This window comes from Haliotis asinina, chromosome 9 (assembly GCF_037392515.1).
Source record: "Haliotis asinina isolate JCU_RB_2024 chromosome 9, JCU_Hal_asi_v2, whole genome shotgun sequence".
Taxonomy (NCBI): Eukaryota; Metazoa; Mollusca; class Gastropoda; order Lepetellida; family Haliotidae; genus Haliotis; species Haliotis asinina.
Genome location: NC_090288.1, coordinates 9,340,309 through 9,605,905, shown reverse-complemented (window position 1 = coordinate 9,605,905; position 265,597 = coordinate 9,340,309). Strand labels below are relative to the sequence as shown.

At 40.2% G+C, this 265,597-nt stretch overlaps 4 protein-coding genes across 4 annotated transcripts; 2 read left to right on the top strand and 2 right to left on the bottom strand.

Annotated features, from left to right (window-relative positions):
- Nucleotides 1-141,729: 141,729 nt before the first annotated feature.
- Nucleotides 141,730-222,690, bottom strand: LOC137295571 (GRIP1-associated protein 1-like). The gene is made up of 29 exons (XM_067826977.1): nucleotides 222,615-222,690; nucleotides 220,898-220,964; nucleotides 219,972-220,033; nucleotides 219,833-219,859; nucleotides 219,428-219,535; nucleotides 214,820-214,973; nucleotides 212,582-212,681; nucleotides 211,913-211,977; nucleotides 210,438-210,491; nucleotides 210,231-210,301; nucleotides 209,486-209,533; nucleotides 209,187-209,218; nucleotides 208,654-208,701; nucleotides 207,396-207,495; nucleotides 207,099-207,176; nucleotides 206,596-206,730; nucleotides 203,901-203,996; nucleotides 202,925-203,071; nucleotides 201,829-201,942; nucleotides 199,819-199,962; nucleotides 199,174-199,248; nucleotides 197,320-197,376; nucleotides 196,270-196,369; nucleotides 194,898-194,955; nucleotides 194,283-194,352; nucleotides 193,297-193,410; nucleotides 192,394-192,487; nucleotides 178,618-178,778; nucleotides 141,730-142,372 (listed from the first exon to the last, which is right to left on the bottom strand). The coding sequence occupies exons 1-29, from the start codon at nucleotides 222,654-222,656 to the stop codon at nucleotides 142,244-142,246; spliced, it is 2,550 nt and encodes an 849-aa protein (XP_067683078.1). The 5' UTR covers nucleotides 222,657-222,690; the 3' UTR covers nucleotides 141,730-142,243.
- A 237-nt stretch (nucleotides 222,691-222,927) lies between these two features.
- LOC137295814 (dol-P-Man:Man(7)GlcNAc(2)-PP-Dol alpha-1,6-mannosyltransferase-like) lies at nucleotides 222,928-238,759 on the top strand. The gene is made up of 10 exons (XM_067827368.1): nucleotides 222,928-223,086; nucleotides 224,947-225,093; nucleotides 228,832-228,964; nucleotides 229,164-229,337; nucleotides 229,500-229,694; nucleotides 231,124-231,229; nucleotides 232,483-232,707; nucleotides 234,813-234,979; nucleotides 235,720-235,795; nucleotides 237,148-238,759. The coding sequence occupies exons 2-10, from the start codon at nucleotides 224,965-224,967 to the stop codon at nucleotides 237,374-237,376; spliced, it is 1,434 nt and encodes a 477-aa protein (XP_067683469.1). The 5' UTR covers nucleotides 222,928-223,086; nucleotides 224,947-224,964; the 3' UTR covers nucleotides 237,377-238,759.
- Nucleotides 238,760-239,681: 922 nt separating this feature from the next.
- On the bottom strand, nucleotides 239,682-242,173 carry LOC137295578 (probable NADH dehydrogenase [ubiquinone] 1 alpha subcomplex subunit 12). Its single transcript, XM_067826988.1, has 4 exons — nucleotides 242,074-242,173; nucleotides 240,692-240,774; nucleotides 240,416-240,488; nucleotides 239,682-240,014 (listed from the first exon to the last, which is right to left on the bottom strand). The coding sequence occupies exons 1-4, from the start codon at nucleotides 242,160-242,162 to the stop codon at nucleotides 239,846-239,848; spliced, it is 414 nt and encodes a 137-aa protein (XP_067683089.1). The 5' UTR covers nucleotides 242,163-242,173; the 3' UTR covers nucleotides 239,682-239,845.
- Nucleotides 242,174-242,359: 186 nt separating this feature from the next.
- Nucleotides 242,360-264,713, top strand: LOC137296405 (ankyrin repeat, SAM and basic leucine zipper domain-containing protein 1-like). Its single transcript, XM_067828203.1, has 12 exons — nucleotides 242,360-242,500; nucleotides 244,661-244,793; nucleotides 246,031-246,153; nucleotides 247,448-247,562; nucleotides 254,350-254,461; nucleotides 255,459-255,584; nucleotides 255,913-256,070; nucleotides 256,760-256,895; nucleotides 257,257-257,372; nucleotides 259,963-260,083; nucleotides 262,910-263,014; nucleotides 264,469-264,713. Exons 1-12 carry the CDS (start codon nucleotides 242,360-242,362, stop codon nucleotides 264,658-264,660), a joined length of 1,578 nt encoding a protein of 525 aa, XP_067684304.1. The 3' UTR covers nucleotides 264,661-264,713.
- Nucleotides 264,714-265,597: the final 884 nt, after the last annotated feature.

The window sequence follows — 265,597 nt, the reverse complement described above, 5'->3', positions numbered from 1 at the left end:
CGTGTGATGATCATACTGTTGTCATGCTTCAAACTGCATGAACCAATGCACTGAACCTACATTTGTCATGCTTCAAACAGCATGAGTCAATGCACTGAGCCTAAATTTATCATGCTTCAAACTGGATACGTCAGTGTAGTGAGCTTATATTTATCATGCTTCAAACTGGATACGTCAATGTAGTGAGCCTGCATTTATCATGCTTCAAACTGGATACGTCAATGTAGTGAGCCTACATTTATCATGCTTCAAACTGGATACGTCAATGTAGTGAGCCTACATTTATCATGCTTCAAACTGGATACGTCGATGTAGTGAGCCTACATTTATCATGCTTCAAACTGGATACGTCAATGTAGTGAGCCTACATTTGTCACGAATTAAACTTAAGACGTCACTCTGGTTAACTTCAATTCGTCCTGTTTCAAACATGATAAATCACGATAGTAAATCTACATGTATCCGGCTTCAAACTGAATACCTCACGTCAGTGAACTTCCAGTCATCAGGCTTTAAACTGAATACGTCACTTCAAGTGCATCTGCATATGTCCTTCTTCAAACTAGAAACTTCGCTTCAGTATATCTACCTGTATCCGGCTTCAAACCAATAGGCCACTGGAATGAACCTCATTTATCCGGCTTCAAACTGTATACATGTCAATAGGAAATATACATTTATTCTTTTAAAGACTGGATACGTCACAAGAGTTAGCTTCAATTTATCCTGCATCAGACTGGATACGTCACAAGAGTTAGCTTCAATTTATCCTGCATCAGACTGGATCCGTCACAAGAGTTAGCTTCAATTTATCCTGCATCAGACTGGATACGTCACAAGAGTTAGCTTCAATTTATCCTGCATCAGACTGGATCCGTCACAAGAGTTAGCTTCAATTTATCCTGCATCAGACTGGATACGTCACAAGAGTTAGCTTCAATTTATCCTGCATCAGACTGGATACGTCACAAGAGTTAGCTTCAATTTATCCTGCATCAGACTGGATCCGTCACAAGAGTTAGCTTCAATTTATCCTGCATCAGACTGGATACGTCACAAGAGTTAGCTTCAATTTATCCTGCATCAGACTGGATCCGTCACAAGAGTTAGCTTCAATTTATCCTGCATCAGACTGGATACGTCACAAGAGTTAGCTTCAATTTATCCTGCATCAGACTGGATACGTCACAAGAGTTAGCTTCAATTTATCCTGCATCAGACTGGATCCGTCACAAGAGTTAGCTTCAATTTATCCTGCATCAGACTGGATACGTCACAAGAGTTAGCTTCAATTTATCCTGCATCAGACTGGATACGTCACTAGAATGAACTTCCATTTATCCGACATCCTACTGGATACGTCACAGTTGAGACGCTGCACTTCTCCTCCTTCTGACTGGGCACTTCAGAGAACCCCCTTAACCTCCAGGCTTAATACGCTGCTTCATGACCAAACTGAACCTATTTCGACTACCCACACAAGACCCTCTTCCACTCTGGACACGTACGAAAACTTCATTTTCTCGATAGCTGATCCGATGTTTAGTGAACCTAGATCAACAATGTTGAGGACTTGGTGGCACTGCTCCTACATAAATAAAGGTGGTAGGGTAACATCGGTTCCTTTCAAAACAAGACAGTTACGCCTTTTATTCAAACCCGTACACCAACACGACCTGGTGATTTGACACTTCGGTGTTGTTAACCCTTCTCTGATCTCTGAATGCGTGTTGTTGTTTTTGTTGTTGTTGTTTCCTGATAGTATAGATCAATATGTGTACTTACAGAGATTAACAGACGTGTACATACTTACATGGTGTGTGTCATTTACACATGCCATGTGTTCCAGGGTCCCATTACGTATGGGCCCCATTACGAAAGAGTACATCTGTTTGATTGGCACTGGAAACGCAGATGCTCTGATTATGTCGTCATTCACAGATTAATTGAATGAGACTTAAAACAACCCAGGGACCATATATCGAACCTCATTAAACTGTTCCTCGACCCTTAAAGAACTTCACGAGAGCTAAAATTGCCCGTTAAGCATTCTGTGAAACCGATACGAATGCACCCAAGGGTATTACCTTTAACCATTAGTGAATAACAAGGGGGATAACTATAATAACACTTAAATGGCACGTCGATAAATAATTTATTAGTTCTGACTTTATCCGAAAGCGTAAAGGTTCGTCAAGTCGGTTCACGTTTGTCCATGGATTAAGAGAGTGAAGCCAATTGAAGGCTCCCCAGTGTGATATGGGATGTGCACTCACTGAACCCTATAAATGATGCATTTCGAACAAAAATGCACGTCATGACACCAGTTTTAAAAAAAATGACACAAGTGAATACAAAAGTGAAAAAAATAGTCATAGGTTTGTAACCCCGATGTGACATATTTGAGAACGCCATTTTAGTAGGTTCTTGTCGCATAAAATGAATGATGTCAAATCTATCATCATCACCTCTAACAGCTGTTTCCGTTCAATACACATTATCGACATCTATTTTGTCACAATAGTCCGAAGCGATCGAAACACACATGGCACTAGAGTGTATTTATCGTATCCACTATCCGATGACAAAACTGAAGGATTTATGAAATATATATTAAAGTACATTCACCCAAGTAACCTTGTCCAACCATTATGGTTGGTTGTTTTAATATAAATTAGAAACAGAAAAATTATCACATCGTTGTCACTACAGACATAATTGTAATGAGATGTAACTAAGATGAAACAATCAGATAGTATTTTCACTATAGATAGTATAGATTAATAGTATTTTTTTTCTGTGTAGGCGTATATGAAATGTGTGTCATCTATAAATGGGTGTTATATATTCGCCATGTTTATGCGAGTATGGCGAGTTGGACATATAAAGTACGTGTTAGAAGAATGTCATACATATTTATGCTTGGTGTGTGCGCTATGTATACATGTGTTTACAGGTGCCGTGTATGCATTATATGTGTTGCATATGCATATGCGTATGACATGCATATGATGCGTGCGCATTTACGTATGGTACACGTGTGCCATTACTAAATAATTATCGTATATGTGTCATGTGTGTCATTGGTGAACACGTATGACATATGTGTCATATGTACCGTTGGTGAATACGTATGCTGTATGGGTCATGTGTATTATTGGTGAATACGTATGGCATATGTGTCATGTTTACCATATGTGTCATGTGTCTCATTAGTAAGTTAGTATGACTGAATGAGTTTAGGCCACACTCACCAATATCCCAGCTATATAGGTTGCTGAAGGCATCTTCGACCCCGGACCTTCACGGTTCAGGTACGTATGGCACATGTGTCATGTGTACCATCGGCGGATACGTATGACATATGTGTCATGTGTGTCTTTAGTAAGTATGACATACGTGTCATGTGTGTCTTTTGTACGTATGACATATGTGTCATGTGTATCATTAGTATGGCATATGTGTCATGTGTACTGTTGGTGGATACGTATGACATATGTGTCATGTGTGTAGTTAGTGTGCAATGTGCCATGGGTGGAGACGTATGACAAATGTGTCATGTGTACATACGTATGACGTATGACGTATTTGTCCACAAGTCATATATTGACAACGTTCATCAAATCTTCAAACAATGCATGGTTGAAAAACAATAATCCTTGACAGATGTTTCACGAAATATCCCATAAAACACCATCACCTCCAACCTCTGAATCCACCGCAAAAGAAACACTTTCTCAATGCAATATACGCAATGAAAAGAGGAATGATAAACCGTTTAATCAGCTAATCAATGCAGGAGGGCACAGCAACGTTGTGAGGGGCACGGCAACGTTGTGAGGGACACGCTATTAGAGAGTAATCAAGGCTGTGACATCAACAACACCACCGATGAGATATTACGCCAAAACGATATTACAGTCTGGTGGCGAAAAAATACGCTTAACGCCCTGTTCCATGGATTTGATCAGGCGCGGTGCAAACATGAAATCGAATTTCTTGATCGGCAATTTCCCTACATATCCGTAATCGGTATTATGCTAATACAGGAAACGAGGAACGCATTCCGCACAGATCGGTTTAATGACAGGAATGTGTGTTCGCATTGTGGATTCCGGCTGCCATCATTTTATCAAGTGCATTTACACTCATTCACAATCAGCATGTTTCACAAAGGTTCGAAGAATAGAATTCATAATTTAGTGAATACAATTTGAACCACAACTGACGTGTTGATGTATATCCAAGACTCCCAACCGGAAACCAGTTATATCGCAAACCGCACAATGAAACGCTGTTTAAATACTGATATTTCAAATATTGACCAAACTGTCAAATTTACATGTTATATTTAAACAGTTAAGAATAGCCAGCCCGGTTACCTGGCAAGGAGACAGATATAGTGGTGTGAGTGAAATATTTCTTTGTTTGTGTGTTTGTTTGAGGTTTAACGCTACATTCAGCAATACTACAGCTATATTATTGTGCTCTTTAAAGTGAGGTGAACATACTTTTATGCCTCAGTCAGTAATATCCCAGCTATATGGTGTCTGTCTATAAATATCGAGTCTGGACTACACAATCCAGTGATCAACAGCGTAAGTATTGATCTATGCAACTGGGATACAATGACATGTGTCAACGAGCATGACCACCCATTCCCGTAATCGCCTCTTACGACAAACGTGTTACTGAAGATCAATTCTAACCCGGATCTTCACGGGTGGTCTATTAAGCGTGCGGTCGCCGAGTGGGGACCAGATAATGACGTTGCGTAAAACCTTTTCACACATTCACACATTCACACATTTGCAAATGTCACCCAGAGTAAGAGAAACAGGAGAGGTTAAAGCGATTGCTCTTCACCCTAAGATCCGGGTTTGATTCCCACCAATGACATCATGAACAGTTGTGCTACTATGAGCTGCTAGAGTAGTTCTGTGCCACAAACAATTCAATGAAATTATCAGCCATTTAACGCATGTGAAAACATTATGTCAACAGCTGTCTGTTCACGTTGTTAAATTTCTGTTTAGTCTGTGGCATGTTTTTGCTGGTAATTTACTAATTATCCACATCTTCTAATACCCCTCCAGATACCACTCCATACCGTCATCTCAGCGCCGAGCATCCATAACACAGGCTCATTCAAACGCATGTTTCACAATAGGTACTTGGCAAAACTGCAAAATTTCCTTAAACAAATTATCAGACTGAAATACAACTCTCAACTTTTGGCTTTGGGAGAAAATTTAGCAACTTCCAACGAGCGTTGTCAGCATGTTTTCGTTACAATCATGGCAACAGATGACGTCTCCGTGGTGATTGTAGTGGTAGGCGAGTGTCCAGGTGCCTGCTGGGTCTGTTAGCCTGGCGGTCTTGGCAGCAACTTAATGAGCTGCATGGTGTGAGGTTATTTATGTTTGAGATGATCCTCTTACGTAACACAGCTTCCGGTTACTGTGACCCGGATAAGGACATGGGTATTATATTTGTAGAGATGAGGTGTAAGTCGCGTTTAAGATATCTTTAAGTCGTTTTAACCATTCAGAGAGAGGATGGGAGGGGAGGGGTGGGTGGGGGGACATATTGTTTTGATGATAATTTGGGCGTAAAACAATTTTCATTCTGATTTATGTGTCATCGAAACTTACTAAACCCTCCAACGCCCAATGCAGTAACACATATAGTGCTCAACGGTTACTGCTTATCGCTCAACGTTCCGAGTGAGTGAATGAGAGTTGGGTTTAATCCAGTATATCTGCTATGGATGTAGTATAGTTAAGCTACAATAAATGTGTAAATGTATGGATAGGGCCAGATCCTTCGGAATTAGAGAGGGTTATGTAAAACGTCGCATTCAACAGTATCACAGTTACATCAAGGCGTGTCTGCTTCATATGGGAGGGAATCCCGGAGTGACGTAGGCCTCATCAATGTGAAACCTACAAGTGCATGTTTGGTTCTGCCACACTTGGAAAAATAATCGCAGATTCAAACCCGCGATCACAGGTTTCTGATGTGCCCAAGGGACATAACTCTGGATTTGTGGCGCCTTAGACAATTTGGCCAACCGTGAGCACACGATGGGACGTGCTCAATATTATCCACTGATGGTAGCGGCAGCATTTTTACCAACTGGAAACATAAACTTGATTTATTGTTTTATAGTAATTAACTGGCACAGAAGTAGCATATTTTGTGAATATGCACTGAAATATAACACGCCAAGCAGGACTCTAACTAGACTAGCATCTAGTCTTTGAAAAAAAAAACATATTGTACAGGAAAAACGCAAGTGTTCATAAATAACAAAAAACATGTAATGGAAAGGAGACTAGAGAATTTCTGCTTGTCTAGACTTACCACACATACTAGTCTTCCATGTTCTTTCTTATCTTTGTTTCCAAGTCTGTATGACTGGTCTGTAAACAGACTGTATTGAGTCGAATAGATAAAACAGAGGTGAAAGTTACATGAATGGATGGATGAATATTAGGTGAGAATAAACATGCTCTGCTCTGTTATTCACCTGATATTCACACTACTCGGAAGAAAGTGCTGGTTTTCTAAAATCGCATAAACGTGCTTTGCCACAACAGTATCAGAGGAGAGGTAGCTTGAAGGGTAAAGCGTCTCCTCGGTGCACTTAAGACGAGGTTCGACTCCCGCAATGTACAGCGTGTGAAGCTACTTTCTGGTGTCCTCCGCGGCCCCAATGTTGTCAAAATAGCTACAAACGGCGTAAAACCATACTCACGCACGCTTTTAGACAACGGGGTCCAGGGCAAATGAACAGAGACATGTCATCTTACAATATTCCTTAACTTCAACTGAGCATAATTATATCTACCTTTAAGCATGGTAAGGTCAGTGTGTCTCTGTGTAACCAGAAGAGCGAGCGAGTTAAATGAATATTTTATTCTCCATATAACCGTCTACACAATCAGCGGAGATGTGGTCAATGAAACGACACGCCGGCTACAGAATCTGGTGTTTACTCAGTAATTATAAACATGGCGAGTGTTTATCCATCTTATAGCACATGCACCATATATATTTTTAATGTATCCCAAGCAACGAGTTGGTTAAATGATTGAGCTATAACTGTATGAAAACAGCCCACCCGTAGAGTCATGAAATTACGTGCTTGTTGTCTTAAACAGCCTTCCCTCGTTGGAAAATATTGTCAATTATTATGTTCACCAATCAATGTTGTCATTGTCTTGTTAAACATCCTTGACCCAAGCACGTATCAGGATAAAGGTGAGTATGGAATACTGATATATAGTGGAAGCTGTGAAAAACGGCATCTGTCCATTGAGGCAAGTTGTCAACACCGGCATAAAATTACAGTCCCATCCGTGGTTTGCACATTTATCAACAGCTCTACAATCCAGTATATTGTCTAAACCAGATTTATGTCTTCAGTCCAAATGAGTGCCGGTATAGACGGCTTCCATTGTACAGGAAGAGGTATATTTATAGAAAATATAAACTCCAAAATTCATAAATAGTTTTGATCCCAGCCTTTAGTTATTTTTTCATTTACATGTATTTGGCACGCGACAAAAACCTCTGTGAGTTCTGTGAATATCCTGATAAATGATACTGTGTGAGATTGTTTTATATATAACGATACAGGCATAAATATGACCCACAACATCCTTTGCGTCAATGAATACAAATTTTCATTTTTATATTAAATTATATTATGCGTATGTTACTGATGATTAATGAATAATTCTTACCATAAGGTGCAGCAATCATGATACTGTTATTTTGTTATTTACAAATGCAAAAATATCTAATCACATTTTTATACCAAATAGAAAAATAAATACGTTATGAATATGAAGGTTTTATAAATAACGCCAATCTTTAATACTGAATGATTCGGTGTGTACAATGTGTGTATACTACCATACTCTCCACGGATGTAGCATTCCATACACTTTACTACATATAGAACACAAGAACATTGTATTATGTATGCTTATCATGATTATGATAGAAAAAAAGCCGAATGTGAATTTTTATTTAAAGAGCTAGTGCTCGATCAATTAGAAGGTGTGGCCTTATGTAAGTGTAGTCAGTTAAACATTACATGCAACAGCTGTGCTTCTCATGATGTTTGGTGTAGTGTTAAATAACTTGCTGGAACATCATACAGAGCTCTGTCACAACCCAGAACACAGTAGGCAATCAAACATACATGGATACACAATACTGATATAAAGTGTGTAAAGGAAACAGAGGGCCATACACTAGCAGTTTATAACTAGCATGTCGACCTAACGTTCTATCAATACCAGAAACGTCATTTTATAATGTTGTGAGATCATATTGCTATTAAAGTGTCATGGCTGGGCTGTTTGGGCACATTTCTTCAGGTGACGATTTTTAATTCGCTAAATGAATATACAGGCTGCCCCAGTTGTGTAGAGCCCGCTTGGGATAGTGGTTAGAGCGTGTGCAGGAAGAGCGGAATGTCGCGGGTTCGATCCGCGGCCACGTCGTACCAAAAGACGTACAAATATGTTGGCTTCTTCCTGGTGTTCAGTCTTCATGGATACAATGACTGGTCGGCTCGGAGTCAGAATAATGTGTCTGAGTGGGGTATTCATGCTTAACTGCGGTGAACTAGCAGTATAACGCCAGCATACATCTGGGCTTGTAAAATCGGCCACACATACACACATGAGCGAAATATTTTTTGGATAAAAACAAATGGAACGGCCGTCTCAAATAACCAGTTTATCTCATTTCGTGACCTGCAAGAAATATCCTTGTCACTCGCAATTGAGAAACATTTTCACTTGTCTGTAGATTGCTAAGAAAGTGTATCCCAAATAACATATGTTATTATTAGGTTTCTGAGCCATTCCTTGGGATAAACATGTTCCTCGTCTCGAAGACTGAGACATATGTATATTTTGTTCAGATATCAGTATCTTCATGTAGATTCACATTTTGACGTATAGAAACAAAATACTCAATATTTTGAAATGAGGATTCGTAAAACAAAACACGAGAATATGTTAAACCATGACAGAAACACAACAACTCATTGGTCGTGCCATTGATCTTTTAACACCTATTGTCTCGAGTCACCTCTAAGTCAAAATCAAATTAAACTGTAATGTCGAAAGCAGGAATGGAGTTGACTTGGGATAACTAGACTAAGGATTACCTCCCTTTCCTGTCCAGATTTCTATTTCAGTTGTGGCACACAGCTTTGAAATGTTCGATGAACGGAACATTTTACAAAAAAAAACAAACAAACAAAAAACAGAAACCAACCACATGCTTCGTTTGCAATATACTCATATCAGTGCAATAGTGCTGGCGTGGAATGCAAATACAGTGGAAGCTATTAAAACTGGCATCTGTGAAGTCCGGCAAGTTGTCAAAACTGGCATAAAATCTCAGTCCCATTCATGACTTGTGCATTTATTATGAGCTCTACAATCCAGCGCCTTGTCTAAACCGGATTATTTCTTCAGTCCCAATGAGTGCCGGTTAAGACAGCTTACACTGTAAGTGCTGAAGTAGGAGCCTCTAATCTGCAAACCCATCCTTTATACAATAGTTACTTAAATGACTCTTACACACACAGACCACAGCTTTTAGCGGAGATAATACAGGCTAGTGTCAAAGGGTCGAACATGTAGGGTTTGTGTGATTCCATAAACAGTTAAGTGCACGTGTCTAAACTGTTATTTGTAGACATTTATATTCTGTCTACGACACAATTTCCGCATCTCAGACAAATTTTCTGGTCACGACTGAAACACGCCTGAGTGCAGGGATTACTCCATCCTCATTTTACTGGTTACAACAGCTTGAATACCACTGGTTGAGTTAACAAATGACATGAAAGCTTATTTTCCTGTCATGTTATTTCTAGCTTTCTCTCTTTACCTTTGTTATGTCAAACGTCGAGTGATGTGAAGTGGCTTAAACAACCACTCTATATATAATAATGAAATGAGCCTAAACGCCGCTTTGAACGTTTCTGTTAAATCATGGCGTCTTGACGCAATGTGGAAGAAGTGCCCAAATTGATGCACGTTGTAGACGTTGTATTGACCGACAATAACTCGAGTTTTTATTGGGCAAATGAAATAATAGTCTTTTTTTAAAATACACATATTAAGAGAATCAGCTTTGTGTCTCTCGAAAAGAAAGTAATGTCCCTATCGAAAGAGGAAGTGTACACATTTGTGCAGTACGTATTTGGTCCACTAACCAAAAGACTTACTTTTTGGCCAGCCCTCATCCTGGTTATATTCTTCTTTCACTAAGAACTTTATTTTGCCAACACTCTAAGCGAATTTGAGTCATTATACAGTCCCTCACTTCTGATTGGAAACCTCCCAGTAGATCACAGATTCTGTTTGAATAGCGCAAACTGTTTAGAGTATGAACCTCATATGTTAATATTGCACGCAAGCACGTACGCACGCGCGCGCACATACATACATACACACACACACACACACACACACACACACACACACACACACACACACACACATACATACATACATACATACATACATACATACATACATACATTGAGAAAATGGGTTAGCGTGGATTATGACATGTATTCGTGCTTGTGCGTGCGTGTGTGTACCACGTGTGAGTGTCTGGTAACAAATATTCAGTTTCAAAGAATTAACCTCACTTGCCATACTATCCTACTTTTATGACATACTGACACAGTTATTTATCAGCAGTCAAACCTGTTGCAACATTTCAGAGCATAAGGGCCTTTGCACGACTAAATCATGTTTATTGAGTACACTTTTTAAGCACTGTATAATCCATCATGTTATCAGTTGTTTGTCAATGACGATTACGAATGGTTTTATTATCTTTATGCGTTGAGTGGTGAAGACACTTTACTGGTTAATATATTTTACTGGATTGTATGTGTAATAGCGTATGCAGTTACAAGTAGGGGACAAATAACATTTTCTCAGATGTGGCAACTACATGGAGTGTCGTGACAGAAACCTACATCAGCGTTTGCGAGTCCAGAATACGAAGAGAATCGTGAAGATCGTGGTTAGAATTGGCCTTCCATAACCTATGCTTGTTGTAAGAGGTGATTGGGTGGTCAGGCTCGCTGACTTGGTTGACACATGTTATCGTATCCCAGTCGCTTAGATTGATGTTCATGCTGTTGATCACTGATTGTCTGGTCAACCTGAATTACTTCCGGCTTTCCCGACACATGCGCAGAACTGGCAGTGACGAAATAGACACACTGTGAACCAGCGTTGAAGCAGACCTTCTCACTCACTGAGGAGAAGGCGTATCAAGGTCATGTAAGGCCTAGCTAGGTCATCTAAAACATAACGAGGTTATCTAAAGTCAAACAAGGTCATCTAAAGGTTAGCAAGGCCATCTAAAGCTTAGCAAGGTCATCTAAAGTCTAGCAAGGTCCGTGTATACATGCACTTCTATTGTTGATGAGAGCTATGCGTTTTCATGGATGAAGACACCCGGTGTCAGGAGCCGAAGAAGGCACGCTTGGAAACTAGGGGTCCGACGTAATTGGGCGCTGCTACCAAATCCCACAGTTTGTATTTGCACAATGTAAATAATTCTCTTGTATATGACAATATGTACAATAACAATTATCAGGCACTTATACATTTTGGTTCTTACAAGAATCATCTTCAAATTATGAAAATAGAAATTTCACACAGAACTAGCAATGAACTTAAAGAGTTTAGCTAATCGCTAAATACATTACATTTTTTTCCGTTTTAGTGAACTATGTTTTAGTCAATAATCGTTAAGGTAAACTACATCTGCAGACGAAAAGGGTGAACATTACCTCCTTACTTCAAATGATACTTAAAAACCAATCCTTTTTCCATCTAATGGTGATATTTTAGTAATACATTGTTTACTTGGACACAATCATTCCTATGGGGTTGTAAACTCGATCAATGGCGTGTTGTATTCAACCGCAAGCGATCCCACCTATTAGAGAAAACACAGCTTTCCTTACCGCGATGTTATATAGCTGAAACAATAAGGGTCGCGATGTATTATTGATGCAATACTAGGCCGACTGGCAACACTTGAGAAACTTGTAACAAAGACAGCGTTCGTCACGCTCTGAGTGAGCGACTGCTATCCTCTCACCTCCCTGGCTTCTCTACGAACGTTACACCTGGGATAGTGAGAGTCACGGTGTCACGGTGTCACGCTCCGTGGGTTTCTTGTCGCTACGTAAACAATGCTACAAGTCAAACATGTTGATGAATATGTTGATTGAAGATGCCGCGTGCGAGTTGTCTCCCTTTCTGGGCAAGGGTCTGCTGATAGTAATTTACTTCCATCACTTACTTCGGTTTCATCAACGTCGCGAATGACGAGATACCGTTTTCACGGATAACATTTCTTTGTCGTCGTTTCAGTTTTGAATGGGCAAGAACCGTCCCTTATAATCAATAAAGAAGTTGCTATCCTTAATTGTACCAGGACATACTCACTCAAACACATACACGTGCACCTGCACACCTGCACACACACACACACACACACACAGAGACAGACAGACAGACAGACAGGCATACAAACAAACATACATACATACATACATACATACATACATACATACATACATACATACATACATACATACATACATACATACATACATACATACATACATACATACATACATACATACATACATACATACATACATACATACAGAGGCACACTAATAGATTAACATACTGGCATACTCACCCTGTTCTCACAGTAGTACTTTAATTAACACCAGTCGTGTATTCATATCATTGATTTATTCGTAAATGAATAGATGTGCGTTGGCGTACATGCACACTTCGCAAAGCCTTCATTCGCCATTCTTAGCATAGTGGATGAGTGACCGAGTCGGGTTTTACGCCGCATTAGGTGGACTTTGGAACTTCAGCGTTACGAGCATTCTGTCTAAGCTCTAGGCTGCCCCTTCATGAGACAAAGAAGACAATCGTTGGTACAGATCTTCATATGAACAGTAAGTGTGTGAGTGAGTTTAGTTTTACGCTGCACTCAGCAGTATTCCAGGTATATGGCGGCAGTCTGTAAGTAATTGAGTCTGGGCAAGACAATCCTGTGATCAACATAGCATGAGCATCGACCTGCGCAAATGGGAACCGATGACAGGTGTCAACCAAATCAGCGAGTCTGACCACCCGATCCCGATAGTCGCCTCTTATGACAAGCATAGTCGCCATTAATGGAAAGCGTGGGTTGCTAAAGGCCTATCTACCCCGGGCCTTCACAGGTATCATATGAACAGACTATATAGTGTCAAACAGCTCAGACATAGAGTAGTTGGGGTATGTCTTTACATAAGATGCGTCATTACGCTGAGGAGTGTTTCCCTGCTCCATTCCAAAGGCATGCAATTAATCGAATCTGGTTCAGACAATCCAGTGATTGGTATGGTCAAGAACGTAAACGATCAACGCCGTGGGTGCAGACCAGCAAGATGTCAACTTAGTCAACGAGGCATGGTACCCAAACCATTTAGCTGCCTCTTGCAGCCAGCATGGGTCTAACCCAGAGCCTGTACTGAAATCCAGCAAAAACACGTCACATACAGAATATGCAAAAAGAAATTTGAACCCAAACTGAGCTTGAATTAATCTGGCTTTGACACATAAACGTGATGGATGCTCACCTGTGTGATGACAAGGCACACCACTTGTTGAAAATCACCACCTCACCTGCAAATGGATTTTTCACAACACCTTCACAAATCATTCAATTGTGTACCAAAATCACAAATACCTTTTAAACAGCAGTAAATTGTTGATTTTACATAATATTATGTCGCGTTTATCAGGTGTAGAGAGAGAAAGAACTGATTTCTTGAGACTGACTTCAGTACAGATCGTGCTGCCAGAAGGTTTAATTGTCACAATTAAACACTTGTCGGGTTATCAGAGAGCCTACGACAAAATGGCACGTCGACCACGCCCATGGCAAGCACGTCTCACAATCCCTGCCCAAGATCATTCTTCACTCAATTAAGGAATATGTTAAAGCTAGCGTCGAGGACAGCCGCTACCATTCTTGGAAGAAGGGGTATCATTTGTCCAAGACATTCCTGACATTGCCTGTGTGAAAGTTCTCAGCATGTGCCATATTTTAGTGTGATAAAACCATCCGCCGTCAATGCTAATTTATGCTAATTAAAATGTTAATTTAACGTTAACGAGTGAGTGAGTTGGGTTTTACGCCGCTTGTAGCAATATTCCAGCAACATCAAGGTTAGCGGACCAAAGATATGGACTCCACTAAGTGTACCTATGTGAGAAATGGAACCTACCACTAGGCTACTCCACCGTATCACTGAATAATTATTCCAGTTTTTTCCCTTCCACCTTGACAGACAATATCAGTGTCAATAGGGGCAAGTTATTTTCTTCTTTTATGGGGAGATAAAATGTTTCATCGCGGTGATGTGTTTTTAATGGATTTCAATATATTGTAGCAGTCGGCTGGTGAGTTAGGTTGGAGATTCCTGCTGAATGAGTTTCATAGTACTTGACAAACAAAACCGGTCTTCCGGACGAAAAGGTATCCTGAAATCCCTAACCCCTACATATTCTGACCTGTGGAGACTTCAGTATTTGTTATTTAATGTCTTTTAGTCCATAAACTCAACACGCATGCTCAAAGGAAAGCATTGATTAAGGGCCATTCTACTAATATCCGTGTGGCCATGGCGGTCATCATGAAATCTGGACTGGTCACTTGCTTGCGGGAACCAAGGAATCAATACTCACCATGAGGTCAAGTCTCCTGTTTTCAACATTTTATCCACTTTCCTTCCCGAAACGGCTTACCATATCAGTCAATGTTCATCTTCATCTTCGTCCAACCATTCACCGGATTGTCCTTTCATTGGTTCAGCCATTCATCTGATTGACATTTCATTCGTCCAACCATTCATTTGGTTGCCCTTCCTCCCGTTCAGCTATTCATCTATTCTTCCACCTTCCCTTTCATCTGTTGACCTATTCAGCCAATCATCTAGTTGCCCTTCCTCCCGTTCAGCTATTCATCTATTCTTCTACCTTCCCTTTCATCTGTTCACCTATTCAGTCATTCATCTGGTTGCCCTTCTTCCCGTTCAGCTATTCATCTATTCTTCCACCTTCCCTTTCATCTGTCGACCTATTCAGTCATTCATCTGGTTGCCCTTCTCCACGTTCAGCTATTCATCTATTCTTCCACCTTCCCTTTCATCTGTTCACCTATTCAGTCATTCATCTGGTTGCCCTTCTCCACGTTCAGCTATTCATCTATTCTTCCACCTTCCCTTTCATCTGTTGACCTATTCAGCCAATCATCTGGTTGCCCTTCCTCCAGTTCACCTATTCATCTATTCTTCCACCTTCCCTTTCATCTGTTCACCTATTCAGTCATTCATCTGGTTGCCCTTCTCCCCGTTCAGCTATTCATCTATTCTTCCACCTTCCCTTTCATCTGTTCACCTATTCAGTCATTCATCTGGTTGCCCTTCCTCCCGTTCAGCTATTCATCTATTCTTCCACCTTCCCTTTCATCTGTTCACCTATTCAGTCACTCATCTGGTTGCCCTTCTCCCCGTTCAGCTATTCATCTCTTCCCCCACGTTCCCTTTAATCTGTTCACCTATTCAGCCAATCATCTGGTTGCCCTTCCTCCAGTTCACCTATTCATCTATTCTTCCACCTTCCCTTTCATCTGTTCACCTATTCAGTCATTCGTCTGGTTGCCCTTCTCCCCGTTCAGCTATTCATCTATTCTTCCACCTTCCCTTTCATCTGTTGACGTATTCAGTCATTCATCTGGTTGCCCTTCTCCCCGTTCAGCTATTCATCTATTCTTCCACCTTCCCTTTCATCTGTTCACCTATTCAGTCATTCATCTGGTTGCCCTTCTCCCCGTTCAGCTATTCATCTATTCTTCCACCTTCCCTTTCATCTGTTCACCTATTCAGTCATTCATCTGGTTGCCCTCCCCGTTCAGCTATTCATCTATTCTTCCACCTTCCCTTTCATCTGTTCACCTATTCAGCCAATCATCTGGTTGCCCTTCCTCCAGTTCAGCTATTCATCTATTCTTCCACCTTCCCTTTCATCTGTTCACCTATTCAGCCAATCATCTGGTTGCCCTTCCTCCTGTTCAGCTATTCATCTATTCTTCCACCTTCCCTTTCATCTGTTCACCTATTCAGTCATTCATCTGGTTGCCCTTCTCCACGTTCAGCTATTCATCTATTCTTCCACCTTCCCTTTCATCTGTTCACCTATTCAGCCAATCATCTGGTTGCCCTTCCTCCAGTTCACCTATTCACCTATTCTTCCACCTTCCCTTTCATCTGTTCACCTATTCAGTCATTCATCTGGTTGCCCTTCCTCCCGTTCAGCTATTCATCTATTCCCCCACCTTCCCTTTCATCTGTTGACCTATTCAGCCATTCATCTGGTTGCCCTTCTCCACTTTCAGCTATTCATCTATTCTTCCACCTTCCCTTTCATCTGTTCACCTATTCAGTCATTCGTCTGGTTGCCCTTCTCCACGTTCAGCTATTCATCTATTCTTCCACCTTCCCTTTCATCTGTTGACCTATTCAGCCATTCATCTGGTTGCCCTTCTCCACGTTCAGCTATTCATCTATTCTTCCACCTTCCCTTTCATCTGTTCACCTATTCAGTCATTCGTCTGGTTGCCCTTCCTCCCGTTCAGCTATTCATCTATTCCCCCACCTTCCCTTTCATCTGTTGACCTATTCAGCCATTCATCTGGTTGCCCTTCTCCACTTTGAGCTATTCATCTATTCTTCCACCTTCCCTTTCATCTGTTCACCTATTCAGTCATTCGTCTGGTTGCCCTTCTCCACGTTCAGCTATTCATCTATTCTTCCACCTTCCCTTTCATCTGTTGACCTATTCAGCCATTCATCTGGTTGCCCTTCTCCACTTTCAGCTATTCATCTATTCTTCCACCTTCCCTTTCATCTGTCGACCTATTCAGTCATTCATCTGGTTGCCCTTCTCCACGTTCAGCTATTCATCTATTCTTCCACCTTCCCTTTCATCTGTTCACCTATTCAGCCAATCATCTGGTTGCCCTTCCTCCAGTTCACCTATTCATCTATTCTTCCACCTTCCCTTTCATCTGTTCACCTATTCAGTCATTCATCTGGTTGCCCTTCCTCCCGTTCAGCTATTCATCTATTCTTCCACCTTCCCTTTCATCTGTTCACCTATTCAGTCATTCATCTGGTTGCCCTTCTCCACGTTCAGCTATTCATCTATTCTTCCACCTTCCCTTTCATCTGTTCACCTATTCAGCCAATCATCTGGTTGCCCTTCCTCCCGTTCAGCTATTCATCTATTCTTCCACCTTCCCTTTCATCTGTTGACCTATTCAGTCATTCATCTGGTTGCCCTTCTCCACGTTCAGCTATTCATCTATTCTTCCACCTTCCCTATCATCTGTTGACCTATTCAGCCAATCACCTGGTTGCCCTTCTTCCCGTTCAGCTATTCATCTATTCTTCCACCTTCCCTTTCATCTGTTGACCTTTTCAGCCAATCATCTGGTTGCCCTTCCTCCCGTTCAGCTATTCATCTATTCTTCTACCTTTAATTCCACACGTTCATCTATTCAGCAGTTCATCTGGTTGTCCAATTCGTTCAGTCATTCATCGATTCATCCGTTTCTCTTTAAATTCGTTCAATTATTCCGCCATCCGACTTTTCTTCCATTCGATGAACCATTCCTCTGGTTGTCCAATTCGTTGTCATTCATCTGTTCATCCGGTTGTCTTTCCATTCCATGAAATGCCCAATTAGTTCATTTATCGGTTCAGTTATTGACGCATTTGGTTATCCCTAATTCTGATCATAATTATGGTTATCCACTATTGTGTTATCCATCCATTTGGTTACCCACCATCTAGTTGTCCATTATAGTGTTATCCAAATGTTTGGTGAGCTACCTTTTGGTTATTCATTATTGTGCTATCCATCTATTTAGCTACCTTTTAGCTACATATCAGCGTATTATTCATGATTTTGATTATCTTTTCTTGTGTTATCCATCCATCTGGATTGTCCTCATTTAAATGTCCAGTCAGTTTTGGGTGTACATTATTTGGCGCCCATCCATTCGATTAGTCATGCATTTGGCTATGTGTCATTCGCTTATCCATCTATTTGATAATCCATCATTTAGGCTCAACTCATTTTGCATCCATCGATTTACTTACCCATCATTTGGTTCTACATCCTTTTCGCTATCGTGGGAGTCGACATATAGCACAGCAAAATAAATGCAATCACCCAACACGATTGAATTATCTAAATACAAAAAGATTCCAAGTCTTCCTATTTAAAATCAGGACATCTGAATTAGAGGCATGTACAGATCTCTAATCATATCCCCGGTCTTGGAGGGGTGCGCGGCTATAATCATCCGCGACAGCTGGGACAAATTGAATCAAGTCTCTACTAAGCACGACTCGGCCCTCGCTGTAATTATTGTTTAAATTGTGAGCAGCCAAAGATTTGTCAGTTTACTCTCACGAATGAAACGAAACGAATGCCAAACGTCCTCTGTTCCTGCAGGAGGCCAACGACATGATGAAATCAGAACACTGATTATTATTAGGTCAGTTTTAATGATTTCTATCGTCATAAATGGATGTCGATGAAGTGTTGAGGCTACGCGCCTCAGACTGGACGGCAGAAATTCGAGTCGAGTATCACATATATTATTAGGCGTATAAAGACACGGCATATGTTATGGACAACGTTTTAAGTGGTCGTAACGGCGTTTCAGGAATACGTATTGCCCATTCTCGGGTGAATACAGAGTAGGTCAGTTACGGGGTTGGTGGGTAGGAAATTGGTGAACACTTGGCAAAGGTGAGAGTAGAATACACGAATTAACGGACAAAAGAAACTATATACACTGGCTTGAACGAAGCCTACCAAAAAGTGTTTTTCCGACAGTGATGTATTTGCCATGATTTTTCAGCCCCGTGACTCTTTGAAACCTTTAATATATTTTGGATTTTTAAAAATGTAATTCACAAATCCCCATTTCACGACTGTACTTTCTTCTCCGAAGGAGTCTAGAGCAGACAGATATCTCTGTTTCACTATTGGTGTTAATCACAAGGTCAGGGACTAAGCAGAGAATAGGCCTCAGGCCATGAATTACAGATTCCCAACACCCAAGAAATCGTGATAACCTGATAATCCATATTATTCGCTGTTTAGGCCTTCAATTCATCATGTCTAACTTCGTGTTATCTTGTATGTACGCAATTGTATATGTGTACATGTGATTTGGAAGTGTTGAAACTCAACTTATCAAGAAATTCGCAGGAAATAATATTATTGACGGACAAGTTATATTTCAAAGCAGGACATCCTGATATTACATTACAGATACGACTGACCATCAGCTTGGCATTCTCCGGCTTTTGTAGAACGTTTGTGGGTTTATGATATACCTAATAGTATTCATCCATTTGCGTTTCAAATACTATGTGTCAATGTAGAACTAAAAGGAAGTACATGGGAAAAGAGGACTTTTTTGCGTTGTTCTTTTTTGTTTGTTTTATTTATAGCCAAGATTAAACACAAGAGTACGTGTACATTTGCCCGTTAGTTTACAAATCCAGCTTCGTTTATTGGGACGATTCTGATCCGGGTTAACGGGATTCGCTGAACAATACAGGTTTTAAATTCAAACGCCCAGACATCTTGAAGAAATAAGCGGGCAATAATCAACATGTAAATTGTATGACGTACACCTTAACTGCATGATCGAACTGAAATCTGCAGTCACCGTGTTCCAGCAAAAGTATCGCATTCGCTGTTTCCCCCCAGACCCACTTTTTCCGCGCACATGTAAACATGCAAACTCAAACTTGCTCTCCGTTTCATCAAAGGCATGTATTTGTTCATATAACCCCAGAGGAATGGCTGGGGACGTGTTCTGTGGAGACCGCACAAAGAAGTTTCAAAGAACGGCGACCCATATCGCCAGCAGCTTGGGACACAGAGTACAGGCTGTATAATCTGATTTCAGTAATATCAAGAATATTGATTTAGCAACGACGGTGGTCAAATAATGAAATAAAATGTTCTTATCAAATTGTTGCGGGAGAAAACAGCTCCTGATATGCGTTTACTCAATATTGAAACCAATAAAGAACTTTAATCCGAATAAATTCGAATTGCAAATGGACATTGTCATGCTCGTACACTGTATCACTAACACATTAAGCACCTACACCTGCAGGACGTGTTCTGTAGTAGACCATAAAAGGAATGTATCGGTTTTATTTAAACGTGTTTTACGATCCCTGTGACACTCTTACGTAAGAAATGAGATTTGTAAAAATGTCTCAGCTTTCAAAATGATATATCGGAACGCGTTGACAGTAAAACAGTCGTTCGCCAAGTTGCTATGGAAACTGCAGTAAACCTGTTCCTGAAGGACAGATAAAGCAGCGTCGCACTGGACCAAAGTAAAGTATTTGCTTGAATACTGATGGGCTTTATCGAACATTAGGTATAGTGGATAATATAGATGTACCGTTTTGACTGTAAACCGTCAAGAGCTGCTGGTCTGTTTGTGGCATAAATGAAGTTCATTATTATTGTTGCCTCGCGTAATTCACGTTGGTATTTGTGTTTGTTGTTAAACGTCTCACCATGTCAGCTATATGTGTAGTCAACAACCGAACCGAGTCTGGAAAAGACAATCCTGTGATTGATATCAAACTTAACGTCTCAAATAGTCGTCACGAGTGTCCGAAAATTTGAAGCGTGGGGAGCAGATTATCTTTTGTGGGTCGTGTTGTTTTGTTTTAATTTTTATTTTGGGTGGGGTTGGGAGGTGGGGATTCTGTTGCTTTATTTGAGTCGATTTTTAAATAGTTCCTTATTTAACTTTCTTTCTTTTTTTCTTTTTTTTTTTTGGGGGGGGGGTTGCTCCGGTAGGGATTGTGTGTATTTGTGTGGGGGGTGGAGGGGGTGGGGGGGGGGTGGGGGGTCCATGACCATTTGAGGACGGCGATGTGCAATGCAGTTGTGCTGAATAGGCAAAGATTGTCAAACATAACATGGCATGGCTCTGTTATGGCATACTGGTTGGTGTAATTAACACTGAGTCTATAGTCTAATGTTTTGTACATCCCCAGCTGTGCATCGTGAAGGACAGATTATCAGAATCGATTCTGTGAAAATTGGTATGGAAATATTGGTTTTGTTAGTTTACCTCGAAACTGTAAGTCTACTTAAAATCTCAGATACATGTGGGATTTGAAGATTTTTGTTATCAGATTCCGTTTGTTTGTCGTTTGTTTCTGTTGTGCAATACCGATGAAGTAGGTTGTGGTTGGTTATTAGAAGCAATTATTCCTTATATATACATGACTGATACAGAGGTATGTCATTGAATTTGGTTCTAAGAACTTGCAGTGCATGCGTTCGTGATATTCCTTCCATTGTAACAGTGTTGTCAACTGCGACATTACCTACATGTTCCTCACCCCTTAGATGACTCCGTCACCAAACTCTTCAAAGACATCCAGCCCCACAAAGTAAACGCGACCAAAATCAACCCACAGTTGTTTTGGTTGTGTTTCTTTCCGAAAAGGGTAATAGCAAAAGATGTCACTATTAAGGCTGAAGAGCAAATGCTTTAAGAATGGGAGTTGTATTCAGTGCTACTATTGTACAATGTCTGAAGTATCTTTCAGTGTCTTGGAAACTGACAAATCCCGAGGTCATGCAGGTGTTAGACGTGTAGTATGCAGGTGTTAGACGTGTAGCATGCAGGTGTTAGACTGTAACATGCAGGTGTTAGACGTGTAACATGCAGGTGTTAGACGTGTAACATGTAGGTGTTAGACTGTAACATGCAGGTGTTAGACGAGTAACATGCAGGTGTTAGACGAGTAACATGCAGGTGTTAGACGTGTAACATGCAGGTGTTAGACGTGTAATAGCTTCCTTCGCGTTTTGTTATATGCACCTTTAATGAATAAAATACATATGTAGTTAGAATGTTACCGTTTTTAATCTATTACATAGCAAAGGTCCAGATATTTCATGTTATTGCCATCACTGGTATAAGAATACACGATATTATTTTCTTTGTTCCGATCTATTTTAACTGAACCATACCTCACCAACTTTCATCCACATTAGGAAACTGTCAGTTTCTCCACCGCGCTAGAAGCCTTTGATAAAATATTTTGTTTAGAATAGACAAGCCCCGTGCACACAGGTTTAAAAAATTCATGCCATGAATCAGCTAGTCAGTTCGGTGCAACAGAAGCGTAGTCTCGTATTGATCCTTGTACAGACAGGAAAAGTAGCTTCTGTTGCTGTATCAGGATGAAATAAGCTATGGAGCTCAGGGGTTGCAAATGTGTCTTTAAATCTTTCATGTAATGTCGTAGAGGCGTTATCATTTACATCCTCATAATATCAATCACGCGCTCAAAGGTCAGACTGTTAGATGCATTATTCTAAATCATGAATTAAATTTGATACAGTAGTAAAGGTTAGACCTGTGGGAGAGGTATCGACATATTTTGGTTGTACTTACGTCATCAAAATTGCAGCGAGTGTCTGTACATACAGTGTATTACATCGCGGACGAAATAAACCGAGTGGTTGAGAGTATGAGTGATTTGAAATGAAGTGGAACAAATATTTTTGCGATATTTGAGAGCAGCGTTTAGTGTTTTCACATTGTTATTGTTTTCGTTGTTTCTTGTTTGTACAACTAGCGCTCTGTCTAACTCAACCATATTGCAAATCGCCTTGGGACAAGATCCGAGAATGTGAATTCACCTCTGGTACCTGTGATAACGTTAATGTCACGCGTGTGTTTGTTATTCTGTGAAAATTTTTAAACCAATGGCAAACCAAAGCAGAGACATTTAAAACTCTTAAACCAAACATTGTAGGTATATGTCACCTCTCTTTCAAAAGAAATATGGGGAAGAGTTTTTGTTGTTATTTATCAAAATAAAATTTAGCCATGTAACAATGGAATTAATGAGGATGATGATTTTTATTGGCTATGTGCTGATATTCACCATTAACACATTTACCCCCCCCCCCCCCCCCCCCCCCACACACACACACACACACACACACACACGTATTACATCTGAACGTTTTGTTCTGTGTTTCCATGATGTCAATAACTTCGGCTTCATACCACAAGTCATGTTGGTTTTTACGAAAATAGAGTATTGCGAGTCACGTCTTTAGGATGCGCCAGCGGCTGGCTGTAGGGCATGCTGTCAGCCCAATACGGGCTTTGTTGGGGGATCAATTGCTGTAAATTTCACAGACGAGTATATGTGGATAACTATACCGATCGTGGTATACGCTCCTCCCAGAGACGGCAAACACTCAGTATTTCCTTTCAGCACTCATGACACCCCAATTGATTAATTCAACAGTCCAATATTTTCATCGCATTTGCAATTTCTTTCCATGACCTTGACCTTTCACCAGAAGGTCGTGTGACCCGTGCAAATGCCGTTATGTGCTCAAAGCCTGGCGTGGCCTCGATTTCATATCCTGTCAATTCTAGTCAATTAGTTATCAATTGATCCTCAATCCGAGCAACGGACGACTCGTCTTCGTAATAACAGACGAATACCAACAGCTGCCTCTGCTTTCAAGTTTTGCTCTAATGTGATTCGCGGAGTTTTCTAAAGACTTTCATCAAAGATGTCCGAATGGTTTTAATGGCTGCAGATAATGCGAATAGCATGGTCATGGATAAAACAGGCATTTTGGGCGCCATTATCGTGGTGTGCCGAGTAGTGAGGATAATTAAAGGACATTTAGGTTTTGAAATTTCTGTATATTTATAGACCCGATCATCGGCATCAACAGTTAACCATTGTGACGTCAATGGTTCATTTGAGATGTTTTGTTTTGTTTTGTTTTTAATGAAAACGTGCATACACGTAAGTCTCATGTATTCTTGGGGGTGGGAGTTAGGGGCGTGTGACGTTGCACGGCCAGTCACCTCGTGGATTATGCATTTGGCATGCTTGACCCATTCACGTTCTATAGCCGCTAACTGCATTCTCTCCTCTCCGACAGAAAAGAGTTGCACGCTTCGACAGAAAAGTGAATTTGGTCATCGATTTTAGCACCAGGGACCTCGAGGGAGCTATAGATGGGTACCTCCTCCGCGAGCCTACCATCCCAGTCGATGTAGAGGTGACGCCAACATCACGTGACCTTCACCAGGTGACAGTGACCTTTACCTTGGATCAAGCAAGGGCTTTTGTCAGCTTATTTGTGAAACCCATCAATGCTTATTTTCGGGAAAGGACACCATGACTTGCAAATCATCACCAGCTATTCATAACTTACATGTATACGACTGATATACTCCTCAAAAAGTATACATTTCAAATGTTTTAAATTGTAACGGATTTACAAAATGCATGTTTCAATTACAGAACACACACAAATATAAATTGTTTCTGGTTGGATGACTTGCTGCTTGTAAAGAGTATGCGTCTTCAATACTACAGTACGTTTTTTTAACTTGACACTTGAAACGTTTTGAAATCTTATCTTTGTTTGTAGACCTATATATACCTTTTCGCTCACAGCTTCTCGGCTCTTTCTTTTGTTTATTTTTATGGGGCTTGTGTGAATACGTCTTTAGCACTTTTTTCACGTAATGATTTTTCGATTATTTTTTATCACCGCACTTGAACCCGTTGTAATGTTACCGTTTTTCGAACTTTTCTGGTATACCTTGTGTTTTGCTTTCTGTGGGTTTTTTTTCAATTTTGTTTTTACTTAAGTCAAAAGAACATTGTGTTTATTTACTTTGTTTATTTTTCTGACTTCATGAAATGAATCATTTGTCTTTGCACTTAATGACCAAATATCATTTTGAGCAGGTTTATAGTTGAGAACTAAGTTAGGGTACTTTAGTTGGCATTTGTCATTTTGTATCAGGAGATGTAACACTTACATCTGGCTAAAATGTCGTAGGTGTTAAAATCACTGGGTGTTACTATTTCTGAGACCAGGGTTTAAATATTTAACTCAAACATTACCTTTTCATATGAGGTAACAATGTCCTCCTGTTTGTCGTCAACTTTCATCATTTGCGGGACGTGCGGAGTAAAACTTTATAATCCAGTCATCAATATTCAAATTGTCTTATTTTCGTCACCTTCAGAAAAGCCAAATCAAAAGCAATGTCTCAAATAAATACCGTCGATCCAACTGCCCATACTCTGGTGTTAATTAACTACTGAAATGCGGTGGAACTTGCAATGTGTGGATACTTATTTTTGTCGCATTGTATCTCGGGCCAAGGGCATGCTGGTGGACAATAGACTGGCATCCCTGCTAGACGCCTTCTGGATGACTTCCCTCTGTTCTGATGGCTCGGCACGTCCTAGCGCCATTTTAGCCCAATCCAGTGCCGAGGGATCAATCATTTGACAGCCTCAGTCACTCGCTTCTCTATCAGCCTTTACCGTCTTTTCTTGTTCAATGACAGCTCCCTCCGTACCTTGATCAAGGGCGCCATCAATAATAAACGTTGTTGTCTACAAGGTCGTGAACAACAATTTAGACTGCTTGCTGTTGTTATTTAATGCTTCATTTTTCAGATTTTGCTGATGGGCGTTTGTTACAATCGAGTCCGACCAGGATTGTTCTCTGACCCTTAATTGAAAGCTAGATCTGTAGTTACAGCTGCTTAGAGCACCTGATTGCACGTCTGGCTAGATAGAGCATCCGAGGTATTGCTAACTGATATCTACTGATCAGGGACTCTCCTAATTGTTGGTCACTATTACCCTGGAACACGCATTACAGTATCGGGCGACATCGGAAACATGTTGAGGGTAGTATGGGCGGTATCTGAATCTGATATGTTGAACTGACCAGACTTAGAACTGGATTAAGATCAGAGGCAGATGATCAGCGAACATCCGGACATTGTCAGTAAGTACCATATTTGGCATTCATGGACTGACCAGTTGGATTTCTGGATTGGCTTTGTGCTTCAATCCATTGTGTTCCTGTTAGCTATGCAGAGGACACATTGGAGAACGACTCCTTTTGCGGTAGAAGAATAATTAAATCTATCAGCAGAATTCAGGGCACGTTAATTCTATTTAAACGTGTTTTTGTAGCTGACCGATGGTACGTTTAAGGACATTATTGGATGACTGTAGTGAAAAAAGAATATATTACTAAGTGCACGCCAATAGTTTTCGAGACGAACATGGGTTCAAGATGTCCAAGACAGTGGGTTCAACAAAGGGACGTAACCCAATACTCACTCACTCACTCAAGGGGAAATAATGAAACGAATATATAAAAAAAGCGTTTCAAAGATTTTGGAAAGTGAAACATGTCTTAGAGTTATGTCTAAAGGGTTATTGGCAAATTGCAATGCGTTAGCTTATAATCATTGCAAACATATTACCAGAATTTTATATATTAAATATTTTAGTATATCAAATACGCAGTTTTGGATATAGCACAACGAAGAAAAATATGTATACCTACGTACACTGACCTAAACGTTTTCTTTTAACACCTACCACCGTCTACGTCACCGCAGTCACTTGAAGCTTAAAAAGACACATACGTCATTTATTGAATTGACACTGGCTGCGTTGCCTTGCGTCATTCGGGCAAACGCGATCAATTTTTTGGCCTTTAATTTGTCCCAGATGCTGGCACATGGCTTCTGTCGGGTTCCCGAGGGAGAACTAGAAACCGGGAACCCATCATTTACCGAACAGGTTATGAGAGTGAAGATCCGCCGTGAGAGGGCTTCTTGACAGTTCGCCACTAAGACGGATCTCGCCGCCTTACCACAGTTACCTTTTGATATTGGTGTTTTATCAGAGATTTATGTTTATCAGGGAAATACTGCACATGTGTCAGAAGTCTGGATAAAAAGCAGATCCGAGACAGCATCCTTTTTACCGAGAGTTGTCTTACGTTAAACAATTCGCTAAAATTAAATATAAATTGATGCTATTCATGGAAACTTTGGGTCTTTAGGCACCGGTAGATCAATGTAATTTTTCGGGCGTCAGTCCTGCCTTTGCATGTGTTTTGACTTCAGCAGGATACCCCTTTCTTTTCACCTGGTATGATCTATAATTAATAGTGATTCTTAAGCACGTGTTACTGAAGGATTTATTCTGCGTTCTGCGTACCACACTTCTTATGGTTTTGGAAAGTGTCTTTCCTTTCTTATATTGACATGGCCAAGGACAAGGTATTGCAAATGTAAGGCTGACATGAGATATAAATACTATTTATGCACGAATCACGAATCCCCAGTACAAAGTCTGTTTCAGTCGGTATTGGTAAGCTGTGAGTAAATGGGGCACAATTAAATTACAGAAAACTGCCGTTCTATTTGTTCCGATTTTAAACTACCGGGAAAGAACATATACACTTGAAAACTGGATTCGACCAAATCACCACCGACATCAAAACATTAGTAGGCTGAAAACAGTCACGTAGACACTGACAACATGCAGTGTCAGGCACGACTCATGAAATTATCGACTTACCGTTTGTTTCATAGAAACGAATACGTACAAGTGTTTCCTTGTTCACAGTGCAACAGCGAAGACCCCTGGATAAGAATAAAGGTGAACTTGTAGTGTCATATGTTGCCTTATTTGTTGTCTTGAGTATATAATCTTTTGTGCAGTCTGTAATTACCGAGAAGAGTAAGTCTTTTCCTCTTTCAGGTTTGCAAGTGGCCAGAGTCCGTTGCTTACTTGCAGAAAGGCATGACTGTATTTGTTTTGAATGTCTAGTTCACTGAGCGGCATTCTAACAATATGAGACAATATAAGGCTTAAGACAATCGAGTGTTGACTAGGTAAAACAGACCTAATGAGCAACGCCCAAATCATCGGGGCTGTGGCAATTACCGCTTACCACGCTGTAAAACATGTCAAATATCTGAATTACAATGGATCAGTCACAATTTCAGATGTTATCCTTGAAGAAATGGCCAATACGTCCCAGAGATAAGAGTACTCTCCCTTACTTCGCCAGGATCTGTACTGTCCATATCTTTGATGTGCATGCACATGTATGAATAATGATTTTGTGAATACAGTGAATGTGTACAAACCTAACATACCATGTTTTAACTGAAACGTCGGCTGAAACCCAGATTTCATAAAACATTCAGAATATTTTATTGTATCTTTACTGTGCCACAGGCATTCCACCACTTCTGATTTGTCCAAATGGTCACGGATCAATGTGTATTATGCTCGTTTGTGTAAGGACCACTAAGACGATGTCCACTAGGATGATGACCGGTCAAAATAGGTCAGATCAATTTCCATGGAAACAGATCTCGTCGCCAAACCCTAATCCAGGTTACGTAGGTGTAAACGATCTGCGTAATCAACACACCGTGTGTTTAATCAGAGTAGTGGAAAACCAAGGTGAAGAGTTTCTTTCACACCCTTACTTCATCACCCACGACGACGGGACCAGAGTAGGAACTGACCCCGGGCTCAACAGACTGCCTCGTGTGAACGTATAGGACGCAGATGGTATTGCTCAAGATGTAATTACACCCTCAATTACAGGACTACAACCACCATTGCAACTGAAGAGACAACAGACGAGCTTCCTTAATTTCCCTGCACTGTGGAATGGAATTTTGAAAAAGTTTTATTTAAAACAACACCAATCAATATACATATCTTTTTATAGTATAAATGATCTGATAGTTTAATCAATCAAGAAATTATTATATTTTCTGTATCAGATACCATTGGATGGGCTCTCCTTGCTCACTCAGCCCTTAGGGCGCCTCGACAGAAGCAACATTGGGCACAGGAATCTGAATCAGTAAATTATTCCAGATCTCATAAAAACTACATTTTAAAATTCGTATCTGTGACGTAAACTGTTTAGCTTAACGGCGCCACTGAATATTAAACTTGTATCTCCAAGGAGGTACACTTAGACAGTGCGAAGCTATGTTATAGAGTTGGAGGCTGGTGTATGAGCAAGGATGCTTTACTGCAAAAGTGAATAATTGATACGATTCCAATTCTTGAAGGACATTTAACGTGGAAGAGCGAAGATGTAATTCTAGCATGGTTTAGTGCTGAACAGTTTCCACTTTGATTACTGATTTAGTCGAATATATCGACTGTTTCAAACGATCGTGGCATTATCAGATTCCAGGATTGTACGTATTGTCTTTCCTGAATATATCAATAGCTAGGAACTGCTTTCAAAGACGATTACAATTATTTTTAAAAATGCTTTCTAATATTAAGAGCATTGTATTCATTGTTATCCTGGAGCAAAACATATCTAATAACTGCTTTTTAGAATACTCTGTCTTGCTTTGTTTTCTAAAAACGTAACTTATCCCTCAATTTTTAATCGCAGCATGCGAATACAATCAATGTCATATCATTCACAATAACTCCTGGGCCTGTGATCTCATTACCTTTCTCTTTCTTCAAGTCAGTATGTTGTGTATTCACACATGCACACACGCACACACGCACGCATCCCCACGTACTTGCAATGTTTTCATATAAACGCACCAAAACCCCTGTCAGAGATCAAACTAAGATAACAATTAGATGACACTGATGGTGAGCAGAATGGTTGGTGTGTGAGATCCACCACTGACCCCCGTCTTGAACCCAGTCAGAGATCTAGAGTTGTCAGTTGTTCGAATATCGCAGAGTGAGTGAGTGAGTTTGGTTTTACGCCGCCTTTAGCAATATTTCAGCAATATCACGGTGGGGACACCAGATATGGGCTTCACACATTGAAACTATGTGGGAAATCGAACCCAGGTCTTCGGCGTGACGAGCGCACATTGTAACCGTTAGGCTACCCCACCGCAAAAAAATAACACAAAACCACATCGAAGAAATATTAGTTAAAATAGAAGGCAATTGCATCCGACATCATGAGTGTCATTTAGGGGTCAGAGTCAGAAACGTCCTCGACGCGCCTGCAATGAAGACCAATATATCCTCAGCTCACGTCTACCCTATAGACACTTCAAGTAGACTAAACAAAGATAGGGAATGTTTAAATGTAATCCTGTCTGAACCTTCGCATCTGTCTGATACTGTGATTTAGTTGGTGCGCAGGTATGTTTAACTAATAAAGCTTCAGATTATTGACTCAGGTGGTGCAGGACGAATGCTGGAACTAAACTACATTGATCTCCGCTACCACGCTGCTCAGAGGCCTGGAGTACTCAGTTGTGAGCGCAAACAAACATGAATATAACGTTTGTTGAAGACTTTTCCTGTAAGTGTCCTTTATTGTTTTCCATAAAGCAACATAAGATATTTATAGAACGTCGTGCATGTATTTAGTCTGTAACTTGTCTGTAACAACAAACTAGCAATGTTAGTCCATGATAGTCCAGTGATCGACTGCATGAGCTTCAATACATCAACATGCATCAACCATGTCACCGAACCTGACCACACCATCCCGTTCGTCGCCTCTAGCTAAAGACACGGTTGGTTGTTCAACGCCGCACATAGCAATATTCCAGCTATATGTATCTAAATTATCCAATCTGGACCAGATAATCCAGTTATATGTGACGATCCATTTTTCCAAGGTTCCAGTGATCAACATCAGGAGCATCGATCTACGCAACTGGGATACGATAACATCTGTCAACCAAGTCATCGAGTCTGGCCACCCAATCCCCATTAGTCCCCGCTGGAGATGCTAACGACCATTGCTAGCCTGGATCTTCATGGTCACAAAAGACCTGGGTTCTTTAAGATCAGATGTACCCTCTTTGTGCGATGGACGTTGATGGGATGAAGCTGCGCCAGACTGGACGGTCTGGTACTGGACCTGGGAAGATCTTGGTTACCCAAAGTCAGCCATCTAGCCCACTCACCCACAAAGAGTATTTTAAAGAGCATATTTTCATAAAAACATAAATTCACTGAACCCTTTATGCTAGAAAACGTTTATGCCCCAAAAGTTACATTTAGTGATTTTCAAAATTAATATGGCTAGGACTCCTCCTGTCCTCTGTTATGTATTATTTGGAATCATTTCATTTTTACTTATTTTCAATCAAATTACACTTTGTAGATAAAATCGTGTAGAAATATTCCAGACTGTAAGTACTGGCAAGTACGCAAGTAGGGTTCATACAATGAATACATCACTGCGAGCTTCAGACATTTTCAAACTGTAAAACAAACATTATAAAATGGACTGAGAGGTCGTTTACTTCTCAGTAATAGTATGTTTTGTGTTAGTATGATCCACAGTATGGATCATAGATATGGATCATTGCGAAAAATATTAAAATCCATTAAATCTGTTAAATCCATCATGTGTGAAGCTATCCCAGTAAGATTATATATCAAAATACTTTCCTATTGAACTTATATCTTTCCATCGCCTGTGACCTATGACAGTGGATCAGAGAGTAATTTCGTTTTTTCACTGTCAGGTACAATTTGCATTGGCACAAGATGGGTGTTTTATTGAAAATGAGAGCGGCGGGACAGCTTAGTGGTAATGACTAAAAACGTTCATTCGTCACGCCGAAGGTCTGTTTCAGTTCCTCACATGGATACAGTGTGTGGAATTGGCGTGTAAGTAAACGTACTCACTCACTCACAAATGCAAATGGTTTTAAGAGAAAGTTTGAGTTCAAGAGTACAGCACATTCACACATTATTCAACCAATTTTGACATCAACACATCTTGAACATACAGACTAGCGACATGGAACATTAGCATTGTAGTATACGGTGTTTAGTTGTGACACATAATCTCCTCAGGGGCAACTTTACTTACATATATTATCAGCTACGCCCATTTATCTGTAAGTGTAAATTTACATTATATGTAATGCATGGGGTTACATGTCAAAGCAACCAAATATATGTTAGGGGAAAATGCCGAAACTGGTTTATGTGTCAACAAGGAATTCCTAAAATCGTTCACACACTAAAGATGAAGATGATTCTCAAACATTTTGCGCGTTTGGTTATATCAAAAGGTTGAAGAGACTAGCTGCCATTGCACCGTCTGAAGTTTACAAGCATTGCAACATCTGGATTTGCAATCAACAAGCAAACAGACAAACACTGGTATCAATCTGTTACGTTGTGTCATCAATATCGATCGCTTAAGAACAAATGAATTGAAGGGTACACATGAAGAGGTACTATTATAGGAGAGTGTAGTTTCGTGTGTGACACTGGCGGCCACAAAAGGACCCCACTGATGTGGCTTGTTACAACACAAACACAATGGTTTTAATACGATACTCAAGATGTATAATTCATCCGTTATTCTACAGCCAGAGCTGAGGCTCTAATACTCACCACCCTTCTCTGGTCACAGAATATGCGCTTTGACGTCATCAGTCAGTCACGCTGTTACTATAGTAACCGAGATATGGTTATGTCTGTACCCTTGTGGCTTAGAAGAACGTTTTATACTAGCTTTGAATTCAACAGAGACATAATTATTTCATGCCTCGAGAAGCGTTCAAAATCCGAACCTTATTTCGGTCTGCAATTATTTATGCAATTTCAAGTATCGGGATTAAAACAGCCCATTCTTGTTCTCGGACTTGCCCTTTTTTATTCTCCGCCACACATAAGTAGCGAGTGATAAACGACCGAATAAATGTGTTCAGAACGACCCGACTCAGCGCATTCACAAACATATTCTTGGAAGTTGGCAGGCTGGAATCCAATTCTCAGGCATTGCATGTTTGAGAAACATTCTTGCAGAATGAAACCTACAGCTCATCTTGGGAAATACATTTATGGCTCCCGAGCGTTGAAAACCTCCACCGTTTTACTTCAATACGTCTTTTTGTAGTAATTAAATCACTGAAATATTGTGTGCATATAGCGGCGTAAATCCCCGATTGAAATATTCGGTACGCATTGTATGCAATGGGAAATCTAGATCGCTTAAGTCATGCGGGTGCAATGTGGCTCTGCGTTTATACAGTTACGAGGTTTTTGTGGGGGTGTTATTGTAATAATATTGCATTATAAATCCGGCTTCTTATATACCAATCCATGGAGACTGAATGTTCTTTGCAGATTTGTATAACCGTAAATAGCTGAATGTAAGTAATTTACAACAAATAGTCCTATGCATATAGATGTGTGTTCATTACTTCTGGAGATGGTTTTGAGAATGTAAACCTGCACATGTCTAGACATCTGAAAAAGTAGTTTTTGCGAAAGATATGCTGGATATTTTCTAACGATATTTTGTCAGAGAAATTGGGTTTGGCCTTCTATTGCTGAACTTGAAAACTTGGTAATCAAAAGTTACTGCTTTTTTTGAAAAAAAAACGTTTTAAAAGCGGTCACCGATATATCTTGCAGTTGGCTGCCTACACGGATAAAGTTATGTTAAATGGCAGTTTAGCTCGTTAAAATTAAGCTTGGTTGATCATGTATACACAGTACATTACATTTCCCCAAGAAATGTACAAAATGAGTATTTAAGTTCCTCGTCTGTCGTCTTTTGTTCGTATGTTTGATAACAGATGAAAATGCAGACACACAATGTCCTGCTTTAACCTCAAAATGACAGCAACTACCCATTTACACGTGTGTTCAATTAGTTGCCCAATGCACTGAGGGGTTGAAAATATTTCTGTAGATTTTGGTTGGAGTAGTATTGTTGAGAGACAGTGAGATTGACTGAAGACCTTTTAACAGTTATATCACTACGAGTCAGCTTAACATGGGAGAGAAACCCGAAGTAAAGCAATTCAGAACTGTTCCACCTTCATGAAACCTTCGAGCATCTGAATGAGTTTAAAGATACTGAAACGGGATGAAGGTGAAAAGGGAATCGGATCCAGGATGACGTCGACAAATTAATGAATCTTTCGAAAAATATTTCAAAACATACCCCTAATGTACTTTTGAAATGTTCGATGAGAACAAAACGGAAAGTATTTATTTCGAGAAAAACGTTGTTGGACAAAACTCAGATAATCAAAGCAATATGGTATCAAGAATATGTTTTGTCTGCAGCGTGCCACAAAGCCAGCAATCCTGATAGGTTAAACAGCGGGTGCTGGTCCCTGGGCTGTATTTATAGACATACGTCGATGTTGTAATGGTGTGATGTCGTTGCATTCCCCACTGTCACAATTGGCTGGTAAAAGAGATCACAAATAGAACGTCGACATAGTTCAACACATGTCGTGAGGTGATATGCACTGGCGTTCAGCTCAGGACCACAACACTGGACTTGGCGTTGTGTGTGCTGGACGGTATCTACCAGTTTCAGCAAATGCAATTAAGTTTGCTTGTATCTAAAACAAAAAATACTTAAGGAACAGGGTATTTTTGCTAATTTAGTTTTGAAATGGAAGTCTTAAAAATATATGATTCAAATTTTTATTTATTTTTTGTTTCATGACGGCGCAGTTGACCACATTGTGTATTTTATTGTGTTCATAGTTGTTACAGCGTAATCATTTTATTCATTCATTATTTATGCATTATGCGACATGTTACTATGTAGGTGGGGTTCGTGAAGATCCGAGGTAGTATAAGCCGTCAGCAACCCATGCTTGCCACAAAAGGCGACGTACTATGCTTGTGGTAAGAGGCGACTAACGGGATCGGGTGGTCAGGTGGTCGACACATGTCAACGGTTCCCAATTGCGGAGATCGACGCTCCTGCTGTTGATCAGTGGATTGTTTGGTCCATATTCGATTATTTACTGACCGCCGCCATATAGCTGGAATATTGCTGAGTGCGGCGTAAAACTAAACTTACTCTGTATTATGTAGACGGACTTGACAGTGATATTTACTGCGGTACTACATAAGAAAACGTTGACAGCAATGAGAAACATGGTTTCAGCTCCACACCCAGTTGCCTGAGGTTAAGGAGGAAAACCACATCAGATGTTATAACTGGTTCCGCTATCCTTGATGATCCAGGTTGGCAAGGTTCCACTCTAAGCTGTTATTTGACTTCATCCTCATCTCGGGACGGCTTGTCAGACTAATGGCTAATCGTCCACTCGTCAAGCCGAAGACCCGTGAAGATACAGATCACAACTGAACATTCCCTGCAGATAGGGTCACAATTGAGCATAATCTTGAAGATCCGGATCACAATTAATTATCTTCAACCATGAATGATGAGTATGTTCATTTGTGACCCGTATATTCACTGGGATATTGTTATGATGGAGCCCTGGTTTCCAGTGTTGATGATGATATGAGGGTGAGTGAGTGAGTGAGTGAGGTTTTCGCCGCTTTTTTCGAAATAGGTTTTCCGGACTCGTTCACTTCTCATCGTTACAGGTGGGCCATGTCGTTACATCCAAATTGATGCTCCTTATATCAATCATTGGGTTATCTGGTACAGTTATGATTAATTGTAGACCAGTGCTTCGTGAAAAGCAAAACACACAAGCATTAAATGACAGACGACAATGAGAAAGCATAGGTCTTACATTGCAAGAACGATATCAAGGTGTTTTTCTTGACAGACATATGGTCACGTAAGGCTGAAATGATCCTAAGGGCACATATGTGGTTTTGCAATACGTCTAGACATTACGTACATGGATGTTACTGTTTTGTTCATTTCTGTCTCATGACCCAAATGTTTTCCTCTGCTTGCCTTGTTGGTATGAGGAGGTCCATGACGGCTGAGAATGAAATCTGCACGCAATTTCGCTTAGAAATGTGGGTTTGACTGGAGGCTCTTTATGTTCGTTGTCTGAACACATCAAATACATTTGCTCATACGAACTTATCAACACGTTTGTGTGGTTGAATAATAAGTTGTACTTCGTCTGCTTTCTCGATCATTGATAATTGGTACCGAAGTCATTGGTCACTTATGAATAACCCTCGTTGTTAAAAATGTTAATATGACACTTTAACCTGAGATGTATTAGTCGCAGGCATCGGATATCTGTGGAATATTCGATCAGATGATAGTATTGTCCTGTCTGGAAACAATAGTCTTTATATTTCTCATGTTCTGAGGGCGGAGGGGTAGCTGTCGCTCGTCACGCTGAAGGAAGGGGTGCGATTTCCTCACGTGGTTACAATGTGTGAAGCTCATTTCTGGAACATTGCTAAAGGATGTGTAAAACCCAACTCACTCACTCTCTCTCTCTCTCTCTCTCTCACTCACTCACTCGTCGTAATTTCTGTTGTCGCCGTTTATTATGTCTACGTTTGCAGTATGTGGAAACGTGAAACGTCCAAATATTTGTTGTACGAGAGACTTCTCAACACTGCACCCATTTCCCCTATACATTCAATCGGAACGATACATCATGACGAACCTTACTGATGTACATACGTTTCTGAAAGTACCTTTTGGGACAAGGTACAATGATATTGCTTTCATCACCACATCGACGTCCTTACCAATGTATCTGTATTTAAGCAGCTCATAAGCCTACCACGGCAAAACCTGTTTAACCGAGGTAGAGACCCGCACACAGACGGTGAACGATATGCCACCGATTCTGATGGATCCTCAGGGTACTTTAACAAAGGCATTACATTTCTCTAAAACGGCGATAGAGAAGTTTGCGTTCTCTCCCTGCGGCTCGAGTGACCGGCAAGTCCATTTGACGTTGCTAAAAATCGTTGTCATCCATTGATTGTAAATCTAAAAGCACCCATGGACTGACAAGCTGTCATTTATCTTGGCTGAGGAAGCAACCACAAGGCAACGTTACAACTGAAATTGGCGCAACGAAAACCGTCATCTCGTGGAGTGGTTGCAACGGGTGATATGTGTAGCGTTCTCCAAGTTGATAACGGTTTGGCGACATTGGTTTCTTCATGAATTTCAGACCAATTGGCACGTCATCAGAGCTCAATCGGGCTACGCTTGACGCTGTGTGTAAATAACAAAGTCTGACAGTGCCCTTACTGCCAGACTGCACCAGTTTCACCGTTTGCCATTTCCTGATGTTCAACACGTCTGCATTTATATCATTCATTATTTGTTTTAATTCCGTAATTCTCATGAACGAAGCTTGTACTGATTAACCCTTCTTGAACTTGCTGATGTTTCTGTAGCAGATAACTGCCTTCACACACAACTGTTAGATAGTTTGCATGCTATACCTATTAGTGCCTATGTATGTCTGGATTACAACGGGCTGCGTTGAACACGGAACAATCAACGTTGGCACGTTGCAACCTCGACTTTGTGTTTATGCTCCCAAATCAACTCGCACAGATGGTTGCCCCACTTCAATTATACCGAAGGAAGTGGCATATTTTCCACACGCTTATCTTGTGTATTGAGCTAAATTACACGTTTTGTTTTGGACGAATCAGATTTAGTTAACTAAATACTGACAAAGGCTACATATCTTTCAAGTCGTCATCAACTAAAGTTAGTGCCTGGTACCACTGGGATTCTGTCCCTGTTCAGCCGCCCGATTCCCTTGAATACTGAACTGATACTAAATCGGATCGAAAGAATATTGAATGACAGATCAGGCTACTGATACTGTCTCGTTTTTAAAATATTTCAACAGGGTCAAATATTTATGAGTGATATGGTAGTCAAGACATGGAAGACAAGAGTTCAATCCCCGACATGACACAAATCACAGTTTGTATCCTGATAGTGATGGAAGAAGGATATCGAAAAAAAAGCGACAAAGCCCTTTTGTAATCATAAGATATTTCTTCTGACATCAGAGCATATTGACGATTCTAACTGTGACATTGATCTTCGTTGTAGATTCAGCTTCAAGCTATGACGACGCCATCTAAAAGGCCTGGCCTTCCCAGCAGAAACTTCATTTTTCAAAAACACGTTCTCTGTGTTAAACAACATTGTGATTCAACATTGTGGCAACATAGCTGTTTTAAATGCTTGATGAATGATTGGATTTATAAATAATTTTCTTGTATTTTCACATTTTTGGAATAATTTAGCCGATGCAAAAATGGAGAAAATCGCCAATGGCGCAGTCAACAAATGGCGTGAAAGTTCCGTTCAGTGAATCTATTATCACTGACTCCTCTACAAACGTTCTGACAAAATGACTCCTACACAAGCGTTCTGACAAACTGACTCCTCTACAAGCATTCTGACAAACTGACTCCTCTACAGACGTTCTGACAAAATGACTCCTCTACAGACATTCATGTAAATAGTCAACAATTATTATTAATGCCAAAGTAATTGCACGGACAATTCTTCAAATTCCTTTATCATATTCCAGCTACTATTCATATCCTGTTTGATCTTTACATCAAAAGTGACTTTAAAAGCCTGGGCAACAGGCCGATGACCACAAGTTTCAGGAACTTGGTCCCGGATGGAATCAAGTCTGAGCCCCTCAAGGCCTCTGAAATCTCCACAACGACCATCGCCTTCAGTGAAGGTCTACTCATTAAAGACATGAAAACTAAACATATATTTGTCTCTTAATAGGATAAATATGAGACATAAGTATTTTATAATAGGAAAATCTTCTGAACTGACGCATAACAGTTTAGGAAAAAACGAGGCTCTTTTTACATTGACGTAATAATTTTTACATTGAAAATGGCGCTGGGTAAATAGGACGTATTGAGTCAGACGTTCCGTGCAAAGTGCAGGATTTCTTTCAGTTACAGCAAAATTGCTTCCTTGCAGACGCAAGTAAAAGAGAACATTTAGTAGATGCTCCACCTCTTGGCTCCTAAGGCCCCTAACTGGCTCCTGTTTGCAGGTCAATATCAGACGAATATGATCTTTGATTTAATACGTGGATTATTGATTAATGTTTGTAGGCGTCTACTGGTTGCCAGTGACCTGAGCAAGGTTAGAGGTCAAGATCAGCAAGTGTACCTGCTTAACGCCAGTTAACTACGAAACGAAACTGTAACAATAGTCGAGAGGTTCTTTTGTAGAGGGATAGTTAAATACATTAGTTTTTGTCGTATCGCCATGCCTTATTTCATGTCATATTTGTTTGAAACGTGTTTTCACTTTACGTTGTAGGCATGTCTATTTTACTGTGTTATATTAATGGTGTTAATTGTATGGGGCGGTGAGTTAGCTGAATGGTCAAAGCGTTCGACTCCATGTCAGCCTTGTTAATGGAAATGCAGGTCTTGTGGTATTTGCATCAGTGACAATACCGTGTTTGTGTTTCTTTTTCTTTACATTGTATCATATGTTCCCATGCGTTGTTCTTGTGAACAGATGGCTTGGCCCTGCATGTGTTTGTGACATGCACCACAGGTGAGACAAGACCTTTAGACGAACACCCGCTATTATCACTATTTGATGGTGATTTATAAACATATAACATATTTTCATGCATCGGGCTGGTTTTCGTCTGAAAATGGAAATGCTTCTACCACTTTTCTTTTTGTTTGTATGTTATTTGTTTGTCTACAGGAGGTGTTAAGAGAGACTTCAGCTGACAACACCGCATAAATTCAATTATGGCTAAACTAAAGTCGGTCCTCAGATCAATCAAAGGAGTTTCATCATGTCTCGCTTATGTCCCATGCATTTAACTAAACCACACTCAACAAAGCATTCAAATCACGTTCCTGACCTAACCAATATTCAAAGACGTATCCTAGATCAATATGTTACCAAGGAATGGTATATTTAAACATGTGAAAGCTAATGTCACAGACATTTTAATTTGTCTGAAAAGAGTTCCTAAAATAGCGTCCACCGGGCCAGAGACATTGTTAACTCTGGTGGCTCACCTGGGGTCGTGTGCTGAAGCTTGTGTGAGTCAGTGTGAGTATCTCAGCAGAAAAAAAATGTCATCCAAAATTATTTATCACTTAGTGAACGAACGTAAAACAGTTTAGTGCTAACCCACGGAGATACCATGACACAGTTTAGTGTTTTAATGCTAACACACGGAGATATTATGACACAATTTAGTGCTAACCCAAGCAGATACCATGTCACGGTTAAATGCTAACCCACGGATACCATGACATACATGTAGTTCAGTGCTAACCCAACGAGATACCATACCACAATTTAGTGCAAACCCACAGCGATACCATGCCGTATTATAGCCCACTGAAAACTCATGATGTACCCTAGAAAATGATATTTACAGTTCAAAAATAGAGAATACGTTTCGTTCAGACATGATGACCGGTATTAGACTACCACCACTGTATCCCGAGACATTCAATGTCCACCACAACGATGTTGACCAGTTGTCACTGTTGTCAATGTCTCGCCCCAGGACTTTGACTCTTTCGTCCAGACATATCTGTAGACACAGCTCAAGACCCAGTTCTAGACTGCGGTAAAAAGTGAAATTATGAACGGAGATATTTTCAAAAAATCAATACACACAACTGTATATATGAAGAGCTGCATCTCTAAAGCCGTGAGATTGCAATATGACAACTCTTTTGTATTCAACACTGCTAACTCGAAGTCGATCGAGTTAACCATATTAACAACTGCATAGCACCCAAACTGATGAATGAATCATGTTTTAAACGTTTGAAATTATTCGTTCCACAAACTGTAGTGTGAAAGTTACTTCTCCTAGGAGTTACTGGACTCAAGTGCCATGTTGAATTTCTGGAAGAGAAATGCATTGCAAGGAATATTCTGGAATGTAGAGGGACTCTACCAAGCGGTACCGTTTCAACTAGGTGAATATTTTTGTCACTGACTTCTAACGCTGTCATCATTTTTTAATTTTGCAGTGCCAATGTATTGTGTACTGCAATTGTAATTTCTCAGACAATAATTCTGATTGATTTGTAAATCCAATTGATATAAAAAATAAAAATAAACTATATAACATTGATAAGTTGTTTGTTACTAAATAGGTATATGTTTCTAACAAAATATGTATAAAGGTCTGGGTTAAATCGACAGGTAACCATAGTGTGGGACTATTTATGAAAATATACGATGGAGAAGACTAAAGTTTAGAAGTGTTACAGTCTGTCAGTCCAGATGTCCGTACAAGTTATATACCTTTATACGTGTTACGGTATAGTATTTATATCTGTGTGTGCATGTCTCCACACGCGTGTGTTCACACACATGTGTGTGAGCATTCGTGCGTCTTCCTGTCTTGATTATTTCTGTTGTTATCACCAGAGTGTTAAAACTATATTAGTGCACTTTAGTGCACAAATGTAAGTGTTAATAAGTAAAGTTCAATTTTTTATGCAGTGTTTCAGACAATATCACCACATGAACGCTCTTGGAGGAAAACTAGGACAAAAAGGTTTGCAGACAGTATAACGAGTAGCATTAACTGATGAATTAAACATATATAGATAGAACTTGGACGATAATCTACGAGAGCACGACAAACAACATTAAATTCTAAATGCTAGGCTACAAGAAGTGCTGGGTAAACATCGGCGTGTGTATATCACAACAGAAGGAAAATCGATAGTTTATGATTTCGTCCAATAAACAAAGTATTTTTAGCGACAACACAAAGGGCCGTCGTTACAGAACAAAGATAATGTTGACCCACATGTTCACTCAATGACCAACATTAAGGGCTATTTTTTATCCTTTTGTAATTTTGTTTGTTTTACGCCGCACTCAGGAATGTTTACTGCGGTCTGCAAATAATGTATTAGTTCGAGTCAAACTCTTGACTGGGACACACATTCACTCGACTAATAAATATTTGGTCAGTAGGTACTTATGAAATGTGAATGTTCCATTTTGATCGTCGTCGTTGTCGTCGTCGTCATGATCATCATCATCATCATCAACATCATCGTCGTCCTCCTCGCCATCGTCTTTGTCGTCATCGCCGTCGTCATCAATATCGACGTCGTCGTCGCCACCACCACCACCACCACCATCATCATCATCATCATCATAATCATAGACGTCGTCGTCGTCGTCACCACCACCACCACCACCATCATCATCATCATCATCATCATCATCATCATCATCATCATCATCATCATCATCATCATCATCGACGTCGTCGTCGTCGTCGTCGTCACCACCACCACCATCATCATCATCATCATCATCATCATCATCATCATCATCATCATCATCATCAACATCATCATCATCATCATCATCGACGTCGTCGTCGTCACCACCACCACCATCATCATCATCATCGTCGTCGTCGTCGTCCTCCTCCTCCTCCTCCTCCTCGCCATCTTCTTTGTCGTCATCGTTATTAACAGCTATTCACGCAACTGGTATAAAATCGCGTGCAATCAGCCAGGTTACCTGAAAACCGATCGGCTCTTACGACAAGTATAGGTTGTGAGAACCTAGTAGAGTCTTACCAACACGTTGCATGAGTTTGGGTGAAAGGGGTGCGTAAGGGGTATACGCCGCTTTTAACAATATCACGAAGCACAAGAATTTTGCCTCATTCATTGTATATGAAGAATCGAACCGGGACTTGGACAAGAAGAACGGAGTCCCTAACCGACTACCTCACCGCTGTTACCATCAGTTTCATTATGCATACAGCATGACTCATTTAGCCGCTACATTTTTTCCAAATCTCTCTAAAATACAGCATGTCTCATTATCGACCAGGTTTTGAAATCTATGAGCACATTGTCTGTTTACCCAAGCTCTTACTGAAATATGTATGTTATGGCGCATAGGCAATATCAGCTGTCATTTTCTGCCAGTGACATACCGCGCTTTGGAACCGAGTACCATTCTAGAAGAATGTATGGAACATTCCTCTGGTTGCCATCGCGGTAAAAGTCAGTGTTCTTCAACAAAACGGAACGGTTGATGCCTTGTGGCATCGAATAATGACATATTTGAAACCTTCAGTACTGGACACCATTTGCCCATTTAAAACGACTCCATGACTTGACGCTACTGCTTTGTTTGGCATTGTGAATTTGTTACAGTATCACCCTTAGAATATTTAAGCATTTTGATTTGTTAAGAATGTGCATGCTTGAATCTAATAGAGTCTAATGTAGGTGAAGATTTCTATAATTCAAGGAGTTATGAGCAGGAAGAGATAGTCTTACGCCGACCTTGCAATCCTCATGACAATATAAAACGGCAGTGCGAAAGAATAAACAGTCGTATGAAACTCTGTTTCATGGAATGTTTTGTCTAGTTGTATCTGTTCATGCTCTATAAATATGTCTATTATTGAAGGGGTAAGTAATCTCTGTTCTATGATCTGCGTGGTCTCTGATGAGGAGTTAGTTCTGTTCTGTGATCTATGTTCTATAATTAGAGGTCTGTGGTATGGGATCGGCTGTCTGGATCAGGCACCATATTCTCAAAACGTTCGTAGCTCTAAGAATTCTTAACTTTGTAGCCATTGTGTTAAGAATGGGTTTAAGGAGTTCGAATGGCTACGAACATATCGACATCGGCTAGCCTGTTGCCTATTATCTGCTGCCTCAGCTCATGCTCCTATCTTGAGCTATAATTTGCAGTCTGGATCTTTTTTATGAATTGAGGTCTAATACTATTCATGATCTTGAATCTACGTTTGTGTGACCGTGTGTCATCCATGACCTATGCTCCATGACCTGCAGTCAAGATATGTATGGTGATGAAGATGAACAAATAATATCAAACCAGATTTTGTTCCGACAATAAATCAAATGTTATATTATTCGCTTCTTTAAAAATCATATAAATACGATAATGACAGAGCAACCTTTTCGAAACCTGATAGACATGATGACTCATTAGTAATTTATGAATTCATTTTTTAACATTTTTTAACAGACATATTACCGAATATGTGATCATAGTATGTTTATAATTGTCTCCACCCTATCGATCATGCTTCACTTGCGGTTCATAACATCAATGTATAAAATTTTGAATTATTAAAGTTTGAAGGAACGGCTCAAGCACCAAAATTCGCTGTGCACAGTCTGGATCATATGACTGCAAGTTCGAACCTTCGACTGTTCTCATGGGTTTTCTGAAAGTGGTATAAGGCTCAGACCTATATCCACCCATCTTGGGTTGCTGTTAAAAGGGTCGTCAAACGTAACCCGTGAACTCTATTTAAACACGTTGTAGTACTATTAAGAAGAGCAAACGTACAAAAGGAAGCACTGCGGGTCAAAAGTCAGAGTGTCGAACGAAACGAAATTTTTACCCAATTTAAATAGCAGGTGCTTGGGTGGGTCGTTATTGATAGAAAGTAGTTCTTGAGACCAGCATCTTGTCGACAAAGCCTATGGCATATTTTGAGCATCTATAAAGCTAAGCGTTGATCCTAGAAAATTTCAGTTTATAAGCCTAAAATCCCACGAGCTTCATAAACGGGTATCAGAGAGACTTTCCACTTAAACGAATGGATTTTCTAAATTCTTATTGTAACGAAAAATAACTGGGAAAAGTTTCCTGCGCTTACATACACACATGCACGTTATATCAGCGCAGTTACCTTTAACGCAAAGCTCATTGCAATGATTTGATACATAACTATTTGCTCGTCATTTTGGAAATGTGAAAATGAAACCGTCATTGTGACTTTACAACGACAAAACCCTTTGATCAAAAAAAAAAAAAGATTCCCTCTGATCACCAGTCATGATTGCAAGAGTGATAGAGTTTAGTTTTACGCCGCTGCGAGTCAGTCAGCATTGTTTGGTACGGAAGCCCGAAACTGACGTAGGTCTGCAATTATATGATGATGGTGAGGACGACGTTGACGACGACGACGATAATGATCATGATTGTGATCATGATGATCAAACAATGGCATTTCTTCTATGTATATACCAACCGACAAAAACACAGACTGAAGATGAGACAAAAGATAGAGGGACTCCACGTATATTTAAAAAAGAAAAATGCACAGGATCTGCAGACTGACGTTCAACCCATCCACATAATCTCATGATTTAAGTAGACTTATCTACCTTAGATGCTTCAGGAGCAGGGTATTATTATTCCTCAAGTCATTTCAGCAAAAAACATGCCAGAACCTTTATTCTTTTTCCTTCTCCTCGCACAAAACCTCAGAGTAGGTTTTTAGGTTTACCTTCTAACATTCCTATAGAATGTTTTAGAGAAGGGTCAGAGTTCTCCATCAGGTGGAATCACAGCCGTGTGATGACAGGCTGGTGCAAGTGCTCTCACCAAGGGCATAAACCTTCTTCTTAAAGGATAAAAAACGCAGATGTGTCCCCAAACAAGCCTTGGAATTAGCTGGCGTGTTTCAGCGTATTACGTTATGTTATTTCATCACGATTCAGTCGAGGCAATTCTTAAGCCACGACTGCCAAAGCAAAATACGTCAGTCATCGATCTGGGAAATTCCATCACAAGCCTTGGGAAAAACGGTTCAAATTTGCTCTCCTTTGATTTATCTCCAGGTTGAACTTAATAAAATTTGCGCAACACATATGACTGAATTTGGAAAGAAAATCAATGCGAAGAATAAATGCATATCGACAAAGCTGTAGGGCTATCTCGTAACCAGCCAAAACGTCTAGAGCCAATAATACGCCTTGACACTACGCCCTGCTCTACCATCGCTCAAGTTATTAAACACTAAGTGGATATCTTACACTCGGACGGTCCAAGGGATCTTCCACAGGCTGTTATTTTAAGACTCTACAGACCCAAGTTATTCTAGTGAGAATATTCCTTGGTACTAGGTTCGCCTTTCCGCTTCAGTACCTTATCTCAGTTCGAGCAGTAGAATCGGTATAATAAATATAGAATGCTTTAAAAAAGGTGTTCGAGTTATTTTTGTGATGCTACTCAGGGGAAATCAGTTCATGGTTATAGCGCATCTGTAATCATAGTGCTTTAATTATTTCCGACACTGCTCCGGATTATACAAATATACTCATCTTGAAACCTGCTTTCATCTTAGAAGATGCTTTATATATGTTGATAACGAATAGTATGTCTATAGTGTGATGAAATAGTATATGAATATGCACTGATATCTGCTTCTATTGTTGTTGCATCGCCCTTACCTAATTGGAGGTGTAGCATCTTTGCAACACGGTCTTCACCACTTTTCATTGACTTTGCATGAGTATCGATTTTAACAACAAAATCTAGATAGCAAGCGTGGTCAACGCCAATCTTCCTTGTAAATACAGTAGGCTTGGTAGCCGTCCATCTCTTGTAGCGAGTGCTAACGCTTTGTTGTTTTATCAAGTGGTTTATTACAAAAACCGAATGACGTCACGCGGTTGAAGAAGAAAGGAAGATAGCGAGTATCCATGGTAACCGATATTTTATTTCGGTTGTGATTAAAGTAGGTTTGTCCACACGTAATCCGCGTCTTGGGTTTGTCAGAGACATCTAGCATACTTGCAGTAGAATACAGGGCAACAGAACCTGCACGTCGTTTGACGAAAGGATATTGAACATTGGTCAATTCAGTCTCTATGATGCAGTATCTATATGAGAGTGTACGAGTGGCGCATTCCTAATTGTTTGTTTGCGGCCAAAGGAGGTTATCTTTTAAGCATTACGTTCTTTGCATTGAGACGCGCTAGAATCAATCTGTTATTTCTACCTGAAAGTCCATGTTGCAAGGATTATTAACATGGCCGTCGGTCTTTCTGCGGGCACCATCGGTCATCCCACAGTGTGACCAGAAGATGCTCGATGAATGCAAGTGACTGTTCTATGTTTGGAAACTTCATAGCACTTGTGCCAATTTTATACAGTGTACACTGATTGTCAGTGATAATTTCTAGTTACCCTAGAGGTGCTCTTTATACAGTTAAAGGCCGTAGTGATGGATTTATGTCGTTATTAGTGATTGATTCTGTTCGTCATTTAAGGTGGAAAATTTTCAAAATGAGGTCCACATTCTTATTTTGCATCTTGGGTTAAGGTTCAAGAAAAATGGCCACGGTAATTGATGGACTTTCTTGGGTGGGGTGAAGGTTTGTGGAATTTGGTCGAACCAGTCAGGAGGACTCGATGAATATTTGGCATTTTCGAGGCTTCATCAAACCAGAAAAGTTGTACCAGCCTACTTGGATTTTGTCATTTTCAGCGTTTGGTTAACCAATTAGAGCTAATGGCGGATATCTGTCATTTTCGGCTCTCCGTCTAACCAGACAGATCTAGTACCTCGCATTTGCCATATTCTAATCTTTGTCTAACCAGCCAGATCAAGGACCCATATGTCCTATTTTCGGCTTGAGGTGTAACCGCTCCTATAGTACAACTACTGTTAGTTTGACTTAACTTCTCCGGTCATAGTAGTTTTTTTTAACAAAATACTAGGCATATATATTAAATGGCACAACTGAAATTTCACATTTATGCACTTATTAATGAACACAAGCGATCGATCCTGGGATTATTTAGTTTTGTCGGTAACGATTAAAATTGTAAATCACTGAATTCCTTTAAGGCAAAACTCCCCATATTTCAGTCCAAATATATCCACATATTTCAGTAAGAGCCTCGCCACATCGATTCCTGCACAAATAGCTGGAGTGCCAGAAATAGTTTTAAGAAGGGAGAGAACTCCAGCTGTTACTATGTTAGCAGCCGCTACATAAACGTGTCTTTCGCACGTTACCTTCTCAAATATTTGTATAATTTTCATTTCCTGGTGTCACTGCCAGCCCATCTAATCCCAGAAGAATACCGTTAGTTCGAACAGACACCTGGTGTTCTATGTGAAGGTGCTGAGCACATGCAGTGGCCGTCTCGGGCGCTGAATATTTTTATCGATCCAACCGTATTTGCAGACTTTGGTCTTTATTAACCGGAATTTCTCGCTGGAACATGATTTGGTCAACTTGTCACTACCGCCCGTCTCCCGAGTAAATACTCGGGCTGCCAGTGAAAGTGTTAGGATGTGGGATTACGGTCTGGGAGAAGCGTGAGCGAGAGTTTTGAATTGTCAAATACCGGCAACGATTTTCACTCGAGTGAATATCTTTGATGTTAAATAAAACAGTCCAGCTCCATGGAACAAATATGGTCCCATCGGTTGTGAAAGAATCCAACAAGTTAAAGTACCGTTTACGAGAGCTTGTAAAAATGTGTACATTTCAACAATCTCTCACACCAATCGATTGAGACCAAATATTGTAATATTCGTGATGTTTGCATTAATGTGAAGTGCAAATGATAAACTGACATGAATTTCACACAACCCGTGACCACTGATGTTTTCTGTGTTTGACATTTGGTATTTGACATTTTGGGTCTCATGAGAGGTCATTCAAAGAAAAACTCATATATCATACTTGTCTCTGTTAGTTGTGATTCAGATAGCATTAAAATAAACAGATTGAATGATTGCTGTAAGAGCTATATGCCATAAAAAGTGGGTGAGAAGATTTTACTTTATGCAGCTAATTATGATAATAAGGTACGGGGACGGGACTGATGACTGATGGATGTGGTAGAAAATGATTTGAGGGTGGTATTAGTGGTAGATGGATGGTGATCGACGGTGTGGTGTCGTATTTCAGTACCCATATTACAACAACATGAACATATTGGACGGCTACATGACATATATTTTCCAAAATGTGTCATTACAAACATTTGCCTGATGAAGTGCCACCTACGGCTCCCGAGGTGGACTATTCAGTGGACAAACTGGCTGGATGTAACCTCGGTTGAACTGTTTGAATTAGTGAGACTAAGCATGTATAGGCACGATCTACAGGCATCACAACGCTTCATTTGAGGACAGCAGGTTCTGGTTCAAGGATCACATTCCTTCTTAATGGCTATAACCCTAAACCCTTCACGCTTGCTGTTGTAGAAAAATCCATTCTTTAGCGCCAAATAACATTCTTATCGTTGTACTTTATATCTATCAGTCTGATTGGTGACCAGGATGACAGGCGAGTCGACAGCGGCGTCCTTGTGAAGGTAATGGTCAGCTCAACTCTCGATTGCTAATCGTTATCTGGTAAATTGGAAAGATGGTTCTAAGTTCCGATTCCCCCATACAGCTAATTTTCCGAAAATAGTGCGACCTTTTCGCGCCTTCAGTCATGAACTGAGATGCCAGACGGGCCCAACTCTACCAGCAGACGACAATTCACAGAGAGGCCAACCGGAAGCGCTCCCCAGCACTTCCGGTCATTGTGGTTAATACAGAAAGTGGGAACTGACGTGATGGGGACGGTTTCGTTCTGGTTTCAATCAGAAAATAATTGGTAACGGGGATCGAACTCAATGTGGGTCAAGTGAACGATTCATTAACTTCCCCAAATCGTCGTTATTGGTTTTCCACTCCGTTACGCGTTGCACCGCGCAGTATGGAAAGTGTTTTCTGGTATTTGGGAGAGCAAAGCTCGATTGTTATGAGCCAAATTTGGGTGAAGAGATCGATTTTCTCCCCATACAAACAGGAGAATGTGGCTCTGCTCCTGAAAATAGGAATGGGTAAGTGTGCAGTCTCCCTCTGCCACCAAGCTCTGGCAATACATCCAAACAAATTACGGAGGCCACTTGTCACAAAGATCAATATCGAGTCCCACAACCCCCTCCAGTGAGCTCCCCTAAATACTAAACATGCTATTTCAGTGGCGTCAGGTGGATAAATGCTGTGCAATAGGATAAAGTGAGACTAAGAGTTTTCAACAAAATAATAAAACTTGGTTTGTTGGCTTTTTCTTTGCCCCATTCTTTGCAATTTTGGCCTTTTTAGGTGACACTTTTACTCCTGCAAATGTTGTGATTCAGGAAGCGTGTGTCTCCTGATGAACGCGTGAAGAGCGGGTTAGATTTAACGCAGTTTTGAACTATGGTTGAGACATTCATCGAGTAATGAGCCGTGGGTAGCCTAGCTGTTAAAGTGTTCGCACATCACACTGAAGATCCAGGTTCGATTCCCCACATGGGTAGTTCTGGTGTCACCAGTGTGATACATTGATAGAAGCGGCGAAAACCTATACTCATTCACGCACTGAGCAATGCTGAAGCAATCAGTACTTTAGGGATCAGAAGACCATAGGCGCTGCAAATCTCTGTGCAGAGTTCGAACCCTTGGATACAACGAAAAGCCTATCACCTGAAGACCAGCTGGATGCTTGACATAACGCACTCGTACACACAAATGTACATACACGAACACAAACAAAATATATTGGAGGCTCAGCGCAAACGGTAGTTTCTTATAATGTTTCCCAAACACGATTCAAGATGTGCTTTCGTTTTTCGATGTACAAGTCAATGAGTAAATAATTCGGCAATAATTCTGCTATACCGTAACATTCGATTTACATAGTAAATGGCGCTTTACGAATGCATACCACTTTAAAAGATCATATACAAGACGGAGCAAATGAACACGATAAGTAAATACCAACCAACATGCATCATGCGTTCATACGCCCTCCAAATACCAAAACTCCAAATGTACTTAAACATGTATGAACATGCGCTATTTTAAATAACACGTTCTATCCTTGAATTCGAAGTGTAACAGAGAACCCCAGAGCGAGGATTGCTACTTATAAAATCACGGGTGCCAGGTAACAGTGCACAGTTGTGCCCCTTAACCATCAAAATCTGCCGGTTCAAATCCCAGAATTTGCTTCAACCTTTTGGTTTTCTGTACCAATTAATGGGTCAAGCCATTGTCATCTTACCAGCTTAATACTCTTCCAGCAAAACTCACATGGGTAAAACAAAACTCACTCGAAACTAATTTTTAAACGTTAGCTTTCCAGTTACATTTATTATTGAGGCTAGTATACTCCAGTTCCTATATGTAGTTCCGGCTTGACATTTTAGTATGACACATGAACTGTGATGGAAAATCCTTGGTTTCAGTGTATGAAACCAGACGTAAATATGTATTTTGTATATCTGAATGTTTTGAAACCCAGTTCCTGGACACTGAGCGCAATATTGACCGAGGCAAGTCTGTAATTTTACAAGAACGTCCACATGCTCTTCTGAATCCCTTGTCTCTGAAAGATGTCACGTGTTTGCACATTGATCGTTGAGAACTCAACGCAACTGAGCCCAAATCTAGGATCTGAGAGTTTCATGCACGCATTGGATAAGTTCTGCGTAAGTGTTTGTCGATTGGAGCAGCTAACAACATGAGATTTATCTGCCATCGGTTCCAGTTCAGATCCAATCCTTTGATTCTCGCCAGTACCACCCCTCTTCAAAACTAAAACCAATATTTGTCGTTTGAGGCCCAACTTTACCCCAAGGATATTCAGCACTCGAAAACTACCCAAAAGATGTCGACTAATTTTGCCGTAAGGGGGATTATTTTCGTAAGAAAGGACATAATGATCAGAAACCTGGCCTTCCGTGTCCACGCGTCTACGGGTTATCATTGGCAGATTTGAAAGATTGGTGCTGTTGGCCTGCGAGATGGTTTGTATAGCCAAATCTCATTTTCTGCATCTATCGGTCGTGGATATGAAAGGGTTGTTGTACGTCGTTCTACATTGCTGCTCGTAGGCGCTTTTGATTTTTATCGACCCGCCAACTGTCCAATTCAGTGGCGCCATTTTCGTTTCGGGGAAATCGAAGAAAAATTTCTGAAATTGTCCATAATATGAAACTCATTGTCCAAACCGATTGGACGACCATTTTAGACGGAAAGCTGGTTCCGGTCAAAATCGATCGAATTAATTTAGTATCATTATTCCTGAGGGTTTTTTTTTGTCAGTTTTGTTGAAGAGGGTGTGTGGTTCAGGCTTCAACAGGTCTTGACCATCGCTGTAGATATTATTTTTATCTAACCTGTTTTCTCATTAACGTTTGCAAAGCAAATCTGTTTACAATACATGAGTGGCAGTAACGATTTCTGTATATGATAGGTTGAGTTTGGTATGATGTCTCTTGAAGGTTCCTTGACAAAATGCATTAATACATGGGATTCTATAGCTTGGATTCAAAAGTGTATCGTGATAAATGGAAAATAAGTATAACCATTTGGGATTCCCGAAAGGAATACGGGTCTTCGGTAACTTGTTACTGTCACTGCGAAGAAGATGTATCATAGGATTCATCTGGACGGTTTCATATTATTAATTATTAATACTTGTTTTAGCGTGTGAGTATGGTTTTACACCCGTTTTAGCAATGTTCAAGTAATATCACAACATGGCACACCAGTAATTCACACACTGTACCCATTTCAGGAATAAAACCCGGATCTTAAGCGCCGGAAGCAATCGCTTTAACGATTAGGCTACCACTGCCACCCTCATGGCTGGCCTGGCGTCCACGGTGTCAAGCATTGGATTATCTCATCCAGATTTAGTTTAGAAATAGGTTCAATCTTGATCTTGGCGCTGAACAACAAACAAGTGCAAAACTGACTGTTGCTCCATTAACGTTGGAATTGTGTTTTTCTTCTGCAAATATTCTACAAATCCTATTTTGGTGTCATGTTTGCTAAACACATGCATATATAGGGAACTAGTGGTTATTCAGTGTCACAAACAATTATGGATTTTCTTTCTTCCAATAATCCATTTACAAACGTCATTCTCGTCAATATTATTGGCTGCCGGAGATAAGAGCTGACACCGTAATGTACACAATAAACAAATTACATCAATTCAAAGCTTGCTCACTTCTTGTAATAGAACATTTGAAAACAGACATTACGTTATAAATGTGAAACACCCTCGTATCGAAGTTGAAGACATCTGCATAAATACTTCGATATATCTTCAAACATTTACTCTGAGACATTCGTAATTTCGATTCATGGATGTTCGATACGCCAGTGTTTACTGAACATATTGTCCACTCAGTTATTCACCCCTGCCTTGGTATGCAAGTTGTAATACACATAATATGCTGTTCATGTGAATAAATATGTCATTTATCACTAAAGCTTAGAACTGCTGACGTAATGTACATAATATATTATCCAAGTGAATACAGTATGATTCTAATTCATACCTGTTGAACATGAGAAATGACGACATCATACCCATGCCAGAGTAATCACATAAGCGTGTACATAAATGTATTATTTGCGATTTTGAGGGATTATAATTGCATTCGTCATGTTTCATATTTGACGATATCTTACTCACAAGTATTCAAAACAAACACGTGCGGCCAGGAGACAACAAAACAAGTGTTGATATCCACCACGGTGTCTGAAAGGGTTCCTTCGGGACATGAAAATGCTTTCAACATAAACGTTACATCGACTGAAAGCTGATGTAATTCAGGGACGTGAGTGAGTGAGAATGGTTTTACGTCGCTTTTAGCAATATTCTAGCAATATCACAGCGGTGGACACCAGAAATGGACTTAACACATTGTACTCATAATGGGAATCGAACCCGGGCCTTAGGCGTGACGAGTGAACGGTTTAACCACTAGGCTACCTCAGAGCCTCTCGAGTAGATGGTTTTGTACATGTGTATATGTTATTGCATTGTACCACATGTCAACAACAGTATCTACTGGAATCCACGATATCCATTGTTATATAAGGTTATATGGAGTAATCCTGGGCTTTCCTCTCCTCTCTGTAACGACTGCGATGTGCTCTTGAGATTGATCAACCAACATATACTGACTCACAAAAGAAAGTTCACGTCTTGTGCTTTCGGATCAACTTTAACAAAACAACGTAAATACGTCGAAAATGTTTCTAATGTTGTGTTTGGGCTACACACACAATGTTTCTTGTAAGTCTTGTAAGTCGCAATCAAATCACTCTTGAAAACAATTGCGTTGTTTTTATACTATAGAGAAAAGGAATTCCGGAAGAAAGTGTACACATGAAAGCATACAGCCGGCGAACTTCGGCACACTTTCGCTTCAAAAACTATGATCCTTGAATCAAATTCATCATTATGGAAATTATTCCCACATTGTTTCCCTTTAGGACACCATCTAACTTAAAATGGATGAGGGGCGGTGGGTAGCCTAGTAGTCAAAGCGTTCGCTCGTCACGCCGAGGACCCGAGTTCGATTCCCCACATAGGTACAATGTGAGAAGCCCTCTTTCTGGTGTCCATCGACGTGGTATTACTACAATATAGCAAAAGTCGGATTAAAAATAAACTCACCCATTCACTAAAATGGATGAACATGTGTTAATATCCTTTTATTGATTGTTCGTCTAACATAGACAAACATATCATATTAATATTTTGTCTGTGATGTGTATAAGATTGCTTTAGGGTCAATAGTATATACCACTATTAGTCAACCCATGGTAAACGGCGAATAACGTTACCAGACTCCAGATTTCCAGCAGTTTCGGGGCACTTTTCACAACTCTCGACATCAAGACATCAAACAAGCCTTAACATCATCTGTGACGTCATTTTATAATCTCGTAAAATTACGAAACAGCTCTCGCGAGAGTTGAGATCTATTTCGTGATTTTACTGACTCGGCTAGCAGATGGGATCTCTTCCAATGGGTGTTTCAGGTATGCCGTCATAAAACTGGTTGAAATCGATCTTGAAGAAATAACCTGATATTATCCATCGAGTCAACAACACTTATACGGTATCCCACAGAAGTTGGAAGGAGAATATCGATAAAGTTATTTCTCTTTTTATCGAAATTCATTGTCTTGTATGTAGTTCGCTGAGTGTCATTTTCAAGCAGTGTATCTACCAAATGATACGACCTTGTGGTGTCACTGTTTCTGTCTGTTTACAACTGTAAGTGACGTTTTAGTACAGAGGTAAACTAGGAGAGGTGACTGTCAGTTTCACAACAAAAATATATTGACCCATTGCTTGTGTTCATATGCACTTATGTTCGTCATGCTGGAGGCCTGGGTTCGATTCCCTACATGGGCACAATGTGTGAAGACCATTTCTGGTGACCCCGCCGTGATATTGCTGGAATATTGCAAAATGCGAAAAAAACCTCATTCACTCACTCACTCTGGTATTTCTGTTTCTGACTATAATCCTACATTGGCACAATGTGTGAAGCCCATTCCTGGTGTCCCCAGTCCTGATATTTATTCCTCAAAACGGCGTAAAACAGAACTCACTCACTTACTCACTCTGAATATAACAGTACACAGGGTATTGTGTAAAATTTTACTAATAAGAAATAGGACTTCCTTCATTTACAAACTGGGTTTCAGGTCTGTAATGTATCTGAGTACTTTGCACCAGGAAAACTTTCACAGTAGTCGAGGATCCGTCCCCGACCTCACAGTGGTAATATCGCCAAACAAACGCCATTCTGTCAAAGGCACTAGCTTCCCCAATCAGGAAGCTTGTCGGTGTCTATGACTTACCATTTTGGACGCCTCTTATGCTGGAATTGTTTCTTTATCTTAACCCTTTACTCTTTATTTAAAGATCCTTTCCTGTCTGAACACCAACTGAGAGTATTTCTGAGCATTTAATGCACTGCGTCCATATTGGGGGATTTCTCATAAGTAAATCTGAATTTTATTGATTTCTATATTCAACTGCTCCGATCAATACAACATCTCATGAAATGGTCACCATTTCATCTCCAAATATAGAAATGACTAAAAACTACAGTGTACGAGTCTCGCGAGAGATTGTTTAATTACCGGCACGCAAAGATGCATTGCTTATCCCGAGTTAGTATTCATAGAGGCTGAGATTCGGGTTATGACACAACGCGCCATACACCGTGTTTCATAGACACCGTCTTTTACAGACCGCAGTGTTTAAGGTTTGTAGAGTAGCTGTGTGGTGGAGACTAATCCCAGAGACACGTACACACCGTGTTTCATAGACACCGTGTTTCATAGACAGCAGTGTTTAAAGTCTGTAGGGTACTTCTGTGGTGGAGACCAGTCCTAGAGGCACGCACACACCGTGTTTCACAGACAAAGTGTTTCACAGACCGCAGTGTTTAAGGTCTGTAAGTTAGTTCTGTGGCGGAGACTAGGCCTAGAGACACGTACACACCGTGTTTCATAGACGCTGCGTTTCGTAGACCGCAGTGTTTAAACTCTGTAGGGTAGCTGTGTGGTGGAGAATAATCCCAGAGATTACTGCTGTGATATACATTAGATGAAATCTGAAAACGCTGTTTAAAACACATTCATATATAGTAAAGATAACTAATAAACGCATTTTAAACGCAGCGCAATGCATAGATGAGCCTGATTTTTTACCCATGCGTCAGTCATTCCAAATAGATGTAGATACAACTGTAGTCTCTAGTGTTGGGTACAAACGGTAATTCTGCTGTGACGTAGTTGGATTACGATTTTAGATTACGATTTTAGATCACGATTTATTTTAGATCACGATTTATTTTAGAGCTTCATACGTATGGGTACCCAAACCCAAAGAGCGATTGACAGAAGTACGAATTGAACCCCATGGAGTACTCGTTCTGCTGTTAATCGCTAGTCATTACCGGGTGGCCCTCGAAGACCAAAATCTCTCTGGTTGGTCTGTACTTGAGCTTATCAATTTCTGCCGTTTCAGTGGGTGTACAAGGGATTAGATGTCACATGACCGATAACTAGCAAACATGTGAATGTCAATATTACGTATATATGAATGATATAATCTATTCGTCTACACCGTACAGTTATTTTTATTATGATGCACACATCATAAGTATTTTGGTTCAAACTTTGTGATAGCCCCTCGCACGATATCAACATAAAAGTTAAGCAGTGAGCAGTGAGCAGTGAGCAGTGAGCAGTGCATAAATATTATATGTTCGTTTCCTATTAAATATCCTGGAAGATCTTACTTAAGGCGAATTACACTACATATTCACAGCTGGTAAAATGCACTTACACTTGATATTTGGGTTCAAACCATGTGAAATCATGACAAGATTATATAGAGTCGCCGAGCACTTTAAAGTTAAAGTTTAAACATAATATCCACGATAACGCAATGTTATCACCATAAAATATTCCACATCTTAGCTGTTATCAAACATGGATGCAATTTGTTGAGAATTCGTTTCTGCTTATTATCTACATGCATCTACAGGTAGGTACGGGCGACGTCCGGTAGCCTTGTGGTTAAAGCGTTCCCTCGTCACGCCTATGGCCCAGTTTCGAATACCAAAGATGCACTATTTATAGCCAACTTCAATCTTTTCTAGTCGCATTGTTTGTTTAATAGAGCTAAAAGTGGCATAAAACCCAACACACTCATATTTGTTATGTGTAAGAAGCAATTGTGTTAAGCTATATGTAATAGATTCGGTAGCGTTCCTTACAACGGGAAATAAATTTACAATAATAAACAGAAAGAGCATATTGAGCAGCTATATAAAAATTGCACTACCATAAACACAGTTTTATGTGTTAGAGCGACAGACAAGTAACACATTGGTGCTTTGTAAAATACAATAAGGCTATAACCATCAATGCTGAGGAACTTAAGGCCAGGTTGATGTAATGGAATAAAACACCGATTTCGTGTATGCAGGGGTCTGATAGGACGTGCCAAAGGAGGCACCGAGGCAATGTTTATCGCCAGAAAAATGAGTCATAATTCTAGTAGCAAATTCGTTAAAATCAATGCCTGGAAACGTTATGAAAAATGGCTAAATAATATGGAATCGCCAATATGAGAAGCAGGTAATTCGTCATCGCCTCCGTGTGAGCTTTATAGGCCAGTTATGTCTTGGTGATTTACAACACCCAATTTGCGAGGAGCTAAGCTCATATTTTAATGCCTTGACTCTCTCGTTCCACTTAATTTACAAAGGTATTAAGGGAGGTAATCAGTGCCTTCGAGAGTGGGTGAAACCGTCCATTATGCCAGGGAACGTCATGGACTCCAACGTTAATCTGGTTAGGTTATCAACAGGTGGATAATGACTTACAGAGGCCGTCTTACAACCGGCTAAATGGTCGATATTTGGCCAGAAATCTTAGCCCAGGAGATGCATGCCAATTATTGCCCCCCTCCATGACAGTTTGAGAATATTTGCCCGGTAAAGGTCATCTGGAATTGCCTGGACAGAGGACAGGGAACTGGACATTCGATTGGTGAGATGTATGGACGTGATGTCCAGGGGCACCAAGTCGTCTCACGTGCCTCCGCTGGTCACTTTGGACATCGGCGTTGCCAGGAGTTCTCATGGACCACGGTCCTGCTAGACGATTGTTTGATGAATATCAGAGGTTTAGCTGTCTTAACAGACGTATTGTGTGAGGTTCCGCAAAGGTAATTTGGCAGCGCATTCATATCGTTGTCTGCTTATGCGCGCACATGGCAGGATATTATTTTGGGTTGCCCGTCAAAATGTAATATGCTGGATCGAGCGAACTCAAATATGATTGAATAAATCGGGACTTGACATTCGAGCTGATATCATATTTCGCGGGATTAGACGGTTTAGTGTTCGTGCCTGTCTTGCCTTATGCTGTTGAGTAGTGTGTTGACTTCGGGTGTCAGTGACCCATCTATGGTACTTGAAGATACAGACTGACGCACATGTTCTCAGGGGTTGGTGTAGGGATGTGTCGGGGTCGTGTAGGGATGTGTCGGGGTGGTGTAGGGATGTGTCGGGGTGGTGTAGGGATGTGTCCGGGTGGTGTAGGGATGTGTCGGGGTGGTGTAGGGATGTGTCGGGTTGGTGTAGGGATGTGTCGGGGTGGTGTAGGGATGTGTCGGTTTAGTATAGGGATGTGTCGTGGTGGTGTAAGGATGTGTCGGGGTGGTGTAGGGATGTGTCGGGTTGGTGTAGGGATGTGTCGGGGTGGTGTAGGGATGTGTCGGGTTGGTGTAGGGATGTGTCGGTTTAGTATAGGGATGTGTCGTGATGGTGTAAGGATGTGTCGGGGTGGTGTAGGGATGTGTCGGGTTGGTGTAGGGATGTGTCCGGGTGGTGTAGGGATGTGTCGGGGTGGTGTAGGGATGTGCCGGGTTGGTGTAGGGATGTGTCGGTGTGGTGTAGGGATGTGTCGGTTTAGTATAGGGATGTGTCGTGATGGTGTAAGGATGTGTCGGGGTGGTGTATGGATGTGTCGGGTTGGTGTAAGGATGTGTCGGGTTGGTGTAGGGATGTGTCGGGTTGGTGTATGGATGTGTCGGTTTAGTATAGGGATGTGTCGGGTTGGTGTAGGGATGTGTCGGGCTTGTGTAAGGATGTGTCGGTTTAGTATAGGGATATGTCGGGTTGGTGTAAGGATGTGTCGGGGTGGTGTAGGGATGTGTCGGGTTGGTGTAAGGATGTGTCGGGTTGGTGTAGGGATGTGTCGAGTTGGTGTAAGGATGTATCGGGTTAGTGTAAGGATGTGTCGGTTTGGTGTAGGGATGTGTCGGGCTTGTGTAAGGATGTGTCGGTTTAGTATAGGGATGTGTCGTGGTGGTGTAAGGATGTGTCGGGGTGGTGTAGGGATGTGTCGGGTTGGTGTAGGGATGTGTCGGGGTGGTGTAGGGATGTGTCCGGGTGGTGTAGGGATGTGTCGGGTTGGTGTAGGGATGTGTCGGGTTGGTGTAGGGATGTGTCGGTGTGGTGTAGGGATGTGTCGGTTTAGTATAGGGATGTGTCGTGGTGGTGTAAGGATGTGTCGGGGTGGTGTAGGGATGTGTCGGGTTGGTGTAAGGATGTGTCGGGGTGGTGTAGGGATGTGTCGGGTTGGTGTATGGATGTGTCGGTTTAGTATAGGGATGTGTCGGGTTGGTGTAAGGATGTGTCGGTTTAGTATAGGGATGTGTCAGGTTGGTGTAAGGATTGTCGGGGTGGTGTAGGGATGTGTCGGGTTGGTGTAAGGATGTGTCGGGTTGGTGTAGGGATGTGTCGAGTTGGTGTAAGGATGTATCGGGTTGGTGTAGGGATGTGTCGGTTTGGTGTAGGGATGTGTCGGGCTTGTGTAAGGATGTGTCGGTTTAGTATAGGGATGTGTCGTGGTGGTGTAAGGATGTGTCGGGGTGGTGTACGGATGTGTCGGGTTGGTGTAGGGATGTGTCGGGCTTGTGTAAGGATGTGTCGGTTTAGTATAGGGATGTGTCGTGGTGGTGTAGGGATGTGTCGGGTTGGTGTAGGGATGTGTCGGGTTGGTGTAAGGATGTATCGGGTTGGTGTAGGGATGTGTCGGTTTGGTGTAGGGATGTGTCGGTTTAGTATAGGGATGTGTCGTGGTGGTGTAAGGATGTGTCGGGGTGGTGTAGGGATGTGTCGGGTTGGTGTAGGGATGTGTCGGGTTGATGTAGGGATGTGTCGGTTTGGTATAGGGATGTGTCGTGGTGGTGTAAGGATGTGTCGGGGTGGTGTAAGAATGTGTCGGGTTGGTGTAGGAATGTGTTGGTTTGGTACAGGGATGTGTCGAGTTGGTGTAAGGATGTATCGGGTTGGTGTAAGGATGTGTCGGGTTGGTGTAGGGATGTGTTGGGTTGGGTTGGAGGGTGAGGGACAGGATTGGGAGATGGTGATTAAAGGGAACTAAGTTGGACGCTAGGACAAAAGAACTGCAACCAGAATATCATTACCTTAAGGCATTCCGTTCAAACTAGCACCGTCATCGTGGACAACAGTTTTACCCGTCATGGACAATTTTGAATAACTGAGACAGGTCAAAGATCCAGTAACAGAGTTGCTAATCATGAACATGTATTTTTGAAAGTCGCACTTTCCCCGAGAACAACCCTAGGAACAGCCCTGGATATTAAAAAATAATCGAAGTTGGTCCAGTTAAGCCAGTTGAAAGTGCGAGGGTGAAGAAGATTGTCATACTTAAAGTATTTATATTTTTATACTTCAGCTCCTACACACAAGTGACTAAGCTTCAAGACAAGTAAATTGATTTAATTTTATTATATTTTATGTGATGACTATTTCTAATAAACATTTACTTTGTAACGGTTGTTTTGAACCAATCAATCGTGTGGACAATTTATCGTTATCTTGAGTATTACACTTGGCCCTAGATCAGGCCTTGATGAAGCACGTTGGTTGAGTACACATTGTCCTAGATTTGGCTGTTGAAAATGCATTTCATTCCTTATTTGCATTCATAGATTTTAGATGTCGGGAAAATATTTATTTACCATCGATTTTACAATCATCTATCCTTGGGATGTTTTGTAAATCTGATGAATACCAGATGTCCAAGTGATTTGCATAACAGAACATATATATTACAATCTGATGAGCATCAGATCGTTGGCCTTGACAACGAAAACAATTTCTGGAGGGTTGACCCAATATCCTCCCTCCTGATGAGAACCATTTCAAAGTCATTTTTATTATAGTATGTCGTGTGGCATATTATGATTTAGTTATTCAATCTACAGAGGGGTTTAGCTCCTAACCTAATCACAGGAACTTTATTTTGAACAGACCGTGAGAACGCTTGAAACATTAGAATGACATGGACATTAGCAAAGCTAGATGGTGGAGTAGCCAAGGGACTAAAGCGTTGGAAGACCCGGGTTCGTTTCCATATATGAGTGCATTTTGTGAAGTCCATTTCTCGTATCGGTACTGGGTTCCAACGTAAAGCCATGTTGGTGTATCTCAATTACACCTTCATTAAACAAATGACACGCTCTAGCACCCGGAACGGTGGTGTAGCCCAGTGGTTAAAGCATTGGCTTGTCAAGAAGGAGGCCCAGGTTCGATTCTCCGCATGGGTACAGTGTGAAGTCCATTTCTGGTATCCTCCGCCGTGATATTGCTGGAATAGTGCTAAAAGAGGCTTAACACCTAACTCACTCACTCACTCTTATCAACAACGCCCTACGTTACCTAATAGACTCCATACTGAACTCAGCTCGAAAGATACTGAATGGTCATGTTTACACTAAAAGCAGCAGTCACATGGCATCCTGGATATAATCTAACGGGCCGACGTTGTCTGTATGGCCAGCTATGGTCCTTTTGTCTGGCGATATTACTAAGCTACTATAGTCTATTAGCACAATATCTACAAAAGACGGGCGTGGCGCTATTCAATTACATCCCAGACAGACCGTCAGTCTTTCGTTTGTAATTAGATTGTGAGACCGTACGTGTTACGGCGAGTGAAAGGGGAAGATCATCTACAGTTATGGCAATAAATTGCCTCTTAGTACAAGTATTAAATTTGTTTCATTGGCAAATTCGTGATTGTACTTTAGGAGCTAAAAAATTAAGCCCAAAATATTTATCTTGGCATTTTTAATTAAACAGTATGTTTGATCAACGTAAGGTTTGATCTTTTCATTATTTGTCTTACAGTACATCACTGAATTCGTGTTATATTCGCTTTAATACTGTTGCAAATGTTCAGTACTGTCCCGTTTGAAACATATCACTGTATTTCCACACTACAGGTTTATATCTACACGGGTAACAATTAACACTTAGTTGGGAGTTGCTTGACACAAGATCCAAAATGTGACTTAAGTCGATGTACCATCATGGTGGTCATTAACTAAACCATTTATCCATAATTAGAGATATTTTACTGTACCATAATTCAACATTCGTTCCTCCTTTCAATTTTTCCAGTTTATGTACAGTTTATTTACTGTTCCAGTCTTCCATATGTACAGTTTATTTACTGTTCCAGTCTTCCATATGTACAACTTATTTACTATTCCAGTCTTCCATATGTACAACGTATTTACTACTCCAGTCTTCCATATGTACAGTTTATTTACTACTCCAGACTTCCATATGTACATTTGACATCGCAATGAAGCATCCCGTTGAGCTCCTAGTTCGAACTTGTCTAGTACAGCCTATACTTAGCATGGGTGAAGATCCGGTCTGGAATTGGTTTGCAACAAGCATGTTTGTCCCGAGTGAAGATCCATGCTCGAAATGGTCTTCAGCAACCTTACTCGTGTTCAAAGTGAAGACTGACGAGACGTCTAACGGAATCGGTTGTTCAGTCTCCCAGTCATTTGGTGCTGTGTTCAACAATCGGTGTTCAGTCTCCCAATCATCTGGTGATTGTGTTGAACAATCGGTGTTCAGTCTTCCAGCCATCTGGTGGTTGTGCTGAACAATCGGTGTTCAGTCTCCCAGTCATCTGGTGGTTGTGTTGAACAATCGGTGTTCAGTCTCCCAGTCATCTGGTGGTTGTGTTGAACAATCGGTGTTCAGTCTCCCAATCATCTCGTGGTTGTGTTGAACAATCGGTGTTCAGTCTCCCAATCATCTGGTGGTTGCGTCGAACAATCGGGTGTTCAGTTTCCCAATGGTTTCTGTTGACCGATGCTCCTCGGTCGGCCTCTAGATTGCCGTATAAAAGTCTCGGCTATTCACAGACCACCCTCATGTCTAGACTATTGTTTATTTATTGAATTTGAAACCTTTCTTTCAGTCTAGAATACATGTACAGTACACAGGGAATCTAACGAACCCGCTTATACATATCTAAAAGACATGACGATCTGTTCTCTTGCTCAGATGTCGAAGTTCATATAAACGTTGACGGTCATGATAAGTTAGAATCAGGGCCAATGTGTTATTCTAACCGCAATTATAGTGTAACTGATACCCGTAAATCCGACAGATCACAGTCATAGGATAATTATCTCGCATTCCTAATTAATGTTTAGCATATATTCTCTCAATCATAATTTGACAAGAACGTAAAGACAAGATTAAGTTGGCCGACGAAGACAACCGCTTAAAATAACGAAATTTCACGTCAGTAAGTATCCTGTACTTTCTGGACATGTCTATTTCAAAGACCACTGCTACCGACGTCCAGTTTGACTCAGTACCATGTTGAAGTCAGTCCAACAACAGTCCTCAGCTAATGACAGGGCCTCTCGAGTGTGTGTGGTGCCTGCCTACGAATGCTGGACACCTACAGACCCGCTGCAATCAGTGTCTCGTCGCTTCATCACCAACTCACCATGACCAGACAGAAAGACCACAACCCATCGCCACAGAAGATCTCCAGAATCTACTGCAAATAGCTCTGCAGCTCCTAACATGGCGAGGCGAGTCTGGCTTGGTGTTTAATCTAATACAGAGGTCAGCAGAGGTCGGAAACGGAGGTGGAAAGGCTCTTCTCGCTATGTCAAGCGAAACCTGTCATGGACGTTTGTGAATACTACCGTGTTTATTATGCAAATGGCAATGTTACTGTTTTATGCCAGTCGTGCCAGTGGTTATGTTCGTCCAGTTTTAGGATAAAGGTTGGAACTGAAAGACTCGTTTTGTGATTAATTGCCGTCCATCTTCAACGCTGGGAAAACAAGAACAGCTGCGATCAGGACAATCGAACCTTGCCTGCGGCCTTGTCAAACACTTCAACCAGTGGCCTGCCCAAAGAATGATAAACATAAGATGATCGCGGTGGGGGGACTTTGATAGGGACGTGCCGTGTTCCTTGTTAACAGGGTAGAAGGTTAAGGATGGCTATTCATTGTTTATTTGTTTGTTTGTTTTTTTAATGCCGCACTCAGCTATACATTTCTGTAAATAATTGAGTCTGGAGAAGACAATCCAGTGATCAAAGGTATGAGCACCGATCAGTTCGGATAAGATGACATGTGTCAACGACGTCGGCGTGTCTTGCCACCGAATCCCGTTAAACGCTTCTTGTGACTTGCCATTTGCTGACGACTAATTCTAACTCGGGTGGTCGAGGGTATGGGGTGTAAGGACGGCGGTAAGGGCTGCTGGGGAGGTTGAAATAGGCTGGAAGTTCCACGTAGGACCGAGGGCGTAAACGGTTACCAGACATATACAGGGAAACAAAAAACAATGACGGTGAAAAGGACCGTAATGCTAGAGAGGTCAGACGAATTGATCTAACTAATATTCACTCCACTCGTTCCCCCATCCAGTGACATGTCCGAATGAGGGACGAATAATGAGAACAGCCGAGAGGTCCGTAGTCTTCACGCCAGAATGTTCCTCTGACAGACAGAAGTGACAGATCCAGTCCTAAGCCTACATAGGCCGGTGCGATGAGAACTACTAAATTGGGTTAGTTAGTATCGGTCCTATATCAATTCTTGGCTAAACCAAGAATTAGGTCTGCTGTTGAAAATAGCATTCAGTGTGTCTAGTTTTTTTATTTTTGTAGCATGTACAGGAAATACCGAAAAAAATAACAAATTTTACTTTTTCACGAAATGAAATCCGAACCAGACCACTTGAACGAGAGCTACGGCACCCTCCTTTGTTAAAAAGGTTGCAGAGTTAGAACGAAAGGCGTTTAGCCATAGATGGAAGACTCTGGAACAATTATGACTGTGAGGTACCTTGGTGGGTAGAGCTATCGTCGGTCACGCTAAATGTCCCCGTTTTCGTACAATCTTTGATGCCCGTTGTCCTAATTTTGCAGGAATAAAAGCGGCGTAAAACAGTGCTCATTTACACGTGTCTCTGTATACAGCGCCTAGGTCATAAATCAGGTCAAGTCCACATGTTGAAGGCGTAGAGGTGTTGGATGGGTGACGTGACTCCATGATTCGGAGCCATGACTCCATGACTTCTGCAGCGTTGGTACATGTTAGTTGTTACCTTGAGTGAGTTAGTTTAGTTTTACGCCGCACCCGTAATATGCCAGCTATACGGTGTAAAGAATGATACCTTGGTCAGATACTCCAGTGATCAACAGCATGAGCATCACTCTACGAAGTTAGGATACGATGACATGAGTCCACCAGATCCCTTTCGTGACCTCGTACGACAAGCATGGGTTACTGAAGATCGCTATGGAATCCTATACTTTGTACGTCGGTTCTGACCCACACGAGCAGTTGCAATAGGAGGTGTCTCCTCGGGGACGTGACATCTAAATATGCCTCAGGACACCATTTAGTTAACAGACACCATGTAAAATATAAACATGGTAATGTGACTATTATTGTGACTAATGTGATTTCCATACTCATTCGGCTGCCGAGAACGAAACTTGTGTGGATGATAAATATACACAGTGACTAAGTGAGTAAGTATGGTTTTAAGCCGGTTTTAGCAAAAGGCCGGGCGGGACAACATAGGAATGGCCAGCCAGTCCTAACTGGACACACAGAAGGAAGCACACTACAAAACATTTTTTTATCATTGGAAAGATCTCGAGTAGATGAATCAAAAAAATTAATGTGCAAGTGTGTTCATGTGTTCATAAGCTGACAAACTGTTTCTGAAAATGCATTTCTGCAGAAATTTCTGGCAAAATTTTTTTCTGCAGAAATGTTGGGCAGAATTTTTGTCCTGCAGAAATGTCTGGCAGAATTTTTTATCTGCGGAAATTTCTTACTGGACAGATTTATAATATGATTATGACTCTCTGTTTCTTCTGTAATCACTCTAACTTGACAATGAAACACTTAATTGTGTCCGGCAGATGTATAATACTTAAAACCACATTAATCACAGCCTTCATTATTTGTACATATGCACACACTAAATTTATCTAAATCAATTGATCTTTGCCAATATGCCAGTAATATCAAGTCGGGGGACACTAGTTGCACTGTAGTAAGTGTTATACTTTTGTTGTGATTGTAAACCAACTTGAATGGCGTTCAGCAACGATGGAAGTAAAAATCTGATTATCTCTTTATCTAGTTTAGCGCGCAGTGATGTAATTAATTTCATGGATCCATCTTCTAAATGATTCTCGTCTTACTCGACGTACATGACAAGAATGACCAAAATAACAAAACAACGACTCAGTGAAATAAAACAAATGTCAAGAAAATAATTGTTAAAGCTAACAGGTGCGAAATGTTGGTCCTTAGTGTACGTTGCGAGTCAGCGTTAAATTGATGATAATATATTACAGAAAGTCAAAATATGTTAGCTTAAATTCATGTCGGTCACGTCACGGAAAGTCGGTTATCTTTATTTTATTTTAAGGTCCTCTGACGTCAGGAAAATGAACACCATAATTCTTTAAAAACGTAAACCAAATAATGTGTTTTGTCTGTTCAAGATGATCAAATACGATAAGGAATTACATTATTCTTGTAATGGGTGGTAAGGAGCTCTTCATTCGCAGTATTCAGAGTGTACATTAGCCTGCGTTCCTTGCCAAAATGTTGTTTCAAGACCATAGCAACAGTTCAACACAACAGGTGAACCAACTGCAACACACCTGCTATCTTTCTTTTTCTTTTAATTTTCCACCTTCCAAAACACATGGCGTCATGCTAGTTTAGTAGGCTGCATGTTCCATTACACGGTGACTGGGATTTAGAATGTTGTTTGAAAATGTACATTCACAAGTACCCCATGCTTGTCGCAACAGGATGTTGAAATTATTTAGATTTCCCAAAATACATTTGTGTCATTATGCAAAGCAAAACCAATCCGTTACAATTGGGATTGTACCTAAAATAGGGTGAACAGAAGATGAAGTTAGAGAAACCATCTTAACGTTGAAATCCTACCTCCACGGGAACAGTTATATGTACCGAGTGAATTGTGTTTTCCTGAACACCATCCCCGTGAAAGGTTGCTCCGGATTAACGGGATTCCACTACACTGTTGAGGGAGTGTCCTTTCAGTAGAGGTGCCCCGGCATATTTCAAATAGGATGCTGTCATGGACATATCATGGTGCCCCACACCATCTCCATTAGTCTTAGTCTGTTAGGGTTTATGGCAGCTACACATGTTACTTATAGTATTACCGAAAGGTTTCAAAGCAGTTTAATGTTTTACACGGGTTATCATTACTGGTTTCAAATCAGTTTAAATGCTACATACAGGGTAACTACAGTGCATCAAGTCCGTTTAACATCTGAGGTTATTGCAAGGTTTCAAATCAGTTTAAATGCTACATACAGGGTAACTACAGTGCATCAAATCTGTTTAACATCTGAGGTTATTGCAAGGTTTCAAATCAGTTTAAATGCTACATACAAGGTAATTACAGAGCATTAAATGTGTTTTAATTTAAGCATATTTTATCACAAAAGTTAATACAGGGATCGGGGACAAGCTATCTATTTTAAAATACCCGCTCCCTAATATTTACATACACACATACATTTTCAATTATATGTATCTTGGGAAAGACCGGAAAGTAGAGATCTTAAAGTTAAAGAGAGGAAGGGACACAACTTGTGTAATCACACAAAACGTTCTGATTGATGAATAGTGCATTTGCACACATTTAAAATTATTCATTCTGTTAAATTGTCATTTACTTCCAATTAACATCAATGATAATGTGTTTGGAGTGTCGGTTTTTCAATATTTTATACATTAATATTAACATCTCTCTTTGAATGTGGTGCAATTTACATTCTAATAGGAAGTGATGTACATTTCCAGAAGCATTGCCACAGCAACAAGAAAGAGAATCTTTCATGTTGAAATGATGCAAATCATAATTTGTTGACTTGTCATATATTTTAGCTTTGTGTATAATATTATATTTTCTAATTCCAAACGAGTAGTGTGATGGAGCTACTACATACTACGTACGACTTGAAACTTTGTAATGAAAGTGGATTTCAATATTATTCCACATTCTCACAGTTGATGGAAGAAAGAATCATACGAAAGTCCTCGCGTTGCAGAAAGTAAGACAATATTGTTAGCATTGGTATAAGGTTATAATTAGATTTTGATCCCACACTATTTGAAGTAATAACTAGGTATACATGAACTAAATTGTTTTGAATTTTATGGAATAAGCAAACTTTTTTCTTCGTTTTCACAGTTCCTCCAGTCCTTTTTATCCTATCTCAATACAGAATTTGCCGCGAGGTAAATCTGGATACAAAAATGCGGTACAAAAATCCCAAAATTTACAGGCATATTCAATGTGTGGTATGATAAATATATACTGTTGATTGTATTCCTGTTTAGTAAGTGTTTCAATTTTCGCATTGATGATGTCAATATTTGAACCTCAGACCGCTGGACTACGGGTCATTGGTGTGAATAGGCGACTTATTTAACTGACACAGTTCAAATCCAACCTACGGATCCAAGTCGAACAGCATCTCTCCACTGTGCTACCAATCGCCCTTCTTACCAGAAACAGGCACATTCTAATATCACACACATATCTCTTTACAAGAATTTCCAGCCTCGATGTACCGGATCACGAGTTCAGCGTCGTGTTCATATTTTCTTTGCACCCTTTGGAAGAAAATCGTTAATCGGAAATAACTAAAATGTCAGCAACGTTACAAAAGCGATGTTTACGCGCTAAAATACACTCTAGGCATGATTTGAGTCTAGACAGAACTGAAGTATCTCCGGTTACTGTGGAGGTCACTCTGTCATGAAAATTGGCGGATTGTTTGGCGACACTATGGCAAATAGGCTTAAACTGTTTTCAGACCTGGACGAGCATACGTCCAAAAATGTTTACCACGAAGGATTATTTGTAACTTCTTTGAGAGGTACATGTATTTAGAAGCTGGGTTAATAAGGAAGGATGACAATGTATGGACAACGTCTCTCGTTATAAAGAGAGCGACTTTTCGGTATAGATCCAAAATCAAATGATAACTGCAACTATATCATCTGTAAAGAAGCGAGTATGGACCAGACAATCCAGTACTCAACAGCATGAGCATCAATCTAATAGTGTGCAACTGGGATACGATGACATGTGTCAACCAAGTCAGTGAGCCTGACCACCCGATCCCGTTAGGAATCTCTTAGGAAACTCTTTCAACTGAAACCAATTCTGTGCCATCGTGACCTTTCTTTCTTTTGATGGATGGACTGGAGTTTCCATCTCAGACCATGTTTTACATCGGTCTCAACCCAGTGGCAATAGTACATGTGGCAATAGTACATGTGGCAATAGCACAGTGGTAATAGTACATGTGGCAATAGTACAGTGGCAATAGTACATGTGGCAATAGTGCATGTTGCAATAGTACATGTGGCAATAGTACATGTTGCAATAGTACAATGGTAATAGTACATGTGACAATAGTACATGTACATGGTTTTTTCGTTTCATGTAACTGGGAAGAGAATGAACTTTCAACTACTTGAAACATCAGTCAACATTTTGCGAAAAGGAATCTATAGCTCGGTTATTTTGTATAAAATAACTTGGTTTATTGCAGACATGGATAAGAGGTATATTTACAGCCACAAAAAAATCAATATATGGATTTTCAAAGAGAGTCAGCGTCACAAGTTGTATTGTGCGGAAAATGACTTTTAACTTTTTGAAAGTTTATAATCAAATTATGTTTTAAAGTTTAACCATGCCGAATTATTCCTTGAGCGCTGATTAATATTTATTGTTTTTTATCTGACATTGAGAACTCTAAATCGAGCATATAATGTAATCAGTTAAGTGGTATAGTTTCTTTTTGTCGTAAGTATAACAATGAACGTCATTGGTCCGTTCATTTGAATATACCCGTTGGTTCGTCATCTTGTCCAAGCTGTTTCTTCGGATAACACAGACTGGTCACTGTCTGGCCTTGACGTTGTATATTTGTTCAAAACGATCAGCTGGTGGTGATCATGAGAACCTATATGATCGACAGGTCAGTTTCAAAATATCCTTTACCATGAGTGAGTTTAGTTTTACGCCGCACTCACCAATATTCCAGCTATATGGCAGCGGTCTGTAAATAATCGTGTTTGGACCCGTCAATCCAGTGATCAACAGCATGAGCATCAATCAACGCAACTGGGTACGACGACATGCGCCACCAAGTCAGCAAGTCTGATAATATGGACTTTTAGAAACAGCACCATGTGTAGTAAAGGCATAACAATGTATGTACAATTCTATATTTTGTGGCAGAAACCACAGAACCCCAACTGTCAGTTTCAACAGCAAAGATCCCCTCAAACTTGGTTTCAAATGCAATTCTCATGTAATTATTATGCAAGAAAAATACCTCTCTGACTTTGAGATCTTTCCTCGTTTAGCGGTACAATCACAGCTATTCTTCACAGAGTAGCCTATCACCATGGGCCACAGCACCGCTTGAACACACGACGAAATTGGGTGCTTTGTGAATGATTTAGGGCACGCTGAGATAATTTTGGGCCATTTTGTAGCCCGGTCGCACGGCCGTCAACTAACGGAATGGCCATCTCGCATGCCGGACGAGATTTAGCGAGATGACGTATAGTATAGAGGGCGCTGGTCATGCCAACCTCAACCGTAGCATTACTCTGTGATTGATCGGGCAGAGGACTTCAAAGCCTGTAGAAATGGTAGTCCCTTTATGAAGGGAATCTGGTTAAAATACCAGCGTGAGTTGGACTGGTTGACTGTATATAGACGAACACATTAACTGTCTCCATGTAGTAGTGCGCGTGTTGGAATAAACCACATCACAGACAAGGGTCATCCTCAAGTCAGATTCGTGATTGTTCCGCTGACTCTTTTGACAGACAGTTCGTGGTCGTTTGACGTTTCTTCGTTTGAAAAACATATCTCATCTATTTTAGGGCAACATAAAAAAGATACTTCAAACAACGACGATAATTATTTCTGTCAAATCCAGTACGAAGAGAGATGAACTTATGGGTTGTAGGTTTGCCTTTGATTATTAGCCATTTCTGTTCATTTCATTCATCTGATCGAAAAGTTCATTTTTTAAAAAAAATATGAAGATTGGGCTCATCTAACACCAAATTATTTACAAGTAGTACCAATGTATATGAACTTGAACCTCACAGGTCAAGCAAAAATCTCATTTAAGCAAAAGTTATTTCACATAAATCCAATATGGTGCCTCTCCAAAAATCACAAAAAATCACCCTTTTCACGGAGAGAGATTAAAAATATAGTTACAAGTGAAACATTATGAACAGCTGTCCATAAAAAATACATTTTGTCAAGAATATTGTTTAACCATGTGTAGGAGATTTGTGTTCAATGCCTCACGCATTACAAGGAACAAACATTTCAATAAACAAAACAGTTTCGAAACAAAACAAACAACATCAATAATGCTTGTGTATCTACATTTCAAGATAAGCTCTTTTGGTATACATGTTTGGTTGGAATGGACAGAATGTTGCACAATTCAGCCGCATTTGAGAGATTAATCTGAAACCGTCACTGCGGATGTGGGTCTAGACGCGAGTCATCGCTTGTAACATAACACGGGAACACTTATGTATCTCTTTGTTCTCGCTGCTGAGAAATGTATGGTACCTAAATACGGAGAGTCCGATGTCATTATAAATATATACAGCTGCTTGCGTTCCCAATGGCCTAAATTTGTTAAACTCGTTTGCACCAAACAAAGGTGACTGGGTATTTGATCTGACCAATGCCGGATACCCCCTCTGTCCATTGATACCTACACACTGCCAGGTACCCAACCTGACCAAAAAAGTAAGCAGGGCACTACCAACTCTGGCCAATGATACCTACACACTGCCGGGTACCCACTCTGACCATTGACACCCACACACTTCAGTGCACGAATCACATCGGATGGGTCAGCAAAGGGTGAAGATGACTCTCCTGGTTCCCGATGCCTAGATTCATTTGTCACTCATCGAAGATTGTTCTCTTTCCTGACACTTTCTGACAGCTGTATATCCTCCACATCGCAGATCGCGGCGTCGAAAGCTATTTATTATCTCACTGGCTCGCATTAGTGTAAACGGAATTTGTACTATGAGCACGAAAGGCATAATTTCCCCATAATTACATTTAGTGAAACCATTTTCCACAAATCCCACCATTAAATTGTCTCAATATGACTCAAAAACACGTAAACCCAAACAATGCTCTCAAATGAAGGAATATTATCCAGGAAATAATAAATAAATCCGTATTCACAGTACCAGAGGTGATATTGTCATGTGCAACGGGGATGCGTCCTGCTGCATGCAGCGAAGTAGTGCTAATGATTTATATTCCAGCTAGTTTGGGGATCGGCGTGTTTGTATAAGAACCTAAACGACAGAATGCAGTGGCATTGCACTCCCAGGGGAAAGGGAATATAGGCCTCGGGGCTTTTTTGCACCAGTGTTATGTGTAAATCGAGATCATACGTTCAACAGAGTGGATGGTTTCACACAAAACAAAAGCATAGATACACTGCAGAACCCCGGGTATACAGATATCAACATGCTTATACAGACAAGAGCATATGAGCAAAAGCATTGGTACTCTGGCAGGCACAGGGATGAAGTGACAGAACACTGATATGCAGGCGGGTACAAGGGGGAACTGACAGAACATTGGTACGCTGGCAGGTACAGGGGTGAAGGGACAGAACATTGGTATGCAGGCGGGTACAAGGGGGAAGTGACAGAACATTGGTATGCTGGCAGGAACAGAGGTAAAGAGACTGAACATGGCTGTGCTGGTAGGTTCAAGGGTGAAGTGACAGAATAAACAGACGACATGCATTTCGACAAACAAGAATTCGATAGTATTACTTCTTCTTCACACACCAACACCAGTAGTATTACCTTCTGAACTTATTTTCTTTTTAATAGGAGAAAAACATAAACAGCTCCCATTGTCCACAACCTGATCGATGACAAGGCGTGCACGTTTCACACGTGCTGCAGTTACTGCGAGTGTATGCATGGTCAGTTGGAGTTACCCGGATCAAGGAGTAGTTTGGAATCAGCCTGTCCCACCTGTTCCCAGACAGAAGAATCCTAGCACCTGTTTTACCGTTATCAGCACTGATGGGGCGTGGTGATATCGTCAAGCCGCTCCAGCCGTGAATGTCGAATGAACAGTTGCACTGAAAAGTCCCAATCTATTTCCAGTCAGGTTGATTGAGATTTCCAATCAACTTATCCGCGCTTAGCTACACGTGTCTGGGGTGATTCAAATCATACCTTGTCAGGTTCGAGAGTTAAACTGGAAATTCGACTGCCAAAGACATCAATAGAAGCACCACTCTCGCGTAAACGGATTTCGGGAAGGATCGTGGATTCAATTCGTTCAAGTTAAATCAGAACAGTTCTGTGTTTTTACTTACAAGTTATATTTGGAATTGGGGCGTTGTAAAATGTGATTGTATTTGAACCAGAGTGCCAAAGGAACAGCTAGTATTGGGCGTGTGTAATAACTGATTGTTATTCCATGTAACAGTTTGCCTTTGCACAGTATACTTACACGGGAATATGCCTCACTCACGTTTGAGTTTAGAATTTCATGAAGATAGTGATAAAAGACATTTTGGCCTGACCCAGTTCCTGCAAGGTGGAATAGACAGCTTGATTGGCTCTTCTTGAATGTTTTTTTCTTGTAAAGAGTTTTTGCTCCACTTCGACCGAGAAAGCGAGAAATTGCCTCTGACTGATCGCTTTTGGTGTGAGTGCCAGGTTTTGTAGAGAATTCTTGGCACCTCGTTTTTTTCGTTATAACCAGTTCAACTTTTTGTGAGTTAATGTCTTACATATGCGCCTCTTTTACTAAATCTAAGTGTAACATTGGCACCATTAGGAATATCAGGAATTGTAAAATATATATACATGCATGTTGATACAGAATGCGCAGGTGTTATAAATCAGAATCTGTAAGGATGTCATTTTCAGTTTAAGAACAACTGAAAGTAGTCGAAATCATTTGTGTCACTTTGCAGGTGATATTAGATTGAATGTAGCATACGCTTGAGATTGGATTTAAACCCCAAAACAAAAACGTCATCAAAACGTTACTCAGATGAAAACAAAAACGAAAACCTTCAGATTTATTATCTACATAAACACTTCTATAATAGACCCGTGAAGGTCCCGTGGTAGAATAGGCCTTCAGCAACCCACGCTTGCCATAAAAGGTGACTGTGTAAGAGGTGACTAACGGGATCGGGTGGTCAGGCTCGCTGACTTGGTTGACACATGTCATTGATTCCCAATTGTGCAGATCTATGGTCATGTTGTTGATCACTGGATTGCCTGGTCCAGACTCGATTATTTACAGACCACTGCCATATAGCTGGAATATTGCCGAGTGTGGCGTAAAACTTAACTCACTCACACACTGTTTCGAAATAGCCATCAAGTGCCAATTTCTCGCTTATTCATATTAGCCATGTGGCTGTATTCATTATGCATGGCCGTGTTAATCAGTGTTCCAGCATTCTGAAGTATCTACATTCCTGTGTACCTGAGAAGACCATGGTTACAATTGACCTTCAGTGACCCATGCTTGTAGTAAGAGGCGAATGGCGGGAGCGGGTGGTCAGGCTTGCTGACTTGATTGGCACACGTCAATGCGTAGACTGATGTTTGTTGCCGATCACTGGTTTGTCTAGTCCAGACTCGATTATTGATAGACAGCCGCCATATAGCTGGAATATTGCTGAGTGCTGGGTTACACAACCAACCAACCAACCAAATGGTCCCTTGTTTTCATACCATCAGTACAGGCATAAATTTGGTAATTTTGGTTTATTGTAGAATTGAATGACACAGAGTATACATTTAGGATGAGGGAGCGTTGATGTTTTACTGCTTGATGATCTACAGTGATTTTGTTCTGTTGTTCTGATAATTAGGAGATAAACATCATGTGTTGGCCAATTTCCGGGTGTTATTGAGTATTTGAAGCACGGGAATGCATTTGGAACCGACGGCGTCATCAGCTGGCCGTTTCAGCTGGTTCTCATGGTAGCATCTGGAGTTGCTCATTTGTGACGTCATTCTAACTTTACGTCACAATATGATTTGAATGACGTCACCACTGTCGATGACACAACAAAACAATTGTTTACGTGTCAATACGCGGTGAATAGTCTTTCAGTTTCCGGGAATCTAATACCATTTAATCATGTTTTTCAACCAATCAGATTACAGAACACAGTAACTTTTGGTTTACAATTGTTCAGGGATGTTTTGATCGGGGTGTTTAGAGAGTGGGCGAAAGGTCATGTGCAGGAATGCAGTGTGATTTGTAGATCTTTGTAGAGCTCTTTTAACATTTTTAGGATGGTTGATCGATGGGACGATAAGCCATTTCGGCATGGTGGGCGATAAGCCATTTTGATGAGGTTGCAGGGTGGCTGTTTGCTGGCACAATAGGCTATTTTGGTAGTGTCGCAGGTTTGTTGGTTGGTGGGGAGATGAGCCATTTCGGTAGCGTTGTCGATTGTCTGGCGATAAGCTATCTTGGTAGGGTTGTAGGGTGGTTGGTTGGTGGAGCGATAAGCCATTTAAGAGGAAAGCAGGGTAGCCTTTGAGTTGGTGGGTCCGGTACACGAGGGTGGTCTGGTAACACGGTAGGGTGGGTGGTCTGACGTAACAGCAGAGTTATCTAGAGTAAATCTTGTTACTAAAACCTCCTCCTTTGACGCCAGGAACCCGGGTTTGAACCCATACGTAAACAAAAGCAACCCATCCGTAGAGTCCCCCATGTGATAACTGCAACAGTACCCCGAAAAAACTAAATATTTGATGTGTTTTGTTATGTTTTACGCCGCTTCAGCGTAACACAATAACCGTATCCCTCAGTCAAGCGAGAGAGTGCGGGCGCTTAGGAAACTTCCAACTACACCTCCCCTATTTCTAACATAACGTATACGGGGAAAAACTGCTGACGTCGTTACAGTAATGCTGTGCACCCCCTCCCTTGTGTTCGTGCCCCTAGTGACGTAAATCGGGGGAAAGAAGACACGCTGTTGCTGTGCCTTCTCGCTGATAGAAAACAGATGTTCCTCTGTCGCTGTTCCAAATCCAGTAATCCGGTTTAACAAATGTCTGTAATGTGAAATATATTATTTGTTAACACACACAGGTTTCTAAAATAAGTCCGTAAAAATACAGAGTATAGTGAATAAAAATGGAAAATCTGTATTTCATAGAAACCGATTGAAGAAGTATCGTCCGGATTTGTATGTGTCCGAAAAAACAAACATACTATTTGCTTACATGTTGGCATTTCAAACAATAATTGTCTAAAAATATATTTCAGGGTAAAGAATGAATTGCGCTGTTATACAAGGAAGACCCGTTAATCCGGACGTGGAGTTCTAAGTGATGTCTGGATTAACTAATGTCCGGATTATCTAGGTTTTATGGAGTAATCGTTGTTTTAACATTAGGGTATTTCTAAATGTGTAATCGTCCAGAAATACGACTTAACGCGTAAAAGTCTCAAGGATTACATGGTGTGCATCAGACAATCTACTTCCTGCACCAGAAATACAAAGCGACAATCTATTTCGATCCTGATATATATGCTGACGGGATAGTGTTAATTTTGTTAAGAAGGGGTGGACGTTTCCGCCTGTATGGGCTAAAAAGGGTAAAACATATCTCTTTCTGTTGCCGGCCATGATAACGTTCTTTTTACAAATACCTTTCAGATAAACTCACGATGTAATATATTGTGTTGGGCAGATAAGAGAGACGTGATTGTGTCTCAACAGAAGGAACACGAGACCAGATTGTGTGCGGTAGGCGAGATATATTGCCCAGAGCCTTGTTTTATGTTTAAAATAGATAAATATTAACTGTTATCTGACGTATATCAACTGAAGTGATAGGATGGAATACCGAGTCCCTAACGGTAGATTCCAGACAGTTATGTTTACGAGGGCCAGGTTTTAGCCAAACTGTTAAAGGTTATCTTAAAGATTACCACTCTCACTTCCTGAAGCGAATAAAACATATTTCAGTTCTATCAGTTCGGAGATAACCCATCATAATGATCATAGTTGTATGAATAATTTTAAACTGATGGGTATCTGGTCAAGATATTTGTACTACTCACTAATGTCATGTCGTTCAGTCTCCGTATGGTTTGTGGGGTTCAGATTCAGCTATATGCATAAATCTGTGATAAAGCCCGCGTCATGCGGATTGCGGTGTAGTAACTATGTTCAGTCTGCTTGTTTCTGTCAGCATCACTACACCCCGCCGCAAGTCTCGCCATTCCGCAACGCAACGAAACGAAACGCAACGAAACGCAACGCATGTTACCGCTTTGCAACGCAACGCACCACTCCGCAACGCAACGTTGCACCACACATCAACTAGCCGCGCTGCACAGAACCGCTCTGCGCCACATCCCACTTAACATTTCACATTGGATTCTCAGCACAGATCTCTTTTAAAGTTTGACAACTGTAGCAGCCAGCTGATGATCACACATCTACACCGCGTCATTTGAAGACACAAATACTGTACATATACACTCAGTGACGCTTGTAACGCACAGACGTATAAAAAAACATGCCATTCCCACGGTCTTAAAACCTGTGCAATACGTGATAGCGACCCACGTTTCTCTAATGTAACAGCGTTTAATCGACGTTGACGTCAAAAAGTTACGGTAATCAAGCAAGAAACACGCATCAACTCCACGTGAGGCGTCAAAACGAACCACAGCCAACGCACGTGCAAAATGGGCGACAGTCGCCATGAGCCTATACTTAGATAGCCCTGGATACCCATTTCTACATTCCGCTGCCGGGACGTATATAAGTGTTTCTCATTACAGTCTTCAACGCACGTGTTACTATGTGACTCTTTCGACGTTAATAGATAACAGGCGTTTTGTTCGTAAGGACAGCGATACTTACGTTTGATTATCGTCCTTACACACATCAAAAGAACACGAGCCGATAGTTCTCAGATAGGGTTCCTTAGCGGTTGGGATTGTTTTTTCTGACAACTGTGTTCACCATTATCACAGTTGCACGTGTTTACAGAACTGGAGTAGGTAGGAGATATTGTGCTAGATACACACTAGTATATTTCTGTCTATTATCTATCCGTTTACTGGCATCCTTTTCAATCACGCTTCGCTGGCTACTTACTGTCTGTTTTGTCTACAAATAAGGAGGGATGTGATACTCTCATTGCGAAGCTCTAGAGACAGAATGAGTGAGTGAGTATGGTTTTACGCCGTTTTGACAGCATTCCAGAGTGAATTACATCGTATAAAGCAACGTGATGCTAGGTGTTTGTTGTACAGGTCTAGGGGAACGTAAAAGGCCCATTTGTGCATAACACAGTGACTTCCCAAAAAAGAATCATAAAAAACAACCAAATAACATTGCATAGATACGGTTAAGGAGATTTCAGCATTAATAATATCCATTTAAATACACACACATTAATGATGATGAACACGAAAACACAAAAGAACAACCCCTGCTTCACACTAGGGATTGAAACCTGGAGCACACACTTTCATTGCTGAATCCCTGGTGCTGAATCCCTTCATGCAGATTTGAGTCCCTTGGGTGTATAATGGTCCGACATTCGCTCTGATTAAGATTCATGCTTTGACAAAACATGGGCGCGGAAGTTTGACAAAAGCTACGTCAAGTCACATCGTTGCAGGATTTCCGGATTGTTTAGTGTGGTATAACCCACGTGTTACACCCACATTAGTTACTAAATGACATAACTTGCAAAATGTTATAAATTGTGAGTTATGAGTTTAATATACTGTTATGGGTCGAAAAAGCTACTCGATTCGTTTAGATACGATATCAATCTGTCCCTCCACATTTCGCACTCACGCACTCCCTCACTCACTCAGCATTAATACACGTGTAGAATAGGTTTTTGTCTATGGAGTTTGTACAGGCCGGTCACAGTATCCAGTATGAATTATTGTCAAATGAATAAATATTCCCATTTATCCACATTTCAACACTAGTGTGAAGTAGCAAAATATCGTTGACCTTCAAACAGCGATAGTATCAGATTTCACGTCGAAATTATAACCTCGTCTCTATGTACTACGCACATCCAAAACGAGGCCGTTCTTAGACAGTTGGGCAGGTTCGCGCATTTCTGGAGATTGTATAGTAATTGTTTGTCAAGTTTGGAACCAGAAACAATGTTTTTAGTTTATGTTGTGTTCACACTTGTTAATGTCTTGGAAAATTGGGCTCCGGTTAAGTGAAAACTCAGTAAACATGACTACGATTAAACCTACATACGTAAATAACAGTTTGATGGTGTGCAGCAACTTCTCTCTGTGGGTGCTATGGTTGGGCTATGTTTAGACCATATCGGCACAATTATCACTCCAGCAAAAAATAACGTTCAGTTTTTCGTCGAGTGCAAATATCTAACAAGAGGTCAGGGAAGAAAGCGAACTCCCTTTCTCTCACTAAGGTGCCCAAACGTATGATTGACTGACACGAATGTTTTGATTGTGTTAGACGTCCGTTATTCTGACAGGTAGTGACGTCATTTCCAAGATGGCCTCCACGGTGATGGAACTATGCCCCAGAATGCGCGCCATCGACGGGGATGCATGGCTAAGCTATCGCACACCATCCCCCGATCCATAGCAAGGTCTAACTCGTTAGAACAGACATGCTGTTTCCACGTCGGGTTTCATCACCTTTCCAAATATTATTGCAAGCTCCTGTTCCGTGGAGGTCAGCATATTACCATCTGATTACTAGAAAAATCCTCACTCATCGCTACGGATATGACGAAACTGCATTAGCGAGTGGGTTCTAAGTTAAGCAGATGTCAAACAATTTATTACTTTATCCTTAGGAAATATTTTATTCTTCTGGAAATAGAATAAAAGCTGTAGTCTCTTGTAACAGCTGGTTAGACGTTGCCAAAGACGCCACATTACGTAATAATACGACCATTAGGTTACCTCATATATCTAACGGATCCTTGTTTATTTCTTTAAACATGAGATAAAATGGGAAGATAAACAGGAGATAAAACGAGAAGATAAACAAGAGATAAAACCACAAGATACACCTTGATGCCTCTATTTGTGCTCCGATTCATGCATGTTATCATTGTGTTATCATACAGTTTTCACTCCTGGAGCGAAAATATGGTGTGTCGAACTTCATTTGCCATTCTTATACAGAAGCTGGTGTATAAGATGAAAGTTACCCGTTGCCGAAAATAAGCTTGTTATGGTGGTTTGTTTGTTGGTGTACAATATGGCATAGATCATGCTTAAATGTGATTTCCATGAAGCACATGCTTTAAGTGTCGTTATCATCACGAAACGCCTGAATCAAAGGGTTTCAAGCAAATAGCTTCAACTAACGTACACAGAGTTGTACACACAAACCAAATGTATTAACATATGTCGATGGTGTACGCAAGCGACACCGCCCATGCTGGTCGCTAGGGTCAGTTGCGTCCATTTTGGAGTGCTTGGAGTGAGTGGGTAAGGTTTTACACCAATTTTAGCAATATTCCAGCAATATCACCAGAAATGACCCTCATACACTGTACCCATGTGGGGAGTCGAACCCAGGTTTTGGAGGTACGAGCGAACGCTTTAACCTTTAGTCTACCCCACCGACCCGGGGTGCTTCGAACAGGATGTCCTAGGTACGAATCCCGGATTTGCCCTGATTTTGATGCTTGGGTTGTCAGAATCATGAGAGATGAGCGTCGTTATCACCAATATAGTACCTTTCGAAAATTTACAGCCTGTTTTGGAGTTTATTGCCTGACCGGGCGGTGGGGTGACCAAATTACTAGGGCGTTGTAGCTACATCGGTGAATCTACCTGAGGGTACAACATTAGATGCCACGTTTTATTATCCCCAACGATGATATAACTGGAATATTACGAGAAGCAGTGTAATATATTTATTATCAGGAATGAATTAAAAATATATAATAAATTATAAATACACCCTACTCTGATTGGCCATCCGAGATTCCACGTCCCAATCACTAAGTTAATTTAATGAAGTAATTTTGACAGAGCAAGTAAACAAGAGTGCATAAGTGTCTGTCTTTTTACCCCTTTTAGTAACCCCCATACAAGAAATCCAGAAATTCGATCCACATATTGTACACAAGTGGCGATTAGAACCAAGATTCAGTCGCGACTAGTGAACACCTCAACCACGAACCTGCCCGCCCTAATCAGATGCTTCTACTTAGCCTAGTCGCCGTTAGCAAGTGCCACACACGACTCACGTGTTGAAATGATGGTTACATAATAGCGAGATATCAACCTCTCAACTGTTCACGCGACAAGCGATACATAAATAATACAGTAAGTTAGTGTAAGTGATTCAGCGTTCATGTTGAAGCCTAATGGTTGTAGTCGGTACGCATGTTTAGGGAGGACCCACTTATGCCACCAGCAGACTGAACCAGAAGGAAATGGGATTTGTGTTTTGTTAAATGCTTTAACGGCTTAACAAGGCCCTAACAGAATTGTAGATATGTATCAGCGTGTGTGTGGTTTGTTTTATGCACTGTGAAATGATTCTGTATGCATGTTGAAGCATAGGTTAACGTATACTGGCAGTTAATTCATTGTGACACACCCCTAATTAGTAAACGGCTCTCCAAGGGAGATAACTTTGGTGAGATGGTGTGTTGTCTTAGATCATGCTCTGCTAATGCTGTTGCATCGACCACTGCGTTTTACTTTCAACGCTACAACATCTACGTCACATTTTACTGCTACCCCTATTACTGCATAAAATATTCCCCCTGCTAATACTAGCTGTAGCAGCAGCGATGGTGATGATTGTAGCTGCTTGGTCGTTTAACGCCACACTCTGCAATATTCCAGCTATATTGCGGCGGTCTGTCAATACTCGAGTCTGGACCAGAGAATCCAATGATCAATAGGAGGAGCATCAATCAACCCAAATGGGATACAGTGATATGTATCAACCAAGTCAGCGAGCGTGACCACCCGATCCAGTTAGCCGCCTCTTACAAGGGTGGATTGCTGAAGACCAGTTCTAACCTGGATTATCATGGTTGTATACTGTCGTAGTAGTAGGAGCAACAGCAGTGGTAGTAGTAGTAGCAGCAGTAGTAGTAGCAGCAGCAGCAGTAGCAGTAGCAGTAAGAGTAGTAACAGCAGTAGCAGCAGCAGTAGTAGTAGCAGTAGCAGCAACAGCAGTAGTAATAGCAGCAACAGCAGCAGCAGCAGCAGTAGTAGTAGTAGCAGTAGTAGTAGTAGCAGCAGCAGTAGTAGTAGCAGGAGCAGGAGTAGCAGTAGTAGTAGGAGCAGCAGTAATAGTAGTAGCAGTAGTAGCAGGAGCAGCAGGAGTAGTAGTAGTAGCAGAAGCAGTAGTAGTAGTAGCAGCAACAGCAGCAGTAGTAGCAGGAGCAGCAGGAGTAGTAGTAGTAGCAGCAGCAGTAGTAATAGCAGTAGTAGCAGGAGTAGCAGTAGTAGCGGCAGCAGTAGTAGTAGCAGCAGCAGCAACAGTAGTAGTAGCAGTAGTAGCAGGAGCAGCAGGAGTAGTAGTAGTAGTAGCAGCAGCAGTAGTAGTAGTAGCAGTAGTAGAAGGAGCAGCAGGAGTAGTAGTAGTAGCAGCAGCAGCAGTAGTAGCAGTAGTAGTAGCAGGAGCAGGAGTAGCAGTAGTAGTAGGAGCAGCAGTAATAGTAGTAGCAGTAGTAGCAGGAGCAGCAGGAGTAGTAGTAGTAGTAGCAGAAGCAGTAGTAGTAGTAGCAGCAGCAGCAGTAGTAGCAGGAGCAGCAGGAGTAGTAGTAGCAGCAGCAGCAGGAGTAGTAATAGCAGTAAGAGTGGTAACAGCAGTAGTAGTGGTAGTAGTAGCAGCAGCCATAGTAGTAGTAGTAGCAAGAGTAGGAGTAGCAGCAGCAGCAGTAGTAGTAGCAGTAGCAGTAGCAGTAACAGTAGCAGTAGCAGTAGCAGTAGCAGTAGCAGTAGCAGCAGCAGCAGTAGTAGTAGTAGCAGTAAGAGTAGTAACAGCAGTAGTAGCTGTAGTAGTAGCAGCAGCCATAGTAGTAGTAGCAGGAGTAGGAGTAGCAGCAGCAGTAACTACTACTACTGCTGCTGTTGCTTCTACTACTACTACTACTACTAATAATAATAATAATAATAATACTGTGGCAAACCAATATATCTAACACTAAAACCACCTGCTTGTACCTCTCCAACAACGGCTAAAAGTACATTCCACAGATCATATGTTGAAGAGTGAACCGTTAAACAATAAACAAAAAAACTGCTATCATTAACGTCAGGGTGTTCCCATATGCAGCATTTTCATATATACTATTTAATGTGAAAATATTGTCGCTGCCTAAATGATTTGTGAAGACCGAACTGAATCAACGGAATTACTCAAAGAATAAACACTGAATTGATCATGTAATCTATCCTTGAAACACAATGTAGTACATTATGTCAATACAAGCGTAGCGTCTCAATTATTATTAGGTTAGGCGTATGTCATTTACAACGATAATGATAATTCAATACCATGCCACACCCGCCATGTTTGCCTTGTTGTCCAGCGTAAAAATACCCAACAGTACAATCACTCACAATCGAACATTGATCGAACAACAAACTGTGTGTGATATACCCCATCTAACTCCCCCAAATCCCTCTTGTTCTCCAAACACCAGGATACATATACCAGATATAGCTCGCCAATAACATTAGCATGGTGTATAATTCCTTTTAATAACAACCGATTAATCACAGAAGCGTCCCAGTGAGAAAAACTATAATCCTAGCGTATAATCCTTCCCTTCCGAACTGCAATAACTGCTCCCCGAAATGCGTACTACTCGATAATATTGTAATGTCAATATTTAAATGGAGCAGCTCTGGATGCCGACCGTTACTATAAATGCTGGGATTAGCGATCGATTAATCCACATCTCGCTTCTGTTAGCCGTCATTACGTCACACGAGGTGTTGGGGTCTGCAAGGAGTTGAAATTTGCAATGTGCTGAGCTCCGACGTGAAACTATGCTAAAAACGCGTTGTAAAATTGCTTTCATACTTTTTGGGGCGGTGTAATAAATATTTATCCTTTGCTTCGTTTTTTAGGCTTGCGTAATTTCGATTATGACGTCATTTGATCACGTGAAGGCGGATTTTAAGATAGTCATTATTGTTATATTCTGTAGAGTTTTTTTAACATTTTCATGGAATAGCTTTCATAATACAGCCGTTCACATAAACGGAACACCTGATGTGATTTTGCTATTGATATCCCTTAGCCAAACAGTTTTGTTCTGTGAAATGAATTACGTCAGAACTCAGGTTGGATAGAGGCATGGTACCCATGTGTGGTGTTCCTGATGAAATCCCTCGACACTCGTGAATACGAAGAAATTTTGGGGGACGTTTGGAGCGACGTGGAATACTGATCAGTTTGAATACTGACCGGTCCTTGAGAAGTACATCCGGTTGCACTTGGATGAGTTTGGCGGTTGATCTTCTTGTGTCACACGTGTCGATTATGATCTCTGATGCCACAGCATGCAATACACAAGTGAGATATACAACCGTCATAAGCTTTAAGAGTGAGTGGTTTATCTCTGTTTTGATGACTATTTCAGTATAAAGAGTGACAGCTTGGTATGGGAGGAAAACCGGAAGTGACTCAAGTCGTAGACGTTTACTACTTTGGTGAAATACTTAAATGAAGAAACATCAGCCATTGATATGGGACTCGCCATTGTTAACAGGTTTCTGCCAAGAGGACGTAACTCTCAAAGCGAACTGCTGAACTGGTCCATAGAGCCTGACGCAACAAGGAGGTTTAAGGGTATCTAGAGAGAAGACCTATTTAAAACCTAATTGTTGGTTGGTTGGGTGGGTGGGTGGGTGGGTGGGTGGGTGGGTGAGTGAGTGAGTGAGTGAGTGAGTGAGTGAGTGAGTGAGTGAGTGAGTGAGTGAGTGAGTGAGTGAGTGAGTGAGTGAGTGAGTGAGTGAGTGAGTGAGTGAGTGAGTGAGTGAGTGAGTGAGTGAGTGAGTGAGTGAGTGAGTGAGTGAGTGTAGTTTTACGGCGAGGGAAACCAGAAATAGACGTCTGATTTCGGTTTACATCGGAAACATGTTTGTTTCACATTGTACCCATGTGGGGAATCGAACCCGTGTCTTCTGCTATATGAGTGAGCGCTTAAACAACTGAGGTGCCCCACGGTCCCTGTCCTAGTCCGCACTGACACCAGAAGAGACACACATGCACACAGGCACACACGCACACACGCACGGACGAACACACATTATATAAATGCATTAATGGTTCATGAGACTATATCTCAACCCAGGTGTTTCTACGTCACAGCCTGTGACCAGCCCATTGTTTTAACAATCGCCCTTTCTTCTTTACCTTAAGTACTTCGTCTAATGACAGACCCGTGAAGGTCCCGGGGTAGAATAGGTCTTCAGCAACCCAAGCTTGCCATAATATTGCTGAGTGTGGCATAACCCTAAACTCACTCACTCACCTGATGACAGACATGATTCCTTTGGTAATATATCATCATTGTTTATCTCTGCCGTTATGCTGGTTATGGGGCATTGTTGTTCACCTGAACAAATATGCTCACATCCATTTTTCACGGTATCTGGTCTAAAATTATGAATTTTAAAGTTATACGCTCCTCTTTCCAAACGAGGGGGGAGGCCTTATAACATAAATATTGGCATTACAATAATATTTATGGATATTAATATACAACATCAAAGATATTAAATATTGATATTGCTAAAACAAGGTAACCCTCTTTCAGGTGGTTTAGGTAGTATAATACGGATTAAGATTAAGAAAAGCCTGAAGTAATTATCTCAAGACCCCTGCTGCCCAACCCTGACTCCAGATACTGTTATTTGTTCCTGTAGTGGGTGTCGATGATCATAAGAGAGACTATCTGAATGACACAGTATACATGCAGGTATCGAAACCCAATACCAGTATACATCTGGTCAGTAAATATACTCCAATACCACATCCCTAAGCAGAGCGACTTTAATGTGGGTACTCCTTTGCACGACAGGCTAGATATAATGAAATGTTGAAAAATGATATTAAACCCCAGGATGCAATTTAATCGTCTCCCTAGTTAGTGACGTCAGCTGATGTTATTTTCGTCTTTGTGTGTTACCGCTTTGAAGGACCTACTAAAATCGACTATTAATATGAGCAAAACGATCGTTGAAGATCAACTCATGACGAAATAGCAATGTGCAAGAACCATCTGTGGTGCACGATGCGGGGACAACATAATTTAGTTAATAATCTGTCTGATCAATGATTTTACTAAACCCCTTAAATACTAGTAATGGTAAATCACAATATAAATTGCCCTACGACTCACATCTATGTGTACAAGCGAGATGGCATCTTCAGACATCTATCTCACATAATCACTTTGGTTTTAAGAGAGATGGTAATTGTTTTATGCCGCTTCAGTTCCGACCTCCAGCAAGTTGCAACAACTTGAACTATCAGGTATGGCGTATAGTAAGCACGCCTGAATGTAAGGTATTACTAGAGTCATTTTTAGGACTATAGACCATTTCATCTTAGGAAATTCTCCCAATATTATCATAAGCATCAGTACAAAACCGCTGGCCTATTGTATATTTCCAAATGTCAAAAAAAGCGGAGTAAAACTAAACTCACTCACTCTAGGTACTGGGACCAATGACCAAAGATAAAAGCACCGGATATTAACTGTAGAATTATGTCTCCCTAAGCTATCATACCAGGCTAAACACAGACAGTGTTCTCGAGAGAGTTGTGGAGGTTTAATTGTCCATGAAGTCACATGTTGCCACTATTGTCATACCATACATGCTGAAACTTGTCTGAAAATGGTCGTCATGTCAAACAAAGGGTTATGGTCGCCATTACGGTACTCAAGTCATTATCTTATTCCCAGAAGTTCCTAGAAATGAAATCATGGTCCGTTAGCTGAACGATGGAGAGAATTTGCAAATATACATACAGTGTTTCAGATGAAGACTCATATCACCTGTAGCTTTAACAGGTGAATCGAATCGAATTTTATGATAATCATTAACAAAACCTCAAAACCTAAACCCAAAGCTGCCTCATCACCCATCAGGATCACCATTCCCTACATTGGCCTTGTCAGCCATCAGAACTCCCAACGAGTGAAAAAAACAAGGCAACATAGATGTCACCTTCATCAGCACCAAGACCATCAAAACCCTCCCATGCGCCAACGGCAGAGGCACTAGTAGCTCCACACTCATCTGCGAAACCCTTAGACCCCTAAACACCAGACTGAAAAAACATCAGGCATCCGTCAAACTTGACCTCAAAGCTTCTGTCTCTGAACACATCAGCAAGAACCAGGACCACACCATCATATGGGAAGTCAACAAGGCCCTATCTGTACACAACAGCAACTGGCGGCAAAGGAAACTGCAAGAGGCCATAGAAATCAGAATAAACCGACCAGCTATCAACCGTGACCAAGGACCATATCTCCCTAGCGAATGGGACTTATTTATATTGGGGTAATTTCATTATCATCGCTGCCCACTTCATCCAAGTACGTACTACCAATAAGGCCCACTCCCACTTGTTACATGCCGCCACTGTTACCACATCAGCCACGCCTGGATTAACACCACCTGGCTTCCCTTGTCCATCATACCCCACCCCATCTGGCTTCCTAGTGTTTATCTTCCTATTGTTTATCTTACCAATCATGCCTGGGTTAACAACCCCCTGGCCTCCACTCCTGTCTATCTACCAATTAACTACTGGCTTCCTTTATCATACTGTTGTTGTTTCACCATGTACATATGTCCCTGGCTGTACTCCACTGTTTCATTCACCTGATGAAGTAAGAACATGTCGAAATGTCGTAACTCTTCATAATAAAGAAGTTGTCATCCATAAAAAACTCTTGTCTTTATGTGTATCACTTCTATATGCCCTTCAAAGACTTTGTCTTTCATTTTAGTCTTAATTATACCACCACAAGTCTTGACTAAGCTAAAGTGTAAATTATGTTCAGTGTTATGTGGAGGTATGTGAAGTAATTCTTGTTGCTGCTTTTGAACAACGTATATACTGTTTCATATTTGTAATCGTAGTTCATAGTTTCAACTGACAGCCGAAAGGACTTAACACTTGAAAACAGAACCAAACTCATACAAATGTCACAGTCACCGAAACACTGCAAATTTTACATTTTACAGCTATAACACACGTGCCAAATACGTATGACCACTGAATACCCATTTCTTGTTTGTTTCATGTTTAACTTACATTTTTTGCCATGCTTGCATATGAGTGAGTGGTGTTTTACGCCGCTTCTAGCAATATTCCAGCAATAATACGGCGTGGGACACCTGAAATGGGCTTTGCAATTGCACACACGAAGGGATTCGAAGACTGGTTTATCTACAATAAAATTCATCATGTCGCGAAATTTATTAAGGATATGAAGCAAATTAATGATATCTTGATAAGAACTGCTTTAACTGAATTATAGATATCTTGAATTAATTTCTAATACAATTATGTACACTATGATTGTAATTGCTTTATTGATATCGCAAATACATTCAGAGATATCACGAAATATGTTCTTCATGTCTCTATTCTATGTGGATATCAGAAATGAATTAATACATGTACATTTACTTACAATTATCATGATCTTCTTAAACAGAATACAGAAATATTTAATTTCTTAATTAAAGGGATAACAGCTTCCCGTACGCTACCCCATCGCCCACTCGAATAGAAAGACACGCAATGTGTGTAGGACAGATATGTGTTGAGTCGTCGAGCAACCCAGTGAAATTGCACGTCTTGATGAGGTTTCTGTTTTTCTGCCCATCATTGTGACTAAAACTGACTGTAGTCGATTGTAGACAACATATTATTAAATAACAATTGTACGAAATTATTTCCGTAGCCATTAGCTAAACGACCTTCACCTGGTGTCCTTGAACTTCAAAACACAACTTCCATCCAAGGATGAGATGGTGGGCGTATGGGCAGGTCGATGATTGTCATTTCAGTCGTTTCTTTGATGGGAAATTAAACATCTGTCGAAACCAGCGAACACAAGAAATAATCAGATCGTGAAAAGGTTAGAGGATAGCTTGAAACTGATTAACAAGCTATTGATGTATTCAGTAAATGAGTCTTTCAAATATCCAACATCACACACATCCGCTGCCTGTGCACGTGGCATAGACACCAGAGTGCAACATTTCTCCTGATGAAAGGTCCCCTGGCCATATTGTGAACAGAGGGTAACCATGCTATGTGGCAACACTGTAACGTGTCTGTTTGTCATGTTTTGGCAAAGGAATGTGTCAATTTGCCATATGTTGGCAAACAAATGTGTCCATCTGTCATATGCTGACATAAATGTGTCCATCTGTCATATGCGGACATGAAATGTGTCCGTCTGTCATATGCTGACATGAAATGTGTCCTTCTGTCACATGCTGACAATGAAACGTGTCCTTCTGTCATATGCTGACAATGAAACGTGTCCACCTGTCATATGCGGACATGAAATGTGTCCATCTGTGATATGCTGACATGAAATGTGGCCATCATTCATGAACCAAGATTCATAATTACATATCACAAATTTGAAAGTGAAATCTTTGGCAGACATTTATAAATTGGAACATCATGAACGTCAATGCCAAAGAACAACAAACAAGTTCCGAAACAGAGTCTTCTGGCCTCGAAAGGACAAAACTAAAGGACTGTGTCAGTGAAAGTTGGTGATGGGGCCGAGCACCCTACAAAGGTGTTGGCATTTCATGCATTGCCAGTACCGCCAGCTTTGAGGACATGCAAGTTGACAACAACTTTGATATTGTTAGTGACAATAATTCCAACAACAAAAGCTACAAACAACGCAAACGAATTTACCATAAAAGTCCCATATCTTGAACTTCGTAAGTGACAAGTGAATATAACAGAAACTTTACAACATGCTGAATGTAACATGTACTCGAGCCTGTTTAAGAATTTATTTGACGCCAGTGTTGGGTGAGCATAACGCCACATATTAATATCGACATTATCGGGGTTTAAGTGTTGGCATTTCCTGTCTTCTGTAAAGGTCTGGATACATATAAAATATGCTGACTAGTCAATACTTGATCAGTATCACCAAGAGGACATATTAATCCATAACCACGATCATAAACTTGCTGTGAACACAGGCCTGAACTATGAACACGGAGCATGAACTTGAACAATCCATGGTCTCAGCATGATGTGAAATCAATTGTGACGTCACTAGACAAACGAAAGGGCAACGGTTGGGTGTAATTAGATCAGTTTAAGGCTATTAACACGCATTTAGTGCTGCAGGGTCTCTGAAAATGCACGGAGAAAGTAATATAAAGCTTTGTGTATAGTTTACTGCGACACATGTGTAATTATAATGAAGTCATGTATAGTTCGACTGAAATTCATGTTCGAGTCATGTCGCCATTACCCACTAGCGATTACAGACATGTTTTGACAGTTTTGAGGACATTTACGATGGATGAAAACTAAAGTCAAAGGAATGATTAGCAATGATGCAGTCAAATTTCTCATGCCGAAATTTCAGGGCCAGCCGTAAAGTCCAGAGATAAAAGAGTTCAAATAAAACGCCAACTTTACCTTTGTACACATTGTAGTTGATATCATTAAAACGCTTCTATAAAACATTTGCGTCTTTTTCTTCATTATTTTTTTTCCTTCCTGTTGTTATCGTTGTTGTTGTAGTTGTTATTTTTTCGATTCTCGTTATTTTGTTTTTGCTTGCTTATTTCTTTTTCGTTTTGTTTTGTTTTTGCTTTACTCTTCTTGATAAAAATAAACGTCACATGGTTTAATTTCATCTGTAAATGCTTGTGCTTTTAAAAGAACTAAGGTTGTAAGTTAAATATATAATCAGTTACAACCTAGGATAAGGTGTGTTGACGTGTATTCATGCACCTAATATTGCACAATACGAAACACCTGGAAATGAATAAAATAATAAATAAAATGGTTTAAGCTGACAATATCTTAAGGAACACATTGACATTCGAATGCATATTTTCTGAAGAAAAATGTTGATCCAATTATTAATCACAATGTTGAATACACTATGTGCACTAAGGCGATATACAATGGTTTTATGCATGCATTCCCATAATTCTGAACTGTAGGATATGCAGCCCGTTTCCAACAACAGCTGTATGCAATTCTGAAATAATTCTTTTGTATACATTTCCCTACCAAGGTTACATTTCACAGACCGTTGGACTCGTGATGTCCTTGTTAGAATAGGCCTTTAGCAACCCATGCTTGTCATAAAGGGCGGCTATGCTTGTCATAAGAGGCGACTAACAGGATCGGGTGGTCATGCTCGCTGACTTAGTTGACAAGTCATCGGTTCCCAGTTGCGCAGACCGATGCTTATGGTGTTGATCACTAGATTGTCAAGTCCATATTCGATTATTTACAGACCGCCGCCATATAGCTGGAATAGTGCTGAGTGCGGCGTAGAACTAAACTCACGCACTCACAGAGTACAGGTTAAGAAGATACAATCAAATTTAGGGACAGTTCCTAAAATGTTCAGTAACATAAAAGACAAGTGACTTGTTTTCTCCTACCCCTCAACCATTACAAAATGACAATCTATATCCATCACCCTATTTAATATGAACGATGACTAGGGGAAAGCGACCAAATCCCAAGAAGAGTTCCACATCTACCACAGCGGTTAAGATCGTGCATGCACACACCTTGGGTAATCTCCTGTTGAAGACAAGACCTTCATAGGGCTGTGTCAGATATAAAATCTTTACTGTGCACATGACTACTTTCTCGTGGAGGATGAGTTTCTACGTCTCCTACACAGCACACTGAAAGCCTGCCGTATATTGAGATCAGTTGTCAGAAAGCATTATCAGCCTTCTCTGGCACAAGAGCCCGGTAATGACGTCACTACTAACTGTAATGCTACACGCGAGTCTCGCGAGTGAAATACCGACATCAAAAATAGAACTAATTTAAAAAGAAATCGGTTCCTCTATGGCTGTAATAGTATATGATGTTATTTATCATTTTCATTTGATGTGTGGAATATTGGAATGTCCAGCCTTGACTGAAATCAGTACCTGATAGGAGGCGTTCAACGCAGCTACCATAATGAAATACAGCCAAACCACGATGTCTCGAACTGTGATGCTTCGAACTTACGATGCCTCGAAGTAAAAGGTGCTCACTTCGCATTCCATACGTCGGCATTTTGTGGCTGTGTCGGACATCGGATAACTCGAAGGTCCCTTCTCTTTGAGTGAGTGCTTTTAGTTCTAGCAATATGTCAGCAATATCACGACAGGGGGCGCCAGAAATGGAATCGATTCCGGATGCTCACGTGACTTGTGAACATTTTAAATACTGGGCTACCCAACCGCTCCCTTATACTCTACAGCGTTCGATTGGATGGAGAGAGTAGAATGTCCGTTTGATTGGGCACACAACAAGTCAGAATGTGTCTATTGCAGTGTTTGATGTTATCAGTAAATAGCCTACGTGGTGGAAAAGGGATTTCTAGGCGTTTAGCCCTATGGTCTAGGTGTGAACCAATGGCATTTCGACAGACTGGGTTTTGGCCCCAGACTCTCAGTAGCCGTGTGTGTGTTAATGAGTACTTTAGTATTTTAAACAAAACTGTAGTATGTTTCACAAAACTGCAGTATCTTCAACAGAACATAGTTAGCTTGTTATGATCAAGAGTCTCATATAGAGAAATAGTGACAAATATAATCAAATTCAAGTACAAATCTCCCAGCGATTATAAAATGGCTCTATTCGTATGACTTCATCATAAAAATCATGTTTTCTGCCTTCATCTTTTGATTTCAGTATTTTGTCGACAGGTGAATAGATTTATGATAAACCACTGACCTTTCCATCCTCATAAGTTGTTGTTTATTCGACTAGCATATCAAGCACTAAAAAGTAAGCAAAACTACGAACGTATCCTCAGGCACAGAAGAACCCATTACAAATACATGCGGAGGCAAGTCAACTGAGCACATGCAAACCCCCATGGCACCGGCTAAAAATACAAGGAACTGAGGAGAGATATATACACTGTTACTTCAGGCTCCCGTGAAGAGAAACCTCACTCCCATTACAACGGTATTGTTAACACAGTTGTGTTCACAAGCTCTGTTGAACTTGCTCTGATTACAGTTGTTCGCTGACAGATCGGAACAATTTCCCAATTTAAGCCGCTTGACGTATTTACGTTTACTAAACTAAGGTTTTCTTAACCGTCACTGGATATTACGGTGGGAGCACGTGATCTTTAAATGCGAGCAACTGAAAGTTAAGACAAAGCGTTTGATGTTTTCCCCATTGCATGCGTGATTTTATTATTTTAGAAGAATACAAAACTAAGAAGGTTCTTATTACACGTCGTCGGCTGGCGATATTTCACCGTGATTTGATCAATAACATAATTACACGAACATTTGTCCGATTTCACTGTTCCCTATAAACATTTATAGAGCATATATAGCAGTCTTACTCAGAGTGGTTCGGATTATTATGAGCATTTGGCGTTTTTAAATCTAGAACACGAAGGCTGAAATCTGAAATACGCCTTATTGGCCTTATATCACTCAACTCGGAAATAAAACTTCCGCTGGTTTAGTGTCTTTTCGGATTTTTTACAACCTGGTAGTCAATGATGTATATTTTTATGAGGTCAAGGTCAAGGTTTGGTGAGTTTAGAACTCGAAAATACTCGATTTGATCTGACAAGCGAAAAATGTAAACACATAGGAAGGTCATTTGGTAGTGTTTCTGGTGGTGCGTGCATGGTCTTGTTCACAGAACCCAGGTCACTAATCACTTCATATAAGGTAAAGTTAGCCACAAAGTTGGTCACGGCAACGTAACTCCCGGAGTTTCTAGGACTACAGTCGTGCGCATAATGGGTACCCGGTGGGATTTGTCATGTAACTGTTTATCATCTAGCGCCATGGGTCAAAATGACCATTATGTTGTATACACTAAGTGTATGCCCGCAATTTAAGTGACCATATTAATATTGTTGTTTCTGCAAAACGATAATTATACAATATTCCGAAAAAATCCTGATCTATAACGGGCCCTATTTTGGGGTAAAATTATCCTCAGGACATCTGACCGCACGTGTTGTTTTTCGGATGACCCTCCCATTGTCCACCACCCTACTGCACTACTAGCCTCCCCTCCCCCTTCTCCAGCCACCCCAACACTCCATAACTTACTCTTTGTGTGGTGGGGTAGTGATTAAAGGGCGGGCGCATTGAGTTGGAAATCCACATGTAATTCCCAAATGTGGAATATGAGAAACCATTTCTTTATGTTCCCCGTTGTGAAGTGCAAACCCATGACTAAAAGCGGTATACACTCGACTTCAGCACTAAAACTATAACAAATCGGTTTTTGGTGAGTTGCAATCATCGTTTGTGGAGCGGGTCACGCCTCACCGGCCAACAAATCTTCTCGGCCTTTCCTTCTACCTATGTTCGCCCAGGAGTAGAACAGTCAATGACCATTCGCTCTTCAACTTGAATGTACATCTGTGGATTTTCACGTGTTTGGTCTTATTCTTGAAGCTGTTCTTCCCTTCCCAGAGACGCTCCAAGAGTTCCGCAGACACCATTTTTTCTGGCACCAAGAGGATGAAGAATCTAATAAAGGAATAATTTAATTTTCATCCACATCTTTAACCTTTCAAGTGCAACTCGTTACTCAACCGTGCCGGTACTGACATATAAACTACCACCAGATTCCCTTTGGTAAATGGTTCAGAAAATTAATTAGCGGTCGTTTACAGGTCAAGGACATAGAATGATTCGCTTATCTCCCTTTCGAAGTGCATTTTCTCGCCCAATCCATCAGTAAATGACACTTCTGTTTTTTCGAGAGACGAACTTGCTCTTTAAGCTTTTCAAGGACGAACCCGGCCTCGCTGTATTTAATATCTTAGAATATTTCTCGTGTGTTAAAAAAAAATAAAAGTAAATACCACAGCTTGGTTCCAGTGTGGCGCAAGCGCAGTTAACCTAGAAATCTAGACCGCTTATAAAAATGAATGCACTCCTAGCTTCCTACAGCCATAATTGATCTTGTTTGTTCAACTTCACCACTGCCACTGATTGTTTGTGTGTGCAAAAATGTTATTTGGTTGGTTGTACATGGTGACCGAATTCACCCCTGAATTAGGACAGCAACTACTACTACTACTACTACTACTACTACTACTACTACTACTACTACTACTACTACTACTACTACTACTACTACACAATATGTATTCTGATTTTCATAGCATGGGTATTTCTACGGCTGTGCCACTGGATGGACTTCTCACTGGATAGTCTAGATTATATCAAGCGGCACATAGACAAACATACATTTCCAGCAAAAATACAGTTATATTAATTGATAATTATTTCAGATATTTCTACATGAATACATATATACTGGCAGTTGAACACACGCTGAACAAAATAGTTCCAGAAACAGTGCTGAAAACAGTATGGGCGAGTTTTCACGCCTGCAGTCAATACACCATCAATATCACAACAGGGGACATTGTTTCGAGCTCGGGGCGTCGGTGTGACGAGCGAAAGCCTTAACCATTGGGCTACCCGCAGTCCCAAAACAATCAGACACAGGGTACACATCTCTCCAGTCTGTTTTTAGTTCTCCAACAGGTGAAAAAGTCAGAAAGAGGAGCGCCAACACAGCTGTCTGCAACTCTTTAATACTCACAAAACAAGCAGGTTTTCCACAGAATCAAGGACAGGTACTCCCCGTCTTCTGAGGATAAATACCGATCAACCATTGATACTGGTTTACGAAACTTCATATTTTAAATTTATCTGATATCTTCACCAATGTACTTGCACCTTGGTACAAGCCTTGCCCTGGGCGGTGGGAGTGTTTACACAGTAAGTATCAGTTATGTATAAGGCTAGAAGATTAGTGATTTGGGGAGAACCGTGAGAGGAAAGACGCCAAACCCAACGTGGTAGACATAAACGACTCCGGCGGCTTGGGCAGCACCTGTTGCTCGTAACAGGACTTCAGGTAGACAGTATAAAGGGATCGTTTGACTGTATAACGCTACATGCTGTCGGTAATCACACACATTAAAATAAGGTCAAAATAAAGGTATGTGAAGTTTGTGCACACATAGCCATAGTACATCCAACGTGTCAACGATTTCAACACTTGGTTGATGTTTTATTGTTATCGGCTGATTGATGGTGTACTTAATAGTTACTGATGGGGAATTTTGATGATACCTTTAGAAAGTGCGCATTCTTGGTTGTTTTTGATGACTTCTTGGGGGTTTCTTTTATAACTCGAGTGTGAATAGATCATGGTAAGTAACAGAGGACAGGGTGAAAGTTACATGCTCGTCAAAACCTTATCTGCCATGGTCGAAACGCTTCTTGAGCATTAAAAAATTCGTAATGAACAATTAAAAGGTCGTTATCAGTAAAGTTTAAATGAAAGAGTAAAATAACAAAGAGCAACTGTTATTGGAAAACGAAATCCCTGAAGCAAGATTTTTAAAAATGCAAATTCTCAGAAAAGATGCTTCTCCGGTAGGCTCGATTTAATTGTCCATGCACATTTTGATTTCCCGAACCTTCACTTAGGTCAGTGAAAGTTTTGACGAAAGACGAGTCTACCCGAAGATCCAAAGTACGTTAGAAATGAGTGAGGGTTGTTTAACAATGCCCTAATCAGTATGGCCGCGGTCTGTAAATAAATGGGTTTGGACCAGACAATCGTGTGATTGACATCATAACCATCAATCTTGGCTGTTGACACCATCTAAAGACACAGACATGGACAGAAGATTCCCGCCAATCCAGACAGTATAGTTCTCAGCAGAGCCATGTCAATGTGTTGAGACAATCGGCGAATAAGGATACCGGCCCTTTTGGCCAGCAGGAACCGCATAATGTAAGCATGGAGCAAAGCTCTTATAAATTGTGCAAAGGTAATCATATGTAAGAAAACCAGACTTTGTTCATTTCAACTAATGCAGTTATATAACACTAATCTATCATAAGACCCATGTTTATATACAAGCTATGTTTAGATGTGTTTGGGTAGCAATTTTCTATTATTTTTACACGAGTAAGTCTCTACACTTATGTTTAAAGTAAGGGATATGGTAAAAGCCTTTAAACTAAACTCACCTGTACACTTAACCCCAGCACATACGCTTTGTACTGGGAGATATTCGGTTAACTTCAGACCTCATCTACCAACGATGGGTAGTGAGTCATCGTTGTATCTATACCTGATGACATACAGCAGGTGTGGTTGTAGTTGTGTGACAAGGACGATGAAGCTGCTGCCGCCGCTGCAGGTGCTGTGTTGACGGTATTCAGGAACACGCTTCTACATCCAGCTGTCTAATGGATGTATCGATGGACGGATAAATGACATCGTGTACTACTCTTCGCACCGCGCTAGGGTAAATATGTCCGACTGTCCGGCATTCTGCGTGGCATGTTGACATGGAAACGAAGCTGAGTACTTATAGGTTCTGTAACATTAACTTTGTTTCACAAAGTCAGTGAGTGAGTTATTGAGTTAGTTCTGTCGATCGACGCCTTGAACAGAATTCCATTCATGAAGGTTTAACTTGTCCGCTTTGTGTTGGGGGAGCGCCCCCAAATGGTGCACTTTAGTGAACCCCATAGGAAGAGCATAGTAGTGACAAACGAACGGTTACAGTCATAACGTGATTTGCTCTAATGTAATGCGCTTGTTCGTCGTAAACCAACAAAATTAAATGTCATGTAGAAACCGAGCATTAAATGTTCTTGTGATAGGCTCTCAGATGATTCACACAGAATATTTTTTTTCACACAGTCAACAGCAGAGACGAGGTGACTACTGTCATCTGGCCAGAATGAATAGCGCACAGTGAGATGGTGTAACTGCATCACTCAGAGCGAAAATAAAATCTTTCTGACACTCCTTTTGTGTCTTAATTACACCACAAAACGCTATGTAGAATATCCGGTATACTATTTACATATCTCCTATTTTTATATAATTTCTTTTGGGGGTTTTAGGACACTGTTTGTCTCCCCACCCACCCCCACCCTATGCAACAGCATAGTTAGAGCCGTGGCATTCAAGCGACCGGATATACTGCCCTCACCTAACAAGCCGGTGATGTTATAGTCACTGTATTACTCTTTGAGTCCGAAAACGGAATGACAGTGTTTCGTTTCCATGGTAATTGCGTGCCAGCGAGTAAACGGCATCATTTGGGCAGGTCAAGCACAATACATCGGGGCACTATACATTACGGTCAGATAGACATGCTGAAGTCATGAGAACGCATGCACGAACCACATTTATGTTGAGACGTTTATGGGGCAGATACAACAGTGGTGCTGACGACTAAACATGGATGAAAGGGTATACGCGTGGAAGGTTTTATGTAAAATGGTCTTGATGTTCTGCAATTTGTTGCCGGTTCTATGAAATTTGTTGTTATTTCCATAAAATTTGTTGTCGGCTCTATGCTATTTGGTGACGGTTCAACGAAATATGTTGTTGATTCCATGGAATTATTGTCAATGTCGTTGTCGAGTCAACGAAATTTATTGATTCCGTGACACCTGTTGCCGACTGAATTCTAATTCACTGACCACTGGGTGCCCAGGTACAGTTCGATCGAGACGTCCGGGTTCGATTCCAAACCTAGGACTTCACTGCCTGGAGTCCATTTCTGGTGTCACCTGTGTGAATGTTGAGAAACATGAGCATAAAACCATAATCATATACCTATTCCATTGTTTAATGGCTACAATGAGGATGGGTGGCCTTTTGGTTTTATGTCATCTCAATTAGGTGTTCATGCTTTCAACCACTAGTGCCCCAAGCAAAAGTAGGGTTATTTGCAGTCAAGTGGGAATAATGTTGACTGCATCATAATAAACAGCAGTGTCATGAAAATATTTGCCCAACAGAATCACCACCAAGTGCTACTCGACAGCTTTCAACATTTGCGTCAAAAGTGTGCAGGTTTATATCTACTTTGTGGAAACAACCTAACTAACGAACAGTTGAAGTAGACAACATCACTACAATCCCAAGAAACAGAATAGGGCATTTATGTTATTTCTGTGAATAGGATCGTCCGAGATCATCCTTAATTAGTTTGGGCTCGAGGTTATAATAACCTCTAACACGTGCACTTACAAAATTAGCGTGACTCGTGCAACCTGGTTTCCTGAATAAGCTGCGCTTACGCTACTCTATAAACGCTGTCTACCCAGGGAGCCAGACTGGGACATACGCTGCTAATCTGCACTTCCGTCTGAATATGTCATGGCAGAACACCGAACTTTATCACCAAATGCTCCCTTGCTGTGTGGCATACTCTTTGTGGGGGTGTGCAAGCGCCATCTTCTGGGGAATCATGTAGACATATGTCTAGTTAATTCCAGTGGTTATATACGCAGTTAAGGACCGATAACTATGCTGTAACGCTGGTTCGGGGGAGGGAATGTTGTTGAGTGCATGGTGAACACACAGGCTTGCACATGGCTGTGGGACACGCAGATCATCCCTTGTTGTTCTCTGACATGTATAAATAATACAGCGTCTTGGTTATGATATCGACACAGCACCATGTGGACTTGTCTCCCTTACAGGAACATATACATGGCGGATATCAACCGTTTAAAGTAACATTTTAACTTTAGTGTGGTAAGGTGCATCACAGTGTTTTCTGATTTCGTATTATTTTTTTGTGAATATAAATTATTCCGCAGATACGCATCTCCGAATGTTATTTCTAAGCATTTGACTTCGCCCAGTGGATTGAGCGCCATCTCTTGGATCGGTGAAAAGAGTCGGTGGCGGGGGTCTCTTCACACCAAAGGGGTTAAAACAAGGTACTTGGTGTTACCGTGCCTGGCTCTTGTCAAGAGGGTGAAACAAAGACTGTAGAGCTCGGAACAAATGATCTGGTAAAATGAAGCCTGGTAGCTCATCTGGCCTGCAATATGAACCGGGCATTAGTCCGAACCTGTAGTAGCACGCACAAACACAAGCATGCACGCACGCACGCACAGACGTACTCACACATGCATGCACAAACAAAACATCTACACGTAGAGAACTTACACAAAGTGTTTACAATGGTTTCTGGTTGTGTTTTTCTCAAATTCAGTAGATTTAAACATTTCCCAGTTCCTATATATTGATAAATAACATATAATAATTTCACAGAGTGCTTATTTAATCAGTAGTGCAAAACATCTACACACAAAGGCTGAATCGGTGGCATTGTGAGTATAAGTCCTGCCCACTCCACTATCAGCCAATCAGGAAACAACAGCCCGCCAGTGGGCGTCACCTAATCATCTTTTTATGTGAGCACAACCGCTATAATAATTACTTAGATAATCGAATGACATGAAATCTGCAGTCTATCATGTTCTTACGAGTTCAACAAGATTTATACTTACCTGCCAAGAGACAAAGTCTGAGAATCACACATGGCAATAATTCAGACGTCTAGACCTTGGTTGTAAATGGGTACCAGGCCTGCTATCTGCATCTCGTTAAACGTATTGAGCGTTATACAGTATCTGAACAGCTGTGATCGACATGATTATCTTATCTACACCTATGGCATGTAAGAGAATAATGTCTACCTCTTTGGAAGTGAACCCGAAATCCTTATTTTTCGAATTATGTACGTCTCATAAAATCTAAACTGACATAAAGCGCTATGATTCACTGCGCCATAGAAATAGAAAAGGACTGCGCAGACCATATGTCAGCTACTGGTGATTTTATAAGTGATACGCTACCGATATACCGGTAAGGAAGTATAGTTTGAATTAAAGCTTTGACCACAAATACAACTGGACCTGAAACCTTAGCAGTTAGCGAAACACGTGAGGTCCAACTCAGATACCAGCATGCAAAGCATCGCCATCGACTCGCAATCCTTGTTTGGTTTATTTTATCAATCGTTGGAGTATACTTTCTCTTAATGGTCAGTATTATAGTGTATATTGTTACGCCGCGTTAACAACATTCCATAGTAAACTACGTTGTGTAAAGCATGGTGATGCGCGGTGTTATTCTTACAGTAGGGGCGGTGGGGTGGCCTAGTGGTTAAAGCGTTTGCTCGTCAAGCCGAAGACCCGGGTTCGATTCCCAAAGTGGGTACAATGTGTGACGCCCGTGTCCCGTGTTGCGGTTTTGCTGGAATATTGCTAAAAGCGGCGTAAAACCATATTCATTCACACGTACACTCACTGCTATGATTTTGTGAAATTACTTAGGTGCATTCAGTATGTCTCAAACTAGATAAGTGTTGGCCATCACTGAGGTGATGTTCCGGTGATGAGGTGATCTCAACACATGACGTCCATGTGCATCACTTTGACGTATCAGAATCTCTGATTCGAACCCGACATTTCATCTTTGATTTGTTAACGCCACGTCCGGGGACATCACATAAAAGAAAACAGTCTATTACCCGTGGCATGTTTCTTTAAAACTGGAAAGCATTACGGCGCTACGTAAGCAACGGGCGTCAGGTGAAGTTAAGCAACGTCTATGCGAAGGGTAGTTGGCGAGCAAGCGGTTTTACGCCGCTCCTGGCAATATTCATCCAACATCACGGCGGGGGACACCAGAAATGGGCTTCACACCATGTCCCATGTGTGGAATCGAGCCCCGGTCTTTGGCGTGACGACCCAACCGTTAGGCTATCCCGCCACCTCAGGGGTAGTTGGAAGAGTGATCACGTCAGTCCTGACCCACACTGAAAACACAAGAGCAAGTGTGTTCTCTCAAGTGACATATTTCTCCGTTCATGTAACAGTGAAAAGGCACTGTTACTGTCCTGGCGCCGTATAGGTGAGACATATACTCCCAGGGGAGTTCAGATTATAAAGTGTTCACAGAGTGAGTAACAAAGTAGCACTTTGAACATACTCTGAATGCGAATTTAGCGTATTATGAACATGTACATATTTTTCAATGAATTCATTTTTTTTAAAAACCCAACATGTTCTGTAATTCAGCCCTCCAACGTTTCGGGAAAATAAAGACAAATATTTATCAAAATTCTTCAGTCCCTGTTAAATCATGGATGAAATGTGTGCTTGTTCGTCAACATCAGCATGTCGCGCACTAGCTGTACAGGCCACGCCACGCGACAATGGCCCATATTGGATCCCATACATTTGAGAACCCGCAGACTGAAGTCCTCAGACAAAGCAGGTGACAGGTAACCGGTAGTGATGATGGGTCTGTGTAGGAGATGGAAAGGCGCGAGGGACATGTGCTAGTTAGACTGTTGGTGTGACAGACAGACAAAAGGGGCTGGATTCCCAAGACGAGCCGACAATCCAATTTATGCTGCCTTCGTCTGCGTGTGTACGTCAAGACGAGTACCACGTTATGTCCATGTAGTCGCGGATGTCCCCGACGGCTGCGTTGTAGTGGGCGTGGCACTGGAGGCGGGGTTGTGGCAGGTACAATTGCACTAACGTCGGGATACGGTTTAGAAACCAGGGCTACGAGTCCAGCCTGAACAGGATATGGCTGCGAGGATATCATAATACAAAGCCAAGGGTATCATAATACAAAGCCAAGGCTATCATAATACAAAGCCAAGGCTATCATTTTACAAGACCAGGGATATCATTTTACAAGGCCATGGCTATCATAATACATAACCAAGGCTATCATTTTACTATGCCAATCTTTCAAGGGAGGGATATCAGATTACCAGACCAGGACTATCGTATTACCAGGGTAGTGGAGTGAACGGTATCGTTTTACCAGGCCAAAGGCAATCGTATTACGAGAATAGTGTGGACAAGACAAGCATATTACCACGTGTTATCATATTATCAAGTTTCCAAGGAAGGGATATCAGATTACCACACCAAGACTATCGTATTACCAGGGTAGTGGAGTCAGGGGTACCGTTTTACCATGATAAGGGCTATCATATTACCAGGATAGTAGGGCTATCGTTTTACCTAGACAAAGGCTATCATATTCTATTACCAGGACTATCATATTACCAGGACTATCATATTACCAGGACTATCATATTACCAGGACTATCGTAGCGGTCAGGGAAGGGATATCAGATTACCAGACTAGCGCTATCGGACTTGCCAGGACAACTCGTTCACTCTTATAATAAAACATCACTTCTATAAAGATTTTTCACATAATTGCAAAGTCCACCGATGTCCATTGAATCAATAAGACAGCGACGGAATACCCCTTGGGTGATCCGACTCCCATCGACGTACTGGATGTATTTAGCTGGCCAGTAATGACTTGTTTTGTAGAAAAACACATAGGATTAATAGCTATCCCCCTCAGAGGGAAGACAGGCTGGAATGTTGCACGCAGACAGATATCACCTGTGCCTTCCTCGTGACAGAAGGCATGAAACACCTGGGGCCAAGCCTGTACTTAACCTTAAGATAACCTTAAGGCATCCTGGAGAGATGGTGCATTTCACTCACAGTCAGATCAACGCTAAACCTTAACATAACTTTATCTTGAGCTGAACCTGTACTTAATGTTAACGCAGGACACAGTTTATCTAAGTCTTGGTTACGGTCCACGTGCACAAAGAATTCGCAGCGCTGCGACATTCGTACGCCTATGGTAAACGGTAAAGTTACGACAGGTAGTGTAGAACGCTGTGTAGATCGGGAATCTGTACTCAACATGAACAAAAGACCAGAATCCCTGGCAGACGACAATTTGTACCCTCAACTCGGGTCGTCAAGAAACCTAACATATGGCACTTTCACCTGCCAGCTCAGAACGAAACCCAGTATCAGACTACATATTACGTCTTTAGTTCTGACCAAGAATACTCCGTTTCAGAATCTGTACTTTACGTTCAGTCCTGAAAAACATCACTAACTAATAGACAACATATTATCCCGCATCTGGCTGAATAGTTCATGGAAACACTGGTTGTACATTTCATCATCGCCTGTAGACGCCCTACTGGAATTGTGACCATGCCCAAAGTTAGTTGGGACGTCACAATGGTTTAAACGTTGATATTCATGTAGATCATATCAGGAACAGTTTCCTTAACTACGGATAGAACATTTACAATGTTTACGCATCTGGTGGGGTGGGGTACCCTAGTGGTTAGCGCGTTTGTTAAAGTATGAGAGTTACGACTGATTACTTACGATGGCTTTGTGAAACTGGGACCTCGCATGCTGACCCTGTTGATGCATGTCATAGTGTCCCAACTGCGCAAATCGATGCTCATTTTATCAATTACTGGGTTGTCTGGTCCAAACACCTGTTACATAGCTGGAATAATGCTTATGGCATTGAATATATACATGCAAACAATCGATTACGTATGGCAGTATTTGCACCTTGGTTTAAGACAGGACGTCGTTTCGCAAAGCACAAACACACAACTCAAACATGTCCAACGTATCCCGTTGAAGTCCGTCAAGGTTTATACTAAAAACCAACCACATTTCTAAAGCGAAAAAGAAATGCCAAGAAGACTTTACATCCTCGTTGATCATCTGTCACGATTTGAAAAAAGCCATCGACAATGTATCTGTCGGATACATGAAAGAACACTCAGTGCCGGCAATGACCGATATTATAAATTGCTCTCATTTCAAGGGTCTCATTCTTGTCCACGGTATATCTAATTAACCACGGGACCACCTTTTGACCGTCTCTGAGTGTCCAGCTCAAATTAACATGATTATCGTACTCGCTTCGTTACCTCTGATCAAGTAGGTTGGCGTTCCTAGGCCTCCTAATGTATGGGTGATACTGAATCAGGCACTGAACACTAATGTTGACTTGGATGTACAGAACAGAGAGTAGCTGGTGCCCGAGACATTTTACCGAGGCCAGGAGTTGAAAGAAAATGCCAATATATCGTTAACTGAGAAGCGCGGCCGTAAAATAGACCTATCTGTTGCATCTGGTAATGGGAGATCGATATCATGTAGGTTCGTTGGTCTGCGAGAACAACAAACAGACTGTCTTCTGCAGGGGCATATTTGCGCCCATTCTGATACATGTAGGTTCGTTGGTCTGCCAGAACAACAAACAGACTGTCTTCTGCAGGGGCATATTTGCGCCAATTCTGAAATCAGTTGGATTACAATTTAAGCCGCTTTATGACTGTCGGTTTATCTGATCAGGTATAATGAGCCAAACCACGACGACCGAATACTTTTTTGTAGTAACTTATTACAAAAACAAAATAGCTATATAACTGTTTAACTTTAGATTGCACCCCTCAGAAGGGTTTACAAATTTGCCCTTCGTGAATTACGGGTATGTGTGTGTGCGTATTTTAGTTCCTGCGTGTGTGTGTGTGTGTGAGTATGCATTATGATCTTACGTACCTAAGTGGCAACATGACGTTGGTGACCATTATTTAACGCACACGACGTTGGTGACCGTCATTTAACGCACACGACGTTGGTGACCATTATTTAACGCACACGACGTCGGTGACCATTATTTAACGCACACGACGTCGGTGACCATTATTTAACACACACGACGTCGGTGACCGTTATTTAACGCACACGACGTCGGTGACCATTATTTAACGCACACGACGTTGGTGACCATTATTTAACGCACACGACGTTGGTGACCGTCATTTAACGCACACGACGTCGGTGACCATTATTTAACGCACACGACGTCGGTGACCATTATTTAACGCACACGACGTCGGTGACCATTATTTAACGCACACGACGTCGGTGACCGTTATGTAACGCACACGACGTCGGTGACCGTCATTTAACGCACACGACGTCGGTGACCGATATGCACACGACATCGGTGACCATTATTTAACGCACATGACGTCGGTGACCATTATTTAACGCACACGACGTCGGTGACCATTATTTAACACACATGACGTTGGTGACCATTATTTAACGCAAAGGCCTTCCTCCGGCTTTAACACAGATTCAGAACAGCTGCATCAATAAAGCTTCTTCGTGACAGAAAGATCCTAAACAGAGTCCATGCTACTCGTAATGCATCACACTTTCACAGCATCAGTTCCAAATAAATTGATAAATAATATGATTTGCTTAAATGTATACCCAGAAGCCTGCAGCTACAATGTTCCTCAGAACTGAGTATTAAATAACGCCAGAAATCGTCCTTGAAACATCGGAAGTCAATTGTACTCTGCTCCATCGACCGCAGCGCTGTGTCGTTTATCTCCCAGATACTATTTACCAGATATATCCCTGCTCTTTACAACATTATTGAATATTAATAATTCGTCTCCCAAAGGAGAAATTTCCAATGCACAACATGTGGATTATCAACCTCCCAGAGATGAAATTGTCTTTATCTAGCGGACATGTCCCCGGGGAAATGTCCAGTCTCAAAACAAGTAGAAGATATGAAAATAATATGTGTTAGCGGGCACCGGCCTCTCCCCCACACTCCCTCATGCTGTATTCATTCTACGCAAGGTCACTACCAGTGGTCAAGCACACACTGGTCAGTTCCACAAGGGAACACCGTGAATACGCAGTTCTGAGAGACAGGGCCGTCAATCAATGGTTCTGTATGATATTATTAAGATGTAAACTGTAGCAATGAAGTAAACATTTGATCTGAGCCCATTCAATGAATGTGTAATGAAAGGAGAACGAACACAAGGAAGTGTTTGGATATCTTTGTTTAAATTGTATTCATATTGTTACAAGGAACAAATGCATCCTCAAATGTCTTGGTTTGACCGATGGTGGAGTTGACCTTTCACAGAAGGCGTGGCCCAGGGGGACATGGGTTCGGCAACACAAAGGATCAAGTTCTTCTTCCCTTGTACTGAATTCATGAAAGTTGGTATTGGCAGATCGTTGGGGCAAGCTGTGAACAGTCGTTCTCGGGCCTAGAAGGGACACAGTCGCGTTTTCGAATTATCCCCTCTCCATATTGTCGCGAAAACAGTTTAAATAGTCTAAACATATATCAGATTATCGTCACTTTGGCGTGACCAGCGAATGCTTTTACCACTATGTTACCCCACACAAGCCCCTGACTATCATAACTATACACGGCATGTTGAGTTGTGCAGTACAATTGGCCCCCACCAGTGGGCAATAGTATCAGTATCCATCATCTGCATCAGTTCAGGTTTTCCTTCCACATTATATGACACGCGTTGGAATTACTGAAGAACTGACCTCTTGATCTGTTGTGTAATAGTCACCGTTTAATATCTACCCGTGTTCTGGGTTCGAACATAAGCAGCCTATGGTAATAGTCGGATGAGACCAACAGATCGGGAGATCAGGTCATGAGACTTCATTGAATATGTTCGTATCGCGGCGGTCTGAATGCTTGCTCATAATATCGTCCACCTGCTGGTCTGCCCCGGACAGGACTAAAGCTAGACTAATCCAAAGTCAGACTAATCCAAAGTCAGACTAATGCTCAGTACGATGCCGAGTTGTGAAATGTTCCTCTGGCACCCAACGAGCAAACAGATCATTTCTTGCTTGAACTCGTTATCTGGGAACGTATTCTTTTGAAATAAATATCACGTGACCACAGAATTGTTACAAAACAAACGCACTTATTAAACAAACAAATGGTAACGAACGATACTAATCTTGTTTCACTTTACACATGTCATCGGTTCCCAATTGCGCAGATCGATGCTCATGCTGTTGACCACTGGATTGTCTGGTCCAGACTCGATTATTTACTGCCACCATATAGCTGGAATATTGCTGAGTGCGACGTAAAACTAAGCTAACCCACGTCTTTCACTCAACACTTATTGAATCTATCACAAACACAGTACTTTAACAACGAAATCTCGTTGAAATACTTTTACCAAACGGCTACAGTAATTCAGGAAATTCGATCCAAAGCATCCATGTGAATAAAGATCGAATGGAAGCGATCTGTCAGTGTCTCTACGTCACTTCCGGTTCGGTGTAGCTTACCCACGATCCAAACCAAAGCAGGATCGGAAAACCGCGGCAATGAACAAAAATATCATTTTGTCCACAACAGGAAACGAATATCGATGAAAATGGGAATGGTGTTTTGCCGACTCGTATTCAGCTCTGAAATTAAACAATGTCTAAAGTTACACTTTATTAATCGATTTCGTTTAAAAATAACTCGGTTAAGCGTGATAGTACTCTGTTATTTGTATTGCACACATTGTTTTCAATCCAAGCGCTTTGAATTGACACGTCCTATTCTAAACATAGCAATGTTCAATTAAAGGGGGAGGAAAATAGATGTAATTAATAATAGCAGGGACTGCCGTGTGTCTCCATGATTTTTGTTGGATGGCGAACTCTTAAGACAAGAAATGGAAGGTCCGTTTTATTAGAGTAGTTGATACGCGTTCCTTTACAAGCTCGCTAACGTTCCGTTGTCAGGGAGGCACCTCCACCTGTACCCCTCCCCGTCTGCATCCGTCCATCTCTTCATCCGTCTTCTGTGTATGTGGTCACACCTTAGGTAAGTGGGTTTGTTCAAAATCTGCTCGTCCAGCATAAAATGGGTACCCGGTGGTATGTCATATGACTATTAACCTTCTAACGCCTCACAGGTACCATAGTTTATTCGAGTTCTTACTTAAATATCCAGGTTGTATGAACTTAGAGTTCATCGGTATATAAGCTTTCTTGTAATTATGATCATTATTATTTGGTCGATGACAACATACCAGTCAGAGTTCGACACAACCGTGTCCACTGTACTTAGGTTATCCGTTGGTGTGATATGTCCAGCTGTTGAATTGTCGAGTGTCACTCTGTCACATACCCTCTGTGTATGGATATATACCTAGAGACGAATAAACTCAGGATATGGTGCCCATCTGACTGTAATTGATTTACTGCGTGACGCAGGAATTCCCCAACAACCCTGCCTACGTCATCATGGCGCCAACAAAGTCGCTAACCAAGTTTAATTGTCTCGTCTGACTATCTAACCTCAATTACCCCCTAACCACATATCCACCCACCCGTCTGTCTAGTCGCCTGTAGGTCTATTCAAATATACTCAATGTATCAAATTATGAATATATCTCTTTGTCAACTCTGACAAGAAAATAAGTATAAGGTTACTTGGAACCGTTTGTCGGTGAATGCTTCTCCCATTTCGTCTGTCTATCTTTCCGTCTCTCACTCTGTCTGTACATTACTTTCTTAGTCCGAGTGAGAATACTTTTCTCGCGATACTTCCATCTGTCGTTCCCTGTATGTTCGTCGGGAGATAGGGTAGTCAAGTGATTAAAGAGTTCTCAAGTCACGCCGAAGGCTCGGGTTCGATTCCACACATGGGTACAACGTGTGAAGTCCATTTCTGGTGGCTCCCGCCGTATACGTAATATTGCTAGAATATTGCTAAAAGTGGTGTAAAACCCCACTCACTCACTCACTCACTGTATGTTCATATGTTTTTCGGCACTTCCATCTCTCTGACCAACCGTCTGTCCGTTGCTCACCGGCAAGTATGATTTGTTTGTTTCATTGATTTCTTACTCCAAGTTTGGTTTCCAAAACGGCAGAATAAGGGCTTCATTGTGGGTTTGTCGGGTGGTTTACTTCGGCGAAACCCAGCGGCTGACAAAACTAAAACATACACAAGGTGACAGGATTCGAACCAACAGGATTCGAATCACAGGTTCCGGATGGGCCCGAGGGACACAACTCACAGTTGCAAATTACAACGTCTGAAGAAATGCCTAGACCAAAGAGAAAGATATTTCTAACCATTTCAATGCGCGTATGTGCTGAAGACGGTAGCGAGATTGGTTAGAAGAAAACTAGGTACAATGTGAATATTTCTGGTTTTCTCCATCGTGATATTACTTAATCATATCTAAAAGCAGCATAAAACCACTCTCACTCACTCACTCACTCGTCTGTGGTGGACCCCGTCGGAGTGCAATGTGTTCTAATTACAGGCAAAGCGTGTTGTCTTCATTGAATTTAGCAATCATTCTTTGTTTTAATTAATTTACATACGACCATATGCCGTCGTGGAAAAAGCACCTGCAGTCGTTAAACCACGCTCAGGGGATATAACCAGGAGCTCAAAATCCCATTTTAATTAAAAGTACAATGCCTTTGTACTGAGGCCGATGTAACAGGAGACGCTCCATAAATCTTTGATGACAATGCCCTCCACAGGTCATCACGTGACCACCACAGCAAGCACTCTACTTCCGTTTTAACCCATTTCCGGATTATTGAGGTCACGAAATTTTGTTGAGCCCCTGACTCTTAGGCGAGAATGTTTGGCACTCTAAATGGATACAAGGATGCCAGATTCTACACATGCTGAATTATACGCGTACTCCATACATATAATATAATAATATTATGATACTAATAATAATGAAATTGATAAAAAGTTGAATTTCCGTTTCAGTGTTGCCTCTACCTGTATGTTCAAATCAGTCCAACAACAGCCTGTTCGACACCGCCCTCACCAATATTGAGGCTATGGGGCGGTGGCCTGTAAATGATTGACTCTGCTTAAAACAACATAGTGATTGATATAATGAATGCATCGACGACCGGAACAGAAATCATGTCCCTTCTTGACAATAATACACGTCACATGATGAAGAAATATTTATTGCAAACTCAACCCACTGTGAACAAGTGACAACACGTGAGACGGAGCCCAGTCTAATACAATCATTTTGACGTCACACCAAGCTATCTGAATAAAAGCTCTATTATGACGTCGCGCAGAGAACTCTGGGAACCACATATTCTTCTGATCATGTTAAAGTCTTGAGCCAGCGCCCTGATAAGTGAACATTATATGAAATACATTGAATGGAGGACTGAACGGAGGAATGACACGCGGCACGATATGGAAGCTCGCCTGCGGTTAGATCACCAGGCAACAACGCCAAGGCGTACTGGTCCCCAGTGGAGCATTTCGTTAAATGGATTTCGCGATCAAATAAGGCACTGGAATGTGATCTCTGTTTGTTTAGCGGATCACAAAGAGCCTAGCCTGGACACTTGCAGTCAGTAATCACTGCTTCAAAAGAATAGTGCCTCGCTTCCTTATCATATGTCTTTCCTGAGGAACATGACATTTCTTAATTGACCAAATTTAAACGTTTTCTTACGAGAAGGAAAATCGGCTAAAATTGCGAAAACGGCAAGATGAATCTGGCTTTGATTCAGACGAGTATAAAGCGAGTTTGAAAATGTCATTGGCGGTGTTTTTTTATCGTTTTGTCGTCACGAAATTTCGTTTTTCTAAAATGAAAGTGAATAATTTAATATTTCCCCATTGCGTGAATACACATTCGCTGTCTTTTCTCCAACCATGACACTGACGTTTTGCTAGAAAAGTGCTAAGTTTGTTTCATTAAAAAACATAATGGAAATACCGTTCCTGATCGTACAGACAAGTTCTTAGTAGGTAATTTTTAAGTTTAACGGTATAATTAGCATCCGTTTCCTAAAACAGGTTCACAAACCAACTTTCTCCTGGGAACAAAAGCGGGATTTTGATAGAAGTGATAATTGTGTAAGAGTATTAAAATAGCTCCACATAACAGAATGCACACCTTTGAACACTGTAGGCGAGTGAGCGAGTTGTGTTTTACGCCGCTTTGGAGAATTACATAGTTAGACTTCGACGTTCACAGCTTTGACAAAACCCGTGACCACGACATGGGGATGACAGATGTAAGTTAAGACACACGGTCGGGGCAAACCAGGGCGCTTGTTCTCGAAACGTTTGTAGCCATAAGAATTCGTAACTTTGATCGTAGCCAATGTGTTAAGAATGGGCTTAAGAAGTTCGTAAGGCTACGAATGTTTCGAGAATAGCTAGCCTGGATTCGAACTTACGATCAGTGGTTCCAGCTACGCGCGAAGGAACGCAACTCTGCAGTGCTAGTCACCGCTCTGCGGAACTAGACGACATACCCTACACATTCAATACCTGATTTTGAGGGATCCTTGTGCAATACAGAGAAGACGTGAGTCAATTAGGTTTAAGGCCGTTGAACAATAATTATTACTGTTAAAACGTTATTTGACATGGGTAAGTAAAGCAACAGCGTTTAAGGCTACAAACATACCAAGTAGACGAGTGTAGAAGAGTAAAGCAAAGGGTAATTGAGAAGATCTGTATGAAAGTGAACGGCGTTGTAAGCCAAAACGCATGTCCCAAGAACCACGTGTCCACGTGTAGTTGTGCATTCTTCATCTGCCCATGCTGATAGACTCATTGGGTGGCTATAAAGTGCCATGAATCGAATCCATGTGACAGATAGAATTGTGACAGTGTACGGTGTTAACTGTGGGGAAATTTCGGAAGCACAACGTCAAAATGCCACTGGACGCCTGAAAGCAGGAGCGACACATCTAGATGTTGCCAACAACTTCGGTGTTTCCAGACAAACCATCTCCATGACGTTGTGCGATGTCTTATTGCTTCCATGCGTCGCCGTTGTAAAGCAGAATGCAGTCGGTGGCCACACACGGTATTGACCCTTCCTCCTTCTGAGACTTGCGAATCGTGGACAGTTTGAAAAACCAGGAATCTTGTGATTCATTTGTAAGCATAGATATCGTATCTTTCATTGTACGGAAAAAAACCATTCTTACCTTGAATATTGTTCTTTTTATTCACTTTCAGACCGATGTCAAATATCCCATGCATAGTACGTAAACTTAAGGTGGGAGAAAATTCCAACATGACGCATCATTCGTAACTGCTCGTATCATTCCGGCAAACCGGATGGCGTCTCGTACCCATCTCGTAGCCATGTTTACGACTGGAGATGAAAATAGTCTAGTACTATTATCAAGGAAAGAATTTCTGAATTTCCAAACATGGCTCTTAGAATATCTACATCCCATGGGAAAAAAGCAATACTGCCAATCCCTTTTCAAATATGTTTCAGTGTTGAAAGTTGTTCATCCTTTAGCTCAAAGTTTATGTTTAAATTGTGCTTTGTATAATGTAGCGAAGTATAAAGGTTCAACGATTCTGGCGTATTCATGTTTCGAAATGCGTTTTACTATGCTTGTTGGGTCAATACGGGTATATTTCTCACAGCCTAGCATGATACAGGATGTATCGGGTTTCATTGTGGTGCAGGACCCACGTCAAAGACACTACCGGGAGCCTAGCTAGCTGCCAAACAGGTTTTGAAATGAATGCATATCGGATCAACCAGCCACCTATACTCCGTTCGCTTAACGTTACGTGACTGTTTATGTCTGCGTTCTGTACAGAACAACGTGACAAATCGTGACGGATGCTAAACACGCAAGCATCCCACAGCTACAGTAATTGTACAAAATGACCAGTCCCCCATAGTCTTTAAATGAAATATTTTATAAAAACTATAATTATCTAAATATGTTAAACATATGAAGCGACAACTACTGAACTAAAGGCCCATGCTGAAAGTTCCGGACAAACTATTGACTGGGCTCCTGCTGCAGTGGGCTCCATTTAACAAAATTGTCTTCGGTTATTAAGACCTAAACTCTTGTCTGGAGACATACATAGTAAGACTTTTGTTGTTTTTGTTTTGTTTATTTTTTTGCCATACAAAGCTTAGAGCTCGGTCATTATAGAGGGTTCATGAAAGTTGGGTTGACTGTGTGAGTAGGGTGTATGTTACATCACTGTAAATAGTAGTGAAGTGACTAGTTTATCAACGTATGCCTCCTGAGTGTGACGTCACATAACATCAAACAAAAGCGACAGATATCATGAAATATGAATAATTACCAAAATGCTTTGCCGTTTTGGCTGGATGTCCTAGGATGGACAACGTCCGTAAGGGTGTTGTTTTGTATGGCGTAAACGTTGAATCAGAAGCTGTGAATCATTTAGCGTTGTTAACTAAATGATTTGCAAACATATGTCAAGTAACTGAAAATAACACATTGTAATTATATTCAGAAAAGATTTGTTTCTTCAGGAACATGAAGATAAAGTAAACACCAAAACACCCGCCTCATTCAAACTAAAAACTGTTCTTGACGGAAGCTAATCAATGGTACGGATTATATATTTCTGATATGGAATATGGGCGACGGATTCGCCCTGTAGTTAATGCGTTAGCTTGTCAAGGCGAAACTTTGGGTTCAATTCCCAGCTGAGTACAATTTGTGAAACGTATTTGTGGAATCATAAATCGTGGTATTGCTTGTAAATAACTAAAACCATACCCCTTCACTCTAACGTGGAAGAAGAAATATCTGTTCAAACGCCTCTTCAAGCCGGATTGTATGGAGTTGCAATCACACTATTAAAACGTTAGCTATATGAAAGAAATCTTAAAATCATTAGAACAGTTTAATTCTGGCAGACTGTGTATTTCAAACACCCTGTTGCGTCGTGCCTCTGATGCCATGCTCGCCCTTGCCTGTCGAACATTCCCTGAGCGGCGGTGAAGTAGCCTTGTGGTAAAAGCGTTGGCTTGTCACGCTGAAGATCCGAGTTCGACTTCCCACAAGGGTACAGTGTGTGAAGCCCATTTCTGGTGGCGTAATATTGCATGAATATTGCTAAAAGCAGCGCAAATCCATACCCACCGAGTCACTCACTCACTCTCATTCCTGAATCACGTTAGCTCTGCTTCCGCGAAGCCATTAATTAGTAGCTGCAATGGGAAAGTCATAACTGAAACAAGTCTAGCTATTCCTAGATTCGGTTTCAAATCTCCAATCTCACCAAGACTCATTATTAAATGGAATTATTTGTTTCGATCAAAATTATATACATTCAGAGATCAATAATTAGTGAAGCAATTATTCTCTGGGCATTTCCTCGAAGATATCTTGGCACGTATATATTGCGATACACACTCTTCTGAGTATTTAATAAACACAATACAATTTCAATAGAGTATTAATATTGTTGAAAGGCTCTCAACAGGCACTGCCTGTTAAATAGACACAGGTTTAAATGATGCCAACCAGCAACTCCACTTCATCAGTTCGAAGTCGATAAAGAGGAGACAGGTGCTATTATTATCATTCACATCACGAGAGCCTGAAGTGCACTGTACTTCTATCGCCATCTGTATTTGAAAAATATTAATTTCATGTTTTCTCTCTCTAATTCTGACAGTGATAGAGCGTTTGTGAGAGCAGTTCCCGCGAGAGTAGCATCAGTAGGGATGAGGCTCCGGGCGGCACAGACGTCATTAACGTCCCCGCTACCACCTGCTGGTGTGATGCAATGGTCGCTGACCTTGTTGAATGCTACTGTGTTAAAATTTCGATGCTTTACAATCTAGATCGCCATCGAGAAGGCGGTCGATAGCGACTTAATACCGTAGTAAGACAGACTGAACGCATTTCGTGACGGCGGGGTAGGTCAGCGCTTAAAGCGTTCGCTCGTAAGGCCGTTCATCCGGGTTCGTTCCCTTGAGGGTACGAGTGAAGCCAATTTCTTGTGCTCGACGTCGAGATATCTCTGTAATATTGCTAACAGCGGCATAAAATCATTGGAATTTATTCATATTGAATGCGTTTATCACTGATGACTATCAGACATTCCAAACGAATCTGTAAACTTTGCATATAAATATTTTAATATTTAGTTTTATATGTCTATCAAATTTCGAAGTGATGATGTATTTTCTCAGGTTTGATAAGTCATCAGTGAAACCTTTGAAGTTTACCATTACTAACTGGGCTGTGTGCGTAAGAGGGTTGTTGAGGTAGCCTAGTGGTTAAAGCGCTCGCTCGTCAGGCCGAAGACCTGGGTTCGATTCCCTACAGGCCTACATTCAGTGTGTGAAGCCCATATCTGATGTGCGTAAACGTGGACTTTGGGAGGCTATTTCTTGGAATGACGTCACTTTAAACCATACAGTCATTTTCATGCGTGTATAGGTGACGTTACGTTGTGCCTCTTTGCGAAGGGCGAAAACAACGGATCGAACTAACCACTCACCATGATACAATGGATTTCAACCGTACCTATTTCTCTCAAGGAGACAGTTATAAAGATAGATTCTGCTGGCAATAGTATTAAAAACTATGGACAGTGCATTTCATTATTGTTCAGATCTTTTGCAAAAACGACAGCAACAAAAACCCTGTTGCTTTTCATGTTAAAGCAGCAATGTTACTTAGATCCAGTGGCTGATATCATGAACGCCAGCTTACCCCAAGGAATCTCATGTCTCATATAACTAATATTGTTCAGTGGGGTCCACTGGCCAGAATCATCACTTATAAAAGAACTGTACTTACTAGCAAAAGAAACGCAAGTTTCTAAAAAATGATATCCCATTTTGAAAAAGTGTTCATGTTTATGTTTTTTATCTAAAAACCTGACCCCAAAACAGAGTTGCGTTTCTTTTGGTGTTCAGTACACATTCAGTAATACAATGCACCGACTGAATCGCATACTGAACCAAAAACAGATGAGAAACAAATGGAATATTTTGTGAACTTTTTCACCAAAGAACAAAACAACGTTTTCAAAATCAAAAATGTGTTTATACGCATTTTAGCCATACCGTAACGTTGTAATTAATGACTTCGTTTAGACTTAATAATACGATTGATTTATAATTTAGTCCCACAAGTTTTTTCTAGAGTAATACTACGATCTGAAAATCTGCTGGCATTTCCTTCATCCTGTTTCAAGGTTGAATTGTTTGATGTAAAAAAATATCGAGTGTTCATAACGAATTAATCAACAAAACTTTGATGTTTAATACCAAGCGGAGTAGGTCAGGCCAAACCAACAAAGCCAGTCAGTCGTCGCTAAATCGGGTCTTGGATGTTGGTCGCTTCATCTTGGTCTATAAGCCACGAGAAGAACTTCATCTGCATCTCTCATCGGATGCTGGAGATTTAATGCGGAGAAGAAAAACTTTCCTGGCTGCCATCACCGGGCACGAAGATTACAAACAGAGGTCAACAGAGCTATAGCAGTAACCGTGTTCTATTGACAGAAACGGGTGAGATGGAATAGAGTTTTATATCGCTTTCGAGATTAATACTCAACCCCCGACACCAGATATAATCTTTACATATTGTACCCACGCAAAGAATCAAACCCGGGTTATCTTCGTGATTGGCGTTGCAGGTTATCCCTGTTTTGCAACGACGAGGGGTAGAACCGACCGTCCTCTCTCCTGGCAAACGCACAACCTATCGGGCCATAGAAAATCGCATTGTGCATGTGAAGACAAATATGGCTGATACTATTATTTGTTTGCCTCATGCCATAAACTGACCAAACAATATTAAATAAATTATTGTACACTGGTCCCATTTCAGATCAGTGTATTCGATCTCTAGCTGTGGTTGGAGATACGAGTTGCCGATGTTGAGAATTGCAGGGACAATGCAATCAGTTGTGCAGAGTTGCGTCTCTTAGTCGTGCAGGGAGTCTGTGGTTCGAGGCAGAGACTCGTCCTGATTTTGTTTCTCGGTTTGCCAGCACCATATGTCTTATGACCTTGGGGACGTCTTACACCTAGCTAATACACCGTTATAGACATAACCATTTCCTTGCTCCAAGGCTGTATTGAACGCTATAAGCCCATGGATGTATAGTAATTCTACTCTTTACACTCTTTAAAAAAATATATATAATTTAAACCATTAATTAATGCCTTGGAGACTTGTGCAAGTCTACGCTAAACCCAACTCACTACCTCACCAGCTCTCGCCTGGCGCCTTGCTAAAACCGTTATAAAGAACACTCATGGTCATTGTTTTCTCGAACGGACGATGTATCAAGATTAGACCTCTACCGTCACGTTTTTACTAATATTGACCAGGCGTACTTGAGTTCTAAAATAGAACGAGACATCTTGCATCACACTCTCCTAGCGAAGATATATGATGGCGTTTGATGCTGTCTCAGAGGTTAGCTATTATCGTGCTTCCCTGCCGACTAATCAAGAACTAAGCGAAATATCAGTGGCTGTAAATACGAGCACCAGCCCGCGCCACGCAAACATCGAGATAAGACATATTAACACATACAGACTATGTGCTCCTATCACAAGTCGATAGGAAAACAGTAGGTCGCTAGCAGGACGTATCACTCGCTGATACTCTCCAAATGTTAGCCATGTTGATTGTATCGGTAGCTGATAAGGAAATTACACCACATAGACGTTCTATAACGATCTACGTTCTACGATGCGTCAACTTGTTTAGTTGGAGCCCGCTATTGGCGAATGAATGTCAACTAATTATGACGACATTGGGTGTACTGCTGGCTTTTGGCATACTTCATTTTGCCTTAATAGACGTGGGGCTTTTGTCCCTTATTTTTTATCGTGGTCATTTTACATTAACGGAATGAGGGAGTCACTTGGATGAATAAACGTTTTGCTTACATTCTCACATAACACATGCGTTAGCTGAGCGTTCGTGTTATAAATGTTTGTTGTCCAAATGCTTCAAAGTGTGACAAGTCCAAAGGTTTGTGGTACCATATTGTCCAAGTGTTTGTGGCAGTATATTGTCCACATGTTCATGATATAGTATTTTCCAAGTGTTTGTGGCAGTATATTGTCCACATGTTCATGATATAGTATTTTCCAAGTGTTTGTGGCAGTATATTGTCCACATGTTTGTGATATAGTATTTTCCAAGTGTTTGTGGCAGTATGTTGTCCACATGTTTGTGATATAGTGTTGTCCAAGTGTTTGTGGCAGTATATTGTCCACATGTTTATGATATAATATTTTCCAAGTGTTTGTGGCAGTGTATTTTCTATATGATTGTGATACTCTATTGCCCAAGTGTTTGTTATATTATATTCACTAATTGTTTGTGATTCTATTGTTTGAAATTTTGGCATGCTGTACTGTCTAAAATATGTGTTTGTGACAGTGTGCATGTATTTTCCAAATGTTTCTCATTGTGTTTTGTTCAAATGTTTGTCATAGTGTATTGTTCAAATCTTTGTCATAGTGTATTGTTCAAATGTTTGTCATAGTGTATTGTTCAATTCTACATCATTCAAAGCATGTGAGTATGGTTTTACGCCACTCTCAACAAAATTACAGCAACAGTACTGCGGGGGACACCAGAAATAGGCTTCGGATCCCATGTGGGGAATCGAACCTGGATCTTCCGTATGGCGGGCGAACGCTTTAACCACTAGGCTAACTCACCGCCCTCAATGTAATAGTGTTATATAAGCTCATAAAGATTGTTTTCAATGGGCATGTAAGGCGTATTGTGCAGTAAAGTGTAATCGGCATTGCTCCAGGGGTAGGTCTGAATAAGTAATACGTATATTCAACAGCCATTCATGGCTTAGTATGTTCGGCTTAAGTTGACCTTGACGACAGCTTTTGCTGAATCAGCAAATGATCGCCATCGCCAGCTGCGCAGCAATCAGTAAACGAATATATTGCGTTACTTTGGCGAATAGCATTGACTTAACCATAAATGCGATATATTACACACACAATGTCCTGTTTATGCCTGTAAACTGATGCAGCTCTCGTACTGGAAATGTTTATGTATAGGGATTGAAATAACTGTTGACAATTAAGGTACTTTCATCGTCAAACCAACTGTTCAACATACTTCATACGATGTGTACAGTTAAGTCCCTTTGGTGCCAGGATCTTTTAATCGTAGTTGAAATCACACACACACGCATACACAATAAATGAAAAAATAAAGGAAGGAAGAAAGTTAGAATCGGCAGCAGTAGAACTTTCTTTATGTTTGAGCTATTTTTTCAGTTCGATTCCATTTAAGGAAAATGGAAAATTACATTACATCTGATGTTAACCTCCAGCAGCAATGTCTGTAAATGCTTCGTTCAAACGGGCATATTATTAAAGCCGCTAGGAATACCACTGTTTTGGCTACAGCTGTTATTAAGCAAGACAGGAGGAGGGGGTAGCTGTCTCGAACTGAATCAACCCTTACATAAAATGGTACATTCGTGTTTAGCAGCCTTACAATGGCATGACGATCATTGCCGAACTCCTGAATCAGAGCTGAGGGTAATAAATGAACTCTTAATGTTATCGAGTATATTAGTCGAAAATATATATATATATATATAATTATTACATGTAGTTGGTTCATTTGTAAGAGGTGCAGTCAGTTGCAATGTACGAATGAAAGTTTCTAGATGAAGGAGTGAATATGGTTTTACGGCGATTTATTAACGTGTCAGAATAATATGACGGGGAATATCAACATGGCCTTTACTCGCAACCCATTGTGGAATCGAACTCAAACCTTCGTCGTGACGAGCGACTGCTTGAACCACTAAGCTAGCTCATTACCCCCTTTGTAGGTAATCACAAAAGTTGCATGCGATTTCTCGAATTCATCAGTCAGCATTTGTCTTGAAAAAGCAATCCATAAACTGTCTTTGTCAGTGGAAAATCAAACAATTAACACACATACTTACACTCATTCGCAAGCATGTCAATAAATTTGGAAGAAAGTCACCCCCTTAAACCAATCGAAGCTAATAAAAACAGAAACACTTCTCATTAACTATTACGTTTATGGGAAAATATGTTCGATTTATTTCACATATTCGGTGCAGACATTTAAAAAGGTATATAAAAACTGTCTCATGAACCCATCAGGAAAGGTCAAAGAATAACTGACCTCGGGGTCAACAAGCGCGTGAAGATGAACGCTGAGCTTTGAAGGGGGCGATACCGGATGACGTATCTACTCAACTGTGGTGTTTCGCTCGTCTCCATCTCGAGGCGAGGCCGCCTTCACACATAAAACTTCCTTATTAGGAACTTTATGAGACCCTGGACTCAGATTCAGGTGGATTGTGTGTGCTTCGGGAACGGAAGCTTATTTATTATCCAATTTATTAGAATGTTTGCTGTATAAAGCTTCTGATTTATGCCTTCTTTGACGCTGGCATGGGTGGGATTGGTGGAATGTGCAAACGCAGTGAGCGTACTCAATGATCATTTGAAGGAGTCGGTCAGATTCTGATGGTTTATATGAAAGGGGATTCCGTGTTACATCAAAACTCTGCAATCATTAGCATGGATCGTGTTGGAAGCCAAGGAGATGTTATTGTGTAATAACTGGTGATTCAAGGTGGCAACTAGTGTGTTGGCATAGGTGAGGGCTGAGAGAGGTAAGGGTCAGAGAGAGGTGAAGGACGGAGAGACGCGAGGGTCAAAGAGGTGAAGGTCAGAGAGTGGTGAAGAACTGATAGAAGTAAGGGTCAGAGAGAGGTGAAGGCCTGAGAGAGGTGAGGGTCTGAGAGAGGTGAACGTCAGTGAGAAGTGAGTGTGAGGGAGTTGAGTGTCAGAGTGAGGTGGGGGTCAGACTGTGGTACGGGTTAGAGAGAAGTGAAGGTCTGACAGACGTGAAGATCAGAGAGAGTGAGTGAGTTTAGTTTTACCTCGCACTCAGCAATATTCCAGATATATGACGGAGATCAGAGAGAGGAGAAGGGTCTGAGAGAGGTGATGGTCAGAGAAGAAGGTGAAGGCCAGAGAGAAGTGAAGGACAGACAGAGGTGAAGGGCGGACCGAGGCGAAGGTAACAGACAAGTGAGGTCAGAGTGAGGTGAAGGTAAGAGAGAGGTGAGAGTCTTAGAAAGTTGAGGATTTGAGATCTGACGGTCAGATCCTCATATCTTACTGATACCACACACCCACCTCACCCCACTCCACCCCAACCCCAACCCCAGTGCTAGCAACAGACGAGTGTGAAACAGATCTGAGAGTCAGCAAGAAGAGCTGAAAAAAAAGTGAAGGATTCTGCTGACAGTCCAATGTTTCTGTACTTTTAACAGCCCCCACACCACACGTCACAGCCTTCACTGTGTGACAAAAATACCAATGCAGCATTCGGGATGTTTCTGTATTTGCAATATCGACACTTATCATATGCTCTCACATTTGCGGATGTTGTTGAATATTGGAAACGTGCAAAATTCAGTTGAAATCCAAAGGTGTTAGCCGAAGTCCATCTACTCGTCCCGTCTTCGGTGGTTCATAAGGAAGAAAAATAAACCCGGTATCTGTCAAGCACTCGGCTCTCGTTCTGTAGATGATTAAGTCTTTATTGGGGGTATTTCTTTACTTTTACAAAACCTTAATAAAAGCTGAAACCTCTATTATCGATCGTGCGCAACTTGCCAGGCATAAGTCCCGGAGCCAGTGTTGTTAACAAGTAGTCGAAATGTGGTGTTACTTCAGACCCACTTGAGTCAAATTAGCTCCAATTGAGACCCATCGTGAAGAGGCTGGCAGACCCCTTCGTGTTGGTCGTATTACGTAAAGAAAAAGGTCCACACCCAAGCGGGGGTGACTTGAGTGATGGAAGACGTGCGGTAGATAAAACATTCCAGAGAGAGCGAGAGAGTGAAATGGTTTTATGCCGCTTTTAGCTCTATTCCAAAGATATCACACAGAACTGGACTTCATACATTGTATCCAGGTGGAGAGTCGAACACTTTACATGTTTGGCTTTCTCACGACTTGGGCTATTCAGGGAAAGATTTCAAAGAGAATGTTCAGAGGAGGGTTTCAGAAAGAGATTTCAAAGGGAGGGTCCCGAAACGGGTTTTAGTGAGTGATGGGGTTTCGGAGGGGTGGGTTCAGAATGAGACAAAAGTTCAAACAGGTCCAGAGAATAGGTGGCCGGTGAACGAGGAAAGGTTCTGAGAAGGGATTCAGAAATTCTCAGAGACGCGATTCAGACATGTTTTTTTTGGGCAGGATCGAGATCAGTGGGCGAGTGCGGTGACGAGGAAAAGTAAAAATATAAGATAGGCACAAGGCCTGAGTATGTGTCGAGCAGTTTGTGAGTGGCAGCCGAAAATTATGCTTCATGGGTTAGTATATGTTATATTTTCGTTCATTGTTCCTGTGTTCTGTAATGTTCCTATTCGTTCATTAAGTCAAGTCAAGTGAAGGACCATATAGCTGTCTGTCATTCAGACCCTAAAACTAATATATCCAAGAAAGCCCAAGTCCAGAGTTTCCATTTCAGAAAATGAAGAAAGGCTCTGCACGCTTTCTTATTATAAACAGACGATCAAAAGAAAGTACACGTGTGTAATTGTTGCTGCAATACCAAATATGCGTTTTAACAAGTAACATCACTGAAGAATACTGTTATATTTATCGCAGCTATAATGTACGTTTCATCTGCAAAAATGCAACCAAAAACATTTGCACGTGTTTTGCACGAATTTTCCCAAATTTGTCATCATTGTCCCATGCATGAGCACTTACCTTACAGAGGGTATAAAAACTCTTAATCGAGAAGACTGAAAAATCTCTTGACAAATATCTCACGACAAAATACCAAGACTGACGCCGGTGCAGCGAGAACGGGTCACAGGAAAGTCACAAATGGGTGTTTTCAACAGGCATATTGCTTTGACATAGGGTTACACAAGACCAACCATAATTCGGGTGTTTAACCGTTACAGTATGACAGGTCAGACATGTGATCGACCCAGATGTGGACGTCCCAGAGTCACAACACCGCAAGAGGATCACTATCTGGGTGTTATTCACGTACGCAACCGCAACAGCCACATCACTGGAATATCACATGAGCCGATTCACAGTGACAAGACGGCTTCATGCATACGGGCCTACTGAACACTGAGTGGAATGGCTTTGACCTTCCTGCATCGTTGTCATCACTCATTGCTGTTTATTGTTACAATGCCATGTTGCTGAATTTACACGTGTATTGCAGTGTACTTCACAATACCTTGTCCATTTCTAGCTGGTTGTCTTATTTTAGATTGTTGGAAGAAATACAACCTGTGTACTTTCTTTTGCTCGTCAGTTTATTTTATGAATATAATGTAGCAACTGTTTTTATCTGTAAAATGTGTTCATTTTAGAGATTAGACGTTAACCTAAGGCCGTCGTAACAGCATCATATACAGTGGTCAAGTCTGCTTGACCCTTAAAGAGACAGGTGACTATTATGGATTCCAAAACTTACTCGTCCAAATTAACACAAAACATTACTCAGTGTCCTAGACAGGTCTCTGGGTACACATAATTTCGATAAAAACAAATAATTGTTGAAAATGACGCCCATCGAGATGGGGGATTCAGAAGACATCTAGACGATATTCAAATTAGGGCTTTAGAATTGCAGAAAAGGCTGGACGAAAATAAAACGCTTCGGAGACTACTTTGAGTTGTTTAGAAGTTGGGAAGTCAGATAAGAACAAACGTTTTGGATGGACATCTTTTATATTCAGGTGATGCGACGTCGACAGAACTTCCGGTATCATATTTGCTTCACAAGGATACAAGAATCAGTATCATAACGTCGCATCGCCTGAATAAAAAAGATGTTCATCAGTTAAGTTTCTCCCGGTCTGGTTCAGGGACTGGTGCAGGCTATCATTGTCACAACGGACGCGATTCCTCACACGTAAAAACGATCAAACCCAGGCCTGGCCTTAGCACCATCTTGGGGTTAGGATCTGAACAGCGCGTTCTTCTGATCTGAACACCATCGATCCTTCAGCTGAACATTAGCTGACATAGGACCACCTCTTCAGCTCCAATACAATCAAATACACTCAGTTCCAAACGAAACGCGAGTCACATAAAACTGTGATACGGTTGAATAAAGAAAATGATGCTTGCTTATGAACACATACCAAACATGTGAACACTGAAATGATCTTTACTCATAACCAGATGCATGATTTTAATCATACGTCGTCAGATTGCGCCATTTGGTAACAACAGTTAACAGAATTCGTAGAAATTTCAGAATTGGGTCCAGACTCCACTAACAGCCAGTCGACATCATCAGAATGCACAACTGACGTGACTGACTTCTGAGTGGATGAGTTCAGTTTTACGCCACTTTTGCAATATCACGGCAGGGAGCACTAGCGTAGGCCTACACACATTGTGCCCATGTAGGAAAGCGGACGCTTAAACCACTAAGTTAACTCCACTGCCACCGAGACTACCAGTGTGGGCATTCATGTTTTATTTCAAATATTTGCATTGTTCTCGTTTCTTTCGGAATTTTATATAAATCTAAACTACGTCAGCCCCCGAACATCAACTGCCTCAGAGCTGAACATCAGTTTCCTCAGACTGGAACACCAGGTGTCAACAACACCGTCATCATTCTACTTGAACCACCAGGAACGTCTCTTCGCCAAGTGGTCTTCCGCCTCGTATTCCTTTAGAGGTAATGGAATATCTTCACTTGAATTTCCATGGCGTGCCGGACTAAACATATCGTGAAAAACTCAAGAAAGGGGGCTAGTGATCATTGATTCGAGCTGAAACCTGTGTCGTGTGTTGTAAAGAGGACAAGGGGCGAAAGGGGTAGAGGGGGATTTGCTTCCTTTCATCAAGTCCGACAAGACTGTCAATATGCAGGATTTATACAAGCTGTGGATGAGTTCCAGCTTCATTAGTGGACTTCCATCAGTGGGATGCCGGATGAGCACATTGAAGCAATACAATCGTTGATCTTCGGTGATGTCCGGCTCAGAGCCCGACCCTCCAAGACATCAGCCACTCGCTCCATACTACTGTACAAGGACTGTACCATTAGGCAAAATTACAGCCAAGAAAAGAGAGTTTTAACCACCTAGGTGTATTAATGACATCTTATAGATATAGGTAATGCATCAATCATGGCTTATCCAGTCTTGGGACCGAGCTGCCAAGACGTTAATCCACTGTGTCTTTCCTTCACTTCCGTGGACAGGGACTTTGATAATGATCTTTTTATTCAGACGTTAGGTAAGGGCACGTCTAATCAAAAGGGTAGTTACACACCTCCCGCTGCCTTGGGAGGTGTAGTTTTCATTGCGATTTAGTACGTGTGGCTTTCTCTTTTGTTGTGTTGGGTGTTTTCTGAGTAAAAGAGTTAGCGTATTTGACGATGTGCCCTGGATATGAGTTGTATCATGTCGATAAGTGTCGCCGGGTGCGTCGTCTATTTCTCTCTCTCTCTCTCTCTCTCTCTCTCTCTCTCTCTCTCTCTCACTCTCTTTCTCTTTCCCTCTCTCTGTCTGTCTCTCTTTCTCACTCTCTTTCTCTTTCTTTCTCTCCCCACCTCTCACACACACACACACACACACACACACACACACACACACACACACACACAAAAGCGCATACATAAACAAACACACATACGTCCGCCAAAACGTATTGCGTTATCCGTTTTGTGTCGACACAAAAACTGCCGTTGTGCGACGCCCTTGACTACGTATACATCTGTGCACCGGAAGTACGAAATACATTTACATAGAAGGAACGTTTTATAGAATGTGTGTTACACATTACGTCACACCTTCTCACCGACCTGTGACTTCACTATCACCCGCAGATGACAAATCCCGATCATCCAAGACAAAGGACGAAACAAGAACAAATCAAGGTCAAGGTCGAAAGGTGGTGGCATGTTTCTTGAAAACAGTCATCTAATGGACATGCCACTTGCCGACATATGCCACTGCTTGCAACACACACATAATTTGAGATATTGTGTGAAACACGTGTTTTACATGTGCATTCCAGTGTGCCAGGCTGTGATCGCCCTTTTGGATCAACACTTTAACATTGAACTTGGTGCTTAATTAATGTTGATGTGTATATAACAAACAAAACATGGGCGGCAGATCGAAGTATACGGATATTATATCAATATTTGATATCACGTATCACCTAAAAAATGATACTGTTCATACGCCCAGTACCGTGCAGTTGATTGACGGCCTTTAAAAATATCTTATTGAACAGATCTGATCGAAAGTAATTATTTGCCAGTATTTGTTAGTAGCGCAGTATACTGGTTTTGGAATGAGTGATTATTATTTACCGTTATCGTCTTCGTTCGTGAATCTAAATACAAAATTTAACTTCAAATGCAAAATATACATTTTTAATGTCTGTACAAGTTATTATACGGGTTCGTCAAGCAACAGGTCGTGTAAGATGGCCACTCACGTCTGCCTCTCTGGCATTTGTCTTCTGGACAATCTCAGTCCCGGTCACATCTTATTACCAGAAGACCAGAAATCTCAGCTCACGAGAGCGGCGACCGATAGCCTTTATTGATTCTATAGCTAACCTATTTCTTTCCTCATCGGTCATGCTAAAGATGCTTTTATCCAAAGATCGGCAAATCTGCTTTTGGGACAGTTAATGTGACGAATGAAAGGAAATGCACTAAGATGTCGCATTGCGAAGAGTTGTGTCCCCTTAGTTTCATCGCGACACGCAGTTTGGGACAAGTATATTATATTTCGTATTATTTTCAAACTTCCAAGAACAGCATCAAGAGGATATTGTTCCATTCGTGCACAATCGGGCTGTGCGTGTTGCTTGTCAAATGAGTACATGTCATGGCATGGTCTGTGAAAACACTTCAAGCAAACACGTAACCGAAACATCATGCGTCATTGTTAATCTTACCAATCCTTTTAAACAGAATGATCTGTAAATCTGGCCTGGATTTTCAGAGTAAAGATTTACCCTCCAGGCTACTGAATGAATATTACGCGTTAATAAATTGGAAGTGATTCGATGCCATTTGCTGGCTACCCAAGCAAAGTAATTTGCGTTTATGTTAAACTTTCATAAACATCCCAAAATAGATGGCTGAAACCTACAGACTACAATTTCCTGACTTCTTATTATATATTCATGGACAAAAGTAGTACTTCAAGTTCAATGAAAATACATTTATTCCGACATACACACGGTAATGTATCTTCCAATACATGTATATGTCGTCTTTTCGATTATAGGGCCGTGATTCACAAATTTGCACCTGCATATGCATAGCATATCATTTGGATGTTTGGGGGTTTTATGAGAGCATGAAGAGAGAGTATTTGACAAGTGGAATTAATACCTTTTCAGTCCAAAAACTTTTAAACGATTTGACTGACATCTTAAACTTTCGGCAAAATTTGATTCTTTCAAAAAATGTAATTCTTCAGTCACAACCCCACGTGACGAACTTCAGGAACAATCTCGTTCATTTGGTATTGGGCTTTAGTTCCAAGCCGTGGCGAGCTTAAATCTGCATATCAGGGCTCGATATAGTTTGATCTGAACGTGAAGATTCAGCCTGACAAAGCCTATCCACAAGACTGTATGGCAAGACGGATGACTTCGACATTCCAATAATCATCCCCCCCTTTATGTCTAGCAATGTTCCTGTAGCCCTAGCCTGAAGTATTTACATGTCCCAGCTTTTGAGGTACCCTCGAGAATCCTCCTTATACTAAGATTTCAATATCGCCCTACGAGCTTGCTTGGAAGTTGTTTGATCTAGGTTTGATCTAAGTTTGATCATTCTGGACCATTCAAGCTTCCAAAAGGTTCTATGGTAGAAAAGGGAACCACAGTCCGAATTTGACGACTCAGTGATCAAAATTATGTCCGATGCATTTGTTTATTTTCTCATGTACCATAAGTCCCTGCATTCATTTTCTGGCATTTGTTTATTAGAGGACACTGAGTGCACGATATTGCCTTCCGTGAACACCTGGTATCGTCTTGATATCACAAGAATCGCAAAATTAGCACTACCTAACAGTGATTTCCTAGGTATGGCTGTAATCTTTGCGGATTTTTAAAATTTTCATACCGACGACGTCGCAAGTTTTGTACCGATGCATATGCGGAATCAGGAATATTCAAAGGGGATGGTTTCTAACCCCTTAAACAAACCTTTGGCTCCGTCAGTGCAAACATTAGTTTCAATGTGGTCTTAACTCTGTCGCTTTTTTTCAAAATAAACTTCAATATTTAAGACAAGACAGGCAGGTTTAGCTCAATAATAATTAGCTATCATGGACACCGTAGACTGGTTGCGTTGCGTTGAATGTTCACACATGCACTTCACATACATCTTTCGCCAGCAACCCTGTTCCCTGTGTCATCTGAGCCGGGAACCTTTGGTTGGAGAAGTCCCACAGGTCTTCACTTCCGCCTCAGTTTTCTGTTTCTATATCAGATATATATAATCACAGGAGTAATAGAATATCTGTTACATGTAAGGTCACGCCTTCTCACTTATGGCCGATGTGGATGGTCATTGGTCACGATATCTTGGTATGACCTCATTCTGGAGGCGTCTTAAGTCGCCCCACGGGATTCATCACGAACCGGTCCACAGATATACTGTTGTACATTAAATGCTGGGTTAGCTGTAAGGATGTGAATCATCTCGGGGAATGTGTCTGTTCAAATTTTAGCTTAAATACTGTTATTATTTCTTAAAGAAACTCGGTAATCTAATATTTAGGTAAAGGAGGAGAGAGGAGGAAATGGATTTAACGTCGCACTTAAGAATATTAATATCGCTTATATATGACGACGTGGATGCGCGTGTGTGCGTGCGTGCGTGCGTGCGCGTGTGTGGTTGAATTGCCCACCTAACCAGCCCAGGTTTCATACTGCCAGTTCACTGAGATACCATGCTTCCATTAAACATGAATACATTATACGTTACTTAGTCATATTCTACTGATTCTGAGCCGACTAGTCCCATGTACTAATTGATGCTGAGCGTCAGGAAGGAAACGAGTACCACAGTTTAACACCGTTTGCTTTGACGCGGCGCGGGATCGAATCCGAACCTGTAGTTATCTCGTCGGATGCTCTAACCACTACACCACGGGAAGGTCCTTTAGGTGGGATGCAGCCAGGGTGTAGAACCTTCACTGTTAAATGACCTGGAAGAATCTACATCCATAACACCATACTCATAGTAAAACTGCAGGCTGGAGCTACCAATGAGCAGATGATTAACACTCCATGTGACACTATCAGAGATTAGCCAGATAACCAACACCACCTCTCAGGTTGTTTTGTAACCCTGCCCCCATTAGACTCTTGAAGTACATAAACATGTGATATCCGTAGTGTGCTTCCCTAAATATGCTACAGTGACCATGGTGAAAATGGACTCAAAGTGGTCACTAATTTTAGTTCTTATAGTCGCATTTCTGTATGGTCGGTGAGGTGGCCAAGTGGATCGAGTTCTCACTGGTCAAGTGGTTCAATTCCCAAAATGATGTTGTTCACAGTGATAGTGCTGGAATATGGTTTGAAGCAGGTTATACCATAATACTAAACTCGCAATCTCACAATATGTGTTTGAGTGACAAAAACAGCCAGGAGGAGAAGAAAAACAGTTCGCTATATACGTCAGTTCTATGTGAATGCATTTATAACAAAGTGAGTTAGTGAGTTTGGTTTTATGTCACTTTTCACAATATCCCAACAATATCACAGCAGTCACACCAGAAATGCCCCTCACAATTGTACCAATATGGGGAACTGAACCCAGTGGGCAAAATGAGCAAATGAGCAAATGATCATTAGATAGTTTATTATACATCCAATTAATGATAAAACAAGCTAAATCTATTTCATATGCTTTATTTCTGTCAACAAGCACCACCAACAAAGACGTTTAGGTCACACACACTGAAAAGACGAACAAACACAAAACACCCATGACAATCAAGTTTGGAATAAATCTGGATATAAATAGATGACAAAATTGCAAGTGAAAAAAACTATAGTCAGTGGACACATGTCCAACAACATCTCTGAACAAGGCTACAACATGTGTCTAAGGGAAATTACAAAATTCATTCAAGGGATTTAGATTGCTATGTTTTACTAAAACAGGATGACAGATTTCTCACATGGCTGCCCAATTCTGGAAGCAGGATCAGGGAGTGCCAGTAAAAAGTCCAGATCTGTCTGTTTCAGATGGAATGTAGTGTCAATGTGCACAGGTTGAACAGTGAGTCATGTCAAGGGCAGTCGACCAGAAACACAGACTGTCAACTTTCCTGAAGATTAATGATAGCTGCGATTGATGAAAGAATAATTCCATTTCTTGAAATAACCATTTGAACTCTTCAACCCAAAAGATTTTTTACTTGCTTGAGGGATCTCTGCACCTAAATTTGTGTAGAACAAAAAATTAACATATTTTCTTTAAGGTTTTGTTAGTTTTGTCCTGACAACAACTGAAACAGGGTAATATAGACAGGGAACAAAGAATTTGACATGTAAATTAAAAAAGACCAAAACCCAGCAAAAACCTTTTCTGGACATCATCTAAATAATGCTGCATTTGATAATTAACAACCATCAGGGCAGGGGTGTAGGCAGGGTCAGGAATGAGGCCAAATTAGGGCTGGAGGCAGGGACAGGCATCATTATCTTGCACATTAGCTGGGGAAAGGATTGGGTTAAGGCTGGGACAGTATTGGAACAGGGACAGAGGCTGTGATGGTGGACAGGGAGAGGACATGGGTAGGGGCTTGAACACTGGCAAGGCTGGACTGAGTATAGGAGTAGGTGAATTTACTTTAGCAAAGTTCCAGCAATTTCAAGGCAGGGAAAGCAGAAATGGACTTCACATATTGTACCCATGTGGGGACTTGAACGTGTCTTTAACATGATGAGCAAACACTTTAACCACTTGGCTCCCCCTCCACCCCAGAGGGTATGAGAACAAGAGGCAAGGCTGGGCAGTGCAGGGGCAGCCCTGGGATCAAGGGATTTGGACACTAATGGATTAGGGACAGGACCAGTGCTGGATGCAGGGGAGAAGACAATGGTAGGGGCTTGAGCCTGGGGTAAGCCAGGAGCTGAGATGACAACAGGGGTAGCATTAGATGGTATCTGCTATTCCAAGAGTTGGCCAATCAATGATATTTCATTAACATAAAGAATGTGAGTGTCAGGGACAATAAATATCCTCTGAACCATAATGACATAGTCGTGACTAAACATGATGCTTCTGATAACTGAAAAAAAATAATTCACATAAAAAATATTTCTTCCATGCAGCTCCAGTCCTTACCCTTTTCCAACATGTATCATATTCATTGATGATTACACTGAGTCATGGCCTCAAAGGGGATGCTAATCACACTAATGACACAAATAAATGCCTGATTTAGTAATTATGGTTAATGAAACAATTGCCGATAATAAATACTACAGTACAGACAGGACTTTCCCAGTCTTGCACAAGGTCTGTTCTGGCACCCACTGCCAGGAGCTGCTCAGCTGGTGTTCCCTCTGACCTGGATCCAGCATCAGTTAATTTCTCTCCCCAACGTGACAAGAAAATCTGCTGACATGGCACATTTATAAAAGTACAGTTGACCATTCCTGACATTTCTCAGCAAATGTAGGTCACAAATAAGCAACAGCTGCAGAGCATATGTTCACTCTGAACACTAGGATCGAGGATTATTCAAGTACATGCTTGTTAAACAAATGTTGGTTTTGATCACAGTAATATAATGCATACAGTATCATGAACTTTGTTAATCCTTATGCATGCATGTTCCTTAGAATAACTAGTTAAAGAGATAAACATTTGTGAGAGTAATACCATAAATACAACATGTCATGAACAAGTCATAACTGACTTCTCAAAATCAAGACAAGGAAATAGGATTAATTTTACACCCATCGGAAATGGAAAATAGTTGGAAAGACAATCATCCCTGGTCATAAACTGCCAATTCAGATGATGGTAGATAAAAGTATTACTTCCAAAATTTACAATATTTGAGTACAGTAAGAAATGCATTTGATAAGTACTTTCTAACTGTATGTTTTCATTTCTAACACCACATAAGAAATTAGCAGTAGCATCATGCATGCTGTTTAGGTCCAGAAGCCAGGAATGTAAAGATGGCCTCATGATCCAGCAGCTAAGCTAGTCGGTTTCCTTTACTAAATGATGGATGACCTACTGAATTTCCCTTGTTTTGAAACAAGAAGAGCAGGGTACCATTTTATGGAATGGTAAAAAATGCTTAGACATAATTAGACTTAATGAAGTTCTCCAGTAGTGCTTGTAGTTTTACATTCCACCAACCCTTGAACATTTACATGTAACACGACCATCTGGTCCCATAGGATGAACAAGAAGCATGACATCGACTTACATGTTCAGAGCTGTGCAATGGTATCTAATTATAGAATGTAACCACCATCTTTGGACACTGTTAGTGATAAATAACAGAATTAACAGACCACAACCGGATACATATCTTTCTGAAGATGTTTTCGTGGTGTCTTTAATAAACCATTAGACAACAAGAGACACTGGTAAAATGGGTCCATGTTGAAACACTTGAAGTTGCCTTGGCTCATGGCCATCAATGGTTGTTAGATCCTTGGAGATAATTTTTTCAATGGTTAAAATTAGTAAACTAAGCTATTTCAGTTATGTAAAGTTATATAGATACAGCTTGTTGGTAAGGCAAAAAAGTTACAAAAAAACATATTTGACTAGTAATAGCCAGTTTATTTCACAATTAGCTATGTTAAATGTAGGGGCAGCATAATCAATATTTGTCTGAAAAACTATCATCGAGCTTGTTTGTTTTTTAACACCAGATTCAACAATGTTCAAACTATTATTTATAACTAAATATTCAAAAGTCCGGACCAGACAATCCAGTGATATGAAGACTATTGCACTAGAACATAATGACAAGCACCACATAACAAGTTTGATGACCTGATCCTGTTAGTTGCTTCTTACAACAACCATGAAGACAATTCTCCACCAAATGAGGACAGGGAAGAACTTTTTCAGATTTGGCATAAAACACCAAAACACACTGATTTATCTTACCCTAACTTTAATTCCATATGACATTATCTGCTGATTAGTGTTTCGTCATCATGTCTTAAGAGTACATGTAGGTGTTTAGATTAACAATTAAAAAACCTAATTCCAACCAACAGCTATGTGTTTGGGTCCTTACATTTTCAAAACCAACTGTTAAAATGTGTAGGGCCCGTACACATGTATTTTCTCTTACTCCCATCATGGTACATTGTACAAAGAGGTTTACAGTGACTGATAACGTGTAATTCTCTTCAATATGAAACCTCTTGTGATCTCTCGCAAATATCTGATTTCCTCCATCACGTCTTGACATTACAATCACAACTTGCCCCAAACCTCGAGTAAACAACTCCAGCATTCGTGGTTCCATTGAAACACTGCCATTTCTACTGCTACAAGTGTCTGTTTTTCAAACAAAACCTTGAATTAAAATCCTCTTTTTTCGTGAATGAACAGCGCATTCAACATTCAACACCATTCCCCTTCACAACCAAAGCAGAAAATTCAAATTTATGTTGGGAGCAATCTTTAGAAATCAATTTCCCTTGTGAAATGTAGCACAGTCATTTATTTTGTGAGGGGTTTTTTTGCCTTTGGTTGGTTCACATTTTTAGAATGCTATTTTTTGGCACCGTTAAACCAGAGTTAAAATGAGCGTACAGCTAATTGGTAAAGACTCCCTTCTCTCAGAAGGAGGTCCTCAATCAATAGGGAATGTGTCTTCCAGTTTATTATCATCAAAAAAAAACATGCTGGTTGACCTTGCTAATCAACTTAGTATCTCATGGAAGGACTGCAGAAAGAGGACAAAAAGCTGACTCGACCAAGCAGTGCTGAAACAAAATCACGGTTATCGTGTCAATCATATTTCTGTAGTGCTGTTCTCATTTTCTTCAAATTTCATTATAGTCTATGCCCTGAGAACAATGGATTTGTGTCTAGTTGGTGGCAGACTGAAAATTCAGGACTATATATTTCCTTTATCACAGGAGATGCTAGACTGTCAGAAGCGCTTTAACATTATGTCCAGTAGTACTGTAACTTATTCTGTAATCTGTGAGAGCATGCAGAGAGAATGCATGTGTTTGATGCTTTAACAAATCCATTCATATGCCTGCTGTTTGCTAGCACATCAAGTTACTGTACCAAAGTACACTATGAATTTTGCGTGTTGACTAACGAGACACCTAGCAATATTCCAGCTATAAAGCAACGGGAGAAAAATAATTGGGTCTGGACCAGACCATCTAGTGATCAACATCATCAGCATCAATCTACACTGTTGGGATACAACATATGTAGGCCGAGCAAGCAAGTCTGGCCATGCCTCTAATGACAAGAATGGCTTGCTGAAGACCAATTCTACCCTGGATCTTCACAGGTCATCATGACAAGGCACTCAGACACAATATACTGTCTCCCAGCTGGCCAGTCATTGGTTTATCCCCATAATGCAGCACCAGTCAGGCTAATAACAAGTACCATCTTTAATGCCTTGTGATACAATGTGGCTGACAATTGACCAACAGACCTGTTCTGGCAAAGCCGCGACCCACTAGACCACAGGACAGAAGTAGCATGACGACTCAAGCCAATATGTGATCCTGGTGCAACATCATGTCAGTATGATATAATCAAAGAAAATTGCAGTATCAAAGCCTGTATGTATCCTGTCAATCAAGCCTTAATGCATCAATTAATCTATCCCTCATGCACCTTGTCGTCCCAGCCCTAATGCACTCTCTCCATCAAGCCTTTAAACATTCATCATGTCTTACATGAGTTTGAAATATGAAAGAGAGTAAAGTGACTTGTGTGGACAAACATTAGGATCTACTGTGAGTAACATTCAAATTATGATCACCCAAGATGTGACTGTTACCACAGCTTCTCAAAATAACATTCGTACACCAAACATGCATATTGAACAAGTACGGAAGGTGGTTGCTTTAGAAACCTAAAAATAACAACAAAAGTGAGAAAATGTAAAATGCACAGATGGCTGTCTGACAATATTTAGAATTTTGTCCAGTACTTAACACTCAAGTTGCCGAAGAAGCAAGTGAAGTGACATGAGTGAAGTTGATGCACTCGGAGTACAAAGAACGATGACGGTGAGGGAAATGATGGTGTCACATCATGACAGCATCGTTCCATTTGTATCTAATTATCCTGACACAACATTTTTCATTTTTACGCCAGCTATGTACAAGTAATCGAACGCTGTGACAGGCTCCACTCATCTGTGAGCTTGCTCTGACTATAAATGAACAAAGGTGATAGGCTTGTTTATGCTTGAATTAGGGAGAGATACTTATTGCTAAACCAGATCACCTCGGCTTCACTACATAATCAGTTTCACACATCGCTATTCTCTGAAGGGAATTCATCAAACCAGGGAGTGTATGCTAGTCTTTCATTTTGATTCTTAAATTGGATTAAATCAATTCCTCTTGTGTTTAAATATAACCATAGATATTTAGACTTAGGGTATTCAGTCATAAAATTTCACATGTTAAGGAATATTTCAACAATTTTTGACATTAAACCAATCAATTTTTAAGTTGAACTTCCTTTGTGACATAAATTATGGATTGTTTCTTGAGGAGTTTCATGAAAGAATACCAATATTTGTTACAGATCGACGGGCAAGCACATCACAGTTTCTAAAAGTCCATAAATGAAAACTTACCCTTGTACAGATGGCATAAAAATTAAAATGTCAGTTCCAAGAAAGAATGGTAGCCGTGTTAAAGAGCTTTGAACAGTAGTCTGACTTAGCACAGCACATAAAGTGTAAGGTCAATTAAGGGCATGTCATCAGCACAGATCGGCATGATGCTCAAAGCCCAGGATCAAGCATCAAGGATGCTAAGACATTCCTAGTACAAGGAACATAGCAATGGATAATCTCAAGCAAACAGTTGAAGGACTACAGTCTCGGAGCATACAGAACAAGGACTATTGTCTTCACTGTGGCAGACAGACCAAAGAGTATAGTCACGGGTGCTCGTGAGCATCTTGAACAAGGACTACAGACAAGGATGTTGTGGGGCAGAAGGACCAAGGACTACAGTCTCGGATGTTCTGGAGCATACAGAACAAGGACTATTGTCTTCACTGTGGCAGACAGACCAAAGAGTATAGTCACGGGTGCTCGTGAGCATCTTGAACAAGGACTACAGACAAGGATGTTGTGGGGCAGAAGGACCAAGGACTACAGTCTCGGATGTTCTGGAGCATACAGAACAAGGACTATTGTCTTCACTGTGGCAGACAGACCAAAGAGTATAGTCACGGGTGCTCGTGAGCATCTTGAACAAGGACTACAGACAAGGATGTTGTGGGGCAGAAGGACCAAGGACTACAGTCTCGGATGTTCTGGAGCATACAGAACAAGGACTATTGTCTTCACTGTGGCAGACAGACCAAAGAGTATAGTCACGGGTGCTCGTGAGCATCTTGAACAAGGACTACAGACAAGGATGTTGTGGGGCAGAAGGACCAAGGACTACAGTCTCGGATGTTCTGGAGCATACAGAACAAGGACTATAGTCTGCATTGTGGCAGACAGACCAAAGAGTATAGTCACGGGTGCTCGTGAGCATCTTGAACAAGGACTACAGACAAGGATGTTGTGGGGCAGAAGGACCAAGGACTACAGTCTCGGATGTTCTGGAGCATACAGAACAAGGCCTATAGTCTTCACTGTGACAGACAGACCAAAGAGTATTGTCACGGGTGCTCGTGAGCATCTTGAACAAGGACTACAGACAAGGATGTTGTGAAGCAGAAGGACCAAGGACTACAGTCTCGGATGTTCTGGAGCATACAGAACAAGGCCTATAGTCTTCACTGTGACAGACAGACCAAAGAGTATTGTCACGGGTGCTCGTGAGCATCTTGAACAAGGACTACAGACAAGGATGTTGTGAAGCAGAAGCACCAAGGACTGACGTCAAGGATGTTCTGGAGCATACATTATCACATAAATAAAAATTAGCCACTGGTCCTTTCAAAGATAAGGATGAATTAGTTGAGCTGCAGAACAGACATGAGCACAGGCATGGTGTTGAGAAACATTGATGCAAAATGAGGTTTCAATGGTTTCTGGCATACCCAATGGAGTACAGCTGGTTCATCCATGTCCCTATGATGCATGTGAAGGTTATAGACTAATTGTCAGTTGTTTGATATGTCCCTCAACTGCATAGCAATACCTAATCTTTCATTGTTTCAAATTTGACACATCCAGTGTCAAAAAAGAGCCCTTAGTATGCCTGACAATGAGAACAGTACCTGCACTTGCTGATGTCTGCAAACAAAGTAACCATAATATCACATAAAGTGTTTTCAGGTACATTGCACAAGGAAGTACATTAAACCATGGTGGCCATATCAAATTGCATCCTACAGGCAGAAGGTGATTGACTGGGTCTTCAGTATTGCAGGCCTTCTCTGATCCCGAAACCAATGGTTCAAACCAACTGCTCCTGTGACAGATGTTGGTGATTAAATTACAGGCAATGCACAGGAAAGACCTGATCATGAGTGAGTGAGTGAGTGAGTGAGTGAGTGAGTCACTGAATGAATGAGGGCAATCAAATAAGGTTCTTTGCAGATAGTTGCTGATGCAATCTCGAGCATTAAGTTTTCTCACAAGTCCATGTTTTAACCTACAAGACAACCAAACTGACACATGAAGAGCTATGACTTCCACTCATTCTAGCTGCACAGCGTTTGTAGAACTTGATACTGCGTTGTATGATCAGCATCAACTGTGTCTATACCTTATGTACTTGCAATACTTGTAGATTTGCCCAGATTTACATCTTTCCACATCAGCCATGATATTTTTCTTGTCTTATGTATATGCCTGTGCAGTTGATTATGTCTGTAATGGAAAAGGTTAAATGCAAGCATAATCTTATTGAATAAACTACTGAATCTTCACACATAGCCAAAAACATATATGTAACGGGAAATGCATATTCATTCTATCTTGTTAAAGAACCACTGGAGACTGGAGTTCAGTTCTCACATGTGATAAATAATGAATTTATCAATGTTAATGGTGCTGAAAATGATATCTGTTTGCTCTGTCACTGAACCATTTACATAACTTTGAAGGTAAGATTGGTTGTGGAATGTTCCTGTCAACTCTCCTAAAATTCGGCTGTACATTCAGTTAGTGACTAGGACTGCAAAACACATCTCGGACACTAAATACACACAAACTTTACAAACAGTGGCGTACCTGGAATGTATTCAACTACAAGCATTGCACAAGTCCTCAGTGTATAATACAGGCTCCCATCCCGTAATGAGTATATACAAAATGCCCACAAACAGAAGTGGTACTTTGTGCAGATCATAATGGGAAAGGGGAGGTATTGCCCGACATGAATACTAAATCCTGTAACCCTCCCTGTTTAACGCTAAATTGTGTATACTGTATCGGTGGCATTAGTAATATCATTCCTAATAGACAGTGTTATCCAACAGGAATTGTAAACAGATTCAAATTATTCCACATCCTCTACTGCTCGGTGTACACTCTTGAAACTGATCTGATATTTCAAATGAAATACATTTAATATTTTGTTCACCTGAAATTAAAAAATGTTTAGCTCTTGAAAAAGTTAAGATTTCTTTCACTGACAACATAGTCCAGGTTGTATTTTGTCTTAAACCAGAAGCATAGATGCTAATTTTATGTTTGTACTTTGTACTTTGTTTCAATCTGCATTTCAAAAGCTTATGGAACTAAAACAGATTACTTCATATGAAACATAAATCGTCAAGTTCAAATTCATTGTTTCCTTTATAAATTTTCTATCTTATCAGTTGTTTTGTATTTTCAGTTGTCTCATGCATTAAAGCTGTATGATAAAAAATGTATTACTGGGCACAGCAAAAATCACTTATTTCAGACGTTTTACAACATATACAAAAACACAATTTAATATCAAACCCAAGAAGCTATGAAAAAAAGATAAGAACCTTCTCTAAAACCACCAATTGGTCAGTTCACATGACCATCTTACCATGTAATTTACCCAAGCTTCAAACAATACAGTATACACTATCACATCTTACACTGATGAATATAAATCTACCAGAAAGACTTATTCTAAAAATCTGAAACTTAGATTTACCTAACGAAGAATAGACAGACCCTTAAAATAGTAAAAAATCTATACAAACCTATGACAATATACAATGTTTCTATCATAACAGTTATATATATATATATATATATATATATATATATTGTCTGGGACATAAATATGATATCACAGTAGCGTCTGCACGCTTCAGATCCTAATATATCTAGGACAAACCTAGTGCCATTTAACATGCAGCATTAAAAGAAAAGACAGTTCATGGCAATACTACAATATATACATAGATCTATGTACACAAGAAGCCGCACCTAGTACCAGTCTGATGCTGTGCCAGATGTTACATATTGGTATTTGTGAGCAATGGACATCAACAATAACATAAAAAACACACTGACAAAAATGGAAATTCTGTTAACATTTACATCACCAGTTCAAAGTGTCACTTTAGAATGAAAAGGTCATTTCACTTAAATACTATCAAGATGTTTTAATCATTTCGACTTACATCAAAATTAAAGAATGAATTTATGAATATATATGACACACTGATCAATATCTGTTATATTACATTTAAAGCAAGCTAATTTCTGTTTGGTTTGGAGTGAGTGAGTGAGTAAGTGAGTTATAGTTTTATGTGGGAAATCAAATACCTGGCCTTCGTCATAATGAACAAAGAACTAGGCAACAACACTGACTCCTAAATAAGCATTAAGAAATGAAAGTCATCATTGTCATCATATGTTATTTCTCAATAACATATAATAATTCTAAATAAGAGACTTTAACCATTGAATAATTATTTGTACACAATAACTACATCAGATATATTTATCACAAGAATATTAACATCTTCACTGATGCATACAGAAAAAGCTTCTGCACTAAATCACCAACATCAATGCGATGCTGGACACTGTACTCAAGTCTGTAGTGTAAACATACATATGGCTTCTTCTATTGTCAACATGAGCAAGTGATGGGCAAGTTTTCATGCAATCCAAGCTACAGTTAACAAGTCAACAAACACAGTGTCATCTTCAGCTGGTCTTGAGAAGGCAGTGCAGTTCATACTGCCTACATATTTAACTAAATATACATTCATGATCTTACATAAGAACCATGTTCATTTGTTTTTTATGCACTATTTAGGAACAATTATCCAAGGTAAGTTCTTGCCCAATACAGGACAATAGAATACTTCACTATCCAAAATCTGTTTTCAGAGGTGATATTGCTTGACCTTTCAGCAAAGGGATGCAGACCATTGTGACATCATCAGTTATCACAATCAAATGACACCACCAGTCCCTCTGTACCTTTACCTCTGGTAGTACAGGCTCTGCATACTACCAGGTAAACCATAGCATTTCACAGCAACAGACACATAAGTAATATTATCAAGCTCTATGTTGGCTTATGTGATGTGCTCCTTACATGGAATCCTTCTTGTGAGATTGAGCTTCTTTCCTGAATTAGTGAATTAAGTTATACCACACTCGGACCAATGTTCACCATGATATTACAATGTGAAGTCATACAGGTCTCAGATGTCCACAACATGGGGAAACCAATAAGCATGACTATAGCCCTGACATACATAGAAATATAATGAAGGATTAAAACTCATGATCATACATCTCAGGATTGTCAAGGTTCACAATTCTGCAAAGCAAATTGTGAGATCCATTATGTACCTCATTAATCTGACCTGTGACACTGTTTGTGAATTGTACTGGAGGGAAATCTGATCATTTGGCTACTACCTTCTCAAGACCGCATACACTGCCTGTCCATAACAACAACATGGTCTAGCACAATGTGCTAAGCATCATAACATGGTAAAGAATGAAGTAACAATATCGATGCTGGTGTTAGATGCTATGAAGAGGTGACATCTCCGGCATCGGTGATGTCCATGCCGTCATCCTCGGGTGGGGTTTGTGGTGCTGTCTGGGAGTGACTGAGCTTGCTGAGCCGCACCACTTCTTGGGACATCATCTCCAGATCCTGAAACACAGAGTGAGTGAGTGAGTGACTTCGGCCTAACATCATCCACGATGAATATTTCAGCTCTGTGTGAGTTTCTCAAAGGAAAATAGTCCTGCAAGCTATTTGTATATACCAGTGTGTGAAGACCATGAACATAGTGGATTAATGGTGCCAGGTGTGTTGCAAGCCAATTCTTTCATGTATGAGTCCGATAGGCAGCAAAGCTTCATATTCACCAAGTATTGAGGGCTTGCCCAACGTTTTCATCAAAATTCATGAGTAAGCCTGGGCTTACACTGTGACTTCAGGTCTAGATCACATACATGCTCTCCCTATCCAACACACTTGCACCCAATAACTATTTCTTTCTTGTTTCATTTCAAGCTACCATCAAAAATGGGTGGATACTTAGCTTTGCCTAGCAGTGAAGCAGCAGCACAAGGTTTGGCTGGCTGTTTATTGTCTAACACTACTCAATGATGTATAAATAATAGTCTGTAAATAGCAAAGCCTGGACTAGACAATATCAAGCAAGCAGTTGACGAACAAAAATCATAGCTGGGATTTGAATTCATGTATGTCTTGGAATGCAAATGGAATCAGCTTGGTGGAACATGGTTGATCATAACAACGGGTGCTCCCCCTCTCCCCCTACAATCCCTCCCCGCTGGCATACATACAAACATTTGTACACTTAGTGACTTAGTGACTTAGCGTCAGGGATTTGCCGAAGTGCTGCTAATTGATACAAACATCATCACAGCTGACTAAGTGCTTTGCTGGATTTAGGTCACATCACTACAAGGATTATCATAACACACTTTAGCACACAAACCCCATTCTAAATATGGAACAGAAAATGGGGAGTAGTGCCCACAGTTTTTCTATTTCAATTAACACAGCCTGAATGATCAAAATCCCAATGCCAGCTTGAAGCTAAGGTAATATGCTAATCTAATTAGCCAACCCTTGACGACATGACTACAGGCACTCTCACAAATAATCAGTGTTCATGTACCAGATGATCATCACTGATCATCACCCAAACTCGGTAAAACAAATAAACCCTTCAACACAACTAGCCTCAAAGATTGCAATAAGGTGGCCAACCCTAAAGGATACCTAACCCTTATGTGGGGGATTAAAACCGAGGAGGAGATGTTGATCCAACTTATGAACTGAACAAAGATATACTTTAGATATAATTCTAATACTTAGTATGTACTGTTGAAATTAGCTGGTATGTGGCTGACAGCCAATACCTTGAAATGCACATGCAATACATGTGCACTGTACCTGCTACCTGTGTCCTGCACATGTGCAGCAAACACTCCCTCTCTTTAGGAACACATGGTTCATACCAACAATCTCAATCTTCACAGCGATTTTTCATAGTCTAGTGGATAAAACCAACAAGCTAGTGAGGGAAGGGTTGCAGGTTCAAAAACAGACAATGATGTGATATTTTACAATCGAATTCGAAACTTGTACAAGTAAAATAATTCAAAGTCAGGGTCTGTTCTTCAGAAAATCCCCAGAATTTCTTGAAGAACGACCTTGAAGTTTACTTGGTAAAAGGAATACCTGGCAAGACAATAGAACACTATGGGATGCTTGAGATAGGATGGAGTGTAATCTCTCCTAACCAATCCACAACCATGGAATATTGCTGAGCGGTGTGCTAAACAACCAACAAACAAGCACAATCTTTGATCATTCTCACCAAAATACTGGAGTGAAGAGATGGGACAATTTTGTCATAAGATTTTGTTCACAATCTGTTTATAAATGCACTGAAGTAAAAAGATGCCACAGCAAAGTAAAACTGAAAAACATCCAACTCAAAGTCCTCAGAAGTAAGTCTAATGTATTGGTCATTTCATCAAAATCCCAGTCAGAAATGCTGTTAAATGAAGTAATTTGTGGACCATTATGTCAAGCTGATATATCAGAAACCAAATTACAGACACTGTGATGGATGCAATGGCCCAGTATTTGGCATGCTGGGATGTCATTGGAATAAACAAACAGCACTTAATTCCAGGTTCTTATACTGCAGGGTTACAGTTGACACTTTATTTGAGGCACTGGGAACATTTAAGGCAGGATGAGGTCATTGCAATCCTCATATTTCCCTTCTCTACACAGGAATGTAATCAACCAATCATAGAGAGGTTTAACTGGCTGTCAGAACTGCCTGTCACCTACCCTCTCAGCCAATAAGAAGTCTTGTTTCATTTCTACCTGAGAAGTGGAGGACAATTGCAAGACAAAGCTGACAAGACTATGTCAATCCTGGGTCAGAATGCCTGAGGGAGATCATAGGTGTTATCAATGACATGACGATCCTATCATGCAGAAGAAAAGGTAATTGATTATTTTAAAATAATGAATCATTTTAACTCGCTCTACTGACAGAAAGTGTCACATCTAGAGGGGAATTTTATCAATTATTGTCAAGATCCACACTCCCTGGTGCACAAGGGACATGATTTGACAACCAATATGGGAAGTCAGTTCTTGCCTGGCATTTGCAGATCTTTAAATAGTTTTTAATGTAATAATCAATTCGTAGTTCAAGGACTTAGGATAAAGACAGAAACAACTGAATTTCTGTAAGAAAAGAAGCTTGTCAGCCACATCCGTAGGTTGAGTGAAAATGAAAGACTCCAGTTCAGATGCATGAAACAATGCGCTCATAAGCTCACCTGTCATAAAAAATCAAGACAAGGTCCATTATGCGTGAATGAGAGAATTACATTTATACACCACTTTATATCACCAATATTATAGTAATATCATGATGCTGGTCACCAGAAATGGGCTTCCCACATTGTGTCCATGTAGGGAATCAACCCTGGGCCTTTGGTGTGATGAAAGAATACTTTAGGCATTTGTGACTGCGAATACAATTGCACAAATTCAAAGACTGGCACCTACCATACAGCCATACAGACTGGCACCTACCATTACTTTTTACAAGTGTATTTCAAGACACCCTGTGAAGGTCCCGGGGTAGAATAGGCCTTCAGCAACCCATGCTTGGCATAAAAGGCGACTAACGGGATCGGGTGGTCAGACTCGCTGACTTGGTTGGCACATGTCATCGGTTCCCAAATGCGCAGATCGATGCCCATGTTGCTGATCACTGGATTGTCTGGTCCAGACTTGATTATTTACAGACCGCCGCCATATAGCTGTAATATTGCTGAGTGCGGCGTAAAACGAAACTCACTCACTCACACATATTTCAAGACATCATAATAGGCAGATGACATGATTGGGTCAGTGAATTATCAAACACAAGTTACTGACTCTCCAGTTCTGAGAAACCTTGTGTACCTAAGCCATGTGAATTTCAGACACCTTGCTTTGTCACATTGTCATTTGACACAAAAGTATGAGAATCAGTTGAAAATTCTGCAGACTCCAGCACAAGTGTGTGGCTCTAATACCCCCAATAATCACTAGAGTGCAGTGCTGGAGAATCAGGTTTACCAACTATGGAACACCAGTTCAAACTCTGGAAATCAATTTTACACATAAATTCTGTGAAAATACTAATCTGGCAAGTCATGTCTGTGACATGACAAGTCATGTTCACGTCAGTATTAAATCATTTATATTTCAACATGGTTCGACAGAGAAACTTCCTTCTTAGACACATTTTTTCAAAGTGATGCTACAGAATATTCATATTCTTAACCAACGTATCAGTTTTTAGGATTCATCAACATGGAGTATCTACATTCAAATGATAAAAGTACAACACCATTTCATAAAGTGTTATCATTCATATAAGTCAAAAGTGAAATTTCATAGTACCATTTCAATAACAAAACCATTTTTTGGTTATTTCCTGTTGCAAAGATTGGTTAGCACGACACTTCCTGAGAATGGAGATTTCATATTTGATGCCATCACTGCGAGGGCAAGAACTCCATACAGCTAACCTGTTATCAGTGAGGATCATCATTACAGCTGTTGTGCTTCTTTCATCAGTCCCTTCGCTAATTTACAATTTGTCTTCTTCATTACAATAATAAGTTTTCCAGGCAGCAACTTGAAACATCAATAATACCCCCCGTCTGTAGGATAGGAGACTGATTTATCATAAACCTAGAAACACTGTGGACAGAAATAAGTATAGTCAAGGCAGTGATATAACAAAGTCTGATAAGAAACTAATAAGCTTTTGTGTGTGTGTAGATAATGATTAGTACAGTAAAATTACTGTATCATTTAACACATACACAAAACACACTATTATATTCATACAGATTTTAAAAGGGTGGGTGCACTTGTGAGTTAGGTTGCCTATAGGGATGTCTCAAGTAATGAAGGTGTTATTTGTACAGTTTGTAAGTAGAAACAAGTCAGTGTATTCTGACAATGAAAGAGTCATAATCAGGATAACTCATGATGGGAGGATTCTGTGCTACCTAAGGGGAGTAACTCTGCACAAACCTTTATCAGAGCAAGTATCCTAATCACTACTACAAATACAAAGCAGGAGCACAAGATATTTGTTTGTTTGCCTGTTCATTGTTCAAACTCAGTAAGGAATATTCAGGCTGTATAGTGAGTCTAGGCCTGGCAAACCAAAGGGGGATATTGTGAGCACAAAGCCTTTTTGATACAAGTTGCAACCCAGTCGATTTGGTCACCTCTTCAAACCAAGTATATGGGTACAGTTCTAGCTCATAATCCCTACCACTTGATATGATGATCATATATAGACCAAAAACCCAAATCTGTGTATGCTCAACCGATTCATCTCATGGAAACAACTTCAAAATATTGCAATAATGCTTTGACACTGGAAGATAACTGAGCAACTCTTTAGGTATAGCAGTAAAGATAGCCATGACTTGGTTTTAAAATATATACACTTTCATTTTCTGTATCTGTCTGAGGTACACCAGAACACTGGCAGCCATAATCAATAGGGCATGTTTACGACATAACTACTGACAATCCATGTTTCAAGCTTGTTTTACTTGCAGGTGTGACCACAGATTGTACACAGCAAAACACATATAATACAGAAAATCTTAGCAAAATGGATTGTGATGCTTTGCACACCAATCAAACAATAATTCAATCAAGAACCAAGTATGTGATTACTAAAAGACATTGTCAATAGATTTCGGCAAAAATACCCCATCAGTTGGCTATTACATATTGTGTTGTTTGTGTTGGAAAGACATATAGTTAGACAGGAAACAACTGATGGTGATGTGAAAAAAACAGCTGCTGTTTTCACAGTGGTTGGTATTTCCACTTTCCCAAATACGTACCATATTTCATTCATTTTATTGTCTACAGAGATTTCAGCAAGATTGTGCATGAACATATCAGCACATCACAACAACTCTTTGTTGGCTACAAAAACCATTAGTGACTTACAGGGGATCGATACTTTCATCGTAAAGACCATCTTTGTACTCATTAAATGTAATTTTACAACTGAATATCAACATCATGTCATGTCAACATCATGTCTTCCCAACGGAAATTGTCGGCCATCTGAAGATGACCTGTTAACGTTCCTAAACATAGAGATGGCAGTATCAGTCAGTGCTCCACTTATGGCTATTGCTACTATCACTGGTATATCGCAAAATCTCTAACAAAAATAAGAACGAAACTGGAATTATTTTTTCAGGTCAAATAATAGTTTTAGATACAATTTCTTCCAATTAATGCATCTAAATTCTTTAACTCTACATCACTGGACATTTTTTCACTGACTGTCTGAACTCTGGGAAATGTGTGTACAGCTGATTGCTATTTCTGGTTCTGTTTCGAAGAAAAGTAACACAACAACTGCAAACTCTGCACATTACAAAAAGGCTAAGTAGAACAGGAAATGCAATTTGATTGGCAAACCATCATGCATATCAGTGTATCATCGCAAATTTCAAATATTTTTTACCAAGACAGTTATTCATTGTTCATTCAGATGGAGGGATATGAAATAATACCAACTCAATTCTGAGTTCTGTAGGTATTAGTGGTCATCTTGGTTTTGTCTGAATATGAACCTCTCAGTATCCCCCTGAAAAAAAATATACAATCAATGTCAAGACACTGCCAAGTGTACAGGTGACTACTTAAATATATAATGATGGCAATAACTTTGTCATAACCTTTACTGATACCTGATGATATGTACAATCACAACAGTAACACTATTACCACAAATTGTAGTAAGAAGTTCTTATATATACAATCACAGCCATACCACCGTTATCCCACATTGTGCACACAACTCAAGCTTGGGTAAGTAATGGCTGTTGATTGTTGGAATACCACATACCAGGGCTGGTTCCTGGCATACCTGGCTTGTCATTTCAGTAATGCGAAGACCCCTGCATACTGTGCCACACATTACATCACCCAGTGCAGTAGCCTTCATTTGATACACACAGATTTGGGGTCCTTGAACACATGCTGGATAACAAATACATGAAAACTGCACAAAGTATTTGCAGTTCTGCTGACCAGTTCACAACCAGGACCATTAGACAACAGGTCAGTTATGACCAGACTTGCTTTTTAAGGTCATGCATACAAAAGTAGTTCTGATCCTAGTGGACACAATATTGGTCATTTATAGTTATATGATACTGTCTTCCATACAACTGGAAAGGTGTTGACATACGTCTGCGGATCAAAAGTGACTAATGCGCCGTAAGTTTTAAAATATCCAGCATTTTTTAGAGACTGGTATTTCCTGCACTGTTCCCTTCTCACACACAGACTCTGAACAATCATTCTGAATAGACCATACAGACAAAGGACAGCCTTTGGTAGTATAATGAAATAAAACGAAAACACACATGAAACAGTAATGGTCATTCTGATATAATACCTTACTGTAATCTGCAGAAAATGTCCTATCTAGATCTCGAACAATGTTGGTTACCGGTAGTAATAAAACTGTCTGAGCAGGAGCATGTGGTCAGCAGACATATCAGAGTTCCTCCAACTGCTCAGCTTGACGTATGTAGCACTAAGCTACAGCTATAAACAAGCAAATCTGGTGCCAAGCCAGTAAAGAGAAACTATGCCTGCATCACAAACGCATTGTATTCCCCTAAAACATCGACAATCTGGTCCAATGTGACCTAGCTGTCTAGTGGACTGTGACTGGCACTAGCTGGAACTGGACTGAGGTGCAAATGGAAGAACTGAAGGAAATGGTATTTGATTTCCATACTACCTCATACTTTCTACAATTTCCAAAGCAGTTATAATGGATGATGTCATGACTTGATTTGTATGGCAGTAAATGAAATAACTTAGAAGAGATTCCACCACAAGACAACATTGTGAAACCTCTTCAGTCCAGTTTTGTTAATCCCAACTTCTGATTATGCGTATGCATAAAGGATCATCTTGAATCTATATTGTATGTTATATGTTCAGGAAGGTTGTTTTTATGTATCATAGAAGTAACATCTGTGTTCTGGATGAGTGGTACCTTTGCCACAATGAATTCCGTTCAAACTATGCTAACCTGTATGAAACAGATAAGGTTGAAAATGAAGAACTTCATGGCTTTTACATAGCCTCTATAAACCTAAGTGTGCTCTCACTGTATGTTGGGTCATCTCTTGTTTTCCCAGAATAACTGCATTTGAAGTTTTTCTTTTGGAGGGACAGGTTTTACTTTTTGCTAGAAAGACCTCTTCCCAGGTTTTACTTTTCATTAGTAAGACCACTTCCCAGGTTTACTTTTCCTAAATTCATCAACATTCAAATGATAGATGAGTGCTTGAAATCAAGTGTTAATACCGTTTAAGATTAAACCCACAATACAAATGTGTTCTCCAAATGGGATTGGAACTGCAATTCTCAGTTCCAAAGGCAGATGCTCTATCACACGGCCCACCGGGCCAATGAAAGTGGTGGGGTTAAATTACCTACTTATAGTTACTGTCATTAAATTGGTTTTATGCACACTTCAGTTATTGTTATGTAGCTTCATTAAATGATCATCTACATTTTAATTACCCATCATTGACAGTATATATGTTAAAATTTATGATTTCCCTCCCCCTCTGGTTTTACATTGTCTACCAAAACCTCTGAAGCATGTTTTCTCCTATACTTCACAACAACATTTTCAAATACAAAGGCAGAGGACAAGAATGGTTTTCACACACTGCACCCATGTGGGGATCTGAACCCGTCTAATGAGCAAATTCTTCAAGCATTAGGTGAACCCATCCTAGATGTTTGAATGGTGGATGCAGGCAGGAGATGCAGGGATGAAGAGTAGACGCATGGACAACACTAATGAAGTGGGCTTGCTTCCAATGTCATGGCTCCTGAAACTCAGTGCAGGAGGTGCTAGTGAGAATTCTTATCTTCCTGGAATACACATTCCTAGAATTAGCAGTTGGAGAGCAGGTAATCTATACCTAGCACCGGCAGGTTTATTGCAACTGTACTTGTAACTTCATCTTGTACCAGACTTATGTTATTTGTGTGAGGGTGGGGGTGGTATGGATCTCTCCCAAAAAGTTCAGGCATGACGACTGAAGAGGAAACCAAACGAAAATATTTACATTTTATTTGTTATGTTGGGGGTTGGGAATTTCTTCATTTAAATTATCAACAGGCTTGAATTATAGCATAGTGTACAACTCTTTTATACTGATTCATACACTAAATGAATTATTTTGAACATTTAACTGAGGTTCTGAAGGTTCCACAAAGCACTAAGCCTAATGATTCCGTATGACTTCAGTCTTCAGACTATATTAGGGCATGTGCCCTGGTAATGGGCTTTCTTTCCGTTACACCAATCATTCGAAAACTTACAACTACTGGCTGGTTAGTTGGTTTATTGTTTAACCACACTCAACAATATCCCAATTTATGTAAATAATTGAGTCTAGACCAAACAATCCTTTGATCAACAACATGAACACTGCTCTACACAATTGGGACACGATGAAATGTGAGACAAGAAAGGCCAAGTATACTGATATTGTTTAGATTGTTCTGGAATTGGAACATGAACAAGTCTTTGACCCAAGGTGAATTGTGACCTTCCAGAACCAACAATCCTGGGTTCAAATCCCACATTCTCCTGTAATGCTTCCAGGTTTGTGTGCACCATACCTCATGGGATTCATCAAAATGGCAAACATCTGAGACCTGTATCCCCTGGCTCTCCTCCCGCTTCAGCCTGACACCCCCTGATATAACTGGCATGCTGTTCAAAGTGACATTAAACCAAACTCCTTCTCTCCCCTTATCACTGTGGACGCTACAAGATAATCAACATCTTACAGTTAACAGAAGGTAAGAGAGAAAACAATAAACCTTTCAGCAGGAACGTGAGCCTAATGTGACACACTGTTCCCACAGCTTAACACAGTTAATCAAAGAGAAGCTTTCATGCCAGCCTAATCCTTGTAGCCAAGATACCTGAGAGGTTGGCCAACATGTGCAGGAGTTCCTGAAACAGATGCTACCACTTTCTGATGTGCGAGTCCATGTTCTGCAGGACTGGCCCTAACAGGTGGGGGCAATCTAGCTGCCAGTGTTCATTTGTTAAGACCCAGCTTAACCCAAGTCCCATCAAGGCTAGTAATATCTCTGATAATAGAGAAACACACCATTACAATTATATCATGTACTTGGTCCCCTGGTTACCAAGTTTGGCCTGCTACTTGGAATGATATTCTGTTCAATAAAGAACATTATTGATGACAGGCTTACTTGTTACAAGGACAGGAGCTTTCCTAGCTTTTCTTTCAAACAACCCTTGACATTGGGAATTAACTAAATTCAACAAAGACCTCAAAAACGAAAAGTTATCATACCAAACACAATGAGGAATAGTTAGATGGGAATACATGATTAATGGCGACAGGCAGGATCGGAACAAAACATGCAGGGACCGAAATAACCTCATGACGTTTTCCAGAACAGCCATTGAGCCATCAATGTGTTTTGTTTAAAGACATGGGAAATGATACCTATCGTTTATCAAACATGATGCGAGATTATAGATGCAGTATGAATAATATTGCTTAGGAAAATAGTTCCCTTTTAGCCAGCTTAGCTGTATTTCTTTGATAACTGCAAGCTGCTCATGAATCAAGTGTCTGCTGATGCACGCTGTCTGAGACGACCTGATGCGAACACATAGGAACATATGGACAAGGTTGATTATAACCCTTGCTGTCAACCTGCTCCATTTCTAGTTATAAGTTATAAGATCAAAAACAATTAAAGCCTTGGAAGGTCCATCACTTTTCATGTTTTTACACCAAACTGTTATTTTCTGTTCAGAAATAGATGACCTATATCTTCAATCCACTCCAACAATGGCTGACTTATAACCAACATAAAGAAGAGATGATATAAAAAAAACCCCAAAACAATACTTTAATTATCTGGCATTGAACACTTCAGTAAAACATTCAGAGCAAATTATTACATATTTTCTGAAAAATAAAGGTCATGTCTTCAAAAGAAATTGTGTGCTATTATTTTCCTGACTGATCTTTGTACTGAAGCTCACCTCACAATAAATTTACATAAGAATGAGTAAGGTTTACTGTTGTAATCAATGTTTCAGTTTAAAATGGCGGCATACTTTCTAAAAGTGAAAGACCCATGAAGGTCTCCAGGCTTTTGGCAACTATGCTTGTTATAAGTGGCGACAAACAGGATCAGGTGGTCAGACTCGCTGACTTGGTTGTCACATGTCATCGGTTCCCAGTTGTGCAGATCGATGATCATGGTGTTGATCACAGGCTTGTCTGGTCCAGATTTGCTCGTAGCTGGAATACTTCTGAGTTCCCTTAAAACTAAACTGACTCACTCAAAATGAAAATTGTGATGACACATGGTTAATAAAATGTCTAATATTGTGTTGTTATTAATCATGTGTGAGAGACAGTTAATAAAACATATTCTGTGATTACAACTACACAGATACAATAACCCTTATGTAAACAGAATATTGTCATATTCTCCTTTCACATATAATTACACATGAAACTGACACTGACTAGGCACAGCCATGAAAAAACTCCACTTGAACACAGATCTTCCATCCAAAAAATCAAAATATACCTATCTAACTCAATAAAATCGACAATGTATATAAAAGATATAAACATTATACAAAAGACATAATAATAACACTTATTAACCCTGTCTCAAATGACAATGACCCAAACACAAATAATAATAATAAACCAATTCCTAATTCATGAGACCAACAATTCTATTTCATCTTTATGAGAACACCTAAATATTTTCTTCCATGAGAACACCACCCTTATCCCAACTCAATGACAACAACTGTATCTCAAATTGATGAGACCAGCATCCTAATTTCATCTTAATGAGAACAACACCCAATACCAACCATCTCTTCACTATGACAGAACCAAATCTCAACTACATGACAACAACCAAATATAAACTTCACAATGATGACCCTATTACATTTCCATGGCAACAAATATCCAATCTCCACTCTTTGAAACAAAATAACTGACTTGATGATAAAAATATCTGGAGCACTTGTATCAAGATGGCTGCAAGACATGCTTCTCCTTGGACATGCCAACATGATAAGAACAAACACTGTGTGATTTCTTGGCTTTGATAATGTCGGTCCAGTATGCTTTAGCATGATTTTGTCAATCAGGGGAGTTCACACTGATCATCTTACTGTTGACTGTTGCTTTATAACATACACAGTCAACACTTGTGAGATTCAAGTCTATCAATGTTATTATTTAATAACATCCCATGCGAAACTGAGTCAAGGGCTCCCAATGGAATCAATGACTAAATCAATAAGCATACATCTACAAATTGCCACAGAAGCCATTGACCATGAAACACTGTAAAGCTGTGCACAAATCATGACTGCTCCCTTCCACAAATCTGTTCCCAAGCCTATATCTGCACCAGCCTGCAAGTGCCCACAAGGACATCCATCACATCATGCTGTCACTTGACTCTAGATAAACCTATTCAACTCCTACACAGACCACAACATAAATCAACCTCTCTTCAGTGCACGCCCATGACCTCATTCCATATCTGGACATAGTTTCATATGCACCTTAAGCAACAAAGATGATAGGAAAAATGTCTCGAAAAGACTAGACAGTCCATTTGCTTACAGAAATGACAAATCTGTATATCCGAAACAGATTATTCCACCAATCCTCTGATACCCATGTCCATAGCTGCTCTTTCATGACCTCATGCTATAATAAGACATAATTACACATACACTGCAAGTAATAAATGATCAAAAGACCAACACCCTTAAGATAATGCCACCAGAATGCTTCTAGAACAGCCACATTCCATCTGATGTAGACCCTTCTGATTCAGTAACTGTAAAGATTCATTTAGTAAGTTGGTCCTTCAACTAATGTTGGAAGGAAGGCATGCAGGGTTTAAAGGTTTACCACTCTGCTGAAACCTCAGACTACTGACAAGTTGCTGACAGACCTTGGATCACATTCAGGGCAAATCGGAGGTTTGATCAAGGTACACTATGAACACTACACTGCCAACTGTGGTTCTTAGACCAAATGGGTAATACACTGCCTATTCTGTCTCACAGTCACTCAATCAAAATATTTCCATCCCACCAAGGCTTTCCAAAAGCATGTTACACTTTCCATTGATTATGGTTCTCCCATCTCTCTGGTTTCCTCTTCAGTTTCAAAGAATTTTATTTCTATCAAAATTATGTATTTGCAAAGACAAGTGTCAGTCTATTCATTCCCCTATCCTTGCATTATCAGGAAGGTGACCTCCCTAAAATTCTCAAGAGTTACCTCAAAGGTCTGAGAATGCCTCAATGGACAATAATTACCACCTCAGTTCTCCTCGGTGTGAGGAAGAGGAGGTGAATGGTGGGTGTACATCAAACCCTGAGGAACAGCCGCAGAGACACTCCACCTCCACAAATATTTGTGCATGTCATAACAAGGAACTTGAGGATTATGGATGGTATTGGCGAAATTCTACTATGGAACTGGCAAATATTTGTTCCATTTACCCATTCATATCAGCAGGCCTAATGTCCAGGTGCTTCTGATGATATATGGTAGTGTGTGGAATGACTTTTGGTTGTATGTATAACTGTATACTCTATACTGTGAGTGAGTATGGTTTTACATTGCTTTTAGCAATATTTCAGCAATATCACGCAGGGATCACTAGACATGAGCTACACACATTGTAGTTTGTATCCATGTGGGAACTGTGCTAGGTCTTCAGTGTGACAAGCAGACGTGTTTTACAGTTAGGTTATCCCAATGCCCCTGTAACTACAGTGCACTCTGTCTAACTTGGACCTTTCTTGGATTGCTGTATATACCAGACTGGAGTTACAGTCCTACAGTTACTTCAGGCATCGATATCTCCAAATTTCTGTGTAACTCAAATTGCTGTGTGTTTCTGATGATTTTTAATCATTTCACAGAGAACTGATGAAATAGACATACTTTTCTTGTTACATGTGGTGTGGTAACTTTTCAAAAGCAATTTTTTTTTCGTAAATTCAATCAATATGACATAATTTGAAAGCTAGTTCATGGTCAAATATTTATTATCAAGCAACACCCGACCTGGATAGATTTCATTGGTTGTTGTTTAACACTACACTCTGCAATATTCATGCTATATCTGTACATAATCCAATCACCGGTTGACACATGAACATCAGTCAGTCATCAACCAATTCAACCTAACCACCATTCATTGTCTTGGTATATATCTGTGGACAGAGATTGGAACACATTCTACTTAAAGGTTGAAATTGTGCACAGTGCCATAACACACAGAAGGTATGATGACTTTGTTCTTGATTTGCATTATCTTGCATCCATATATCCAATGGATTTGCACCTAGTTGACAGAAATATCTACAGTCGTTGCTAAAAATGTTTAAGTTTACTTGCCTGATATTTCTTTATTTCATCACATTTCTTTTGTACACATATCATTCAGCTGCTTGTTTTTATTTGCTTGTTGTTGAACAACACACTTGGCTATCAAGCAGCTATATAAAAGTGGTTTGTTTCATATGCACCTCAAGCAATGATTGAGTCTGGACCAGGCAATCCAGTGATCAACAGCATGTGAAGTGAACTAAGAAACTGGCATACATTAACAATTCTGTCAACAAAGTCAACAAGCCTGACCATTTATCACCTCTTGCAGTGTTTATGAGTGGTGTTTCAAAGTAACAGGACATTGCGTCCTGTAAGTTTCAGATGTCTGTCTGACCCACTGAAAATTCACAGGACCCACAGAATAAAATTAAACACACATTTCAGATTTAACATTTTTTATAACTGGCACTGAAATTATTAACATTATATGACGACAAACATTATAAACATAAATTTATAAACAGTGAAGAAGTGTCACACGCCACAAATAACAACTTCAGACAAAGTCATTGTAATATATTCAGTCAGACACTGGGGCCAGCAGGTTGGGAACTTCTGTCTGACCATTGGAAAATCTGTCAGATTTGTCAGAGGGTCAGACACTATTCGTGAACACTGCTCTTGTGACAAGCATGGGCTACCGAAGACCATTCTAAGCTGGATCTTCATCAGTATATATGATTTACTGGACTTATACTAGGCTGAACAAGATTATCCTAGATTATTGAAGATTATCCCAAAGTCCCACTGGCCATCTAAATGTCTGGACAACAGGCTTTGTCATACTGTCAGTTAACCGTATGTCAATGCATAATTACATGAAGGAAAGAATTGATCACACATCAGTAGATCAAGCAGTAACAAAAGACATTGGATGGCTTGATTAGCTCATCCAAAAAGACTGAATCACTTGACCAAACTGTGAATACACTGGACAACATATCTAGTTCAATGTAAACAGTGTTATGTGGGCCTGGTATAGTCTTCAGTGTTTCCTAATGCTCCTGCCACCACTGTCTGATCTTTCTATTTCTGACCAGCACAATGTTGACTTGCTGTCTTCCTCTTTCCCGAAATATACCTCCCAGGCTGCCTCTGCTACTGGAGAGTTCTGGCAATGATAACAATGTATGTTATCAGGCCACTGCTATGCATGGGGCGGCCAGTAATGGACATCCTGGCATTTTGTGTTCCTACAGAATTCCTGGCTTGACTGAATGATGTTACAGCAATAGAGAAGGGTATCTTGGGGCATGCTTTACTTGCTGATACCACGGCTGGGAATAGGGGGAGACCCCAGTAGAAAGGTTTGGGGCAAGTGTAAGTTATGTCACTTCATGCTCTAATCCGATCTGCATGCTGCCATCTACATTAACGCTAAGACCACTACTGTGATCGTGGTCCTAATCAAAACATAGGGGGTTTTACATCAAACATTTCTAATTAAATTAAAATTTTATTTAGAAGTCTTCAGTGATATCATCTTTTGCTTCTGGAGGTTTTTAATGTTCTTATAATGACATGGAATTATACTTATAGGGATTCAGCTATGCATTTCACCTCTCAGTAAATTTCAGTAACCATTTCAATAACTTCAAATGATTCAGCTGAAACAGTTTTTTACAAACACTATCATGACCTGACACCTGCCAAAACAGATCTTTTGAAACTGCAGCAGGGATAGATTTACGATTCCTACCTTCTTCAGATTTTAGAATCCCCATCAAAAACCTCATCAGGTTGTATGTCAAATTTTATCTCCTGACTCCAAGCAATATTGAATCAAAGGGTAATGAAAGTCAAATAGTTTTTTCTAAATGTTGTAAAATATACAGTGTCACTGGTGAAAAACCTGAAGGATCCAAGAAATTCCTTAAATTTGTAACACATTAATCAAAGTGGCAGCAGTAACATCCATTTGTGTGCATGGTGCTCACTGGCTAATATTTGTTGTTGGCTTGACCAACATTATCCATAACGATATCACAGTCATATCAACAAGTCATTATTCCAACATTTGTTGGAACTGAACTTTCATTGTCCCATTTGCATTAACAGCAATGCTCCAGATTTCAAAAACCCATGGACCACTGACTTGTGAAAACAATAACTAACCATAAATTTCTCAGTAATATAAATCAGCTTGCCCACCCATATAATGGATGACATGACCTTTTCAAGACAGCTCCAAAATATATGTCTCTGTTATGTGCTGGTTATAAATGTTTTTCATATATGATTACATAAAAAAAGCACTCATATTACAAAAACATCAACAACTGAGTAAAACAGAATAATCAGTGTACCAGAATATGATATGATGACTTCTTTTACACTCCGTGGAAGTTGTTAAAACTGGCATCAGTCCAATCCGGTAAGTTGTCAACAGCGGCATAAAATATCAGTCCTAACCCTGGTTTGTACATTTATCATCAGTTCTACAATATGGTGCGTTTTCTGAACCAGATGATTTCTTCAGTCCCAATGAGTGTCGGTTTTGACAGCTTCCACTGTATTAGAATATATGTGATGACATTTTTTAACAAAGTAGAATATGATGTGATGTCTTTTCTTCCATATTGGAATATGATGTGATGACTTTTTACATCCACTGACCAGTCACATTACAACAGAGGAACATCCAGGATTCAGAATAACAGAATATGTTATAATGACACAGAACATGAACCATTTGAGACTCAATCCAGTTAACACCAAAACACTGATTCCACAAGGTAGAGAACAAGCCTCCCAATGTAGCATAAGTGAAACGGGTAGAAGCCACCTTTGTGTGCAGTATTTCACCCGTTGTGTAAAATACTGGTGTAGACTCCGGAATATGGAAAGTTATCGCATCCCAAAGGCATGCTATGAACTGCTAAAAAGATATGATGACAGTGGTGGTCACAATTGGGTATCCCTTGTACGTTTACTTTTACTTCATTCTGGATTTTCTTTTGTGTGGCTATCGCAAGATTGTGGCGAGGTAACAAGTTTTAAAAATGTTTTTAAACAGAGATGTAAAGATATAGATTTCCAGAATTGGTATGCAAAAATCACTTCTTCGTCATTCTTAAATCATTACTCATCATATAAATCTGTACTTGAACCTGAAAAATATATATCAGAGTTTTGTTACGAAAAAGATCCTTTACGTGTTTTATTTAAATTCAGATGCATGAGTCATAAACTTAAAATTCAACACCATCGCTATAATAGGATAAACTCTGATTACATTAAATGTGATAAATGTAATTGTAATTTAATACAAGATGAGTATCATTTCTTGCTCGTATGTCCATTTTACTCACAACAACGTTCTATGTACATTCCTGATTTTTATATTATATCCCCTACCAGATCCAAGTTTACTCAGTTGCTTGCAACAAAGAACGTAAAACTACTAAAAAGTATTGCAATTTACCTGAAACTATGTCTACCCGTATAAACTTGTTCACCTGCCCATGTGCTATATTATGCTCATTTAATTGTACTTTTGGTCATGTGGCCATAAATACCGAATAAAGCTCTTCTTCTTCTAAAAATAAGACAGTTCAGTTGCTATATGTACATATACAGCATCATGGACTTGCACTATATGAAGGAAGTCTGATGTTGAGATCTACACAAAAAGGTATTCTTCCTGTAAATAATAAAATGGGTATAGTCTCAGCATGAAAACATCAAGGAACATTCATGCTCTGTGTGGAATGGATTACATGAAAATAAACACTCAAAACCAGCAGCTGGGATGGGGAAGAAGTGCCTCTCAATAACACAGAATATACTGTGCATACTGAAATCAACTCTCCATCAGTGCTATGAATATTATTTATATGACATATTGTGAGAAATTCACAACCTTTATAAAACAGATGATCTAAACTTAAATAATGGTTATATAGCTAATAAGCTACTCATTACTGAACTGACAATAACTAAATCATCAAACTTACAGTGATTGAAAATTAAGTATGAACATCAAGAGGTCCATGACTTATATAACTGTTCAGGATTCAATTCCACACGAGACCTCAAGGACCTCATTATCTCTTTTGATTTAATTTTGATTAAAAAATACATCTTGCAGCTATCAGAGGTATGTTCTCAGTAAATGAAAAAGTAAAGGTTATGTTATGCCTGACTTAGCAAAATTCCAGCAACCTGAATAAAAAATCTGGACCTGACACACATCTAGTCAATGCACCAGAGATGAAGAACATGAAGTAATCCGACACACTACCATCCTCATTAAACATTTTGTCCATCCAATCCACAAACTACCATACTCTTACCCTAAGCATGGAGTGCTGATGGGACTAACCTTGACACCTAGAAAGGTCGGTGAATATTATTGGTGTTCCGATTCAACATGATCACAGCAACCAATGTATCATTAGAGCTGGCTGTCTGTGGACTCTGCATCTAACCGTCAGTAATTATTCAAAGCCTGTTTTTACAATCTGGCAGATGATTGTGTCATCTTGCTTCAAGGGGAAGACACCTTTCATAACCATGCCAAAGCTCATCACAGCATGTACAACAGAATCAGCCAGGTCAGCAAGTACCACTCAGAAATCGGTCAAGTTTGATCCTCGGCCATGCTACCATTCTTGGTCTGTATGCCCAATTACTACCATTTGTCTTGGTGAGTTGAGTTTGTCTTGGTTAGTTGTGTTGAGTTGAGTTGTTTATAAGGAACATGCTTACAATGTACTGAAGGATATATTGCGCTGTTTTCTTCTCATTTTAGTAAAAAATGTATCTAACAAACTATGTGCATAACAAAATATAATTTAGTGTCCCCTTTTAGTTCAGTATAACTGTATTTTACATCTGACCACTTGAAAAAGATGGAGTGAGATCATATTTTGGTGCAATGGACTCAGGAATGAAACCACTGTCTGGTACACTGTCTACAGGACTATTCAGTGGTCTGTATCCATGATGGTACTTGGTATGGACAAATTCATAAAACAGAATGATGCATAATCCCAACATCCCAATACCTACATCCTTGAGCCTGTGTAAATCATGACTGATGTGTAAGCGCTCTTTGGTTGAGACAGATAAAGTAGCTAGTCTGAGAAACTATGCATTCATAATTTAGAAAAATATATCCTTTACATCCAAAATGATTGCGAATAACAATGAAAATAGTATACTTTTTCTGTTAACAAACTTATACTTTAATGTTGGCAATGTGTGCTAATTCAGACATGAACTTTTGACAAGAAACCATATTGGCATTTAAGTCAATCAGATTAAATAATATTGAGACTAATTGTCCTGAAGTGCCAAGCAGGCTTGACCCAAGAATGTCAATGTATTCTATACACACACAAGATTAAAAAGTGAGTGACTGAGTACCTTTTCACACTGCTTTTAGAGTATTCCAGCAATATCATGGCAGGGGGACACCAGAAACAGGCCTAATACACTGTACCCATGTGGAGATTCAAACCCATCTCTTCAGCATGATGGACGGATTGCTTTAACCACTAGGCTATCACACCACCATTACCCAGAGTGAATAGGAACATGTGAGTACATCATGATTTGAAAAGGCATCTTGAGCTCAGATAATGTTACAGTGAGAGCAGGATGCTGTGAACGTTCTCGTGGCAACTACAGGTCATGTTGCGAGTAGCTTGATGGGCAATCTGCATCACAGAAACACTCAGGTGATGATGGGTCTACTTGCCACATCCCACTCACTGAAAATGTGGGAGGTCACTTCAGACAGCAGTCAGGTTGCTGGGACACTACCTTGTCTACTCCAGCACCATCACCTACCAGGACAGGGGATAATCTGTCTCTATTCCTATTCTGTGAGCTGGTGTATAATTATATGCCTTGATACATACATCATTACACATGCATCAGTTTTGTTTGCTTGTTGGATCACTTAGCACTTTTCCATGATTACCTTAGCCTCTAATCAATCAAGTCTGGACCAAACAATCTAGTGATTGATACTATGAGCAACTACCCACATCATTTGGGTACAGTGACACACAACCCAACAAGCCAGACTACCAACAAGCCAGATCACATGACAAACATCATGGCAGAATCCTATTCCACAGACCACAGTCCTTGATTAGCCTATTCTATCCAAGACAGGGACATAAGTGAGCTTTCTCCTAATGGTAACACAGATGGGGACAGTGTATAGCTGAGATATTGAACAACAAACTTGGCCCAAGTGATGTTTCCTAGTAACAATTCCCTAAAGGGAAAACAGAAAATATATCTTTTAATATCTCTATCTATTGTCATATTCATTTCTACAGCTGTAAGAAAAGTAAATTTGGGCAGCGACAAGATAATGTTTTGTTTTGCCCTTCTTAGAAACTGAAGAATGAGAATATGTGATATAAGTTTAAAGAGAAATAACAGTTTTGCCAGTGTTATCCTTTATACACACATTACACACAATCTGACATGTTTAGATCTATTGACTCCTGCTGGTCAACTTTCAAAGTACATGAGAACCTTCACCTGTTGATCAGCATGCTAGTTGTCACATATTACAGAGAGTTCTCTCCTGCTCAAAATGTTCACAGGGACCAATGGAGAACCAAATGACTGACACACAATGAAGGTGAGCCTTGAATCATGAAGTATTTAATGAGGAGGACCCTGAAAAATTACAGGAACAATAGGAACAGATAGACTGCAAACTTGTAAACCTAGGATATTTTCAGCAAATCCCTCTCTGCTGCATTTCAAGACCACCTACAACTCTCAGACACTTCATACCAATGGAAATTAACAGCACAAAGAGCCCACAAAGCACATAATCTCGGGACAAAAAAGACACCAGGGAAAAAGAATTGGAAGATGAACTAGATATTACAGGAATTTTCAAGTGATTATGAATAGAAAGGACTGAACAGCTCCCGGTAGGCATGAGGGTGATTTGGAGGCAAATCAATATTGTTGAAATCAAATCAAACAAAGCTGGGAGTAGGCCTCAACTCCAGCCCAACTAAGACGTCCTGATAATGACCATCAGCAAAGGCATCTGCTAGCAACCGCCTGCCTATGGCAAAGATTACCCATGACTACATCTCATCATTCAAACCTGCTCTGTGTGCTTGCCATCCCCTAAGTTGACCTTTCTTTCCCATGTTTGAACACTTTTCCACATGACTATTTTGGGTTGATCGATGTCCACACAATTCCTATCAACTTCTATGAATCTAAATATTGTTTTTAAGTGAACTCCAATATAATCAGGACAATTTTCAGCTTAAATTATCAATAACCTGAAATAGTATCATCACAAGATATCCATTACCGAAAGTTTGATTTCAATTACATGGGGATAAATATTTCATTCATCATTTCATTCTAGGCCGTGTTGATGAATGATGTGACAAGTTTAAAGAAATCACCCAGTAACTTGGAGCCTGGAGAATTACATGAGGCTGAGCTGAAGACAGCTCAAAGACATGGTCAAACTTGCCATGCTTCAGACTGAGTTGGTATGAAGTCTAACACCTCGAAAACCAACATTTCTTTTCAGGTTTTAGCATGGGAGTGAGGCCCCAGCTGGTACGTGTATAAGATGTTTACTATTTTTATTACAATCACAAGGTGGTATGGTGCTGACAAACCGATATCAGGATCAGGGAAAAACTTGGATTTGAACACCAAACCTTAGGATTTTGGTTAGCTTAAGGAATTAAGTGCAATGTATTGTAATGTGTTTCACAATAGAGCCACCTTTCCTATCCCTATTCCTATTCCCACCCACGTCAGAAAGTTTACAGTCTGACTATTTCTTTCCACAAGGTACGTATTCACTGCTGGGTGAACTGTGGCAAAGTGAAGTCACTTGCCAATGGTGTCACTACATGTATTACATGTGACTTCAGTGTGGAACAAGACTGCCAAGCTAACAAACATGGTCACCCATCCAAGGGCTTCACAACTGATGCTGCATAACTTAACTGATTTGTGACTGGTGTTCGTTGCACAGGAGCACTCACCATCATAAATATGGTCAGCCCACTCAGACACAGTATGCTGACTCCATGCAAATCAAGTCAGGAGGGTTAAAGCATCCACTCTCCAAGCCAAAGATTTGGGTTTGATTCCTCACATTGGTACAACATGTGAAGCCCAGTTCTGGTGTTCCTCACCGTGATAAAGCTTTAATACTGCTCAAAGCAACATAAAACCACTTCTACTCACACCCAAACAAATCAATCCTTGTTTAATCCCTTGAAACAATCTCTACTCACACCCAAACAAATCAATCCTTGTTTCTACTCTCTCCCAAACAAATCAATCTTTGTTTAATCCCTTGAAACAATCTCTACTCTCTCCCAAACAAATAAATCTTTGTATAATCCCTTGAAACAATCTCTACTCTCTTCCAAACAAATCAATCTTTGTTTAATCCTTTAGGCCACACACCAGGCAGGGAAACAACAAGTACCATCTTTTAACACCTCATGGTATGATGGAGTTGGGCTGTATGAGCAACTGACCTTCATGTTTCCTGGCACAGCTGCTCTATTCATTGCACTAAAGAGGCAATTCTTTCACGATACAAAGAATCACCAACAACCAAACATGACAAGCAGTGGTCGACTGGTGGATACAGAAAGGTGTACATTGCACCTTTGACACTCGTCCCTTCAAGCAGTCATCTGCCAACCTACTCTGTGTCTTTACTCAACACCCTGGTCTTTACTCAACACCCTGGTCTTTACTTAACCTCCTGCTCAACTGTACACAGTGGAGAAAAAGAAATCCATCAAAGATTTTTTTAAAAAGCCATTAAATTGTCATGCAAACAAACATTTTCAATTTTTATCAGATGTTTTTTTTTTTTTATCAGTATCTTTGTTTTCAGGATCCACAGGTTTCATCACATGATAAAACAGACCATATGAAAATAAATTGCTAAAACCAGGAACCAGCCCATGAATTTGAGATAATTCTATGTTGGTTTTTAAATATAAAGTCACATATTCATAGACATTTTATTATGATGGTCACTATTACCCCAAAAACTGAATCTCCGTTTGTTCAAGAAAACCAACATCAAATTTCATGATTCTTCTCATGTTGGGTCCTAAAGAAACAAAACAACCTTCTTCAAACCCCAAACTGGAATTTCATTTCTTTGAAAATTGCTTCCAATCCCTTCAAAATCCCCATTTGGGATCTAAACAAGAGCCAAATTCAAAACAGTTTTCCTACAAAAGCAAGTGTTTGCCAACAAGTCTGTGCGAGCAGCTGTACACGTTTTTGCTCCATGTTGTGTATACCGTGAGGTAATATAGTGAAGGTTAAAAGTCAGCCAAGGGATCAGCACCTAGCAAACACAGGAACTGACTGAGGAAACACAAATGTTAGAGGAGGATGGACCATTTCCAGGGAGGTGTGATCTATTTCTGTAGTCTGCCCATATCACAGCCTGGTGTCGGAATGCCTGTCAGAGGCCATTTGTTGCCATGTTTCTCCCTGTTCAAGGCCTGATACACATGCTACAGTGTTTAACAAGCAAAGAGACCTCATCCAAACTAAGACTACTCCTAACTAGGCTCCCTGACAATCTGGCTCAGACAATAACCTTCTCTAAATAAACACCTTCATAAGATCCCATTAAGCTTTCAGCCCCTAAGAAAATGGCTGTAACTGGAGACAGCATGGCCTTGCCTCCTCCCCCTCTGTATTCCAGACAGGACTCTTCTGGAAAAATATTTGTAGAATATCACCAAATTGGTCAGGGAAATCGTGATCAATAGCATCATTTGTTTTCTAATCATTAGGACTTCCAAATAACCTTCTTGAGACTGTGAGTAAGTGGACAGTCTTATCATAGCTGGAATCAGCTTTCTGTAATCAAGGATGTATAAGAAATAATAGTTTAACTTGTAGTGTGTATTGATTGATGCTTGCGGTGTGGGATAAAGGTTTCTTCATTGATTATACCTCCTATGTCCACCATGGACTGCACAAACACTTCTATAGACATGATTTAGTGAGTGCAAAGAAAATATTTAGTTGATTCCGATTAGGCTCATAAGAACAGATGAAATCAACAGATGAATTTTTTGTGGAGGGTTTTTAAGGAACAAATACTAGGATCCATCAGAGATAGGGCTCATTTCTGGACAAGTCATTGCTAAATACAAAAAAAACATTCATGCATTTTGTCTCTGAATTTCTGTTTACTCCCTTGAAAGCCGTAACTAAAACAGTTCCTGCATACACTTAACAAACTGTGTACAGTTCAACCTTTCAAATTCTGGCCCATTTTCTCAATGATGCATGCATTGTGTGCATTCACAATCATCATCATCATCATCATCATCATCATCATCATCATCATCATCATCATCGCTTCAATTATTTCTAATCATCCATCTTTTGATCCATCTCAATCCTGAACTATCACCACTTGTGTTATGTATAATCACCAAGCACAATCACACATTGTCATTCAAAACAATCAACATGGCCTAATCACCATAAAACCAAAATTCATCATTACCTTCATACCCAACAATCACCATGAACAATCACCACCATACCCGAAAAATGACCATAAACAATTACGATCATACCAAACAATCATCATCATTGTCATACCCAACAATCAACATGCCCCAGTTGTCATTCAAGCCGACATACCATGTCCCAATACTGTCACATCCAACTATCACCTGAGTGTCATACCCACCAAACACCACGCCCCAACACGTTCACACCCAACTATCAGCTAACCATCATACTTACCAAACACCATGCCCCAACACGTTCACACCCAACTATCAGCTAACCATCATACTTACCAAACACCATGCCCCAACACGTTCACACCCAACTATCAGCTAACCATCATACTTACCAAACACCACGCCCCAACACGTTCACACCCAACTATCAGCTAACCATCATACTTACCAAACACCACGCCCCAACACATTCACACCCAACTATCAGCTAACCATCATACTTACCAAACACCACGCCCCAACTTGTTCACACCCAACTATCAGCTAACCATCATACTTACCAAACACCATGCCCCAACACTGTCACACCCATCAAACACCATGCCCCAAAACTGTCACCCCCAACTATCACCTAAAATCTATACTCACACAACACCACACAACATCACTGTCACATTGAACTATCACCCATCGAACACCATGCACAAATACGGTCACACCCACCAAACACCATACCACAACACTGTAACACCCTTCAAGCACCATGCCCCAACACTGTCACACCCATCAAACACCATGCCCCAACACTGTCACTCCCACCAAACGCCATGCTCCATCACTGTCACACCCAACTATCACTCTAACACTGTCACACCCAACTATCACTCTAACACTGTCACACCCAGCTATCACCTAGGCTATTCAAAACACACCCATTCCCCTCCACACAGAACCTTGTCTCTCTTTAATAAGGTTATGTTAACATGTCATCCACTCACTCCCACCTTGACAGTAGATCGATCAAACTCATTCTGCACAACCAGCCCCCTTGCCGGTTCTTCTTGCAGTCTCCCTTCAAATTTCCCCTTTCACATTTGGAACAGAACATTACAGCCACTGCTGCAATATTTCATTGCTATGTAGTTTTTATTCCAGTTCTATTTCTGGCCGAACATGAGTTACACGATATCAATACTACTCTCTCTACAAAGAGAATATCTTTGGACAGAGAGGAATACATCAATGCATTTACAGCATTTGTTCCAATCAAATGTTTTTAGAGACAATATTACGGATCAAATTAAAGCTATGCTGACAGAAAGTACTGCATGCTACATTTTAGTATGATTAATCTGATAAACTGCTACAGCACTTAATAAACTAAAACTGAAACTCGTAAATATGACATTTCCTTTTTGGAAATATTCACTGGAAAAAAGATTCATTACATCAATCACTGGTTTCCACACATTTTCAGCCACTCAATCATTCAGACTTCAATATCACTACATATATAAAACATTACATTGCATCATCAATCTTGATCAACACAAGATGCCGTTTTTCTCGCAACAGATGCAAGCTTCAGTAAGTCTAAGGGAGACAACTTATCCTGAGGAAGGTTTCCTCACACATCCAACAAAGGTGTAAAACTGTTCATGTTCAAATATCTTCTCATATATGTAACAACCATTTTTATTTGAGAGTCTTGGTGGATACAAGCAAGTCCATAGATGAACATAAATTGATCTATAAAACTAACCGCCAGCAGGCAGGGTTAGGACTGGTTGGGCAACCCAGGTCTTGGAGGTGACAAAATGGACAGGGTCAGGGTTTTAATCAGTGCACAGATGTGCATATACAATGTGTACAAAATATTGTGTCCTTGTACCTGTGGGATCAGGCATGTTGGGATGGGATGGAACTTTAAATGTGACACTGTTTCCCCCTGATAAGGAAAGTCTTATCAAATCCATCTTTACAACTTATATAGTAGAAGACATCCTGTATCCTGTCTTTGAATGTCATTTAGGGGAAAATTACTTTGGGTGACCTGGAAAGAATTATCATTTTGTAGTTTGTAGCAGGATTCTAGCATCCATTTAATGCTTGTCACACTGTTAATCAGATAATTAATGGTATGAAAATATCACATATGTTCTGTGTGATAAACATAGTGATAAAGTGGGGTAGTCTCGTGGTTAAAGTGTTCACTCGTCACACTGATGACCCAAGTTTGATTCCCCATGTGAGTGCAATGTGGGAAGCCCATTTCTGATGTTCTCTGCCATGATATTACTGGAATATCGCTAGATCAGTGGAACCCATTAACTTACTTACTCGATTGCATGATAAAAAGTTTTTTCTGACCTGTTTTTCTGTACATACGAAAACTGTTAACCTTTTCAGATATGCAAATTGTCACTAGCCTGCAAGACCAAGACAGTTTGTTCATATCCTAAACATTTACAGTGCAGAATACATATCGATATAGCATCCTTATATATTATCACTGGTCAAACTAGTAACTGTTTGAGTGGATTGTATGGTCCAGGCTCAGCTATGTACAGACCGTAAAGCTGGAATATTCTTCAGTGCAAAAAACGTTAAATGGCAACCAAAAATAACTCTTTATTGTCAAAATGCAGAATCCTTGAAATACTTGAAATTTGAAAATACACAAACTCTACTAAAAAAATGCATAATCAATATACCTTGGATTAATCTGTTGTCTTAATTCTCGGAACATTTTTCATTCTGTTTCAATCTTGTATGTAACAAAATTTCAAACAAAATGTTCCATGTCTTTACATTCTTTCAATTTTCATTTGCCCATCAAAAACTATTTTATACTGGCTCCAGTTATTCAGAAGTATTCACTGCAACAAAGCCAATGAGAACCACCAGGATCCCTGGAAATACAGAAAATAATCCCCTCCACATTTTCCCAATTTAAAACCTGCTGTATTTCCATTGCTGATGACACTGACAGAACAAGAAGTAAAATTCATCACTTTAAACATGCATGTCCAGTTGAAAGGTCCTCCAAGTGATATAATCTTTCAGGACAAAGCCGATAGCATACAAACTGTCCCTTTGAGCAAACAGCCACTGTTGGCAATCATTAGCACCAATTTATCATTTCTTGACTTGTCCAATACATCACCAGTTAATGGCATCCAGTCCTCAGTCTGTGGGTTAGGGGGAAACATGGACTGTGGACTGACAGAGATGGGGGAAATTAAGCAAGTAAACAGCTTGGCATGAACTATGCTGGACTCTGTCCCTGGGACTCAATAAGCACTGTAATCAGACCAACACTCTGTTCTGGGATTTACAGAAGCATTGGTAGTAGGGTGAAAAATGGCTAATTAACACTAAATCATGCTTTGCATGCCATATTTCATGAATAAATATTCTTCAACTTCATCACAAAAAATGTCCTCTGGCAGACATTTTTAGAGGATTTTTGTTTTTCCTCAATCTTTGAAGACACTTTCTGATTTTCGGAAATATTCATGTTTGAAAATCTAAATGTTTAAATGTAAAATTAGGGTGACCTAATCTTAGCAGTAGAAAAATCCATGACCATGTTTTATACTTTTTCTCCACACATACACACACATATGTGAAAGAGAAAACAGAACGGAGTGTAGAGACATTACTAAGAAACCATGTATCACCATGTATTCAGTCCTTCCTTGGTGCTGTGACAGTAAGCAAGGACCATCAGTGCCATGATATTTGTCAGTGATCATCAAGCACAGCTGTATATTGGTGCTATTCTCAGAGATAATAATTTGGTAGCACATAACAGGCCAGTTCCATAGAAGTTGGTATGTGATACAGCTATTGATTGCATGACGAGAAATACTATTTGACGAAATGTTATTAACTTTCATTGCAGAGGAGATTGTATTACGGTGACGCTTTTAGCAACAGGGAGCCTGGATGAGAAGTGTCCTAACCAAATCAATTACTTGCACAAACTGACTGACAGGCTGACTGGACACCAGCGGATGTTTCATGTTCACAGCTACCATGTACAGGAGTTGTCATTTTGTGAGCAAAATGTCAGCCTGTTGGGTGAAGACCACAAACATATTGAAGAGAGGTTTGGTGTCGAGAGAAGGGTGTGTGGGGTGTGGGTATGGGTGGGGGTGTGTGGGGAGGAGAGGAGGCGAGGGGGAGAAGGAAAGGAGGAGTGGGTTGTCACCAGGGTTGGAGGAGACAGTCTGCAGTAGGAGATGTGAGTGTTGGGGTGGAGAAGGGGGATTAATTGTGTTGAAGATGTCGGTGATGGATTGGTAAGAGTGGCATGTGACTTAATACTGGAAAGGTGTGGTGTGTATAATGGACAAGGACAGAGCTATATTGTTTGGTAGGAAATGTGATAGTAAGCTGGTAGTGAATGAAGATGTTGGGGTAGAGAGGTCATAGATAAATGTAACAGTGGTGATTGAGGAGAGAATGTTGTCAGGGTAGAGAGGTTGTGGATAAAGGTAATGGTAGTGATTGAGGAGAGATGTTGGGGTAGAGAGGTTGTAGATAAAGGTAATGGTAGTGATTGAGGACAGATGTTGGGGTAGAGAGGTTGTAGATAAAAGTAATGGTAGTGATTGAGGACAGATGTTGGGGTAGAGAGGTTGTAGATACAGATAATGGTAGTGATTGAGGACAGATGTTGGGGTAGTGAGGTTGTAGATAAAGGTAATGGTAGTGATTGAGGAGAAATGTTGGGGTAGAGAGGTTGTAGATAAAGGTAATGCTAGTGATTGAGGAGAAATGTTGGGGTAGAGAGGTTGTGGATAAAGGTAATGGTAGTGATTAAGGAGAGATGTTGGGGTAGAGAGGTTGTGGATAATGGTAATTTTAGTGATTGAGGAGAGATGTTGGGGTAGAGAGGTTGTGGATAAAGTTAATGGTAGTGATTGAGGACAGATGTTGGGGTAGAGAGGTTGTGGATAAAGGTAATGGTAGTGATTGAGGACAGATGTTGGGGTAGAGAGGTTGTGGACAAAGGTAATGGTAGTGATTGAGGACAGATGTTGGGGTAGAGAGGTTGTAGATACAGATAATGGTAGTGATTGAGGACAGATGTTGGGGTAGTGAGGTTGTGGATAAAGGTAATGGTAGTGATTGAGGACAGATGTTGGGGTAGAGAGGTTGTGGACAAAGGTAATGGTAGTGATTGAGGAGAGATGTTGGGGTAGAGAGCTTGTGGATAAAGTTAACGTGGTGATGAGGAGAGATGTTGGGGGGAGGTTGTGGATAAAGGTAATGGTAGTGATTGAGGAGAGATGTTGGGGTAGAGAGGTTGTGGACAAAGGTATCGTGTGATGAGGAGAGATGTTGGGGTAGAGAGGTTGTAGATAAATCACTCTGTGTGTGTCTGTGTCTGTGTGTGTGTGTGTGCGCGCGCGTGTGTGTGTCTGTGTGTGTGTCTGTGTGTGTCTGTGTCTGTGTCTGTGTCTCCCTCTCTCTCTTACTTCCTCAGTGTTATTTTCATAATAATCAGCCAACCCATGTCCAACTTGATTCTGTTCAGTAATGGAATGATTTGCAACACTATATCCAATCTAAGCTTTATCACAAAACAGGGATGTAAATAATTCTTGAAATGCCAATGTAAAATCACTTGCCCTGATAATTTTTCCACTATACCAGCTGATTCTCTTGTTGATTATTTAAATAAACATAAAAATTAGCTTGCCTGACAGAAAAAAAACCACTAGACTGGGACGTCGGGCAATGGGTAACTTCCCCCCTTCCCCCCCACCCTCCCCCGCATAATGAACCTATGTGACTCTTCAAAATGGCTCCCTATGTTGTATCTATCTAATTTTACTCAACATTTCTATTATGACTAAATGACTGCTATGCATGTATATGCATCTTTAGAGATGCATGTGAAATTCTAAAAACTACCACAAAGGTCTGACAAACATACACTACAGAATCCTATCACCTTCATTATTTATCATTGTAATCTCAGGGCTAAGTATATTGTCATACTCATATATATTGCAAATAGTGACCAGTGTGAAGTAGGGCAAGCAAAACATGATAATGGCTTTCAGCATTTTTTGTTTACAAGCACTCCCTTCCAGTGAACTTTAGAACTAATTCACATAGGGCAAGGACCATACATCAACAGGCAAGAATAGCAAACACTTCATCAAGATCATGACTGTTCTGGGAATATGTCACAGGGACAGCTAGTAGAGGAACCCTCTGTCAATTGCTCCCAAGACACTTCTTATGGAGGTCATGCTACAGCCGGTTTGTGAGAAAAGAATCAGCACCAATTCACTGCAATTACAAGAAACTACTTATCTCTAACTGTTTTCTCCATTGTGATGGCACACCATGAATACAGACTCACTAAGTGCCCATTTCGTCTACACATCACTAAAGTCCCAGTGTCAGTATTTAAGGGCAAATGAAGGAAGTTTGACAGGAATAGTGCCATCCTTAAAGAGATACTTTCTCTCACTCCATCAAACTGTTCTTTCGTTTAATCTGCTGCTATTAGCAACCACTAATATTTACACATTCTTGTCACATATCAATGGCACTGACTGGCTGAACACAACCTCATAAAATTCAATAATTAATTCTACATCTCACTGAAAGAATCTTATCTCTATTATAGTGTTATTCTAGTTCATATGAATGATCAAGTGTAATTGGTTAAAAATGCTGGGCTAATCTTGTCAATCTAAATTTCTTTCATTGCATGGCCTGACAAAGTAAACATTTGTGCAATCAAGAGTGAAAATACTGGGAAAAAAATTTGACAAGCGAGGTGATAAACTAATTATTTGGGATTGAAACTGCTTTCAGAAATATTTCCATTAGATCCCAGCTGGGGACATCAGCAATCAGGTTCAAACAATGTACATTTGCAGAAATCTTCCTTCGAGGTACTTTTGTATGATGAGAACATGTTTAAACCACAGACAAGAAGACATTTTCAGCAAATCTTTAAGTACTAGTATTAAAGATTTGCTCACATGGTTTGCTGCCATGTTGTGCTGAACAAGGTTACAGGGTGGTGTATGCCAGAGTACCATGTACCTACCAGACATATTGTTTAGTGTCACATTAGCCTATCACTAACCCTAACCCTTATCTTTCACTAACCCTTACTCAAAGTGAACTGCTTTCAAAGATGGTGGAAGGTATCCAGCATTCTGTAGTCTCTCACCCAAGGTGGTATTATTGTTGACACTTATTGTTGTGTCTAGGATAATACAGGCAGTAATTGAGGCTATTGCTATTAATATATTTATAACAATTTACTGCAACATGTCTGTGTTAATAGTCACTAACGTACAAAGTCTTATGCACATTGTGCATAACATGCACACAATGATAATTAAATTCTCTATAAAATGCACCTATAGGAAGGATCATCAGCTTTGTCATATAATTCCAATGAAACTTGACATATAAAGAAAATCAGTTTTGTTCATCACTGAAAAATACAAAATAGTCCAAGTCTTTAGTTGTGTTGCATATATTAGGAGCCCAAAGTTTTTTTGACTCTGAGGCTATAGGTTGGTATCCCAGATGGGATCCAACCCAGAAGAGTACAAGAATCTACGCTTATTGAGAAGGTGTAATCCCACTTGTAACATTTGTTACATCTGTCCACTTTCTAAAGAAACATTCATTACAAATTATTTTCCTCTAAAACAAACAAAAAATACAAAACAAAAATACATAGGCCTAAAAGACTTAATTAACGTCATGAACAAATACTATTCCAGAACTGGTATTCTTGACATTCCCTTCAGCCATTATCCCCACTGATGACACTAAGCGGATCTGCAAAACTCAGTTAAAATTTAAAATTATTTTTATTTTAAGCAGCCTTTAACTCAACATCCATCTTAGTTAGAAAAGCTGTCAGTTGCAGCCAGTCATGCAACTGTCATAAAACTAAACAATGAAATTGCACAATCTGACCTAAACTTGCCTTTATTGATAGTAATTTGAGAATGCTCATAAACAAGACCACTTTCATGAAAAACTTCCAATTTGTGCCATTATGACACAATCATAACCATGCAAAGCCATTAAAAACCAAAATATCAAACGTTTTCATACAAATGTACAAGAATTTTGCACGCTCATTGAATAATTCTAACCTTCGGATGATATTTCCCCTTTAAGATAAAAGTGAAGAAGTTATATGACTTTAGCACTTGACGTTATCTCCTTACAAGATATATTTGAAATTAAACTGACAACATTTTTTCGCCAGCTGTCAGTTCCTGTATTAGAATTTATTATGGGAAATGATAGGAATACACCACTCTAAATGTCAGAGTGTGAGACTATGACGTAAACTCACCCTATTCCCAGATTAAATTTTATTAAGTCATCACACTGTGCACACAAAGTCTCCTACAGAAACAAGAAATTCACTTCATGATTCAAACTCTTCCTGCCCCGTCAGGTCAAAGTCAATCAGATTTCAACAGCTTGGTGTAAAGACAGTTAAACTGATTGTGATATGTCTTCACTTTTTTCACTTTTTATGAGCTCCCGTTTCAATAACTGGGTATTGATTGGGGATCTATTTTGAGGCAGCATTCCTGTACATTGTGCTTCATAAGCCTTGGTAGGAGAGTGTCTGACTGTCAAAGGGCATGAGAGAATGAAGGCCAATTTATATTTGACGTTTATAGGACATTCTGCCAGGCACTATGGGCACACAGACATTATTAGAGCCAGTCTTCCTCTCACTGTAAACACAAATTCCAAGAATCCCATGAAGACCCACAGATCTCTGCCATGTGAAATTGGGGAGCAAATAAATGAAACTAGATTCATGCAATGGTTTGATTACAATGAACAAGTGCCAATATGGCTATAGACAGCCTACAACTCGTGTCATCACCATCTCAACATGGAGCAAGTGGTCCACATTGATCACGTCAGATTTGTGTAAGTTGCCACTCTTGTCACTTATTCATTTATTCTGCGTGTGATGTTGAGAAAGATGACTTCACCAAGTTAAAATCCCTCTCTGTGAAAAATCCCCTTGTTTGAATAATACTCTCTATTAAAGGTGAGATGACTCAACTGCATCAATTGATTGAACTTCTGGGAAATACCTAATCTTGTTTCTTGCCATTCTACACCTAAATTGTCCCATGCTTACACCTTTTTCAAGTAACTGATATCCACTTTTCAAGAGTAAAAAGAGCTCCCTGAAGAAGTCCCATTCAATTTAACAAGTCATCCATAATGCCTGCTAACACTATCACACACGAAAACAACTTTTCAAAAGAAACAACTGAACTCAACACCAGCATTTTTGTTGATGGTGCTAGGTGCTTTGAAGAACTTCTTTCTTCAGCCCTTTCAGATTATTTATCACAAACTGGGCATGTGATATAATGTAGTTTATCTTTGGTGTAAAAAGAAACGAGTCTTGCATTGATCTCATGTGCAACTCTATCCTAAACAACAGATAGCAGGCATAATGAGATTGAAGAAGAAACTGAGAGTCAACAGTTTTTACCAGAAACCATTGCAGAATACTTGGTTCCAACAGCCTACAGTGGTCATGAATGGCAACCAACATACACTCATGTCGCCAAAATGCATGAATTACTTCATGGCCATACAGATAAAAGTAAACTGACTGGAAATGCAAGTCTTAGCACATGTGACACAAGCCCTACCTGCTCAAGATCCATGCTTTAACACAGGTGACATAGGTCCTACCCGCTTGATTGTTTTAACACAGGTGACACAAGTATTACCTGTTGGAGATGCATCTCTTAACACAGGTGACACAAGCCCTACCTGCTGGAGTGCATGTTTTAACACAGGTGACACAAGCCCTACCTGCTGGAGTGCATGTTTTAACACAGGTGACATAAGTCTTACCTGCTGGAGATGCATGTTTTAACACAGGTGACATAAGTCTTACCTGCTGGAGTGCATGTTTTAACACAGGTGACATAAGTCTTACCTCCTGGAGTGCATGTTTTAACACAGGTGACATAAGTCTTACCTGCTGGAGTGCATGTTTTAACACAGGTGACATAAGTCTTACCTGCTGGAGTGTATGTTTTAACACAGGTGACACAAGCCCTACCTGCTGGAGTGTATGTTTTAACACAGGTGACATAAGTCTTACCTGCTGGAGATGCATGTTTTAACACAGGTGACATAAGTCTTACCTCCTGGAGATGTATGTTTTAACACAGGTGACATAAGTCTTACCTGCTGGAGATGCATGTTTTAACACAGGTGACATAAGTCTTACCTCCTGGAGTGTATGTTTTAACACAGGTGACATAAGTCTTACCTGCTGGAGTGCATGCTTTAACACAGGTGACACAAGCCCTACCTGCTGGAGTGTATGTTTTAACACAGGTGACATAAGTCTTACCTGCTGGAGTGCATGTTTTAACACAGGTGACATAAGTCTTACCTGTTGGAGATGCATGTTTTAACACAGGTGACATAAGTCTTACCTGTTGGAGTGCATGTTTTAACACAGGTGACATAAGTCTTACCTGTTGGAGATGCATCTCTTAACACAGGTGACATAAGTCTTACCTCCTGGAGTGTATGTTTTAACACAGGTGACATAAGTCTTACCTGCTGGAGTGCATGTTTTAATACAGGTGACATAAGTCTTACCTGCTGGAGATGCATGTTCTAACACAGGTGACATAGGTCTTACCTGCTGGAGTGCATGTTTTAACACAGGTGACATAGGTCTTACCTGTTGGAGTGCATGTTTTAACACAGGTGACATAAGTCTTACCTGCTGGAGTGTATGTTTTAACACAGGTGACACAAGCCCTACCTGCTGGAGTGTATGTTTTAACACAGGTGACATAAGTCTTACCTGCTGGAGATGCATGTTTTAACACAGGTGACATAAGTCTTACCTCCTGGAGTGTATGTTTTAACACAGGTGACATAAGTCTTACCTGCTGGAGTACATGCTTTAACACAGGTGACACAAGCCCTACCTGCTGGAGTGCATGTTTTAACACAGGTGACATAAGTCCTACCTGCTGGAGTGCATGTTTTAACACAGGTGACATAAGTCTTACCTGCTGGAGTGTATGTTTTAACACAGGTGACATAGGTCTTACCTGCTGGAGTGTATGTTTTAACACAGGTGACATAAGTCTTACCTGCTGGAGATGCATGTTTTAACACAGGTGACATAAGCCTTACCTGCTGGAGATGCATGTTTTAACACAGGTGACATAAGTCTTACCTGCTGGAGATGCATGTTTTAACACAGGTGACATAAGTCTTACCTCCTGGAGTGTATGTTTTAACACAGGTGACATAAGTCTTACCTGCTGGAGTGCATGCTTTAACACAGGTGACACAAGCCCTACCTGCTGGAGTGTATGTTTTAACACAGGTGACATAAGTCTTACCTGCTGGAGTGCATGTTTTAACACAGGTGACATAAGTCTTACCTGTTGGAGATGCATGTTTTAACACAGGTGACATAAGTCTTACCTGCTGGAGTGTATGTTTTAACACAGGTGACATAAGTCTTACCTGTTGGAGATGCATCTCTTAACACAGGTGACATAAGTCTTACCTGCTGGAGATGCATGTTTTAACACAGGTGACATAAGTCTTACCTGCTGGAGTGCATGTTTTAACACAGGTGACATAAGTCTTACCTGCTGGAGATGCATGTTCTAACACAGGTGACATAGGTCTTACCTGCTGGAGTGCATGTTTTAACACAGGTGACATAAGTCTTACCTGCTGGAGATGTATGTTCTAACACAGGTGACATAAGTCTTACCTGCTGGAGATGCATGTTCTTCGTGAGGGTCTCTTCCAACATCCGCTGAAGCTTCTTGTTCATTTCTTTAAGTTCTTGATCATCTCCCTTCTTAATAACCTCCAGGATCTTGTTCAGGGACAACTTATCATCATTGTTGTGGGAATGGGATGGCCGTCGATCTGAAGCATTCATTGAAAATATAATTCCGAGAATAGGGAATGCTCCTGCAAGCTCTGTTAACAACAAGTTTATTTACCGATGGGGAGTCAAACAGAAAGAAATTGATGTAGCTGGACCCAAGCAGATATTTTGTTTGACCCATTCAAATATCTTCATTGAAATCAGGAAGGGTTTCAATGCCTGTCGTTACAGTTATAACTGATGCCTTGGCTTTGTGGATTCGGCTTTAAGTTTACTCATAACACTACAAATAAACAGTCAGCACATAGAATGCAATATCAGATGCAATTGTTGAAATAAATTTTAATGTAAGAAAATAAGATCTAATGTTTTCCCCCACCTCATGTCTCATCTTATCACCATGTAAGATTTATAGGTCCAATGTAGCTTGGACACCATGCTACTACCAGGCCAGACACCAAACAGCTTAGACACCATGCAACAGACAGGCCAGGTGTCAAACAGCGTGGACACTATGCATGGACACTGAGATTACTCCAGTTCTTGACCGCATGGCAGGGATACTGCTGGTCCAGGGCAGGATATGCTTACCCGTTACATGAACACCTGGTGTCGTGACTGATTTTATGTGATCCATTCATATAACATTCACAGGTGCTTAGTCCTTTTCACCAAATGGGATTTGTTTCAGAAGTTAGCCAAGACAGGGTGTTCTTTTGCACTGATTTTCTGGATGAAGCCAAAAGTATGTAAAGCCAAGTGTGTCTACTTCAGTTGTTCAGACTGGTTTCATACAGCTAAACCAGTTTGGCATGGATACCCAACACGAACACAAACCAGTCAGCCCTGATTTCATCCCTCCAATGTAGAGAACCAGGCAGGCTAAGAAGAAGTACCATTTTTAACATCTTTCACTATGAGGTGACCAAGGCTTGAACCACAAACCTCTTGCTCTCAGGGCAGATGCTCTATCCACTTCACCATGGAGATAGTCATTACAGGGATTATAACTCTAAGCCCATCTACCACAATATCTTGCAGGAAAAATACAAGGAACAGTTTCATCCTGTGAGCCATAATTACAATTCAGACCACAACAGTTATAGCTGAATTCCTTTGTCAACACGCCTCTATTGATTACTTTGTGCAATGACATTAACACAATGACATTAACAAAATGTCATCACAGTCATCAAGCATTTGTTACAATTATTGTCCAGTCAAAAATGCAAATAGAATGGAAGACATCAAACTGATCACCCTCCTCTCCACCTAATGAAGACACTCATAGCTATCCCCTACAGCCTCTACACCAGAAAATGGCCACGAGAATCAGGGAAAATTAGATGTTTTATCACAATCAAACTCTAATATAGCTCAAGAATATTCTGAGTACACACAGGTCGGTCTTAATCAATTGCAAATGCTCTTCAGACTGTATTAGTTTCTGAAAATAACTCCAAATCCTAAACCACTAAAACTGAAAAATGATTTTCTGATAAATCTTAAAAGAAAGTGTTCTCATCAACCCTTTAGAAGTACATGTTCTGAAAAGGAAACTACAAGCAGGTATTTACGACCTGCAATTTGTCCTGAGACATAAAGTTTGTTGAGTAAGGCCTATCTCCTGAAATAAGACTTGAAAGAAAAAAAGGAATGGAAGATAATTAAATATTAGACAATGACCCATAAATAAGTAACGTTAAGTATGTCAATGCTGAGATGATTAGACCAAAAGTATGCTTCACCGAAGATTTTCAGACAGAATTTGTGTTACAGAATTCAGGTTCAAGCATCAAAAGCATTAAAAGCTCTTTACATGTTGCTCCAAGTCTACAGTCAGATTTTGAGTAAAGTACAGGTTTTAATGTTACTGAGGACAGTCGGTGGTCAAAATAAGAAACTGCCCATAGACCTGTGAACATTCATAATAATCCGCTCCAAGTGAGCTATTGTCTTTGTTTGCAACTCTTTCACAACTTCATTTTGGAATAAAGTGGTCATTTCATTCAAATACTGTCAAGATGTTTTATCATTTCTAATTACACAAAATATAAAGAAGGAATATTTAACAACATGAGACATATTGATTAATATTTGTTACACTGCATTTAAAGCAAGCTGGTTTTCTTTTCAGTTTGAAGTGAGTGAGTGAGTATTTATAGTTTTAGAATATTCAAGCAATATCACAGCACAGGACACTAGGAATGGGCTTCACACACTGCACCTATGTGAGGAATCAAACCTTGAGTCTTGGCCATGATGACAAACACTTAAACCACCAGGCTAACCCAGTGCCGCCACTTCTTGTAAGAAGGTCCTGAAGAGTAAGCTGAGGAACTGAACACTAGAATCCAAAGAATTGGCACAGATGTTAGACGTGTGGAGGATATTTTAAAATTTAGCACATCACTGACAAAAATGAAATCCATATTTAAACGTCCTCCATGTTTTCTGGTGTATTTTATCACTGACTTTGCATGTGTTTGTGACAGGTGCCACCATGGTAAGCCTAAACAAGATTATTAATTTTTGATACACGAATAGTCGCAGACACCCCAAAATAATCTTATGCAACCACAAACAATTTTGACATCTTTCACAATTCTTAAGATTCAGAGAGCTGACCGTCAAAGTAAAAGCATGAAATCTAATATCAGAAAACAGAAAACAAAACCAGGGGCACAAACACATTAAACCTAATCACATCCATCCAACAGAACACTTCCCACTTAACTGTGTTTACACCTCCATGTTAACAAAACAAATAACACAAGTGTTAAATCAATAAATCTAATCAATCAGATTTTGTAATGATGGTTTCATTCAAATATTCTCAGATGTAATCAGTATCAACATTCTCATCAAAATTCAAAAAGATGATTATATTTATGAGCTAATGAATACCACAAAGATTTTATCCATATTCAAATTTTATTTGCAAATTTCATCTCATTTTCAACTCTATGGTTTAACAATGTTGACATTTTGGAGCTGTAAGCACAGAAGGAAGACGATACTGAATTTGCCTTACTCTTCACACAATATAAAGCTTATACATAGTCTAGTAGCATTCCTGTTTGTAAGGTCGTATCCAGTAACAAAATCAATAATGAATGCCACTTGCCCTCTGAAATATATCATTTTTGATTGCCAACCATAAATACCGACCTGAGTGACAAGCTCAGTGCATTATTTATTATCACAGACAAGATATTTTGCCATATTTCTAGTGTGCCCAGATTTGGAGTAACTCTACTGTTGTGCTTTAGAGCTATGCAAATGAAGTCACTGACAGACATTCCGCAAGACATGTTTCCAGACAAAACAGTGGTTGTGTGTTTTGAGACCAGGACAACAAGAATCACTGAAACCGATATTAGATGCATGGCATTGGTAAAGTGGATGTCGGCTGGTCAGGTGTCAAGGTGTTCTCCCAATTCATAATAGGCTGTTGCAGCACAGGTTAGCTTGACTTGAAGACTGACGCAACAAAGAGAGCTAAATCAATGGAAGGTGGAGGGCAAATGATCAGTTGTGATTTCTGATGTATTATAACTACGTATGACTTTACAGCCCAGTTTTATGTTTATTATGTTTAACTGGGGGAGCCTACATTCTCCACTGATAATCTATTGAAGTTGGATGCCGAAGGTGGGTTGAAATGGCTGAGAAATGGTTGAGAATATTTCGCTCACATGACGTCTTCAGCTCACAGAGATGCCATGCCACATGTACACATGAATATCCCATTTAGGCACACTATACTGATTCCGAGCTGACAAGTCCTTGTACCAGTTAATGCCAAGTACCAGGCATTGAGCAACAAGCACCATATTTTAACATCTTTTGGTATGACGTGGCGTGGATTGAACCCACGACCTTTTGCTCTCAGAGAGAACTCTCAGTTTTTGAGTCTCAATGTAACACCTATAATCATGTCTGGACTAGAAAAAAAAAGTGATTGATATCATGAGCAACAGCGTATGGATACAAAGACTGCACTGATCAAAAGATTTGATTTTAGGTCTAGACATGTCCTGACTGCTAACCCATGTCTCAATGAGGAAAAATGCATGGGTTCCTGCCAGCCCAGGTCTTCATATGAAGCCCTGCATAGGATGCTACAAACCAATTCTAACACAGATCTTCATATGATGCTGCAGACCTATTCCAGACCAGATCTTCATGTCAAGATGGACTGGGATGCTGCATACCAATTCTAGCCTTGATTTTCATGTCAAGATGGAATGGGATTTTGCAGACCAATTCTTGTCCAGTTCTTCACGTGAAGACATGGATGGGATGTTGTAGACCAATTCTAGCCAGGATCTTCATGTCAAGATAGAATGGGATGCTGCAGACAAATTTCAGTCCATATCTTCATGTGAATAAATACCTGGATCCCTCAAGACCATTGCCAGCCCACATCTTCATGAGGGGATGTGAAAGGACTGCTGCACACCAATTCCATCCTACATCTTCATGTCAAAAAAGCAGCAGGCTTATTCTAACCCAGACTTTTACAGGGGTACAATGAGACTATGGCCTCACAGCAATGCATACAAACATGAGCCACAATTCTCAACAGAAGTTATTAAAATATCATCACTATGGTGTAATGTGGCAGTGTTCAAGGTGGAATTGTGTTGGGAGAAGGCCAGCATTTACACACTTGATGAAGATGATGAGGAATGCTTCATCCCATCACTCTGGCTATCCCACCATTCCTTAATATTTCACAGTCTGGTGGCTCGCGAACACAGATCATCGCTGTATGGATTATTCAATAATGCTGAGAGATTTTAGAGTAGGTAGAGCGAAGGAGATGTACATCAAGGCTGTAATCCACTAACCCACTGAGTAAATAAAGAAATTAGAAATTTTGGTTTGGAATAGTTTGACATGAAAACATTTAGGAGAAAACATCCTGAACTCAGTCGTCTGGCCGTAGATTTGATTTTGATGCCAAAGGATTTTGAACAACATTGTGATGAAAAGTTTTTGGTTGATTTACAATATTTTCCCATTTATTTGCAATTTCAGGGGTTTAGAAAAAGATTATTACTTTCTAGCCAGCTTAACTACAATATGAGTTCAACAGGAAAGGTTTTCATACCATTTTGTTCTCATCTCAACATTAATAGCTAGGCTCTAAGTAGACTTTACACCCATATATTTGATAGTATGAATGATGAGATATCCCACATCATATTTTAAGAACACATACACAATAACACTTTCATAATTTCAGTAATAATACAATCACTGAGTACAAACAATAAATATAAAAGCAACGTTTCTGCAACCATGTTCTAGAGAAAACAAAGACTTTTTTGAAGATAATAAATTTGCATACTACTGACACATACAAAATATCTGAGTTAGTGAGTGAGTCGTGAATGCTGTCTTGAGCTGTATTCCAGTCATGTCATGGTAAAGTGATGCTAGTCTCAGACTTTGACAACTTTGATGAAACCAGAGAGCACAGGTATGGTTATGATATACCTGGAAACATGTTCCTGATAATCCAGGATTCAAACCCACAATCACCAGTTTCTAAATGGATGCATTGTACCCATGAGGAGAGTCGAATCTGGATTTCAGCATGACAAGCAGATGCTTTAGTCATGAATCTATCCCACCGGCCCAGGATGCAACTCTGAACAGAATGTGAAAATTTCAGATTAACATTGCCAGCTTTAGCATAAGAAGGGTGTAAGAATCTGTATGGAAATGTCACTCAATGCAATAAACAAGCAGCAGTTGACCATCAAAATGTATGCTTTGTTACTGACTCAATTACTTTTCAAATTCCAATCAACCATTATTGAGTTAATGCTTACAGAAATTGGCACTTGTGCTGATGCCCTATACATTAGGTATAACAGGCACTTTGACATTTATAAGGGTTTTTGCATGTGTTATCATCACAGAGACAAATATTAGCTCAATAGGCTAAACCAGTATTCACTTGATCAAGGCAAAGAAGCCCTGAAATTTTGTCAATAATAAAGACTTCATCCATGAAAATGTCGTGTTCTCTAAAACTAACTGGTTAGAAAAACTGAACGGCCTCTACCTCAAAATAAACCAACCTTTGAATTGTTTATTTCTGAATACACTCCAATTTTTAACCTCCAAATAAAAGCGATGTCATGTGGTTAGCATGTCACACAACGTGATAGCTTAGCTTCAAATGTCAAACTGTTTTGATGTGACTGAATTTCACAATACTTTCTCTTTGTCATTGTCAAATTTTCTCCTGTTATTATGCCACACAAACATTAAAAAATTAACAAGATGGTATTTCTCAAGACTTATTACGTGAAACTCAAAATTTCAAATGGTATTTGAGAACAGCCGTCAATCACATTTTGTCTCATTTATGGATATCAAAAGAATGATTGCCTAAAGAAGATGTGATAATGTTAAGTATTAATATCTTACTTTACAGAAGTCCAATTAAGTTAATACTTGGTGATGTGACCCTTTGATATTAAAACTTCTTGGCAGTTTTTACCAGCCAGACATAAGCGTTTCCTTTAGGTCATCAGTGGTTCTCACATTTGCAAAGATGTATTCATGATGTTCTTCTGGACAAGTCACACATTTTCAATAAGATTTAAATCTGGGCTTTGTGGAGGCCAAAAAAATGGGGCAATTTCATTAGTTCACTTCCAGACTTCTATAGCAGCAGAGCGGTGAATTGAGACATTGTCATCCATGAATAGCAATTGTTTAATGGAGAAGTGTTTCTTATCACTGGCCACAAACACCTGACAAGTATGTCAATACACTTCTGACTGTTCATATTCTAAGTAACCAAGGCACTGGCCAAGCCACCTTTCAGACTTTTTTTGTCAGACTTTGATTTTCCATCTGATTTGATAACTATTGTGTTTTCATCACTGAATATTACTTTTCCCAAGTGATGATCACGTTGTACATTCCAGTGTAATTTTCCTCTACAGTATTTGAATCCCTTTTTCCGATTTACCTCTTGAATTCCTAGCTACTTATTAACAATCCCCCAATCATAGCCCAAATGGTGCACTTCACGCTGAATGGATCTAGTTGAAGCAGGTACTGGTAGTGAAGTATTATATTCACTAGTAATGTCAGACAAACGTTTATGCCTCCCTTTCTTAACAATCCTTAATAATGTTGTCTGGCCATGAATCTCAATGACTTTTGGTCTTCTGCTTCGAGCAGAGTCATTTATACTTTCCCTGTCACAATAAAGTTTCAAAACCTTCCTGATTGTGCTCTTGGATAAATACAAGAGTTTGCAAATTTCTGACTGTTTTAATCCATTCTCAATTAGTGATACAATGCTTGTTTCACAGAGATCTACAGATCTTTACCCCTATGACCCACTGTGTCTACTTCTATCAGACGTCTAAAGCACACTACAAAAATCACTTCTGCCTAGCACGTCTAAAAATAGCATGCACTGCATTTGCTTGCAAAGGTTTAGTGCGATATGTTTCCAACTAGCTCAAAGCAATTTGAAATACCAAAACATCACTTGTTATTACAGTCAAGTCAAAAAAATTGATGAACCTTCAGCATGTGAGTGCAGCATTCAAAATAAAAAAATCACAGGTCCAGAGACCCAGCACCACTTATTATTGCATCAGGCCAGCAGTTTCAATTATGCACAGGCCCTTATGGCCTACAGTAAATTATCTGTTACTGTCAATTATTTTTCAAATGGAGTGTTAGGTCCAGGTTTTTCGTTATTAATGTTCAGGAATGATCCACTATCCATCATGCTACAATAACCTACAGTTTCACTTCCTAGTATTTCAGATTTTGGCGTAGGAATGTCAACACCAGTCTAACAAATACAAGGTCCTCTGTGTATAGGGTTTGCTTGGTCTCGTAGCAACAGTGTGAAACTGTACAATGTAGTCTATTTTGTTTTTATTGGTTTGACTTTAACAAGATTGGCCTGCAGATTTCAATCAGGGCCTGCAGATGTTAAAGCCTACAGGTAGCAGTAGGCCCTGATGGCCAAATGGTAAATTAAACCATTGCAAACACTGTGTGAGTGTATAAATTAATTCAAAATCTATCACACCATCGATAGCACAATTGGACAAAATAATAAGTTTACCTTCGCATGTAAAAAAGAAACGTATTTCAATTTTCATCTTGATGAATTTCTCATGTGGAAAGAAGTGAAAAAGTGACCAAAATTGAATTGGAAACTTGAAACAATCTCATTAAAACAACCCAAACTTTAAGCGATTAAATGTCAGTGTTTAACATTTATATAGACAACATACATTATTGTTCACATAGGAATTATCAGTGTGAGATTAGCTGTTGCTTTTAGTTGTTGATCACTGATGAACTCAACATTTCTTCTATGAATGAGTCAGAACCAGACAATCTATTGACTGAAACAGACATGATGACATGCATGGAGTGAGTGAGTGAGTGGGTGAGTAGGTGAGTGAGTGAGTGAGTGAGTTTTGGATTACGCTGCATTCGGCAATATTCCAGCTTCTTGGTGGCGGTCTGGAAAGAAAGGAGGGTGGACCAGACAATACAGTGATCAACAGCACGAGCATCGATCTACACAACTGGTATACGATGACATGTGTGAACCACCCGATCACATTATTCTTTTTTTACAACAAGTATGTGTTTCTTAAGACTAATTTTAACCCTAAGACTAATTCTAATCATCTTGACAGGACGATATGCTTGGACCAACTTGTCTAGCCTGGCCACTTGATCCCTTTACATGCTCATATGAGCATGGGTTGCTGAGGGCAAATTTGAACACAGATCTTCATTATGAGACCAGGGCTACAGAGCAGCACATTCAAACTATGAACTATCTACAGATAATATATTTTGTATGGAAGTTCAAGAAGTTCAAGGCTATTAACATTCAGGAAGAACCATAGAAAAACGACAGCTGTGTGACAGATTGCTTCTGCACACTATTGAAAATCCACACTTTCTAACCCTAACAATGGTGTCTTGAGTCAGTAACATATTAAGTTCCTATCCATTAGTCCATAAATTTATCAATCTACGGCAACAAACCATAAGTCAATAGCATGAGCCACAAGCAATTTCAAATGGGTACATAACATTGTTTGAAATCCATAGTGAAATTCAAGTCACTCTGTCATAAAACTCATGTGAAAAGAATAAAAAACTTCGAGGGTTCCAAGATTCAAATACTACAGGACAAAGGGCCCTCCTTAATTCTGAACACTGTTCATCAAGCTAAGTCACAAATTTTGACTTCATGCATGTCATTTAACATGCTACAATATCAGCTGCTTGAGTGAGTGAATTAAAATTAATAGTCACATCTGCAATATTTCAGCCATATCATTGACCCACAAAGGTCCCGGGGTAGAATAAGTCTTAAGCAACCCATGCTTGCCATAAAAGGCGACTACGCTAGTCGTAAGAGGCGACTAACGGGATCCGGTGGTCAGGCTCGCTGACTTGATTGACACATGTCATCGGTTCCCAATTGTGCAGATCGATGCTCATGTTGTTGATCACTGGATTGTCTGGTCCAGGCTTGATTATTTACAGACAGCTGCCATATAGCTGGAGTATTGCTGAGTGCAGTGTTAAACTGACTCACTCACTCACACTCAGTCATATCATGAGTTATATAGCTATAAATTAATTATATTACAAGTTGTGATGGGCTGCATTGTGTCCAGCACTATCTCAAATGGCCAACCATAATGCACTTGACTGCCCAGTACTTGTAGTTGTCAGTGAAAATTGCTCTGTGGTCTGAAGCTCTGCCCCTAACATAATCACTCACTCACCCAACAGACACAGCTTCATGAAGTGACTCAGCCATGAGCTGTGACCATGGTTCGTTCGGGGTAGCAAAAAACAGATAAGCCAACCAGTACGCTGGTCATTAGCAAAACAATTAGACTCTCGTTAGTGGGATGTTTACCTTACATCAAAAGAAACACAGAAGTACTTTAGCACAATGCGCACTTATATATTTGACACTTTGACATGATCAATATTATCAGTCTTATTAACCCTTCAGGTAAGAATTGCTTCCAATACAGCAACTTAACATGAAGTACAAGACAATTTTCCCCACAGTACGTTTACAAAGCATCAAACACACAGAGCTTTTTCATATTGATTTCCCAAATCAGCATCTCCAGACAATCATTCTCAGCATCTTGCCGACGTAATGGAAAACAATAAATTCAGCTACAAGGCATCAGATTTCATAAAATGGAAAATGGGATGAGGTTGTGGTATCACCTCAGTTCAAGCTGTTGCTCAAGACACACAAATGGCTTGATGTAGAGCTCAGCAGCAACAGCATAACAAACATAGGGCCAACAGCTGGCGAAACTTGGTCAATAATCGCAGGATCGAAAGTTATTTCAAAGTCAGTCATCTACATGAGTAAGTGCATTATCCACACATGGTCAATTCCTTTCACATAGGGCTCGTAGTTAAACCACCTGGCCTATTCAAGTCGCAGTTATCAAAAGCCATCTGTCCTATGTGTCCAGCATCATTTTGAAGAATATTCACACCATTTCATCACTAAACATAACCTATTTCTAAATGGATGCTGATTTGCCTTGATTATTTGACTGCAGTGAATGATGTGCTATTCAGCATTCTACCATGACAAGAAAATACTGGATTCTGACTGGTTGTTCAGAAATATCAGACCGAATCAATTCTGGATTGACGCTCATCTGATTTTAGGCTGTTTCACCTCACACTAAGTAGTTGTGAGAACTACGCAGATCATAACAACAACTCCATGGATTTTGATGCGAAGTTTGGATCTATGCGCTTGGTTCCAATTAAAATTTAGTCGCCATCAATTCAGTACAGCATGTTTCTGATTTTCAAACACATCATGTTTATCTCCTAATTATTTCAGCAGCATCCTTGCTGAATCAGTTAGGGACCTGAGAGTACAGGACGTATCTTTTGCTTGCAAGGGGTGGTAAGGTAGTATTATGGTTAAAACAGAGGTGTGTTAGAAATGAAGCTGAAAGATTAAATCTGACTGGATCTAGAAAACATCTTTTATTTCTACAAGGTGGGAAAGGTCATGGTGAACCTGACAGTACCTGCGGTAGTACTAAAGTATAACCCCTGAAGATCAGGGTTAGAAACGTTAGAGGGACTAACAGGATAAAAAAAGTAGTCAGGCTAGCTTACTTGATTGACATATGTTATCGCTTCCCAATTGTACAGACTGATGTTCATGTTGTTGATCACTGGATTGTCAGGTCCAGACTCAGTTATTTACAGATCACCACCATATAGCTGGAATATTGCTGACTGCAGCATTAAACAACCAACCAACCAACCATCATAAGTAATTCTTTGAGAAATTAACTCATATGCATTTGTGTGACTTGATTGTTTATTCAACAGAATGAACAAATGTAGTGTAGTGTTAACAGCATCAAATGTTTATATGACATATCACTATTTCACTGACCTTGAACTGCAGATCACTCAAAATATTACCACTTCACTGTCCCATCCATAGGAAAATATGTACTTCTGGGAACTTTGAGGACTTATTGTGAGGGGGGTACATTTTTTAAGTGACCTTGGAGTGAATGTGACCTAATTCTTCAACTGCAATAATTCCAGAATTGTCGTAAGGGGTATCCAGTAAAAACATAAAAATGGTGTACCCAGGTGACACTCTACAAAATAAAGAAAATATATCTTGCTGCTTACTGACATTTAGTCATCACTTCAAATAATATCATCTCAAAGAAAAATGAATTTGACTGAAAATAGGAAATATACTTCAGGAGTGAGTGAGTTTACTTTTACGCCACCTTTAGCAATATGCAGGTCACTGAGGTCCTTTTCTTGACACTATTGACATTGATATGTAACATGTATCACTGACCCACAAGAACTCCTTTTTAAGTAAGGCAGTTTTGGAACTATTCAAAGTTATTTCCTTAAGCATGACCTTGACCCTTGGGACAACCGTTCAGTTCATTCTCTGGTAAGTTACATGAGTATCTGCCCCATTTCTTTAAGTGTTTACAATAAAGGTAAATATTGACACAATAAGCTGATAATCTGTAAAGGGTATATGTGATACTGCCACAGACAGCTTTGGTCATTGATAGGGCTTGATATAGATCATGGAGATCGATAATCTAAATACCATTCCATTATCAATAAATACAGGCGATGTAACCGTTGAACAAAAAAAACAAGAAATGCCTAAAACAAATTAATATATTTCACATTACTAGTCCGTCGAGACATGTTTTTGAATGGATTCACAAAACAGAGTCCTGAACTTAAGTTTGAGGGAGACCAGGAATAAAATCCTAACTTTGTTTATTGTGTGAGAAAATGTAAACTTTCTTCTGTTGCAAAATCATATCTCCGGTACTATTGCTAAATAAATTTTCATATCGATAATCAATAATGAACTCTCTTATAGGTAACATTTCGGATTATCAATGATTTTAACCGACTCTATTCACAGAATTCTTAACAATGAGGCCCATTTCACTTAATTGTACCAATTGCTAGTGTAGGCACAGTACTAGTCAGGAGTTACAATGGTAGAATCAGCAAACGATGGTTGATTTGGTTTGGTTGATACACTCCGAAACATTCCAGCTACATGCTGGCAGTAAATAATCAAGTCTGGATCAGAGAAGCCCATGATCAACAACAGGTACATCGATCTATGCAACTGAGATCCGATGACACTTGTCAATCCAGTCAGTGAGCTTGACCATTTGATTCCATTTGGAAGCTTGGGGTGCTGAAGAGGGAGTGTAGTGGTTCAAGTTTTTGCTTATCATGCCGAAGACCTGGGTTCAATTCACCAAATGGGTAGAAGGTGTAAAGCCCATTTCTGGTGTCTTTCACCATGATATTGCTGAAATATTGCTAAAAGCAAACTCTTGCTAAACTCACTCACTCACTCAAGATTGTTGTGATTCATGAACTCTGAGGGAGAATGACATTTTACTGGACCAGGAGGACAGCCTATACTGTGTGCGCCTGCTGTTGGCTTATGTACATCACAACAATACAGCTGTTGAAGGCTCCCTGTCCTCAGTCACATTTGGACAATCCATAATATATATTATGTGTGTGTATTTTGGGATGGTAAACACTTATTTTTAGACTAAACAATCATTTCTAATACAAGATATTCATCATCACTCATGACTAAAAAAGGTTTCAATGTTTTAGGTGGACAGTTTCAGCAGAGACATGTTTATAGACATCAGCATAACAATTGACCACATAAATCGTTTCCATTTGCTATTTATGGCAACCCACTGGTATGCTTGCTAAAGCAACTACCCTGTATCCAAGGGAAGCTACTCTAACTCAAGTCTATATATGTAACATTTACTGTTTGCCTGTGGTGTTATAAGGTTGTGAAGTGCAGTGTCAGGTGTGGACAGACAAGAAATGACCAGGTAACAGGACAGACCATTGCGGTCAAGAAAAGGCTCAATCCACCATGATGGTCCAATCATGGTATAATGATCTGGTTGTATGAAATCATGGGGAATCATGGGACGGCTTGATGAACATCAAATCGAAGGCTCCAAAGTCAGGGCCACTCAAGTATCCCATGAAGAAAATAAACATATGGATTACCTGATCTGCTGTCCATGACATAGTAGCTAATGATGGCAGTCTTCTTCAACAAGTCATCAGCCATGCATGCATTGCTCGTCTCCAGATGAGAGACCTGAAAAATCACAGGCATTAAATACAGACATAACAAGGAACCACTCAACCTAACACACAGTGTACCCAGCCTGACACTGTGTACCCACCCTCAGACAGTGTACCTATCCTCACAGTGTACCCATCCTAACACAGTGTACCCACCCTCAGTGTACCCATCCTCACAATGTACCCACCCTCACACAGTGTGCACACCCTCACACAGACTACACACCCTCACACACAGTGTACCCACCCTGACAAAGTGTACCCACAATGATACTCAGTGTACCCACCCTGACACTCAGTGTACCCGTCCCTACACAATGTAACCACTCTCAGTGTGCCCATCCTCGCACAGTATACCCACCCTGACACTGTGTACCCACCCTCACACAGTGTATCCATCCTCACTAAGTGTACCCATCCTCACAGTCTACCCACCCTCAGTGTACCCATCCTCACAATGTACCCACCCTCACAGTGTGCACACCCTCACACAGACTACACACCCTCACACACAGTGTACCCACCCTGACACAGTGTACCCACAATGATACTCAGTGTACCCACAATGATACTCAGTGTACCCACCCTGACACTCAGTGTACCCGTCCCTACACAATGTACCCACTCTCAGTGTACCCATCCTTGCACAGTATACCCACCCTGACACAGTGTACCCACCCTTACACAGTGTATCCATCCTCACTAAGTGTACCCATCCTAACAGTGTACCCACCCTCAGTGTACCAACCCTCACACAGTGTACCCACCCTCAGTGTACCAACCCTGACACACAGTATACCCACCCTCATACATAGTACCCACCTTCTCCTCCAGAGCCCACTTTTGCTGCTGTACCTCGGCGACCCGTGCCATCAACTCCCCATATTCCTGCTCCACCTCACTGGTGAAGCTGAAGTTGGCAGTGTGGTTGGGTGACTGTAACACAAAACACTTGTCAGTACTCACCTTACATCTACTGGAACAGAATGCCAAGCCATGGAAATGTTCTGCCTTTAGGAGATTTAGATAACATTTTAACAAGGTAGACTGCAGTATTTTGGTCCCAAAATCAGACAAAATTTATACTTTTACAGAATTTGTTAAATAAACAACAGTCCGTACATGTTCATTTCCCGTTTATGGATGAAACAAGAAGATCCAGCTTCCATGTCTTCTTGCCAATGCTGTATCAAGTTTTCAAATAAATCAATGCAGTTTCTATTCAAAGAAACATAAAGACTTATTCAGCAATTGTGGAGTGTCCAAGGAAACCAATTCAGCATGCCAAACAGACATACCTTAGACAACAGAGCCAAACAGGCTCCCTAAATATTATGGGATATGTCCCACACTTGCAACGTTATGCCTGTATGCTTTCAACCAAGTGACACAACATTTAGTTGTGAGACTCACAATTCCAGCAATTTGACAGAAGAAAATAATCAAATCTTGACCATTTCATCTAGTCGTAAATATTATGAGTACTGTTCCACACTGTAGGGTACACAAACATCCATTCAAAAAGTAACAAAGGTTGATCTCTCTCAATGCAATCAGTTGCCTCTAACAGCCTGCAGCAGAAGAATTCCTCTGAGAATACCCGTGAATACCTGGGTTGTGGACTGTTCATACTTGATGGTTAACCCCACCATTGGTGATGATCCTTGTGGAGGAGCATGTACAATGTGAATGACCCCTACCAGCTGAAGTTCATGTGCAAAGTAAGTCATGTACCCTCCCCAAACCTCCCTAAACCACCCCAACCTTCCTCAACCCACCCCCACCAACCCCCCTACTTCATTACCCACCTGCGGCCCACTGGCCATAGAGTCTTTGGTCCCTAATCCACTGGCTCCTGCACTCCAGGATGACACAGAGCTGAAACAGATGTAGATCCCTGTTACTTTATTTCCAAGCAAGGAACAGTCTTGACCTGTACAGATATTTTTATTCATGAGGCTTTTAGTTGCTATTCTGACAAACATAACATTATTATATTAACAAAGAAAATGAATTGACAGAAACAGAAGTTGCTTTGTTTTCATGCACGTTTTCCAAATACATTTCAAAGTTCAACTTTCTTCTAAATGTTGCCAATAAGGCAATGCAAACATTGGTAAATGAACCAATTTTTCACTTTTAATTAAAACAGACATTTAGAAAAACTCTTTATCATTCTATACATTCAAATCTATGCTCAGGTTTATACACTAGCCTTTGCAGATCACAAAATCAATGTATTAACGAATAATACTAATACATGTAGGTAAATCAGTTATGCTGGTGTAAAAATGCCCTACTTTCAGTGGATGAGACACACGCTTTTTGTGAAACTTCCATACATTTAACCTTAGCCAGTATATTGACATTGTCACACTTTTGTGGCATAACATCAAAATTCACAACGTTTTCCCGCAACTCACCTACTGTCTCCCCTTAGTGGGTCTGATGGGTCAACAGGTCGGAACAGATCCTCTATACCTGCAACATAAAGTGATTTAAGAGTCATCAATGCTTCTCTGCAACATTCTCTTCCATCCTCGATCACCAGGGCATGTTTACATAGGTATAACAAGAAGTTCTTGCGGACCATTTCTTGGATATCAAGTCAGGTCATTTATCATTTCACTTCACAGTGGTTACAAGGTTGAGTTAACTCAAATCACTTCTTGAATGGTACTTCACTCAACACAATCTACATTTTGAGGAAATTAACTAAGATATGCCAGTTGCATATCAAGCAGATTAGCAGGGTATTGAGACTCAAAGGATCATAATCAGGGACAATGTTACGATCCAAGGCCTAGATTTTCGAAGTTCTCTTAGCACTAAGATAGTCAAGAGTTAATGTTAATGTATGGCACTTGCGACTATCTCAGCGCTAAAAGAACTTAGAAAATCTCGTCTCTGGTGAGCAACTCATGTCCATCAAAGCAATAACATACTCAGACCTGCAGAAAATTCTTTGCACCATTGAATGTTTATACAGGTTACCATGTTCATTGTGTATTGGTAGTTTTCTTTGTGCTATACAATGGCATCGCTGCATAATCACTCTGGTTATTATTGAAACAGGTGAGATAATCCTCTAGTATCAGAAAAGAGTATGTGCAGGTTAGCTCCCTCAACAAGGACTTTATTTATGTGGGACATGAATGGACTGCACACTGTGCAACAATGAGAAACTGTGAAAAGGCTTGCTTGGCCAGACAATCTAAAATTTATCATCAGGAGCATTGAACTATGCAGATGAGAAAAGATCACATGCATCAACCACGTTACCAAGCCTGACAATCCACTCCGATTAGTTGGCTCTTATAATAAACATAAGTTTACTGAAGACCAACTATCACCCAGTACTTCAGCAACTGCCTTCAGAGAATCAGTAACTGTTAATACAATGGACTTAACACATCTAAATAGAATAAAGTAACAAAAAGCCTTTGTACTGTAAAATATTTGACAAAATCACAGCAAAATGCTATATCAATAATTTGGACACATACAGCATGTGATTACATTTCCAACGAGTAAAAGATCAACTGCAAAACAGTCAAATAACATATCTGACTAGAAGGGAGCAGCACGTTTTTTTGTGTGGTTTTGTGAGTGTGTGTGTGTGCGTGTGCGTGTGCGTGTGTGTCTGTCTCTGTGTGTCTGTCCCTGTGTGTGTGCCTTTGTGTGTGTGTATGTCTCTGTGTGCGTGCGTGTATGTCTCTGTGTGCGTGTGTGTGTGTATGTCTCTGTGTGTGTGTGTCTGTGCATGCTTGCAGGCATGTGAGATCAAGGACTCACTCTGTCTGTTCTTGGCATCAGACAGGACATCCTGCAGCCTCTCCTGCAGTTTCTCTGCCCTCTTCCTCTCAGCATGGAGCTGCCGCTTCAGATCCTTCAGCTGAAACAAGGTCAACCAACCACTCGCTCATACATCTCACAGCACGGTCAGTCACTAGGTAGTAGCATGTAGACAAACTTAATGGATAGCAGCTTTTTTATTATGAGACTGCGATGTTTCAATACAGGTTCTTGTACCATTGTCTATATAGTAATCCAGTTTGGTGTTTCAAAGTAACAGGACACAGGTCCTGTAGGTTTCTGAGGTCTGTCTGACCTATTTAAATCCACAAGACTCATAGGATTAAAATTAAAAACACATTTCAGTTTTAACATTTCTTATCATTGGCACTGAAATTATTAACAAACATAACATTTACAAACAGCAAACAAGTGTGACATGTCACATATGACAACTTGAGTGAAAGTCATTGTGAAATATACAGGCGAAAACTGCGAATCTGCCAGATTTATTAGAGCATCTGACACTTTTCGTGAACACTGGTCATAAGTCAGATCCTATAAAACCTCACCATCACCTGATGACTACAGGTGATGCTGGTCTTTGGGAAGTACCTCTTACCAGTGACTTCCACATTAACAAATATCAGAAAGGAAGATCAAGTATTTATGTTACTAAATTAAAAAAAAGTGAAATGTTCCTCGGGCTTTGGCGCCTCACTTTTATTTGTAAGCGTACAAATTTCTATTGCCATTTGAAAATAATAATTTTGACTTGACCTCATCCCAATCATCCATTTGTCCATTATAGGAATCAGTGTCAGTAAGAATGGGTGTGACTGAATCTACAACTCATTAACAGCTGCTCAACATCCCAACCTGTATTACTGAAAGAAAAAAAATGTGTTCATCCCTTGTCACTTTTTTATATAAAAAATTTAAAAGTAAGTCCTACCACCCTTGTCAGCTTTGAAAAATATGTGCCCGAGAAATATTCAGTTATTGTTAATGCAGCTGAAGCACTTGACAGCTGTGTGTCAGACAACTCACCATAGTCATGCCTTTCTTCTCATGGATCTTCTTCTCACCTACACTGTCTTTGATTTCCTGCAAAAGATGTCAAACCAAGGGGGTACACATACTTGCCATATGATGCTCAAAGTACATCTTACAGTGCACAACACTCTTCAGGAAGTAAAAAAATGTTTACCTTAAAGAAGTCAATAATTAGGAGACAAACATCATGTGTTGGCCAATTTCTGGGTGTTATTGAGAATTTGAAGCACAGGAATACATTTGGAACCGAAGGCATCAGTTTGAGGTTTCAAATGAAATATTCCCGTGCTTCAAATACTCAATAATACATGTAAATTCGGCCACACATGATGTTTATTGACATTGTAAACACAAAAGTAAACCAAAGGGTTTTACTGTCTGCACTCGTTTACATCGAGCACGGATACAGCAGTGAAGTGTCATCAGCTGGCCGTGCCATGGTAGCATCTGGAGCTGCTCATTTGTGATGTCATTCTAACTTTACGTCACAATATGATTTGAATGACGTCACAACTTTTGATGACACAACAAAAAAATTGTTTGCGATGTTTAAATTTGTCAATACCCAGTAAACAGTCTTGCAGTTTCCGGGAATCAAATACAATTTGATCATGTTTTTCAACCAATCAGATTACAGAACACAGTGACTTTTGGTTTCCAATGCCAAATATAACCTCTGTTTCACTGACTTATACCTTTTGGCCCCAGTGAGTACCTACTGCAAATATTTGTAGGAGTGCACAAAGAAAACTCAGACTAGTGACTACATGGACTCATAAAACTAAACTCAGTGTCCTGGGATCAGAAGAAAAAGTACTTCTTTATGTTTTCAAACCACTTACTCTTGAAGAACTAAGTACAGTAGAACACGGATATAACGAACTCCAAGGGACCAAGGGATTTAGTTCGCTATATCCGTTGTTCGTTATTCACGTTTGACCGCCATATTGGCTATAGAGATGAAGAGACACATATATACATGGGCTACATATTTTTATTCTTGTACATTGACATTAAAATTCTGATTTCATTGTTCAAATACATTATCTAGAACATGTTTAACAAGTCAAGCTTTTAAACACGATGTGTTTCTTTTGTTAATTAATTAATGACTATCAAACAATGTTGATTCACCGCCAACGAGGTTAAACAATGTTGATTCACCGCCCACAAGGTTGATGTATACCGCTAAGTCGCTGAGTTGACACTGAGCTGACACTGAGTGAGTTCACTACTCACGTCATTAATTGGGCTAGGGGTCAGGAAATCAGTTCGCTATAACCGTTAATTCGCTACTCACGAGTTCGTTATTCACATAAAATTTTAATGATATTATAAAGGGACCATTGACGGGACTTCCATATTAGTTCGCTATATCCGTTTGTTCACTATATCCGTTTGTTCGCTATATCCGTGTTCGCTATATCCATGTTCTACTGTAATACATAAACCAGATAGCATTGGGAAAATCTGTAGTAGAATAGGTCTTCAGCAACCCATGCTTGCCACAAAAGGCAACTATGCTTGTTATAAGAATTGACTAAAGGGATCAGGCGGTCAGGACAACTGACTTGGTTGACATATCATAAGTTCCCAAATGCACAGATCGATGTTCATGCTGTTGATCACAGGATTGTCCAGACTCAATTATTTACAGGTCACTGAGATTTAGCTGAAAAATTGCTGAGTGCAGCATAAAACTAAACTCACTCACTAACTCACTTCAAGCGATCAAATATACAACAGATATGCAAGGAGGTCCAAGTTGACAAAAACCTTTCCTCTCAACCTTTGAATAGCCTGAGCATTACCTGTGATATGAGTAACTGCTTTAAAAGAAAATGTTACCTGTTCTAAAGATGTAATCCTTTCTTTCTGGCTTCCAATTTCTTCCAATAAACTCTCCTGCCTAGTTTTCCATTCCTGAAAAAATATTTACTAGAAATTTGTAATTTTAATCTGTATAATAATAGTGTCTCTTAGAGATGGTATTAGTTTTATTCCAGATATAGAAATGAGATTGCGTTTTAAAAACTATACAGATACTATATACAACCATGTTAGTTCTATTCTGACTATCTTAGAAAACATGGATTCTAAATAATGCAGTATCAGCAAATTAAAAATAACTTCTCATTCATTTTATTAATGATTCAGTCGAGATGTTCCCTGATGCAGAATCTCCTTCCTAATAATATCAACAAAGAAAAAGACATACCACAGTTTCGTCTAAATCAACTGACATATTCCCTGATTCAGAATCTCCTTCCTGATAATAAGGTCAACACAGAAACAGTTTCTATTCGTCTGAATCAACTGACATATTCCCTGATTCAGAATCTCCTTCCTGATAATAAGGGCAAAATAGAAACAGACACTTGTCTAAATCAATTCAGATCAACCTGTTTCAAGTTCTGTTGACTCCAGATGGTGAAGGCTGTATAATGAACAAAAAAGGCCTTGTTAATAAGGTCAACACAGAAACAGACTCACCATAGTTTCTATTTGTTCTTTTTCATGTATTGCAGTGATCTCCTCTTCATGGGCTGACCTGAGATTCTGTATCGCCATCGCCTGGCTGGACTTCATCTCACTGATCACTTCCTCGTGACTCCGCTTCACCTGCTCCATGTTTTCCTGGATGACAGGGAGGGCACAACAGTATCAGCAACAGATACAGAACACCTCATGGAGATACTAACTTAGTATCTTATCTTAATATCAAACATTCAGAAAGAATTGTATTACTGATAACTATTTGCATTCTATAACTTGTTTTTTGACTTTGTACTCTCCTTCTATTGAGAAATGTAAGTTTCTGAATAAAATTGATATTTTAAACTTATTCTGACTCATGCTTAATTGCTTATCTCCTCTTCCTGGCGAAGGTAGTGGACCACCTGAAATCCCTTGAAGTTCCCTTCTAAAACGGGTGAGTGAACTCAGGGAACTGTTAGTTGCTGAGTAACAACAAGAGGCCCAAATGGTGAATGCCAGAGACATCCTCTGTGACTATGTCTCATAGGTAGTGGCTGGCAAATACCGACTTTGACTTCCAAAAGCAGCCCTCCATTGTAGTTCATGGTGAGTAATTCCCATGTAGCGCTAGTGTAGAGGCCAAGGCTCTGACTTCATGTGGGTTGGAGGCTCATAGAGGTTCCAATCCTGCTGCTTTATAGGCTCTCAATATAGCAGCTCTGCTCCACACTGAGATAGTGTTGCGGGATACTTCAGTAACTGTCTCAGTAGATAAAGGGATATACAGGCCTAGTGCTTTGCCTTCCAGACTTGGTACATGTGATGTATGTCTTCAATGCTCTGACTGGACATAATGATAAATCTTGAGTATCATGGGGTCGAAGAATTGAAGATAGTGCCAGTATGTGGAATTGTCTATCCAGTTAACCTGGCAGTTGATTTTTCGCAATAAAATCCCATCGTAGACCCAGATGAGCTGTCTGCTGATGACTTGCATCAAAGCTCATGCGGTCGAAGTCTAGAGCATGAATTTCTGACATTCGTGCATCTATATCCAAGGCAATGTAAAAACAGCGTCTTCTGAGTTAGCAGTTCAAATGAGGTCCGATCAAGCGGCTCGTATGCATCACTTGTGAGATGTTGGAGTACAAAGTTTAGATCCCATGCTGGAGCTCTAAATCTACGTTGTTGATCTTCAAACTTGAAGGAGCACAGCAAGGCAAGAAGCTCAGGTTCCTTAGTCCTTGGCTCTCGTTTCCATGGTGACAACTGAGCTGAGAGCTGCCAAGTATTAGACAATGTAGAGCCTTTCTGACCTCTGAAATGTCGTAGGTGACATAAATATTCTGCAGATGTGTTGTCTTCATCGCCATGAAGCCTTTCTTCCAGGTAACTCCAAGTCAGGCAATAAGGAGAAAAGTAAGTATCATGGCCGATGTGTGCAGGAGCATAGGTAACTCATGGGTGAGCGTGAATTTAACGTCTGCTTCTTATAGAAGGGAACTTCAAGGGATTTCAGGTGTTCCACTACCTTCGCCAGGAAGAGGAGATAAGCAATTAAGCATGAGTCAGGATAAGGAAAAATACATTGTTTCAACTGATTCAGCATGAGAAGATTGTTGTTAACACTGCACTCAGTTATACAACATGGTATCAAAGTTTTCAGTCTTGACAAAATAATCCAGTGATCGACATCATAAGTAGAGATGCATGCTATGTCACACATGAGGACAAGTTCTCCATTAAGTCAATTTGACCGACTACCAAATTCATTTGGGTGTCTCCAATGAATAGAGATCTTCTCTAACCAGGAATTATCTTGGGGAACACAGGCACACAATCAACTCTTGTTAATCCGACATTTTCCATTGCATTGCAAATTGTCATTGTAATGAGGATGTCGGACTAAATAAATGAGACTAAATTATGTTACTTCAATTTGTTCCCAACAAAAGCGCCAGATAAAGCCAACTGTCAGATAAACAGGGGTCAGATTAACAAGACTTCACAGTAATTGCATCTCACCTCTGTTTCCTTCAATCGTCTCTCCAACCAGCCTTTTGCATCTTCAATGGACTTAACTCTTGTGTGGAGTTCATCACATTGATGTTCATATTTCTGTAACTGATCACACCTTAGCTGGAAAAGATTAAAGATGGTTTAAATGAATCAGTCCATATTATTTCTTCAGCTGAATGCTTTAACATACACAGGACATAATTCCATTCTCCACTCAGTTAATACAAAGGTTGAGTTTCGATTACACAATGCCATTTAGAAAGTGTTAAAATTTAGCATATGTTATATTTGGGGTTACACTTTCTTAGTAAAGATCAGTCCCATCTGGGATTCGAACCCACCCTCTCAGAGTCAGGCGCCTAATCAACAGCACACAAAGTCAGCCGGCTAACCCACTCAGCCACTGCGACTTCAGTGGAAGCTTGAGTTCAATAATTCTACATGTCAATTCTAGCTATTGAAGTGAGCAACATTACATGACTTAGTTTTTGTAACAAGTGATGGTGAGCTAAATGTTACAAGCAAAAGAGAGCTACAAGCTACACCCTGAGGTATTTAACCCACGTTCATTTCACATAAGGCAAGCTACTGTTTACATCTGAAGGTGAGCTATATAAGTCAGTTCCAGTCACATGTCACTTGTGAAGGTGAGCTACATATACCTTGAGTGGGTGACTTACATGTCAATTGTGAAAGTGAGGCACATGCCACTTGTGTAGGTGAGTTACATGTCACTTGTGAAGGTGAGTTACATGTCACTAGTAAAGTGGAGATACATGTCACTTGTGAAGGTGAGCTACATATACCTTGAGTGGGTGACTTACATGTCACTAGTAAAGTGGAGGCACATGTCACTTGTGAAGGTGAGTTACATGTCACTTGTGAAGGTGAGTTACATGTCACTTGTGAAGGTGAGGTACATGTCACTCATGAGGTTGAGCTAAGAGTTACACATGACTTTACTTACTCCAGTTCATTATACAAGTAATGGAGAGCATATTGATAAACAGGCAGCCAGATATCCCTAGTCTATATTACATGTTCAGGTGAGCTACATATCAAACGCTCAGGTGAGCTAAGTGCGACATGTGAAGGTGTTTACCCCTAGTTCTTCTATCTGTTTCTGCAGTGCCTGCACCTCATCCCCATGCTTCTCCTCCACCTGTTTGATGTAGGCATGGTGAGAATCACAGTCCTTTTGATACTTGATGGCCAGCTCATCCAGCAGGGACTTCCTCTTCTCTGCAATCTGAGGAAGTAAAGAGATGAGTGAGTCCAGTTCAAGTCCAGTAGTATCTCCATCAAATCGTAGATAACATCAAGGTGTCCTATCCATGCTCAGCACACACTAACAACCTGTCCATGTTTAGTCACTTCGAAGATGTGTAAGAGTCCAAACATGCCTCAATCTGACATGTGCTCTCTTCCAACAGCATCTCCTCATAATCATAGTAGTGTCAATTTTATTTTCCCTTTTTATCTTAGGAGTGAGTGAGTTTTGTTTTACGCTGCACTCAGCAATATTCCAGCTATATGGCTGTGGTCTGTAAATAATCAAGTCTCGACCAGACAGTCCAGTGATCAACAACATGAGCATCGATCAGCGCAGTTGGGAACCGATGGCATGTGTCAACCAAGTCAGCAAGCCTGACCACACAATCCTACTAGTCACCTCTTACAACAAGCATGGGGTGCAGAAGTCCTATTCTACCCCGGGATCTTCACAGGTCTTTTATCTTAGGGAAAAAAATGCTGTATTGAAAGTTATTCATCAGTATGTGCATCTGAAACTGGTTCGACAGGGCTTGAATACTACTTTCTACTTTGCTTCTTGCTGCATGCATCACATGCTGCTAAATGTTGCAGTCATTTGTCTTTATGATCAAATCTAAATAATGAAGTATATCCCAAGCAAAATGGACATTTCTGACACTCCTCTAAGTAATATTCATTCATATCAGAATGGTTTCTGTTCAAGACAAAAGTACAAAAGACATGCAGCAATATTTATCCATCAAGCAAATCACGCCAAACAAATGCTATCAAAACACTTGCTGTCAATGTGATCTTGTACTGACCTTGCTGACCTCCTGTAGGGCCTGTATCTCGGTGTCTCTCTCCTTCTGAGCAGCCTGCAGCTGGTCCAGGGTCTCCTGGCTGGCCTTCTGACTCTCCTGCACAACAGTTATGTCATTATAAACCACCACACATCTTAAGTCAGAAGCTCTGGTCTCTCAGTTGAAAGCTAATTCTAATATCTAATGTAAATATCCAATTTCCTGATTAAAATTTATATTTTATACTTATCCTGACTCATGCTTATTATGCTTGTCTCCTTCTTCTAACCGAACATAGTGGAACCATGTGAATCCCTTGAAGTTCCTTTCAATGAAGAGGATGTAAAAATCAACATTCACCCTCCCTTTAGCCCATGTATTAGCGTGCAAATCAGTCACATGACCAGACATGCGTGTCACTCTCTCTGAATCAACCAGCTCAACACACAAATTTACAGTGAAATCTACAATGTCATGAGAGGGGAGGATGGAAGGGTTGACCTCATGAGTCAGGATAAGTATGAAATATCATTTTTTTTTAGAAAATTACATATTTTTCCTTATCTTGACTCATGATTATTATGTGTGACAGAATCGGTGGTGGGCCATGCCACTTCCTGGATTCTCTAGTTGTCTTTATTTTACATACATCCTTTAACCCCAACCCCCATGGGAGCTAGTAAACGGCACTGCTGACTTGCAAACTTTCAACTTTCGTTCTGTAGCTTGGGGGTAACACACTTGACAAACTTGTCAAGAAAGTGTCCTGTGACATCTGTGTGTGGTTTTAGACATACAGTGAAAGCTGTCAAAACCAGCATCTGTCCGATCCGTCAAGTTGTCAACACCGGCACAAAATCTCAGTCCCATCGGTGGCTTGTACATTTATCATCAGCTCTACAACATGGCACATTGTCTAAACTGGATAATTTCTTCAGTCCCAATGAGTGCCGGTTTAGACAGCTTCCACTGTACTTGTGTCCCACTAGTTACTTTATAGCAACTTCGTTTGATGCATGTGGACATTATCCGACATGTTAGTTTCAGCTGTGCGCCGATTCTGTCAGCAACAAATTGATCCAGCATAGCCAATATCTACCTTGTAACATGTTTCATGAACACGTCTTGGACTGTACACTTGTACGTAGATCTCAGCGCAGGTCTTTATGCCAGTCTTCATCTTCACCATCGTTGTTGAGATTCACATGAGTCTTCACTCAAGTCTTCATGCAGGTCATCATGAAGATCTCGAAGACTGTAAACTTGGCCTGAGCGCAGTGCAGTAGCTTAGCGCTGCCATGCAGGGCCACTCATATCACAGTTGAAGACTTGAAGACTCTGGAAGCCTTCACTTCAAGGGGTTGCTCATAGAACTGTTAGAGATAAACAGGCTTGTGTCAAAGTTCTGCGATGAATGCTGCACTTGTGACTGTTGACACTGCTATAGGTTTTTGTATGTTGTGTCAGTGGTGGCTGTAGGTTTTGAGCCAAGTTCTGCCACAGGTGTAGAAACTGTAGCTGTCGCACTAGCAGTTGTAGCAGGCAGAGATATCTGACTGAAGACTGAAGGATCAGTGGGGTCATCAAAAACGTCTGCTTTGTCTGGAGGGATGTTCTGTAAAGAGAATGACTTCGACTTCTGTGATGGACCACGACGGGAGCTTGACGAAGTCTTCTGACTTGTCGTCTTCCTTCTTCCCCCTAGGGATGACATCTCGCTAGGTGACAATCTCTTCTGGGGTGAGGACACAGCCTGCCAATGTAGCAGAGGACTCCCCAGGAGCCACGCCTTCGAACAACACTAAAACAACCATTGAACTCTGTGATAGTTGAATTTTCTTTTTGTTTTTTATTCAAAGAATACACCGGGAGCTGAAATAGCAAACCATAATGCAAGATGGACAATATACATGCGGATCAGCTGCAGACAACAGGTATTTACAACCCAAGTACGTTTTCACAAACAATTTGCAAACATAAATGATGAAATACAAGAAAACTACATTTAAAATATGTACTATTTAATGATTCTGGTACATAATATAAATATACAGATCAAAAAGCAGATAAAGCTGAAATTTAGATGGAGCAAGGTCAAAAACTAAAAGGACATGGTGTCGTATCAGGACCCAGGTGCCCTCAAATCCATCCTCTAGGGTGATGAAGGAGAGAGTGACAAGCATGGCTGGTCATGTGACTAATTTGCGTGACCATGCACAGGCTAAAGGGAGGCTACTCATGGGTGAGTTTTGATTTTACATCCTCTTCAATGAAGGGAACTTCAAAGGATTCAAGTGTTCCCCTATGTTCGGATAGAAGGAAACAAGCATAATAAGCAGGAGTCAGGATTAGGAAAAATAAACAATTTCAACTTAAACATTACAATCTGGTGACTGATATTGTGAGAGTAACGTGACATAACATGATCATGGTGCCAAACTGCTCAATCCACTTGGCCACACCTAACAACCAGCATACATTTCTGAGACCAGTTCTAACCCAGAATATTGAAGGGAAATCAACAAAGTCCATTGAACAACTTAGTCCCTTCTACAAAGAATTAAAAGATGATCTGGTAACCAAATATAAACCAGATTCTCCTTGTTCACAGACACAATGCATAAAATGAATGAAAGAACAAACAAACAAACAAATGAACAAAAGAACAAATGAATGAAGAAAGACAGAGTGGACGATGCTGGTCTTGTGTTCCTACCCTCAGCTGCAGCTGCAAGTCCTCCCTGAGCTGTGACAGCTGTTCCACTTTGTTCTGTAGCTCTGTGACCTGTTGCTCATACCTGGTGCTCTGTTCTTGGAGCTGCTGGGAGCCCACAATCCCAGCAGCATCAACCTGATATCATGAGACAACACAACAGTCAATATCTTCACAGCATGAAATATTGAGCTGAATTACAGTAAAAACATTGCAATCACTCATCTAACATGCTGCACTTTCAGAAATGAAGAAACTGTTGTTAAACCACTCCCACAAGACTATAACTTTGTGATTACAATCAAATCTCTAAACAACGGAGACAGGACCAGCCAATCCACTAATTACTAAAAGCATTGATCTAAGCAGTTTCGATTAATGTAGCAACCATCAGGTCCCCTTGCTCTTACAACAAGCATGAGCTGCCGAAGATCAATGCTCCCCCAGGTCTACAGGACACTCACTAAAGAGGTATTCATAATGACAGATATACAAGAGGCACAAACCTGTGACTGAAGAGTCTTCACTGTTCTCTGTAGATCCTGTATCTGTTGATCTGATGAGGACTGCTTACTTTCATCAGACTGTATTGATTAAAGATCTGGTTGTCATTCATCCTGGATTATCTTGTATACCATATCTAACTCTGTTATGATGTGCAAATTGGATAAAGTTACAGCCAAACCTCCATACACATGTGAATTGTGTCTGTTACAAATTCTGCTATTTCCACACCGTAAACTAAAACAATGACACAACTCAAATTAAACTGAATTATGTTATCATTTAAACCCTTGACATACTTTTTTGAGTTTCTCAATCTCCTGCTGCAGTTTGTTGATCTGGTCTTGATAATACTTCTGGTCTCTGTCCCTTGCTGACTGTAACTCCTCAATCTTCTTACTGTAACCATGGTAATACAACTTATAGCTCTGCTGTATAAGCAAAACTTTAACAATGTACTTATTCTTTAATAGCTCACTCTGCAGTAATGTATGTGACAGCAGCCTGTAAATAATTAAGCCATAATCAAGTGACTGATATTATGAGCAATGAACCATGCCATTGGGTCATGTTGACCTGCCATCAACATACAGATAACCAACAAAATGAGTTGTCCCTTTTTATCAGAAGTGGTTGCTAAGGACCATTCTAATCTGGAATTGCTATGAGTTCATTAAGTATGCAGTTACATTGTTACATGGTCAAGAAATATTGGCTGCCATATCTAAAACTTCTGTTAACAATTCTTTTCCTTTCTACACACACCACAGGTCTTGTAGTCTCCTTGGAGATATCGGTTAACAGCCACAGACAGATAACAGGGTGGATATGAGCACTAAGAGGAAATTGTGGAAAACGACCACAAAAATTATCTGAAAGTGAGTGAAAGAGAGGGATATTTATCACACAAAATGACTGCAGTTGGCAAGTACTGTATAAATTATCTCCCTTTGTTCTCACTGCATCTGTCATAATAAGCATTAATAAATAACTTTACAATACATATGTTGTGATAAACTGCAACAATTCTGAGCATCAGATGCGCTAATGCACTGTGATGAGGTGTGAATATTGATTGATATCTGGACAAACCAAAGTAAAATCTATTCTGAACTTCACTGTGTTCAGAGAATCTGCATCTGTTTCAGAGATATCCATCTGTACATCTGTACATCTGTACATCTGTACACTCACTAACATGACTCTGGACCCGGGTATACATATTGCAGAAGGTTAGTAGGATTTATCTTTCGGCATGAAATGTATGTGGACCCATTTCTTTTTGCAAATAATTCTTCATCCAATGATCCAGTCAATCTCTTTTTGCAAATAATTCTTCATCCAATGATCCAGTCAATCTCAAACCTTGCAAGTGGATGTTTTGTCAGACAAACTAATCACACTGAAAATTTTATTTGTATGAAAGACTCTGTCTATGTAACTGTCAACACAATAAACAGCAGTATACAGACTACTTGCTGAGGGAGGGAGCCCATGAGTCAACAGACAAATAAAGTTGGTTTTAAAAAGCGTCTGGCCTCATGTTATATCACTCACTTGCTTTCTTTGAATAGCTCTTCCTTCTCAGATTGTAAATTAACAAAACTGAAACAAGATGAAACACCTGTGAGGAACACTGCATATGGGGTGAAGGACATCTTCAGTAATTACAAAATCTTCCTGGTTTATTTCACCTCAAAATGCTCCAGACAGAGCACATAATGAAACATGAAATGGAACTTCATCACCTGATGACAAGGAGTGAGTGCTGCTTTGAACAGCATTCCAGTTCTGACAACGTTAAGCACTGTGAGAGGGTACAGGCCCTCAGAAACAAGGGCTAAAAATGTTTATTATTTTGATAACACGAAAGAATGCGAGTATAGTGCTTATTCAACTAAACGACACAATGACTGCAATCTGTGGAAGCTGGGATTATGACTGATCCTGGCATGACTAAGAATAGAAACTGTTGCCCTTAGCAATATTGGGCTAAAATATGCTTCAAAACTACTTAATCACAAGACATTTCAGCAAGACATTAAAGTTCTAAATGCTTCAAAACATAACAAAAATCAGCATATTTTTACCTTTCCTGTTTCTTCTTTAATTTTTCAGTTACCTGTAATTAAGAGAAATGTTTATTGATCGGTATCTCTATACTGTTCATATCCAAACACTGCAACAAGCTGAATTTCTTACTTCAGCTCAGTCACTTGGCTTCATTGACCTATACAATTCCTGTAAATTCTATAATTTGTGATACAATAGGCCTAAAACTAGTCATATGGTATCACATTAAACAGATCTTACTGTTTACACATAAGACACATAAATTAGCAAGTCCTACAAATATTATGCATGAGAAAGTATAGAAATGCAAACTCACTTTTTCAGCTTCGTCCTGGAGAGTAATCAACTGATCCTTGTACTTTTTCTGAAAAAGAACAAAATACATACACATTGTAAGGTTAAAATATTTGACTTATCAACAGACCTACCATCACTAATATTTGAATAATGAAATTAACTTGCCAAAATGGATCAGCACCTTCAACACCAATTCATCAAAGCTTCTAATATTCAAAGGAACCACCATGTAACGCCAGTCCAAAATACTTGTACTGGACCATGACCTTGACTTTGACCAAGATAACTCATTGCAATGAGTGAGTGAGTGAGTGAGCAATATTCCAGCCATATGGCAACGGTCTGTAAATAATCGAGTCTGGACCACACAATAAGCAATGATCTGTGCAATTGGGAGCCGATGACAGGAGTCAATCACGTCAATGAGCCTGACCACCCGATCCCATTAGTCGCCTCTCATGATAAGCATAGTCACCTTTAATGGCAAGCATGGGTTGGTAAAGGCCTATTCTACCCTGATCTTTACATGTCCTCATTGCAATGAAATTGCACCACCTGTCTTTGATTTACAACTGTAGCTGGCATGGAATATTCAACATGAAGATGATCTTGATGGACATGGCACCAATGTTTAAGGTCACAGTGTTGGTAACAGTACATGTTAAAACATGAAGTAGAACATTCATAACTCAAAACAGCGGAATTTGTAAAGATAATTTGCTGATGGGCTGGCCTAGAAGTTCCATATAAATCATTGAACCTACCTCACAAGATGTAAGTTGATCCCTCAGGATCTTCTTTTCTTCTGATTCTGTTTCCAGATTGAGCTTGAGTTCTGAAATGCAGGAGAGACAAACCTACTGATACTACAGTTATATATTGTGAACAACATAAAAGGGGTCATATTCATGCACACATAAAGAAAACAGTGCAGCAAGTGAGTCCTAAATACATTACAAAAGTCTACTTACTGCTTAATTCTTCAGCTAAGTCCTCAAGTCTTCTGTTTTCACCATTCTCAGGACCTGAAACAAGTATCTCTTCTCAAACAACAACAAACAACAGAAACCTGGCTCACAACACTGTTCTAAGAAAAGGACTAGCATGTCCACACATTAACATGCCAAATTCATTTCAATAAGTCAAATCAACAAAGAATCTAGCCCTACATTGAAAAGTCAGTCTGCTTATCCCCATTCCTTGATGACAAAAATATACATGAACTTTTGGTGTATTGACTGAAGCAGAATTTGTAGAGCCCAATGTTTTGTGTGAGTAGTTTATCTGAAATAATATAGTGTAAATGTCTTTAACAATATTTTAAGATCATCATATTTTACTCCCATTGAAAACTGGCATTGAAAGTGTGTAGCACAACAACTGCATACACGAAGAAGTATACAACATCTAAAAGAAAATTATGCCAGTCAAGTTCAAAATCTCACATCAATGTCATAATGACAGACTAGCACATTCAAATTGAAATTAAGGTAAGGTGAGGTAGAACAGGGTTTAACACTGCACTAATGAATATTTTGCTCACATGACGACATGCATGTGTGTGTATGTGTGGTTGCTTGTACTTGCTCAACTTCAGGTGTGTTTTTAGCAATAGCTCATTAAGATACCATGCAATAGTTAAGCATAAATACCGTACTCAGATACATACTGCCTCTGAGCCGACCAGTCCTTGTTGTACCCATTAATGCTGAGCACAGGCTAAGATGAACAAATACCATATTTTAACATGTCTTGGTTTGACGCGGGCAACGATTGTCCCTCAACCATCTGTTCTCTGGGCAGATGCGCTAACCAATACATGAAGGAGGAGGTCGAAATTCAAACTGAAAATAAGCCCCAGTAAGAAGGGAGATTCTGAACCTGAACGTTCAACCTGAACCTGAGGAAATCTACACTTGCTTCATTTAGGGCTTAGCATTGGAGAAAGGACTGGAAGGTCGGGGAAATAATGCAGTTCAGGGACTGTAAGACAGTAATAATGTCATAACACTTGCTAAGATTCAGAAAAACAGCTATTGACAAAAGCCAAATATTTAGCTCTCTGTGGCCTTTAAACTATAAATACACTCTGCCAGAGGATTTGTATCATGTTTAGTGTCAATTTACACAACTGAGATTAGATAACATGCACAATACAAATCATCAAGCCAGGCCATCTAATCACATTAGCTGATTCTTACACAAAGTAAGGGTTGCTGAAGATCCCTACTAATCCTGGGTCCCCACAAAACATTTGTAGCACTATGACATTGACACTCCCAGGATAAACTATAAAGCTACAACAGGTCGTAATGTTATGAATGCTTTGTGGATCGATACCCTGACCTTCATGGAGTCAGCTCTTTTGAAAAACATCAGGTATCTGGTGGCTACTTGACCACTGGACTCCTCACAGGCCCTGGCACTACAGCAATTTTATGCTCACCATCTTGTACAGAAATGCTGACAGCGCCATCTGCAGCATCCTGTCCATCAACTTGGATGTCGTCTCTGGAAGATAAGTTTAACACTGCTTTGTTTCTGTCTTGCTCTTTGTTACAGTATATTAAAAAAAAATCAAATAGCTGCATGTTTTTCAGCTTTAACACTTTTGTTTGCTGTTTCCAGTCACATGCAGTAATATTCAGGCTATATGGCAACAATCTGTAAACAATCAAGTCTAGACCTGATAAACCAGTGATCAATAGCATGAGTTACGAAAACATCAATTTTAACCCAGATATTTATGGGTATTTGACACTGTGTGAATGCTACAAGCACAAGAGATGCTGACAAATCAAGAATTAAAAATACTGCAAAACATATAACTGCACCTATACACATATGAAACTTTTACTGAGACATGGACAGTTTCACACTATGATCACCTGTTTGTTTTGGTTCATTTAGTGCAATATTAGTTCAGCTTCACATTACATATAATTATCCTTTTTCCCCAAAGTGAGTGAGTGAGTTCACATTTGGTCACATTGGCACTTTCCCTAAAGTCATCTGACAATTCTGAATCACTGAAAAAACACCAAACCACCAACACAAGAAGGTAACACTCTCTGTGTTTCTTAATGTACTTGGCAGAACAAATATGTCTTTTTACCTGTTGGCTTCATCGCCAGTCGGAGCTTCTCGCACACCGGTCACAAGCCCAGAATCTGACATTCCTTGACTCAAGAGCTGCTCATATTTTTCCTGTGCGGCTGTTCAAACATGGAAAGATAAAGACAAAATATCAACATATCACATTACACTATGAAAAACAACACAAACCAATAGTAGAAATAAACCTGGGCCCGCTTGCACAGAGCAATCTTAGTTACAATCAATCTTAGGCCCCTACAATCAACTTTACAATCACCATGCAATTGCCCTTAACCACTTGCACAAAGACGATCTCAAGACATCATGGATTTAAGATCGCGATCTTAACTAAGATCGAACTCCTCAACGTTGGAGGTAGAAATTTCTTAAACTTGACTCCTGTCTACAGTTGTCTTCAAGTGTGCATAGCATGCAGCGCAAATACAACATGGAACTGGTTACTGCACACAAATGACATTCCTTCTTTAACCGCACCTTGCAGATTTTTCATGACAACAAAACAAAAAAATAAATAAAAAAAAACAAACAAAAAACCCCAAACAACCTCAAACCACAAATCTTTGAAGGAAATAATAAAGTTAAAGAAGGAAGAGATAACGTAGAAGGTAACATGTATAATCACTCGTACCTCAGGGTTATTCTCTAATTTTTCTACATTCTAATAATTTAATGAACTAAACATGTGATACTGCAACCACAGAAATATCATGTTTTATGCAAATATTGAAATACAAACAAATACCTTAACAGACTGGGTCTTGAGTTATTGACCTAATAATCATGAAATTAAAAGATAACACATAAATAAAATTTCCTTATGATATAACACCTAAATGTACCATGATTTGTCACTGACTGTCAGTTGAACACAGTTTGGCATCGGTGTTATTTGGTGTAAAATCCCATATATATCCCACAAGCATTAGATTTGTAAAGATATGAAAGTGTGACAAGACTGTGGGAGTGTTTCTTGATAATTATTTTTTCGCTTTGTTAAAAAAAACGTTTTATGCAAATTTCACATACCCCAGCTAGTGTATTTTTCCCGTTTGAAAAATACTTGTATTATATTTAAAATGCATTAAAACTCTTGTCTCTCGTCAGATTCAATTTTTGCAAGTAGAAAAAACATAATTTTGTACATTATCCAACTGTAGATTATTTCAATGATAAACTAAGACAAAATCATTAACTGAAAAGAAGTATGTGGATATCTGTTGTCACAACAGAACATGCACTGTATTTCGGTATGGCAGATTGCAATATCAACGGCATAATCTGCAAAGGGAAACCATTCCCATCTTGCGTAAAAACTAAAATTAGCTGCCCTTGAGTTATTGAAAAGGTTATGGCCACTGCTAATCGCATGCAGACACCTTTCGTTACTATCCTTTCCTTGTTTATCAAATAGGTATGGCGTTCATACTTTTTCCAACACTGAATCGGGTGAGAATTGTACTCTATGATATCAACTCGATGATGTTGTTCACTACCTCACATAATGGTGTTTCAGACGTTAAATCGATGTTGCATTCTCCGTGTTGTTGAAGTGTCAAGGCGAATCATACAGTTGTATGCAATATAAAAGCAATCTCCAAAGCTAATTATTTGCGTGAACTGACATTAAGTTTAACGCCATTTTGCTACTGACTACAATTATCTTAGCTCCTTACAATTGGTTCCGACCAATTGTAAGTTTTGATTGTAACTTACAATGATCTTAGCCTACAAACGCTTTGAGCAAGAGGATGGCGATTGTAGCCGAAGCCTAAGATCGAGATCTTAAGGATTTACAATAATTGTAGCTCTAAGATCGTTTTGTGCAAGTGGCCCCTGTACTTAAAGAATGAGAAAGGGTGAGTGAATGTTATGAACCATCAGAGACCATTCATTTTGTTCTGGGGAAAAGGGAGGGTAGGGGCGAGTCATCAACGTTGCACATATGTACTATAGTATCATTAATTTTGTGCATAAAACATTATTTCAGTTTTGAAATCAGGAGTGTCATTGATTTACTACATGACATGCAGTGTGGTGGGGGTGAGCCAGTTACTTTGTCCATGCTCTCTTCCCAGCCACCACCACCTCCCACCCAACAAGTCATAAATTCAGAATGGTCCATTACAGGGTTGACCCAAATGCTTATGCAAGTTACCAATATTTGGTTGGTTGTGAAAACCTCACAGAAATTTTCATATTTTTGCCAATGATCATTACAGTCACAGTATATGCCCACCAGTCAGATTCTTCTGCAATACTGCATTCTGAGCCTGTAACCTTCTCACTTCATCCTCAAGAGCTGGGTCACATTCCTTCTGGGTAGAGTTATCTCCCCCTGTTTGTGGCTTTTCAGTTGCTTCTTTTTCCAACTCTTCATTTCTGGCTACCAGCTGCAAAGTTAGGTAGTCTGTGACTAAATCACCAGTATGAAGAATGGGTCTGGCAAAAACTGTACATTCTAGTAATAAAACTACTGAAATCAATACAAGTTTGGAAAACACTGTAAATGTATTTCCAGTCTACTACCCAAACTGAGTGAGTGGGTATTGTTTTAAGCTGCTTTCAACAATATTCCAGTCATGTGATGGCAAACTAAAGAATATGTGTACATGTTAAAAATTATAGGTACAACTCTAAAATGTGTCTACAAACTCTAGTTTCTGCACAACTGGGAACTGATGACATGTGTCAACCAAGTCTGCGAGTCTGATCACCCGATCCCAGTCACCTCTTATGATAAGCATAGCCACCTTTTATGGCAATCATGGGTTGCCGAAAGTCTGTTCTATCCTGGACCTTCACGGCTCCCTTGCCAAAGACCCAGGTTCAATTCTCCACATGGGCACTATGTGTGAAGCTTATTTCTGGTCTCCACAGTCATGACATTGCTCTAACATTGCAAAAAGTGTCATAAAACATAACTCACTCATTACAGAAGTGACAGTGCATGTCATAACAATTTACAAATGATGTGACATTGTCTATAGTCAGTTTGGTTCAAAAGCGGACCAATGAATTGCAATGTAACTCGAACCACTGTCCATGAAACAGGATGTTACAGAATGTAGTTCAGCCACCATATCAGCCAAGAAGAATACAACTTTATGGCTTTATATGGTCTGTTTGGCTCAAAAGAGGACCGATGAATTGCAGTCTAACTAAAATTAATAAACACAACATACTCAGTGACACGCTAATCATAATCAACTCATCATACCAACTCTGTAAGGTTTTTGCAGAATTCTTGTCTTAATTATAATAAAGTTGTTTAACAAACTATAAGTAAAATATTGACACAGGTCACTGTATATTATGAGGGAGGAGTGCAGAGAAAGGTATTCAAGAAGAACGTGAACAAGTGGCAAGAAAGATATTTATTCAATGACCTGTGCTGTGCTGTCTCCATGCTTTCTCGCACACATGGCTGTCCCTTTCTCTGCACTCCTCCCTCATAACAAATAGTAAACTTCAACATATTTGAAAAAGCATAAAATATCTTTGAGATGATTCCCTTGCCTCTAGACAGCACATGTATTTCATGCCAGCTGAGTCGACAGTCCATCAAAATGTAATTTTCTGAATAAAATTGATATTTCGTGATGGATGTACATGGTATTTTATCAGAGTCACGTGGACCAGTCAAAACTCGACATTCTTACATGAGGCTAGATAATGAGAGTTACCCACAGGAAAGCTCCCGTTTCCCACCACATTGGTCACATGACCAGCCCTGTTTGTCACTCACTCCGTAATTCCAAAAGCATGACACAAGAATTCCAGAGAATCCAATGTGTCTGAGTGAGGCAGTTGGGAGGGTTTGACGTCATGAGTCAGGATAAGTATAAAATATCAATTTTTTTCAGAAAATTACATATTTTTCCTTATCCTGAATCATACTTGTTTGCTTACAGTATCTGAGAGAATCGGAGGTTGGTCAGACCACGATGAATTCTGTTGGCTGCCATACAAGGACATCCAGTACTTCCCCAACTTCGGGGTCTGTAACAGCCATGATCTTCCAGTATTCATCCATGAAACAGGCGGATCACATCTAGTCGAACTTCTCTTCTTGTAAAGCGACTGTTGATGGGAACATGATGATATATATAGATCAGCTTGCATCCTGCTAGTGTCTAATGCAACTGTATGTCAAGATTTATGTCAAGGCAAGTTGTGACCTTTCATATGTACAACTATCTTCACTACAAGTACCAGGGGAATCACATCCAGCTGAACTTCTCTTCTTGTGAAGCGATCGCTGAGTGGAGCGTGATGATATATAGATCAGCTTGCATCCTGCTAGTGTCTAATGCTACTGTATGTCAAGATTCCTATGACAGGTTGCAACACTTCACCTGTACAAATATCTTCTTCTGGTGTTAAAAGGCAAATGTTCATAGGCAGATTCTGCACGCGTTGGTCTAATAGAATAGTTCATATTCTTCAAATGCATTCACTCATGCATGTGTGCATGCACCTGTGAAGGATGAAGATTCATGTTCAATGGTGAAGACGACTCGTATCTCAAGTCGTATTGTCCTGACTATAGTCCATTTGGCTCAAAAGCGCACCGATGAATTGCAATCCAACTCGAAAACTAATAAATATAAAATACTCAATGAAAAGCTTATCATAATTTAAACATCGTACCAACTCTGTGAGGTTTTTGCAGAATTTTTGTCCTAAAAATGAAAAAGTTGTTAAACAAACTATCATAAAAATCTTGACACAGTTCACTGTTTGTTACGAGGGAGGAGTGCAGAGACAGGGACATCCAGGTGTGAGAGAAAGGCTGGAGACAGCACAGCACAGGTTTAATAAATCAAAAACTTTGTCGACACTTGTACACTTGCTACTCGAACACCTGCAATTCATTGGTCTGCTTTTCAGTCAAACACACTATAAACATTCAGGGAACCCTTCCTGCTGAAAAGTCAAACACACTATAAGCATTCAGGGAACCCTTCCTGCTGAAAAGCTGAAGGTGCTTGAGTGCACTCGCTGTGTCAGTTGTAGGTTGCAGAGTTAATGCATTGATGCTGATACTCTGTCACTGTATGGGAAATCTTAGATAAGTTGTCCAATACCGTACATATCAGTGTAATCGGAGGGAAGGTCAAGATGTCAAGTCGTAGTAGATCTTGAAGGTGAGGGTGTCATAGGACTACAGTGAAGTGAGGTTTAGCCCAATTATAATCCAAGATGTACTCTCTGAGGGTTTTTTGATTTTTGGAGTTTTTTATGTAAGCAGACGACTCTCCTATAAGTCATCTCTATTGTTCTGCGAATACATTCGCGAGTGGTCTGAAAGTGTTCAACGTTGAACGTCATTCCTGCACCGAACATCAGAGTGATCTTCATGTCTGCGTATATCCCTGGAGTGGTTGTCATTCTGTGAATGCTTCCACACAGGCCTGTGTGTGGAGACCAAATCAAACGAAGATGACGAACAATGACAACGTCTGTGACGATCAGGGGATGCAGTCGGTGAATTCTTGCTGCTATAGCAGGATACGTGCATGCCCTTGCCAAGCCGATGAAGAATGCATCTTCTAAACTGCATCAAGGAGATACACCTCATGGTGAAAGATACAACTGATGTGAAGATCTTCTTGAATGGGAGCATTCACACAGTGCATCGTCTAATGTGTGTCGAGATGTTACAGCTGATGGTGAAGATCTTCTTCATTTGACAAACCTGCTGCAGCTGTGGAATCATCATGCAAGGTGACCGTAATAGTTGTTGATGACTAACCATGTCCAACTGGCGGCTGTAGATTTGCAGAAGCATGAGACGAGTTGAGTGTAGATGTTAGTCGTAGTCTACATTGAAAGTAGACTCTCTGAAGGTTGCAGAGTCATTGTAGATGCTGTAGATGAAGGTCTAGTAGATGCTGCATGTTGCGCTGATTTCCTGAAGCTCATTACCTCAGGTAGTAGGAGTCAAGATTTGTTGTAGACGTTTCTTTCATCAGGAGGGGCGATATCATTGCTGAAGGACTACATAGAAGAGCTGGTCTGTTGTTTCAATGATGATCTGGTAGTATTTGGTAGTTGAAGACAAGTCTTGGAGGATGTAGATGACTTCAACGTCTTTGGTTGAGATGACTGATTCTAACAATGACCTCTTCTGGGACTAGGACCTAGTCTCCATATTATCCTAGCGGAACCCCCAGGTTTTGTCTGGAGATTCACTATAAACCTGAACATCAGCAGTAGTTAGCACATGAATCAAATTTCCTGACACGACTTGGAAGAGAATATGTACAATTTTTTTTTAGCATATATTTGAATGGTAAACAAATACAAACAAAATTTTTACCAAGTTCACAGTGAACACTGAAAGAACAAATAACCACGCAAGTAGGACATACTAATAGGGAACAGCCGCAAACAGCCATAACATACACCAGGAGCATGATTGCATCAATGAAAACGTAATCTTACATGATGCATATCAGTACATGTTCAACAACAGAAAAAATATGTAAATTTATCCACAATTTCATATCGTAATGATGATTAAAACAGGCCAAAGCCCCATATTTCCAAATTTTGTTTAAAGGACCGTAAGGATATTAAACTCCATATTGGGACTCAAGTTGACTCCAAGCGTCTCACAGGGCAATGGAGGAGAGAGTGACAAACAAGGTTGGTCGTGTGACGGATGTGGCTGGAAACGGGAATCCTTCCTGTGGGTGAGTGTGATCATACGTCCACTTCAAACGAAGGGATTTCAAGTGTTCCACAATCTTCGCATAGAGGGAGGAGATAAGCAAATAAGCATGAGTCAGGATAAGGAAAAATCTGACAGTACTATAAGGCAGCATGTAGCATTACTTACTGCTGAAAGTTCTTGCATGAGGGTTTGGTTCTGAAGCCTGAACTCCTCTTCCTGACTCTGGAGCTTTCTCTGGAGTCCATCACTCTCCTGAAGAAGCAGCTCTACCTCCTACAACATCAACAATAGTTATTCTACATTCATCCCTGCCCTTGATCGTCACTGCTATCAATAAATATTTGAATATTTCAGCTAAATCAAGTCAACACAATCAACTCATTGACATAAGGAATGTTGACACAACAACATACAAAACCATGTCAGCAATCTTGAACACCCCATTTCTTCAGTCATCTCTTATAACAAACATGGATTAACGAAGACCATTTAGAACTTGGATATTTAACCTGTTTCCTGGAGACAGACATTTGATCTTTGTGAACAAGAAGCATTAAAATGAGATCTTACCTTAGCTTTCTTGCTCTTGCTGATTGCCTGCCAAAGACAAATAAGATTTGTGAAAGATGACATACCGGTATTATCAGTCATTGACTATCAGATGGTTTAAAATGAACATATATTTGCATGCATGCCATTTAAACATTACCTTGTTGGCTTTAATCAGTTCTTTTTCCAGTGCTTCATTTTTCTCAGCTGAATTTATGAGCTCTGTAACACAAGACGTGCACATTTCACAAATCATTGACAATTTTACCCATTTGCCTTTTGAATAGCAATGATTATGAATCTTGTTTAAACTTTACAAGTAATTAGACAATCACTATTGAGTCCCCAGTCAGAAGAAAGTCAGAAAATATTTGGATATAATTAACAATCATACTGCCCTTTGCAACTAATGTTAACTTCTTGAAAAGGTGTCTTGTTGTACACAAAGAACGAGATCAACTTTCCCATTACAACCTTATTTAATATATAGAGGATACTAAACGACCTTCCGTGTATTACCATTTTTATTAAACGAGTTAATGATTTGGTATCAGACGAGCGAAAGCGAGTTTGATACTAAATCTTTAACGAGTTTAATGAAAATGGTATTTCACAGAAGCGAGTTTAGTATTCTGTTTATTACTCGCCAACATAAATTGACAGAAACTGCGGTGAAATGGCCTACAGTGTGAGGACTCAGCTTTCAAGTCAAGCAAGGTCTAGTAAAATCGTGACATCAATATTAGCATTGTGACGTCACAACTTTGAACCATTTTGACGTCATACATTAAGCGGTATTACACTAGTGTAATATTGAAGTGAAAATATTACACTGCAGTATCTTCAACGGGCAAGTAATAAAAAAATTTATTTCCCAATATTAGAAAAGACAACACTCCCAATTTATGACAAACCAATGTTGTTGCTGCTTGCCCTTGGCACTTTGAACAGAATTTTAGAAAAAACATTTCTCAGAAACACTGAATCATCATCTTACAGAACATGTCAGAATTAACAAGGGTTAACACAATAAATCCAGATCTCCTCTAGATAATTCTATAAAGATTATGCTAATTATGTAGATACCTCTCTCTATTTTCTTCAGTTTGCCCTCAAATTCATAGTTTGTTGTCCTCAGCTCTATCAGCTGAAGCTGAAAAAGATTTATGTTGAACATTACAAGCATCATTTCATACTTGTTTGTTTGCTATTTAACACTGCACTCAGCAATATTCCAGCTATGTAAAATGGTCTGTAAATATTCACCAGACAATCCAGTTATTGATATCATAAGCATTTGTCTACACAAGCAGTATACCATGTCATGCATCAGGCAAGTCATGAACCTGACCATCAGACCTAACAAGCATGGATTGTTGAAGCCAAATCCTAACCTGAATCTTCACAGGATTTCACTGAAACTGCCGTCAGTGGGCATCTTGACCCTCATGTAGAGCTATGACAAGTGGATCATTTGCAATTACAGCACAAGCAATGGTAAAATTTAAGTATACCCTCACAATGAAGGAACAAGTACTTCAGCACAGTACAAACAGTATCCTCGATAAGATTTTAATCAAATGTTACACGAGTCTAAATTTCATGGAAACTATCACTAAAATCACCAAAGCTTTTACGGGGAGTAGTGCACTTTACCGGGCGCGCTTTTTCCGATTTTTTTCGCTGTGCTGGCGGGGCTCGAACGCTCTCAGCAGGGGTCGTGGGATTCTAATTAGACTAATTAGCGGACACGCTACCTCGGGACCACCGGTGCGATCACAGTTAGTTCGTGCTCGTTTAACGGGTCATTACCCCACTAGCTCTGCGCATGCGCAGTGAATGAAAACAAACTATTATGGTTTGTTTTCATTTACTGCGCATGCGCAGAGCTAGGCCCCGCCTACCCATTCGTCAAAGCGAGAAGCCACACCTAGGCATTGTTTTCAAGATGTTGTGCAGCCAATCCAGCGAAGCTATGATACACGATGACGTTTATCGTTTGACTTTCGATTCGTGGATGGATATATGGATATAATCGCATCTAAGGTTTGCCAACCCTAACCTTTACTCACTAACCCTAAGGATCTAGAAGGGGGGTCCCTAACCCTAAGGATCTAGAAGGGGGATCCCTAACCCTAAGGATCTAGAAGGGGGGTGTCCCTAACCCTAAGGATCTAGAGGGGGGGTCCCTAACCCTAAGGATCTAGAAGCGGGGGTCCCTAACCCTAAGGATACATCAGCGCGGTAAAGTGAGACAGTTCAGTAGATCACTATAGCGCGCTCATTAGCGAGTGCTCAGCAGTCCCGGGTCGCGCGCCCGGTAAACTGCACTCTAGCCCTTTTACGAAAGCTGATAATGATTTGGAAGAATGTGCAATACAAAAAGTGATAATATAATGATAATGTCTTCATGTCAAAATTCTCCATCAAAAAAGAATTTGACAGCCTATGCCACGCCTACTCAAGTTTAGATTTTCTGTGAACAAATCTTTACCGTCATCCGGAGTGTCCCGGCAAATTGCCCAGCTTTGATCGTGATTTTGTGCGGACATGTAAAGTGATATAGATTCGCGAAATGCAATTATGCACGTAATGAAAGGGTCCCCACAGTCTATACCATCAGGTCACCACTGATCATGCAATTATCAAAAATAAACTAGATTTTCAGAAATTTAGAACGGAAAAAGGTTGGGATTGAGTTTCCGTATTACGCAAACACGTCTCCAAGTAATGTAATATTTTCCTGACAGTTTTGTCTGTTACTGTTACTGCACACATCCGAAGCAGAAAGTAAACACGGTACCTGCATACGATGAAACTCTTCTTCTGACAAGGCAGACGCCATTTTGCTGCTGCCAATGTTTTCATCTGAAACCGAGGCTACTGGTTTATGTAAAATAGGAACTGGTATTATATTATGTCAAATATTGAATTATATAAAGAGTTTATGTAACCGAGTGTTGGAATTGTTCGCGCATATTCAAACAAATACAATAGTAAATTAGATATGCTGATAGAAAAGAAACATGAAAGTATCGGAGTAATAATTATTATCTTAATATGTATCCGTGTTACTAGTTGGTTATAATCCACAGTTTTGCTAAATCCAATATGTCTGCGCCCATAGCATGACTTTTTCGTCAGAGGGTGAAAAATCAATAACAACTATTAAACAGCTGCATTATCTGTTATGTGATTTATGAGTACGTGTATTTATACATATAGTAGTGTGACATCAATGTGCATCAAAGATAATATCCTGACTCTTTATGTAAGTGAGTCACGACATCATTGGTTTTTCACTGTCTCTCGTTATCACTTGCTGTCTCGCACTAGATCTAATCCATCATGTTTATCACGTTAAGATGAAAAGCAATAGGCATCGTGCATACACAGTTGTTTTTGTGTTCCAGTTGTCAGATGAACTCTAGAAACAGTTCTTGCCTGTCTTGAAAGTTTAAAGCTTTATTGCATAATTGTAAGGGTAAAGTTTGTTCACAAGTTGAAAACACGGCTGTTTTAACTTTTTTAAACATCCCACGTGGAAGAGCTCCTAACATTTTCGTCACTGTTATGTGTAAATCCAAAGTGATGTTTCTGTGTAAGGAGTCAAACCTGTGATGTCATCGTATGCTTCTATGAAAATATACCACACGTAGCCTTCTGAATAAGAGGGTATAAACTTCCTAAAATCTGTTTTTCGTGATTAGTTTTGATGCAGATGTGTGTGGTAAAGAGTCTGGAGCATATCTGGTGTGAATGAATATAAACTGGATAATCCATTTTTATTTCTTGTACAGAGCTCCAGATAAGCTGCGTATTTGCTTAAAATACCCTACAGAAAATTTGAAATAAGCAAGTAAACTAAATGCCAGCATGTGAAAAAACAGTAAAAATTTACATTTACACTGTGTCAAAATAACAATGCATATTTACCTAATGCATCAAAATCATGTTGTGTGTCACATCAGTTAATGCTAAACGAACTTAGTTTTAAAATTTCTGAATATTTTTAATTAAAAACAAATTAATCTTGAAAAATTCTAAACATAATTCAAATGGGCAACAGAAATAGAATACTAATCATGGTTGATCACTGATTGGCCCATATGTAAATAGCAACCTACCAAATAGCTGTTTTCTTTTTTCAAAGCAATTGATAGTGGTGAGACAGTGTGATCAAAAGCTTCCACATGCTGAAAGTAGACTACATAGTTTTTACACCTTACAAACAGAAAACAACTTCATCAGAGGACTGCTAGATGCATGAACAGACATGTACTGTGTTTCACTATCAGAACCAGTTGTCGATAATATTTTGAATGAACTTGTAACATTAGATATTCATGGTGGGGAAGTGAAACAACACAATGGGAACAAGGTTTTGAAAAGAAATAACTGTTAGAATGAAGACATGGTTGCTATATCATCTAAATCATAAAAGCCATCTTGGTATCTTGTTTAACACCAGTACAGAGTAAGGCACATGTTATTTTTTACAACACGTGGATAAAGATGTATGAGCTATAATTTGGCATTGTTGGGTGGATTTTTTCTTATTCTGTTATTGAATAAAACAATGTTGCACCTGTTATACTCATCTGAAATGAATAACCAGATTTTAAGAAAGATGATGGGTATCCAAAACTATAGATACCCTCTTGAAATTGGAAATACCCACTTTGTCTCAAAAGTATGACCAAAAGTTTATCTGGAGCTCTGACATTAAGCAAATTTCATCAGGCAGATGATCATCACAAAGTAGGATCATCGCGTAAAAGTTATGCTAAGGGTGTTGTATTGTATTGGCTTTGTTTTTTTAAGAGCTATTTTATTGACATTTTTAATTAATGGCTTTTATATCTTCTCCAATTCCACAAAGTTGAGGGAACTGAACTATTTTATATCTTGATTGTTCACAAACTTGACCAAGGTATTTTTTGACAGTATTGATGAAACACAATATCTAATTAATGCACATGATGCAGTATTCATTTCACTAGCCGAACAGCCCAGGCTTGTTTTCAAGCAGGTACTGATGCGAAGTCAAAAGGATTTGGGTGACTTCTGGACCAGTTTTTCATCTAATCATGCTGTTGTACTCATTCCCATTCATTTTTTACTCTGTGTTTCAGAACAAAAGCTGGCAGACAATGACTGAGTTCCTAGTGCCTCTTGCAATGGCCATCCACCTGATGATGTGCCCATATACCAAGGTAGAGGAGAGCTTCAACATGCAAGCCTTGCACGACATCCTCCATCACAGACTCGACATTTCTAAGGTAAAACCTGAAGGATGTGATACTTTAGTAACACAACTGGCAAAGTTGTTAAGCTCATTTATCTTTCTTTTTAACACTACAGCTGTGTTCAAGTTTAGCTGTCACATGTTTTCACATCCTCGATATCTCCAGGGTCTACGTTCCGAAAAGTCTCCACTATACCCTGGATGCATCTACGGCTCAGCCCGATAAATTTATTACCTCCCTTGGCTGGCTTTTTATCCAATCAGGTGTCTACGCTGGGAATTCGAGCGAACCAATCACAAATCACGTTCGCTTTTTAAATTCTCTAATCGATTAAACTTGGCAAACAAACCATGCGTAGGTTCTCTGAAAGTATTAGATGGATTTCTTGCATATGTTTTCAAAAAGGTTTCGGACGGACCTATAAAGCTGCATGTATGATTTCCCCAAATTGTGAGTCGCACGGCAAGCAAACCTTCGCAGTTGCAACTGCTATCTTTGTTGACACTGGCAAGTTTGGTTATAACAGCGACCACTCTGATTGGCTACTGTGAGAAAGCGGAGTCAGCAAAGGGAGGTAATAAAATTATCGGGCCGACCCGTAGATGCGTCCAGGGTATAGTGGAGACTTTTCGGAACGTAGACCCTGGAGATATCAAGGATGATGTTTTCAGTGTGTTTGATTTCGCAAGAACTGTAAATGTCACTGAGCAAGTCAACGCCTGGTTTGGGTCGATCAGGTGATGGAAACCGCATTATGCTGTTACATCCAGGTGAGGTAGGACCGGGGTTCAGTTCTCCACATGGGTACAATGTGTGGAGCCCATTTCTAGTGTTTCTCACCTTGATATTGCTTGACAATAGCTCAAAGCAGCATAAACAATAATCACCCATTCCTTCCTTCCTCCCTCCAACAATCACAAATAGACCGATCCAGTCTGTCAATCAAAGCTGGTGCATGCGTCAATTTCGGCCAATCAGCAGGCCGGGTGTGCATTGTGGATTTGTCAGACTTATTTCCGGGGTCAAACGAAGCCTCCGAAGCGATGTGCTTCAAATTATGCCATTCACACTCGCAGTATCTGTTATACATTACTGCAATTTAATGAGTACCTTCAACAAAACCATTTTGGTGAAGACAAACAAAATTGAGGTGGATCAAGGAATGCTATAGGCCTCACGATCAGTTAATTGTCGGCACCCTCGTTCTCGAAACCTACGTCTGCTCGAAGTTGAAAATTTGCATGAATTTCCACACTTTCGCACTTTCGCAAACCATTACCATTTGGATGACAACAACTAGCAGTTTTAGGCTTCGCAAGTGTCATAAACACGGATAAATTTTGTAACTACAAGATTGTTTTTGCACAATGTTGTAGTCAATACCGGGCATTGATTTGATAAAGCTGAAACGAGGCCGTGACACAATGTAAACAAATCTGACAGCGATCTGATTTCAGTTAAGGAAGACCAAAATGGCCCAATTTGTTACATTAAAGAACAATGTGATGGATATGGTTGCCTTCGATCTTACATATTCTTAAATTTGTCACATATTTTATGATGTTGTCAAATTTCAAAAGCACTATCTGAAGGGCTACTGTGCAGTACACTATCCATCAATAGCTCAAAATATCTGAGGAGTAATATTTTTAATTCAAAGGGACATTGTAAGCAGATACCTATCACACAATATCCAAAATATGAAAAGCATTGGGTGTCTATAAAACCATGTCTTAAATATTTCGGAATTTCCAAAAGGAGATGTGGATCAAGACGAAAACTATGCCAGAAGAATAGTGACTTTCTGGAATATTGGAGGGAATTAAATAAAATTGTATTTCTTAACTAAGAGAATATTATTTGCCTTTAATTTTTGTTACAACATAAATTTGTTCATGCAGGAGAGGTACATTGGTACACTTTAGGAATAATACAGTCATTAGAATTGATAGCAAGATATCTTTTAAGGATCTTACATCCTTTACTAAACTTACGTAGAAATGTAGTAAAATAAATAAATTAAATAATATAACCATTTATAAACAATAATTCCTAACTGACTGACATATTAGATTCATGTGGTTTGAAAGCAGAACCAGGCATAATTAGACAACACTATAGACATGTCATGGCAGAGCAATGGCTTGGCACAAACTTAGCAAATGCTACGTTTTGGCCACACCCTTGTCTGGCATTATTCAGTCTTCGAACAGAATAACTTACAAAATTTTAGTTCACTATTCATGTAACTGGAATGAATATTGAAACATACATTTAGCCCATATTTGATGTAATGCTTCTTAGAAATCACCATCTTTTGAGAAGGTTACCAGTGTTTCATGACTGAGCTAAAGTGTTGTTTATTAAGATGGACAAATTGTTCAAGGTTTATTGATGCATGGTTATTTGGAAAATTAGCTTCATATAAAATTGTACACTGGTTTGCAGGATGCGAATGCTTTAGGATATTTTCCTAAAGTTATGTTATAACTTTTACCACATTTTGAAACAACTTGAATATGTGTTTGGTAACATTTCTAAGTATTCCAGAAAAGGAAATAGATCAGATTTCATGTTATGTCCTCTGGGGATATGGTCTCAGATATAATAAAACAAGATTTCTAGAATCATTGTTTAAGAAGCATTGATGGCTAAATGTAATTTTATTGACACAACTCTTTGAAACATGGAGATATTTTTTGCACCTTATGTACGTTAGTAATTATCTCTGAAGAAACCTAGTTATTTGTTTTGGTAACTGTGGATCCTCTGTTCAGAGATTATACTGTCTCTGGAAGATGGGTCAGTGTACAGGTGCAGAGTGTATCTTGGATCTTCTTTGTGTTATGGAGGTGTTATATACCTGAACATAAACCCTGGCAGTTCATGAAGTCCAGTATTGTTTAAGTTTGTAAATTAGAAATCCACAAAAAAGTACACACAGAAAAATAAATTGAAGAGGATGATTAAAAGAATATATTTCTATATATCAAGTGTCATTTTAGGATGGTGTAGTCATTTGAAGATTGAAATTTTACTGAGATTTGCTAAGATTAGCTACTGAATATTTGCTTCTGGGTAGATCTATGTCCAGATACATCTACTAGTATGCAAATATTTTTCTGCTTTGTTAATCAAAGGTATAGACCCATGATTTCACATAAATGATTGAACTAAATTTGAACATCGGATAAAAGATCGAACTGAAGGCTCCTCACGCAGTGTTGACAATCTATTTATAGTTACCAAAACGATCTGCAATTTGAACATGTGGCAGTGTTCACAGTTATTATAAAACTATGATGGGAATTTAGAGGGAAAAAAACCTAAACAGCATACTTCAGTTTCACTTCCCTGATAGTATCTTAGACGGACATGAATTGCCAGATAGATTAATCGTTTCAAAGGAAAGTACGCTTCCTACACGCAGCCACTGGCCGAGACGATTTTTCATCAGGCATGTAACTCAATTTCACTCGCTAATTACAACCTGTTAGCTATGATATATTAAAAATAAAGTACGTGTAACTTTCCGCTTTAAATATCATTTAGAAAAGACGGATACCAAAATACCACAAGCAGAAGTCATCGACGCCGTTCTTACGTTTTGACAGAGGTGACGCCATTGTTATTAGTCAGAGGTTGTCCCCTCTAACGTCAAGAAACGAAGTGGGCGGAGCTTATCGACCCGGACTGAATCGGTCTATTGATTGAGGTAAATGATTGTTATGCTGTACACGTGTTGTCATTATGAATCACCTCTGTTTGTAGTATGACCATCTTGAGTTCCCTGGTGTGGTACCTCGCAGTTTTCTGGGGCCCATGTTTGTGGCTGCAGTTGCCTCCCCTTGGGCTCATGTTTCTCAGCTCCTCAATGGAAACAAGCTTTTTCGGCAATATCTTGGTGAGCGTTAAGCAGTGTTGTCATAATGCATTCATTATTATTAATGGTCAAAGTAAAAGTTCAGAAAAGAATTACAGTTTGAACAATGTGTGTTATAAGTTTTAATCTATCAACTTTACATTTCTTGGTTCTTTCATGTCAAAATTGTATGTTTGTATTAGTATGTACTCTGTATTATTTCAAGAGTTTTATGTTCCAGTTCGTGGTTGTCTTGGGTTTATTGTGTCAGTAAGCTTCCTGACATTCTGCCGGGCTGTTCAGACCCGGTTCGGTCCCGGTGTGAAGTTCTGGCTGATGGTTACCACCATCACACAGTTCCACTTCATGTTCTACATGTCCAGACCACTGCCTAATGTATTTGCTCTCGCCCTAGGTAACACAAAAACTATCTACATCTGCATGTTTTATTATGAATCACCAAATTCAGAAAATAAATGAGACAGTGATTTAAGTCCTTGAATTTCTTGGCTAAAATTTGATGATGTGTGTCTACTATCACCTGGATAAGTGGTCTGTAGCCATGGTGATGTATCAGTCCTGCAGGCACTGTCCAACTGGTTGAGACAGCAGCACAGTCAGTTCCTGTGGTACTCTGGAGCAGCCATTATCATCTTCCGAGCAGAGCTCGCCATGTTCCTCGGCCTCATCCTGCTGGCAGACCTGGTCATGGGACGCATGCCTCTCCGCAGATTCTTCACCACCGTCATCATCGCAGGCCCAGTGTTACTAGGTGAGTCACAGCAGACCCAGTGTTACCAGGTGAGTCACAGCAGGCCTAGTGTTACTATGGGAGTCATAGCAATCTCATGGTTTTAGGTGTCACAACAGCCCAGTGTTAAAAGGTGATTCATAACAGTGTTACTAGGTGAGTCATATCAGCCCAGTGTAACAAGGTGATTCATAACAGTACAGTGTTACTAGGTGAATCATATCAGCCCAGTGTAACAAGGTGAGTCATAGCAGCCATGTTTGCAGGTGAGTCATAGCAGCCCAGTGTTACAAGGTGAGGTAGAACAGCCATGTTACTTGGTGAGTCACATTAGTCTAGTGTTACAAGGAGAGTTAGAATGGCCATGTTACTAGGTGTGTCATGGCAGTCTAGTGTTACTAGGTGGATTAGAACAGCCATGTTACTAGGTGAGTCATAGCAGTCTGGTGTTACTAGGTGGATTAGAACAGCCATGTTACTAGGTGTCACAGCAATCTAGTGTTACAAGGAGAGTTAGAACAGCCATGTTACTAGGTAAGTCATAGCGGTCTAATGTTATTAGGTGAGCTAGAACAGCCATGTTACTAGGTGAGTCATAGCAGTCTGGTGTTACTAGGTGGATTAGAATAGCCATGTTACTAGGTGTCACAGCAATCTAGTGTTACAAGGAGAGTTAGAACAACCATGTTACTAGGTAAGTCATAGCGGTCTAGTGTTACTAGGTGAGCTAGAACAGCCATGTTACTAGGTGAGTCACAGCAGGCCCAGTGTTACTAGGTGAGTCACAGCAGGCGTAGTGTTACTATGGGAGTCGTAGCAATCTCATGGTTTTAGGTGTCACAACAGCCCAGTGTTAAAAGGTGATTCATAACAGTGTTACTAGGTGAGTCATATCAGCCCAGTGTAACAAGGTGATTCATAACAGCCCAGTGTTACAAGGTGAGGTAGAACAGCCATGTTACTTGGTGAGTCACAGCAGTCTAGTGTTACAAGGAGAGTTAGAATAGCCATGTTACTAGGTGTGTCATGGCAGTCTAGTGTTACAAGGTGGATTAGAACAGCCATGTTACTAGGTGAGTCATAGCAGTCTGGTGTTACTAGGTGGATTAGAACAGCCATGTTACTAGGTGTCACAGCAATCTAGTGTTACAAGGAGAGTTAGAACAGCCATGTTACAAGGTAAGTCATAGCAGTCTAATGTTACTAGGTGAGCTAGAACAGCCATGTTACTAGGTGAGTCACAGCAGTCTAGTGTTACTAGGTGAGTTAGAACAGCCTTGTTACTAGGTGAATTACAGCAGTCCAGTGTTACTAGAAGAGTCAGAACAGCCTTGTTACTAGGTGAGTTACAGCAGCCCATTGTAACAAGGTCAATCAGAACGGCCTTGTTACTAGGCATGTCATTATTCAGGCCGTACAGTGTGGGAATGTCCTGTGTTTTGTGTTTCAGCACTCACAGTGTGTGTCGACTCCGTGATGTGGCAGCGATGGTTGTGGCCAGAAGGTGAGGTGTTGTGGTACAACACTGTCCTCAACAAGAGCTCAGACTGGGGGGTATCCTTGTCATTGTGTACTTACACAATCTCACTCATGGAGACACACGTGGGGAGACTTAAATGCTTATATATTCACAGACCGTCATCATATCAGTTTTGATTGTACCAACTGAACGAATGTTAAGCACAATAGATGTCATACACAACAACTGAAAACTGGAGTCTGCTCAGATAAAGAGATCTTTTAATAGTTGGGCTGCTGCTTCTTGTTTTGCAGAGTTATGCACCTTAGATGTGTCCAGATCCACATGGTATGGGTTTCAATCTCAAATATTCCTTGACTTATAAATGTAGTAGATTGACTTCAGACACATGGCTTTCTTCAGAATGATTAAAGCGTCAGAGTTTCATCAATTGGATCATTTTTCTTACAACAAACTGGCATGTAATCATGACTGTGTATTGTTCAAAAGAAATGGTATCCCAATTGTCCATGCTGTTGATCACTGGATGATCTGGTCCAGATTCAATTATTCACAGACTGCCACAATATATCAGGAATATTGCTGAGTGCCATGTAAAACTAACCTCATTCATTCTTTCAAAGAAGCAACATACACAGTTCCCTCTTTTGCCAATTTAATTGCTACAAATTTCTTAAAGTTAATTATAAATAATAACTATAAGTCAGTAGTGAAGAAAAAAGTACTGTCTTCTGGTAAGATTTAAAACTTGTGAGAGTTGGAGCAGATTTAGTGTCTGTAGGGAGTTCCATAGGAAAGCAGCTGAATGTTTGAATGATCTATTTCCGAATGTTTTGGGTTTATTTTGAGGAACAACAAGAAGTGATTGATTGGCAAATCAGAGATTCCTGTTCAGGACATAGGCTGACGACAAGGGCTTGGAGATAGAGTGGAGATGTTCCATTTAGGGATTTGTAGGTTAGAGTTTAGATCGTAAACTCTATTCTTTCCCTCACTCTCTGCCAGTCTAGGGACTTCAATGCAGGATGGATGTGACTTGGTAGTGTCATGCGTGTGATGATCCTGGCAGCGGTTTTCTGCAGCTTCTGCAGGCTGTGAAGTTGGTCACTGGTAATACCAATCAAAAGGCTATTGCAGTAGTCTAACCGCGACAGCACTAAGGATCTCATCAGTGTAGCTGTGGTGCTTCTGGTGAGGAGGTGACAAATAGAACCAATGTTCTTCAGGTGGTGGTGGTGGTGGCAGATCTTTGATAGGTGGTCAAGTTATCCATGAGATGAAAGTCGTCAGTGTAAAAATCAGTGTTCCAATTCCTTGACTGGATCTGACATCCCCGTTCCTGTGGTACTTCTACTCCGCCCTGCCACGTGCACTTTCCTTCAGTATCGTTCTCATCCCCGTCGGACTATACTTCACACGGCAGGTGTGGTCTCTACTCTGGCCAGCCTTGACCTTTGTACTGCTGTATTCCTTCCTGCCTCACAAGGAGCTGCGTTTCATCATCTATGTATTCCCAGTGCTCAACGTGGCCATCGCATGTGCCCTGTCACGACTGTAAGTCTACTCACCTAGTAACAACATTGTGGACAAACAGGCAATTACTATGACGGGTTTATACCCTGTGTGTACAGTTTGGGGCTGCTTTTTACAGTATTGAAAAAATATCATGGCGGGGCATACAGAGAACAGTCTTTGGTTGTCTTGGGTGATTGAGTGAGTGGTTTTGTGCCTACTTTAGCAATATTTCAGCAATATCAAAGCACACAACACCAGAAATGGGCTTGCATCAAACCAGTGTCTTCAACAAGACAACTTCCATCACTATGCTACCCCTCTGCCCTGTGAACACTTGACCCACTTGAGTCGTGTCATAGGCATAATGTATGAAGCCCTTTCTGGGTTCAAATCATCAGGGATTCTGTTGCAACATTGTGTGATACGGCTGGAATATTGCTAAAAGCAGCATAAACTAAACTCAATCACTCACTCAATGTGCAGTTTTAATAAGCATGTGTTTCATTTATAATTTATCTATAAAATGTAAAGGATTACTTGATTAAATGTGGACAGGGGCTCTTTTCTAAGGACACACCCATTTTAATCTTCACAAACACTGTGTCCAGATTTTCAAATTGGCACTGTTTTCAATATATTGGGAGTTGACACTTTGATGACATTCAGTATTTAGACTGAACCCTATGAATAGAGAAAACATTAGAATCGGTTACATGTATGTCCTTATGACTACGTCATCTGGAGGGGGATGTGTAGTGTCTCCAAAACAAGCTCTTTCAGTAAACATGAAGAGGGGAGTCACATTAACAAGCAATTATAGTTTCAAATTGGTTTTTTAATGCACTTTACTATTTGGGGTGTTCCAAGATAAAGTCGAATAACATGGGGATTGTGAGACTGGAACATAGCCAAACCAATTTGCTTGAGGTTCACAGATAATATGTATAAAAATAAAACATAAAAAAATCTGCATTTATATAATTGTCCTGGTGAGGCTCACTACGTTTTGACATCACCTCTTAAGATTACATAAATGACCCATATCTTGATTATGAAAATTATATAAAGTGTACCATCCTGATTACTAGAGTGTCATTGTACAAAGCGATGTTAGCACTAAAGTGACCATAACTCCTACACCTTAACATAGACATAAGGTAGCCTTAGTTGTTTTGTACAAGAGCTCCCTGCTGATTACTGAAAAAGAATGGGAGGCAAGTAATGTGCGGACAGGTTTTGAGGCAGTAAAAACTGTATTCTTTGTCATGTGATTAGCATCAGTTTGACCATTATGTATCTTACAGACTGAGGACCAGTCTCTTTGCCATGAAATGGTACCAAATGACATCGTTTTCACTTTCTGCAATTACTTTACAAATAGTGTTCCTCAATGTGTAGTGACGACTCATATTTCGTGACCCACATTGTCCACATAGGTTAAACTTTGGATCTGGCTTTGCTAGTGATTCCTTTAGAATAAAATTAAAACTTTACAAACTTTGGGCATCAAGAATATAGTTAGGCTCACTGCTTTTTCACATCCCTTCACTCTATGAGTTTGCCATTTTGTCTTGAACCATTTTCTATGTCACATCATCAGGGATTCTGTCGTGACATCGTGTGATACTCAACTCATCAGAGCTCATCAAACCTTGTTTAAATGGTAGTATAAGGACCACTAATTAGCATGAATGATTGAGCGCATATGAATACAATGTATCTGCTGACCCTTTCGTTTGTAAACAAACATGTTGGACATCAGCGATTTCTAGCTCAGCAGCATCTTTGATGTTTACAAAGTAAAAAGCATATGGTTTGAAGAAGGATTTGTTGAGCGAAATCCCACTTCAGAAACTTTGAAGCAGGAAAATTTGTCAACAGTGCAGTATTTCACCATACTTTAAATTGATCCAGTGGACATAATGTCGACAAGTCACATCGGCCCACACATCCTAACATGTCTGTTTCCATCCTGGCCATGATGGCCAGTCTTTCCATTTCTGTAGTCCATGTTCTAGCGCGTTCGGTTTGTAAATCACATTTAGTTGTCTTAAATCAACTATGAAGATCTGCAAAATTGATAAATCTGAGGAGCTTTATCTTCTAATTACATTTGTGACTCCAGTACTGATTAATGTTTTCAGATGGCAGAACCAATCCAAGTCCATTCAACAGTCACTGTTGGCCCTTGGCACCTCTTGTCTGTTGTTCGGCAATCTTTGTTCCACAGCAGGTTTTCTGTACATCTCCCGTCAGAACTACCCAGGGGGCCTAGCAATGCTGGTGTTGCACCACGTGGAGGTGGAACGTGGTAGGTAGATCTTGGTAACTAAAAATCATTGTGTAACACAATTTGCTGCCATCCATATCTTTTCTGTCATTTAGATGAAGTCACCATGACATGATACATCAGTGCATCCATACACCTCAAGTGATAAACATCAAGTATGCATGTCACAAATTTTTACAGTCTAAGTAAACTTATCTTCTGTACCCAAATGATTCCAAATGCTGTTTTGCGTACGCTCACTTCCAAGGGGAAGCGCACGGCACACGTTACAACATGGCAACAGTGAGTAAACAGTCACTGAAAATAGTGTTTTTGGCAATATTCAAGGATGTCATCTTGCGGAAATACTAGCTAATGGTAGCCATGTCAACAGAAACCCCAAAGCATATCTACTGCAGGCCAAATAACGGTGTTATATGCGGATTTTTGTTTGTGAAGAGATCTGTGTCAGTGACCTGAATATTTTGTAAGTCCCTCCTATCCCTCAGTAGTAGCTGTTGTCTGATTGGTTAAATCCATTTAACTGTCATGTGTTTGATTGGATAGGTCACTCAAAGGTTACCTGACACAACCTTCTACAAGGGTTTGTTAGACTCAGAGGGGGAGTGTAACGAATTACACTGAATCTAAGTTTGCTTAGACTGCAAATTTTGAATACTTTGGACCAGTACTAGTGGGGATAGCTGTAATGGCCTTATGCAGACAACCACCAGATACTGATCACAACACAATGGTTTCTCAAGCAAGCATTGATGTTTCAGATGTGAATGTGCACATAGGCGTCTACCCAGCGCAGACGGGCGTGACGAGGTTCACACAAACCCATGATCACTGGAGGTAGGTGGTTTAGTCAGTCTTACATTCTGTGTTTTAAATGGGAGGTTTTTTCCTCATCCTGACTCATGCTTATCATACGTGTCTCCTTCTTCCATGCAAATGATGGTGGCACACTTGAATCCCTTTAGTCCCTTGAAGAAGACATAAAAGTACACTCACCCAAGAGTTGCCTCCCTTATTTGGTGCATCTTACATTCTGTGATTTACATGTGTTTCATTTGTTGACTGTAATAATACAGACAGCAATGATGTTGCTATGTGATGGCACCTTACAAAACAACCATGTGAAAATGAGGCAATCCAGAGATTGATATCATGAGCAACAATCCACACCTCATTGTAAAATGACATGCAATCGACCGAGTCATAAGTCTTGACCACCTGATCTAGAATGTTGACTCTTGGAACCTCATGGAGACAATTTGCCCAGTGGGGACACTTGTGATCTCACACTTCTTCGTTAGCTGAGCAAAACAGTCTGTATGATTTGCTTTGATTAGGACTGCCATACAGATGGAATATTGCTGAGTGCAGTGTTAAAACCAACAAACCAACCAACTTTTATAGGATTAGGATACTGTATTGATAAGACCACAGATTCACTTAACTGGTAAACATCTGACACCAGCATGTCCTTGTGTGGCTTCCCACGATAAGCTGATAAGCTACCATTAACTGAAATAATGCTCCTACGTATCAAACTCAGTATCAAGATTAACTTCATGTGTATCTAATCTTTGGTGTTCAGACCCATGCATTTTATATGGTCCTGATGCAACAGAGGATGTTGCACAGAACATGCATTGTGATGATCCAGGATAGAATTGGTTCCAAAACAAAACACATTTTTGCTTAAGTTACTGATTTCAGCAAACTTTCACTCAAATACATTTTCCCAAATAAACTGAAGTGGATGTTAAACTCAAACTTACTAAACAATTGTTATTACGTAGATAGGTTACATGAGTTGTCTTGTCTTTTTGGTTTTAGAATTGCAACAAAGTGGGAAACTCAGCAGTTTCAAATTGTCAAAGTCAGTTGAGTTTGTTTCCAGAAATTGCACCTGATCTTCAGCTAAGAATGTGGTGACTAACAGGATCGAGTGGTCAGGCAGGCTGATCTTGTTAATACATGTCATTGCATCCCAACTTCATAGGGTAGATGCTCAATGCTCATGATGTCAGTCACTGGATTGTCAAGGTTGGTCACCACCCTGAAGCTGGAATATTGCAGACTGCTGCATTAACTGAAAAACAAAAACAGAACAGTCAATACAGAATGTATTTTCTAAGGTGACAACAAGCCAACCAGATTCCTAGAATGATTAAGAGAATCAATTTATATTGTTCCAGGTACAACAAGACAGAGGGCTTACAACCAGGTGGCACAGCAATGAGGAGCTTTACCCACCTCCTGTTGGGTCTGTCAGACTCCAAGGAAGAACTCAAGCCTTACGAAAACTCTCATTATAATATCATGGAAGTTCCAGCCTTCCAAAAACTTCGTTTTAAATGGAATCAGTTTCCACCATTAGAGATTATTACCAAACCAAGAATTGCAATATTAAAACGAAAAACTTGATGTATGAATTAATAAACATAGAGATAGACGAATGAGTTGTCATGGACGTTCCTGTTAAGCTGACCAAGGCACGGATACAAAACAAGCACACGTCAACAAAATGTCAGCCTTACATTGTGATGTTCATTTCCACATATTCACGTCTGTTAGCCTGTAGGCAAACATTCATGCCAGCAAGAAAACAAATGAAGAATGTGCTTAAATGAAGACAATTGAATGTTTTCACTTAATTCAGGTAGTACTTAACTTTGCAGACGTGTAATCATCAACTGTTTCAGTTCTTATCTAACAATGAACGAGTGTGTATCACAAAGTGTTAGGGACTCAAGATATTAGTTTTGGAATTATAACAGTACATTTGCACGAACAAATCCTATTATCACATTGGTCTGAACTTGAATGTATCACATTTGGATCGCATGTGGACCATATGATGATGACTTGCTCATACTTGGAGCATATTTGTATCACATCTGGATCACCATCACTTCAGACACTCAAGGCACTCTGTATGACATGTGGATTCAGATGCACACCATCAGGCATAGGATGGTACAAAATGTATGTCTTGTGTTGGTGTTAGGTTTACACCACCAGTCCTGAACCGAACACATTTATGTAGCACTATCAAAATCATTTAAACCAAACAGTTTTGTTAGTAGTAAAGTTTCAGGACTCAAGACGTTGGGTTTGGAATTATAACAGTACATTTGCACAAACAAATCCTATTATACTCAAAACTATTCCAGTTTTGCCTGATGAAATTGCTTCATATGCCTTTAATTCACTCCTGTGACAATAACAGAGAGCATGTGAAAATTAAGTGATGTAAATCTGCCCGCTTAGTTTTTCCATACAGTCAGAACTGTTTACAGACAGTGTCCATCACACTTCACCAGACAGGTCAGTTGCATCTCTTGAGGGAATCAGTATGATTATGGTGTAAATGTTTATCCTCACGCTGATGCCAGTTTTGCTTGTTATTAGTCTATCTTGGCAGTGGTGGAGAATGCTGAATATTCGAAGTTCCATCTGTGCTGACAGTTGTAGATCTTTATATAAACTGCACTCAATATATTTGTCCAAAAGCAGCTCTAAGTTCACATTAGAGATCACAGTACAAGATGCCTACTACTTGGAAATAACTCTGGCTGTGTTGTTCCTTCAATGATTGCATTTTTCTACCTTCCTATCTCATCCTGAAAAATACCTTTATATTTCATCCTGATAAATATCATGATAAGTGTGGATTCAGATTTACATCCTTTGACTGCATATGCTGCTTTGACACACATTATTTTCTTTATCCCTAATTTTTATGATCACAAGACTGTGTCATGTCATGCAATCAGTGCCAGCACAAATAAACTTGACATCTGATTACTTGAGTGTCTGTGTTCAAATATCACCATCAGCACTTCCAATACTCTGGGATGGTTGGGGCTGCCTACTGGTTAAAGCATTCACTTCTAATGCTGAAGATATGGGTCAGTTACCCCATATGGTACATGTGTGAAGCACATTTATGGTGTCCCCTGCTGTGATATTGCTGGAATATTGCTGAAAGCAATGCAAAAGTAAACACACACTCACTCACTCAATTACTCTGTACCACCACAACAAAGCTGAAACTTTACCAAGAAGGGCATTAAACAGTAAAGAAATCAAGTAAATTGGAACAAGAGATACAGAGGAAACTGATAATAATTCAAACCACATACCCAATAAAAAAGCAGTGGATAGAAGTCTCTTTCAAATGCTGTTATCTTGAAATTCAATTCACAAACTTACAGGTAATGTAAGGCTGTCCTGATCATGATATTCTGTAAGGCCTTTTAGTTTTCACTTTTAGTTTTAGGACAACCATAGTCATGTTGGAGAACCATTCAGCACTTCAGAAATAATTTAGCAATATCAGAGATGGGACACATGATCTACCCATTTGTTGAACTGAACACAGGATCTTTGTGTGACAAGTGAATACTTCCCCCACAACCACCTGCAACTTCACAATGAGCCTGAGCTTCTCAGCAAGAGGTAGTAGAAGCCCTAAGAACTGATTCACTGCAATTTTGTGTGCAGAGTTACATCCCTTAGTTGTGCCAGAATCTGCTTCTGTATGGATTCTGATCCGTACCATGCCTGTTCTTGGGTTTGTAAAAGCACTAATACACATCTACGATGTGCTTCAGTGTTTTCATAATACATTATACTGACATGTTGTAAAATCAATGAAACACTTTCTAAAAGATGTTAATTCCAACCAATTAATCTTCGGCACTAGTACATCAAACAAACTACCAAATACACAATGAAACATTTTATTAAATAAACCTATGTTACACAGAAGAAATCCGCTGATCTCTGGATGATAACTGAAACTCAGAGATTAAAGATCTCATCTTTGTAAGAAACGTTCGTGCCACAGCTGAAATTTACACAACATTCTTTCTACCACACAAATCCTATTTACTTCTTGGTTGGTGTCCAAGCCTGCACTTTAGGTTTGGTTGTACTGTAGGGTACATATTCATCTGGTGTTGCAGACAGATTCTGTGTGTGTTCTGCCATCCATTTCCTCTGTACGGGAGGTTGTTGTGTTGGAGGTTCATCTGCGATGTAGTGAAGCCAGTGGTGCCTGTGGACAAAATCAACATTAAGACAGATATCCCTTATTCTTTGTACCAACATTAGAGATTTCAGCCATTCTGACTTGGTGAAATTACAACCAATTCCACTGGTAACCATGGTAACTGAAGGTTTACATTGGCATGGATACTGTACTGTCGAGTGACCAGAATTTGTTCAAATACATCAGCCTGGTTTAAGAAGTAGTGGGGCAAAAGGACAACTTCAAGACCAGGGGTTTGTTGGCTGCTAATCTTTGCTGCACTCAGCAGTATTCTTGTAAGACGTCAACAGCAAGTAATATAATATACAAACCAGTGACTGATATTGTTAGCCTTTTCCCCTTTCATGTTGACTACGTAGTCAGTTACTTGGTTTATGAAAGAAGTTTCCAGGCATGCAGTCACTTACCATTCTGCTGGTATCTGACTGGCATCATAGTCCATATTGACTGCTGGGCTGTACTCAACCCATCGACTCCGCCCTGGATACACAAGTATTCACCTCATCAAGCCATGATACATTTTCATCCAAATGAACATTTGGTATTGAGTGAACTGTATATTTTTTTTAGATAGCACTTTTAATGTTTACAGTTACTTACTGAATGATTTTTGTTTCATTAAAATAGTCATAATAATCAGTCACAGCATATAACACATACCAAATAGCAATGCTGAAACTCACCCATGAAGTACATGTTGTTTTGAAAATATTTGTTTCCGAATTTATCTTCCCCTACAAGGGTACCGGTTTTCAGCTCATCAGTCCTGAAAGATGAATCATTGGCTGCAGTCATTAATTCACATACACTGATGGAAGAAGAAAGACAATGACACTTTTAACAGTACTTTGGTGTTGATCATTGAAAATCTGAAGAAAGGAAGGTCAGGAATAAATTCCTTCAGTTTGTTTGTTTGTTAACATGATTATTGCTGCAGTCAGTAAATAACTGACTCAACCAGACCATAATGCAATTAACATCTTGAGAATCAAGCCATACCATTCAGACTTAATGTTGTGCATCAACAAAATGACTGAGCTGCCTCAATCACAAAGGGTCATGTATCATCATGATGACGGCAAACAAAACAAAAGAATCAAGACAAATCTGGAAAGCCATGATCATGGTTTTCTGGCATGCTAATAAACGACAAATAGCTGTGCCTCAGAATATTGGAATGACAAGAATGGAATTTAATGTCAGCAATAAATAGAAGCCTTTCAATAAATGCTGGGAATCGATTTCATATTTATCAAAATAATTTATAAATTAATTTGTTGTCAATGATCAGTCACAAGCAGTTGTTCTACATGTCTGATTTATCGAAAATTGAAAGTTTGAGTGAAAAATTAAGTATAACTAAAAATAACTGATTCAGTGAATGTGTTAAGATATAATTGACACTTTAAACAGTCTGACAGTTAGCCTGTGTCAAAGTGTATCAGCTTAAAGTGACATGTAAAGTGACAATAAACTCAAGAGGGAGTAGTGCACTTTACCGTGTGCACTTTTTCAGATTAATGAAAATTAGCGCTGTGGGGGCTCAAGCATTCTTCGCCAGATTACTGACTTTGTTAAATAGTGACATAAGTATCGGACACTCTACCTTGGGGGCAAAAGACCCATCACAACTGCCTACCGAGGGCTGCGCTTGGTAAAGTGCACTCTAGCCCATTTGGGTATCAATGCTGAAGGGTTCGTTGTTGGCACAGGTGCGACAGAAACAGTGAAATGTACCCAACACTACGACAACAGGCTAACAGCCAAAATACATATTGCATGGTCTCTTTTCATTCATGAATCATGTTACACCTTGTTTATCGCCTTTCCGAACACAATCTGTCTGATGTGGGCCACACCTACTGCAATGAATATTAGTCATCAAGCAACCGATATTTACTTAATTTGGGCCATTTCATGGTGATCAAAGCGTTGACATGTTCAGTTCACAGGTTAAGACATTGCAAGGTTATCCAGGTTACTTGTTTGACACGTGTGTTACACAGGTCACACAAGAATAACTACCATACAGATTGAAAAGAAAAGCATTTTCGGTTAGCCGTACTTGTAAAGTTTTATGAATGCTCCAACGGGTCCCCCATGTTCCTTGATAATTTGCGAGAACCTCGAAAGTTTCGCGATGTACTTCGACATCTTGGAAAGGTAGTACCGCAGCAAATGAACAATCATGGTTCATTTACATGATTGTACTAGAAATATCACATGTAAATATGTATCTCCAAGGTGGCTGCATACATAGTTATCAGTCATATCGAAAAAAGGGTCACCAGAATAGGTTTTTAATAAATGGGCTTCTTGAATAATATTTGCTCCGTTCCTGTACTTTAAAGATGGCGTTGTTCAGTGCTGCAGGAGAAGAAGATGACTTCGATGAAGATGATTTCATGCTAGGAAATGAAGACGTGCAGTTTGATGAAAAGCCAAGGCTCCTTGGACCAGTCGAAAAGGGACCCACAAGTAATACGAATCGAGTAAGTGAAGTTGATGACAATATTCTGATATACGTAATGTCGTTATCTTATCATCAACTGATAGGATCAGTGAGTGAGTGAGTTTTGTTTTATGCCGTACTCAGCAATATTCCAGCTATATGTCGGCGGTCTGTAAATAATCGAGTCTGGACCAAACAACCCAGTGATCAACAACATGAGCATCGATCTGCGTAATTTTGAACCGATGACATGTGGCAACCAAGTCAGCAAGCCACGGGAACCCAATATCGCAAATTCGAAAATCAAACCAAAACACCTCTGGGGTGAACGTTATCCCGCACTCGCAACCTTTCGAGCAATCTCATTGGTCCGCTGAACGTAAGTAAATTTGGGCTAGAGTGCAGTTTACCGGGCGCGCGACCCGGGACTGCTGAGCGCTCGCTAATGAGCGCGCTATAGTGATAGCACGATGTAGAGCTACTGAACTGTCTCACTTTACCGCGCTGATGTATACTTAGGGTTAGGGACCCCCTTCTAGATCCTTAGGGTTAGGGACCCCCCTTCTAGATGCTTAGGGTTAGGGACCCCCCCTTCTAGATCCTTAGGCTTAGGGACCCCCCTTCTAGATCCTTAGGGTTAGGGACCCCCCTTCTAGATCCTTAGGGTTAGGGACCCCCCCTTCTAGATCCTCAGGGTTAGTGAGTAAAGGTTAGGGTTGGCTTACCTTAGATGCGATTACATCCATATATCCATCCATGAATCGAAAGTCAAACGATAAACGTCATCATATATCATAGCTTCGCTGGATTGGCTGCACAACATCTTGAAAACAATGCCTAGGTGTGGCTTCTCGCTTTGATGAATGGGTAGGCGGGGCCTAGCTCTGCGCATGCGCAGTAAATGAAAACAAACTATAATAGTTTGTTTTCATTCACGGCGCATGCGCAGAGCTAGTGGGGTAATGACCCATTAAACGAGCACTAGCTAACTGTGATCGCACCGGTGGTCCCGAGGTAGCGTGTCCGCTAATTAGACTAATTAGCGCCAGTTGGAATCCCACGACCCCTGCTGAGAGCGTTCGAGCCCCGCCAGCACAACCAAAAAAAATCGGAAAAAGCGCGCCCAGTAAAGTGCACTACTCCCTAAATTTGATTTTCGAATTTGAGGACATATTAAAGTTAGTAAAATGGGTGTTATGTCGTGGAAATCAGGCAGGATGTATGGGGACAAGTACAATTGAGAGGTATGTGTGCATAGTTTTGAATGTCACCGAATTCTTAGCTTACATTTCAGCTTGAAATCGGAACAAGTCAATGTCTGCGCGACAATCCAATATGGCAGCTGCTGCTCCTTTACTCTATTAATATATATGACATGAGTGTATATCTATGGTCAATGTTTAACCTACAGTGCGGTATCGGGTTCCTGTGCAGCAAGCCTGACCACCCGATCCCGTTAGTCGCCTCTTACGACAAGCACAGTCCCCTTGTATGGCAAGCATGGGTTGCTGAAGGCCTTTTCTTCCAGGGGCCTTCACGGGTCCTGATATTATCATAATTATGGGGATAACAACATGAACGCTTTTTACGAGGTTTCTTATGGAGCCTTCCGACAGTTACATGAAATGTCAGTTCTACCATAGTTGTGATCGCTATCTCTATTCGTGGTAAAGTCTAAAGTCGATGACGATCTATTCGTTGATAATTTACCCCAGGAAATCCCAAAGTAACTTGGGTGCTATAAAATTTGACAGTGCAACAGTCATAACAATCCGATTCATGGAATGTGTTTGATGGCAGTGCTTTGTGTCTATTATGATATGGCTATGAAATAATAACACCTTGTGCTCAAAAGTGCCCCAGACAGCTTTATAAGTTCGTTTTGGCTGTGTGGAAATAATATAAATAGGTATTAAAATATCAAAATAGTGATATTTGTTTTCAAAAATTAAAACTGTGATGTCAGATTTAATTTTTGATGAATCAAACCGAATCATTGGAGCCCTGATAATCAGTATGATGATTATTGAATGTATCATGAAATGTTCTGGGCTGAATTCTTAAGTCACTAAAGTCTTAAATCTGTAAAGATTTGAGAAGAATGCTCCTTCAAACTGATAAATGTTTAGGTTCAAGTAAATCCATTTATCATGCCAGTAAATTTCAATACATTAACAAAGACCCAATTTTTCACATCCAGAGGCACCTTCAAAATGGGTTTGGTGTCCCCCTTTCTTCACATATGCCGAAGAAGGACATGCGATCGAAGGATGACTTCCAGGCAGCAGCCATGAGGGGCCACACTGATGTAGTAGAACAGTGTCTGCAACAGGGTTAGTGAATGCTGAACAGCCATGAAAATAATGTCAGGCTCTAATAAAGTATTTCCATGTGTGATTATTTGTACTCTCAAGTACACATGAGTACAGGTTACAATGGGTTCCTATCAACCTAGTTGTAGTATGATCACACAATGCCATTACACTTTCTAGTACTTTTTTTTTAAAGTTGAGTCCCATCTGGGATTCGAACACAAGCTCTGTTACTGGTTGTAGTAGATCAGATGACTTGTTTAACAGCATGCATTGTTGTATATATTATCACTTACTGGATTTTCAGATCCAGACTCATGTAATGTCGTTCAGCAGCATTTAGAACTTGTTGTTGATGACCAAGATATTTTATAAATTTAAGCTTCTTTATTCTTTCCACATAATGTTTCCACTTCGCCTGAAAAAGGGATCTGTAATGATCCTTAAACTTTTAAAGGATTAATTCATAAAATATCTTGGCCAGACTCATGTGGTTATAGGCAATTGTAAACCAAAAGTCACTGTGTTCTGTAATCTGATTGGCTGAAAAACATGATCAAATGGTATTAGATTCCCGGAAACTGCAAGACTATTTACTGCGTACTGATACGTAGAAACCTCGCAAACAATTGTTTTGTTACGTCATCAACAGTGGTGACGTCATTCAAATCATATTGTGACGTAAAGTTAGAATGACGTCACAAATGAGCAACTCCACATCGGAACCAGCTAAAACGGCCAGCTGATGACACTTCACTGCTGTACTCGTTCTCGATGTAAACGAGTGCAAACAGTAAAACCCTTTAGTTTACTTTTGTGTTTACAATGTCGATAAACATCATGTGTTGGCCAATTTCCGGGTGTTATTGAGTATTTGAAGCACGGGAATATTTCATTTGAAACCTCTGACTGACGCCGTCGGTTCCAAATGCATTCCCGTGCTTCAAATACTCAATGACACCCGGAAATTGGCCACCACATGATGTTTATCTCCTAAATGTCATATGGCTGAAATATTGCTGAATGTGACATTATGCTACAAATAAATTCATGTATGCAAGTTGTATACAGACGTTTCAGCAAACATAAACTTTGAACTTCCTGGCTGATATTTGCATCACTTGGGACTTTCCTTCATCATTACGCTGGCAGTCAGTGATATATATGACTAAAATACTGAACCAAATCCTGTATGTAGTGTTTTGTCAATTTCAAGTTGATATTCATTCTGTTGTCTTTTCTTGTGATAATGTTTCAGGAATGAACGTAGATGAAATATTGAAATGTGGGTGGACTGCCCTCATGTATGCTGCCAATTCAGCCAATCCCAAACTTGTGAGATTACTGCTAGACAAAGGAGCCGATCCAAACTTTGATAAAGGTACATTTCTTTTCCAGTAGCATTGCTGAACTATTGAAATGTTCATTTTTTATCTGGATATCAAACAAGTCTGTGAAGACCGTCTTCATGACTCACAGCAGACTGTTTAAGAATCATAAGCACTAGACAAGCCTTGTTTATCTTTAAGTCTGCATGAAAAGACCATGTTTTTGACTTCATTGTTTGTATGATGTCTGTGTATGTATGAACATGTGAAAACATAAAAAACATGTGAGATGTATCTTGTCAAAAACGTTTAGCTGTAGCCACAAAAGATCGTCTGTTCATGAACTGAGTTTTTCTGCTTGGCAACTTGTGTCCAGAGTTGTCTCCTTACTTCTGCCCCTGCACGCTTTGTGCAAAGCAGAGGATACATTAGAGTCAATCCTTCCGTTACACATACAAATTGGAATATCCTTTGCCTAGATTCATTTTATATCTGGTACCTTGGTTCATCATAGTATGAAAAAGGTCTCAGTCAGGTTTGGTGACCTTGACTATCATTTCATGGTCACAAGGGAACTTAAATGTTTTACCCTTGTCGGTGACCTATTTCAAGAACCATTCACTCGATTTTCTTCATATGTGACACCACACTTCATCTAGGAACGCGGGAGAGTCCATCGATTTTGGTGATCATCATGTAATTTTCAAGCTCACATTGTCACTTTGAAGATTTCAGCATCTTGACATGCATGTTGTGCATGTCAGCCAGATACATCAAGAACCATTCACTGGAATTTCTGTATATTTGACACCAAGTTTCGTCTAGTCAAGGTTTAGGGCACAGTTGAGTTTGGAGACCTTGACATAATTTTCAAGGTCATGGTGACACTTAAAAGATTTAAGCATATTCACCTGCATGTTAAGATTGTCAGCAAGAAATCTCAAGTACAGGTTCACTGGATTTTCTTCAAAGACTTTCAAGACTTCTCTTGAATGTATCTTTATAAGTAATTTGTTTATTACTATTTTTGCACATTTCATACACCATGGCATTCATGTCAAGGTCAAACTGAGTCTCAGATTTATTTGTGTGTTCAAACAACTACACAGCAAGACATCAAAAGAAGTTGACTGGTCATATTTTTGTTGACATTTAACCCCATCTTAAACTATAATCTACACTTTCATTACTTTTTAAGTTTGATTTGATAAGATGCTACGAGGGATTATGTTGCCATAGTGACAACACTTTATACAGTTGTTATCATATTGCTATAGAAAAATTATGCATTTAGCAGCACTAACAAAACAAGCAAACAATGCTGTACATGACATGGTTATTTTTCAGATTTCTACACTGTGTTAATGTCTGCCTGTTCATCTAATCGAGAGGTCAATGGCTCCATCCTGGAGTGTGTGCAGATTCTTGTTGAAGCAGGGGCCGACGTCAATGTCAGAGACAGGTATAGAGTTGTCTCCCTTCCTGAAATCACTCTCACTATTATACCCAAATAATATTCTTAAAAGCACAACAGAATATTGAGGATATTGTTTTCACATGCTTGTTCATCTCATCATCTTGGGAATATTTACGTTTTTGATTAACTGTTCCTTTTATTACCCTCTGTAATTTTTTCACATGAAAGAATTGGAGATAAGTGCAGTCCCCAATATCTCACAATACATGCTGTGAAAGTGATTACTAGGAACAGTAGGTGCAAACCCATGGGAGATAACTCTCTTTATATTCTTATCTGGTAAATAGTTAAGCAGGGGCTCCTTTCATGAAGCAACCTTTCCTAAGGCTAACCCTAACCCCCATTCTTTAAAGGTCACATGCAATACAAAACACAACTTTGCAGATTCTGATAACTTTCAGTATGGACTTGAAAAATGTCTGAGAACAAGAGATGTTTCTTGTGATTGTGATCATCTTGGGCCTGCACAGTGACAGAAATGCAATGGTTCCATGCTTTCAGATTTCAAGAAAGTGTAGCATTAGAAATACTAATTTCATTGCTAAAAATTGTTCAGTTTGAAAACTGAAATGTTTTAAAACATATCTTCATAGAAAATTATGTTGTATGTGTGTTGAAAACAAATTGCATCCATTTTTCTCGGATGACTGGATTGGGCAGAAACTGGTGCAAACTCATGTTGTTAGTTTCAAGTTCTGCTTTGTACTTTCACAAACAGCAATTTCTAGTTCACCAGTTCAGTATTTGTTGAGAAATCCAGAGAACATGTATTTACAAAGTCTAAAATCTCTATGTACATTATTTATGGATAATTTCTTCTATTGTATATGACACAACGTTTCACTATGGATTCTTATGCCGTTGTCACTTTTGCTTGACAACGGTATATGAATCCATGTCGAAAAAGGTTGTTATCCATGAAAAAACGTTACTTTCTTATTGCGCACCATACTTCTAAAACGCCATTCAAACAGATCATCTCTATATACACACAATAAGATCTCAGCACATCGGCAAATGTAAAGGCCAATGAAAAGTCTTTTTTACATTTAGTGCATGCCTGCCCACTCTAACTGGGTTCAGTCTTCCAGGTGCTTCGTTTCGACTGCAGTAAACCCAAGTACAAAGTATTGCACTTTTGATTTGAGATTGTATGCTTGTAATTTTGTTCATTTCTTTTTTCACAATCACCAGTGTAAATTAGATGTCATAAATGAGTGCTAATTGTGATTTAGTTATGTTTGCTTTTAGGGTTGCATGTGGCCTTTAACATTGCAGACATGTTGACTATTTGACCTTACAATCACTTCAGTGCTGTGTGGGAGGAGGCCCATCCTCGATATCTCCAGGGTATACATTCCAATAAGTCTCTACTATACCCTAGACTGCCGTTATGGCCGAGCTTGTCGGTGTTGAGAAAGGTAGCAGTCGCAACTGCGAAGGTTTGCAAAGGATTTTTTGGGAAATCATACAGACAATTCTTTTTCAGAAGAAGTCCTCTTTGGGGTACATATATAGCATTAAAATGTCCATTTTAAAATGCCTACGACAGTTGTAACAATATTGAATAAATATTTTACAAAACAAAAAACTCGTTTTGTCTTGTGAGACCACCCCTACAGGGCCCCTACCTGGGCCCCTTGACAGCCAAGAGCAGGTAACTCCCGCCGCGAACCTCGCACCTCACTTTTCATACTGTCGTCATACGAGACAGACGTCCAGCACAAAGACACAAGTACTGTCAAAGCTTACGGATAACTATGAGTGAGAAGACTTCTAACTCTGTATGTATGGTTCCTTTTTTATGCACGGGCGCTATTAGGAATTCATAGGTTAGACCTTTTCATTCATGAAATGTTGTAACTTTACGTGGTGTCCGCGTCTTTCAGCCATGTGGCTGACAAGATGGCGGTCAGCATGTTCCGCATGGTTAATGTTTCCAGCCTTGTTAATTAGAAAATTAGGCGTGGATTCTATTGCTATGGGGTGATTATGGATTTTTCCTTTGCTTGCAATTGGTATGTTTTAGTATAGTATCCTTTATGGCTTCTCTACTTAGGCGCATTGGGGGCTATTCATACTGTTCAGTATAATAGCTGCTATTTTTTTCAGATTAGATATCGCCTGTGCGTTTTATTTTTCTCTGTAAAAAGTATGTGTGCTTAGTGGATTTACGGACCTTGCTACTACATAGCTTGGTTCTGTTTTTTCCAGTTTAAAGGATGCTCAACATGCAGCGCCATGCTGCCTCCCCAAGATTCACACACGTCCTGCCTCAGGTGCCTAGCTGAAGACGCACATGACGACCAGGGGTGTGCTATTTGCCAGGGGTTTTCACCCAGGGCCATAAAGACTAGGCACGCAGACCTTATATTCTATCGGTCTCTGATTCAGGCGGGGGGTGACATTTGGGCCCAGGAGCCACCCTCAAAAAAAGCTAAAGGGGAGAAAAAGAAGGGTTCTTCGGCGGGGGGGAAATCTTCCAAATCAGCGAAGTGTACAGTCGCCCCCACCCCCGGCGGTGGCTTCCACTTCATCCAGTGCACCTCCGTCTCAACCATCACAACCCTTAACCCTTGATATGCTAACCAATCTTTTACAGCAGCAAATGGCTTCGGTCCACACACTCATTTCGGACGCGATGTCTGGTCTCCGTCAGGAGATCGGCGTCCGCTATTACTGGTCAAGGCGGCCATCGAGGTGGTTCCGAGGGGACAGGAACAAGAGGGGTTTTATTCCACTTATTTCCTAGTTCCCAAAAAGGACGGAGGGTTCAGACCTATTCTAAATCTAAAAGGTCTGAACAAATTGTTGCAGGTCCCTTCATTCAAGGTGGAGACACTGAGGTCGGTGATCTCATCTGTAGAAAGAGGCGATTGGTTTACGTCCATCGATCTCAAGGATGCATACCTGCACATTCCCATGCATCCCCAGTTCAGGAAGTACCTCCGGTTTTCCTTCGACGGGGTATGCTATCAGTTTCGGGTGCTTCCCTTCGGCATCGCTACGGCTCCGAGGGTGTTCACCAAGCTTATGCTAATCCCAGCGCAAGTGGCCAGGTCACAGGGCAGGTGTTGTCATCCGTACCTGGACGACTGGCTCCTTCGGGCACTTGCCGCTCACTTGAGTCGAGACGCGACGTTTGCAGTCATGTGTATTCTCACCAAGTTGGGTTGGATTATCAATCTACAGAAATCAGAACTCGTTCCCACACAGGATCTGATCTTCTTAGGCGCACGATTCGAGACAGCGCGAGGCTTGGTCTCCCTATCTCCGGATCGAATCTCCAAAGTTCAGAGAGTTGTTCTACAATTTCTCGAGTCCCCCTCGGCCACAGCTCGGACTTGGCTCCAGTTGCTAGGCAACATGGCGGCGACAGTGGACATCGTTTGGAGAGCGCTGTTGAGGATGCGGCCCATTCAGTACGCCTTGGCTCGGATGTGGTCTCATTCCCAGAGCTACGAGACAATGCTCCATGCTCCGGGGTGGTTACTTCCTCATTTACGGTGGTGGACAGTGGTAGGGAATCTATCCAGGGGACTGCCCCTGGACGCTCCCTTACCAGATCTCTCAATTCAGACAGACGCCTCCCTCACGGGGTGGGGGGGTGTACTGGGCAGTCAGTCAGTCTCGGGCCTGTGGTCGCAGAACGAGACGCACCTGCACATCAATGTGCTAGAATTGAGAGCTGTCCGGCTGGTGTTCTGACATTTTCGGGAGATGGTCAGCGGCTGTGTGGTGCGTCTAGAGATGGACAACCAGACGGCAATGACCTATATCCTGAAACAGGGCGGTACGGTGTCTCCTTCTCTCCTTCAGGAGGCGTGGCAGTTTCTACTCTGGTGCGACCAGTTCAACGTGCGGGTGTTTCCCGTGTATCTCCCGGGGGTGGACAATGTTCGAGCAGATGCGCTCTCTCGACGTGTTCTGGCTCCACACGAGTGGATGTTACATCGGGAGATATTCGAGACTATCTCCCGGTTGTTCGGGTCGTTCCAGGTGGATCTGTTTGCCTCTGGGGGGACGAACCAGATTCCGGTGTTTTGCTCTCGGATACCGGATCCGAGAGCCATCGCCCAGGACGCCTTCCAACTCGATTGGACGGACAGGGTATTGTGGGCGTTCCCACCTCTGCCACTGATTCCCAGGGTCCTCTCGCAGCTTGCCACCCAACCAGCTCGACTGTTAGTGCTTCTTGCCCCTCTTTGGTCGTCTCAAAGCTGGTTTCCGGTGTTACTCAGGTTTCTGGCACTGCCTCCTATCCTGTTACCCTTTTGACCGGACTTATTATCCCAGAACGGAGCGCCTTACCCGAATCCCAGGATTCAATGGGTGGCTTGGCCACTGTCAGGGATCGCCTCCAGACGAGCGGAATTCCTGCACCAGTTGCAGACACAATTCTGGCTTCGCGGAGGGATTCGACAAACGTTCAATATGAGAATAGATGGGCCTGTTATGCGCGCTGGTGTGTCGACAGGGGGATTCTTGATCCCTTTTCTTCAACTTTAGTTGAAGTTCTGGAATTTTTACAGTCCCGGCTAGAGAACGGCCTTGCCGCGTCTACTATCCGGGGCTATTCCACAGCTATTTCGGCTTTCCATATTCCTGTCAACGGTGCTCTCTTGGGGCAGCACCCTCTTATGCAGCGTTTTCTAGCAGGCGTGGATAGGATCCGTCCGACTATCCGGCGGATTAGTCCCCCGTGGGACTTGTCAATCGTTCTTGATTGGCTGTCCGGTCCTCTTTTTTACGAGCTATCGTCTCTTTCTCTCCAGCTGTTAACTTGGAAGGCTGCCTTTCTTGTGGCGGTAACATCCGGCAGGCGGGTTGGCGACATTCACCCTATGTCAGCAGATCCTGCTCTGACTGTCTTTCATAAAGACAGGGTCAGTATTAGGTTGCCGGATTCTTACCGTCCTAAGATCGCAGGCGCTTTTCATGTTACAGCACCTATCGAGCTACCTACGCTCATGCAGCCTCCCTCGTCCGGTACCTCTCTTCGACGTGCTCACGTCTTAGATGTCCGTAAAACTCTCAGAGCTTATATCAAACGAACTGCTGATATCCGGAAGAATAAACAGTTGTTTTGCTGTTATGGCGGGGGGAGAGCTGGTCTGCCGGCGAACAAGCAAACCATTTCTAGGTGGCTTGTCTCTGCCATTTGTATGGCTTACACCCATAAGGGGTTAACTATACCCCAAGGGCTGAAAGCTCATTCGGTTAGGGCAGTGGCTACATCACAAGCTTATGCAGCGGCACTGCCCATTGAGGAGATCTGCTCAGCGGCTATTTGGAGCCGGCCGAGCACGTTCATCCGACACTATCAGTTGGACAAACACTCGAGGGAGCGTGCTCGGTTTGGTCAGACAGTTCTCTCCAGTGGGCAGGGTCGTGACCCTCCCTAGCTGAATGAGCTAATGACATCGAGATCATGTGTATTTTACCTCTGGTGATGGGTCAGTAAATTCATTATGGTGGTGGATTTTATACTGGTGGTGGTTTTTGTATATATATTTATATATATATATATTACAAAAAAAAAAAAAAAAGTACCAAGAAGACGATGGCACTTTCTTATAGCGTCGATATACGCTACTGTTATTATGCACTGTTGTTCCCGGCACTGTTCGCTGGTTTGGGGAATGTACCATACAGTGTAGAGTTTAGGGCGTGGACTCATGTCCATCAGTCCTGAGCGCAGCCGTTCATTGGCTATACCCCACATTGGCCACGCCCCCACCTGATTGACATCAGCGGTCTCGGTGTTTGGGTAAGTGTTTCCTTTATCTCTCGCAGCTTCGGCAGTGTATGAGAGTGTGTGAAGGGTATATGTTAGCAGACAGAATGCCTCTCCCGACTCACGTTTGTTGGGAGTCTGTTTTATGCTATATATGTACCCCAAGGAGGACTTCTTCTGAAAAAGAATTATACAAACCTGTAGAGGTTATGAATTCTTTGAAGAATGTCCTCCTTGGGGTACGGCCACCCACCTCCCCACATTCTGTCTGACGAGTTCAGCATGAAAAGTGAGGTGCGAGGTTCTCGGCGGGAGTTACCTGCTCTTGGCTGTCAAGGGGCCCAGGTAGGGGCCCTGTAAGGGGTGGTCTCACAAGACAAAACGAGTTTTTTGTTTTGTAAAATATTTATTCAATATTGTTACAACTGTCGTAGGCATTTTAAAATGGACATTTTAATGCTATATATGTACCCCAAGGAGGACATTCTTCAAAGAATTCATAACCTCTACAGTTTTGTATAAATTTATAGGTCTGAAACTTTAAATACATATAAGCAAATACTCCTTTTACCTCTTTCAGAGAACCTCTACGTGGTTTGCGTTGCCAAGCTTAATCGGTTAGATGATTTAAAAAGCGAAAGTGAGTTGTGATTGGTTCACTCAACTTCTCAGAGTATACACCTGATTGGATAATAAGCCAGCCAAGGGAGGTAATAAAATTCTCGGGCAGAGCTGTACATGCATCCAGGATATAGTGGAGACTTGTCGGAACGTACACGCTGGAGATAACGATGATGAAGGAGGCCCAGCAAGCTAGAGTACATGACATGCTGAGACTCTGCAAGCTTTTTGTTATCATTGGGGGTGAAGTAAAGGGGTACACTTCTAATCCACACACTATACATCACATATTCAGTAGTTCATCAATACGCATAACAGTTATCAAATGGCAGTGAAGGGGTAGTTTCTGTGTTTTTGAAGTCTTGCAAATGCATCTAGGCAATGATCCCCTTAGGGCTTCTGTGATGCTTGCAGATATCACGTATCTCCACTGATGTGTGCTGCTCGGGAAGGTCATGTGACTATCATGGAGTACCTCATTGGTCAAGGGGCAGAGATGAATCGGCAGGACTCGCGGGGACTGACAGTGAGTGGTTTGAGATTTGTTCCAAGCTCAGGTGGTCGAGTCCACAAAGGTGCTACAATTTTCTGTTAGGAGTCCTGGTTGCTTCTATTACAATTCTATGTATTGTCAGCGCCAGACCTATGGGTTTTAGGTACAGTCAGGCCCTGCGGACATGGACATTTTGGTTACATCTGAAAATCATCCGGATAGCAAGTTGTCCGACTATTTTGAATTTACCAAGAAACACGTTCAGGAGAATGAACATGTATTCTTTTTGTCCAAACTGGCTGAGGGATTACTTTCATTAAATTTGTAAACCTCACACTTTGAGTTAAGGATGTTGACTAGCCATGCTCAAGTCTTGACAACAGAATCCTGACAATGTATCTCTGTTAGATACATTTATCACTAACAAGACATGTGATTGCATTTCCTGGCTGCCAAATCATGCTGCTTGGGGTATATGTTGACAAGTAATTAACAAGGACACATATCAAAAGATTTCCAAGTGGTAGCACTGAACACAATAATCAGTTGTCCAGAAAGCATGAACTCACACATGTACACCTTCCTATCAGTGAGTAACACAAGAGTAAGCCTTCCGGGTAATTGGGTCAACTCTGAATGGAAATTATAGGGAAAGAACTCATCGTCCGGGTCAGAAATTGCAGTCCGAGTATGTGAGTGCATTTAAAGAAACATTATGTTTTACTAAAAACCTGTGTATGCTTTCCTGTCAGTAAGTAACACAAGAGTAAGCCTTCCGGGTAATTGGGTCAACTCTCAATAGAAATTATAGGGAAAAAAATCATCGTTCGGGTCAGGAAGTGCAGTCCGAGTATGTGAGTGCATTTAAAGAAAAGTTTTGTTTTGCTGAAAACTTGTGTGGAAGGAAAATACTGGGCTCGACTGTACACCGTGAATGTGTACTCCACTTTGTCCTTCCACTTTAAACTAAAGCCCTGTGATGTGACTGGAAAACTGTGATGTGATGTGACTGTGTTATTCTGCCCTCCAGGCCTTGTCGTGGGCCGCTTCCAAGGGGCATATGAAGGCTGTGAAGCTCCTGTTGGACAAGGGAGCTGACCGCAATCTCAAACACTCCGATGGTCAGAAGGCAGTGGACATTGCATTGAATGATGAGGTAATCAAGCTATAGAGAATTCACCCAATCGTCACTTGGTAAAAAACAACTTTCATAAAATTTTAAAATTCTGAGACTTTTTGAGTTTTGTTATATTTGATATACAAGTGAGTGTGAGTGAATTAGTTTTACATCACACTCAGCAATATTCTAGTTACATGGCAGCAGTCTGTATTTAATTGAGTCTGGAACAGACAATCCAGTGATCAACAGCATAAACTTTCATGTACACCGTTAGTCGCCAAGTTACTGAAGATCAATTCTAACCAGGATCTTCAGATACCTTTGGATATCACCTGACGCTCGCTAAATGCATGTTGTATTCCAGATGGTCTGTTTAATAGAAGGCAAGCCCTATGAGAAGCCAGTCCCAAGGCCAGTTGTAATGAATGGGCACCCCATGTCAAGTGGAGAACAACCGGCTGTAGTACAGAAACAGAGGGTGAAGCCACCCCCACCTGAAGGAGACTTAATCCCCGTAGACAAGTCAGTAAATCTAATATATTATGAATAATCATGTCGTTGTCATAGCAACTCTGTCTAGTTAAGCAGAAGCACCGCCCAGATACTAGAATGAGTATGTGTTCAGAGGTAACCTTGTGGTCAAAGCGTTCGCTCATCACGCTAAAGACTCAGGTTCGATTCCCCAGGTGGGTACAGTGTGCAGAGATGCCAATCACTGGAAGATTAACTCCAAGTTTCAGTTACAAAATCCACACTCTGATTTGTCAGACTCAGATTTTTTAGAACATAAATATGTTCAGGGCTCAGGAATTGCTTTTAGCAAGGTATGACTCCGCTTTCTTTCAATTCAGGTTTGGCATCCCTGCAGTGTGTGAAGCCCATTTCTGGTGTCCCCTGTCATGATATTGCTGAAATGTTGCTAAAAACGATGTAAAACCATGCTCACTCACTTACTTAGGAGTGATGGCACAGTTGGGAAAAAGACATCTGTCATGAGAGGTCCCTTGGGTAATGCTAGATTGATATATTACTGCACATGATATTATGAAATACTGAACCTCATTCTACAAAGATATGTTTTATATCATTGTTTTACATGTTGGTAATAGTGTTACTGTTTCCGGCTGACCAATGTTAGTGTCATGTTACAACGGCAGCACTGAGAGACAGATTCCACAGATATAGTGTTTGACCTGTTGCCATGGTTACAGCCCTGTTGATGAGCGGTATGGAGAGCTGGAGGTGTTCCTGTATGGCCTGGAGGTTGGACACCTCATTCCTCTCTTTAAAGATCAGCATGTTGATTTTTTCAACTTTCTTCGTTTCAACGAACAAGATTTGATAAATGTGAGTAAATCTGATATGATTGTATGCAAAACTAACAGTCTGTAGATAGTTGGTAAGGAATAACTGGGTGTCCAACATGAAAAGTGATGTCCACCGGTAGTCACTGTGAACCACCAAATGTCTGTAAGCTTGTACTATTTACCACACTACACTTTTATTGCAAAAATTGTATTGATGCCATGGTGGTATGGAACTTCTGTTGATAACTGATTTTTGGTTTGAATGAGAAAAAAAGAACTAGAAAGATAACAGTAACACTACCATGTCATCCTACCTGGTACCGATTTACTGCTGGGTGAACATTGGCATGTTACAAAGTCATCACTTGTTCCTCATGTCCTGTGTCTACCTCCCTCCACAGATGGGGATCATGCAGATCGGAATACGCAAGAAGCTGCTGGATGCGATCGAGGTGGTCCACAAGAAGGAGTGGGACACCTCTAGCCTCATCTCTGTACAGTATAACAAACACATTGGGTGAGCACAACACAGACATGCACACCCTTGGGGTTGGTTCCATAATCCCACTCACCAGCTTTGTGTATTTCATATGTGGGGCACACATTGTATCTCAGTTGCTGTAGCCCTGTTTGGATACATGCTTACTAATGGACTGAAAGAGACCCGACTCTGTATTTGGATTCACAAATTGAGTAAAAAGACTGACTGGGTTATGTGTTTACAAATAGTTACTTGTGCTGCAACTTGTTAGGTGAGCTAGGCCTGAAAACAACCCTTTTTGCTGTTAATGAGGTGAAGCTTCCCATTGTTGCCAGAAATTCTTAAATGATTAATCATCCCTTGTGCATGTAAACAGTCAGGGGCAGATAACTCTAGATTCCACTCTCTACTGCAGTTGAAACTTTGTCAAAACACCACTTTATATTTATTAAAAGTGGTTGATATATTTGATCCACTCATGGTTACTACTAACATTTTACAACAATTTCTGCTGTCACTTATATTATTTATGACTAGCAGTACATATAACGTTAACATGGACGAACGTTACCCCCACAGTTTACTGCATTTGCCATGCTAGTATCCCCTGTTCAGAGTTTGAATCCCTGATATGCCCTCGATGTGTCCACAGTTTTACCAACAGAGCATGCTAAGATGTAGCTGAATCACTGTTGCTTATTCCATTTGTGTGCCAAAGTGTAATCACTGCTTAGTAAACACAGTACGTTAAACTCTTGCAATGGGGGGGCACAGTTGTGCAGAGTTACTTCCCTTAGTGTTGCCAGGAAACTATAATCATGGGTTTTGGATAATGTTTGTATGCTGTCAGTACGTCAGAGATGGTAAGGGAACTCACATAATTTGTGGCTATGGCGAAATGATGATGAACGGAGGAGGTGACCATTTTGTTGCTGGGGAGGCAGTTGCCATCAATTTCATACACATTTACTAGAGTGGGGTCAGCACTTTTTGACATGGAAACATTACAACAGTATGTGGAAAAATTATGGAAAGGCTGTGGGGTAATTGATTTTGTACATGGCATTCGTGGCAGGGTCACTTACTTTGCACATAAATTTTAGGGGGATGTCATTCACATTGTACATGCTTCACCCCCAAGCCATAGATTATAAACTGTCCCTAAACATCCCAACCATGCATCCCTTAGGCTTTCTTCCTACATCAACCCATGAAGGTCCAGCTCAATATATTGACCTTCAGTAACCCATGCTTCTCGTAAGACTAATGTGATCAGGTGGTCAGGCTAGCTGACTTTGTTGACACATGTCATCATTTCTCAATTGTACAGATCGATGCTCATGCTGGTGATCACTTGTATTTCTGGCTGAGACTGAAATATTTACAGACCGCTGCCATATAGCTGGAATATTACTGTGTGTGGCATAAACCTAAACTCACTCAATTCTTCATATAAAAAGCTGACACAGACATACAGCTCAATCCAAACTCACTCACTCACTCACTCACTCACTCACTCACTCACTCACTCACTCACTCACTCACTCTTTAAGTGTAAAAAGTAACCTTCATTTGTATGGTTTTAGGGAAACATCAGTCAACCACATATGTCTATAACAGACGACAGTGGGTACATTGACCACATCTTAACTGCAGAGTTCTCTCCCTTAGCTCTCCTCACTTTATGTGATGACTATGTGTATTCATTTTGTGTGGAATTTCCTCAGTTTGTGTTCTTTGGAACGAGTATAAATATGATCTTCTGAATGTTTACCTTGGAAACAGGACAGATTCTACTGACAGAACCAGTCACTGTTTTTTCTCACTATACCACTTATAGGCTTGCATTACTCCATGCTTGTGATGATTTCGGGCAAAGTAACACAAAAACTGTGGTACATGTGACATAACAAGTATCTCAACATCTCTACCTATTGTAGCTGTGACAGTACCGAAATAGCATGGAAGGATGCTCACTATATCAACCACTGGTTTATCTTGAGTTCAGTACACATCCAACACATGCTCATTGCAACTACTGTAGTCATAAACATTATGATGTCATATGTATAGCTGTATTTCACTGATGTAATAATGTCATACAATATTATACTGCAGAATTTTCCACAAGTGAGTAATAATATAGGTTGTCATGCGAGTGTGTTTTGGGATGGTTAGTGTCTTAATAACCAAGTAAGCAAGCCTGACTGCCTGATGCTCTTAGTTAACTCTTATGAGGGGCATGGGGTGCTGAAGACCATTTCCATCCCAGAGGTCTTCAGAGGCCACACAGATATGGTTACATTACATGATGAAAAGCTCTTTGTCCAGATTCATGTTGACTGTGATAGTCCATGCTTGTATTAAGAGGACTATAAACAGGATTAAGTAGTCAGACTCCTGTCTGTTTTTATCATCTTACTTCATTTGGGTTGCCGCCATAAAGCTGGATTATTGCTGAGTGTGGCGTAAAACTAAACTCACACACTCATTTGGGTTGATTGTTGATCATGATATCAGTCACTGGTTGGTGTGATCCAAACTCCACTATTTACAATCAACATGATATGGCTGGAACAGTGTTTACTGTGGAACAGACATATTAACATCCATGTGTGTGTTTCAGTTGCCCAGATGCCATGGCTATGGTGGCCAACATCTCCAAGCACCTGCGTTACATCGGCAGCACAGTGGTATATGTGCGAGAACAGATCAGAGCCCACCCACAGATACTCAATGATGCCCGGGTAAGTCATTGACTGTTGTCCTAATTATACTACCTCATTGACACTATCTCATAAGTGCTGGCCCAGTATTGTCTCTCCAAATATGCCAAGGTAGGCTCCATTTCGCTTCCGCAATAATGCCAAATTAGTCCCATGTTGTTACCCCTATGATGCCAAGGTAGATCCTGTATTGGTTTACCAAAGATGGTATTGTAGATCCTATGTTGCTTCTCCATAGATGCTATGGTAGCTCCTATATTGCTTCTCCAAAGATGCCAAGGTAGATCCTATGTTGCTTCTCCAAAGATGCAAAGGTAGATCCTATATTGCTTCTCCAAAGATGCCAAGGTATATCATCTATTGCTTCTCCAAAGATGACACATAGATCCTATCTTGCTTCTCCAGAGATGCTATGATAGCTCCTATATTGCTTCTCCAGAGATGCCAAGGTAGATCCTATGTTGCTTCTCCAGAGATGCCAAGTTAGACCCTCTATTGCTTCTCCAAAGATGCCAAGGTAGATCCTATGTTGCTTCTCCATAGATGCTATGATAGCTCTTATATTGCTTCTCCAGAGATGCCAAAGTAGATCCTATGTTGTTTCTCCAGATATGCAAAGGTAGATCCTATATTGCTTCTCCAAAGATGCCAATGTAGATCATCTATTGCTTCTCGAAAGATGCCAAGGTAGATCCTATGTTGCTTCTCCAAAGATGCCAAGGTAGATCCTCTATTTCTTCTCCAAAGATGCCAAGGTAGATCCTCTATTACGTCTCCAAAGATGCTAAGGTAGATCCTATATTGCCTCTGCAAAGATGCCAAGGAAGACCCTCTATTGCTTCTCCAAAGATGCCAAGGTAGATCCAGTGTTGCCTCTTCAAACATGCCAAGGTAGATCCTCTATTGCTTCTCCAAAGATGCAAAGGTAGATCCTATATTGCTTCTCAAGAGATGCTAAAGTAGATCCTATGTTGCCTCTCCAGAGATGCTAATGTAGATCCTATGTTACCTCTCCAGAGATGCCAAAGTAGATCCTATGTTGCCTCTCCAGAGATGCTAAAGTAGATCCTATATTGCTTCTCAAGAGATGCTAAAGTAGATCCTATATTGCTTCTCCAGAGATGCTAAAGCAGATCCTATATTGCCTCTCCAGAGATGCTAAGGTAGATCCTATGTTGCTTCTCCAAAGATGCCAAGGTAGACCCTCTATTGCTTCTCCAAAGATGCCAAGGTAGATCCTGTGTTGCTTCTCCAAAGGTGCCAAGGTAGATCCTATATTGCCTCTCCAAAGATGCCAAGGTAGATCCTCTATTGCTTCTCCAAAGATGCAAAGGTAGATCCTTTATTGCTTCCCCAAAGATGCCAAAGTAGATCCTATATTGCTTCTCCAAAGATGCCAAAGTAGATCCTTTATTGCTTCTCCAGAGATGCTAAAGTAGATCCCATATTGCCTCTCCAGAGATGCTAAAGTAGATCCTATGTTGCTTCTCAAGAGATGCTAAGGTAGATCCTATGTTGCTTCTCCAAATATGCCAGTGTAGGTTCTATGCTATGGTGCTGAGGTAGATCCTGTATTGCTTCTCCAAAGATGCCAAGTTAGACCCTCTATTGCTTCTCCAAAGATGCCAAGGTAGATCCTATGTTGCTTCTCTAAAGTTGCCAAGGTAGGTCCTATATTGCCTCTCCAAAGATGCCAAGGTAGATCCTATGTTGCTTCTCTAAAGGTGCCAAGGTAGGTCCTATATTGCTTCTCCAGAAATGCCAAGGTAGATCCTATATTGTTTATCCAGAGATGCTAAAGTAGATCCTATATTGCTTCTCCAAATATGCCAGTGTAGGTTCTATGCTGCTATCCTATGATGCCCGGACAGGCGAGGTATGTTGCTTCTCCAAACATACCAAGGTAGATCCTATGCTGCTTCCCCATGTCTAATCTGGCTATCTCAGTGGTAACTTGTAACAAGACACAAGGAAGGTATTAAGTTTTTTATCATACAGGATTATGCTGGATCTGTGTGGTGGTGTCACAGCTTTGAACATGTTTGCTATAGGTTAAATGTTGCCCATTCAAGACAACTTTTGTTTGTGTCTCAACAGTCATCAAGGCCACTTTTGTTTGTGTCACATCTGTCTGCAAGACAACCTTCCTTCGTGTCACAATGGTCATCAAGACAATTTATTTTTGTGTCATAGTTGTCAGGAAGACAACCTTTGTGTCACAATGGTCATCAAGACAATTTATGTTTGTGTCATAGTTGTCAGCAAGACAACTTTTGTTTGTGTCACAACTGTCATCAAGACAACTTTGGGAATTTTTGCAGTGTTTCTGAAGGTCAAGTTTGGTTAAATGTGACTTTTAATTAAGGATTTGGAAATTCAAGATAGTTTTTGTATGTGTTACGGTTTGAAGGCTTTTTGCCATACTCATAACAAAGTCACTAAAAACAGAGTTGTGGATCTCTGAAGATCACGGTGAAACATGGACACTTGATCTAACTTCTGAAACAGGTGGTTTCAAGCCCTCTCCCAAATTAAACATCTTTCTTATGCCATTTTGTGAGTATTACAACCTCAGCCGCTTCAGCAATACCTTTCTACTTAGGTCTTGTGGGAGTAAAATTCACTCACATGAGAACATGTGTTTTCTGTCACAGCTGTGAGATGTTTTGCTATAATGTTTTCAGTCTGTCCACTTAGATCCGCGACAGGCAAGACATTATCCTACCTTCAGTGTGTGATCTACCTGTGTTTTTTGTCAGGGTAAGGGCTGTGGGATGTTTTGCTTTCTGTAGCTTGTTAACTGTGTGATAGACAGGTGCTTATTTCTGTGCTGTATTTCTCTCCCAGGATGGCACCGGGCCAAGGCAGCTTCACAAGCATACACAAGATGCCTCGAAAAATCTTGACGCCTTGGCAAAGGAAATTAGTCGATTACACAGTTGCCTAAATGTGGTATGAAGACAATTTATTATTCTTTTTAATGTCATTTGTGATATTTCCATTCCATATTGTTGTAGAGTCATTCTCTATGAATCTGTTCACGTTAGGAGGTTGAGGTTTATCATATTAATATTGAAGGTTTTTGCAGTTGGAAAAATTATGTTTATTTTCATTACAGTAATGATTAAGTGTTGGATGTTAGGTGTTATCCTTAATTTGCTACATCCAGATAAGCAGCATGTATTTTTAGATGCCTATGACTATCAGTTGTTGAAAATGAATCTTTGGTTTGAAAAGTGAAGTATGTGTTGGAGATAAGTAATCAGCCTGTGATGCAGTTGGACTTTCAATATAAGCAGTGTTCAGAATATTTTGATATTATCAAGAGCAATAGACTAGACATATCTGTGTTTATTAACACAAGGGGTTGGGAGTTTATACAATGATGTGGCGTCTGTCAGTCTTTGTCCATAATCTATCACTCATCAAACTGTGGTGCAACTTTTGGAATTACTGAAATAATTTTGTTGTGAGTACACATCTATACACAATTATAACTGTTATGTCATTCTTGTTAAACAAATTGATTTGAAATGCATTGATATGGAAATATAAGCATTATGGATTAATGGATCAAAATAACTGGTAGACAGATCACAATAATCCACGGGTCAAGGTCATTAGTAAACCTATTACATGTCAGAAGGTCAAGGTTACTTAGCATTTGCTCAAATGTATTACATCCTGCTTCCTTATGATAACTGATTATTGGTCATTCGGACAGATGATCATGTTGAGCAAAGCACAGTTTGATGTAGTGTAATCAGATTTGGAATTTGGGGAGTCTTATTGGTTGTGCCACCATTTAAATTAGGGTGATTCATTAGGATGAGAGTTTTTTGGAGTTACATATCGTGAAACAGTTTCTTTGTAACACTTTGTCACAAGACATTGTCTATGTCCACAATTTATGCTCACCAGTAGAGTGTCATAAAGGTCACATTTTTGCATCTGAAGATGTACATTGACATGGTTTCGGGGATGGATCATTCTCCTGTTGGAAGAGAATGGGGATGTATAGACTCTACACAATGTGTTCACAGAAATTTCAAACTGCATTGAGATTCCTATGCAAAGAATTTTATCATATGCACTGTTTCTTTTGGTGCCTAGTTATGTTTACTGAACACAAACACACAAAAAATCATATCATAAAATCATACAGTTTCTTTTGTCAGGGAGTATACTTTAGAAAACAAAATGCAATTGCATATAACTGAAGAATAAAGTAGATATCCACATGTCAGTACAATACACCAGGCACCTGTTTTATTTATTGAATGACTTTTATGTTGATAATTTTACTGTAAAACCTGCCAGTAATAAAAATTTCACAGTGTCATGTATATATCATGTGGTAAGAATATTTGTGTAGATTGTGCAGATGATTATTTTGCGTATTACAGGAAATGAAACGATTGAATCTGGATCCTCCTGATCTGGTAGTTACTTCATCCAAAGCCCGGTCAAAGTGCAGGTCACGTGTCAGGCGACTCCTGTCTGTGTCAGTGGTGGCAACGGTGGTTGCGCTCGTATGGTGGAAGCGGGACGTCGTGGTGGAGCAGGCAACGTCACTGTTTATCAAGACATCAGAATAATGGAGGAAAACAGATAGTCTTCACAGTGGTATTTAATATAACCTATTCATGAAAGTCTTTGGGTACACTCTTTTAACCTATTCATGAATGTCATGGGTATACTGTATAGCCTATTCATGAAGGTCTTGGGTATACTTTATAACCTATTCATGATATTCATAAAGGTCTTTGTGTACATCCCTTTATCCTATTCATGTAGGCTATAACCTATTCATGGGGATGAATGGGTATACTCTAACCTATTCAATAGGGTGTATGTATATCCATTTAACCTATTCTTAAAGGTGTATTGGAATATTCCAATAATCTGTTCATGAAGGTACATGTTTATATCGCTTTGAGTCTTATTATGAATATCTCTACTGGCAAACAAGGATATGGTGCACCGGCACAGAGAACATGTTTACCAGAAGTAATTGCATGACATGCAGCTGCACAAGCCTTGCTTATATGACACACGTGGTCGGTGTAGCAAGTGGGTCATATTCACTACACTTGATCGCAGACAACCTTGGGCCCCTTCACTCACCATGGCAAGCATTGGTTGGTGGCACTCATTCATGCTAGTATATGTCAATTGTCAGGTGGGAGCTGAACTTATCCTTGTTTGCCAGTAGGTATATTCCCTGTGAACACTACATCCAGTGTTCTGTACACCATGTAGACTAGCATTACTGTGATACAGTAGACAGACTCTCTGTAGCCTACAGATGTTAGACTGGCCCAAACTATTAACTTTATTGTTAAAGCAGGCAACATTTTGTCAAGCTGTATTCTTAACACTGGGACTTGCATCTCAATCAGTGTTTTTATACCAACATATGACAGAGGTATATATGAACTTTTGTACTGACCAACATTTTGTTTTACAGGTTATCATGCCAAGATACAGCCAATTAAGTTGTAATGAAGAATTGCTTAAAGATGGTGTCAAGGT

Excerpts from the sequence above, each read along its gene's own strand:
- LOC137295578 (XM_067826988.1), bottom strand. The coding sequence starts at position 242,162 with ATGTCGAAGTACATCGCGAAACTTTCGAGGTTCTCGCAAATTATCAAG. Across the intron at positions 240,489-240,691 it reads AAACAACATGTACTTCATGG|GGCGGAGTCGATGGGTTGAG; the intron begins GTGAGTTTCAGC and ends TTGTGTATCCAG. Across the intron at positions 240,015-240,415 it reads AGTCAGATACCAGCAGAATG|GCACCACTGGCTTCACTACA; the intron begins GTAAGTGACTGC and ends TTTTGTCCACAG.
- LOC137296405 (XM_067828203.1), top strand. The coding sequence starts at position 242,360 with ATGGCGTTGTTCAGTGCTGCAGGAGAAGAAGATGACTTCGATGAAGAT. Across the intron at positions 242,501-244,660 it reads CCACAAGTAATACGAATCGA|AGGCACCTTCAAAATGGGTT; the intron begins GTAAGTGAAGTT and ends TTTCACATCCAG. Across the intron at positions 244,794-246,030 it reads AGAACAGTGTCTGCAACAGG|GAATGAACGTAGATGAAATA; the intron begins GTTAGTGAATGC and ends ATAATGTTTCAG.
- LOC137295814 (XM_067827368.1), top strand. The coding sequence starts at position 224,965 with ATGACTGAGTTCCTAGTGCCTCTTGCAATGGCCATCCACCTGATGATG. Across the intron at positions 229,338-229,499 it reads TGTATTTGCTCTCGCCCTAG|TCCTGCAGGCACTGTCCAAC; the intron begins GTAACACAAAAA and ends GTGATGTATCAG. Across the intron at positions 235,796-237,147 it reads CAAACCCATGATCACTGGAG|GTACAACAAGACAGAGGGCT; the intron begins GTAGGTGGTTTA and ends ATATTGTTCCAG.
- LOC137295571 (XM_067826977.1), bottom strand. The coding sequence starts at position 222,656 with ATGGCGTCTGCCTTGTCAGAAGAAGAGTTTCATCGTATGCAG. Across the intron at positions 210,302-210,437 it reads CTTAGCTGAAGAATTAAGCA|AACTCAAGCTCAATCTGGAA; the intron begins GTAAGTAGACTT and ends CCTGCATTTCAG. Across the intron at positions 194,353-194,897 it reads CCACTAAGGGGAGACAGTAG|CTCTGTGTCATCCTGGAGTG; the intron begins GTGAGTTGCGGG and ends CATCTGTTTCAG.